Source organism: Dendronephthya gigantea, unplaced genomic scaffold (assembly GCF_004324835.1).
Source record: "Dendronephthya gigantea isolate DGI-Jeju-01 unplaced genomic scaffold, DenGig_1.0 000064F, whole genome shotgun sequence".
Lineage (NCBI taxonomy): Eukaryota > Metazoa > Cnidaria > Anthozoa > Malacalcyonacea > Nephtheidae > Dendronephthya > Dendronephthya gigantea.
This window is the reverse complement of record NW_021163074.1, coordinates 29,547-300,141: the sequence shown is the minus strand read 5'-3', so window position 1 is coordinate 300,141 and position 270,595 is coordinate 29,547. Positions and strand designations below refer to the sequence as shown.

The 270,595-nt window shown below is 37.1% G+C and overlaps 27 protein-coding genes, 1 long non-coding RNA gene and 2 other non-coding genes across 40 annotated transcripts; 19 read left to right on the top strand and 11 right to left on the bottom strand.

Moving 5' to 3' along the window:
* Positions 1–3,170: 3,170 nt before the first annotated feature.
* Positions 3,171–4,588, bottom strand: LOC114530618. The gene is made up of 2 exons (XM_028552211.1): positions 4,146–4,588; positions 3,171–4,043 (listed from the first exon to the last, which is right to left on the bottom strand). The coding sequence occupies exons 1-2, from the start codon at positions 4,351–4,353 to the stop codon at positions 3,562–3,564; spliced, it is 690 nt and encodes a 229-aa protein (XP_028408012.1). The 5' UTR covers positions 4,354–4,588; the 3' UTR covers positions 3,171–3,561.
* Positions 4,589–6,148: 1,560 nt separating this feature from the next.
* LOC114530616 lies at positions 6,149–15,183 on the bottom strand. The gene is made up of 12 exons (XM_028552210.1): positions 15,161–15,183; positions 12,913–13,168; positions 11,823–12,024; positions 11,457–11,647; positions 10,618–10,844; positions 10,141–10,278; positions 9,748–9,798; positions 9,273–9,467; positions 8,971–9,139; positions 7,870–8,099; positions 7,327–7,670; positions 6,149–6,758 (listed from the first exon to the last, which is right to left on the bottom strand). Exons 2-12 carry the CDS (start codon positions 13,065–13,067, stop codon positions 6,594–6,596), a joined length of 2,067 nt encoding a protein of 688 aa, XP_028408011.1. The 5' UTR covers positions 13,068–13,168; positions 15,161–15,183; the 3' UTR covers positions 6,149–6,593.
* Positions 15,184–15,206: 23 nt separating this feature from the next.
* On the bottom strand, positions 15,207–48,647 carry LOC114530613. Its single transcript, XM_028552204.1, has 16 exons — positions 48,477–48,647; positions 46,906–47,068; positions 46,268–46,523; positions 45,839–46,055; positions 45,101–45,291; positions 44,539–44,768; positions 44,173–44,310; positions 43,764–43,820; positions 43,080–43,274; positions 42,502–42,670; positions 41,558–41,799; positions 41,321–41,425; positions 20,281–20,513; positions 20,051–20,135; positions 18,839–18,888; positions 15,207–15,248 (listed from the first exon to the last, which is right to left on the bottom strand). Exons 2-15 carry the CDS (start codon positions 47,051–47,053, stop codon positions 18,872–18,874), a joined length of 2,283 nt encoding a protein of 760 aa, XP_028408005.1. The 5' UTR covers positions 47,054–47,068; positions 48,477–48,647; the 3' UTR covers positions 15,207–15,248; positions 18,839–18,871.
* Positions 31,158–39,921, bottom strand: LOC114530614. 3 transcript variants are annotated; one of them, XM_028552207.1, is made up of 12 exons: positions 39,665–39,921; positions 37,283–37,428; positions 36,061–36,316; positions 35,360–35,570; positions 34,710–34,900; positions 34,303–34,547; positions 33,915–34,043; positions 33,332–33,562; positions 33,092–33,260; positions 32,787–33,004; positions 31,989–32,320; positions 31,158–31,423 (listed from the first exon to the last, which is right to left on the bottom strand). In XM_028552207.1, exons 2-12 carry the CDS (start codon positions 37,422–37,424, stop codon positions 31,301–31,303), a joined length of 2,247 nt encoding a protein of 748 aa, XP_028408008.1. In that variant the 5' UTR covers positions 37,425–37,428; positions 39,665–39,921; the 3' UTR covers positions 31,158–31,300. The 3 variants fall into 3 exon arrangements, with proteins under 3 accessions (XP_028408008.1, XP_028408007.1, XP_028408006.1); XM_028552205.1 differs by lacking the exon at positions 39,665–39,921 and adding an exon at positions 39,288–39,370 and having other exon boundaries at positions 31,196–31,423; XM_028552206.1 differs by lacking the exon at positions 39,665–39,921 and having other exon boundaries at positions 37,283–37,657.
* A 14,792-nt stretch (positions 48,648–63,439) lies between the features above and the next one.
* Positions 63,440–64,498, bottom strand: LOC114530533. The gene is made up of 3 exons (XM_028552102.1): positions 64,419–64,498; positions 63,861–64,105; positions 63,440–63,630 (listed from the first exon to the last, which is right to left on the bottom strand). Exons 1-3 carry the CDS (start codon positions 64,496–64,498, stop codon positions 63,440–63,442), a joined length of 516 nt encoding a protein of 171 aa, XP_028407903.1.
* An 8,077-nt stretch (positions 64,499–72,575) lies between these two features.
* LOC114530523 (FYVE, RhoGEF and PH domain-containing protein 4-like) lies at positions 72,576–82,046 on the top strand. 2 transcript variants are annotated; one of them, XM_028552087.1, is made up of 22 exons: positions 72,577–72,734; positions 72,846–72,904; positions 74,198–74,283; positions 74,362–74,629; positions 74,778–74,861; positions 74,956–75,048; positions 75,122–75,333; positions 75,688–75,755; positions 75,930–75,960; positions 76,443–76,591; positions 76,768–76,822; positions 76,936–77,037; positions 77,409–77,499; positions 77,776–77,826; positions 78,150–78,208; positions 78,392–78,463; positions 78,708–78,782; positions 79,117–79,377; positions 79,907–80,311; positions 80,404–80,463; positions 80,817–80,917; positions 81,512–82,046. In XM_028552087.1, exons 3-22 carry the CDS (start codon positions 74,239–74,241, stop codon positions 81,606–81,608), a joined length of 2,379 nt encoding a protein of 792 aa, XP_028407888.1. In that variant the 5' UTR covers positions 72,577–72,734; positions 72,846–72,904; positions 74,198–74,238; the 3' UTR covers positions 81,609–82,046. The 2 variants fall into 2 exon arrangements, with proteins under 2 accessions (XP_028407887.1, XP_028407888.1); XM_028552086.1 differs by having other exon boundaries at positions 72,576–72,734; positions 74,198–74,629.
* A 643-nt stretch (positions 82,047–82,689) lies between these two features.
* Positions 82,690–91,392, top strand: LOC114530524 (E3 ubiquitin-protein ligase ARIH2-like). The gene is made up of 17 exons (XM_028552088.1): positions 82,690–82,860; positions 83,297–83,484; positions 83,729–83,796; positions 83,908–83,980; positions 84,385–84,520; positions 84,762–84,877; positions 85,957–86,066; positions 86,499–86,533; positions 86,890–86,972; positions 87,375–87,425; positions 87,497–87,518; positions 88,128–88,279; positions 88,507–88,650; positions 89,077–89,142; positions 89,345–89,428; positions 90,041–90,129; positions 90,393–91,392. Exons 1-16 carry the CDS (start codon positions 82,839–82,841, stop codon positions 90,110–90,112), a joined length of 1,422 nt encoding a protein of 473 aa, XP_028407889.1. The 5' UTR covers positions 82,690–82,838; the 3' UTR covers positions 90,113–90,129; positions 90,393–91,392.
* A 1,267-nt stretch (positions 91,393–92,659) lies between these two features.
* LOC114530532 lies at positions 92,660–101,554 on the top strand. The gene is made up of 10 exons (XM_028552101.1): positions 92,660–92,808; positions 97,315–97,456; positions 97,584–97,646; positions 97,771–97,872; positions 98,378–98,644; positions 100,125–100,304; positions 100,461–100,556; positions 100,714–100,809; positions 101,015–101,143; positions 101,538–101,554. Exons 1-10 carry the CDS (start codon positions 92,806–92,808, stop codon positions 101,552–101,554), a joined length of 1,095 nt encoding a protein of 364 aa, XP_028407902.1. The 5' UTR covers positions 92,660–92,805.
* A 196-nt stretch (positions 101,555–101,750) lies between these two features.
* On the top strand, positions 101,751–103,131 carry LOC114530506 (outer dense fiber protein 3-like). The gene is made up of 4 exons (XM_028552060.1): positions 101,751–101,842; positions 102,091–102,189; positions 102,583–102,684; positions 102,903–103,131. Exons 1-4 carry the CDS (start codon positions 101,815–101,817, stop codon positions 103,049–103,051), a joined length of 378 nt encoding a protein of 125 aa, XP_028407861.1. The 5' UTR covers positions 101,751–101,814; the 3' UTR covers positions 103,052–103,131.
* Positions 103,132–103,556: 425 nt separating this feature from the next.
* On the bottom strand, positions 103,557–111,854 carry LOC114530596 (filamin-A-like). The gene is made up of 5 exons (XM_028552181.1): positions 111,680–111,854; positions 106,737–107,104; positions 106,431–106,631; positions 105,837–106,102; positions 103,557–105,264 (listed from the first exon to the last, which is right to left on the bottom strand). The coding sequence occupies exons 2-5, from the start codon at positions 107,095–107,097 to the stop codon at positions 103,777–103,779; spliced, it is 2,316 nt and encodes a 771-aa protein (XP_028407982.1). The 5' UTR covers positions 107,098–107,104; positions 111,680–111,854; the 3' UTR covers positions 103,557–103,776.
* Positions 111,855–113,436: 1,582 nt separating this feature from the next.
* On the top strand, positions 113,437–124,154 carry LOC114530594. 3 transcript variants are annotated; one of them, XM_028552175.1, is made up of 14 exons: positions 113,437–113,544; positions 114,671–115,093; positions 115,320–115,411; positions 115,777–115,899; positions 116,243–116,379; positions 116,929–117,043; positions 117,445–117,675; positions 117,914–118,186; positions 118,393–118,578; positions 119,247–119,591; positions 120,478–120,589; positions 121,068–121,133; positions 121,416–121,596; positions 122,842–124,154. In XM_028552175.1, the coding sequence occupies exons 2-14, from the start codon at positions 114,916–114,918 to the stop codon at positions 123,029–123,031; spliced, it is 2,229 nt and encodes a 742-aa protein (XP_028407976.1). In that variant the 5' UTR covers positions 113,437–113,544; positions 114,671–114,915; the 3' UTR covers positions 123,032–124,154. The 3 variants fall into 3 exon arrangements, with proteins under 3 accessions (XP_028407976.1, XP_028407979.1, XP_028407978.1); XM_028552178.1 differs by lacking the exon at positions 113,437–113,544 and adding an exon at positions 113,555–114,175; XM_028552177.1 differs by lacking the exon at positions 113,437–113,544 and having other exon boundaries at positions 113,555–115,093.
* Positions 124,155–124,643: 489 nt separating this feature from the next.
* On the top strand, positions 124,644–138,164 carry LOC114530572 (fibronectin type III domain-containing protein-like). Its single transcript, XM_028552142.1, has 21 exons — positions 124,644–124,767; positions 126,181–126,254; positions 126,773–127,078; positions 127,296–127,643; positions 128,541–128,643; positions 129,331–129,536; positions 130,340–130,475; positions 130,609–130,736; positions 131,291–131,590; positions 132,073–132,272; positions 132,661–132,751; positions 132,897–133,214; positions 133,676–133,746; positions 134,022–134,280; positions 134,513–134,625; positions 134,940–135,542; positions 135,622–135,826; positions 136,038–136,442; positions 136,614–136,745; positions 137,072–137,171; positions 137,265–138,164. The coding sequence occupies exons 2-21, from the start codon at positions 126,203–126,205 to the stop codon at positions 137,491–137,493; spliced, it is 4,305 nt and encodes a 1,434-aa protein (XP_028407943.1). The 5' UTR covers positions 124,644–124,767; positions 126,181–126,202; the 3' UTR covers positions 137,494–138,164.
* Positions 138,165–138,528: 364 nt separating this feature from the next.
* Positions 138,529–152,144, top strand: LOC114530601 (early endosome antigen 1-like). Its single transcript, XM_028552190.1, has 41 exons — positions 138,529–138,620; positions 138,789–138,848; positions 139,672–139,785; positions 139,893–140,105; positions 140,434–140,529; positions 140,620–140,686; positions 140,828–141,012; positions 141,238–141,296; positions 141,413–141,553; positions 141,977–142,039; positions 142,190–142,295; positions 142,386–142,472; positions 142,539–142,621; positions 142,814–142,907; positions 142,994–143,047; positions 143,161–143,262; positions 143,419–143,547; positions 143,928–144,062; positions 144,149–144,277; positions 144,487–144,600; positions 144,828–144,926; positions 144,995–145,084; positions 145,399–145,458; positions 145,590–145,697; positions 145,803–145,850; positions 145,998–146,057; positions 146,575–146,643; positions 147,360–147,437; positions 147,700–147,846; positions 148,049–148,156; positions 148,334–148,423; positions 148,528–148,589; positions 149,041–149,110; positions 149,193–149,288; positions 149,395–149,484; positions 149,600–149,804; positions 149,980–150,034; positions 150,252–150,471; positions 150,836–150,855; positions 150,962–151,070; positions 151,228–152,144. Exons 1-41 carry the CDS (start codon positions 138,597–138,599, stop codon positions 151,258–151,260), a joined length of 3,972 nt encoding a protein of 1,323 aa, XP_028407991.1. The 5' UTR covers positions 138,529–138,596; the 3' UTR covers positions 151,261–152,144.
* A 325-nt stretch (positions 152,145–152,469) lies between these two features.
* On the top strand, positions 152,470–155,560 carry LOC114530662 (ubiquitin-conjugating enzyme E2 N). The gene is made up of 5 exons (XM_028552261.1): positions 152,470–152,573; positions 152,680–152,781; positions 153,721–153,865; positions 154,092–154,232; positions 154,329–155,560. Exons 1-5 carry the CDS (start codon positions 152,541–152,543, stop codon positions 154,370–154,372), a joined length of 465 nt encoding a protein of 154 aa, XP_028408062.1. The 5' UTR covers positions 152,470–152,540; the 3' UTR covers positions 154,373–155,560.
* A 429-nt stretch (positions 155,561–155,989) lies between these two features.
* LOC114530624 lies at positions 155,990–163,631 on the top strand. Its single transcript, XM_028552217.1, has 13 exons — positions 155,990–156,145; positions 157,145–157,313; positions 157,527–157,741; positions 158,066–158,226; positions 158,598–159,014; positions 159,321–159,591; positions 159,724–159,978; positions 160,430–160,759; positions 160,886–161,103; positions 161,177–161,515; positions 161,690–161,952; positions 162,465–162,680; positions 162,992–163,631. Exons 1-13 carry the CDS (start codon positions 156,114–156,116, stop codon positions 163,325–163,327), a joined length of 3,222 nt encoding a protein of 1,073 aa, XP_028408018.1. The 5' UTR covers positions 155,990–156,113; the 3' UTR covers positions 163,328–163,631.
* A 3,660-nt stretch (positions 163,632–167,291) lies between these two features.
* Positions 167,292–168,953, top strand: LOC114530659 (putative nuclease HARBI1). 2 transcript variants are annotated; one of them, XM_028552255.1, is made up of 2 exons: positions 167,292–168,039; positions 168,203–168,953. In XM_028552255.1, the coding sequence occupies exons 1-2, from the start codon at positions 167,490–167,492 to the stop codon at positions 168,664–168,666; spliced, it is 1,014 nt and encodes a 337-aa protein (XP_028408056.1). In that variant the 5' UTR covers positions 167,292–167,489; the 3' UTR covers positions 168,667–168,953. The 2 variants fall into 2 exon arrangements, with proteins under 2 accessions (XP_028408056.1, XP_028408057.1); XM_028552256.1 differs by having other exon boundaries at positions 167,292–168,294.
* Positions 168,954–170,722: 1,769 nt separating this feature from the next.
* LOC114530660 lies at positions 170,723–177,535 on the top strand. 2 transcript variants are annotated; one of them, XM_028552257.1, is made up of 16 exons: positions 170,723–170,812; positions 170,919–171,015; positions 171,319–171,494; positions 171,591–171,650; positions 171,801–171,875; positions 172,011–172,056; positions 172,226–172,254; positions 172,639–172,771; positions 173,721–173,754; positions 173,928–173,972; positions 174,085–174,157; positions 174,694–174,760; positions 175,692–175,740; positions 176,328–176,398; positions 176,743–176,891; positions 177,266–177,535. In XM_028552257.1, the coding sequence occupies exons 2-16, from the start codon at positions 171,003–171,005 to the stop codon at positions 177,494–177,496; spliced, it is 1,251 nt and encodes a 416-aa protein (XP_028408058.1). In that variant the 5' UTR covers positions 170,723–170,812; positions 170,919–171,002; the 3' UTR covers positions 177,497–177,535. The 2 variants fall into 2 exon arrangements, with proteins under 2 accessions (XP_028408058.1, XP_028408060.1); XM_028552259.1 differs by lacking the exons at positions 171,319–171,494; positions 171,591–171,650.
* A 997-nt stretch (positions 177,536–178,532) lies between these two features.
* LOC114530604 (zinc finger protein 729-like) lies at positions 178,533–185,204 on the top strand. Its single transcript, XM_028552194.1, has 6 exons — positions 178,533–178,605; positions 179,812–179,890; positions 180,328–180,500; positions 180,912–180,975; positions 181,164–182,073; positions 182,420–185,204. The coding sequence occupies exons 2-6, from the start codon at positions 179,878–179,880 to the stop codon at positions 184,050–184,052; spliced, it is 2,793 nt and encodes a 930-aa protein (XP_028407995.1). The 5' UTR covers positions 178,533–178,605; positions 179,812–179,877; the 3' UTR covers positions 184,053–185,204.
* Positions 185,205–186,090: 886 nt separating this feature from the next.
* On the top strand, positions 186,091–195,236 carry LOC114530585 (neurotrimin-like). Its single transcript, XM_028552164.1, has 6 exons — positions 186,091–186,175; positions 188,646–188,975; positions 191,153–191,407; positions 192,385–192,663; positions 193,632–193,700; positions 194,884–195,236. The coding sequence occupies exons 1-6, from the start codon at positions 186,106–186,108 to the stop codon at positions 195,009–195,011; spliced, it is 1,131 nt and encodes a 376-aa protein (XP_028407965.1). The 5' UTR covers positions 186,091–186,105; the 3' UTR covers positions 195,012–195,236.
* A 2,859-nt stretch (positions 195,237–198,095) lies between these two features.
* Positions 198,096–198,836, bottom strand: LOC114530531 (alpha-(1,3)-fucosyltransferase 11-like). The gene has a single exon (XM_028552100.1). The coding sequence runs from the start codon at positions 198,834–198,836 to the stop codon at positions 198,096–198,098; it is 741 nt and encodes a 246-aa protein (XP_028407901.1).
* Positions 198,837–213,903: 15,067 nt separating this feature from the next.
* On the bottom strand, positions 213,904–220,951 carry LOC114530530 (alpha-(1,3)-fucosyltransferase 11-like). Its single transcript, XM_028552099.1, has 3 exons — positions 220,850–220,951; positions 219,883–220,060; positions 213,904–215,066 (listed from the first exon to the last, which is right to left on the bottom strand). The coding sequence occupies exon 3, from the start codon at positions 214,975–214,977 to the stop codon at positions 213,904–213,906; it is 1,074 nt and encodes a 357-aa protein (XP_028407900.1). The 5' UTR covers positions 214,978–215,066; positions 219,883–220,060; positions 220,850–220,951.
* Positions 220,952–222,399: 1,448 nt separating this feature from the next.
* Positions 222,400–225,324, top strand: LOC114530559. The gene is made up of 4 exons (XR_003687768.1): positions 222,400–222,910; positions 223,027–223,431; positions 223,611–223,680; positions 225,242–225,324. It is a non-coding gene; the product is annotated as an uncharacterized LOC114530559 (long non-coding RNA).
* LOC114530558 (zinc finger protein 260-like) lies at positions 223,528–230,173 on the bottom strand. The gene is made up of 9 exons (XM_028552127.1): positions 229,759–230,173; positions 228,607–228,741; positions 228,326–228,462; positions 228,010–228,214; positions 227,332–227,726; positions 226,737–226,897; positions 226,348–226,600; positions 225,235–225,605; positions 223,528–224,715 (listed from the first exon to the last, which is right to left on the bottom strand). The coding sequence occupies exons 2-9, from the start codon at positions 228,728–228,730 to the stop codon at positions 224,184–224,186; spliced, it is 2,178 nt and encodes a 725-aa protein (XP_028407928.1). The 5' UTR covers positions 228,731–228,741; positions 229,759–230,173; the 3' UTR covers positions 223,528–224,183.
* Positions 230,174–230,294: 121 nt separating this feature from the next.
* LOC114530556 lies at positions 230,295–240,151 on the top strand. 3 transcript variants are annotated; one of them, XM_028552126.1, is made up of 21 exons: positions 230,295–230,469; positions 230,926–231,053; positions 231,207–231,423; positions 231,631–231,996; positions 232,220–232,996; positions 233,283–233,381; positions 233,482–233,614; positions 233,717–234,015; positions 234,586–235,128; positions 235,549–235,863; positions 236,583–237,164; positions 237,438–237,578; positions 237,663–237,833; positions 237,987–238,076; positions 238,173–238,337; positions 238,487–238,556; positions 238,661–238,799; positions 238,901–239,052; positions 239,233–239,289; positions 239,624–239,670; positions 239,954–240,151. In XM_028552126.1, the coding sequence occupies exons 2-21, from the start codon at positions 230,937–230,939 to the stop codon at positions 239,965–239,967; spliced, it is 4,494 nt and encodes a 1,497-aa protein (XP_028407927.1). In that variant the 5' UTR covers positions 230,295–230,469; positions 230,926–230,936; the 3' UTR covers positions 239,968–240,151. The 3 variants fall into 3 exon arrangements, with proteins under 3 accessions (XP_028407927.1, XP_028407925.1, XP_028407926.1); XM_028552124.1 differs by having other exon boundaries at positions 239,624–240,151; XM_028552125.1 differs by lacking the exon at positions 230,295–230,469 and adding an exon at positions 230,745–230,814 and having other exon boundaries at positions 239,624–240,151.
* A 764-nt stretch (positions 240,152–240,915) lies between these two features.
* LOC114530664 (E3 ubiquitin-protein ligase RAD18-like) lies at positions 240,916–246,942 on the top strand. The gene is made up of 16 exons (XM_028552262.1): positions 240,916–241,092; positions 241,821–241,902; positions 242,010–242,041; positions 242,167–242,237; positions 242,777–242,903; positions 243,097–243,355; positions 243,539–243,638; positions 243,747–243,812; positions 243,940–244,054; positions 244,159–244,231; positions 244,700–244,770; positions 244,951–245,008; positions 245,322–245,399; positions 245,519–245,892; positions 246,009–246,067; positions 246,793–246,942. Exons 1-16 carry the CDS (start codon positions 241,018–241,020, stop codon positions 246,860–246,862), a joined length of 1,710 nt encoding a protein of 569 aa, XP_028408063.1. The 5' UTR covers positions 240,916–241,017; the 3' UTR covers positions 246,863–246,942.
* A 1,103-nt stretch (positions 246,943–248,045) lies between these two features.
* On the bottom strand, positions 248,046–249,787 carry LOC114530635 (RING1 and YY1-binding protein-like). 2 transcript variants are annotated; one of them, XM_028552228.1, is made up of 4 exons: positions 249,681–249,787; positions 249,229–249,342; positions 248,589–248,699; positions 248,046–248,364 (listed from the first exon to the last, which is right to left on the bottom strand). In XM_028552228.1, the coding sequence occupies exons 1-4, from the start codon at positions 249,722–249,724 to the stop codon at positions 248,127–248,129; spliced, it is 507 nt and encodes a 168-aa protein (XP_028408029.1). In that variant the 5' UTR covers positions 249,725–249,787; the 3' UTR covers positions 248,046–248,126. The 2 variants fall into 2 exon arrangements, with proteins under 2 accessions (XP_028408029.1, XP_028408030.1); XM_028552229.1 differs by lacking the exon at positions 248,589–248,699.
* An 88-nt stretch (positions 249,788–249,875) lies between these two features.
* On the top strand, positions 249,876–249,947 carry Trnad-guc. Its single transcript has one exon. It is a non-coding gene; the product is annotated as a tRNA-Asp (tRNA).
* A 211-nt stretch (positions 249,948–250,158) lies between these two features.
* On the top strand, positions 250,159–250,230 carry Trnad-guc. Its single transcript has one exon. It is a non-coding gene; the product is annotated as a tRNA-Asp (tRNA).
* A 471-nt stretch (positions 250,231–250,701) lies between these two features.
* LOC114530633 (importin subunit alpha-2-like) lies at positions 250,702–254,097 on the bottom strand. The gene is made up of 5 exons (XM_028552226.1): positions 253,662–254,097; positions 252,115–252,362; positions 251,549–251,867; positions 251,183–251,418; positions 250,702–251,013 (listed from the first exon to the last, which is right to left on the bottom strand). The coding sequence occupies exons 1-5, from the start codon at positions 253,993–253,995 to the stop codon at positions 250,726–250,728; spliced, it is 1,425 nt and encodes a 474-aa protein (XP_028408027.1). The 5' UTR covers positions 253,996–254,097; the 3' UTR covers positions 250,702–250,725.
* A 303-nt stretch (positions 254,098–254,400) lies between these two features.
* LOC114530634 (POC1 centriolar protein homolog A-like) lies at positions 254,401–260,979 on the top strand. Its single transcript, XM_028552227.1, has 17 exons — positions 254,401–254,492; positions 254,706–254,790; positions 255,351–255,430; positions 255,711–255,802; positions 256,216–256,324; positions 256,610–256,680; positions 256,975–257,082; positions 257,212–257,284; positions 257,557–257,599; positions 257,677–257,759; positions 258,268–258,318; positions 258,535–258,603; positions 258,694–258,739; positions 259,004–259,074; positions 259,319–259,405; positions 259,542–259,709; positions 260,318–260,979. The coding sequence occupies exons 1-17, from the start codon at positions 254,478–254,480 to the stop codon at positions 260,420–260,422; spliced, it is 1,356 nt and encodes a 451-aa protein (XP_028408028.1). The 5' UTR covers positions 254,401–254,477; the 3' UTR covers positions 260,423–260,979.
* The last annotated feature ends 9,616 nt before the right edge of the window (positions 260,980–270,595 follow it).

The following is a 270,595-nucleotide window of genomic DNA, read 5'->3' as shown; positions in this document are numbered from 1 at the left end:
TATAGTATATATATACAGCTAATTCAATTTAATACAAGGTTGTCCTCTGGGTCTGATTGTATCAAGCCCGTTTAGCTTATACGGTGGTTAAGTTCAAAATAGAAAGCAAGTTTATCGTTTCATTCAAGAAGCAAACAAAATGTTTTTAACCTTAATACAAAGATACTGTTTACAACTACATATTCAGTGCATAAAATTCAAGTTGACTCATTCAAGAGAGATGTAAGAGTGTTATTTAATTTTGACTTATCCACCGTTTAAGCCAAACGGGCTTGATATACAACCGGGCCCTGAAGGTTAAAACTCAAAACTCCAAAACCTCGACCTCTACGACCGAAAAGCACACTGGGTTGGTATAAAAGTTGTTTAAATCGTCTCTTTAATTTCTGTCTATGAACGAAATTTTTTCACATTCGGAAAGATCAGGCTTTTAAGTATCGGATGACATGCTTATGGCGCCAAATGGTGAAGAACTGATGAGCACATACGAGACTGATAAAAAATGTTAGTGGCGATCGCATATTTAAGCCTAATCAAAGCAGTGCATGACAAAAGAAAAAAACAATCACGAACATGTCACAGCTTGCACTGGTTTTACATGTTTAATGAAATTATTTACATTTACACTTCTTAAAAAGAGATTATGCGCCGATGCCTTCAACTTGACCACCATGTCTATCGATACAATCGCATTGTTTGGAATGTTCTCCTGATGTAATTTATGTCTACCTAATATGCATATGCGACTTGCAATGCAATTCTTCTTTCGAGAGATATAAATTTGGCAACTACCAAACTTTTGTCTTTATTACACTCCATGGCGTTTCACTAGTTTCCAAGACTCTTCACTAGTTTACATCTCTTAAAACTAGAATTGCATTGCATGCAAGTTGCAATAAAATGGCATCGCTAGTTTACATCTCTTAAAACTAGAATTGCATCAGTGCATGCAAGTTGCAATAAAATTGCATCGTAACATACATGGCCTCAAAGATGGACAATTAAAATCATTCATTCATTCATTCACAGATATACGGATTCAAATTTTCCGGATACGGCTTAAAACCGAGTACATTTTCTATCGGATTCGTTGCTGCATGTGAAACAGCAACATGAATCCGGTACTAAAACATTCCGCTTTTGTGATGAATCCGGAAACTTTCGCTCTAGTGTAAACGGGTCTCAAAGTGAATAAAATTTATCTTGTATATTAAAAATAAAGTTTGTGGAAACTTCGTATTCAGAAACATTTGAATCCAGAAAATTTTCTTGTGTTAACGCTTTGAACGACGAATCCGAAGAAATTCAATATGACGACCAAACAATTTGTGCGATCGCTCAGTTTTGTTTCACGGTTTGCTTTTGATTCTCTATCAAGATTTGAGAGTCTTTCCTTGCGACATGAATAATGACGTTTAATTATAGTGATGAATTTGAAATCGTTCCAAAAATCGTTTGAAAGCAGTTAAACGATATTTATGAGCACCGTTTACGCTACATACACTCAATTGTCGGCACGGTACGGCTAAAATGGGTACCCGTACTAATCTAAACCGTTCTCAGCCTTTGTATTGGTAGTCTGAACGAACGCGAGAGAAAACAGCCATCAGCCGCTTCTTGAAATAAATTTAGTGCAGTATAAACCGCGAGAAAATGGATCAACACATGGAATGACTGCCAAATTCAACTTGTTATATCCTAAGCCTAAGATTTGTTCTGTAATATACCAAACTAGGGATTTTAGATTGAATCTAATAGCTACTGACATTATTGAATCGAATGTATATAGGTTATAACTCTGCCTGTAGGTATATGCCGCGCTTATTAATTATTATATGCCCAATTCGAAGAGAGCTTCTCACGAGACGGCAGTATGTGTTTTGTGCAAATTGCTGTCAAAATTTCTTATAATTTATACAAATGTTTGAGTTATTTATATCCTGAAAACATCCGCAGGAAATGCAATGTACGGTTGAGCCTGATGCGAGGTCACAGAGTTGAGAATTTCAGAGTTGGAGGTGTAGATTTTCCTCCCCCCAATTTTGTCTTTCCCCCCACCCCAGTAATTTTCATGCTACGTAAGTAGTTTATAGTTTTATGCGATATTCGCTTCACTTAAAATAACATCTTCCCCCAAAACATTTCTTAAACCTCCAATTGCTATCCTCATTCGTTTTAACCTGGCGCCGTCACTATCAAATATATATACCTTTTGACACTTAGTTTTCGGTCACCGAATCATTAATAAGAAACACAAACTACGTATACAATACAAGTCAAATAAATGGTGGAATATTTAGTGGAATATTTATTATGATAAAACTCACGAATAATTAGAACAATAGATGTATCTCAAACATACGGTAAATATGATATAGTTCAAGTCAGGGCGGTTTATTCGGCGTCCTGTTTATTCAGTTTAGATCGATAAGGCGCTGTGATCTCGGGTACCAGGGAAACCCTATAGCCCTGAGTTCTTCTGTAGAAGTAATTTCACATACGTTAATTTCACAAACGCAAGTGTTTATATATATATATATATATATATATATATATATATATATATATATATATATATATATATATATATATATAAAAGGTGCCCCCCCCATGCAGTGGACAGGGGCACCAAACGCAAGTGTTTATATATATATATATATATATATATATATATATATATATATATAAAAGGTAGCCCCCCCCCCATGCAGTGGACAGGGGCACCATAGGAAGTTTGTGTACCCATACTTAAATGTATCTAATATAACATTGTTATCGTGCAAAATGGAATTATTATGTCTTTAACCTGGCGCCGTCACTATCAATTATATATACCTCTTGACATTTTCGGTCACCGAATGTTATCTGAAGGTTAAAACTCAAAACTCCAAAACCTCGACATCTACGACCGAAAAGCACATTGGGTTGGTATAAAAATTGTTTAAATCGTCTCTTTAATTTCTGTCTATGAACGAAATTTTTTCACTTTCGGAAAGATCAGGCTTTTAACTATCGCATGACATGCTTATGGTGCCAAATGGTGAAGAACTGATGAGCACATACGAGACTGATAAAAAATGTTAGTGGCGATCGCATATTTGAGCCTAATTAAAGCAGTGCATGACAAAAGGAAAAAACAATCACGAACATGTCACAGCTTGCACTGGTTTTACAACATGTTTATTGAAATTATTTACATTTACACTTCTTAAAAAGAGATTATCCGCCGATGCCTTCAACTTGACCACCGTGTCTATCGATACAATCGCATTGTTTGGAATGTTCTTCTGATGTAATTTTTGCCTACCTAATATGCATATGCGACTTGCAATGCAATTCTTCTTTTGAGATATATAAATTTCGCAACTACCAAATTTTTGTCTTTATTATACACTCCATGGCGTTTCACTAGTTTCCAAGACTCTTCACTAGTTTACATCTCTTAAAACTAGAATTGCATTGCATGCAAGTTGCAATAAAATTGCATCGTAACATGGCTTAAAGATGGACAATTAAAATCATTAATTCATTCACAGATATAATGTACAAGATAAATTTTATTCACTTTGAGTGTTTGGCGTGTTGCACTTTAATGAGCATAATGAACTCGACTGTGCCAAATGCTAAGGCAAGAGCATTCTTTGCGATAAACACGGAAGATTCGTATTGATGTGTGTGCCAAATCACAGCTCGAATAACCAGGAATGGAAAATTAATTCCGATTGTCTCGAGGAAACCAAGAATAATGGTTATCCTTGTTCTTTCTTTAACATTCCCATTTTCTCCGAATTTATTTCGAATCAGACTGAGCGATGAGAGAAGGAAGCTTAAACATGTGAAGAATACGATGCAGACCTCGGTCGCGGAGTTCAAGTCGAATTTTCCTCCGTCGATCTGGGTTAGGTAAGGATCCAGCATTTCGATCGCGTCAAAGATATTCAAGCCCGTTAATGCAGCGAGCGATAGAATGAACTTTTGAAATGATGGGCCAATCGCAAGTTGGAGCAAAAGCATCAACAAAGCTGAGGTAATACATAGCGTACCTTTAAATGAATATAATATATAAACCTCTTTAATCATCCTTCTTAATCTGAGTAAAAAACATACATGATGCAGTAAATTTGTAGTATGGGGTATTAGTATACCTTTCAATGCATTGGTAGTAAGTTCATCCTCATTTGTCAACTTTTTTGCAACTGTACTGAATATTATAGCTACCATAGCAACGTAAGCTATCATATAAGTTCCCCAAATTATCCAAACATACCATATTTCTTTTTCTACTTCGGCGTACTTTAGTTCCCAATTGCGACGCAAGAAATGCACCGCCAAAATAGGAGCTGGTAGAAACATCAGGAAACACCAACCGAACTGGGGGTGTTGGTATACTATCAAATAAGAGACGAGAATAGCAACTTGTGTGCAGTAGAGAATACATAAGACTACCCAGCCGAGAAAAACTAGGAGATGGGATCTTTCCACCCTAGTTTGGGTAGTTTCAATTGAACTATCTGCCGTAGTTGAACATATATGTTTTCAGAAATGCTTTTTATCAAAGGATTATTTGACCTTTAAATCGCGTGACACTCTAAAGACGAACTGAGTGTGGTATGGGTGTTTTTGTTTTGGAACCAGAAGATATACTATACGGTGTCTGGGCATGTCGTGAAAAAAAAACAGGAAGACGAAAACCGGAACGATAGGAATTTGAAGAATTTATTCTAAGCTAGAGTTGCTACCACTTTTTGAAATTGTAAGAAAATTTTTGAAAATGGAAATTAGCATAACTGTAGATATACCATTTTTACTAATTTCCAAAACTAGAAATTTTCGTACAATTTCACAAAGTGGTAGCAAATGAAATCCAGCTTAGAATAATGTACTTCAGTGATCCATCATCCATATAATTTTCTTCCTTAGCAATTATTTTGCTGGATGCCCAAACCTCCTCTCTATACAGTTTTGTTTCACGATTTGTTTTTGATTCTCTATCAAGATTTGAGAGTCTTAATTTCCTTGCGACATGCATAATGACGTTTAATTATAGTGATAACTTTGAAATCGTTTTAAAAACGTTTGAAAGCAGTTAATTAAACGATATTTATGAGCACCGTTTACACTATATACACTCAATTGATCGGCACGGTACGGCCGTAAAATGGGTACCCGTACTAATCTAAACCGGGCTCGGCCTAGTATTGGTAGTCTGCATGAACGAACTCGAGAGAAAACAGCCATCAGCCGTTTCTTGCAATGAATTGAGTGTAGTATAAACCGCAAGAAAATGGACCAACACATAAAGAATAACCGCCAAATTCAACTTGCTAAATCCTACGCCTAAATTTGATCTGTAATATACCAAACTTCAGGGGATTTTAGATTGAATCTAATAGCTACATTATTAAAGCTGTTATATAGGTTATAACTCAGCCATGCTGTAGGTAAATGCCGCGCTTATTAATTATTATATGCCCAATTCGAAGAAAGCTTCTCACGAGACGGCTAGTATTCAAGTAGTTTGCAAATTGCTGCGAAATTCCTTATATACAAATGTGTGAGTTATTTATATCCTGAAAACATCCGCAGGAACTTCAATGTACGGTTGAGCCTAATACGAGGTCACAGAGTTGAGAATTTCAGAGTTGGAGGTCAAGATTTTTCCTCCCCCCCAATTTTGTTGTCTTTCTCCCACCCCAGTAATTTTCATGCTACGTGAGTAGTTTATAGTTTTTGATATTCGCTTCACTTACAATAAGATCTTCCCCCAAAACATTTCTTAAACCCCCAATTGCCATCCTCATTCGTTTTAACCTGGCGCCGCCACTATCAATTATATATACCTCTTGACATTTTCGATCACGGAATCATTAATAAGAAACATAAACTACATATACAATACGAGTCGAATAAATGGTGGAATATTTAGTGGAATATTTATTATGATAAAACTTATGAATTGTTAGAAAAATAGATGTATCTCACAGAGTTGCAAAAAAGCTGCGGGTACGCGGTTACCACCCGGAGGAAGGTTTGCTTTCAATGAGGTTTGTGAGGAAGGTTCAAAGTTGAACACTCTAATTGATCACATGCATGTACCAAAAACCAAATATTTCTTTATCCTGGTTGCCACTTGACTAAGTGACGTAACGTCATTTTGAGGAAGGTTTTCAAAACTTGAAATCCTACCGGAGGAAGGTTGAACTCTTTTTGCAACTCTGGTATCTCAAACATACGGTATATGATACGATATACTTCAAGTCAGGGCGGTTTATTCGGCGTCCTGTGCGCTGTGCCAGGGAAACCCTCGGGTGCCAGGGAAATCCTAGAGCCCTGAGTTCCCTCTGTAGAAGTAATTTCACATACCGTTTCACATACGTTAATTTTACAACCGCAAGTGTTTATATATATAAGAGGTAGCCCCCCCCCCATGCAATGGACAGGGACACCCTGTTTACGTATAAGTGTATCTATAGTGATAGGGGCATATTTTATCTATGTAAACAGATACTAAGTTTGTATAGCTATGCATGCTTACATATATCTTATATAACATTGTTTTCATGCAACTCCAAATTATTAAGTCGTGATAAAAATCAACTTTTAGGCTGCAACTTGTGATATAAGCCAACAGTCTTCTTCTTAATTTGTTTGATTGAAAGCTGACTTTTTTTCTTTACAAGTATCTTGGGTTTTTCGTCCATCGGTTTTGGTTGACCAGTTTCTCCATCAATAATGTAAAAGTTTACATCACCTTTTAACTTAAAAATAAAGTTCAATTAGAATTCAGCAGCTACCATAAGCACATCCTCGTTCCCAGGTTTTTCGTGTACCGCAGTAACCTGGGAACGAGGATGCCACAGTGGATTCAAATAAGTCTTATTTGAGTTCACTGGGGTGCCATTAGCACAGCGCTATTATATTGTATATATAGCGGTCTGTAAGTACGCAAACTTATAGAGCAACCTATTCTAAGATTTCTGACGGAGTCTGGAGAAGTGTAGTATTTATAACACAGTGGAATTTACAGTAAACAAAAACATTTAAAAAAATTCGGTATAACACAGTCAGCTCTTAGGGACGGAATTTTAACTTAACTTTACGAACACGTTTTGTACTATAATCAATGCCTATATAACTTCATAGCAAATATGCTGGTTGTCCTCCATGTATACTACCAAACTATAGCAACATAAAAGTTATTGCTCAAATTTAAATTGCTTATATTATATCCTTGTATGTGAACATTTATACCGCGGTATACTAATATACAGCAGATCATCTGTTTGGAGCAAATTAGGAAATACAATAATTACAATAGTTGATTACCGTTTCTTTGTCCCAAGAGGCCGTCATATTCAGTCGTGTGGGATAGTCATTTCTCAACTGGAAAAATCCATGGACGCTTTGCGAAATACGTGGTGGGATGTGGTCAGACGATTTGTCAATGTTTACGCTCACTGGCATTGTTGTAAGATCTTGTTGGAGAGGGCAAACTTGCATAAAGTATGCATATATGTCGTTCCCGTTTGTTGCCTTTCCTAGAACAAAATCTAAGTCGCCTTCTGAAGATACCGTAACTTTTGTTGGTTTGATACATTTTTCTGGAGTGACTGTATGATTCTTATCCCTTTTCGTTGGTACAATATAATGTTTCATACGACAAATTCTGGCTGCAATTGCAAAAAATCACGCGTCGTTACCTTCTGGCATACTGTCGGTGGCATATTTATTCATCATGTCTAAAATATCCACCTTATTATTTCATGAAAGTAAAGTCTTATCAGTAAACGAGTGCTATTTGAAGTCTGACAACTACAAATCGTGAAAAATCTAACTTTATGTGACGTTATAATTGGGCATATGTCTTACCATACAAATGTGGATCACCAAATGCTGGTCCTTTGATGGCATGCATCCAGGCTCTACGTTGTGGATTCTTTGGTGTTATTGCCGAAAAGTACAACCACTTTACATGAGGTTTATCGTAACAACTTAGATCGACATGGGTTGAGTTCTTTTCATCCAACTTAAAGTAGCCATGATCTGTTTTAAGCTTCATAACTGATTCTTCATTTACATACTCGTGCATAATGGTGTACCTTTGTGACAAAAGCAGATATTTTTACCGATGTGTGATAGCATTTTATAAATACCATGCATTCAATGAATATGTGTCCGAGCGTTGAAGATCATGTTTGGATAAAATGCAAACGCCTTTATTCGAATTTTATATTTTTTTATACGACATTATATGAAACTTGTGTAAACTCCGAAATAAAAGTTGTAAATTCACAGCAACCAGGTATTTAATCCATCGTTCTTATCGCCCCACGGGTTTTAAAGGGGCGTGGGGACTGGGGTTTGATGTTACACCCACAATAAACCACAATGATTAAAAGTTGGTCAGTGCTTTTTTGGGTTAGAAAAATACATCATCAAATTTACATAAAATGGATTATTTTTGAATAACTTCTTAGATATAGTCAAAATAGCCACGATTTTTCCTATGATCTAGATACCTAGAACTTAAATTTCTCGCTCAGAACCAACAACAGTTGGGGATGCCAGTTTTTAATCAACTTCCCACACCTTTGCCTTATGCATCAAAATAGATGAAAATCGGACATACTCGTTTTGAAAAGGGAAGTAAGTAGAGAGGTTAAGATACCCCGGTTTTAGTATACGGGTACTGGTAGCCATAATTTGTTCATTGGAATTTCTTGTTGTTTGCACGTTTCATGTTTCAAATCATTTTTACCTAAGTAGGCTAAGGTCTACTGGAAAGAATTGTAGAGTTAATCTTCGAAAAAATCGAGAAACACTGATGGAGATTCATTGAACAAAATAAGGCTATCCGTACACCGGAACCGGGGTTGATGATCCGCTCTGTGTGGTAATACTTTAATTATTCAAAACCAGAGCAACGATAAGAGCGAGGGATTTTCTACTTTTTACTTATTTACTTTTTACCTCCAAACTATGTCAATGTTCTTTTCTCGACAAGGCGGGAAAGTGAATACCAGTTCCATGTCAAGAGTTAGATCATAACAGAGCTCGTTTGGGTCTGGCTGATTGCGAATTTTAAGGGGCAACACCGCCGGGTGGTTAATGTTCTTGAACTCAAATTTTTCCCAAATTCCTGAAATCATCATGCGAGAATAACCTGTAATTGCTAGGTTTTTTCTATGTTTGCTCTAAGAATTAAATAAGTAGGTTCTGAGCATGGATCTGTTATCTAAATATCTAAAACGTTTTTGCAGGTGCATGTGTACCTGTGGTAGCGTAATATCTTCCTTTATTCAGATAATCTAACACAACGTTTTCTGCATCATCCAATCCCTTATCCAGAATGCGTTGGGCGCCATTGCGCTCCTTAAAAACTGTGTTCTTTATGACCTCAGTTGGATCGAATAGTGTCACAAAGCCAAATACAAATTTATCTTTGTACGGAAGTTGACTTACAAAATCTAAAGTTAAAACACATGCAGTGTATAAAAATACAAAAATGAGATGTAAATCACTGTTCTGTGTTGCTACGGATATTCTTATCTAGTGAGATTAATAGGTACCAACGATCAAATTCGGTTAGAGTTAGCTGGTGTCGCGAGCTCCTGGAAAGAATTGTCATTAGTAGAAGTTGGTGATTGTTAGGTTTGAAATGCATCATGGGACTCTTATTGGAACTTGAGCAGAAAGCTCTCCTCAAAGCTCAGCACACTCGAGAATCATGAATATTTAACAACTCACCCAACAGATCTGTCTTGGAAGTGTCTTCGAAGTGTTTTGGGGGTTTGCCATCTATAAAGTCATGGAAATATGTACTCAAAACGTATATAATATACATCCAATATTCCACTGAAATTAGTGATTGAAATGCTTGATAAGTCCGATGTATACTGCATGGGTGTATAAAAGGAACAAAAGTGCTCAAAATGCTCTTAGGTTGTTCTCCAAGGTTATGTGATTTTCAGGTGACCTGTTACTCAGGGGCGTAATTTGAACGATAATTGGGGGGGGGGTGTGATAACACTAATAAGCTCTTACACTAACAAAAGAAATCCGTCGGGCAGAACTGAATATATGAATATTCATGAATATTATCGTTTTAGTTAGGCCACTGCTATTGCTACAAAAGTGAACCTGTCTTTGTGATTTCCATAGAAATTGCTTTTGGCCCACGCCGCCTTGCGTCTTTTGATGGCGAATCGCAATTCATGTTATGTTTGTGAAGATTGTCCTTTGGATCTGATTCTCTGATTAGTTTAGTCTTTCTTCCGTCTGAAATAAAGCATTAGCTTTCTAAACTACGTCTTTGTCAATAGCTATATTTAGACATTCACTAGCTTTGTATTGGTGCCAGCACAGTTGCCTGCACATTTTGCCCTGAAACATTTGAACGATCTTTTTTTACTATATCCAGGCTTCACACCTTGCAACGATCAGTGGCGTAGCTAGCATTGATAATTGGGGGGGGCCCATATTCATATAGTCATGATGACAGACTGTAAAGACAATCGATTTCAAAAGAAATTAATCCTGCGTAACATGAATATATGAACATGCCCCGCCCCCCCTCCTCATTATTGTTCTGGCTACGCCACTGGCAACGATGCCTACCTGGCTCATCGATAATGTTTTCTTCAGGAGATCTTTCGTAGAACGCGTCATTGGCAGCCATTGTATGGAAATAGACGCCTCGAGCAAGAGCAGAATCAAGAAGAAACACTGCAAACTCCAAAGGGTATGTGTCAAACCAGTAATAATACTTGTTTCCTTTTTCATCTTCACTGAGTTCACCATTGTTCGGCCCATCCTCCTCAATCTTTTTATAGGAGTGAGCGTACCTGGATAATGGTGAGAGAATTTATTAGTATTTGCGGGATGGATTTATATAATGAGTCAATAAAAAAACCCGCCGACCACGTCTCAGTATCCCCCCGTAAATGTAAAAAAAACTTGTTGAAATCTGGCTACGTAGTTCCTAGGTTTTGGTCTAAAAGATGTTAACGTCTTTAAAGGGTACTCTTGCGTAACATCTTATCATCTCAGCATTATTAATCAACTATCAAATTCTTATTAATTAAGGGTCCAAACAAGATGCAATAATTAAGGGGGTGCATAATCAGCAGGCATTAGGGCTGCTTTCCACTGTCGCGTTTTTTGCACGCACGTACACACACGTATAATTAACCAGAGAAAACACAGTAAATCGTCAACAGAGTCCAACCCTGTGCATCTGTTCAATCATTGAATTCATAAGTATCATTTATTTTAAGCTTTTACGTGCGTATATAAACGTACAAAAAAACGCGACAGTGGAAAGCAGCCCTTAGTTCACAAATGAAATCCGTCGGGCAAAGCGAATATATGAATATGCACTCCCCCATTATCCCATTTAGCTCAGTCCTTACTGTGCATAGAGACGATTAATCTGCACCCAAATAACTGATACTTACGTAAAATCATTGAATATTTCCAGGCCGTGACATTTTTCGCCCCACGGCTGATCTTTTCCAAAATGTTCTTCCTCGGGCATATTAATAATGCACCATTGCATTGCATCCACGCTGTTGTCTGGGATTGTGTGAATTGAGGCTCTGTATGCCAAGGGATGAACGATGTAGTTGTATCTCTTAACTTTCTCAGTCTGAAAGTCGATTCAGCGTCGTATTAAGAACTGAACAAAAACTGGTTTAGATTGTTGGTGTACTGTACTGTGTGCTATAATTTGAGATACTGAGAAGGAGGAGACAGTTTGTCTTGAGTGTACATGATCTGTTAAAAATACTCATATTGTCTCAGCTGTAGGAAATAAAACTTACATGTGACTTTAATGCAATGATATGCAGATAGCGACCAAAAGGTTGACCATGAAACCAATAACCTCCTTTGTATCTGTCATTTGGTTGCACCTGACTGTACACCATTTCGTCGACACCTTCATCTTCTTTTTGTACGTCTTCATATGGGTCATAATCCCACAAATTGTTCTGTATTTCATTACCACGAAGAGCCAGGAAATACCTTCAGGAAGAACACGCAGTCTTAGAGAGGTTACAGCAAAGGATAAAGCCAGTGGCGTAGCCAACTTGATAAGTGGAGTAGACATATTCATATATTTGTGTTTTACATTTTTCATTTCTTTTCAAATTGATTGTTTTTGCGGCCTGTGAACATGAATATATGAATATGTCCACCCCACTTATCGATGCTGACGACGCCACTGGATAAAGAGAATTTTCGGCAACCATCTGAGCAGAAGAATTATTTGAGAATCATGTTAAATGTGATTGATCATTTGCCTCTACACCACCCTCACATTGTTAGTCCTTTCTTGCATCTGTCTGGTTAGCTTATAGTTTTAAGAATCTTTTTAAATTTTGTCAGTTCTTTTACCAATGTCTGACTAGTTGATTTATTTATATATGGCCTATTGCCCAAAACATCTTGAACTTTACTGTGGTATGTGCTATATATCCGAGACTAAAGGCCATGTTACACGGTGCAATTTTTCTTGCAACTTGCAATGCAATTCTACTTTGAAGAGATTTAAATTAGTGAAGAGGCTTTAAAATGTAAGTGTAAGAAACGCCATGGAGTGTAATGAAGAAAGAAGATTGGTAGTTGCCAAATTTACATATCTCAAAAGAAGAATTGCATTGCAAGTTGCAGGAAAAATTGCACCGTGTAACAGGGCCTTAAGGGCCTGTTTATATGGAGTGATTTATCCCGGCTAAGCGAGATGAAAACTGCATAATTTTAATGAAAGACTAATGACGTTAAGCCTTTGATGTGATGCGCTTTTTACCTCACCTAGCCGGGATAACTCGCTCCATGTAAACAGGCCCAAAGAAACAGATTTACACATACAAAAACAAACCCAAGTTAGGTAAAATTTGAGAGTTTGTAAACCTGTTGCTGAAAAACCTTCCCTGGCAAAGCCATTGTTTCTGCAGGGGTACCCATCCAGTCCAATTCCACGGCTCATGGTCGTGCCATTTTTTATACAGATGCACCCCTCCGCCACCACCAGCAAAAACGGGGAAATCCAGCTCTTCAATAGCCATCACGCTATCGTTTATACCAGCTAGTTTTTTCTCAAGCACATGATAACCTTCTTCCCATGAGTTGTCCTTGCTCGTTGGGGCGCCGTATTTATCGTAGTATGCTAAAAAAACGGCATGTTGCCTGTGAGGCGTTGCAAGTATCATAGGCTGTTTACCCATATTTTTTACTATAGACTGTCGGTTTTAGTTCTCGTTTCGTTTGGTTTAGGGACCGGTCATTATTAATGTCCCAATGTTATCGTGACAGCGTTAAACAGAGTCGGCTCTGATTTCAACAATGAAGTTGAGAACGATGTTTCTACAACAGGCCCTCTTCCACTGGTTGTAAGGTCACGTTGAGAAAATGTTACACGAACAAACTTTCAACGTCAACTCGCAACGCAACAATAAGCAAAAATCTAAACAACAATGTTGTGTGGAATAAAAACAGTTCATAAACTTTCAACTTGTTTCCAAAACAATTTCTGTGTTACAAACTAGCTCATATATATACAGTATCATATTCAACGCGTAAACCTTTTTTAAAACATTGTTGCGTTGCGGGTTGATGTTGAAACTTAAAAGTTGTTTCGGGTAACATTACCTTTACGGTCGGACATAATTAAAGGCTATTATCCGTTACCGTCTGTTCCACCCGCACGGGCGAAGCATACAAAAATAGGCATTTTAGTTGAAAAGAAAAAATTAGCTATCAAAGGTTGGGCCGGGTAACAATTTTTTTATCAAACCTTGAGAGTTTTTCTTCAGTCCTACCCCCTATATTAATATTAGAGAGTTTGGGAAATACAACAGCAATGGCAAAATATATTCACCTAATATTGTGGTATTCAAAGAAAATACGAGTTAGTATTCACTTGATTTGCCCCTTCAAGTTTCCTCAAACAGTTATTAGGGACTTTAATTTACGCATGTAGGACGCGAACGTGACGACGACGGCTATCAATACTATAGGTCATTGAAAAGAAATGAATAATTAGACTCATGATGGGTTTTAGACGTCGTCTTCGTTCTGTTTACAACGGGAAAACGTCGTTTTTTACGTCCGATGCGCGATTCGATTTCGCTTGCATGATACGGCAATTCCTCCAAGAGGAACAAATAAACCGTTCTTTTCCTGCTGTTCGATTAAGTTTAGATTGAATTGGGGTAAGAATATATTTAATCCATGTAAATTCTGGTCCTATTTTAATAATACCGCTGCTATTTCGCCGTTTAACAAGATGTGGTCGTTTACGGGCGCGTCGACACATCGCAGTTAATTTGCACAGGATTGAAGATTTAATATAAGCACGAATCCTAAAGTGTAAGACAAAGTGAACGTATCATGCGGTTTATTTACACTTTTGAACAATTGAACTTCTATACTTTTTAAAGTACGATGTGCTTCTGAATTTCGCGATCGAACAACATTTAGGTTCGCCAGGCATCTAAATGAATATGAACTGTATTGTTTATGTTCAGAAGCTTTATATTGAAGACTGGCACGTGCGCCGCACGCCGGCCAATTAACGCGGAACGCCACTACAGGCGTCTTTTTTAATAATATAAGTATGCGACACTGGTGGAAATCGCGATGCCGTTCCATGCAGCTACGCAATGTGCAACGTTAAAGGCCACGTAATTTACATTTTTTGTTGTCTTTAAGGATCAATGTAGTTGTTGATCTGTTAATGAATGAGCACGTTGCGGTTGCCGTAGCCGTTGTATTTCTCAAACTCTCGAATGACCAGGGTGCTTTCCTTTAAGCAGCCAAAATGGTCAGACCGATCATATCTTAATTAAATTGAAATAGAGTAGTACGTTAAGAATATAGCGGTGAAACTGCATTTCCCGTGCCAACCGCCAGGCAGATGTAAATAACGATATACTTTAATGCAGAGTTCTTGAAACACCCTAAAATACCGGTAGTCTGTCTGTACCGAAATACAACAGGACCGGTCTGACCGTTTTTACCATATAAAGGAAAGCGCCCTTGGCCTTACAAGAAAAGGCTAAATTGGCACTATAGTGTTGATATATATACCGTTGTCTGGGACAATTCCCTCTCCATGGCGATCATACCCACGCAAGTGACAATGTAAAAAGAGGGATACCTCTGTCCCATACGCTTTTTCTACTGGTGTCTTGAAGTTGTTGAAAGTTGTTGAGCAACTTGCTTTCGATTTAACATTCTCCATCTTCCTTGACAAAGTGAAAGACTGAGAGTTTTCCCGGCCAGGTTACTAAGCCAAGTCTGAGCAGTTTCCAATATGGCGGATAATTCAGTAATGAACAGTCCCAAAAATATGTCGTTAAAATTTTTTCGCCTGTTAGTAAGTAAAAGTTTTAAGTTATTTAAAACATTCGTAGGTCGTGTTTTATCAGGTATAAAACACTTTGCTTCGCGTCATATTTTATATGCGATGAAAAACTCCTTACTCATGTTATTAAATTTTAAATAGTATATACTGTAATATAGTAATACTATATTACAGTATATACTATTAAACATGTATACCTTTGTAAATCAATGTAAAGATCAGTTAAGAGATCTGTATGTAAGTTAATGCATTAATGAGCACGCTGGACGATCTGTATGAAAGTTAATTTTATTCCATTAACGAGGCAAATTTTTTATTTATTTCACAAGTATGTTAAAAATGTAATGCCCAAGACATGCAGATCTGTAAAGGGGAATACGCATACATATCTGTCATGAGTATTGTAATTAGTACATAGAGGTTACCGGTAATACAAACTAGATGCTCTGCTAGCAATGGTATTGAGCGCTTTTCAGTTTCATGCTAAAACAGTAAACTTTCTGGTCTTGGTTGTCAAGCAAAGTACTGTACAGTTTATATTGTACTATTGTATTCTATCACAGTCAAGTTTATTGATTTGCAATGTATTAACTTTGTTATATTCTTACCAGATTTAGGAGCAAGTAGTTTTTGTTAAGATAAGTCAACTAGATATGGTTAAATATGTGCAGAGTATATAGATTAACCCATTAAGCTCCAGAGCTCCTTAAAGACAGTCAGAGAGTATATTTAACAGTTATCCTGCGAACTCAAGTTGTATATGAGCTGATAGCCAATGAGGTGCCGAGTTGGCTATATACGACGAGAGTGAGCAGAATAACTGTTTTATTATATACATAAACTTTGTCGCCCTTTCGGTCCATTTTGGTGTGCTATTATCAACTAGGCTTGGATTTCTATTTCACTCAACTCCCCAAATCTTTCCGCTATTTTGTTTACTTTCTCTACTAGACAGATATGAGCTAATATCTGTCTAGTAGCCAACCAATGAAATTGCAGCATACCTCATATCTGGTGCTTGTGTATATAATAATAATATATATATTATAATATATATATATATATATATATTATATATATATATATAATATATATATATATATATAATATATATACTGTCGTTGTCAAAAAGGTTGTCCTGAGCAAGTATATGTATATATCGATCACGTGACATTATTATGCATCAACACGCGTGGGATTGTACAAGCGTGTTAATTGCGAGTTCGAGTATAGCAAGGTGAACGATTAAAAAATGCCAAGACCAATATTCGGATGATTTAAGTTGGAGAATGGTTTATCAACGACTGTTCTACGAAAGAATCATCGACGAAATTGCAGCACAGCTATTTGTTTGTTCAAAAACCGTCTATGGTACTCTCAGCACCTTTTGGAACACGGGTGATGTGAAGCCTTGCCGTATGGGTCGCCCAACAGCGAGCGTATCTTTATTCTTACACGAAGAATATATTATCATGGACTGTTTACTGCGTGCGCCGCAAATATAGTTGAATGAGATAGCAAGCTATATCATTAATGCTACTGGCTCTGCATTTGGCCCGAAGACACTGTGCCGAGCTCTCTATAGGCTTGGAATAACACGCAAAAAGGTACGAACATTATGACATTATTTAAGTTGGAATATATACTTAATACCGCACGCTGGAAATCATATAACTATATTAATAAGACGCAAGCCATTCCATCTTTTTCCAATTTATTATAAGATTCTAGTTGTTCTTTATCAACTCTTCAAGCCAGATTTTCTTTTTCAGATACAGAGAATTGCCCTTCAGCGAAGAGACGATATTGGGCTACAATTCATGGCCGAAATCAGCCTTTTTGACCCGTTTTCCTCGATGAAACAGGCATTGTATGTACTAAATAATACCTTACTGTAACTGGATTGCACAAACTAGTAGATCTTTTATTTATTTGGTTCTACGTTTTAAGGGATAAACGAATTGCTCGGTAATATGGATATAGTGCTAGTGGGATACCGCTTGTTGTGAGCGACTATAGCTATGCACGGTGGACACCTCGCTATTCCATTATCTCGGCAATATCGTGTGATGGACTTCTTGCGAACTGCATTTTTGTTAAAGAATCCTGAAGAAAGATTTGAAACACGCTCCTTTATCCATTTTCTTGATGAACAGCTTTTACCAGCTATGAATCGATTTGATGGGGAAAACCCGCGATCCGTTCTCGTTATATGGTTGAGATTTGAATATAATTAATGCAAATTCGCTTTTCTAACATATGTCTCAAGGGATGACTGAATTTGTGATCATGTTTTGATCTATTAATATCTGTTTAAACAAAACTTGTTGATGCACAAAGATGCAACTGCTAAAACTAGTAATATATGCATATTTGTTAACAGATAACCACCCAACACATCATGTACAAGAAGTTGTAGAACGAGTGTACGACAGTCCTGATTTGAATCCTATTGAAGAGGTTTACATATAGCTTGCTATCTCATTCAACTATATTTGCGGCGTTCGCAGTAAACAGTCCATGATAATATATTCTTCGTGTAAGAATAAAGATACGCTCGCTGTTGGGCGACCCATACGGCAAGGCTTCACATCACCCGTGTTCCAAAAGGTGCTGAGAGTACCATAGACGGTTTTTGAACAAACAAATAGCTGTGCTGCAATTTCGTCGATGATTCTTTCGTAGAACAGTCGTTGATAAACCATTCTCCACCTTAAATCATCCGAATATGGTCTTAGCATTTTCTAATCGTTCACCTTGCTATACACGAACTCGCAATTAACACGCTGTACAATCCCACGCGTGTTGATGCATAATAATGTCACGTGATCGATATATACATATACTTGCTCAGGACAACCTTTTTGACAACGACAGTATATATATATATATATATATATATATAATATATATATATATATATATATATATATGCATGCATGGATAGCATTACATAGCTCTAATTTCGTACTGGTTTGACGTGTGTACCTGCACTCATCAGTGCTACGTCAAAATGTATTTTACGAAGAACCTTTTAGTGCACAAGGAATAAGCCAAAGTCGTACGTACCTGAGATGCGAATCACAAATTCCTGTATATGTCTTAGCTATATATACATACAACAGTTCGGTCCAGCAAATGTATCTTTCAAACATATCTGTCATTGCGTTATAACTAAATTTACACACTTGATATACGATTGGGAGTCTCGAAAGTCTTCTTCTACTATAATTTATTATAAATTTTGACATCGATATTATACAGAATTCGGTCAAGATAGTTTAAGTCATATTAAGAATATTACATATCGAAAGTTATAAAGACGTTATAGTATCAAAGAATAAATAATTGAAAAGTAATGGGTTTCACAATCTTATATAGCTATATATATATAAAAATTACTGTAGACTTCCAAGAATAAGCATTTTGCATGATGAGTAGTTTGTGTATATCAACATGAACTGCATGTACCTTTGTTTTTCTTGCGGGTTACTGTATGTCTTCTTACTTCTTGTAGATGTCTATATATAGTAATAATCCTTTATATAATTTTTTGAATCTAATAAATGATAATTATAAAGGCTATCGCTACCTGTAAGGTTGTATATACTGCGCGTATTATATTCCCCACTTCGAAGGAAGCTTTTCACGAGACGTCTAATTCCTCTTATAGTTAAAGTCGATTTAAAGTGTTTGTACGTCAAATTTCTTATATACGGACGTGTGAGTTATTTATATCCTGAAAACATCCGCAGGAACTGCAATGTACGGTTGAGCCTGATGGGAGGTCACAGAGTTGAGAACTTCGGAGTTGGAGGTCAAGATATACCCCCCCCCCCAATTTTGTCTTTCCCCCCAGATCTTTTCATGCTACGTAAGTAGTTTATAGTTTTATGCGATATTCGCTTCAATTACACTAAAATCTTCCCCAAAAACATTTATTTTCTTAAACCCCCAATTGCTATCCTCATTCGTTTTAATCTCACGCCGTCACTATCAATTATATATACCTCTTGACATTTTCGGTCACCGAATCATTAATAAGAAACATAAACTACATATACAATACGAGTCAAATAAATGGTGGAATATTTAGTGGGATATTTATTATGATAAAACTTGCGAATAGTTAAAAACAATAGATGTATTTCAAACATACGGTATATGATATAATGATATACTAAGGGCAGGGCGGTTTATTCGGCGTCCTGTGCGCTGTGCCAGGGAAACCCTCGGGTGCCAGGGAAGTCCTAGAGCCCTGAGTTCCCTCAGGAGAAGTGATTTCACATACGTTTTCACAAACGTTAATTTCACAAACGCAAGTGTTTATATATATGAGATGTAGCCCCCCCCCCCTATGCAGTGGACAGGGACACCCTGTTTACGTATAAGTGTAACTATACTGATATAGCGGCATATTTTATCTATGTAAACAGATTGTAAGTTTGTATAGCTATGCTTAAATATATCTAAGATAACATTGTTCTCGTGCAATTACGAATTATTACTGAGCTTAAGCAAGTGACGTTTTTGACAACACGTACGTTGACCGGAAGTAAAGTTTTTTTTTTTCACCAATCACAATCCTTGACCCAGTTTTTTGGCGTTACTCATGCTGTTTGTGTTGTCAAAAACGTCGCTTGCTTAAGCTCACTATTAAGTCTTTGACGACTGAAAGCTTACTTTTTTTCTTTACTAGTTTTTCGTCCATCGGCTTTGGTTGACCAGTTTCTCCATCAATAATGTAAAAGTTTACATCACCATTTAACTTAAAAATAAAGTTAATTTAAGTAATAAAGTAAATAAAGTATTATATCCTTGTATGTGAACATTTATACCGCGGTATGCTAATATACAACAGATCATCTGTTTGGAGCAAATTAGGAAATACAACAATTACAATGGTTGATTACCGTTTCTTTGTCCCAAGAGGCCGTCATATTCAGTCGTGTGGGATAGTCATTTCTCAACTGGAAAAATCCATGGACGCTTTGCGAAATACGTGGTGGGATGTGGTCAGAAGATTTGTGAATGTTTACGCTCACTGGCATTGTTGTAAGATCTTGTTGGAGAGGACAAACTTGCATAAAGTATGCATATATGTCGTTCTCGTTTGTTACCTTTCCCAGAACAAAATCTAAGTCGCCTTCTGAAGATACCGTAACTTTTGTTGGTTCGATATAATTTCCTGGAGTGACTGTGTGATTCTCACATCTTTTCGTTGGTACAATGTAATGTTCCATACTACAAAGTCTGGCTGCAATTGCAAAAAATCACGAGTCATTACCCTCTGGCATACTGTCGGTGGCATATTTATTCATCATGCCGAAAATATCCACCTTATTATTTCATGAAGTAAAGTCTTATCAGTAAACGAGTGCTATTTGAAGTCGGACAACTACAAATCGTGAAAAATCTAACTTTATGATGACGTTATAATTGGGCGTATGTCTTACCATACAAATGTGGATCACCAAATGCTGGTCCCCTGATGGCATGCATCCAGGCTCTCCGTTGTGGATTCTTTGGTGTTATTGCGGAAAAGTACAACCACTTTACATGAGGTTTATCGTAACAACTTAGATCGACATGGGTTGAGTTCTTTTCATCCAACTTAAAGTAGCCATGATCTGTTTTAAGCTTCATAACTGATTCTTCATTTACATACTCGTACATAATGGTGTACCTTTGTGACAAAAGCAGATATTTTACCGATGTGTGATAGCATTTTATAAATACCATTCAATAAATATGTGTCCGAGCGTTGAAAATCATGTTTGGATAAAATGCAAACGCCTTTATTCGAATTTTTTTATACGACGTTATATGAAACTTGTGTAAACTCCGAAATAAATGTTGTAAATTCACAGCAACCAGGTATTTCATCCATCGTTCTTATCGCCCCACGGGTTGTAATTATGAAAGGGGACTGGGGTGGGATGTTACACCCACAATAAACCACAATGATTAAAAGTTGGTCAGTGCTTTTTTGGGTTAGAAAAATACAGCATCAAATTTATCCAAAATGGATTGTTTTTGAATAACTTCTTAACAATATAGCCATGATTGTTCCTATGATCTAAAGGCCTAGAATTTAAATTTTTCGTTCAGCACCAACCATAGTTGGGGAAGCCAATTTTCTAATATTATTAACCAACTTCCCACACCTTTAATTAGGCTGCATCAAATTAGATGAAAATCGGACACTCGTTTTGAAAAGGGAAGTAATTGTAATGATCCGCTCTGTGTCGTTATTACTTTAATTATTCAAAACCAGAGCAACGATAAGAGCGATGGATTTTCTACTTTTTACTTATTTACTTTTTACCTCCAAACTATGTCAACGTTCTTTTCCCGACAAGGCGGGAAAGTGAATACCAGTTCCATACGCGTGTCAAGAGTTAGATCATAACAGAGCTCGTTTGGATCTGGCTGATTGCGAATTTTAAGGGGCAACACCGCCGGGTGGTTAATGTTCTTGAACTCAAATTTTTCCCAAATTCCTGAAATCATCATGCGAGAATAACCTGTAATGGCTAGGTTTTTTCTATGTTTGATCTAAGAATTAAATAGGTAGGTTCTGAGCATGGATCTGTTAACTAAATATCTAAAACGTTTTTGCAGGTGCATGTGTACCTGTGGTAGCGTAATATCTTCCTTTATTTAGATAATCTAACACAATGTTTTCTGCATCATCTAATCCCTTATCCAGAATGCGTTGGGTTCCATTGTGCTCCTTAAAAACTGTGTTCTTTATGACCTCAGTTGGATCGAATAGTGTCACAAAGCCAAATACAAATTTATCTTTGTACGGAAGTTGACTTACAAAATCTAAAGTTAAAGCACATGCAGTGTATAAAAATACAAAAATTAGATGTAAATCACTGTTATGTGTTACTACGGAATATTGGATACTATAATTCAGATCTCACTTGGTACCTAATATTCTCATGTAGTGAGTTTAATAGGTACCAACGATCAAATTCGGTTAGAGTTAGCTGGTCTCGCGAGCTCCTGGAAGGAATTTTTATTAGCAGAAGTTGGTGATTGTTAGGTTGGAAATGCATCATGGGACTCTTATTGGAACTTATTATTATTATTATTATACATAAAACATACTCCCAATAGGGCTTTTCAGTATGTACTAACAAGGCTAAAAATAGGTATATTTCTATCTACAATTACGTTATTGACTATGCTATGTTTATAAAATATGTTTACAATTAAGAGAAATCCTAGTTGTATAGTTATACTAAGATTTTAATACTTTAACTAAGATAGGTTTCCGTTAACGTTATTTGTTAACATATTTTTCTTTAAGTGCTTCTTAAATGTTTTAAAAGGTAGTTTTTTAAAATCTTTATCTAGAATGTTCCAGATTTTTATTGCTCTATAGCAAAAACTTCTTTGACCTGATGTTGTTTTACATGGGGGAATGTCAAGGTCGTCTTTATTCCGGGTGTTCTTGTTGTGAACTGCATTTCGTTTTAAAAACTGGTCGCATAAGTACGGCGGTGCAAGTTCGTTCATGCATTTATAAGCCATTAGTGTATCTCTGTACTGTAAATGTTCCTTGACTGGGAGCCAACCGATCGCCTGTAGTACTGGTGTTATGTGGTCGTATTTCCTTGTATTTGTTATAATCCTACAAGCAAAATTTTGTACTTTTTCGAGTTTTTTTATGTTTGTTGCCGATGTATTCGACCACACCGTAGAGCAGTAATACAATCTGCTCATCACTAGGGCATTGACAATCGTGTGGAGGGTTTCGCTATCGAAGCTGTCCTTTACTCTATTTATTTGGTACAGTTTTGCCATTGAAGATGATATGACGTGTCGTATATGATGATCATAACTTAAATAACTGTCCATGAATAGCCCTAGGTCTTTGGCGTAAGAGGAAGGTGTGATCTCTTTTCCTAGGAACGAGATAACCAGTCCTTCAGTAAGGTTTCCGATTAACTGTCGAGTGCCTATTAGCATTAATTTTGTCTTTTCAGGGTTAATTAACAGCTTATTTGTGAAACACCATGTTGCAATCCTCTTAAGATCCTCTTCTATGTTACTTTTTGCATCGATTATATTCGTGATTGGAAAGGACATGAATATTTTCGAATCATCCACAAATGATTCTAACTTAGCTGTTTTTGGTGCTGTTGGAAGGTCGTTTATATAGATGCAAAATAACAGAGGTGACAATATTGCCCCTTGTGGGACGCCATGAGTGATTGAAAGAGTTTCTGATACTGAAGAGCCAATGCGTACGTATTGCTTTCTGTCTGAAAGGTAGCTTCTAAACCAATTTAGAGCCTTACGAGATACTCCAATATTGCTTAGTTTTTGAAGCAATATTGTGTGGTCGATGCTATCGAAGGCTTTGGACAGATCTAACAGAATAAGGGCAGATAGCTCTTTGTTATCCATTGCGTTCAGGAAAAAATCGTTTACTAATATATTGAGGGTTTCCGTTGAATGGTACTTTCTGTTTCCACTCTGGTGTGCCGTAAGGTGGCCGGTCCGATTTAAAAAACTCGTGAATTGATTTAAGGCCGCTTTCTCACATACCTTCGAGATTACATTGAGCATTGAGAGGGGACGGTTGTTGGAGGCTATTTCGTGATCCCCTTCTTTTAATATTGGTATGATTTCTGCTATTTTCCAGGCTTCTGGAAACGTATTAGTTGTAAATGAACTGTTGATGATATCCGTCAGGGGGCCTAAGATTACTTGGAGGCAGTCTTTAATAGTTCTCATACTGATTTTGTCGGGACCTGGTGATTTATTTGATGGCATAGATGTTAGTATGCGTTCAATTTCCGCACAGGTAACAGGTATGAAGTGGAATGACTCTTCGATCGGACATTGTAGGTTCTTGATTTCACAGGCAGACGTGGAAGATATATTGATGTTATTATCTAAGGCCAGTTGCGTAGCTGTTTCGGCGGCTGTTATCCCTACTGACTGGAAAAAACTGTTAAAATCGTTGGCAACCTCTTCCTGGTTTTTGCTGTATATTGGGGTTGTTTTGTCTCTAGACGGAATGCGGCTATGAATTACTTTCCAAAGTGACCCAGGTTTGTCTTTTATGTGTATTAACTTCAGTGCGGACGTAGTCTTTCTCTGCGACTTTTAAGGTGGATTTGATTGATTTTTGGACTGTTTTAAAGTTCTTCCAGTCCTCCATTTCTCGTGTCTGTTTGTATCGACGATGTAGCTGGTCTCTGTAGATCATTTGTTTTTTGATGTCAGCAGTAACAAATGGACAGGAGCGACGTCGAATCTTGACCTCTTTAATTGGAGCATGGACAGCCAAAGTAGTAGAGAGGACATCATTAAGTTTTCTGAGTTTTGAATTGACATTGGAATCGAAAAAGATAGAAATGAGTTCTTGTGATCTTGTACCAAGATGGGTAATGAACTTTGAACTATCATAGCTTTTATAGCTTCGCGTCAGGATGCTCTGTACTGATGGCTTAGGAAGTTTCATGTTTAACGCGGTGTATACTGGTAGGTGGTCGCTTATGAGTGTGTCCATAACACCACTTTGATGGACAAGGTTGGGTGATGAAGTTATGATTACGTCAATTAGTGATTCACAAGTGTTTGTGATCCTGGTTGGTGAAGTGATCAATTGCTTTAAGTTCATCTCGTACATGAAGTTTTCCAATGCTGTGGTCTCAGCGGTGACCTTCATGGTGTTGCAATTGAGGTCTCCCAAAATAAATATGGGTTTGTCCTGCATGGCGGCTTGCATATAACTTGCTTTTAGGTTGTTTTCTAGGCAGGACGGCGGGCAGTCTGGTGGTCTATATGATACACAGAGCAGGATAGATCTTAACTTTTTAGTCTGAAGTTTGAGCCAAAGCTGCTGGAAGTAATCGATGGAAACTGATGATATTTCCTTCAGTACGGTGACCTTAATATCACTCCGAATGTACGCAGCTACCCCTCCTCCTCTTTTGTGAAGGCGGTCTTGGCGGTAAATTTTATAGCCCTCCAAGTTGATCTCGGCATTTGGTATGGTTGTGTTTAACCAAGTCTCTGATAATGTTATTGCCTCAATCCTTGTCTTTGAAAGCTCTCCTCAAAGCTCAGCACACTCGAGAATCATGAATATTTAACAACTCACTCGACAGATCTGTCTTGGAAGTGTCTTCGAAGTGTTTTGGGGGTTTGCCATCTATAAAGTCATGGAAATACATACTCAAAACGTATATAATATAACATCCAATATTCCACTGAAATTAGTGATTGAAATGCTTGATAAGTCCGATATATACTGGGTGTATAAAAGGAACAAACAGTAGCGTAGCCAGCCTGACGAATTGCCCCGCTATGCTAATATTTTAGTGTTCATTGACTGTGAAAACAATAAATTTCTAAAGGAATGAATAATTATAATAACTCGAAATTTTCATAGCGGGACAAAATCGCCAGGCTGGCTACGCCACTGGGAACAAAAGTGCTCAAAAAGCTCTAAGGTTGTTCTCTAAGGTTATGTAAAGATTGTTGCTCTAAGATTATGTGATTCAAGTGACCTGTTACTCAGGGGCGAACTTGAACGATAATTGGGGGGGGGTTGATTACAGTAATAAGCTCCGTCGGGCAGAACTGAATATATGAATATTCACCACCCCCCCCCCCTAATTATCGTTCTAGTTAGGCCACTGATATTGATACAAAAGTGAACCTGTCTTTGTGATTTCCGTAGAAATTGTTTTTGCCCCACGCCGCCTTGAGTCTTTTGATGGCGAATCGCAATTCATGTTATGTTTGTGAAGATTGTCCTTTGGATCTGATTCTCTGATTAGTTTAGTCTTTCTTCCGTCTGGAATAAAGCATTATAGGTATTCAAAAACGACGTCTTTATCAATAGCTATATTTAGACATTCACTAGCTTTGTACTGGTGCCAGCACAGTTGCACTAAATGAAAGACCCTAAGGGAGTTATTTACCTGAGTTCGTTGGTTTCACAACATTTTGCCTAAACATTTCAACGATTACTTTTTTTCTGAATCCAGGCTTCACACCTTGCAACGATGCCTACCTGGCTCATCGATAATGTTTTCTGCAGGAGATCTTTCGTAGAAAGCGTCATTTGCAGCCATTGTATGGAAATATACGCCTCGAGCAAGAGCAGAATCAAGAAGAAACACTGCAAACTCCAAAGGGTACGTGTCAAACCAGTAATAATACTTGTTGCCTTTTTTATCTTCACTGAGTTCACCATTGTTCGGCCCATCCTCCCCAATCTCTTGATAGGAGTGAGCGTACCTGGAATAATGGTGAGAGAATTTATTAGTATTTGCGGGATGGATTTATATAATGAGTCGATAAAAAAACCCGCCGACCACGTCTCAGTATCCCCCCCCCCCGTAAATGTGAAAAAATCTTGTTGAAATCTGGTTACGTAGTTCCTAGGTTTTGGTCTAAAACATGTCAACGTCTTTAAAGGGTACTCTTGCGTAATATCTTATCATCTCAGCATTATTAATCACCTATCAAATTTTTATTAAGATTCGATGATTAAGGGGGTGCATAATCAGCAGGCATTAGGGCTGCTTTCCACTGTCGCGTTTTTTGCACGTACGTACACGCACATAAAAGCTTAAAACCTTCTAAATTGTTTCATAATAGTAAGTAAGTAAGTAAGCGAGTTTATTAGGGTAAACACTTGACAGTAACATTTAAGTTTCTGATGAACTAGTGGCCCTCAAATAATTAATTTTATGCCAGAGAAAACACAGCAAATCGTCAACAGAATCCAACCCTGTGCATCTGTTCAATCATTGAATTTATAAGTATTATTTCAATTATTTTAAACTTTTACGCACGTATACATAAACGTACCAAAAACGCGACAGTAGAAAACAGCCCTTAAGGCCCTCACCCACTCATCGCAAAAACTTACTCGCAAGCTCGCTGCGATTAGTTTTGTCCAATCACAATGCTTGTCAGTCTATTTTAATTAGATGCAAGAACTTGCAGCGATCTTGCGAGTTGATTTTACGATGAGTGGAAAAGAGGCCTTAGTTTACAAATAAAATTCGTCGGGCAAAACGAATCTATGAATATGCACTCCCCCGTTATCCCATATAGTTTTGGCTCAGTCCTTACTGTTCATAGAGACGATTAATCTGCACCCAAAAAATACTTACGTAAAATCATTGAATATTTCCAAACCGTGACATTTTTCTCCCCACGGTTGATCTTTTCCAAAATGTTCTTCCTCGGGCATATTAATAATGCACCATTGCATTGCATCAACGCTGTTGTCTGGGATTGAGTGAATTGAGGCTCTGTATGCCAAGGGATGAACGATGTAGTTGTATCTCTTAAATTTCTCAGTCTGAAAGTCGATTCAGCGTGGTATTAAGAAACAAAAACTGGTTTAGATTGTTGTACTGTACTGTGTGCTATAATTTGAGATAGTGAGAAGGAGGAGACAGTTTGTCTTGAGTGTACATGATCTGTTAAAAATACTCATATTGTCTCAACTGTAGGAAATAAAACTTACATGTGACTTTAATGCGATGATATGCAGATAGCGACCAAAAGGTTGACCATGAAACCAATAACCTCCTTTGTATCTGTCATTTGGTTGCACCTGACTGTACACCATTTCGTCGACACCTTCATCTTCTTTTTCTACGTCATCATATGGGTCATAATCCCACAAATTATTCTGTATTTCATTACCACGAAGAGCCAGGAAATACCTTCAAGAAGAGCACACAGTCTTAGAGAGGTTACAGCAATCAGCATTGGATAAAGCCAGTGGCGTGGCCAGTTTGATAAGTGGAGTGGACATATTCATATATTCGTGTTTTACATTATTCATTTCTTTTCAAATTAATTGTTTTTACAGTCTGTGAACATGAATATATGAATATGTCCACCCCACTTATCGATGCTTACGACGCAACTGGATAAAACAGAACAGCTGCCCGATAACACAACGAGGCATCGCGCATCTGCAAACACCTGATTTTGTGGCCGAACGTATGGATTCATTAAGCCTCTATTTGTTCTAGATGTTGCAAAAGATAATTTTGAGCAACCTTCTAAGCAGAAGAAATATTTGAGAATCATGTTAAATGTGATTGATCATTTGCCTCTACACCACCCTTACATTGTTATTCCTTTCTGGCATCTGTATGGTTAGCTTATAGTTAGTTTTAAGGATCTTTTAAAATTTTGTCAGTTCTTTTACCTATGTCTGACTAGTTGATCTGTTCATATATGCCCAAAATATCCTCAACTTTACTGTGATATGTGCTTTATATCCGAGGCTATAAGGGCCTGTTTATATATGGAGCGAGTTATCCCGATTAAACGAGATGAAAACTGCATATAATGAAAGACTAAGCCTTTGATGTGATGCGCTTTTTACCTCGCTTAGCCGGGATAACTCGCTGACTCGCTCCATGTAAACAGGCTCAAAGAAACACATTTACACATACAAAAACAAATCCAAGTTAAGTTAAATTTGAGAGTTTGTAAACAAGTTAGGTTAATTTAACATGACTTAAATGACATAACAAAACAAACCTGTTGCTGAAAAACCTTCCCTGGCAAAACCATTGTTTCTGCAGGGGAACCCATCCAGTCCAATTCCACGGCTCATGATCATGCCATTTTTTATACAGATGCACCCCTCCGCCACCACCAGCAAAAACGGGGAAGTCCAGCTCTTCAATCGCCATCACGCTATCGTTTATGCCAGCTAGTTTTTTCTCAAGCACATGGTAACCTTCTTCCCATGAGTTGTCCTTGCTCGTTGGAGCGCCGTATTTATCGTAGTATCCTAAAAAAAAGACATGTGCCTGTGAGGCGTTGCAAATATAGGCTGTTTACCCACGTTTTTAACACAACAGGACCGGTCTGACCGTTTTCACCGTATAAAGGGGAGAAAACGCCCTTAAATTTAAGAGTCGTAAATTATTCACATGCAGTAATTGGTTTAATTCATAATATGCAAGGTGACAAAATATCTGACCCATCATAATTACTACAAGTATAGGCCAAAATGGCGCTACAGTGCTCATATATATATACCGTTGTCTGGGACAATCCCCTCTCCATGGCGATCATACCCACGCAAGTGACAATGTAAAAAAAGGGATACTTCTGTGCCATATGCTTTTTCTACTGGTGTCTTGAAGTTTTTGAATGTTGTTGAGCAACTTGCTTTCAATCCAGCTTTCTCCATCTTCCTTTATAAATGAGTTAAGCCATCCAAGAGTATTGTATCGTCATTCACCTCTAGTAGAGCTGCATGCATGTGAGGTTTTTGCTTTGTCATATGTCCATGCACGCCATTGCAATCAGTTGTCGTGCTTTTTGTAACTGAAAGGCAACATTAGTTGATAAGTAGCTATATACAAATATTTTATAGCTAAATCGCAACGTTTATCGTCATCGTTAAGGCATGCATGCGTCATGAGCTGGATTCTATTGGGTTATTAGTAACTAAATAACAAAATAACTTAGTAATAGCATCTCACGCATGCCTTAATAAAGATAAACGTTGCTTTTTTGAATTGTGCTAAAATATTTGGATATCTTATCTAACTAATGTTTAAAGCGGGTTTTCATTTGCATGATGTATAGACAATTGCTATGTGCAATTTTCTATGATTGCAGTCAAAGATTACAATTTACATGCAGAGAATTAAAAGAGCCTTTTAAATACGCCTTAATTAATATCACGGAAGCTTTAAAATCACGTAGTAAATTTTAAACGATATTTATATGAGATGTGTCATCTCAAACTGTTGTATAGGTGGTTTTGGAACTATTATTGCATGTTCAGTGAAGTTAAGGGAAAACTCCAAAAGGAACATCTGCTGAAAATCAGAGTAGCTATATTATAATCATATTTATACTATGTAATGAATGTTTGAGTACAATGCTAAGGATATTTTCATAACTGCATGATGAAAGATTGAATGTTCCATCACATCAGCTTGCATAGATTCAAAAATCTCACGAAACGATGTCATATCCAGCTTTTGATACAAGTGTAAAAATTTGCTAATGTGATAAAGTCAGTTTCAATTTTAAAGTCTATTTAACAAATGGATAACGTTAATTGTCCAGTTATAGATAAATGGTATGACGTCATTTGTGATAAGAACAAAAATTGACCACTCGCCTTCGAAAACAATCCGAAAGTAAACAGGCAAATAGTTTGTTTTTGCTTTGGAAAATTGTCAAAGTAAAAATTTTGCAGATATCATGCGTACATGATCTATAGGATTAAAGAGTATACTAATAATGAAAGTTTATGAGTGCAATGGTAAAAATATTTTCATGAGGTGAAAGATGGAATGCCAAGTTGAATGGAAAATTCCATCTTTCACGGAATGAAAACATTCTTTCCATTGCACAATGAAAACATTCACAAAATAGATGTAGGCTAATGTCATTGAATTATATATTAAGTGAATAATTTGTGTTTATAAATGATCCCATCGGCCATATTATTCGGATTCGTGACCCAATGCCCTGCGAGCACCGTACGATTAATACTGTGAGTGATTGAAGCTAGTGGAAGCAACCATGCAATGGAAAAAACTATTGCACGGAAATTTCTATTTAATGCCACGTGGTCAAAAACAACCAATTAAAAGACATTATATCAATAAGTTTCAATAAGGTGTTATATAAAGTTATTGGCTATAAAATGTGATTGGCTGACAAAATAAACAAGCGATGACTGATCAAACTTCTGTCTATCGTGCGAAAAGAATATAAGTAGCTTTTTTCTTTTATTCAACATATAAACGCAAGAAATATTAACACATTTTTGAGACATTAATCTATATTTTTTCACTAAAAAACCTTGGAAATGTGTACATGCAGAACAAGTGTACTCTAGGCAGAGAACACAGTATTATTCAATTTTTTAGTGCATATACTGCTGCATGGTTATGTTGTTGAGACATTTTGTTCGTAATCTCCAAATGGTTCGACCATATTTGGGGGCATTTGCTTCGGCTGACCATCTTCAGCATCAACCATGTAAAAGTGCACCATGTCTTCACCTGGTTTCTGAATATAGAATATAGATATATCAGTCAATGATATAAGTGCTATCAGGGGCGCTGCATAATTTTCATTGAATTAGCTAATTCTTTCCCTTGTCATGCAACATACGTTCCGTACATTTTCTGACTATATTTTTGTTGGCATTTTCGTTGATAATCTTACCAGTCATCATACTCACAAATAAGTTGCATTAAATAACATGAGTAGTAGTCATGGTGCTGTCTATATAAAGGATTGTTATGCATGCACTGGCAAAGTTGTGCGTTAAATTAACACTGTTACGCAATCCAGCTATTAGCTATACTGACTATATATCAGCGTAACGAGGGATATGGTCCTTGAATATATTTCGAACATGCGGCCTGGGGCCCTGTTTGTCATCTATCATGTCTTTCGTTTGATGTTCCTTTATCAATCTCAATATAGATAGTTAGACTACACCACGCGTTCGTATTTCGGGCCCCAAAGGTGGAGTCCTTACATTTTTTCCAAACTACACCTATTATTCCATGACCTCAAACCGAAAACTGGTAGAAAATTTTAATTGAAATTTAATGCGATAAATTACCATTGCGTCTTGGTCCCAAGAAGCGCTCAGATTCAGCCGTGTTGGATGGTCATTCCTCAAATTGAAATAACCATGGACACTTTGCAATATTCTGGGCGGGATGAGATCGGAGGATTCTTCAATGTCTGGATTATCGCTTGTGAAGTCTTGTTGAAGGGGATAAACTTGCATGAAGTAGACACAAATGTCATTCTCATTACTGGTCGTTCCAAGAGCGAAATCCAAGTGGCCTTTGGGATCGACAGCTGTTGGGACGATGACATTTTTGGGGAGAACTGTATTATGTTTCCGTTCTGTTTCTTCAACACGGTGCTTTAGTGGAGGAAGGGTGGCTGAAAGCACAATAAAAAAAACACATACAGTCTTGAAAAGGTCTCAAAACTTTCTTTGGTATATCTGCATGACGTAATAAAGCACGATGAGCCGGGTATTGATTCAAGTTTTAGCTACCAGAATGGGTTGCGATTGGGAAAATAGGTCCCACACACAACGAGGCCCATCACACATTGACCAAAGGAAGAATCTTTCATGAAAACAATCAACAGATGAATCCATTAACCCCGTTGTCAGCTGTAGTCAGCATTACGTCGTGAGACGTCTCGATAAAACTGATTTATCATATGCCTGGGTCGTCTGTCTCCGTTATCCCAACTATTAGCACATTTTTGTATTCAAATCAAGCTGGACGCATTTGAACAGATAAAATCATATTTTTGGAGAATTTGAAAAAAACAACAGCTCCAAATTCCAGTAATGGAAGGAAAAATCGGTATTTTTTACGGAACTCTCTTATCTCACCATGAAAAACAGGTGGTCCAAATGCTGGTCCTCTGATGGCATGTAGCCACGCCCTGTGTTGTGGGTTCTTGGCTTTGATAGCAGTGAAATACAGCCACTTTACTTGATATTTCACATACGACCTCAAGTCCAGGTTGGTTGGGCCTTTCTCATCCAACTTAAAGTAGCCATGTGTTTTTTCCAGTTTGTGGTTTAAAGTCTCAACCATGATAGTATACCTATATACGAGAGTGTAGGTTTTGAACCATTCTTATACGTACGTTTGAATACTCAAGTATATACATGCTATAAATTTTCTGCCTTACCTCCAAATCAGGTCAGCGTTCTTCGCTGTACACGGCAGGAAGGTAAAGAACAGATCCATGTCTCCAGTTATATCATGACAGAGTTCTTTGGGGTTTGGTTGATTTTTAATCTTGTAAGGCAACTTCTGATCAAGTGATGGGTTATCATAATTGAATAAATTACTAATTCCTGAAATAAGAACGTAAAAATATCTTCGAAAATCTGTGCTGCATGTTGCATTGCAAAATGCTAACTCGTACCTGTAGCAGAGAAATATCGTCCTTTAATGAGATAATCCAACACCACCTTTTCCCCTTCATCGAGTCTCATAAGTGGGATTCCTTCATGTTTTGAAAAAACTGTCTCCTTTATGTGACGAGCTGGGTCGATCAGTGTAACATAACCAAACACAGTTTTATGTTTGTACGGTGATGTTTTCCAAAATTTCCTTATGGCTTTCTCTTCTTCAGTAATTTCCTCTGTTGCGGTTTCTGTAATAATAATAATTGATAAATAATCTTTTTCACATAATAGGCACTTGAGGCACGTATGTTTCCTCCATGTTTTTATAGGCAAATGTTTGTTCAATGGTAACACTAAAGTAAACTTGAAAATAATATTTTAAATAGCTGGACATAATCGTCAGGCTGGCTACGCTCCTGTCTACGATATGTTGGATGTTACATGAGAACGGTCGAAAAATTTTCCAAAACCGGCAATTACGTGCCTAATTCTTGTCACCGCATGGACATGCAGTGACCGTCACGTATCGACATTTGTTATGAGTTAAAAAAGTCATCAAAACCATCGATATTTCTGGCAAACACATTCCGCGCCGAGTACCTGTATTCGTTTGTGTAAAAGAAATTGTTCCTTTCACCCCCTTTCGCTCGTTCAATTTGTGTGGAGGATGGTTTAGAAGTCCCGCCTTAGGATCTCCTTTCTTGAAATGTTCCTCCCTCAAGTCTTTCCCTTTAAAAATGGTGCAAAATAGAAAAGATTTGATTAACACATAACACTACTGTAACAAAATATTTTACTTGCGATAATAGCGTCCAATTATTCTCAATTATTTCCAGTAGCTAACGGTTTTCAGATTAGTTCAAATTTAGTGAAAAGTGGGACGGCAAACAATGTTTAAGTTTTACTAAAGCAAAACCCCTTACTTTCCTATAATTAGCCCCTCAAAAAGTGCCAGTGGCGGTGCCAATGTACTAACGGTTGTACTAACCCTCGTCCTGATCCTCTTCCTTTTCCTCATCTCGAGTTTTGTAAAAGGCATCATTGGCGGCCATTGTATGTAGATACACTCCCCTGGCCAGGGCCGAATCTAGAAGAAACACTGCAAACTCCATTGGGTAGGTGTCGAACCAGTAGTAATACTGGTGGTCATCATCGATCGAGCGTTCGTTGTCGTAACCGAGTTCACTGTTTTGCACTCCACCATCCTCGATTGGTTGGTAGGAGTAATAGTACCTGTAGTTGAAATCATTGAAGTTTAATGTTATTGAGTTTTGGACCATAAAACATACTGTTGAAAACCCCAATACGATCATATTTGGTGCGTATATACTTTTGACCAATCGTGAATATGTTTTGATTACAGATCAGAGAAAACATACAATAGAGAAGACTTACGTAAAATCATTGAATATTTCTAAACCGTGACATTTTTCTCCCCACGGCTGATTTTTTCCAAAATGCCCTTCTTCGGGCATATTAATAATGCACCATTGCATTGCATCCACGCTGTTGTCTGGGATTGTATGAATTGAGGCTCTGTATGCCAAGGGATGAACGACGTAGTTGTATCTCGGACAAAGGTTAGTCTGTGATATACAGAAAGCAGAAAGGAAGAAACAATGCATTATAATGAGTTAGTCATACTAGTCACTAGACTCCTCCAACGGTTCTAGTTCGATAATCTTGTCGTGTCAAACAAAGCTTCACTGGGGTATCAAGACAGTGATATTCTGTTGTTTGTTATTTAATAAGTCATCGATGATTTTGAAAAGAAATGGGGGTCTATCTAACAGCTATAACTCTTAGCACTTGGATGGACATATTGATTTTCCGGCTTCTCGTCTAATGCCCCACCATAGGACAATACGCATGCGCAGTAATGCAATAACCATATCAGGGAATTTAGGCAAGTAGAACGTCAACCTTATGACTTAAGAAGCATCTGTTGTTTGCAAGATGTGATTTGGTGTTGTTGTTGAATTGTCACTTATCCTGCAACCGCCAAGCACGTTAATTTTAGAGTGACTTATTTGACTATTCCGTACCTTGGGGTCCACCTCGTGTGACTTCAGGCATATGATATGCAGATAACGACCAAATGGCTGTCGATGAAACCAATATCCCCCTCTGTATCTATCGTTTGGCTCCAACTGCTCAAACACTGTATCAGTGATGGCTGCACCTTCCTCTTCCTCATGAGGGTGGTAATCCCAGAGATTGTTCTGAATTTCATTGCCACGGAGAGTTAGGTAATACCTTTGCAGATAGTACAGAACGTAAATTGATTATAACAATGTTAAAAATCATGATGAAGAAAATCCCATGGATCAGATTTATCTCAGTTAACTGAAAATCTACCTTACATATTGATGTATATAACACTCTACACCAACTAACAGAGACCTCCTATCAGGTTTTGCATAAAGCCCAGAACAAAGTGGAATAAAAATTATTGAGAAGTCCCTGTAAGAGGGAATTGAAATAGATTACCAAGGCCAAGGGTGTGTGTGAAATGTGCCTAAACTTTTAATGTCTCATTATGATATTTTCATCTGCAATTGTTCCAGCTTTAACTTGTCCGTTCAAAAAAGCTCTGCTCAGTGCTCTCTCTCGAGAGAGAAGCTAGAGGTAATTCTTTCCTTGACACGTACACGCTACAACCTTTGGGGTTTGTCGTCGATTTTAGTTCGTGAAACAACTTAACTCTTAAGTGAAAATCATTACCCGGTGATATTTTGAAGCCTACCGGTTGCTGAAGAATTTTCCTTGATTACACCAACGTCTCTTTCTTGGTACCCAGCCAGTCCAGTTCCATGGCTTTTCATTGTGAATCGGTTTGTAAATGTGAACTCCTCCACCTACTCCAGCAAAGAGGGGGAAATCCAAATCTTTGAGCCCCATTATAAGATCGTTTACACCTGCTATTTTTTTCTCGACCACATGATAGCCCTCTTCCCAAGAGTTTTCCTGCTCCATTGGAGCACCATATTTATCGTAGTAATCTAAACGTTGAATGTCTTCAATTACGGTGACTATCTTCATTTTCAGTAAAATATGACAAACCTATGTACGCTTTAGGTCTGGGATAGAATAGCGCTGTTTGCGAAATAGGAAATTGTGAGTGTATGCATTGTATTTTAGAGTGTAGTGCGTGAATCGACGCTCTTTCGGAAGTCGGGAAATGTACTCAAATAACGTCTAAGCATGAAGGCATTATGTCTTTTATGAATAGATATTTTGTTGTTTACCTTGTAGTTTGATTTTTCTTTGACAAGTGGTATATAATAAAAAACTTATGTATATAATAAAAAACTTATTTACTGAGAACTCAGAAAACTTTATGTTTTGTGGGCCCTCGACCATCGATATTTCACTCGGCTTCGCCTCGTGAAATATCGACAGCTCTCGGGTCCACATTTCACAAAACATGTTTCCTTCGTTCGCAGTAAATATAAAGTGTTTTAAAATACAAATAGGAAACGCGAACGATTTTTCTTCACCGTGAAAAAAAAATTAAATTTCACTGGGGACAAAAAACTGACTTATTTTCTGCCAACAAGCCAAAAAATTATGGCCGAAAAAAATGGTGCTGCCACATGCATGCACTAAAGTGGCTTTCAAGTCAATTTTTTTTTCAAGTACGAAATCTCTATATTCTAAGTATAAAACAAGACTGGACATAGATAAATCCAATTACATACACATTTCAAATACTAGTATATTTCGCGCCATTACAGACTTGCGACGACGAAAAATAATAAAAATAATAAACATAAAAATAAAAACAAAAACAAAACCGAGGCGAATTTTCAACTCCGTCGCTGACGCTGGAGTAATAAACAAATTTTTATTCACTCATTAAGGAATAAATTATGCTAAAACTCACTCGCTCGTACCTCGCTCTTTCGTTTTAGGATATTCCACAACTCGTGGATAAAATAGTACGCGCCAATAAAAATCGTACTTACCATTATCTGCGGCTTTTCCTTCTCCATAACGATCATACCCACGCAAATGACAATGCAGGAACATTGACACTTCTGGCCCATAAGCTTTCTGAATTGGTGTTTTTGAAAACGGACACTGAGTTTCATCACTTATAGCGTCCATTCTTCTATAACGAAGATTGTACAGGGCAACTATTTTAACTGAATTGTCGGGAAAACAAGCTGAACTGTAATTGATCTTTTTTAGTATTAAGTGGTGTTAAGTCCGATTTCTACACTTTCAACTTTTAGTGGCGAACTGTTCCTTGACTGGTGATGTTATCATCAATCATCGTATCTTTTAAAAACAGGCTTTATAATACTATAACATTTATAGTACGCGCGTGCTGATTGGTCGAGAAGTTTGTTTCTATTTAACAATTAGACAACGAGTCGTTTCTATTTAACAAACAATTTAAATCTCCCTATATTTTTGTGTGTATTTTTGTGTGTAGACAACGAAGGCGAAGCGTGAGTTGACTATTCGCTCATAGACAACGAAGGCGAGTTGTCTAATTGTTTTAGTATACACCCTGTACCTAGATATATTAACTTCGAGGAAATAATCGATACACCGCAATTACACCGAAAAATAATTTAATTAATTCAATTTTATACGGTCGCGCGAGCGAATTTTTCCCAAACGTTCACCATCACGAATAGACAACGGTTGAGTAGCCAATCAGAATGTAGGATTTGTAATAGACAATAGTCGGGTGTATACTTATACGGCAAGCGTCACTTCCGGTGAAATGGAGCTCAGTAATTGTCTAAGAAGAATTTTCAGCGGCCATTAATATTACATTCCGGGTACCCGGGCTAGCTCGCCTCCGCATATAAACACAGCCTTAATTTTTTCGGCGAGTTAGTTTTTGTGACGAAAGCCTTTTGGCGAAATTTGCCTTTTTATAATGAGGTTGATCCGAGGGGAAATGCAATCGTAGCTACAGGCAACCAAACATGTTTGCGTGCATGAACACTTACAGAAAGATATCTTTATCCTTAAGCCCGGTTAGCCCGTCGCTCACGAGAGTTATATCAGCTGAGCTAACGACCTCGCGAGGCAGCTTAGCCCGATAACCATCCGCACACGTGAGAAACTTGCCTCTCGAGGTGATTTCCTCCGACGAAAACTATCCGCACACGAGAGTAACTAGCTGAGCGAACATCCTCGCGAGGTCTCTCAGTTGCCTAGACTCTAGACCTTCCTGTCCTTCCATCACTCATCAGTATAATACTAAGTCATAAGAACCAACTGGCTAGGTTATATAACCAACAATAAAATTTCCTCAAAAATCTAGTTTTCATTATCGTAATTTGTTGTTTGATGCTCTACGATCAATTGTCCGCGGTCGATGCGGAAAATATTTTGAACAGGCAAAGAATTTTGACGACATTGTCACTGGTAAATTTATTGGAAAACAGCCTTTGTGAGTCCTTCGTCAGAAGAGTGAGAGGATTTAGAGAAATGTAAGAAACAAAACACGCGCTTTTATGATGCACAAACTAAAAGAAGTGACTATTTCATAGCATTGTCATGAATCATGATTGGCAGATTTTCAGTCATGCTTTTATACCCTCAGTATTGTTAGTAAGTTATAGTGTAAACTTTTCGGAGCCGGGTGCAATATGCAGTGTGTTGTATTGTAGATTTGTCAATATTCTCTTCTAACGAAAGAGGGCCATATGGCATGCCAGTAATGCGACATCATCAAATAAAAGCACTTAAAACCAGTGAACTGCTTAAAACAGATTTCATTAGTTGCACGGAACTTAATACATCAGTCATCACTTTTAAGAATTCACTTTTAATATCTGACTTTGCTCGAATGCTCGGCATATCGTTGTGCCATGCAATGTATTTTATTTCGGATTTAAGTGTTAGTTTCAACCTCAGGCTCAGCGAATTCATGCTAATACAGCTGTATTGTCACGAAGTCGAAGGTCAATTCCCTGGTTTAAATAGTACGCCAAAATTCAATCTTACCTGCTCTCGTGTGCCTTTTTTTAGGTAACGATTGACCGAAGGCGAAAGGTTGACGATTGTACTTATTTATCTTTGCTTGATCAACTTGAATTTGAACAACTCTGCATTTGCTGGTGCAGACCTGACTGCCAATTTGTTAAAAACGTCATCATAATCATCAACATATACTTATAAGCTAATTATAATCCTAAGTACATATAAAAATAGAGAATAAAGCCTTTTTCAACGCGTCCTTAAATCTTAATTAATATTTATATATGAATTATGCTATAGTAAAATGTTTCCTCTGAACCCGGCTCTAGGCACCAACTTTATTGGATTCCTGCTAATTATTTTTCGAGTCACTGCAAATATTTGTCCCAAATGTCTTATCTCACCGTCTTATGGATTGGGGACTTGGATCTTCATATCGACAACAATTTATTGCTCATGGTTGTGTTAGCCATATAACGAATGACTTGTCGAGAATTGACAGTAACATTGCACAGGGACAGAATCAATTATTACACTTGCTGACTTGCACAATAAGGTTTAGTATTGGCACGTTTTGATTGTCGAATGTCGATGCTCGAAAGGACATCTCACATTCCTTAACAATTGGTCGCCAAAGGCGAGCGGTGATTTCCGAGCCTGAGGCGACTCAACCTCGTACCCAGGGTCTTTGTAACTCCACGGTCTTACAAACTCTTATCCAAGCCCAAAACAGTTAAAAACAGTTAAAAACAGTTTTACTCTTGAAAAACCTAAGTCAATATGAATTATTTCTGCGGTATTACAATCATTCAATATGTTTTGAACATGACGATCGCCAAGACCCACAATATTCTGGTCCGATAGAAGTCATATTTTCTGGTCCGATAGAAGTCATAAGTTTTAAAACACAGTAGTTCAGAAACCAGAACAACATAAACTAAAACACTGGATGAAAATCTAACCCATGAAGGGTTACCGCTAACCTAGATTTGAAGAACTAGCCCCCTGATGGAGTGAGGGGGGTTCGGCGGAATATTTCCCGAGGGCTTTGCCCGAGTAACATTGCACAGGAACAAATGTTATGTTATTACGTCACAACCACAACGTAGTTTCGGAGATTTTGGAAAAATTAAGTCAAATAAGAATCAGTATACTTGTGGTCTCTTAATCTTCTCTTTCTCAATATCTTTCTCTTCTTGGCTATTTCGGGCTTTTTGTCCATCGGCTTTGGTTGACCAGTTTTTCCATCAATAATGTAAAAGTTTACATCGCCTTTTAACTAGAAAAATAAGTGAAAAATTCGATAGGGTAATCAGCAGCTGTCACTATATAGATGTCCAGGTAGGACACGGTGCACTGACGCATGCATGAAACCAAAGTAAATGTCGCTTCGCGCAAAAATTAACGCTAGTGGAAAACCGGCTTTAGAGCCTTTTATAAGTTACTTATCCCCGGCTATAGGCTAGGTAAAAAGCGCATCAGATGAAAGGCTTAACCTGATAACCCGAGCAAAAGAAATCCGTCGGGCAGTATACGAATATAAAAAACTGAACTTTTCAAATTCAAAGCCATTTATTTTCTAACAATTTGTGAGTTGTGTAATAACTACGCATTCTATATAGAGGGAAGGTTTGATTAAATACACCCTGTATATATCGTTGAATTTATACCACAATGTAACGAATGACCAAATACTTGGCATGACTTCATGAATTCTTATCCGTAATTATTAAACTATACATTTCATATTTTCATATATATAATAAAATATTTATTCATAATTTTTGGTCAAAGTTCATAAAAACTTGCTATACAATAGTTGATTACCGTTTCTTTGTCCCAAGAGGCCGTCATATTCAGTCGTGTGGGATAGTCATTTCTCAACTGGAAAAATCCATGGACGCTTTGCAAAATACGGGGTGGGATGAGGTCAGAAGATTTGTCAATGTTTACGCTCACTGGCATTGTAGTAAGATCTTGTTGGAGAGGGCAAACTTGCATAAAGTATGCATATATGTCGTTCTCATTTGTTGCCTTTCCCAGAAAAAAATCTAAGTCGCCTTTCGGGTTAACAGCTGTTGGGGTGATGGGTTCTCCTTCAGTGACCGTGTGATTCTCATCCCTAATCGTTGGTACAATGTAATGTTTCATGGAAGGTAGTCTGGCTGCAAAAAACATAAGTCGTTACATTCTGGCTATACTGTCGGCGAGAATCGTATCAATTATGTCAAAAAATATCCGCCTTAATATTTCATAATAAAATATATATAACATGTTATCAGAATAAATATACTTACCATACAAATGTGGATCACCAAATGCTGGTCCCCTGATGGCATGCATCCAGGCTCTACGTTGTGGATTCTTTGGTGTTATCGCCGAAAAGTACAACCACTTCACATGAGATTTATCGTAATGACAACTTAGATCAACATTGGTTGAGTACTTTTCATCCAACTTAAAATAACCATGGGTTGTGACAAGCTCCTTCACGATCACGCTTTGTTCTGATCGTACACACTCGACCATAATAGTATACCTTTATGCAGGAGAATATACTTTTATCGATAATGCGATAACATTTTATTAAATATATAGCATCGCCTATAAACTTCCAAACGCTGGTTAGCTGAAAATATGCGGAAAATTAACTCACTAAATCTACTGATCCACTTAGTTTTATCAAAGATAACATATAAAAGGATATATACTTTACTTTTACGCGCATGCACGGTAAACACGCAGTGAAAAGCAGCCCTAATGGGCCTTTTCGGTAATTACGTCACAACATTATCGCTTTAAATTTAGAACCACCTTGTGCAAAGATGCAAAACATCCTTCTTCAACACATGCATAAAAAAGAATTTTTCATTTTCACAAATAAGTATGGAAATACGACACAACGCGTGAACGAGGCTCGGTCTTGACCTCTGAGCCTCGTTCTCGTGTTATGGCTTATTTCCACATTTATCAGTCAAAATAAAAAATCTTTTTCATGCATGTGTTGAAGAAGGATGTTTTGCATCTTTGCACGTGGCTCGTGAGAGTAAAACTTGAAATCCATTTCATTTAAGGTGGTTCAAAATTTAAAACGCTGTGACGTTAAAATCTTGTGACGTAATTACCGAAAAGGTCTATTGTCCTTCGCTGTCATACATTGCGGTCATGTCAAAAGAATGTAATTTAGCTATAAACGTTTGCTTTGTCAATTCAAAACTCGTGTTGAACTCATGTTTATTACCTCCAAACTATGTCAATGTTCTTCTTTCGACATGGAGGGAAAGTGAATACCAGTTCCATGTCAAACGTTAGATCATAACAGAGCTCGTTTGGGTCTGGCTGATTGCGAATTATGAGAGGCAACACCGCCGGGTGGTTAATGTTCTTGTATTCAAATTTTTCCCAAATTCCTGAAATTCGAGAACAACGTTTAATTTCATAATATTCTTGTATGTTTGCATGGTGACAGTCGATAAGTAATTTAGCTTGTAGGCACACCAAGTAAGGGTTAACGGACCGAAAGCTTTGCAGTATTAAATACTTACGTGGTGTGCCTACAAGCTAAATTACTTCACGTTTAATTTAATTGAAACTTTATGTTTGCATGCCGGTCTATTTTATGAAACTGTTCTTAATAAGATATTGAGAACAGTTTCATATATGATAGGTAAGATTGGTATGAGTTATATGAATGAGTTTGTCAATTATATCCGGTCAGTACTGCCGGAAATATATCTGCCTAATTTGCCTTACTTCAAGCCCTTTGGCTCAGATTTTCCACTACGGACCTTAAGTTGATCTTAGTTTGTGCGTGTGTACCTGTGGTAGCGTAATATCTTCCTTTATTCAGATAATCTAACACAAGATTTTCTGCATCATCCAATCCCTTATCCAGCATGCGTTGGATTCCCTGCTGTTCTTTAAAAACTTTATTCTTTATTTCTTCAGTTGGATCGAATAGTGTCACAAAGCCAAATACAAATTTATCTTTGTAGGGTAGTTGGTTTACAAAATCTTAGTTCAAAAAGACACATGAAGTGAATAAACATACAAAATGTGGACACCAAGCGCTGCACAGTGACGAGAAACTACGGGGGATCCCCTTGGGAGCTGCTGGATTGCCACGCATTTGCTTATACAATGCAAACTTGCGCTAGAGAAGTGGTAATTGCGTGGTCATCAATATATTAGCTTGGGACTGCTATAGAGACGTTAAAGCCTGGTTTTCATCACTCGTGGACAGACGGCGATCCCTATTGTCGTTTGTTTGCTACCGATGCATAAAATGCTTTGTCCGTAGACTGAAAGAATTTTCTACATTATTAGTCATCGTCATCGACAATGCATCGCAGAGCATCGCCGACTGTCTGGGAGTAATGAAAACCAGGCTTAACAGAACTGCTCCCATGGCGCATTCTCAATCTACTTAATACCGACTCTACTGCAATCGATCTGTAAGCTGTTTGGCTGAAGACATCAGGCATCACCTAAGACTACACTCACCAGACAGATCTGTCTTTACAGTGTGTGCACGATCGAAGTACTTTGATGGCCCGCCGTCTATAAAGTCATATGGGTTAAAAAATATGTATACAAATATATAGCGGTCATTGAAACTTCTGCCTTTGTAAATTGGTGGTGCATTTAATTCACTTGACAAGATCAAGAAGAAATGGTTTACTGAATAATGACATTCCAGACCTAAGCAGGAATTGTTGGGAGAAAAGGCGGCTATTCTTTGATATCATGAAATTCGTATTTGCATGGGGTCTTGTAAAGTAAGACTTTTAATTAAAGTGTTCTTGGGAGCCAAATCAATAACTTGAGCGCAAAATAAACTATTTCAGAATTACACTGTTGCAATGTTGTATTCAGTATCATATTCTTCTGAATTTATTCAATTCAAGAATACCTGTCATTGTAATTTCTGTAGAAACTGCTTTTTGCCCGTCCAGCCTAGGATCTTTTGATGGCGGTGCGTACTTCATGTTGTGTTTGTGTAGATTGTCTTTCGGATCTGATTCTCTGATCAATTTAGTCTTTCTGCCGTCTAGAATAAAGCTTCATGCAGCTTTTTACGTTTTACTACTTGACTTAGGTTTACACTAAGTCTAATACACCCCCCTCCCAATTAGGCGATCTAGCTACGGCCCTACTGTTGGGGCATGTCAGCACAGTAAAACTAACTGAAAGACCTTGAGAGAGTTAACTATTCACTGCTTCGCAAGATTTTAGAACTATTAGTTAATGCGAGCATCAGACCTGAAACGACGCTTACCTGGTTCATCAGTTGGCACGTTGTCCACAGGAGATCTTTCGTAGAACGCGTCATTGGCAGCCATTGTATGGAAATATACGCCTCGAGCAAGAGCAGAATCAAGAAGAAACACTGCAAACTCCAAAGGGTACGTGTCAAACCAGTAATAATACTTATTTCCTTTTTCATCTTCACTGAGTTCACCATTGTTTGGCCCATCCTCCTCAATCTTTTGATAGGAGTGAGCGTACCTAGAGTGATAGTGAGATCGAGTATTAATTATCATTTGCGGGGAAAATTCTTTATGCTTAGTCGATTAAAGAGCACGCTAACCTTGTCACATGCAGTACTTCTCTCATGAGGGTAAAAAATCCTGCTAAAATCTGATTACTTGGCTCCAGATTTGGGTACTTCAAACATGTTAGTGAAAAAAGGAGAGGGTATAATCTTGCCTAATTAGTCACTTATTAAATTCTATTGTGGATAGATCGATTATTTCGTGTGCAGGATGCACAATAATGTATAATATATTTGCCTAATACACTACCAGCCGAAAAAAGATTTCTGCACCAAAAATACTTACGTAAAATCATTGAATATTTCCAAGCCGTGACATTTTTCGCCCCACGGTTGATCTTTCCCAAAATGTTCTTCCTCGGGCATATTAATAATGCACCATTGCATTGCATCCACGCTGTTGTCTGGGATTGTATGAATTGAGGCTCTGTATGCCAAGGGATGAACGATGTAGTTGTATCTTTTACACTCTTTTGTCTTAAAAGTAATTTAGCGTTGTATTCACAAGCAACAAAAATGGTTTACCTGGTTGTACTGTGTATTGACGTATTGAGTGCCTAATCTACACTCTACAGTATCTATATAAATTATCTCTAAAATATAAGTAAAATAAATTCGTAGCTGTTCTGTGTCACTTGTTAGTCTGAAATACTCGTTTTATTTACTCCACTCCATGCTTTCTTTACTCCATTTTCTAAAGATCCAATATATTTTAGGCATATTCCAGATCCTATTATGTCTTTTAGCATATTATGTCTTTTCTCTACCGTATAGCTGCATATTGTTCAATTCACTCTAAAAAGTGCCTTAAAGCTTTGAGTTTTTAAAAAGACCATTTCAATCATTGTGTAAAATAGTTTATATCTCTTGCTTTACATATGGCAGTATTGAGTCAAATTACGATGATCAACATATATATAGAGCTATAGTTTTTATCCGCCCTTGTACAGCAGGTACGATTTCTTCTGTACAAAGCGGAAAAATGAAATTAACTAAGCCTATCACTGTAATAGACCGTAAATACCTTAGGATTCTTTTGATGTGACTTTAATGCAATAATATGCAGATAGCGACCAAAAGGTTGACCATGAAACCAATAACCTCCTTTGTATCTGTCATTTGGTTGCACCTGACTGTACACCATTTCGTCAACACCTTCATCTTCTACTTCTACGTCATCATATGGGTGATAATCCCACAAATTGTTCTGTATTTCATTGCCACGAAGAGCCAGGAAATACCTTCAGGAAGAACACACAGTCTTAGAGATCAACGTTTTAAAAATGCACACATGTAGCATAAAAGCGTGACTACAAAAATTCTTGAAAACGCTCGAATTCGAAAACGTTTGACCTCGATTATTTATTCACTCCTCCTTTTTCTCTACCAAGATATTGCTGTCGGTGAAGAGATCAGTTGACCTCGTTAATTTTACTGACATAACCTGACGAACCTGTTACTAAAGAACGTTCCCTGGCAAAGCCATCTTTTCTGCAGGGGTACCCAGCCAGTCCAATTCCATGGCTCGTGATCGTGCAGTGGTTTATAAAGGTGTACACCTCCGCCACCACCTGCGAAGACGGGGAAGTCCAGCTCTTCAATAGCCATCACACTATCGTTTAATTTTGCTAGTTTTTTCTCAAGCACATGGTAACCTTCTTCCCACGAGTTATCCTTGCTCGTTGGAGCGCCGTATTTATCGTAGTATCCTAAAAACCAGAATATGTGTGTATGATGATTAGCTATGATTGGAGTTACTATAGATTGTTTACATTTAAGCCTGATTCTCATATGCCACCGACGGTCGGCGATGGCTATTGTCGGTGACCACTGGTGAATGAAGTGCTTATTTTAAATAAATTTTCTTCCTCACAGGCCACATACAATACGCCGCCCACTGTCAACGACATATAAGAGCCAGGCTTTATGCCCGCGTTTTCTTAAAAACTTCCTGAGAATCTAAATTCTTAATTCCTTAAAATTTCGTCGTATTCCTTGGGGCAGTCAATAAAAATCAGGAGGAATAAAAATTCGGGTCGGGGGGCATAATTTCAAATATGGCCTTCAGAAATACGGTTATAATATTGATACCTTGATCTGGGACAATTCCCTCTCCATGACGATCATACCCACGCAAGTGACAATGTAAAAAAAGGGATACTTCTGTTCCATATGCTTTTTCTACCGGTGTCTTGAAGTTGCTTAATGTATTCTTTGATGCATAGCCTGCACTCTCCATCTTTTTTTATAAAGTCTATAATATTAAGAAATTCGTAGCGTCGATAGACAGTCAAACGTTTTAAACATGAAATATGCATCCACCGATCTTTTGAGTGCAGGGGGAGAGCGATCTTTTGAGTGCAGAGGGGAGAGCGGAGTGGCGTAGCCAGCTTGATAAGTGGAGTGGACATATTCATATATTCGTGTTTTACCTTATTCAATTCTTTTCAAATTGATTGTTTTTACGGTCAGTGAACATGAATATATGAATATGTCCAACCCACTTATCGATGATGCTAGCGACGCCACTGGGAGGGCGATCAAGTGAATTACCGCATGCATCCATAATTCCAGTGAAGGTTCTATATCTCTATAATTACTACCGCATGCATGATACCCATAATTCCAGTAAAGGTTCTATATCTATATAATTAGGCGTCAGCGACGGAGTTGGAAAATTCACATCGGTTTTGTTTTTTGTTTTAATTTTTTTTTGTCGCAAGTGTGTTTTGGCGCGAAATATACTAGTATTTGAATAGTGTATGTGACCATATTTTTCTACGTCACAGTTTTGCCTCCCAAGAGTTGTGGTGCACAGCTCAAAATCTCCGTCTAATTTTCCGATGCGTGACTCGATTTCGCTCGCATGATACGGCAATTCCTCCAAGAGGAACAAATAAACCGTTCTTTTGATGCTGTTTGATTAAGTTTAGATTTAATTGGGGGTAAAAATATATTTAATACATGTAGTTTCTGGTCCTATCTTAATAATATCGCTGCTATTTCGCCGTGTAACAAGATGTGGTCGTTTACGGGCGCGTTGACACGTCGCAGTTAATTTGCACAGGATTGCAGATTTAATATAAGCACGAATCCTAAAGTGTAAGACAAAGTGAACGTATCATGCGGTTTATTTACATTTTTAAACAATTGAACTTCTATACTTTTTAAAGTACGATGTGCTTCAGAATGTCGATTTTAGGTTCGCAAGGCATCTAAATGAGTACTATGAACTGTATTGTTTATGTTCCGAAGCTTTCTATTGAGACTGGCACGTGCGCGGCACGTCGGAGTTAACGCCAGAACAGGCGTCTTGTTCTATATGGTATTGAGGTCTCTATGTATATTATTATAAATATGTATAAATCGTACCAATCTGACCAGTAAACGACAAAATAATTTACGCCGTATGTCGCGAGTTTAATTGACTGGGCGAAGAAAATAGCAAAACGTGTATTTCAAAATCAAACCCAAATGAGATGGCCGTATACGTTGGTCAAAATGAGGTGGTATTTAGCAAGTTTATGCATGCTAGCTATTTCCCGACCTATTTTCATTCTATAACCTGCGCCTCTTGCAATGAGAATCAATGAGAGATGACAATGTCAATGACAAGGTCCTTACAGCTGAGATGTAAGAATTTTTTGTCCTATATTACTAACCTCTATAAATTCCGATATGACCAAAATTTCAGTAATTGTTGATTAAATTTTGAGACATATAGCTGCCGGGTTATGAGTTTTGTTCTTTGTCGTGGCAATTCAACGAAAGTAACGCAGTTCGTCCAGTAACTCCAGTTTATCTACCGACTGAATTATTTTGTAGCTACTGTTATATGATATATGTAAACACTGATGAATAATTATATGAATATACACCTCTACCACCCCCCGCCCGCCCAATTAAGCCGTCTAGCCCTGTCTAGCTGCATGACCGAATGTTTCTACCTTTCGAAAAAAATTAAATCGAGTTATTCTTATTCCAGCAGTTTTAATTTAAGCCCAGTTTACACTATACTGTTTATACCGGATTCGCATGATCATGATCACGATCACGAATTCATGATTGTCAAAGGAAGTCTTACACGGATTCATATGGTCACGACATCAGTTTAAGTTGTTTTACCGTATCTCTGTCCTCAGATAGAACTTTTTCATCTGGCAGAACATGTTAAAGCAATCATGGTATCAATCATTTAGGGATAAAACTCGCTTTGACTTGACTAATTTTGATTTCGTGAAAATGCGAATCGGGTATAGTGTAAACAGGATCTTATAACAGTCGGTGGTATAGGTGTGGATTGCGGATTATTTATCGCTAGTCATGCATAGTTTAGTGATCACTCGATTTCAGCCGATTGAGAGATCCTGAGCTGAGTCTCTGACCGTCGATAATTGTTTTAATTGTTTTAAATATACTCAGTCTTGTTTTCTTTTCTATATAAATGCTATGTCGCTATCAATATATTATTGTATATATATTTAGTCGCAGTAAGAAAAAAATTCTAGCGGAAGTCACAGAAATCGTTTTCTAAACTATAGACGTGCGACCAACCCACACACACGTACTTGTTCGTACTACAGTCTACAGTTTGGAAAAAGATTTCTGTGTCTGTGACTTCCTCTTGAATTTTTTTCCTACTGCGAACGTCACACACTTAATTAATCTAAATATAGTATCGTAGCTCACAATAATAATATAGCGTTTAGAAAAGAAAATATATATCATTATGCATAGCATTAACGCCGGCACTGCGGTTCACGTAACAGGGTCAATTGGGCGGATGTTTGTAATATTCTAAACTTTTTATATCCAATGATTCCATTCATATGCTATACACACTATTGCGAGTAAGACAAAATTATACCAGGCTGGCACATCAAAACAGTTCCCACAGAAAAGGTTTTTTAGACAAATTACATTTATTCATTGCAAAACAGAGTTTTTAAATATTTGTTAACATTTAAAAGCATTAAAGCAAGCAATCCTTAATCCTACAATACAAGTATAAGGTGAAATAAAGTTATAAGAAAAGTTCAAACAAGCGCTCAGACATCTTATTCAGGTTTCAAACGGTTTGAACATCTCTGGAGGCATCGGCTTTGGCTGGCCATTTTCAGCATCAATCGTAAAGAAATTGACCATGTCTACACCTCTTTTCTATAGAATAGTAAATGAATGAAACGGTAACTGTAGTACAATGAACACGGGTCACCGCCCTATATACTCTCTGTATCATCGCTTTGGATCAGGCCATCCAAACACGGAAATTTCGCGGGAATTTAAAAACAAATTTATTATGGTTTGTTATTTTATAAAACAATTACTTAATGGTTTCCGTGTTTGGATGATCTGATCCAAACACTTGGGAATGTTGCTCAAGTTAAGCAAAAGAAGAGTTTTCTTAACTCTCGCAACATTCCCGTGTGTTTGGATCAGGCCATCCAAACACGGAAACCATTAGGTAATTGTATAATGAAAGATTGAATGTTCTATCACATCAGCTTGTATAGATTCAAAAATCTCACGAATCGATGTTTATACCTAGGTTTTGATACAAGTGTAAAGATTTGCTAATGTGACAAAGTCCGTTTCAATTTTACGAGTGCAATGGTAAGAACATTTTCATGAGGTGAAAGATTGAATGTTCCATCTTTCACTAAATGAAAATATTCTTTCCATTGCGCAATGAAAACACTCATTATTTGTTTTATATAACATCAAAAAACACCAAAATATAGAAGTAATGTTATTGGATGAACAATTTGTGTTTATAAATGATCCCATCGGCCATATTATTCGGATTCGTGACCCAATGCCCTGCGAGCACGGTACGATTAATTTACTGTGAGTGATTGAAGCTAGTCAAGCAACCATGCAATGGAAAAAACTATTGCACGGAAATTTGGATTTTATGCCACGTGGTCAAAAACAACCAATTAAAAGACATTATATCGATAAGGTGTTATAAATATAAATACTATTGGCAATAAAATGTGATTGGCTGACAAAATAAACAAGCGATGATTGATCAAATCTCTCGACCAATGAAATTTTCAGAATGCGTATACTATATAGAAAGACAATTTACACAAGCATTTGAAGATTCACCTGCACGGGTTTCAATTTTGATCATCACATACACACAAGACCGTTTCGCTCGCATGCAGGATCTTCATTTCCAGTGTGTTTTGCAGAAATTTTCTGTCTATCGTGCGAAAAGGATATAAGTAGCTTTTTTCTTTTATTCAACAAATAAACGCAAGAAATATGAACACATTTTTGAGACATCAATCTATATTTTTTCACTAAAAAAACTTGGAAATATGCGCAAGTTTTAAAGCAGGCAATCTATTATTATATAACCCTACATGCAGAAACAGCGTATTCTAGGCAGAGAACACAGTGTTATTCAATATTTCAGTGCATTTACTGCTGCACGGTTGTTGTTGAGCCGACATTTTGTTCCCAATCTCGAAATGGTTTGACCATGTTTGGGGGCATTTGCTTCGGCTGACCATCTTCAGCATCAACCATGTAAAAGTGCACCATGTCTTCACCTGGTTTCTGAATATAGAATATAAATATATCAGTCAATGATATAAGTGCTATCAGGGGCGCTGCATAATTTGCATTGAATTAGCTGATTTCTTTCCCTTGTCATATATTTTTGTTGGCATTTTCGTTGATAATCTTACCAGTCATCATACTCACAAATAAGTTGCATTAAATAACATGAGTAGTATTCATGGTTATGGTGCTGTCTATAAAGGATTGCTATGCATGCACTGGCAAAATTGTGCGTTAAATTAACACTGTTACGCAATCCAGCTAGCTATTAGCTATACTCACTATATATCAGCGTAACGAGGTATATCTGGTCCTTGAGTATATTTCGAACATGCGGCCTGGGGCCCTATTTTTGTCATCTATCATGTCTTTCGTTTGATGTTTCTTTATCAATCTCAACATTGATAGTTAGACTACACAACGCGTTCGTATTTCGGGCCCCAAAGGCGGAGTCCTTAGATTTTGTCCATATTACACCTCAAACCGAAAACTGATAGAAAATCTTAATTAAAATTAATGCGATAAATTACCATTGCGTCTTGGTCCCAAGAAGCGCACAGATTCAGCCGTGTTGGATGGTCAATCCTCAAATTGAAATAACCATGGACATTTTGCAATATTCTTGGCGCGATGAGATCGGAGGATTCTTGAATGTCTGGATTATCGCTTGTGAAGTCTTGTTGAAGGGGATAAACTTGCATGAAGTAGACACAAATGTCATTCTCATTACCGGTCGTTCCAAGACCGAAATCCAAGTGGCCTTTTGGATCGACAGGTGTTGGGGTGATGACATTTTTGGGGATAACTGTATTATGTTTCCGTTCTGTTTCTTCAACACGGTGCTTTAGTGGAGGAAGGGTGGCTGAAAGAAAAATCAATTGGAGGTATACATACAGTTTTGAAAAGATCTCAAATATTTCATACCACACCAATCTTTGGCGATCTACATGACGTAATAAAGCACGATGAGTCGCGTATTGATTTTAATTTTAGCTGCCAGTGTAAGTTGCGATTCGAGTTGCGATTGAGAAAATAGGTCCCTTACACACTGAGGTCCCTCACAGAGTAGTTTCTTCACTTAATTGTTGTATTGAGAGGATTGTATAGGCAGGGCCTTCGCTGAAAACTTAATTGGGAGGTGAATATTTAATTATTCCTTTCATCCCTTATTGTTTTTTCAAAGCGAATGTTTTCGCAATCATATATGAACGTAGATATATGAATATACAATCCCAACGACGACTCTGCAATAAACTTATGTAAACTGTAACGATAACTCGACCGTCAATTTTTGAAACCAGTTCAAAGCAAAAGAGAGCCTAGTGCTAGTCCATTTCTATTGTTTTTAACTTCTCGGTTGACGCTCGCGTCGACAGAATCAATAGAAAAGGAACTAGCACTGCATGGTTTATGCCAAACATTTATACCATCATGGGTCAAAACAGAGTGCATGCTTTGACATTTAATTAAGTCCCAACATGATTATTTCAATCCTTTTTGGCTTTTTTCACGCACCCTTCAGTTGTTGGAAATGGTCAATTTCGTTTATTTTGCTCATTTCCCGACTTGTTTATTGCTTCAGAAATCATTTATAATTTGATTCTTTGCAAACGCATTCTTTATTTAATCTCACCATGAAAAACAGGTGGTCCAAACGCTGGTCCTCTGATAGCATGTAGCCACGCCCTGTGTTGTGGGTTCTTGGCTTTGATAGCAGTGAAATACAGCCACTTTACTTGATATTTCACATACGACCTTAAGTCCAGTTTGGTTGGGCCTTTCTCATCCAACTTAAAGTAGCCATGTGTTGTTTCCAGTTCGTGGCCTGAAGTCTCAACCATTATAGTATACCTATGTACGAGAGTATTCGTTTTGAACCATCTTTAAATGAAAAAGTCCAATACAAAGCGAAACAACTTTGTCCAAACTCTTGAAAAATTGAATACTCAAGTATATACATGCATGGTATATTTTTTCTAGCTTACCTCCAAATCAGGTCAGCGTTCTTCCCTGTACACGGCAGGAAAGTAAACAACAGTTCCATGCCTCTAGTTATTTCATGACAGAGTTCTTTGGGGTTTGGTTGATTTTTAATCTTGTAAGGCAACTTCTGATCAAGTGATGGGTTATCATAATTGAATAAATCACTGATTCCTGAAATAAGAACGCAAAAATATCTTAAAAAAACTCTGTGCATGTTGCAAAGCAAAATGCTAGCTCGTACCTGTAGCAGAGAAATATCGTCCTTTAATGAGATAATCCAACACCACCTTTTCCCCTTCATCGAGTCTCATAAGTGGGATTCCTTCATGTTTTGGAAAAACTGTCTCCTTTATGTGACGAGCTGGGTCGATCAGTGTAACATAACCAAACACAGTTCTATGTTTGTACGGTGATGTTCTCCAAAATTTCTGGATAGCCTTCTCTTCGTCAGTAATTTCCTCTGTTGTGCTTTCTGTAATTATATTTATAATTGATAAAGAATTTTCAAAAAGAAAAAAGAAAAAATATATATATACATATATATATAAAAATAAAAACATATATATATATATATATATATATATATATATATATATATATATATATATATATATATATATATATATATATATACACGAGAAGAACGAGAAGTCGAGGTATTTGCAAAAACCGCCGGACGTAATATTTTCCGGCTCCTTGTAACCGTATGTAGCTAATAACCGTCACGGGCTAAACGTTATTTTGACAAAACCATCGAGATTGCTGGCATACACATGCCGAGTACAAACGGAACCTACCTGTACTTTCTGGTGGTGAAGAAATTGATTCTTTCACACCCTTTCGCTCCTCAAATTTCAGTGGATTAAGGTTTAGAATACCCGCCTTAGGATCGCCTTTCTTGTATTGTTCCTTCCTCGAGTCTTTCCCTTTTCACGATTTAAGAAAGAATTTACAAAACACACAACACAGATGTCACAAGACATTTTACTCTAATAATGGCCAACTACCGAATTATTGCAGTATACGTTTTTCAAAATTGTTCAAATTCAGTGACTCCAATGAGAAGATGAAAAAATACAATTTATCACCAAAAATTTTGCCTCCAAGAATTCATGGTGGTGCCAGTGGCAGTGCTAGTTCACTAACTGTTGTACTAACCCTCATCCTGATCGTCTTCTTTCGTCTCGTCATGACTTTCGTAAAAAGCATCATTGGCGGCCATTGTATGTAGATACACTCCCCTGGCCAGCGCCGAATCTAGAAGAAACACTGCAAACTCCATTGGGTAGGTGTCGAACCAGTAGTAATACTGGTGGTCATAATCGATCGAGCGTTCGTTGTCGTAACCGAGTTCACTGTTTTGCACTCCACCATCTTCAATTGGTTGGTAGGAGTAATAGTACCTATATTTAGTCGAAAATATTGAAGTTATTTTTCATGTTGTTGAGTTTGGAGCATAAGAATGATAAAATATATTGTTCACTACATTGTCGTTGAATGTTACAGTGAAATTTTTACAGAGTATAAGAAAATTTTGATCAAATGAAGAAAAATCGAGAATTGTACAGAGAAAACTTTCCGTATGCCTTGAAGTAAGTCTGTGTATTTACGCCAACATGATTAGGTTTTGTGGTTCTGGTTCTAACTTTTACATTACAACATAAAAAGTTTCATTGAAAGATCACAGGAAAAATACAAGACTTACGTAAAATCATTGAATATTTCCAAACCGTGGCATTTTTCGCCCCACGGTTTCCCTTTTCCAAAATGTTCTTCCTCGGGTATATTGATAATGCACCATTGCATTGCATCCACGCTGTTGTCTGGGATTTTATGAATTGAGGCTCTGTATGCCAAGGGATGAACGATGTAGTTGTATCTCGGACAAAGGTTAGTCTACAAAGCATTAAACCGATATGAAATACATAGGGCATTGCCCCAAAAAAATACAATCATAACAATATTAAGTAGTTTAGGCAAGTAGAACGTCAGCCTTATAATTGGATGGAACCGCATTCGTTCATACTTCAGAAGCATCTGCTGTTTGCAAGACGTGATTTTGTGCTGTTGTTGAAGTCTATCATTTATACAGCAACCATCAAGCACGTTAATTTTAGATTAACTTTTCCGTACCTTTGGGTCCAACTCGTGTGACTTTAGGGCAATGATATGCAGAAAACGACCAAATGGCTGTCGATGAAACCAATATCCCCCTCTGTATCTATCGTTTGGTTCCAACTGCTCAAACTCTGTATCAGTGATGGCTGCACCTTCCTCTTCTTCATGAGGGTGGTAATCCCAGAGATTGTTCTGAACTTCATTGCCACGGAGAGTTAGGTAATATCTTTGCAGATAATACAGAGCATATTGGTAAAGTGATTAAACATTTTATTGTCGAAAATTGTCCTTTGGATTTAGGATATAGTTTCAGGGACATTTATTGGTTTTACTGAGTGTATTAGTCAAATGTTCCAAATTTACAATGTCTCATTATGGGCTCTCATTAACCTTAACGCTAAGCGTACAGGGTACAGCGTTTGGGTCGATTTTAGTTGGTGAAACAACAGTGAAAATCATTACCCGGTGATATTTCAAGCATTTTGAAGCCTACCGGTTGCTGAAGAATTTTCCTTGATTACACCAACGTCTCTTTCTTGGTACCCAGCCAGTCCAGTTCCATGGCTTTTCATCGTGAATCGGTTTGTAAAGGTGAACTCCTCCCCCCACTCCAGCAAAGAGGGGGAAATCCAAATCTTTGAGCGCCTCTATAAGATCGTTTACACCTGCTATTTTTTTCTCGATCACATGATAGCCCTCTTCCCAAGAGTTTTCCTTGTCCACCGGAGCACCATATTTATCATAGTATTCTAAACAAATGTTGAATGACTTTAATTACGCTTGCTGTCTTCATTTTCTGTCTTCATTCCTTTCAGTAAATAACTGTTGAAAGGTGATTGAGACTTTGAAAAAGTCGTTTCCGGCGTCCCAAGCCGTTCCAGCCTCCCAAGTCTACATGCATGTTATAATCACTATTGGTATATGTTTGTGTTAAGAAGTTAAGGTATTTTTATATCATACATGTCAATAGAGATGATATATATAGAATTTTTTTTGGAAAATAGAAAAAATAAGCAGAAAGCTTTTAAAGCCTGTGTTAAGTAGTTGTTTATTTATACGCGAGGTAGTAGGATCTTTACAATGTTCGCAAAATGAATAAACTAATGTTCGTTAATGTTTTCTTCTGGATCGGCTCTTGCCTCGGATCTTTGTTAGTTTTCTGTTGTGTGCTGAGCTTCCTCCGACGTTTCACATGATTTTTACTCCGTGTGTCCACTGAAGGTTCGGCTGTTTTATGCACGCGCCGTTTTATAGTGTTGTAGTAGTGGGAATGAGTATTAAAATTATGAATATATCTGTTTAATACGTACACTTTTTACGCGGCAAATTCGAATATAGCTTTCGTCTGTTTGCGCGTATAATTTTAAATCCTTACCTCTGAGAAGACTGAGATTTCCATGCTGTTACTATTAAAACAATTTCCGCAATCTTTCCCAGGAAATCTTGCGACATAATGGCCAGTAAAATTTAATATAAATTCGAATAAGCGATTTAAAATACTTGCCGATTTATACTTCGAAAAGGAAAAAACAACAACGCCCTTCGTGCAAAGCGACGCTATCCCGGCACAGCCTCGTATCTGGCGCGTGTTTCCAGGCACGCATCGAGAGCGCGGTACAATCCTATCCACAGTTCTTTGCGCGAATTACGGGATTTAAAAAATATATTTTCATTATAAACTAAGTGCACTCAGGGTGTTGAAGTAGGCATAAAAACCTTCATTTCTTCTAAATATGAATAGAAAGATATAAACAAATAACAAATCTTTTTGACAAGAATTTTGGATAGAGCGTTGCTCACTTTTGCATTGACCACACCTGGGAATCGTCGCTCGGTTATTAACCGTTATTTAGTAGGAATATTTAGTAAGAATAGAAAAATATTCTTGCTTGTTTGAACTAAATTCATTTTTTGTGAAGCTAACAAGATGTTCCAATGGATATTTTAATGAAATTAGTATTCTTAGCAAATGAGTCTAAAGCTTTTTTGAATGTTTTATAAGTTAACAATATTTTCTTGCTAAGAATCCACAAAGAAGCTTTGCTTGTTTTAGGAATACCAAAATTCATAATGAGAATACAAGCTACAACGTTTATAGTTGTTTTAAGAAACTGTTATATTCTTGCTTCGAACAAGTTTACTTATTTCAAGTAAAATTCATTCTTGATAGAATAATTTATCCCTTTTTACTTATTTTAAGTAAAACAGTGCTTAAAATACTTATTTCACAAGAAATTCTAGGAAATTTATTCTAGTTAAGAATTCTCGACTCGGCAACGACATACGACTGTTGATTCAGATGTGCAAATTCTGATAAGGGTGATCAATGTTTTCACCTGTAGTCCTGTATTACTTTAACTCGATTCCACGAAATGTCGTACATGAAAGGAAAACTAATTAATGATTGCGAATGGCCAGAAATTATATTTACTCATGTGTTCTTGTGGCAAATATCAAATCCACGTCATACCAGGTGATATTTTAAAAACGCTGAAGGAAACATTTCGTACATGAAGAGTTTTATGAAATGCACAGTGCATGATTCTTTTATCTTCGACTTTCTTTGGGACTGTATTACTGAGACTCACAGCTGCGCATGACCAACCTGAACGTTTGATCTAGTCCTTAGATTGAGGGGAATTAAAATCAAAGTATTTTTTTGAATTCCTGCATGAGGGCCAGTTTTCAGGTCTGGTATAGGGAATCATAAATCGCTCTCGAAAGACATTTGCATGCGAACTTAATTGTTTCTTATATATAAATAGTTAGCGATATGGTCGGTAAAGGTATTCAAAGAACATCTAAGAATTAAAGTGGTCCGGAAATATCAACGTGTGCGCATGTTTATATTTATCTCTTACTTTCAGCATCCCTGTCGATTTGAACGGAAATCATGCGAGCTGATCTGGGAATAGTTTATAATGTGCGCGATATATTAATATAGTATTTTCGTTCTCGCAAAAATATGCCAATGAAAATTGTATTACCATTATCTGCGACTTTTCCTTCTCCATAACGATCATACCCACGCAAATGACAATGCAGGAACATTGACACTTCTGGCCCATAGGCCTTATCAATCGGAGTGTCCGAAAACGGACATTGAGTTTCATCGCTTGTAGTGTCCATCTTTCTATTGAAGATTATACAAGACAATTTGCTTTATTATTGTTACGTTGGGAAAATAAACTAAGATAAACTAATCGATTTAAGCTGGAATGATGGTTTCATCCCATTTCCAAATTCCAACTTCGTGAAATTCACATGCGAGCAATTCGAAGAGGGCGTACCTCCCTTGACCATAAATTCCGTAGTGCAATTCCCTGTTGATTATAAATGTGTTCTCAGTTTCAGATATCTCATTTATTGAATGTTCGATGGCTTTATACGAAAACGTCTTACACTTAGATAAAGCTTTCTTAGAGTTGTAAAAATTTCAGATGCCGATTACTGAGTTGAAAAAATCAGTTCAGAAATCTTTTAAGATTGTACAGATGTTAACCCAAGTTAATAATGAATTAATAACCGTATTCCTATGCAGCGATTGAAAAAAATTGAACTGACCTCACCTTTCTTGTCTTTTTGTTTCGGCGACGCGACGCAAATGACTACGGAGTTAAGACGGCAAAGGTTTTTCTACGTGGCAATACGTGTCGTTTTGTGAATAAAAAATAGCCTCGATTTTCGATACTCAAGAAGGTGTCTTTGTTTTGGATCTGGGTGTGGCAGCGTTAAGGGACTCACACTCACGTAGTGGGTATATATAGAGACTCACACTCACGTAGCGAGGGTATATATATATATATATATATATATATATATATATATACATATATTATATAATATATTATATATATATATATAATATCGGTAGGTGCATGCATGGTTTCCTTTGTCATAAAAGTGCTCAACAAAAGGAGCTATATACAACGTTTAAGGTCTGACGTCAGACCTGACGAGAGAGCACTCACTTTGGAGTGGTTTCGAAACAAATTTGTAGTTTTTATGTGTAAATATAGCCTTCTTAAACGTTGTATATGTATATATATATATATATATACACCCCTCCCCCCCCCGCCCAATTAAGCCGTCTAGCCCTGTCTAGCTGCATGACCGAATGTTTCTGCCTTTTGACAAAAATTAAATCCAGTTATTCTTATTCCAGTAGTTTTTATTTAGGCCCTGTTTACACTATACTGTTTATACCGGATTCGCATGATCATGATCACGATCACGAATTCATAATTGTCAAAGAAAGTCTTACATGCACGGATTCATATGGTCACGACATCAGTTTAAGTTGTTTTACGGTATCTCTGTCCTCAGATAGAACTTTTTCATCTGGCAGAACATGTTAGGGCAATCATGGTATCATACATTTAGGGATAAAACTCGTTTTGACATGACATGATCTTATAACAGTCGGTGCATGGTATAGGTGTGGATTGCGGATCATTTATCGCTAGTCATGCATAGTTTAGTGATCACTCGATTTCAGCCGACTGAGAGATCCTGAGCTGAGTCTCTGACCGTCGATAATTGTTTTATATATACTCAGTCATGTTTTCTTTTCTATAATTATATAAACGCTATCAATATATTATTGTATATATATTTAGTCGCAGTAGGAAAAAAATTCTAGCGGAAGTCTTTAAACACACACGTACTTGTTCGTACTACAGTCTACAGTTTGGAAAAAGATTTCTGTGTCTGTGACTTCCTCTTGATTTTTTCCTGCTGCGAAAGTCCGCAGTAATTAATCTAAATGTAGCGTAGCTATCGTAGCTTACAATAATGATATAGCGTTTAGAAAAGAAAATATATATATGCATAGCATTAACGCCGGCACTGCGGTTCTCGTAACAAGATCAATTGAGCGGATGTTTGTAATATTCTAAACTTTTATATCCAATGATTCCATTCATATGGTATGCACACTTATAGGACAAAATTATACCAGGCTGGCACATCAAAGCAGTTCTCACACAAAAGGTTTTTTAGACAAATTACATTTATTCATTGCAAAACAGAGTTTGTTAACATTTAAATGCAAGCAATCTTTAAACCTAAAATACAAGTATAAGGTGAAATAAAGTTATAAGAAAGTTCAAACAAGCTTTCAGTCAGACATCGTGTTCAGGTTTTTAATGGTTTGAACATCTCTGGAGGCATCGGCTTCGGCTGGCCATTTTCAGCATCAATGGTGTAGAAATTGACCATGTCTACACCTTTTTTCTATAGAATAAGAAATGAATGAAACGGTAACAGTGGTACAATGAACACCCTATATCATGGTTAAAAACATTTAGTTTGCTTGTTGAATAAAAACGATAAGACGTGCTTAGAAACGATAGACGTGCTTTCTATTTTGAGCTTATCCACCGTTTAAGCTATAAACGGGCTTGATACAACCGGCCCCAGAAATAGGCCAGGCCTTTTTCCAAATGACGAGACGTTCTATGGTTTTTATAGCTCAGATAATGCAAATGTCATCACTAAGACCCCTCATCCCTTAAAGAGTGCCTTATCCCAAAAAGCAACCCTGCGAACACGGTGCATAATCGCATTCACAAAGATGCGAAATTACAAACTACTAGCTATGCTCTTTTGTAAACGGATATAAAAAACATTTAGGATTTTATTACCATTGCATCTTGGTCCCAAGAAGCGCAAAGAATCAGCCGTGTTGGGTGGTCATTCCTCAAATTGAAATAACCATGAACACTTTGCAATATTCTGGGCGGGATGAGATCGGAGGATTCTTTAATGTCTGGATTATCGCTTGTGAAGTCTTGTTGAAGGGGATAAACTTGCATGAAGTAGACACAAATGTCATTCTCATTAAGTGGCCTTTGGGATCGACAGCTGTTGGGACGATGACATTTTTCGGGAGAACTGTATTATATTTCCGTTCTGTTTCTTCAACACGGTGCTTTAGTGGAGGAAGCGTTGCTGAAAGAAAAATCAATTTGAAGTATACATATAGAGTTTTGAAGAGATCTCAAATATTTTATACTACACCAATATTTGGCGATCTACATGACGTAATAAAGCACGATGAGTCGCGTATTGATTTAAATTTTAGCTGCCAGTGTAAGTTGCGATTCGAACTGCGATTGAGAAAATAGGTCCCTTACACACTGAGGTCCCTCACAGAGTAGTTTCTTCATTTAATTGTTGTGTTGAAGAGGATTGTATAGGCAGGGCCTTCGCTGAAAACTTAATTCGGAGGTGAATATTCAATGATTCGTTTCTTCCTATATTGTTTTTTTAAAGCAAATGTTTTCGGAATCATATATGAATAGATATATGAATGAATAGATATATGAATAAAATACAATTCCAACGACGACACTGCTATAAACTTATGAAAACTGTAACGATAACTCGACCTTCAATTTTTGAAACCAGTTCAAATCAGAAAAGAGACTAGTGCTAGTCCATTTCCATTGTTTTTAACTTCTCGGTTGACGCTCGCGTCGACAAAAGCAATAAAAAAGGGAACTAGCACTGCATGGTTTATCATATGCCAAACATTTATACTATCATGGGTCAAAACAGAGTGCATGCTTTGACATTTAAGTTCTAACATGATTATTTCAATGCTTTTTGGCTTTTTTTCACGCACCCTTTAGTTGTTGGAAATGGTCAATTTCGTTTATTTTGCTCATTTCCCGACTTGTTTATTGCTTCAGAAATCATTTATAACTTGATTCTTTGCAAACGCATTCTTTATTTAATCTCACCATGAAAAACAGGTGGTCCAAACGCTGGTCCTCTAATGGCATGTAGCCACGCCCTGTGTTGTGGGTTCTTGGCTTTGATAGCAGTGAAATACAGCCACTTTACTTGATATTTCACATACGACCTTAAGTCCAGTTTGGTTGGGCCTTTATCATCCAACTTAAAGTAGCCATGTGTTGTTTCCAGTTCGTGGCCTGAAGTCTCAACCATGATAGTATACCTATATACCAGAACATTGGTTTTGAACCATCTTTAAATGAAAAAGTCCAATACAAAGCGAAACAACTTTGTCCAAACTCTTGAAAAATTGAATTCTCAAGTATATACATGCAGGGTATATTTTTTCTAGCTTACCTCCAAATCAGGTTAGCGTTCTTCTCTGTACACGGCAGAAAAGTAAACAACAGTTCCATGTCTCCAGTTATTTCATGACAGAGTTCTTTGGGGTTTGGTTGATTTTTAATCTTGTAAGGCAACTTCTGATCAAGTGATGGGTTATCATAATTGAATAAATTACTAATTCCTGAAATAAGAACGTAAAAATGTTTTCAAAAATCTGTGCTGCATGTTGCATTGCAAAATGCTAGCTCGTACCTGTAGCAGAGAAATAACACCGCCTTTTCCCCTTCATCGAGTCTCATAAGTGGGATTCCATCTTGTCTTGCAAAAACTGTCTCCTTTATGTGACGAGCTGGGTCGATCAGTGTAACATAACCAAACACAGTTCTATGTTTGTACGGTGATGTTCTCCAAAATTTCTGGATAGCCTTCTCTTCTTTAGTAATCTCCTCTGTTGCGCTTTCTGTAGTAATATATAATTATATATATATATTATATATTATATATAATATATATATTATATATATATTATATATATATATACACCCATTTGCAAAAACGTTGGCCGCGGATAGATAGATATATAGATAGATACTCGAAATCTAATTAGAATTGAATATGTTGTGTAATATGATTGAAATCCCATGCAAATGTAATCATATGCAATTCTAATTAGACTTCGAGTATCTATCTATCTATCTATCTATCTGCGGCCCACGTTTTTGCAAATGGGTGATTATATATATTTTATAATTTCTTGAGAAATATACACGAGAAGAACGAGAAGTAGGGATATTTACCAAAACCGCCGGACGTAACGTTTTCCGGCTCCTAGCCGTATGTATAGATAGTAACCGTCATGGGCTGAACGTTATTTTGACCAAAACCATTGAGATTGCTGGCATACACATGCTGAGTACGAACGGAACCTACCTGTACTTGCTGGTGTTGAAGAAATTGATTCTTTCACACCCTTTCGCTCCTCAAATTTCAGTGGAGGATGGTCTAGAACACCCGCCTTAGGATCTCCTTTCTTGTATTGTTCCTTCCTCGAGTCTTTCCCTTTTCACGATTTAAGAAAGAATTTACAAAACACACAACACAGATGTCACAAGACATTTTACTCTAATAATGGCCAACTACCGAATTATTGCAGTATACGTTTTTTAAAACTGTTAAAATTCAATGAGAAGAGGAAAAAATTCAATTTATCACCGATCTTCCTAAAATTTGCCTCAAAGAATTCATGGTGGTGCCAGTGGCAGTGCTAGTGCACTAACTGTTGTACTAACCCTCATCCTGATCGTCTTCTTTCGTCTCGTCATGACTTTGGTAAAAAGCATCATTGGCGGCCATTGTATGTAAATACACTCCCCTGGCCAGCGCCGAATCTAGAAGAAACACTGCAAACTCCATTGGGTAGGTGTCGAACCAGTAGTAATACTGGTGGTCATCATCGATCGAGCGTTCGTTGTCGTAACCGAGTTCACTGTTTTGCACTCCACCATCCTCAATTGGTTGGTAGGAGTAATAGTACCTATATTTAGTCGAAAATATTGAAGTTATCTTTCATGTTGTTGAGTTTGGAGCATAAGAATGATAAAATATATTGTTCACTACATTCTCGTTGAATGTTACAGTGAAATTTTTACATGCAGAGTATAATAATTTTTGATCATATAAAGAAAAATCGAAAATTGTACAGAGAAAACTTTCCTTATGCCTTGAAGTAAGTCTGTGTATTTACGCCAACATGATGCTTTGCGAACTTAGGTTTTGTGGTTCTGGTTTTAACTTTTACATTACAACATAATAAGTTTCATTTAAAGATCAAAAGACAAAAGACTTACGTAAAATCATTGAATATTTCCAAACCGTGGCATTTTTCACCCCACGGTTTTCCTTTTCCAAAATGTTGTTCCTCGGGCATATTAATAATGCACCATTGCATTGCATCCACGCTGTTGTCTGGGATTGTATGAATTGAGGCTCTGCATGCCAAGGGATGAACGATGTAGTTGTATCTCGGACAAAGGTTAGTCTACAAAGCATTAAACCGATATGAAAGACATAGGGCATTGCCTTTTTTTTAGATTAAGTATTCCGTACCTTTGGGTCCACCTCGTGTGACTTTAAGGCAATGATATGCAGAAAACGACCAAATGGCTGTCGATGAAACCAATATCCCCCTCTGTATCTATCGTTTGGTTCCAACTGCTCAAACTCTGTATCAGTGATGGCTGCACCTTCCTTTTCCTCATGAGGGTGGTAATCCCAGAGATTGTTCTGGACTTCATTGCCACGGAGAGTTAGGTAATACCTTTGCAGATAATACAGAGCATATTGGTAAAGTGATTAAACATTTTATTGTTGAAAATTGTCCTTTGGATTTACGATTTAGTTTCAGGGACACTTATTGGTTTTACTGAGTGTATTAGTCAAATGTTCCAAATTTACAATTTCTCATTATGGGCTCTCATTAACCTTAACGCTAAGCGTACAGGCTACAGCGTTTGGGTCGATTTTAGTTGGTAAAGCAACAGTGAAAATCGTTACCCGGTGATATTTCAAGCATTTTGAAGCCTACCTGTTGCTGAAAAACTTTCCTTGATTACACCAACGTCTCTTTCTTGGTACCCAGCCAGTCCAGTTCCATGGCTTTTCATCGTGAATCGGTTTGTAAATGTGAACTCCTCCCCCCACTCCAGCAAAGAGGGGGAAATCCAAATCTTTGAGCGCCATTATAAGATCGTTTACACCTGCTATTTTTGTCTCGACCACATGATAGCCCTCTTCCCAGGAGTTCTCCTTGTTCACCGGAGCTCCATATTTATCGTAGTATTCTAAACAAATGTTGAGTGACTTTAATTACGCTTGCTGTCTTCATTTTCTGTCTTTATTCTTTTCAGTAAATAACTGTTGAAAAATGATTGAGACTTTGAAAAAGTTGTTTCCGGCGTCCCAAGCTGTTCCAGCCTCCCAAGTTCTCCTTTTTTTTGCAGTTATCGAAGTCAGGTAATATATATATTTGGTCAGTCATGCAGTTGATAATTGTTTTAGCCATTCAGCGAAGTATCTGATAACTCTACATGCATGTTATAATCACTATTGGTATATGTTTGTGTTAAGAAGCCGTTAAGGTATTTTTATATCATACATGTCAATGGAAATGATATAAATAGAATTTTTTTTGGAAAATAGAAAACATAAGCAGAAAGTTTTTAAAGCCTGTGTTAAGTATAGCTGCATGTTTATTTATACGCGAGGTAGTAGGATCTTTATACAATGTTCGCAAAATGAATAAACTAATGTTCGTTAATGTTTTCTTCTGGATCGGCTCTTGCCTCGGATCTTCGTTAGTTTTCTGTTGTGTGCTGAGCTTCCTCCGACGTTTCACATGATTTTTACTCCGTGTGTCCACTGAAGGTTCGGCTGTTTTATGCACGCGGCCGCCCTTTTATAGTGTTGTAGTAGTGGGAATGAGGATTAAAATTATGAATATATCTGTTTAATACGTACACTTTTACGCGGCAAGTTCGAATATAGCTTTCGTCTGTTTGCGCGTATAATTTTAAATCCTTACCTCTGAGAAGATTGAGATTTTTATGCAGTCACTGTAAAACAATTTCCGCAATCTTTCCCAGGAAATCTTGCGACATAATGGCCAGAGGCTGGTTATATCAAGCCCGTTTAGCTTAAACTGTGGTTAAGTTTAAAATAGAAAGCAAGTCGATCGTTTTATTCAACAAGCAACTAAATGTTTTTAACCTTAATACAAGGATACAGCTTACAACTACAAATTGAGTGCATAATATTCAAGTTGGCTGATTCAAGAGAGTTGTAAGAGTGTTTTATAATTTTGACTATCAAACCGCGTTTAAGGTAAACGGGTTTGATACAACCGGCCCCAGTAAAATTTAATATAAATTCGAATAAGCGATTTAAAATACTTTCCGATTTATACTTCGAAAAGGAAAAAACAACAACCCGCTTCTTGCGAAGCGACGCTACCCCGGGACAGCCCCGTATCTGGCGCGTGTTTCCCGGCACGCATCGAGAGCGCGGTGCTATCCTATCCACAGTTCTTTGCACGAGTTACGGGATTTAAAAAATATATTTTCATAATAAACGAACTAAGCGCACTCAGGATGTTGAAGTAGGCATAAAAACCTTCATTTCTTCTAAATATGAATAGAAAGATATAAACAAATAACAAACTCTTTTTGACAAGAATTTTGGATAGAGCGTTGCTTATTTTGCATTGATGATTGATCCACACCTGGGAATCGTCGCTCGGTTATTAACTGTTATTTAGTAGGAATATTAAAAATGTTCTTGCTTGTTTGAACTAATTCATTTTTTGTGAAGCTAACAATTAAGATGCTCCTTTGGATAGCTATATTTTAAAGAAATTAGTATTCTTGGCAAAGGAGTGTAAAGCTTTTTTGAATGTTTTATAAGTTAACAATATTTTCTTGCTCAGAATCCACAAAGAAGCTTTGCTTGTTTTAGGAATACCAAAATTCATAATGAGAATACAAGCTACAACATTTAGTTGTTTTAAGAAACTGTCATATTCTTGCTTCGAACAAGTTTACTTATTTCAAGTAAAATTTATTCTTGACAGAATAATTTATCTCTTTTTACTTATTTTAAGCAAAATTGTGCTTAAAATACTTACTTCACAACAAATTCTAGGAAAATTATTCTAGTTAAGAATTCTCGACTCGGCAACGATATACGACTGTTGATTCAGATGTGCAAATTCTGACAAGGGTGATTGATGTTTTCACCTGTACTATAGTTTAACTCGATTCCACGAAATGTCATACATGAAAGGAAAAGAGTAATTAATGATTGCGAATGGCCAGAAATTATATTTACTCATGTGTTCTTGTGGCAAATATCAAATCCACGTCATGCCAGGTGATATTTTAAAAACGCTGAAGGAAACATCGTATATGAAGAGTTTCATGAAATGCATAGTGCATGATTTTTTTATAAATCGCTCTCGAAAGACATTTGCATGCGAACTTAATTGTTTCTTTTCTTATATATAGATAGTTAGCGATATGGTCGGTAAAGGTATTCAAAGAACTTTTAAAAATTAAGGTGGTCCGGAAATATCAACGTGTGTGTATGTTTATATTTATCTCTCATTTACAGCATCCCTGTCGATTTGAACGGAAATCATGCGAGCTGAACTGGGGATAGGTTATAATGTGCGCAATATTAATATAGTAATCTCGTTCTCGCGCAAATATGCCAATGAAAATATCATTACCATTATCTGCGACCTTTCCTTCTCCATAACGATCATACCCACGCAAATGACAATGCAGAAACATTGACACTTCTGGCCCATAGGCTTTATCAATTGGAATGTCCGAAAACGGACATTGAGTTTCATCGCTTGTAGTGTCCATCTTTCTATTGAAGATTACACAAGACAATTTGCTTTATTATTGTTACGTTGGGAAAATAAACTAAGATAAACTAATCGATTTAAGCTGAAATGATGGTTTCATCCCATTTTCAACTTCGTGAAATTCACATGCGAGCAATTCGAAGAGGGCGTACCTCCCTTGACCATAAATTCCGTAGTGCAATTCCATGTTGATTAAATCTGTTCTCAGTTTCAAATATCTCATTTATTGAATGTTCGATGGCTTTATACGAAAACGTCTTACACTTAGATAAAGCTTTCTTGGAGTTGTAAAAATCTCAGATGCCGATTGCTGATTTGAAAAATATATATATAAAAAGGGTCAAATCTTAGTTCAGTTAATCCTGCTGTTGGAGAAATACATATCTATAAGTACGTGTGGTATGCGGGTTACCTAAATTCAGAAATCTTTTAAGATTGTACAGATGTTAACCCAAGTTAATAATGAATTAATAACCGTATTCCTATGCAGCGATTGAAAAAAATTGAACTGACCTCACCTTTCTTGTCTTTTTGTTTCGGCGACGCGACGCAAATGACTATGTAGTTGAGACGGCAAAGGTTTTTCTACGTGTCGTTTTGTGAATAAATAATAGCCTCGATTTTCGATACTCAACAAGGTGTCTTTGTTTTGGATCTGGGTGTGACAGCGTTAATTAAGGGACTCACACTCGCCCCGAGCTGACCTGAGCTAGCGATTGACCTGAAAATTAGCAAACTTAAAACCAGCTACAAAACAGACTTCTTGTTACTATACATACAGTTGGGGACTGCAAATCTAATACCATTATTAGAAAATTGCAAGATTTGACACAGCTAGGCCTTTTTGAGAACGAAACGTCATGCAGATCTTCCTTTTATTTTAGCAGCTGCTGTTTTGGTGACAAGTGAATGCACATATTGTGTGTGACATTTTTGTTTTTTTAACCACCTCACGAAGGTATATATATATATATATATATATATATATATATATATATATATATATATATATATATATATATATATATTCTGTCATGTTGTTTCAGCATCATGCGTATAAAAGGTCTCCAAACCAAAGTCAGGACCTTGATTGGCCTTGAGCATAAGAAAGAAACACTGTGCATATGATAGTGACAGACCCTGATGTATTTGCACTAAAGCCCACAAAGACAATCTGCAATCAGGTCTCTCTTTCCAGCCTTTTCTCGTAACTTTTATGTGATCATTAAATTAAATTAAGATGATCACGTAGCGACATAACGCATATAGAGAAATGGACCCATTAGGACATCCCACAAATTCAGACCTCCACCATCAATTTAAACATGATCACGGCATGAAATATACTAGGTTTAATCAATATTTAATAGACAAAAATGCATATAGAGACATGAATAGTATCAAAATATCAAAACGCATGTGAGGTACACACAAGTTACCTCCTCCTGTTGAATTATTATATGTAAACAGCCGCTTACATGAGCCGGGTTACCCGAGACTCAGCGAAACGAAAGAAGAATTTAAGGTATCAAAATAAGTCTTAGTAAGACGGGAGGGCAAACTAAGAGCATGGATTCCATGGGGTTTCATGGAAGATTTGATGCTTGATTTTTCTTGTTTATTGTGCGAATTTGCCAATGCATTTGCCTGCATTCGTTCAACGAATGTGTTATTCCAATGCTCCCATTCATATAGACAAGTTCTCAAAACGGCAAACAATTTCCCTATTTCGGTACACATGCATATTACACTCGAACGACATGCTTATGGCGTAATCTTTAGGGAAAGACTGATGTCCTGTGGCCCTTGAGTGTCTTTGAAAAAGAAAGGGGGCTAAAGAAGGGTCAAAGACTTTTTTGCGGGGGCCGGGCAAAAAAGTCTTATTATAGATGCAGCAAACATCGCAATGTAAATATGCATGTGATTTAGCTTTTTTGCTTGATATATGCTGAGCACTCTTCTGTTTAGCTCCGTGATTTCAAGTTTACGACTTGCGGTTTTTGCATCTTAAGGTTGTGTCCACTGAGCTATATAATAGGTCGTGTCCAGTGCATACGGAGTGAATACAAGTGATCTGGGACCCCATTACTTGAATTTTCTTTCTTGAATGACAATAGTCCGGAACAAAAATCTCGCTGAGCGCCTAAAAAAACATAAAAATGCATGGGAAATTGTATTTTTAGAAGGAGAATAATGGTCGAGTATTTTAATTTTCTCTAGACCATCAAGAAAACGATGAATAATATTTCGTACAAAAACGTGCATGACATTTTGTATTCGCGAGTGCAGTGCGAAGGCAATCTGTCAGCAGCGTTCGATACCCGTAAATCATTCGACCTTATATTCTTATTGACACGATTATCCAAGCGGTTTGGTATAAAGGGTCGTGTGTTGGATTGGTTTACTTCATATCTTATATCTAGGAAACAGTTTGTTCGGGTTGAGGGAGCAGATTCGTTATTGCGTGATCTTGAATGTGGTGTACGGTGTACCGCAGGGATCTGTTGGGATTGATTGGGTCCGCTTTTACATTCACTCTACACTGCTCCGCTTGCTGATGTGACTAGGCGTCATGATCTCCCTTTTTATTTTTTTGCTGATGATGGACAACTTTACATCGCATTCAAAACAAATGATCCTGGTGAATTGATTTCATCTAAGACTCGCATGGAAAAATGTATATTTGAAATATTAAAGGAAGTTAAGGAACTGCTTGATGCTGAATAAATTGAAACCAAATAGTGAATAAACGGAACTTAATATATTAGTCCACTCACGCTATCGTCCGATGCCTCCCTTGAACTATATCATGGTGGGAGATGACAGAATTGTGCCGACTGGCTCGGCTAGAAACTTGGGGGTTATTTTTGTTTTAAACTTTGAAGAACGTATCAAGTCACCTTATTATCATATTAGGAACATTTCAAGAATAAAGAAGTATTTATCTCGGGACTGTCGTGAACTAATCATTCATGCTTTTTTAATAACTTCAAGATTGGACTATTGTTATTCATTGTTATAATTATAGTGTGTCAAAATATATACTCCGGAGGCTGCAGAGAGGCCAAAATACCGCAGCACGTTTATTAACTGGTACTAGGATTCTAGGAAATCGTCGCAGGATCAGATGATGGACGACGAGACTGCTGTACAAGTGAAAAGCTAGTATGAGTAGTATCGAATTAACAAAGCTTGAGAATGGACCACTTGCATAAGAGACTAACTTGTGATCGAAGTAACAAGAAGGAAATAAATCACCGCAGCTAAAAAGAGCATACCGAAATTAGTATAATTGGCAAGTTTGGCTGCAAAATGTCAAATAGTACGGAAAATATAGCCATGCGAACGGCACTTTACAACATTTCGAAACTAAACTTGGCAATTTTACTGAGTTTCGTAAGCACTTTTCGGAAATTCCTTTTTTTCGCCCAAATCAAAAGTTGGTCTATTATGCAAGTGGTCCATTGCATGGGAGTAATGGGACTCACCTCGAATTTAATCACCTCACCTGAAATTCAGGTTACCTTTATAGGAATTTTCTCTGGGTACTCCGGTTTCCCTCCTTTTCGTTTGGCTAAAACAGTGTCTATTTCAGGGGCAAACCAAAACGGTGTTCGTTGAAAGTGATAAAAATGTGCAGCAAATAATATATAAATATTAATGGTAATATTCAGCCTATATATCATTAATATTCAGCCTATATATAAGAATACCAGCCTCGTACCCAGGCGCTTTATTGGAAAACATAAAGGCTGCATTCAGCGTAATATAGAGATATGTGGGCACCCCTGCGCGCTCGCACATGTAAGAATACGCAAACGATTAGAAATACATTGTCCTCCCTATTGTTGTAAATACAATGCAGTTCAGAAACTCGGTCACGCAGTTCCTGGTCCACTATACGTACAGGGTGTCCCAAAAAAACCGAAAACTATTGAAATCACCCATAACAATGCAATTCGGTTAGAGTTTGAATGCCTAAGGACTCTGTTGGGACCCACAGGTGTATAAATGTTTACCATACTCATTTTTATGCATGCATATGATGCAGTAAAATTTCAACGATATCAAATAGAAAAAAGAATTAAAGAAATCATCATACCGGGTATATATTTAAATATATACTCGGAATGATGATTTCTTTAACTCTTTTATTTATTTGATTTCCACAGGTTTTTTTTAAATCGATTTATTAAGACCATAAGACGTTCACCACCAACTTTACCTGCGTGTATGACGTGATGTGTGTAAGACGCGTATGCAGCGATTCGTATCTTAGCAGTGTAGAGTATGTAAGAGAAGTGTCTCCTTACCGACCAAAGTACCTCGCTGTTTCCGTTTCCACACTTCCCTGTCAACTGAATTTCGCTATCGCAAACAGTTAAATAGTAATTTTTAAATATAAGATGCGTCTTGTACACAGGTTATAGCTTTTACTAACTTGCATAATTTCCTGGTGGTTGCTGGTTGTTTGAAGATTGGGGGACGGGAGATGTAGGTGAACGATATTGATACTTTTCCATTTAACAGGAGAACGTCAGAGAGCTACAATCTGATTGGCTAAAGCGCGCTTGCAATTTACTCTAATTGTTGTGGATGTTGTAGATGTCACAATTTCCTGTTTGGTCTGAGCATGGCGAAACCAAGCTAAATTTTATTATGGTTTTCTCAGGCAAATTTTTATGCTATTGGTGCAGCGTGAGTTGTAATGCGAGTGTATATGCTTAGCAATTTATTGGTAAGAATATTTTAATGAAATAACGTTTATTCTAACTAATTGAGTGATTTACTTCGGCTCCCGAATCGGAATGTTAAAGAAACTTCTTCGGTACTGTTTATATATTTTCAGCTCTTTGGTACAAAAGTAGACGCGAATTCTTATCACAATATATTTAATGTGGAATCAAGGTCAGTAGCTTCTAGACAACTGCTATTTCCTTAAATTTAGCTTTTTACCTAATGTTTGTGTAAGTTTACATCTAAATCGTTGTGAAAATATAGACTATGCAAATGTACACAAGTGACTAGCCTGTGTACCTACTTGAAATGTTTTATGAAATCGGATTCCTATATCATTATAATAGGCTAACAAAAAATTACTTTACACACATTTTATAAGATAATTACATAAGGAACTATGCCAATTTCCCTATGTTTGACTATAGTCGTTCACTTTCATAATAAGTTGCCATTTGCCAATATATATTTGCCGTCAATGGTTATGGACTCTTTATATAGTATGGCGATTTCTTTTATCTCCGATTCCCTTAGATATCCACTTCTGCAATATTTCCCCAATATTCAAAACAAAATACAGGTCTTCATTCTGCAAGTTTGTTTCAGTGAACAGCAAACGTGGTAGTTTGTATTATGCATTTCATTTTTAACTATTAAACACGGAAGTTTGAAGTTCGAGACATATTCGCATACATTAAGTTGTTGTTTTTAAATTATTATGAAAATATCAAAAACCGTACTGTATATTTAATATTGAAACAAATGGGGCAAAAACAGGCTGTTTTGGGCATCTGAGAAACATGAAGAATATGATTGTCTATTATTAATTTTCACTTCTTAACCGTGCATATCACCATACGCAATAGACGTACATTCTAGCAAATATTTAGTTTAGTTGTAGTTTTTCTAGTCAGTCAGCTAGTTAGGTTTTTCACCCTTTATTACATTCCCTATGCTTAAATAAAATTAATCTGATGTGCTAGCTGTCTATATTCTGCAAAAGCCTTTTATTTTCAAAATATAATATTTCAATATATATTGTAGTATCCCACTTTCACTATTTAGTTCAAACTTCCCTTTTTAGCCTCCCAGCAAGTTATGAATATTTCATTATTTGATTTTGAATGTAATATATTTCTATGCTAGGTTCCTACTAAATAGACGAAGGCTAGATTTAACACATCAATTGTTAGCATATGGACAGCCTACAAACCTTTTATAAGCTAAGCCATTTACAAAATATGCAATGCTTTTGGAGATGGAGGGCAATTTTTGAATTGTAACATCTTGACAAAGGGATGAGATGTTAGTGTTACATATTATGAGCTAGATTGTGATTCATGAAACAAAGGGTGTCTCTAGCTCCCTAGTCCAATAATTATTGACAAAATGGCAAATGACATGCCACACCATCTTTTTATTGTGGAAAATCACCAAATTGCTAGTATTTTCTTTTCCCTCTAGTGGGCTGAAAGATCATCCCTGTTTCAGTGTCCTGAGGGAAAATGCAGAAAGGCAGCAGTACAGGAAATCTACCAGCTAGTAATAATGTAAACAAGTTCAAAACTTTTTATGAAAGTCTAAGCACAAGTGATTTAAAAAATAATGTGCATCCACCTCACAACCAGGATCTTACACCTCCTGCCAAACCAGTTCAAACACCAGATAAACCGGATGTTGAAACAGACCACCAAGACCAAAACAGTAATCAGACTTGTAAAACACCAAAACCAGCTGTTCCTCCAAAACCAATTCTTGCAAAAAATGGTAAGCATAAAGGTTTTAGTTGCGATTCAAGCCCCCCAGACATTGCTCCTAAACCAGTGAAGAAAAGAGACAGTGAAGAACAGTGTGGTAAACTAAGGAGTAACCATGAACAAGATTTTTACCAAAATGGTATGCCAATTTTTTGCAGCATTCTAATGTTTCAGTTGTTAGTAATACTGTTAAGTTACAATGTTTTCACTTTCCAAGCAAAAAATATGTTAGAGAAGAACACAAAATTTCTAATATGTAAAATTTTCTTTTTAAATATTAATTACAGGTGATCAAGACCAGACAGATGAGGTTATTATCAGAGAAAAAACAGGACTGGGTGATGATGCTAAGATGGGAGGTGGTGAAGAAGGTGAAGATTGTTGCTGATATTCAAAAAGTTATTTTTGTAGTTATCTCATTGCTTATACAATTGTCTCATTGCATATAACTATTTAATTATATAGGTCTTGAAGACCAGTCAGAACAGGTGCTTGTTATTGAAGAAAAAATAGGAATAGATTTGGATGATGAAATAGAAGGTGGTAATGATGAAAATGGTAAGAAAAGTAGAGATATGATAGATTTTTTCAAAATCCTTCTTTTAATAATTATTAATTCACTGATATACAGGTCAAGAAACGGTAGAAGTAGATGTGGATGACAATGTCGAAGCTAATGAGGATGGTGATGAAGAAGATGATGAAGAAGTTGATGATGAAGATTATGGATGGGATTCAGATGAATTTGAGAGTGAAAATGACAGTGATGATCATGATAATAATCTCGCAGATAAACGACAAAGTAGAATTATTTTTGATGAATTAGAGCATATCCCTGATCTGGTAAGCATGGTCGTATGTCGCATTTTATTCTCAAGCTGCGTTTTTAAAGATATATAAGCATTTTAAGATAGTACTGCTTTTTTCTCGGACTGCACTGTATCACCTAAATTTCCTTCAATTTAAAATGTCCATTCTCCAGCTCCTATTTGTAATTTTTGTTTTTCTGTAAAAATTGTATTTTTTACTATAATCGTCGACTGAAAATATTCAGTTCAGAATTCAAATGCAAAGTTTATGTGTATCTTTTAATGAACTAGATACCCATCAATCTATACAATGCATACTTAATTTATTTCTTCCATTCCTTTTTTCCATTTCATCCATTAAACATTCTATTCCTTTTAAATATTTCAGAATTTTCTGGATGCACGGAAAAAGAAATTGTTTAATATCGCAAAGGAAATTCTGACCACTGAAGTGACGTAAGTTCATCATATATTTGACTAAATTTAGGTAGGTGTATTGCGGGGAGGGCGAGCTGTCTATGACCTAAAAATGTCGAAACTTCGGTTGTGCTCTTAAACTATGAAATTTACGTCCCATACTATATTTGTGAAGGTCGAGGGTTTGAACTCTTTTTTTGTTATTTATTAAAGGTACGTGAAAACACTCAAGCTCCTTGATGAGGTAAAACAATGATCTAATTTTAGTTCAATTCGGACACGTGTTTTTATTTGGCTTTGCAGAGTTCAGCGAAAATGTGCTGTCTCGCTTTTGGGTGATTCGAATTGCCGTTCTACTTCTAGACTACCCATACCATAGTCCATACACTATGCCATATTAAATAGAAAGACTGCATGACCCGCTCCTCACTTTTCATTTGGACCAAATTTCATATATTTTTCCAAATCCTGGGGTTCAACCGCCTCTTCGCACCACACTCCATTTGTTATGATTATGTAGACTGTAGCCCTTGTATAGTTAAAGGTCGGACCCCCACAATTATTCGTACAAATTGTTGGCATTGAGCAATTGGATAAACGGCGTTAAAACGGCGTTAATAGGGAGACGTGCATGTCTTACGTAAAACAAGCTTCGCAGCCTCGCGTCCTATATAAGTCGCGACATATTTTTCCTCGTATAAATGGCCCTATTATTTACGTTTGTAGGTATTCCACTTCAGACTAGAGAATGAGTGCAGAGCAAAAGGCATCGTGCCAAAAGAAGTACTGTTAGAAATATTTTCAAATATTACTGCCATTAACCAGTTTCATCGAGATTTTCTTCTGCCAAAACTTGATGAACGAATGCAAAACTGGTTAGTTCACTTTATTGTCTTTATTAATTATGCTTTAAATGTTACTCTACTTTAATGTTTTTAAGTCTGTCTCCACTCTTCTTGTTGCACAGTCCGTCTCCGTCATTCTTGTCTGATAGTGTGAAACATCTTGTCAATGTGAATGTTGTCTATAACGTCCATTTCAACTTTTATAGGGATACAAACCCTCGCGTTGGTGATATTTTTAACTCCCTCGCACCATTTCTGAAGGTATGGTTGACAGTAATGAAGCGGATAAATTAAGACTGATAAAAATGGAATGAAATAGAATGGGACACAAGGTAATAAAAAGAGAATTAATTACATAAATTTACATTATGTAGATGTATGCTGAGTACGTCAAAAATTTTGACCAGGCAATGAGCAGTTTGTCGAGATGGAAACTTAAATCTCAGAAATTTTCTGCCATCATTGACCAAATACAGGTATTCCAGAATGAAAAATATGGCTACGCTGACGATTCATGCAGTTGGCTTCAGGGAAGCAGTTCTTGTACTATTGAGTATTGTGATATTAGCGGTAGAAATTATAGATTTTTCTTTTGTGCAAGAAGATTTTTTTGCGCAAGAAGTGTTAAAATTAATTCAGTAAATGAACTTGCATGCATGACTGTTAGTTTAAACACCGCTCCTGCATGGATTCGCACTTTCGTAGGTTGGATTCGCCGCTAGAACGGAATGGCTGGAGTTGCATTATTCACTGAAGGGCGTATTTCGTCGAGTTATCATATCTAAAACACATTCTGAGTAGTGCTAACGTCCTAACCACTAAAGTTATTCTATTTCATTTCTTTCAGAAAACCGACAAGGAATGCAACAATTTAACATTGGAGCATCACATGCTTGCCCCTGTACAGCGAGTTCCACGCTACAAACTGCTGTTGACAGGTAAGCACAAGAAGACTTTCTAACTTTTCTGTCTAGTCTGTTGGTTTCATAGTTCTCTTGTTCTATTACTGAACAGCATATATGTCTAATAACGATATCTTACTGTGGTGATCTTTCAACCGACTATGTAACATGGTTATTAATAGCGTGCATGTGTCCTGCAGCGTCTGCGTGTCCGCGCCATGTGCCTTGAGTGCTAGGAACAAGGGTCTCTAGGTTTAGGATTGTTAACATTTTGACGAATCAATAAGATATATCGTTTTATATATTTTTTAGATTATATCTCCAAGTTACCCGAGGATTCCAAAGATTTAGAGGAGTCAAAAAGTAAGTTTGATAATCACAACTTTATTCAAACCAATCTCCTTCTGGGGCCGGTTATAGAAAGGCGTTTAGCTTACGGTGGATAAGTTCAAAATTAAACACAAAATTATCTATTTATTGAACAACGAGCTGCAATATTTCGATGTAAATTGCTTAATTGTCAATGAAAGTACACTAATGCATAAGACGCAGGTTCAAATTTCAATCATTCACAAGATGTATGAGGGTGTTTTTAAACTTTGGTTTACCCACCATTTAAGCTAAACGCCTTCCCGAACAATCGGTCGCTGGTTCTACCATAAAATCTGGTGTTTTGCGATTTCTAGAGGCACTCGAGATCATATCTGCTGCGGCGAACCACGCTAATGACAGCATGAAGAAAACAGTAAGTAGGGAAATCGCTCCCAGTTTTCAGGAAGAGCTTTAGACGATTAGAAACATATAACAAGGAAAGCCTATAGCCAGTTATAAAAATATATATATATATATATGCACTGTTGGATATCCTGTACAAACTTAGATAAGATTTCGAGCGAAAATAATACGATAATTTTCCCTTTCCGTCAAGGAACGCTTCCAGAAAATGTTAGAAATGCAAGAAAAATTCGGCGATGGCGTCAGCATTGTAACCCCGAGTCGAGTGAGTTTCTTTAGCATAGCAGGACTAATTGTCATTCTGGCTACGCTACCACCCGGACAGAAACCATCAAGGGCGGATGCAGGATTTGATTTCAGAAGGGGGGAGTGTAATGAGGATGTAGGGGGGCGAAATAATTGTTGACAATTTTAAACTTCTCAGGGAGCAACGTAGCCTGTGCCCCAGTCCAAACGTGGCCTCAAAACTTTGACATCTTATTGTAAAATAGTCTTTCTACTTGTTGTAGGAGTTCATAATGGAAGGTGAATTGATAAAGATTTCAGCACGAAATGCTCAAATTATGACAAGAATTCTTGTTTTGGTGAGTCATCAGATATTTTTTTTCAGGTTTTGTTAGTTTTAATGAGACTACATCATTTGTGCATGGTGCATTAGAGACTGGTTTAACGTGTAGAAAGTTTACAAAGTCTTGTTTGAAAAGGCGTAGGCATCCATCCACAAACCACCTCTCGTGGGATTAAAAGGCAAATATTCCCTCTTCCTTTACCTTTCAGTTTCTCAATTCATCTCACCAGATAGTTTCTTCTTTGGAAACAGAATAAGTTCGTTCAGAATTACTGCGCCTTTCAAATCGATGTTAAACAGATTACCTGCACGACTTTCAATTTAATAAATATCATTTTTTACCATCTTAGTTCAATGATGCCTTATACTATTGCACTAAAGTCCCAACTACAGGTAAATACAAAGCGAAGCAAACACTGGAGTTGTTGTCGACCTATCTTGGGGACGTCGATGAAGAGACAGAGAACCGTGAACTTGTTTTCCGAGTTTGTAGCAAAAGCAAAGTGGTCGAATTTAAAGCGACGTCGGTAGAGCAGAAAGAAAAATGGGTATCGACTCTTACAGCAGCCATTAAGAATGCAGTTGACAGGAATAGCACCTTTGGCCGCGAGGTACATCAAATATATTTATTCATTTCAAGATTTCTGTGTAGAATTGAATATGAACTCCTGCTGAAACTTGCCCAGGGGCTTTTGGAGAAGTTTGGGGTGGCGAAGAAAAAACATTTTGGGGCTACCTGGCCTGTAGGCTTGTATATTCTCTTCTCCTTCAGAGGATAAAATCGTGGGCCTGAAAATTCAAAAAAATTCTTGGCCTGTTATACAGTTGGTTAAATCTTTTGACCAATATTTTGTGTTATAATCGTGTATTCTACGGATATACCTCCTAAAAATGTACATCCGGTCCCAAATGAATAATAACAGTGAAGGATAAATGCTGGGACAGAGATCACGAAGTGACTAGAAACTGCTAGAAGTTGAATGTTTCGAACAGTTTGTTGAACATGCATGTGCATGCAGTTGGTTATCGGAGGTGTCCGACCGTTGACGAAGTCATAACTTGCGGTGGCGATAGCAAATTGATTTCATCTGTAATTTCATACCTCTGTGTTGTGTTCCAACCAATTTTATTTGTCTTCAGGTGACTCTGAATAAAGATGATATTGGAAAAATCGCGCCAACCTGGGTACGAGATGACGCTGTCACCATGTGTATGACGTGTACGATTCACTTCACCGCGATACGAAGGCGTCACCATTGCCGGGCTTGCGGTAAAATCGTGTGCAATAGTTGCTCAAGTTATAAAGCTCGACTCGAATATGACGATAACAAAATTAATAGAGTTTGTGTGAACTGTTACAAAATACTTGCTCCCGAAGAAACAAATAAACCGGAGATAAAAAGGAGAAGGCGTAAGGTTCAAAAGTTTGCAGATTCTGTATTAAATGGATATCTCAACTTTAAAAGTGATAGCACGAAGGCATGGTCAAAGCGTTGGTGTAGGCTTGGAGATGATTTTACTCTTCATGTTTTTAAGGCGAAGAAGGTTTGTAACTAGATATTTTTGTCTTGATTTATGCATTTTGAAATCATATTGCTGAATAGCTCTCAGGTCTAATCAACCTTTTTTTAAAATAGGATGTAAAAGCTCAAACTACGATCCCAATGCCTGGTCTTTCGCTGCAGGATGAAAATGTGGTAAGTCGTATGCATGATTTAAATACATATGCAATCTCTTTGCAATCTCTATTTGGGCTTGAAATTGCATTTGCCGATGTGGTGTATGAAGCTCATGCTCAAATAACAAAAACTAGATGTTTAACTTGTTTTAAATATTCATAGAGCTAGCATTTCTTCATAAACCATTACCGCGGCAGACAATTGTTGTGTGTTTTTCCAAGATGGACCCAAATAATAGGCCTATAGTCCATTACGGACAAACGAACAACCCTGGCGAATTATCGTAATCAGTAGCAAATAGCAATACCTGTTAAAAAACCCCACAGACATCAACTCCAGATAACTGTAATTTTTTTATATTTACAATTTAGTGCGACGAAAATGATAAAAGTAGAAAACACGTCTTTAAAATTTTGCACCCGATATATGGTTCCTTTTTCTTTGAAGCCGAGAACGACGAGGTGTTGGAGAAGTATGTGTTCTTAGTTCAGTTGATCTGTATCCTTGTTAACACTACACTCAATTTATCCACACGGCACGGCTAAAATAGGTACCCGTGCCGGTATTGAATTGGGTACGCGTACCCATTTTAGCCGTGCCGTGGCCCGATAAATTGACTGTAGGTTTTAAATGGGGCTTTTTAACCACCGGATATATGTGGATATATTAAACCAGTTTATATGTGATTGCCTTTGTTTTGTGACTTGATAATGTTAAATAGTGTTTAAATTCATTAACCATACCCCCAAACCCAGGTGGCAAAGTATAGGCAGCGATTTAAAAACGATATATGAAGTGATCAGTATAAATACGACCAATACGCCGTCGTCTCAGAGTAGCTTATTTAGCGCTCTTATGGTGTATGAAGTTTTAATCTAACAAGGCAGATGAAAAAATATTGCAGCTGTTTTTCGGCTGATTTTAGTTACTATCTTTTGTTAAAAACAGGTTTGATTCTACCTCCGACTTTAAACGTTTAGCACATATACTTTTATGATCCAGCGGTTGTTCCTATAGACCCGAAAGAAAAGCAAATTGATCTACTAAATTTTGTCTATTTTTGTAGATGGTTAGAACATATTCGATGTGCGATCGAAGCAGAACCGTATCCTAACAGGAACTCAACCTCAAGTCAACCAACGCCACCCCCAACCCCTGGCTAATAATGTTCCCGGCAATAATTTTGCGCGTTTTCGATATCATTATTCACCAGGAAAAGGAACAAAACCGATGTCAAAATTTTTATGCTTCTTGAACCAAAAAAACCCAGTTTCCAGCAAAACAGTTTCTAATATCAAATATATATATTATACGTTATGTTAATACGTAAAATGACTTTTAATTGGTTACCATGCTAGTTTTCCTTGTAAGTTCAAATAAATATAGGTGTGCGCGAGTTCAAGTGCCGCGTGCGAATCCAGCAAGTGACTAATTTAACTAATAGGTAAATATAAGTAACTATAGATGGTCTGGAAACGGACCGGGGATAGTATGCTAGAAATATTTTATATTCGAATTTAAATTGCTAAATATCTTATGAACTGTAATTTTGAGTACTAAATTTAATACTAAATGGGTCGTGGATTTGTTGTTTGCATTGCTTATGCACACTGATAACATATGGTATACTTGAAATTTTGCATGGTGAATTAATAACTCGTGAATTTGTTAACTTTTAGGAGACTTATGTTTTGCTCTCGTGAAGCTCTTCATATCATAAACGTGGTGTTCCCAGACTCGTTCCCAGGCTCTTTAAAAAATTTTTTTTTTTAAAAGGATTTTTAAAAAGCCTGGAAACGAGGCTGTTGGAAGTTGGCTGTAGTGTTCCCATTCTAACTGTAAGATTGGGTGTCAATGATGTAACTTTAATCACCAATTTAATCACCAGTTGTTTACAAAAATCACAGAGGAGAGATTGATATCCATATCTCCTCTGTGCAAAAATCTACCAATTACCCCTGATTAGCCCTACACGCAGTACGCTGAAAACCTGGGAACAACGATGTGCACGTGATGGTAAAAGTAAGTACTCCCATAGATATAATAAATTATATATTTTAAGCTCTTATACAGATCGGGGACAAGTGATCCCAGACCGCCCAGACGCATGATATTGATAAATCCGTTTTGTTGATGCGCCTCGTGACGTCAGTCAATCCCTGGCATCTCAAATCAATCCAAAGCCCGGTAAACAAACACAATATTTATATAACATGACGTTCTTCATTTACGGTGAATCAGAGATTGCACATGGTTCAATGGATCATGGATGACTCAACTTCCAAATAAAATTATTTCCTAAGACAAAAAAATTTCAGGTCAAAGATGTAAAGAAAGCAAAATAAATAAATTGTTCGCCATAAAATTACTATTGAAGGAATTTCTAATGTGCAATGTCGTCCGGAAATGCTGAAGGTATTCACATATTAATATAAACCTTGCTGTAACTTTAAAATTCTTGATGACATATGACATCTTAATTCCTTGTGTGTATATGACATACAGTACGCAATTATTATGAGCCTAATTAATTAAGTTCCTATTCGAAATCTAATTTTTAGGAGAAAAAATTTCTAAAATCACAACTTCAATTTGTAACAATATTAAAGTCACAGAGCAGTTGTTAAAGGGGGTTGATATTGGTTAAGATTGAAAATATAGTATAGTAAAGCAAAGAACTGAAAGTAGGCGAGTTTAATTGATGATGTTGATTGATATTGCCTCAAATCCAGTCCTGGAAATGAATTTGCCTCAAACTTTGCAATCCTTTCATTTGATCAACCAAAGGACCTATTTTTATGGCTATTATACTTCGATGAGACTAATGCATCATATTACTAACATTATCAAGGAGATGCATCCTTGAACACAGACGAAAGTGACTCAGATGATTATTACAACTATGATGATGATGAAGATCTTGTGTTTCAAGATGAGCCCAAACAAGATCCAGAATACTTTGATTATGTTTTAATCACTCAAGAGGATGCAGAAAATATGTTGGATTGCTTTGTCGACGAAACTGCAAAACGGTTGAAAGTAATATAATTAATATATTACTTTATCCATAAAATGCATTATCAAATGTGTTTGATTACTATTGATTCTTTTGGCAACTAAATATTATTCACAAGTTTTTTTTAAAAAAAATATCAATGGAAATTGATAAATAATAGTCCAACACTAGTACTACAAAAGCTAATCGTTCAGTGAACTGGGGCACATTTCACTATTCACTGTTTATTACAGTGTATTTACATTCTACACCCTTCATTTGATTCAGGAATCAAGGTCTGTATCCAGGATATTACTCACACTTTATCACTGGGACATAGACAAAATCTTCCAAAGGTTTGTGAATTTAGCTACCTGATACATATAGTTAGATGAATGGTAAATTCTTTTCTAACTAGGGCTTTATATTGCAAGTACCTTATTAATAGATTATTTTGGGCTTTTTAGGTATAGCATCGACCCTAGAGCTTTGCTTATTGAAGCAAGAATCATGCCAGAAAGATCCATTTCTTCATTAAAGGTTAGATAATTTTGAATGTTAAAAAATGGTTGCATTTTACACCATAATGTACCACAATAGTTATTAAAAAGGTGTACTGATCCTGTAAAGTTAAACACTTTCAGTTTGCCCAGTATGTTTGCCCAGTCTATTTAGAGTAACATATTGTATGTATCATGTATTTATGATACTCTTTGATTTTCTTTGTCTATATTGTTTAATTTCTAACCCAGAGCCTATTTAAGATAAACTAGTTGGGAAAAGCCCCACATCCCTCCTTTTCCCCTTGTTTTAGATACAATACATCAATATGTTTTATTAAAATGTGGGAAATCAAGCCACACAGACTGAAAATTTTCTTGTTTCCCCCTCCAAATCCGAAAGTTAAAGACACATCTGTTTGTTACTCACAATTTTTTTTTCAGCCGGCCAGTGAATGTGAAGTATGTTTTCAAAGCATTGAAATGCCAATGGAGTTTGTAATGCAATGCGGGCATACATTTTGCAACAATTGTTGGTTAGGTCATGTCATGGTTAAGCTTGAAAATGGCATAGCATTAGGTAAGTGCTTATAGTGTTAAATCAAATATAAAAGCTTTCATCAATTGATAGAAGCAAGATCCAACGATGTTTTGTTGCACCATACAAACACGACAGCATGTTGGTACAACATTTCATAGATTAGAAATTGTATACCTGAAGGCTCATTTGTGGCCAAATTCTGTAAAAATATGTATCAAATGTATAATGTTTGTTTAAATCGAGATTCCATCTTATTTATTATTCAAATTTCATTTATCAGGCATTGAATGTATGAAGTGTAATATCTTAGTTGGTTCAGACAATCTCCTGAGTCTAAAGTTGAATTCTGATAATTTGAAGAGATTCAAATTTTTCCTTTTGAATGATCAGATTAAGGTACAGTAATTGTTAGCTGTAGGCTACACTGACACTGTCATGTTTTGATTAAATCAGAAAAAGACTGATACATTTAACACGGCTTAGGCACCAATGACCAAGGGGGTTAGGGTGTGACTACCTGGCAACCAGACTGGAAACTTGATCTGTTGATCTTACCCGTCTTATGAATAGGAATGGATAAATTTAGACGTACTGTATGATGGTTCGATCGGGTAATGCTAAAAAGGGCATCGTAATTATTACGATAATCATTTTGTTTTAATATTTAGCCTTTTTCCGCACATAGCCTTGTCATTTGAGAAATTCGTCCGATTTATCCGTCTAAATGCGAATTTAAGACGAGTTTTTCGTCCAGACGGGATTCCCGTCAACTTACCCAAGACGGGAAAGTTAGACGGGAAAATTCGGACGAGAAACCCCTTTTGTGACCGGATTCACATCAGACGAATTTCCTGTCCTCGATGGGTTTCCCGTCTCTAATATGAATTGTTATATAGGTGCTGTGTATTTTAAATGTGATTGATTCATTCGTAGCCACATGACTTTAAATAAATGCAATATTTCCCACCGGGGAAACAAGTGAAAAATTGCTGCCCGCATATTTTCATAACAAAGTAAAATGTGTTTTTTTAAATGGAATTCTTTTGTAACATGTATGTTTTTATTCCTATATAACAAAACACTTGATGTACACTACCTCGGGAAGTAGTGAGTTTTGTTTTCCCTCGAGTCTTAATGTTTCCCTTGACTTCGTCTCGGGAAACATTCAGACTCTTGGGAAAATATAAGATGATTAGTTTTTGATAAGAGGTAAAAGATGAATTCTGGCAGTAGGAAGTGTTAATCCTCCTCCTCTGTTAAGTACGTGCGAACTTTCTACGTCGCTGATTTTATGCAGTTATTTACTGTACATACAGTAGGTGTACATTTCGGCCAATCGAATCAATATAAGGTTTTGTAAAAAGTGCATGTAATTTGTGAAGATGTGTAATTATTTTGTGGAGAATGTTTCCGATTGGGCCATTTGGGTGTACAGTTATTTGATAAGCAAATCAATGTACTGTGTGCATTTTTAGACGCACCCGTTGTTTCAATGGTGCCCTGGAACTGATTGCTCCGCGATCATAAAAGCAGAGTCGTGTAAAGCAAAACGTGCTCTCTGCTCGAAGTGCAAAACGTCATTTTGGTAAGTTACACAGAAGTGATGGATTCAAGTTCCAGTTTTGTTTGTTAACTCACCCAGTAATCAAACGCCTCTGCGTTGGAGGGAAAAACGGGCGAGAATTTTGCTGGTTTTGATGCGTGGTTGCCGTAAGCAATTGTTGACGTGACAAAGTTGCGATTATAACTCACTGATAACCTTGTACCAGCACTGAGAAAACATTTTATGCAACTCAGACCCAGTTCAGTTACGTGTATACGATAGTGCCCACCTCTGATTTGCTCAGGTATTATTTAATCAAATTTATTTTTGCCCATAACTACAAGCACCTTTGCTTTCTCAATTGACTTCATTTACTCAATCGAATTGTGAATCTAGGTGCTATTAAACAGCATTGAAAATGAAATGTAATCCACCCATCCACTTTAGACAAGCATATTTAATATTTTTATGTAGTTTTCAGTGTGGACAAGACTATCATGCACCTGCAGGTACGTAATTTCATAGTCTGAGTATTAAACAGTTATCCTGTCTCACCGTCGCAACATCCCGGCGACATTTTGTGGTACTCTTTTCCAAACCTATGTGCGGAGGACCATGTGTTAGGAATATTTGGATTACATGAAGTATACTGTGATTGCAACATGAGGTGATTTAATTCAATCGATTTACAGTTCTGAGAAAGAAAAGCATGATTCACTACTAGCTCGGTGTCAGAACCTAAAGAAATCTCTCCAAGCATTTCTTTCAATTCGATTTTCTGTGTCTCCAATACACCCATCTTTTTTACATAATAAACTCCGTTTTTTACGGAATAAAACATCTTTTTGTTGCTATTAACCTCCAGATTGTCTTGTGATAAAGAAATGGTTAACAAAATGTCAGGACGATTCTGAAACAGCGAATTATATTCAGGCCAATACCAAGGATGTATGTTCCCTTCATTGTCAATTCTCACAGTGATTATATTACGTATTTATAGTTGATCTATTGTCTTTTCGCCGCCTCGATTAGCATTAGCCTCCTCGTTTTTTCTCCGAAGACAGTTCACGTTGGTCATATTCGGCAAATTTTCTCCCGGTAAAGAGGGCTCAGTTTTCCAGCGGTCTTCGCATAAAAAATTAAAAGCTTTTCGTTTTACGCTCTGCTCTCAATTTTGTGTAAGTTGTCCGCTGACAACATGAGCCCGCACGAGTGGGAGAAACTTAGCTAAGTTGGACCAGCGTGGTTAGGGAGAGGTCCACTATATATAAGTGTTTAACCGGGAGGTGTAAACTCTAATGAAGATGATTAATCGATTACCCACTAACAAACTCATCGTTTCTTTGCCAGTGTCCAAAGTGTATGATCTGTATCGAAAAGAATGGTGGCTGTAATCATTTGGTAATTATGAATTCATTGTTTACTAACAGCATTTCATTCTGCTAATAAAGTCTTACTGTTTTCTTTTTCAGCAATGCTACAAATGTAAACATGGTAAATATCCTTTACTCCATTCCATCTCTAATAACTTTACTAGCAGTAATTACACATACCATCATTTCAAGGGATGAATCCTGTGCAGTTCTGTAGTGGGGGGAGGGGGGCAGCTGCAGTCTGATAGGGTTAGAGTACGAGCACCAATTATAAAGGTGTATAAGAATGTGTGTTTGTTGGAAAATTTAAAGATGATAACGTGCTGTTTAGTTTGTCGGGGCCTAGTTTATGAGGTACCGAAGGAATTTGGAACCGGCTTAAAATTTGTTCGTGTCGATCCTCTCTTTACGAGAGAACCGCAAAACCGAACAACGATTTCAACTCCCCAAAAGGACAGTTCCACAGTGTAAACACTCATTTGATGAAAGGTCCGGGGTAAAAAGGTAGAAAAGGACATATTTCTACCGGTTCCAATTTCGGCCCACGCGTAACGTAAGACTCTTTCTTAATCAGGGCAATAAATTCCCAATTTCCTTGGATGATAATGTAACTAATACCTAAATTTCGCCCTTCTGCATGCACCCCTACTGGTCTAGGCTAGGGGTGCATACCGCCTGTAATACCAGTGCTGTAGAAACTGGCATTTCAAATGCATCAATTTTTTTGCAGAATTTTGTTGGATGTGTTTGAGAAATTGGACTGAACACAATCGAGAGTATTATGAATGCAGCATATACAAAAAGAATCCTCAGATTGCAAATGAAACAACTGGAGTGAAAGCAAGGGAAGCATTAAAAAAATATTTATTCTATTATGAACGAGTAGTATTCCGATTTTCCATATTTTTTTAAAGAAGAAGAACCCTTAGATCTTACTTTTGCTTTATTACACTGGAGTAGTATAGGGCCTTAGATCTTACTTTTGCTTTATTACACTGGAGTGTTATATGGTAGAATCATAGGAAATTGGTCTGTGCATAGTCTCTAATAAGAGGAGGAGCAGATTAGTTACCAATGAAATTCAATGTTTATTTTCAATTGCTTTACAGTGGTATAACCACGGTGCAAGTCTCAAGCTGGAGGCTGAAACGAGGAAGAAAATTGATCAAAAAATCCACGAGAAAGTCAACAATAACATTGGAACATGGATAGATTGGCAATATCTCTTGAACGCTGCTGTTCTCTTAGCTAAGGTAGATAAACTGTTAACACTTTGATGAAATGTACAATTTCCAATTGACATTGCTGTTTGAAATGTACAAAATGCCTCAAAGCTTTTACCATCTTTTGTTGTCAAATTGTCACCTGCTATACAGGCAAAGGTGCCCATGCATGCCTTTAGACCCCATTAATTCTTCCGGTCCTATCTTCCGTCCCCGCACTTGTGTTAGTTGTGTAAAACAATCGGCGACTTACCATAAATAGTTTCTTTCCAATTTTTTTCTATTCCGCGCATTTTGGTCGCGTCGAATGTAATTCAAACAATAGTTAATGGAATGATAACGAGGCTGAATGCGGCTAACAATCTCATTATCTTTTATTTAAATTTCATTCAACGCGACTAAATGCGACGTCAGAACTAGGCCTCAGGCAAATTTAAAATGTTTTGCTTATTTCAGTGTCGTTACACAATCAAGTACACCTATCCCTTTGCTTATTACATGGAGGACGAAAGGAAAGATCTGGTAAGCTAAAGCCGGATCTATATGTGGTTTCACTTGTGCAATTACTCATTTAAGTACCTTATAGAAGATTTTAGTGTTTCACTTTGCTGTTTCGTTAAGGGACATATAGCTCTTATTTCGAAGCAGCGTTCTTTATCTTTAATATATGTAAGTAGGAAGTTTTTAACGGTTTATTAAACACAAGGATTTCTGTTCACTCTAGTTTGAATACCAACAAGCCCAGTTAGAACGCGAAATCGAAAACCTTTCGTGGAAGTTGGAACGGGAAGAACTTTATAAACGCGGTGTAAGTACCGTAGAGAAAGACAATCGATTCACGGGTTGTATGGCGATACGATTACAAGGAAAAGTAGAAAGCTTACGCGTGCGCGTGTCACGCAACCGTGTTGCTCGTGATAAAGACCTGGTACGACGCTGGGAACGTTTACTCTATAGCCCCGTTTACACTACAGTCAATTGTTTGCCAAGACACGGCCAATTTTATACGTTTTCAGGCGTATCGATACAAAGGCCGAGCATGAATGAAATTGGCACGGGTATACCCATTTTAGCCGTACTGATCAACCTCGTACCCAGGGTAACTGGGGTAGCATCAAGAGCCCGCGAGCCCTTTGCTTTTGGCTTCCGGTTTGCATTATCCCAGAGCTTTCTTTTCCCGCCAGAGAAATCGCGGGCTCGGGGAACGAGAAACTCTTGGGGCAGCAGAGAAACTCTTACCTCGAACCAGAAACAGGAGGACAAATAAAGCTCCTTTTCAATTTGAAGAATTGCATCGCAATTTGAGTGATTATTTGTTCAATTTAATAACAGATGTCCTTCGATTACGTGACCTCGAATGACGTTTACGGTTTACTTACTTCAGTTTGTTTGTTTTCAACCTTTGTTAATTTTTTTCCAGGACTTTGAGAATCAAATGGACGTTGCTGAGAAGAGGCGCCTTACATTACTCAAAGATTTCTCAGTCGACTAACATCAGCTTCATCACAAGTGAGAATACAACTAATTTGTTTGAAGTCAAATAAAATTTGACCAAGTAATTTTTAAAAATAAACTTTCATAGTCATATCAGTAATATATCACTCTCATAGTTATCACATACCCTCCCCCCCCACACACACACCAAAACACAATATTTAGGTGCTGGCATGTGGATGCTTGATGATAATGAGGGGGGTTATCGTCAAGGAGAGGGGAGGGGGCCTCAGCCCTTCTCCGCGGTACGTGACTCAAACTATATTCTACGTTTTTAGAGCATATTAAAGGAGAAATTGGGCAGAAATACAATTAAAGATGATGTAATCATAATGGTGGCGGTAGGATAATTCCTTGAAAATGTCACTCATAAACAAAATAAAGTTTAAGCCAGAACAATTGGAGAAAAACCCTATGAAACCCTATGTGTGGCTTCACCAAAAGTTGACATTAGACTTATTCAAATATTGAATAAGTATAATAAGGACATTTGACAAGGATCCTTTAGTCCGATGAATATTTGTACATATTTTACAACTCTAGGACTCCAGCCCTGGGTATAACCAGCTCATATGCCTAGTTTTATACAGCAGTATTGTCAGATCAGTGATATTGATCCTCCTGTTCCTATATTCATGAAGATGGTAAACTGTTTTCTACTACGGATCAGCTTAAGTGGATTCCATTTCCATTTCTTCCATATGAGAACATCTTTCTATAAATACGCTTGAAAAACGGAAACTATACTTGATATAGGATGAAAACAAAGCTCGCAGGTCATGACCAATATCTCTCATCTTCATGAAGAGGCTTATTTCTACATTCAAATAATGTTTCGATGCCGTATTGAAGAAAGATGTCCTTCTGCTTAACTGCTGTAAGACCTGAGATTCTGTAAGTTTGCGTAAACTTCTACAAAGCAAACAGCGATACTATGTGGTAACTGAACATGTGCTTCTTTCAAGTTGTTCGGAGTTGAGATATCAAAAATGAGCTAGATATAGATCATCGTAAAATAATGATTATTTCGTGTCAAATGTCGTGTAGTGATCACCTAAAATAGACAAAAACACTCGCGATGTTTTCACCAAAGAGCCTTCGTCGTGAGAGTTAAAGCTCATACTGAGACTAAAACGTCGAGAAACGTCGTTTTTTTATCTATTTTAAGCAGCTCCATGCCATATTTGGTACGAAAGTGTTAGGACAGCTGCTCTCCGACATACAAAGGTTCTTGTAAGGTTAAGAAATTATCCGAAATCGCGGATAATAAATTACTACAATTGTGACCATGACACAACATGCATGAAATAGGCAGTAACTATATAAGATTGGGGGAAATGACGATAAATACTGACGTCAAAGGAAGTTTATTATGAAAGTGGGCGGACGGAATGAAAGACTGATGTCAATCTCGTCCTGAGGACTTGCCCTTGACTGATATTTCTTATCTATATTTGCTAATATTTTCGATTAATTTTACCCTAGCTACCGCAATTATGCTAACTTTATTTTATTGCCTGGTATTATTTACTTCGATTGAATTCGCTGCTAAAATCGCGGCAGTATTAGCAACGTTTCGGAAACGTTTGAAAAGGGGATAAAAAAAATAACTGAAGCAAATATTTAGGCAGCTGGTAATTTGCTCTTAATCGAAATGAAAATTTTGTCTTTTATACATCACATTGCTCACGTTCATTTTATTCCAAATCCAGGTCTGAATTTGGTCATTTTAATTTTAAATTTTACAATTTACAATTTACAGTTTTACATGTACCATGATGCATGTGTTATAATCTTATGACTCCAGTTTCAATTTTGCTTTTATCTTAGCTTTGAAATATATCATATACATACACTCCAGTAACTATACATGGATCTGTACTAGACTCGCGCGCGCGCCATTTAATTTGATGACGTATACAATAACTTTTACTGTGTTTCCTTGTGTAGCTAAAAATGGCATCATCTAAGGTAGGATTAGTATTTCTCTTTTTATTTTTATTTTTCCAAACAATTTTTAACGAACTCGCCTCGTCAGTTAATTAGGTTTTTAAAGTTCTATTCTTAATGAAACTTCTCTCTGGAGTGGTCAAAATTTTGTAGCTATTAAAAGGCAGTAAAAATTTACTATCCGAGATCGAAATAAATATACCAAATCTATCAAAGTAATAAATATTTGCTACTAACCATTGCTCTTTGAACGCAAACGAAGATATCGGAACAAGCGAATCCGGTATAGTGTAAACGGGCCTTAAACTGAAAATTAATTTCGCGTCGTGTTGCCGAATCACGCATGCCTGGTGTGTGTGCAAGTAATTTATCTAATGAGTGTTATACATCATCTCATCTTGTGCTTTGGTTGCATTGGACGAGACGAAAATGCGTCTAACGTGCTGTAGTACCTGTACAGCACTAACGTGCAGTAGGTCAGCTGTCCAGACCACCTGTTCACGCGATGATCATGTGAAAGTACTGATATTTGAACGATTAAGTTTTGGTTGTGTCGGTCGTTTCTTTGGACATATCTATTGTAATATCCTTTCCATGACATGCGGCTGGCGTGAATGGCCTTTCCCAGTCGTGTGGATACAAATACTTTAAGATTTCTTTCCCCCCTCGTGGGACCTGCACTTGAACATCATAGAACTGCATTGTGGGTAAAGGCTGCCGTAGCATCGAAGCCGGAAACGTATGGTATGATTTATAGTTATAATACAACACCCAACTAACCCATCCCGTTCGTTGCATCCAACCGTTGTAATTGAAAAATACGTCCAAATCGACTTGTGCGAATTCTCCGCGGCTCAAATAGAACACACTCGCCCGGTGCATTTTGTCGTTGACGCGAATTCCACGTTTTTGAAAAGCTTTCGCGAATTCCGCGCGCGGGATATTTGAGAAGGTTTGGTCACCATAGACACCAAGATCAATGTCGTAGTCCCATGGCAGAGGGCCTTTGCTGCGATATGCTCCCCAGATCGAACCGTACATCAAAAAATAGTTCACTTTGAGTTCGTTGAGAACCTCGAGAACATCTTGGAATAGTTCTCGTAACGCTTCTGCTTCCTCTGGCGTTCTTTCACACGGGAAAACTGGGCTTTGTGCGCTGTCGAGTTCGTGAGTGTTATGCGTGTCAACGTTCAATTTGATAAAAAATACGAGTTGAATCAGAAAAAATGTTGTCAATACAGAAACCTTTCTTCTTCTTCTCCTCCCGCGAGGTTCTGAAATAAACCATCTTCTAACAGTATGTGAACGTTCCAGAAATGTTTTTAAGAACGCGATGAGAAATTCATGAAACAACGCACGAATATTTTTTACCTGATTAAACAGGGATGAATCGTGACCGCTATTCCAAAACTTGAATTCAATTTTAGCCGACATGTTTATTATACATGTAATGGTGACGATGTCGATTTTTAATAAGAGTTATCTTCTTTTCATTAGAAATATCAAATTTTACCATGTGCAGATGAAAACGTTTCGTTTGAAGTCTATTCGTTTGTACGATCTCGCGCACGGCCTTTCGTTCCTCTTTCACTTTGTCTTTGAGAAATGTATACAGTATTGCGTATATAACTGTTCCCCAAAAAACCAAATGGTTCAGTATGCTGCGTAGATGCAATATTATTATAGCAGCTGTAGTCTATATGTACTATTACTATATACCATATAGTTTGTAGGATAAACCGTTCAGATCAAAAGTACAACTCAGCATACGTGTCTAATGAGTCGTATCGTTATTCATGCCATAGCCAACTCGGAATAACATCTCAATCGTCGATGGTTTAGTCTAATGTGGTAAAGAATACTTTGCGCACTAGTATATATAGATTTTCCTTTTCCAGGTAAATGAGATATAATACTCCAAAAACTGTATTGGTGTATATACAATTCTGTCACCTCTCACCTTTGTATATATATATGTATATTTAGATATATAAATTGCGTGGGTCCAATGAATGTCGGTTGTTTACTAAAATATTATTCACAAAATCACAACTGGCTCTTCTTTGGCAATTTTGTCTGCTTTGTATTCTTTGTTTTTGTCCAACAAACGAGATTTGATCAAAATGCAACCTGTTTACGTGATATTATCGTGTTATTTGCGCCAACTCACAAAGGGCTTACTTATATCCTTAGCTGCTATGACGTAATGATTGAGCCGCTGAAGTCCAGAATATCACAAGACCTAAAACACTGCTCCCCCTTGTAAATATTAGAGACGGTGAAATGAAAGCCGACCAATTTCTTCATCATGGTTGTAGAATCTCGAGTTCGGCTGCTAGGATTTAACTGGTGAAGAATAATATATCTGCCAAATATAGCTATGTTTCTTTTCCCCCAAAACTGTATTAGTGCTGTATAATATATATACTTGCATAAACTTCTCAACCCAGTATACTAATGACAATACGAACGTCAAGTCTCAACCCAGCGTGGGTTCAAACAGTGTCATGTCGATTTAAAAACTATGCAGTAGTTCACATGGCCGTCAACTTGTTAAAACAAGACCACGTCGCCTTTATCTGAGGATTGTTGGCTGTTTTTGTAAAATTAAAAATATAGAGATCATTATATTAACATTGGGCCGGATATTTCACCCGAGTGCGGTTTTATTATTTTCGATTTTTACTTGACGACAAAGTCAAAGAAAATATCATCAAAGCCCTTAAAAGCAATATAGTACAACATCATGCAATTTGCAGTAAACACTTGTTATATATATTGAGGCGAGAGATAATTCATTCAAAAACGTCTCAAACTGAATTAAAATCTTTATGTATACTCAACATGAATTTAATATGTAAAGTCATGCAACACATACAAAGTCCACTTTCAAATGCAGTAAACAAAGCATAAGTTGTGTTTAAATTGTGTGACCACCTGCTATTATAGCTATGGATGATACAAAAGCATCACAATTATCAAAGTCACAATATACAATTATCTAAGCTATCAGTAGCTATCTTATATCTAACAGCCTTGATCATGACTCCTGCCTCGTATTAAAAAGTTGTGTACATAAACGTCACCGTTATTTACTGTCATTTATTTGCGAAAAAAACAAGGAATATAAACAAAAACTGAAAAAGACAATAAATTTCGTATTTGTAAATGCATGTTTTTAACGATTTCCAGTGATTTGCCGCAGTCAAACAAGAACGAGATAATTAGTCATGTGTCATCAGGAGAGATGAAAATGGTTTTCTATTAAAATTTATTTTATGACTTACATAAGTCATAAGTACCTTTTAATGTAATAGCAACAGCCTTGATTGTACCAATACATGCATGCCAGTATAAAGTCTAAGAACAGATAAGGGACTTATTTCTGTATATATAGTAATAATACAGTATATAGCCTATATATTGGTACGCAGCAGCAGCTGTTTGAGAAAATTTTTGGTTTTCTGGTTATTGAAAACGGTTCTTTAGTGAATTAGTGTCTATCATTGTCAATCATAACACATACCACGAAGTCAGGAGCATGCATAGCTACAAAGTCTTTTCTATCAGATACTTGACGCCGGAAATCGATACTCAAGCTATAAATTCAAAGTCAAAAAAGGCTTTGAAAGTTGAATTTCAAGTCTTCAAGAATCCCATAATGGCAGATTCGAATACAGAACAACCTTCGTATTGATAACGTAAGCTGGTATATTATAACCAAACAATTTGCTTCACTGCGATTTTCACTGTGATACATCAGCATTTGATAAAATATGGCGGCTTTGATTCACATCGTGGACAAATATTCTCATCTATAGTTGTGTTCGGGATTTTCGTGCACTGATGTCTAAAATTAGCAGCATTCAAATTTGCTTCACAATGGGGAGGATACCCATATTGATACTGATAACCGACTTCACATTTGAGATGGAAATATTTGTAATGCCATTGATTGTTAAACGTTTGGAAACTGTTTACAATAGATGTCAATAAGCTGCTTGGCATGCATAAGCAGGAACTTTTTAATTCCGCATTTTAAAACATTGGCTCCAAATAGTCGTTGAAAAGAATCCTTGAAAAAGATCACAATAACATTTGAACAGTTTAGAAATAACTGCCCTATATAGCTATGTATATCAATATATCATGTCAATTTATTGGCTTCATCTGTTTTGGTTGCATACAGTCCTGGGGCCGGTTGTTCGAAAGGCGTTTGGCTTAAACGGTGGATAAGCTGAAAATTGAACTATTTCGATATGCAAATAGTTTAATTTTCAATGGAAGTGCATATTTAATGCTTATATATAAGATGCAGGTTCAATCACTCACAAGATGTATCGGTTGTTCGAAAGGCGTTTGGCTTAAACGGTGGATAAGCTGAAAATTGAACTATTTCGATATGCAAATAGTTTAATTTTCAATGGAAGTGCATATTTAATGCTTATATAAGATGCAGGTTCAATCACTCACAAGATGTATCAGAGTATTTTAAACTTATCCAACGTTTAAGTTAAACGCCTTTCCCCGGTTTCCAGACCTGTCTGTGCCTGACAGCAGGAACATGATATAGTGTAAACGGAATGATATGGACTAGAATAGTGGCACGCGTATCAACATACATGGCTGCTTTAAAAAAACAATATCTTATAGAAAGAAGGCCTAAACCTAGCTAGCTAACATGTACAGCCTCACTAAGATGATTTGACTTATCACACATTTTGCCAATGCCATGGTGACCGATTTAAATTTGAAAAAAATGTGTCAACTTTATAGGTCGATATGCCAACATTAAGTACCTTGACGTACTATATAAGCGGTCCGCGTGCTGAAACAATAGAGCCAAATCTCTAAAAAAAACGTGGACGCGAATATTATATAGTGTTCATCAAACGAATGGATGTATCTAGCATTGTTAAGAGTTAAATACTGTTAAAGTTATGCTGCATGTATCGGCGTTTGTACAAAATTGATTAAATATGTATTAAATATGATTGCATTTTCTTCACGAATTGTTATCATCATACCGAGTACAAAAAACCTGAATATAGCGTGATAGCAAGATAGCTCTCTCAATCCTAAACCACCAACTATGTAGTTAAACTAAAGGTACTCGAGTATTTCAGCATATGACACAAAGCCTTTAGCAAAATACAGACATCTTTATCACAAGCTGGTAATATTAAAGACTTTAGAGTTCACTCTTCCTATATTCTATTTTCTCCAATAAAGTGTCAGTTTTGAATTTAGAGTGTTCGCCATGTTGAGATATCAGAGCAAGTCGTTAATCTGGGCGACGAGGGTAATGATGACGTAGATAACAATCACGTGATCACTTCAGATGACGAAGATGTGGAGTGGGTTGAAGTGGTGATACCCTCTCCTAGGACTGGTAAGGGACTAGGTACTTTCAAGTCATTTAGAGCTGCAAACGAAGTTTGTTATCAGTGTGCATTTTAATATGCTGTGTATGCACGTATTGCTTAAAAGGACTTCGCTGTTCTTACATTTTGTTTTAGTGGAACGCAATGCAATGGGTGAATACCTTCCAAAAGATGGTGAAAAAGCGTTAACCCAACAAGGTATCGAAATATTCATCCACTATTATGTATTTTTAAACATAGCACCCACTAAGTAAGTATTTAAATTCGCTAATTATTAAACATAACCGAAAGAAGAACAAGAATTGTATTTGTTTACTTGCAGCTTTGTCAGGTCCGGGTCCTTCAACCTACACTCCTGCTATTGAGTTAACCAAGCCTATGGCTCCACAACACTCCATTGTTGGAAAGGTAAAAGATAAAAAAGGTAGGTCAAATACAGGCAATAACATCTTTTAATACGGATACCTCTCTAATGCTTGTACCTCTCTAACACAGCCATCTCTCTAATGCGTGTACCTCTCTAATGCTTGTAACTCTCTAACACAGCCATCTCTCTAATGCCCGTTCCTCTCTAACACAGCCATCTCTCTAAATCTTGTATCTCTCTAACAAAGCCATCTCTCCAACACAGCAATTTCTCTAACACAGCCATCTCTCTAATGCTTTTACCTCTCTAACACAACCATCTTTCTGATTTTTATATCTCTTTAACACAACCATCTCTCCAACACAGAAATTTCTCTAACACAGCCATCTTTCTAAAACGATCTCTTTAACATGGGCACCTCTCCAATACGGCACTTCCATAGCACGTGCACCTGTCTAGTTCAGACGTCAGAGTGCAGCCCAACTCTGATACTTTTTACTGATACCGATACAGTCACAATAGAAACGTCCTGATTTTTCTAAAATAATTCGTTATATTGCAGTTGACACCGCGCCGGGTCCAAAGTACGACACGAGTGAAAACATGATTTGGAATAAAAAGACGAGAACTTTAAAAGCGAAACTCGAGACCTCACCCTACTGGCCTAAATCACGTGATCACCTCACGTGCAGTCTTGGTAGCGCTGCGTATAAAGTAGAATATTACAACACGGGCAAGCATGCACCGGGTTATACTATTGGATCAAGATTTAATGAACCCATTATCCTTGGCCCGCCTAACATTGCTGTGGAACCTGTGGACACAAAAGGTTGGCAAGAATTTTCATTCGTGATACTAACACACTGTTAATCATTCAAAGCTTCCAAAAATAGGTTCAAGGCAGACCTTTTTCAAGTTTGTCCCATTCCTTATTTTATATAATGCGCAGTGATAATCAATTTGTGCACTAATACCTATATTGATTAACATTTGATACGGCGTTTTTTGCATAATTTAGACACATCCAGAAATATGCTACCAATTTTGAACATTGATATCTCCGTAAATTTTAAAGTAAAATACAACTGTAATATATCAAAATCTAAGTTAGTCTTCCCTCAATCTAGTGAAAGTTATTTCAGTTTAATAGCTTAGCTAGTTTAGAAGCTATTATGAATCAAACCGGAGTACTTTTTTCTGGGACACCCAGTAGAATGAAAATGTGCAGTAAATAGAATTATATTGATATCTTCCGTATTGATACGGAAGCAATGAGATGAACAACTAGACGATATAATATGCTACACAGAATAATTAGGACCTGTTTCAGATCAGGGACGTAGCCAGACCTTAAAGATGGGGGGAGCCGTGAGGCTAGAGTTGCAGCCCGTCTAACCGGGCCGAAAGTTTTTTTCAATTACATGGAATTAAGTTTCCGCCCAGGCTGAGTTTATGACACTTGGGAATTATTTTAAGACCAGGATGAAATTTTCAGCCCTGCCTGAGTTAGTAAAAGCTGGTAGTAGACCTATTTCGATTCTTCGAGCGCTTTAAAATCCTGAATGGCAATAACTTGACCTTTAAGGGATTGTGATTGCTCATACAAATTGATGAAGAGGCTAAACAAATGAAAAGGCTTGTCAAGGCGATTTTTAGTGCCCGGGTCGAATTTTTTTTTACGATTACATGACAACATTTCGGCTCGGGTCGAATAAATATATATATTAGATATTAACAATAAGTTTTCAAAGGGGGGAGCCGTGGCTCCCACGACTCCCCCATGGCTACATCCCTGTTTCAGATGTCGAACTTTTCATTTGCCGAACCTAATGTTACTGAGCTGAAGTCTTTAAGAAGAATTAAGTTCATTTGCATTCGATTCGGCACATGAAAAGTTCGACGTCTAAAACAGGCCTAAGCGGTTAAGAATTGTAGAAATATATGTGCAAGCATTCGTCGCAATGATTTACAGTAATGCTAGCCTGTTTTCTTGTGCTCAGTTCAATATGAAAAGTATATTGTCAGGGGGCTGAGCTTAATAGGCATAGATTTTCACAATAAAGTCTTTCACTCAAAACAAATTTGGTATGGCAAGTCCTAAATCCTAATGCTCTTTATCCTCTTTTCTATGTTTCTAAATTCCTACGAATTCTTGATACTCGTGTGATGAATAGTGCCAACATGTTACACAAGTTGCCACTAAGATGCTTAACTGCGTATTGCTAAAATGTTTGTTGTTATGTTCGTATTCACGTATGTTTCGGTTAAAAGTTTACTAGAATTTTTACGGTAATGTTTTTATGTTGAAGGTTTCGCAGCTCCAGGTCCTAGTTACGCTCCATTTGCCACCCGCGGTGTAAAAAAGTCGTTTGGTCTGAAGTACAGATCAATACATGATAAGGATATACCTGGTCCTGCGGAGTACAACATCGGAAACTCGCATCGAGGACCTCAATATTCTCTGGGTCATAAAGTACGCGATCAATCTGGTATGAACATTTTTATATAAGATCGAATCTACCTCTATCACTTCTAAACCGTCTCTCGCAAGGTCCAGTAAGAAAACACCCCAAAATAATTACATTTCACAGTCTTCAATATGGCATGAATTTGCTACATAATTTATAGAATTCTGTGGGTTTTAGCATTCAAAGCTCCAGGTCCTGGTTCTTATGAAATCAAATCAACCATTGGATCTGGCGTAGCAACGTCGATACGAGGCAGGCAGACAATACCTTCAAGTGAGAATTATTATAGTTTGAGAGTGAAACGCTTGCACTACTTCTCTATGTTAATTGACAATGCTTGATTCTCGTTCATAAGAAGGAAATTAAAAAAAGCTTAGCCATTGTAAATGTGATTATATACGATAATTTTACCCTCATCTTTTTTCCTCAGAATACTCAGTCCCAAGTCCAAATACATATGTTCTACCAGACACGTTCCAAGATGCACCACGGCACAGTATGACCTACCGAGCGTTTGAAACAGAAGGTACGAACGAACGATAGTTTAACAAGTTAAAATGAGGTTGTTTAAAATTTGTTCGCAACGGAAGTGGAAGTTCGAGTTGATGCATGAATAAGGTATAACTGCTTGTTCATGTTCCTCCACTGGACTGCTAGGAGCAATTGTTGATAGTAAGAGAACCCTTCGTTAATTAAACAACCTCTGTAAAATTATATATTTCTTCTTACAGTATGTGAAACACCAGGACCGGCAAACTACCGTCAAATTTGTCGAGAAACGTGGAAGGCTCCCCCTGAATTCTCGTGTCGCAAACAATGTAAACCTGGGTTCCCAGCAATCTTGAATTACCCCGAATACGGTATGTTACAAATGAACAGTTTTCAGCAGTCCACATTAGTCCACATTGTTTTATTTTTTATTTTACAAAAACGCTAAAAAGCCTGGTGACGTCACAGGCATTTCTGAATGCAAAGTAGCAAACTGGGGAAAAACGAGGCCGCGATCGCATCCGAACTTAAGCGAAATTATTTACTAGTCGCCGTAGTCGAACAGTCCGTCCCTGAGACCCTGACTTTTAAGAACGCCTAAGTGGCATTTCTCTTCTCTGTATTGAACATTGAGACATATCCTAATGGAGTTAACTGTCAGGATTTGTATGCCTGTAGATATATATGGCTTACACTTCCATACATTTCATCTGACAACTTACCGCAGTGATTAGATAGTAGGATCACGTATGTTCATATCTTTAGGGTATTACGTGCGGTGATTATTTATGTGATTTTACTGAGCATGATTGTATAGCTTTGGGATTATGGTTATCAGTGGTTATGATCTCATTGATCTGGGATAGGTTCATTAATTTTAATTATATGTGAAATCGCAATCTTGATAAGTGACTAGAATTGTTATTTGTTGTGCCCATAATTCCTGGGTTGATTGTTAGGTTTAATGAAAAACGAATGTGTTGGGCCGGATACATACGATGCCGATAAAGGATTTGAAAAAAACAACTCGCCTGCTTACTCCATGGGAAATAGAAGACGAAATGTGACTAGTAAGTACTTTTATGTACTTATAGTTTATAAATATCCTATTGCGAGTTATACTACTATGATGGTTACTTGCGACAAGAGTTAACGATATAAATCCAATAATTAGGTTTTTATATAGATTTTAACATATTTCCAGATGTTTAGGAACATAACACCTTCAATCTGCCATTTGTTTTGAAATTTGATCAAATCAAGTCACAACCAATTCCTCAAAATACTGTTGACATTTTAAAATTTTTTTATTTCATAGATGAGTATCCTGGACCGAATCATTATAATATCACTATACCATGCAAACCTAACGCTCGTAAAGCACCAGAATTCTCTATGGGCCAAGCCAAAAAGGAAGGTGAGAATGAGAAACGGAAAAAAGATAATCAAGCAGCCCGTCCTACATACGAGGAAACTTACTCACCCAGTCCTGCCCAGCCCAGCCCAGAACTCGACCCTTTTATTTAAAGCGCCTGCTTTTTCAGGCTATCCTACATTGCCGTAATTATTGGCGGCTTTTTTGGCGGCCTAGTTACCAGGACGCAATCTTGAATCTAGCGCAACAGGAGACAACTTCCCGGTTGTGAATTTACCAATTAAGTTGCTACGCTAAAAGATTCAATTCAAAACTTGTAACTGTTAACGCAACAAAATTAGGATAACTAGTTGTCATGCATGTGAATCATGTCTTAGCTGATTCAATTTGGAACTCTGCTACTGCTTGAAAAACCCAACAAATTTTCTTTTGAAGTTTCAGACAGCAGTGGACCGGGTCCAGCAGCGTATTGTCCAAAGGTAAAGAAAACGGACCAAGGATACAGCATGAGCAGTAGACCAAGACCGTTGAAAACAAGTAAGTTTTGAAAATGAATATTTCGGTTAGATCCAGGGGTTGGATCAGGGGCGTCTTCAGGATGACGGGCCTCCCGGGGCAGCCCAGGGCTCAAGACGCGCCTGATCCAACCCCTGGATCTAACGGCTGGGCAATTTTTTGGTCGTGCCAAAAGTTCCGCTGTAGCTGAGCGACACGTGCAGGCCACTGTGTTAAAGGATACTTTTCCTCATGTATAGTCAAGCCAACGCCTGCTCCAAACGCGTATAAGATATGCAAAGGTCAGACAAGTAAGGGAGTGAACAATGGTTGTTCGGCATCGCTCAAATCTAGAGCCAGTCCTTATGTATATTCTGGGTTTCCAAATCTAACAAGAATCACAACGTAAGACTATCTTGCGCTCAGGTGTGTGTCCTGACACGTACAAAAGATTGCGGAATACTTTGTACATACATATCTTTTATCACTTTACCCTTTTATTATTAAAGTTGGACGTTTTTAAAAATTGCATTTACTGTGTATGTGAGTTCTGCACGGTAAATTACGTCAGTAACAAATCAGTAGCAAATCAATCTAGTAGCAAATCAATCTAGTGGCAAATCGAACCAATTGGTGGGGCACATTTTGCGTTTCACGATTTGGCCAAACGTATGGGCCCTTTACGACCTCGTTCCCAGGTTTTAGTATGTTATTTCTTAAAATTCAAATGGCGTATCCATATTTAGAACTAACACTCGAGGGTAATGGTTGCTAGGGTAATGGCACTTACGGTCAAAAGGGACAGGGAAAAAGTGGAGGGAATTTTTTCAACAAAATTGGATGAGCCTAAAAACGTTATTTTCGAAGCAAATTAGCAAATAAATGTTTGGTTTAAAACTAATTTTTTACACTCAAAAATAAAATATAAAATTTACAAAACGAATTCATCTATAAAAATCCTATATAATCTCCGTGCAACTTTAGATAACCCTTAAATGGTTATAGCAACCTAGTCACGTTTCTTTAATTGCTCTGTAAATCCTACACAATACATGCGTTTCCTGTTCCACAATGCTAAACGACAATTTAAAAAAAGTTGTGGTAAATGGAGTTCAGTGTATTTTCTTTAGTCTTCTATCGTCCAACGTGAATGCCGTCAGACCTCTCAACCCTGACCGGAAATGGAGAACCTTGAATATGTGCATCACCCCATAACACTTTCAGTATATAATCGCCCGGCTCTTCCAAGCTATAATCAACAAGGAATACATTATCACCATCATGCTTGATATTTATCTCGTTCACTGGAATGCTTGGCCCTTCGACCCCCACGAGTAAAGACCCACGTCCGGCTTTGCTGCAGTTGACCATGAAAGGACTGGGCTGACCTTGAACACCGCCGTATAGACCTGAACCACGTGATGTGCATAGCTGAGCATTTGTCGAGTTGGGGTCTGGTGCGACATTGATTTTAAATGGACTGTTAGGCACATCCACGCCTCCAAAACCAATATTTACTTTATAATCGCCGTTCACCTTTGGCGTGTAGGACACAAGATACAACCCCTCACTCTGTTGCTCACAGCGAACATCCAATTTATCTGGGCCTTCAGCATCTATGGACAGCGTGCCCGGTCCGGCATCTTTCGCGTCGACGGTGAAGCTTGTTTCCTGGCCAGCAGTTGCACTCTTTAGACCAGGCCCATAAACACGGATCTTACTGGGATCTACCGTATGGCCGCCGACCTTTAACTTGTAGGGGCTACCCGCCAAAGGAACGCCTTTCAGTAAAATATGAATGATATAGTCTCCAGGTTCCTCGGGGATGAAGCTAATACCATACGTATCGTTGTCAATTTTTGCAACTTGTGCCGGAATCTTTGCGCCCGCAGGGGTTATAACGTGTGACGTCAACTCGTCAGCAGCACCTGTGTAGGGAACCTCCAACGTAAACTTCTGTCCAGCCTTCACATTTGAAGAAGACAACTCAGTCGCGTGGACAGGGTTCGGTTGGCCCGGGACAAACACGACCGATTTGAATACATCTTGATCATTAAAACGCATATACACAACATAAGTACCGGGTGTGGTTGGCGTGAAATGGACTTTGTATTCGTCATTTCCGACAGGATCGCAATAAATGTCGGTCGGAACTGGGCCTTCAACAGAGACGCCAAGTTTGCCTCCTCCCGAATCCTTTGTAGAGAGGATATACTCGCATGGCTTCCCCACAGCCCCAGTGACCTCCTTGGGCCCTGTCACCTTGACCTTACTCGTAAGCTGCCAACTTGCGTTGTCTACATCGACCAAAAACGGGCTGCCTGGAATGTGTTTACGATTATACAACACGTTCACTTTATGCGTGCCTCCGTTTTGTGTTACGAATGTTATCGTGTACATCTCATGCGATTTCTTCACGATTTCCGCGTCTTCGACTTTTCCCGTGGGGGTTTCGACATTCGCTTTCAGCTTGCTGATATCGTAGCCAGTAAGGTCGACCTCTAGACCATGAGGTCGTTGTGCCGGTGGTGGATTGTGCCGGGACGCTGGAAGCGAGCTCTCTACCATGAATTCCCGACGACTGATGTCTGCTGGGGCTGATTTTACACGCGGTGGTGGAATCTGAAATCAGACCATTTAATTTGTTACTCACGGCATTCGTTTATTTCGTTAGTGCAGTTAGATCATGCTGTGTCACATTATATGAAGCCTAATGAAATCGACATCAACTCATCAATTGTCTTTCGGCATGCAAGAAGACCTCTCCAATTCTCGTCTTAGAACCATAGTGTGGACAGTATACGGAGGCCCTTGGCCAAAACATCAGATTTTCTTGTGCACATCAGACGGTTGATAGAATGATTTATTTAGACTATGTCTGTAAAAAGCTGTTACATTTTCTACTGTTTTCTTAGACCAGTATCAAATGTGGTACATGTTCCTACTCCGGTGGATTCTATCATATATAAAGTGACCAGTTAAGTAATTTTTCTGCGTTGAAAATAGTTCGTACTACATACATGACTACATGATAAAATTTCGTACATTTCGAATGTAAGTTGACTTAATGATCCTAATCGTGTATCAGAATAAGATATGAAATGCTTTTATGAATTTATTTATATCCAGAACTTATGTAAAAATTCAACTGGTCTATACCTCAAAAGACAAATGCACTTAAGATAGTTACGAACCTCCTCAGGTAGTGAGCCATCTTCTCCAGCGACTACACAGGTAAACGGGCTACCAGGAATATGTTGATCTGCAAACTTGATGTGTATGGTGTAAACGCCTGGCTCCTTGGGCAGAAACTCGACTTGGCATGTCCCATCTTCTTTGGAAATACAGTTGAGTTCTGCCTTGCTTGGTCCTTCCACGGAGAAACCCAGACCACCAGCACCAGCATCGCGGGCGTCGATCGTGAATTTACTCAACTGGCCTGAAATGCCATGTTTGCAGCCTGAAACGAATTGACAAATCTGTTGGAGTTTGTCTGAACAACCAGGAAATGATACAGAGATAGTCCTGTGCAGCCTCTGTGTCTGAGCCTACAGAGAAACACACGACTTTAATATACTCAAGCACGAGAGCGAACGTGCTTCAAACCCTTCCATGCTACATGACTTACAAGGCTCGTATTCCAGGAAGTAAAAGCTGTTTTCTCTTTCAATCCGAAACCTAGTTTATTTATTTGCCTTAAAGGGTTTATCCTTCATGTTTTGTCTGTCTTCCTTGCAAGAAAACACGATTATTCCCCCCCCCCCCTCCTCCTATGTCTTTGTCCTTACCATCTCCAATGACTTTGACTTTAGAGGGATCCGGAGGTGTAGGGCCTTCAGCCCGTACAGCAAAAGGACTTCCAGATACTTCTCTGCCATTCTTGTATATATAGACAAGATGTTCTCCCGAAACCAGCGGAATGAACGTCAGGGACACGGTGTTATCCGGCAGTAAATCAAGTTTCAGATCATCTTTGGGTGTCACCTCACCTAGATAATACAGAAACATTGATGCTGTCAATCGTATAGTATAAATGGACTTTAAGAAAACTTTAATTGGCAGACTGACATTAAATCGGTATGTTATAAATTTACCTGGTCGCTGTAACTTCGCTGTGAGGTGTGGTAAATCTAATGGAAGATTAACACCAGGCAATTCTAAAGCTAAGGACAGTGGGTTTCCTGTGGCAGTAGATGCCGGCTTTTCGTCCACGGGGATTTGGAATGGACTACCGCTGACATGACGTCCAGAAACCAACATACTTAGTTGATGCTCTCCAGGATCATTGGGGGTGAACGCGACTAAAACAGATTCACCGGCACCTTTGGTAACGTCTAATGGCTCTTCTGTATTAGTCCCAGGCCTCTTGAGCATCACGCGAAGTTTGTTGACGTCAGATAACCCAGGAAATTCGAACTGACACTCACAGGTTTGTCCAACGTAGTGACCTGACATTATTGAGCTGAAATATGCAGTAGAAACATTATCACTGCGATGGTGTACCATCCACTTACAATTTGAAGTGAAGTTGGCCCCTCTGCTACTATATAATGCAACTCAGTGCAATATTTTCACGATAAGTCTCAATCTTGGACGGATAAGTACGTATCGCTCCATGCATGTTTAGTTAGGTTTTCCGCAATTTTAATATTTCCATCTTCGAGAAACATAGTTACAACAATGTTACCTTCTTGTTGTAGTAATTTTGATCAACCATCGGGCATCGATTAATATGACTAAGAAACAGCGTTTTCCTTTCTCCGACTTCAATTTAGATTACTGATATGTTAGATAACTGATATGGTACGAAATAAATTACGTTTTCTGGCTCGCCCAGGAACATAACTACGAAACAATGTCTTTGTATTGTATACTCACAACATTCAATGAAAACAGCTACTTTGTAAAACCGCGAAGTTCCCTTTTCACCGTTCTATCGTTGCTCATCAGCAATAAAATGCCAATATTGGCAATAATGAATCAAGCTAGGGATGTCAATTAAATTGCATGCCTTTGACTTTCACTGTAAATACTATCTTGATGCTTTGCATTTCAGCATTACTACATTAGCGAAAAGCGATGACAAACAATATTTTATCAGAGATGCACGCGGGTAATGTTAATTTCGCTGTGCTTATCACAAAACATGAAACATTTCCGGTGTTTACTTCAATTGCCCTGAAGTCGGGCTGTGACTAGCGCGATAATTAGGGGATGCATATGATATAAATATTTAGTTCTGCCCGCAGATTTCTTTTGAAAGCGCAACTCCCGCCAAAAAAATACGTCGGGCAGAACGAATACATATTTTAATGTACACCGCCTCGATTTTCCCATTAAATCACGGCCTGCCTGTAGTACGTTTTGGAGCAACAATTTTTGTTATTTGTTCTGTTGAGTATATATATCCTCAGAAAGCAACAGAGAAAAAAATTGTTAACAAGTGAATAAGATCCAATTTTTTTCTGCGAAAGTACGATGCATACATTTTCCGTTGTTGGAACCTTTTTACCCGAATTTTCGTTAAAAGATGAACGTCGTGCAACAAACATCTGGTATAATAGTTAAAAATAATAAACTTGTACTATTATTCAAGCAGCTTTTCTGAAAGTCTTTATAAACAAGTGTATTTTTGCTTATACAATGGGTTAGGTATGTTTATATACAGTTCCAATTGCATTTCCAATTGCAGTTCCAATTGCATATACAGTTCTAACACCTCATGCAAACTTTACGTCTTAAACATGTATTGATGACAACTTTGAGGACAATGAAGATTGCACAAAATGGTTACACCGCTACAGATGACGCGAACTTACTGTGTGGGTCAACGAGTTTATACAAACAGGCTATAAAATACGGTTTATGTACACAATTTGATAACAAAGTTATTTGGCAGTGTATCTAATGTCAGCACTATACTTTTAGCAGTTTTCTGTGTTTATACGAATACTTTCAGGATTCAACGTGCATGTTCATGTAATTCTGTGATAAAAAATGTTCTCTGTTATTGGTTATTCACACGGTAACTTTGGTTTACATTGTCAGTGAATAATTCATTTGTTGATATTCGTGATCAGGTTGTTTGGTGATATACAAATGTTTTCTCAAGAATACCGTTTCCAGCAGTTTTCTCTGTAAGTTCGTCCGGCATGCACATGTACAGGAACCGGCAGACGAATCTTCTATCAAAAGCCCTCGTTTGGAGAAAATTCCCTTCCAGACAAAGTTATCCGTCTTTGATGTCTTCAGGTAAAATTTATGCAACCAACGAAAAAATAACGTTACCTACCCGCACTGCCAAGTGGGACCCTCACTTTAAAAGAGTTACCCTCACTTGAGACTGAGATGTCCCACTAAATCTTCATGGAAAGCAGTTTGTTTCATGGCTTTTTCAAACGGAGTACTCAATAAATTTGCATGTAGTCCGGTTTCTCTATAGAGATCACCGTTAATAGAGAAGGGACCATTCGTGTTCACAAGCCCAAAAGGTTTTACTCAGGCTTTAAGGCCCGTTTACACTTGCAATTTTTGCTGCGATTTTATGTACGATTCTCTTCTTTTGATAGATGTGGACGAGTGAATTAGTTACTGATGTTCAAATATTAAGAGCTCTAAAACATCAGAGCATTCGTAACTAATTACTCGTTCACATCTGTCAAAAGAAGAAAATCGCAGCAAGTGTAAACGAACCTTTTGAGAGAACTGTTTCGCAGTGATAGAGTAATCTGATATAGATATACTTCGTTAATATTTGTAGTATAATGACACTGAGTCAATACTCAATACATATGGCTCTTTCTGGATCTCTGAGGAGAACACTTCAGCCCTGGGAGTGTTGTTAATCGCCAAACCAGATTGTAATTGCTAATGCTCGATACGTGGGCGTTGATAACAATATTTTTCACACCTTTTATTTAAACACGGAAACATAGTTACTATTTCCTTTTTTGGTGGCGTTTTAAAATACGTCGGAATGTTTGTGAGAATGTATGTTTTTACTCTGGCGAGCGAGTTCTGTGATTTTGGCGAGTCTTCAGAGCCAACCGAAAAATCTAACTGAAGGATTTAGCCACTTTTAGTTACAAATATTGCAGGACGAACTGAAATGTCGGTTCGAATTTTGTTGTAAGATGCTGCCCGGTGACCGTCTTAACGCGGCACTAATTGGCCTTTACTAATAAAAGGTCCAACGTGCTTACTTCACAGTCTTCACTGTTTAAATATCAGGGTTGTTCTAGATCATTCCATGGTCACCTTCTTGGCATATTTAATCAGGAAAAATATCCGGCAATTACGCCAAACGAGATTCACGCCCACAATTGATCTTTTTTGTCTGTCAATATCATCGTTCTTTCTGCGTGCTGATTGCGTTGCAAAGAAAAACGATAAAAAGCATCTTTGTTTCGAAGTGTGAAAGCCGTTCAAACCACAACGGAAGTACTGCAAGATCAAATGTTCTTTTTAAATTTATTCTTCGGCACTAGGTTGACAATAATTACAGCTTAATTATCACATGAAAAATTATGCATGGACATCTGCATGTACCGATATATTTGTATAGAGAATGAAATTTTAATACGCTGCTTTGTATGGATACTAATTTAAATTTAAAGAGTGCAGATTTAAATTTGGACACCTAGTGTTTTTCAGACACCCTACACAGTCACTATGGGCATTCAAATTATCACTATTTGAGGTCGACAATTTCAAAAAACCTCGGGACACCATGAATCAATATTGTACTAGAATACAAAACTATCGTAAAATAGGTGACAGATATATGTACGCGTGTACTTGCCACTCCCTTTTGCAGGATTTCTATATGACATCAGGTCAGCGCCAGTTAATATTTTGTGCTTCAGATATGGATTATCTTACCATAAAAGAACAAACATGAATACAATGTTCTTTGAAAAAATCGTTTCCGCGCGCACGTCGTACGCATAATCCGACACTCTCAGGTCAAATGTCAGCTTCTGCAAAAACCGCAGCAATGATCAGCAGCATAAACATGGCAATTAATCATGTTCGTTGAATATTCGTGTTATAGTGTGGTTATACCAAACAATCATTCAATCTGTTTTTTAAAGAAGCTTGAAACTAGTGGCTGGGAAGATAAAACTGTGTCTTAACGTAAAAGGCCTAAGTCTAAAACATTCAGCGTGTAGGATTTTGCGCTTATCACATCTTCCTGATATCTAAATATTAGTTTAGTGCTTATCTTTTCCTATTTCAACTTAACAACGCTGTTATTTTGGTAAAGCCAACAAGGACATTCTCTTCAAAACTAATGTCTGTGTCGAGATTTAAGTTAGTGGTGTTATTAGGCGGTGTTTAGTACCTCACCAATTACGATAGTGAAATTACAGCTCGGCATGCAATAAATTTACGTGAACGACATACTGTTTATGCTCGATTCTTATGGCTTCTGATACGCTGAATTTTCAATTTTGTAAGAAGTTTGTTGATATACTATAACTAAAAGAGGTGTCCAGTGGTACTATTCGAATCACCACGAATCAGCGCCGTGCCCAGGAAAACTTCAACATTTAGTCAAGTGATTTACAGTACTTTATAGTGTTTAAGCTGTGATTCACAATTCCACATTAAACAACTGTAAAGCCATATATAGCCAATGAACCCTGACGATACACTAGTAACATACTGCCATACACTCAGACAAAATAGACTGCTATTGTAAGCCACAGCACCGCGCCAAAATATTCCCAAACGTTTGAATATGCGACAAAACATAGATCTCCATATTTCTGCTATTTAAAACACTATGTTTTAAATAATAATATCATATTTCACTTATAAAAACCTACAAGTCTAAGTAACTATTTTTCACCGAAAGCATAACACACTTTGTGACATTCATTAACCGGCAATGTTGATTACAAAGCGGGGTGTATGAAACAATGGTACAAAAATCGACCTATATCTATGTTTAGATGAACAGACTCTTCTAAATGGATGGACATGATTATAATAATTATATAGCCCTGTACTCAAGATAAATATATATTAATACCTGGTTGATATTTCCTTTCGATTTGTGCTGTGTACAGAATTTTTTTTTCACGCTTTCGATGCGCACTGTCTTGTTTTGCAGAGACACACAGTAGAATATCTCAAATCAATGTTATTGTGAGCTTAAAAGGCTGTCTCTTGAGATTTGTCAAGGAAGCGGGCGTAGCCGAGTCGAACCAATGTCTGTCAGACTGACATAAGTGGTTTAATTAGTTATCTGCATTTCTGGGAGTAATTAACAGCGCGCGAAATGCAAGTATTAGGCTTTGAACCGGATGTATGCGCATGCCCGAGTGAATACAGGCGCAAGCGCGAAATTATAACCCCCCCAATAGGACCTACAATCTGATGCAAAATTAATGAGACACTACATGCTCCCGCACCCTTTTTCAATGTTGGGTAGTCACCAGTGATTGTTTTCACTATTCGAGGTGTTTATCTTAATTAACTGTTAAAATACAACATTGAGATAGGCGGAAGGCCGAAGCGGGATCAACATTGAAAACTTATGGTGGCACATCAGTATCTTGCATGGGATTGTAGGTCAGCGCTAACCCTTGATCAAATTTTACTCCGCTGTTTTGGTTTATATGCTTCTGCACCGCTGTTTGTTTCTGAACTTTACAAAATAAGACTTCTATTGATCCACAAAATATTTATGAAGAAACATGTTCAATTTCATAAACGAGCTATTACAAAAATTGACGTGAAAGCTTGAGTTAACCCAGGGTTAAACCGGCTTTTGAACACTGACCGCATTACATTTATTCAATGAATTTTTTGTCTCTTGTTTAATCATACAAATTTTGCTAGGCTATAGAATGAATCCTCATTTACACAACCTCTGAACCTCGTACCAGCAAGCGAAATCAAAATTAGCCAAAGCAGTGGACCACAACTCTTGGAGACAAAACTGTGACTGTGTATTAGGTAAATACGGTCACATATACTTTTCAAATACTAGTATATTTCGCGCCAAAACACACCCGCGACGACGAAAAATTAGAAAACTGAAACCAAAACAAAACAAAACCTAGTCCCAGGCGAATTTTCAACTCCGTCGCTCACGCCGGATTACGTAATTACGCTTTCCGCCCAGTGATTGAAATCGCCAATGTTTTAAAATATCGTACCAGGTGAAGTTGCACGTTTTAGAATTTAGAACGACCGCATACAGTCATACACATTAAACACACCAAAAGGGGAAGCAGTTGTGATCTCGTTGTCATGGATTTTCCTCCCCAAGTGCCATTAAATATCGAAGAGGCCGTTTGAATCCCGGGAAAGGTTGCTTACACACCTGTCAATTGGGGTAAATTGTAGCGTGTGGTCAGCGAGTGTTCAGTTTTAGAAGTGTGCATGGAATTTTTTATTACTCTAGCTAAAAGTGATTCACCGACAGTGTTTTTTTCATTACCGACCCACTTAACGTTTAACCGACCACCTTTTCAAACAGGGGGTGTAGCACCTCCGTACGCCCCCACGCTACGCCCCTGGTTGTTTTGTCAGTGATGTTCCAGGAACCTAGGTAAGCTCGCAATGTAAAATGTACAATTTAGTAAAAACAAGAATTATCTCCGATTCTCCCCGAAGAGAAACCGACGGCAAAAAAAGCCGGCAATGCTCGAACGCATATCGCCGAAGCAGCTGCACAAATACGCGAATGCTAATTTGGAAAAAGGCTTAAAATTTCTATTGTGATCTCTCGAAGCGTATAGCAACGTAACTTGTTACACTTTGACCGTTATGGACCTGATGATGAATTAGTTATGAGTCGAAGGCGAGAAAATTGTGCATGAAGCGCTTTAAAGCACAGCAAAACTCGCTTGTATAAAACACAAGATTTGGGATATACAACATTAAAAGGTAGGCGATCAATGCATGATATCAATCTTTCATTGTTTTAATTTTCCTATTTGCCGTTAGAGGATTAAAATTCTGTAATAATGTCTTGTTATTTTGCTTATAGATTAGCAACGCGCTGCAATATTGTTAACTTATCCTTAAATTCGAAATATATATTCATATGTATGTTCAAAATTGATCCTTCTTCAATTAGAACTGTTTTGTTACAACTTTGTCCCTTTAAATTTTGGAACAGTACGAAAGCTATTCTTGTTTATAAATATTTGACCGTTGAGATTAAAAGGACATGTCAACGTATATTCATAAAACTAAAGACGTTCTGTATGCCTTAATATATTCCCCTCACATTTATACAGCGAAATGTTTTTTAACTCAGTTAAATATTTAAATCTTTCATATTTTCTGTGTATATTTTTTGTTTCATTCACTAATTTATCCTGCAACAAAAGCTATTAACATTACACACTAGGTGAACAGATGGAGATATTAATATAGATTATTTTCAGATCATATAAGACTCAAGGGCAGTGAAACCTTTTTAGAAAGAAAACATTTCATGCTAGCTTTAACAACTAACAAGGCATGCATGAATTCCTGCAAAAAAGGCCAGCGAAAAACAATGCATAATGAGGTTTGTTTGTATTCTACACCTTGTTTTGCATAGAGCAGGCACATGATAAAATTGGTTGCTGATCTTATCAACTTTTCAGTCAACCTGCATTTACTGTAAAAGCATGGTGTAATTTCCATTGACTTATACATCTAAGATCTAACCATTCTGAAATACATTGGAAATTACCATTGATCATACATGAACCATACATTGATCAACTGTGAGTACGGCATGCATGAGTCAGTATGACTATATGAACTACTGTTGCTAATTTTTACCACTAAAAGTTTATATACAACAATAGATCATTTAGCCCATTTCCTGGCTTTATATATTTTTTTCAACAAATTTCTAAAATATTTTTTTCAACAAATTTTAGTTGTGAGGAAATACAATATGTTGCTACTGTAAATATTATTGTCTCAGAGGTGTGAGTATTTTTCCCAGCAGGTGGCCCATGCTCCAAGATACAATAATTAAGATGATTTCCATCAAATGTTTGATTTATTTTAGGTTGAACATGATCAGCCAACAGTAGCTGCTGTGATGGCAATTTTTTGTTGTATTGATCTCATTGTTCCACTATCACTGAATCTGTGGAAATGACTGAGTTTATTTGATATACAACTGTTGGGTAGAATTGGATGCAATTTGCTTACATACAAGTGTCTCAGAATGTAGTTTTTGTGATACAAATTTGAGCGCTGTTCTTGGCAAAATTTGGTCTGTTTTAAAACTAATTAAATTTTCTGGGGACAATGGGTACAGACAGAGTACCTCAAGTGAAACATGGTCATATTGTATTCGTTGGTAGCAAAGGAAGCGGCAAGACTAGTTTGTATCAATGTTTAAAATCTCCCAATCCACAAGTCATTGATGGTCCAAATTGCTCAATCTTAGTTGAAGATTGGCGACCATTTAGCAGTGAAAGTCCAGGTAATGTGACTGCAGATTAGTGCTTGCCTAATTAAATAAAGGTTGGCTCAGGATGGATTCTTGGAAACTAAAGTTTCATATTTTGTTCATGATCTTTTCTGACGTTATTCAAGCATTAATTCAAACGTTATGTTTGCCTGATATAAACATGGCAAAACTAAACCTGTAAAATACGTTATTTCGATTCTAGCTTAATCTGCCAACTCTGATTTACGTAATGATTCAGTTTCAGACGAGTGTCGCGAATATTTTAATGGTAATTTATCGGAAAAAGACTTGGATGCAAGCGTGACAGTTTGGGACATCTGTGGGCATGAGGTAAGTTATGAATGTCTCAGTATAACGTACATTATGTACAACGAAACTATCAATCACTACTGTTGTAAGAATAGGCCTGATCGACTGCTAGTTGAGACATATGGCCCAAACAAGGAAAAACCTGAAAGTAAAAGTACTGAATAAACGAAATTGATAATAATTTAATTCTAGTTTCGTTTTGGGCGTGTATAAAGTAATTAAGTCTAAGAGAAATATATATGGACATGATGAAAAAATCTTCATAGTTTTCTCAGCCACTTTTTCGCATATTCGAATAGTTTTCGTATCATAACATCAACTAGTGCTGTATAACTGCAGTTGGTAGTCGTATTGACTATTGGGCATTGTTTTATTATGTATTACAGGCTTTATGGACAACCCAACAACTATGTATACCTGAAACTGCCTTGTTTGTCTTGGTTTTTAACGTTCGTAACCCCAGGGATGCGAGACTTTTGCCGCAATGGGTTCAAATGATTCAATCCAAGGTATACTGTTTAAAGATTCGCCGGTCGATATATTTATAGCACCTCGCGTTTTTTTGTATATAAGGAAGACAACAGGTGACTTACCCATATCAAAATAAATGAAATAACCTCTTGAACTTGATTTACGTTCTGTCAGCTAAACTCGGAAGCTCTGCAACAGTGCAACTAACCACGTCTTCCCTAATGACAAGTATCGAATTATATGTTTCTCAGTTATAGAATGCTAAAAATTGTCCTGTTCGACCCGTCGTAGTGGGATTACCAAAAACTGATATCGGCATCATTTAAACTGATTTTCTTTTTGGACAAATGGTATAATTTGACTGTACAATTTCGGTTTTAGTCTTTAAATGCAGAGGTAATCATTGCAGCCAGCAATTGTGAGATTTCCGAAGATCCAGGTCAGAGAATTACGGATGAAGTGCAAAAAATGGAAAATGCTGTACTCGATGAAATTAACCAAGAATTGACAATTTTGAGGTTTGTTTATTAAAAAATATAAGATTTGGATAATATGCTATAAGATTTTGTGGCTTCTGGTTAAAGAAGATAACGTGTTTGAATTTTGATGTGCTTTTGGTTGTCATTCAAAAATATGAATATATGGGGAAAGAAAAAAGAATAAAGAGAAAGACCCGTGCATGCATGATGATTCTGACCTGAAGCGTTTTCTTTACCCAGTTATCAGTCGCTTGTTACATTAGACACTATATTTTTTTTTTAAATATCTTCAAAAGACTTGCAAATTGTCTTCTTTTTTTTCGGGAAGGAAGCTAAGCTATATAAGACTTTCTTCAAAATGATGTAATGCGATCAATTTTATGATTTGAGCGTTCATTCGAAAAATCGCAAGGAAACACGTTTATGGCCTGAATTAATATGTCTGCTACCATCTTTATTCACAATCGAATGGATCCCCCATTTTCCGTGAAACCTTTCTCGAATATGCTATTTTGAATTTCCTCCGGGTGAGACCTGCAGCTTTTTGTAACTCCAACATAAACGTTGCCTTTTCGCTCTAACTAACAGGGAGCTTCAGTCAAATATCTGGGTGAAGAGTCGCATTGAAAAGTTGGAAAGACTCGTGGATAATAGACCAAATGTTTGTTCAACAGTGTTTCTTACGAGTGCCGTTACAGGCAAGGTATGGGTTTGATGCATCTTTTGCGCTTTTTTTATAATGATATATCAGTCCACCTAGCTGAGAATTGCATCTTTGTGAAAGGAGGTCAACTGACAGACGAGGCTTCTCTCTACCACATCAGTCCACATCAGTCCCATTTACACTACGCGCAATTTTAGGTTTGGTACGGATGAAATTTGCACCATCTATTTCCAAATTACATCACTCTCAATTTTATCTGTACCAAAACTGAAATTGACATTATAGTGTAAACGTATAAAATTGGTACGAGTGAAATATTACTATTTGGCATTTCAAAATTTCATTCGCACCTTTTTTTAGTAAAGCTTTCCATATAATAATATAAAATAATAACTAAACTGCATAATTGAAGTAAATTATATATATTTATGCATTTCAAGGGATTGTCAGAACTCCGACGCACGATACTGAATCATTTCTTTATCAATGGGAAATCTCAAGATGTTCACAATCTCAATGAACAGGAATTTAATTTGATTAAGAAGTTGCGACCGTTGCATGATGGGAAGGGCATTGTAATGTCTGGTCAAGATTATAAGACAATGACGTCAGAACTTGGTTTCCAGGACGAAGAGAAATTAGAGTCCGTGACCCAGCGCCTGGTGCAGAAAGTAAATCTGTGTTTTATCAATTTTTAAGAGTGATTATGTGCAAGATTGTGTGCGTATATATGCATCACATGTGAGGGCAAAAGATACGGATTAAACCTCACAGCATAATTGTAGATTACTTTATAAAATGCCCGTATATATTGGCATATTTTTTGCATCGTTTCCTGTCAATAGCTGTTGAATTACGGGACGATATAACATTAACAATTTGATTAAAGAATTCGATGATATTTTCCAGGGTGTGCTGGCCCGTGTCAACATTGCAGGGACGTTTGGGGAGATAGAAAACAAAATAATCATTACAGATCCATGCTGTTTCGCTAACGCATGTGCGATGATTCACAGAGATGAGAACCCGCAAGATTTCGTTAATAAACTCCAGAAATCCAACTTAGTTCAGAGATTTTGGCCAACTTCTACCAGAGCTAATGACTGGACGTTGCGTTCAGCCATTGATGATGTTGTTAGCAGAGGAATGATCAGAGAATCTTTCCTACCACTTTGTTGGCAGGTAGGACATTAAAATAGTTATTCTCTGCTAATCTTACCTTCTTTTTTACGAGGAAAAGCTAATTTCAAATGGCGAATCCTTCTCGAGGAGTATTTTGTGCAAATTATTAAATCGAAGCTTCAATGCATACAATTCCTTTTTTGGTGTGTCTGTTCAAAAGCCAGACAATATGCTAATTGTGCTCATTATTGTCTAATATTCTGCAGATTTGGAACATGAACGAAGAAGATGTTAAACAACTTCTTCCAGCCATGTTGCAACTTGGTGTCTTGGTGGATGGAGCGCCAAAAGCTGGCTATGAAATTGAACTGGCTCTATCATACTTCAAAAATCTTTCTGTAACCAAGCGATACCATCTACCCCTGCTACTGAAGTTGCCCGCCAAACCGCCCGTAAGTACACACGGATGGTCGTCTAAAGGCCTGTTTACATGGAGCGAGTTATCCCGGCTAGGCGAGGTAAAAAGCGCATCACATCAAAGGCTTAACCTGATTAGTCTTTCATTATATTCACCTCGCCTAGCCGGGATAACTCGTTCCATGTAAACAGGCCCTAATTTTTACTCTTTTTATAAATGCGTCACGGTTGCCTTTTAACCTGGGAGCCTCGTTCTCAGTACTATAATTAAGGTTTTTGAAGAATTGAAGTGGTGTTGCTAAAATAGGTTCTGTTTAATGTTTTAACCTGAAATTTTGCATTTTGGTATATATTGAAAGTCTACTATTTTTGAAAGGAGTTTTGAAGTTTTGACTAATGATTTGTATTGATGTAAAACTTGTGCAATATTTCACAACTACATCTCCAGCCTTTTAATTTTTATACATATTTTTTTCTATATTGCGTAACACACAGTAAAGTTGGGTTTTACCTTAACCTTTTTATATTACCTTGTCTGCCAGGACAATCCGTGACACTGCAAAAAAATACCTTTTAATCTGTATATACTTTCTAACTTTGAATCAACCCTAATTTTTTTCTCTGGGAAAAAACTTGGGTATCCAATACCATGCGTCAGGGAAGTCCTATCGCGTGAAATAGCATACCTTCTTGTATTTTTTAGTCTGAAAAATGGCCAAACTCAGCCCCAAGCTCGTCTGTTGAAGTGAATTGGCAGTACCAATTTCAACATGGTTTTTGCGACGATATGATATTTTGTATTCTCGCAGCCATCAAGAACTCTAAACTGCCGAAAACTGTAATTGCCTTTTGGCAAACTGGCTTGGTTCTTAGGCATGGAGAGGTCGAAATTATGATAGCATCAAAACCTCGTGTATTTCATTTCACGGCTCGTTGTAAAATAACAAACAGCAACAAGCAAGCATTGAATATGACGTGGGCGAGTTTGTCAGGATTTATCAATATTACAGAATGTTATTTATCCAATTTCCCTGGTTTGTATTACCAAGTAAGTCCATGTAACATTTTGAACTGTAGAGGAATACGCCACGCATGTAGGCTTGCTAGCGCTACCGTTCCTCTCCCTCCCCACCTGAGTTCGCTCCTAAGGGTCAATTAAATATAGAATAGTGTCTCCAAGATGGAGCGATAGGCTTGCTTCCATGGCTTTCCACTCCACCCGAGTTATGTTTGCTACTTGGGGTTAAGGATAGAATAACGTTTCCAATGTTTGATAGGCCTGCTGCCATGCCTTCGCCATCAACCCGAGTTATGTTTGCCTCGGGGGGGGATCAATAGCGTTTCCAAGATTTGATTGATTTCACTGTAAATAAAGTCGCTGTTTTTCAAGTTGTTCCTGTTGAAGAAGGCGCGAGGGGGTTTTCTTCATACGCGCCTAAATATTCAGTCGCGTTAAATTTGTGGGAACTTTTAAACCAGGACTTACCCAGTATATCACTCACTTTCACCCTATACATACATACAGGGTGTATATAAATAAACTGCAAACTTCTTGGAAATCAGATATTTATGAAAGTTGCATAATTTAGCACTAATTGAACCAAAAGTCCAAAAGGTAGGAAAAAACACAATTCGTCATGCTGGTAGATGTATGTCGAAGTTCGTTCCGTTAGAATTTGTGTGGCTATTCACATGCATAACAAGGAATAAAACGTATGTTTCAAATGCCAAAAGTATGAATTTACTCTTGCAATGAAATGGTATTTTAGTATCTACTTTGCGGCAAATTATAGTGTTTGCACTTTTTTGATACACCCTGCTACACTCGATAGTTCCTACTTTACACAGCTATACAGTTTGCTTTAAAAGTCGTAAATTCGGTCAAACAATTTTTTTAATATGTTGTTAAAGTTTGTTATCCATCGTTGTTTTAGTTTGGTAGTTCATCAGTCGTGAATAGTTCATCAAGAAGCATCCACCACTTACTCTCAGAATATTGCTCGACTGAAAAATCTAGTGAAAACCTGTGGCTTATTCCTCCAGTCGGTACGTAGAGTTCGCCTGTTCTAACATGCACCTAATTACACATAACAGGAAGCATTGTTTCCAGATTGATTCACCAGAACAACGTGTTTTTTTCCGGGTATTGATTTCCCCTGTGTTGAATACGAGTATCATTATTGATAAGGCCGATTCAAACATGTTTCATGTATACTTCATGTACTTCATACAACTGAGTATAGTGCTAACTTGCTGGTGTGTATAAACGTAGGGGCCGGTAGGGCAGTTTAAGTCTCACAAGAAACCGAATAACAGTGAAAAATAAAGACCTATCCACTAACTCTAGGCTATCAGAACGGAAAGAAACTGGTGGAGTAGTGTAGGACCTAAATGTGAAGTTAGCTAAAGACAAGATTACCGGACCATTGTAGAGACTAGAGAGCAGTTAGACCTGTTATAATCCAGCTATAGTATAAAAAAGCCGTGATGGACTTATTATATATTGAATGTGATTTTGTTTTAGATTTTCAAAAGAAAGAAGAATCAACGATTCCTTTGAATTTACGGACTTGGGTACAACGATTATCAGGTATAATTATAAATATGATGTCCTTCTGGCTGGGTATTTTAGATTTTTTCTAGTTGCACCTTACCCAACGAACTTGTTTTTAAGGATTATTTAATCTTTTTTACCGACTTGACTATGTTTCGGATTCAAATTTGTTCAGTGCCACTGTGCGATTTAACTTCCATATCCAATAATCCAAATCAGCTTTGGTTGCCTGCATTTGGGAAAACGTTCGCCAGTCATGCAGATCGACAAAATTGATGCATGGAAACTAAAGGCTTCATGTATTTTGTGTGTTTTAAGATCAATCCAGTATTTGTATTATCCACGACGAAAGTCACGCAGAGGAAGCAGAAGTTCTGAGAACAAACCTAGAGGAAGCTGGTTTGAATGTACTTCTTCAGCCATGTTTAAAACTGGCGTCTTCAGATATGGAGCATATCTTGCAGCGGTGTTCTGTCGTCATAGTGCTCCTAACAAAATTGTAAGTCAATTTCTGCATATACCTATACGTATAAACATAATAAATATAATATAGTGGCTAGTTAATTAATGTTCGCGAAGAAAGGTCTCATTCTTCAGTACTGCTGTGTGAATAATCTTAACACAGGCTATAGGTACATACGAGCTCATTATTCAAGGTCGACAATTCAAACATGTGTATGAGTTCCAGATTTGAGGAGTATATCCTATTGCATGGATGACTTCCAAATATCATATTGCATTTGAACCATCTGTCGGATAAACTTTGACCTCTCTCCATGGTTATTTGTAACCGAACGCGTTCTCCAAAGTTTTATATATTTATGAAATACTGAATTCATATCATTATTTATGTGTATGCGCTGTTTGGTTTTTGGTTGGTTGAATATTAAGGCGAGTATTTCAACTAAATTATTCAGCGTCGGTTAACCTTACCAAATGAATTTTATTGAAAATGATCGAGAGCTAAACGACTGAAAATCGTCAGTATTTTGTTCTACCGATATCACCGTTGTTCTTGCCATTCCACTTCGTGGTTCGTGGTATATCTAAATTCTAAACTATATATATCATTGAAATTTCATGAATTTGTGTTCCACAGAAGGTAACGTGTATAGATTTCTATTTTAGCGGTGCGTATTAACACAGATGTAAACCTTAGTGAACATGTCCAATTAAAACGCGAACGCGGATATTGAACAAAATTTGAGGAATAGAAACTATCAAGTAATCCGTGCATTTTATTCTCTGTTTTTACGATCAGAATATGGAATTACAAGGGAATGATTGGTTAAATTTTTTTTTGGGGGGGGGGTTGTATTTGTTAGCTTGCGTGCAGACGTGTATTTGTGGAAATTAGAGTTTAGACGCGAACAACGACATTTTCTTGTTTTGAAACTTGATTCCCTGTTTGGATGATATTTTTTGCATCAACCATGAGGGAAAGCTCATTATGATGTGGTAAATAGTTCTGACACCGTGCAACGAACCAATAAAACTTATTATATACAATGTTATACCTTTTTAATCTTTGAAGAAATTCTCAGGAAGTCAGGAACGGCGCCAGACGCTTGATTCGTTGGGTGGGGTGAACATTCGTATATTCATGCTCACTGTTATACGCTTTCAACAGCAATTTGATTGTAAGCGTGTTGACATTTGTGATATACTTTTAGGTAGCTTTTATATGCGATTACCGATAATACAGTCCACAGAATAAAGACAACGAATTTATAAACTCTTTCAGATACATAGAAGATCCACAATTTCAAGAAAATATTCAAGTCATCGAAAGTCTAAATAGACCTGTTATTGGGGCCTATATTGAAGCGGATTTGAATTGCTCCTTACTTCACACTACAAACTTAAGTTCGGGATCAGGCATTGGTAGTGCCCATATATTTAACCTCCGAAGAACTTCAGAGACTTATACGTGAGTGTCGTGATCTTATTTTCGGGACTGGAGATATAGAACCTCCTTCTGAGTGCACCGGAGACCCGGTACTTGTAACTGACGGAGTTGTTGATTCGACTTCAGTGAGCGATAAGTCACCTTGGTCAGAGATACCACATTCGCCCGCGATGGACAGTGATCAGCAACTGGATGAACTTAAGAAAAAACACAACGTGAAGTTTGAAACCGATCACATGTCTGATCAAGTGACTACAGAGGACCCTCAGATCAAACCGTTAGCAGCTTGTACTGTTGCGGCTGCAATGGTCGGGGCAGCGGCTGAACATTTAAATTTAAACAGAAAGGCAAGTTCTGCAGGTATGCGGGCTGCAAATGCGACGGCAAAAGTGGCGCGGGCGGTTGCCCATGGTGATGCTGATGCTGCAACAGATGCTCTAAATGACGTAGTTAAAATCGTCGATGGTCTCTCGAATGCACTCAAACAAAAAGATAATGGGCACGAGTCGGCTAGGTCTGCGAAAAGCAAAACATGTGTTGTTTTGTGAAATATCTAAGTAAAATACTGTACACAATGCGATATTATTTAAGATCAGGGTTTTATTTGTATATACATAACTATATGGTTTTAGAGAACACCTGCGATGACTTTTTAATTAGTAGGAAAAGCGCAGTTGTTGAGCGTTTGAACAATGGCAAAGGTGCAATTGTGTTTATTATTAGTGAATTGTTATAAAAACTGTGGTGGCAACCTCGTACCAGGACATGGAGGTTGTAAGAGAGGTTGTTGTGGTCCAGGGGCGTAGGAACTGCGGGCCGTGTAACGCTGCGCCTTATAATTCAAACTTTCAACATTTTGAAATTCAAACTGAGTATTTGAAATTGTGTATAGGCTGTAGTACCACATACACTTGGTACGTGCTCTGAAAACAACCATTTCCGAGGATGTAGAGATTAAATTTGATTCCATAGTGGGCGCCCCCCCCCCCTCTCGGTAATCAGTCCTACACATCCTACGCCCCTGTTTCGTTCCTGTAGCGACAGAAATCTCGGTGTGATGGGTCTCACACATACTACCGTGAAATCCTATCATTCCTCCACTCTTTATTGTTCATAATGCTATTGTAGATAACAAATATAATACTAAGCTCCTCCTAATGGTTTCGGCAGCGCTTTGTATTGCGGTTATAAGGCCGTTCCGTCATACCCGTGTTGAACTTTTCTCTGAAAAGCTAGCTGACAAGAAATCAAAACATCTAATGAACCAGGGGTGCACACGCCAGTCTGGCTTATCCGACGATCATCCAACGAATCCTCTGCATCTTAGGCCCTTTTTTACGTTTTTCTCTCATTTTAGTGCGTCTGAAATTAATTCAAACACAAAAGCAGTCGAACTCGAACTAAAGTGAGATGAAACCAAGTTAACCAACGATTCTTATATTTTTCAAAATTATTTTCTGTATTAATTTGGTGGATCACCTCAACAGTCTAGGCTACTTTATATAAGTAAAATTAAATTTGACACTGGCATTTTGACGCATGGGATGGAATCCTTTGAAATTGGGTATGATAAATGCCATAAATGCTAATTTATCACGTGACACCTGCATTCTTTTTATGTTTATTCGATCCCGCTATCCGTGTATACGATTTGAAATATTGTGAAAGAACTTCGATATTTTGTGCGATTTCTGATCATTTTCGCCCAATAAAGTTAACTCATGGTTTTATTAAACTGAGGAGTTCATCGATCATCAAAAGGTAAGGATAGTGAAAACGAAATATCGCCAAAAAATTGCTAGATGTGTTTTGTGAGAAACACTTTATATTAAAGTGTGTGCATTCTTTTGAATATATTGTACATTTCAAGCCCCATTCGGCACTCAATCGAGCTTCAATTCTTACTCAGAAGTTTAAAAAACTTTACCTTTAGTTACTTTAAATAAAACTAAGAGATTTATGTTAGTTTTATTGCTTTTTTGACGTTTTCCGTTCAGAATATTTGAGTATGTTTTCTTTCAAACAAATATATTTTGAGATACAGTGTATTACAAACGGACGGTGTATACTCAACCCTTTGTAAAACAAATCAACTAGACAAGAACTACAGATCTGAGAACATCAGTTCTAGAGTAATTTTAGTGAAGCCATTGCCCAAGATTTAATCAAAGGGATGACTAGCGATTTTCTCTCCTCTTTGTGACATTTTCAGAGGTATTAATTAAGTCATTTCAGTGGGTATTGAGAGTTTGTTAACAAAAATATTTTATTTTAAAATTCTGACTTATTCTGCAATTGTTCAGACCCTCAGACCTTTTGCTTTGACCAATGTTTCAACAACCAGTGACCAACATGCCTAGTTCAGGGTTAAGTGAAAGGTAAAGGAAGATTGAATATTCAGTCTCTTTTTTCCCCTTATGTTGGAAATGCATGTTTTAATACTCTGGCTACAATTATAAAACTACATTATATGTAGTGGTTTAAATGGTCTTAATTTCGAGTGGTATTATACACACTTTAAATTCAAGCCAGGAACAGTTGATGGAAAAATGAGTCAACTATAGGTCGTCCGGCAGAAATCGAACCTACGCTTTTGCGATGCCGGTGCAATGCTCTTGTATGTAAGCCATATGTATATGGCTTATGTAAGCCATATGTATATGGCTTAAACGTTTACATAGATAAGCTTCATTTTGTATAGTAATATAAACTTTAATTTTATAGTCTGAGTTTATGTGGAACAAACTAATCAACTATGCAATAATAAAACAAGTTTTGTTTTAATAATAAATAAATAATAAAATGCGCTTTCATTTAATTCCAAAGAAAATTCACTTTTTGTCATTACAATTAAAAATTATTATAGGTGCTTGCTGACAGGTTGATCAAACACAAGTTATCGTCATAAATAATCACACATGTTTTATTATCGCTTTTCACAATGGCAAATTCACAATTAAAAGCAATGCGTATTATATCATAAATACAAAATTCAACTAATATTTCTCACTTGTTACATGTCTTCTTGTACACAGTACTTAACTAAAGTTAAATATTGAAAGGTTATTTTGCTTTTCAGTAAGTAGTGATGTAGTTGGTATCTTTGAATTAATATTTGAATTGAACAATATGCTAAGAACTTCCTTGTCATATTTATTATATTCATATTCTTAGATTGCTTTTGGGGTTGACGAGAATGGAGTGTATAACATTGTACATCACATGTTTTTTGTTTCTGTTACCATCAGGTACATTATGATTATTATTTATATCTTGAAAAACTTGTTGCATCCCATATGTATAATGCATGGTATGTTGTTCTTCAACAACATTTGGGGCTTTGTTGCCATAATTTGGTCATGCTAGTTCTTTGCAGTTGGTTAGTCCTGTGTGGCCAAACATGCCTGCTATTCTTGAAGCTTACAAATTTCAACTAGTTATGTTTTGGTTATATATCTACGAGTGTTTGTTGATATACTAAAATAATTTTGTCCAAAAATTTTAATGTAACACAAAAAATTCTCTACAGCTTTTGATAGATAAATTTATGTCTTGAGTACGATTGGTAAATATTGCAAAATGTATTCAGAAAAATTATACTTCTTATCTGGCCACAATTTGCAGTTAGCTTTAGGTACTTGTGGGTAATGCCCTTACCTAGCTGGGATCACAAAATCTGGCAGGCATGCTTAAAAACTCAAAAGATTGTTGGCTCACCAGAAAGTTGATTTGGAAAATTCATTAACCTAGTAATATGTTTTGTTAGTGGTTACTGCTGCTGAAGATTTGAAACCCGAAATGATCACAACTGAGAACAATGACTACTTTGGCTATCTAGATGAGTTCAAAGGCTTCCAATGCCAAGCGAAAGGAACTAATTTGAAGTATAGTTGGAAGCACAATGACATTACCATAGATGCTAGTTATATATTAAAGTTTCCTGATACAAACAGTTCAACTTTGAAGCCACTGCAAGACAATATTGATGAGTCCTACAATGGATTTTATCAATGTTTTGTAACAAATAGTATTGGCACAATCTTCGGACGAAGGACAACAGTGGAGTTTACAAGTAAATTGGCTTATTTTGTCTTAAATTTGTTTGAGTTACTGGGAAGGCATCCAGCTGGAAGGTGGTTTAGAGATTTTTTGAGAATGAGAAAACCCTCAAGATTGTTATTTGTCAAAGCATTTTCACCAATGTATAATATTATAATTTTTCATCATTTCAAAAAACATGAAATTTCCTGTTTAGAAAAACATAGTTAATTGTTTTTGTTTCATTTTAGTTGTTGGTGAATTTCTGCTAAGTCATAAGACTACACCGAAGACTTTGACAGCAGCTGTTGGAAAATCATTTAAGTTAGACTGTCCTAAACATGAAAAAAGCCATAATACCAAGTATAATTGGTACTATAAGCAAGCTGATACTCCACAACCATTACCATCAAGTAACAATTACTTTGTTACAAAAGACGGTGAATTGTATTTCTCAGTTCTTCGAAAGGAAGATATTAAGTTTGTTAATGACAATGGTGGCATATATTGTTATCAATATGCAAATCCAGAAAACAGCAATATCAGAGCTACAGAAAGCCAGATTATTAAACTTGAGGAAGGAGGAAGTGGAAGTGGAAGTATGTATATTTACCAAGTACTCATTTATTTGGTTATCTTGCTGGTTGCTTAAAAGGTTGAAAGGATTTTGTAACTGCATGTGATTATAATCAGTCAGAACCACATGTTACTGGTTCACTACAAGAATTACTGTTTCTCTTAGTGATTGTGAACATTCCAGCCATGTTCAAACATAGCAGCCACTAATTACAAGTTCTTTAGGAAAAGTATACTCTGCGTGTGAGATCAACAAAAACGTTAGGCAAACTTAAGTGCTTTATCATTAAATTGTTTAAGACGCTAGTCTTTTTATTAGTAGCAGTTTGTTTTTGAAGGCCCCAAAAACTTAAAACAGTCTTTCGAGAAAAAATACGCATCCGATACACAATCACACAACTGACACAAATCAAAATATGGGTTGTGGTGCACAAGCTATTAAAGTTTGAAGAGATTTGGGGCAGACGTTGGCAGCTTTAACATTTTTTTATTGAGACCTGCCTGCTACGTAGTAGATGTGAATTCACTCTGTAGCAAAGCAGCCTTAATTTATTGAAAGCAATTATTACACAAAGCTTAAGGAAACCTGAAAAGATTTTTTAAGCAGTTGCAATTGAATTGTGAATTCCTTCTTGGAACTTAATTAATGCACAAAATGGTGCAAATTTCTTTACTAAAATTTTAATAGCTTGCAGAACCTAGTTAATGTTATTAAATCGTGTTTCAGATGTTTTTTTTGCACAAGGCCATTTTGGGGGGAAACAACTCCTGCGAATGAGCATCTTAAACAATTTTAATGCTAGTTGTGCCTGAGCAAATCTCGCGGGGATCTTTTTTCGAAGAGCATGTCTTCAATGAGATTACACTTTTTTGAAACACCCTGTACGTTTGTTAATTTTTTTTATATTTCCTGCCTTTAGCTTTTATAGAGAAAAAGCCTGAAATCAAGACCACAATATCTGATCAAACTATTTTTATCGGACAAACAAAGCCATTGGTTTTAAGATGTGGGGCTACTGGATAGTAAGTACATATTAACAGTGCAAAATTTATTGGAAAGTCTGATGTCACACAAATTTTGATTGGTTATAAACTAACGAGCCAGCGCTTTCCGCGTTTGACATCATCACAGTGAACTGTTAAGGTCTGTTCACACGATCCAATTTTGTTGGATCCAATTCACTTCTGATGGATGTTTTATAGTCTGTTGACTTCAAAGGTATGTGGGCAGCAAATCAACCTAAACCAACGCAGTCCTGCTTTATTAATAAATTACTTCATTCCATACATCAGAAGTGAATTGGATCTAATAGATCGTGTGAACAGAACTTAATAAAACCTGCAACGCTAATTTGTCCGCCATCTTTGAGACATATTTAAAGGTAGTTTTTCTGAAGTTTTGAGCGTTATAGAGACAGACGAAGAGAGCAATAATCTAGGAATGTCTAGAACTATGTAAAATACAACCATTTGCCAATTTTCATTAAAATTGAACGGGAAACAGAGTCAATCAGCTTCAATTTTTTGCTTCAACCAAGTGCTGCGGGAGTTAGCATCCCAGCTTTTATCACAGTTCACTGCGTCATTATGAGACAGGTCTATTTGTAAAGGTAAAAATTTCGAATTTGATTAATTCGGGCGACAAGATATTTTGCACAATCACATGGCCGATCTGTTTTGTCTTTCTAATGATCACCATGTCTCGTTTAGTCCTATCCCAACATTGAAGTGGTACAGAATTGACCCTGTCTCCAGTGCCGAAACAGAGATAAAGGGTGACAGTGATTTTAGACTTCTACGCTATAACCAGTTGCTGTCTATTGGGAATGTTGGACCAGATAAAGCGGGACAGTACAAATGTGTGGCCAAAAACAGTAAAGGAAAAGATGAAATTAGTGCTAGTGTGACAGTGGCAGGTAAATTTTTCAGAGTCCTTAATTAGCCATTCAGTTTCCAATCGACCAGCCTACTGGGTCTAGTCGCGAACTGTAAAGCATCTATGGACGGTTTGGAGAAACAAATGATTTTAGATTTATATTCCTTTCCCTCCAAACAGTTTATAGATTTTTTGCGGTTCGCGACAAGGTTATATATCAAATAACGGGCAATTTTAGAGCGATTTCCTACAATGGGACATATAGATTTGGATAAGAATATTTGGATAAGAATATTTTAGGACATGTTAGGCAGGTGCAACTTGTATTTGGGATCTGCAATTAATTATTTTATTCGACCGAATAATCACATCAATTCATTCTGATCGCTAGTTAGGCTGTAATGGGGTTAGATGCCGCAACTAATCTCACAGAATTACAAAGTTGAAGTTGGAACTTACAAGCTGCAATAAAAATAGTGCACCGTGTAACATGCGCCGTATAACATGGCTTAGCAATGAGACAAAGTTGTAGGGACATCATTGCAATTTCGATTCAACGGATTTTTCTAAACCATTTATAACGAAAGATAAATCATAACTAAAGCGTCTCAAAAACTATTATAGCTGATAAACTGTTATTTGCATGATAGCTTAGAGAATGGGAAAGGCTTTTTTGTGGTTTAAATATTCAGTGAATAGAAATTTCGGAACATTAAATGCTGTTTAAGAACATTCTGCTTTATTATCTTATTTCAATGTTGTCTTAATGTTGTTTTAATGTTGTTTTAATGTTGTTTCAATGTTGTTTTAATGTTGTTTTAATGTTGTTTTAATGTTGTTCAGAATATCCGCAGTGGATGTCGGAGGGTGAACTACAGGATATTAACCCGCCTTTATACGACAGTGTGAAGTGGCGATGTGCTGCGTTTGGTGGACCTAGTTACCATTGGTACAAGAACGGAGTTGAAATAACTGAAGCGTAAGACATCGTAATTTTCTTTTTTGCCTTCATTTACTGTCCGTATCCCTATAAAGAATTGCTTTCGTTAGTCCAGCAATATTTTCAGATAAGTGGACCACGTTTGAAATGTTGGAATAACTTTTTTCCACAGCTCAACACAGAATAGTCCATCGTACTTGGTTATTAAAAACGTCACTACGGCACATAATGGAATGTACCAATGTACTGCTAGTAACGAGAGGGAAGTGATATACTCCGCAGGACGGCTACAAGTAAAAGGTTGGTGTTTACCTTTAAGTTATCAAAACATTGTGTGGTGTAGTATATAAAGCATAATATTACGACTTTCACTGAAGCCCTAATTAGTGCTAGTTGGAAGGAAACGTATTGTCTTAATAGAACTTGATTAGAACTTAGTCTTTGTGCATGTCAGAGAGAGATGCTTAGAGAGGAGAACTAGGTACAACCGTGTACCCAGGATGTCTTTTTGGCACGGCTACAACGAGATCCCGCGAAGATTCTGGGTATGGGGTTGCAGTAAGCACATTAAATCTAATGTTTGCAGGTGTTTATAGAGTACCCAGTTTACGCCCAGTTGAAAAGAAAACTAGAAACGGATGTTGGATAAAAATTTAGAGGAATTTAGCGAATATTTTAGGGTTTTACACAATATCTAATGTATTGAAGACCCTTGAAGTGTTTTCGAGTGCCATTTTGGTTATAACGTGGCCCTACAAACGGTCTCCCTCTCACCCCGTTCAACCCACCCAGCTGATAAACTAGGCCCAATTTAATTAGGTGTTTTTAACATCAGTGACATATTCTTTACTCAGAGATGAAACCCAGATTCACCGAGCAAATGGGACCAGTTATCCTTATCATGAACAGAACTGGTATCGTCATATGCCCAGTTATCGCCTCGCCCTCACCTCGCATCACCTGGAGAAAAAATGGTCACTCAATTCTCAAAGTCGGCAGAAAAGATCCTAACAACGATAAACGTCTCCGTGTCAGCAAAAACGGACGTGATCTCTTAATTCCAGATGTCAAAGAGACTGACGCTGGCACATACACTTGTTATGCTGAAAATAAAAAGGGTCATGCTGAAAGTCACAGTATAGCTACCGTTGGAAGTAAGCAATGTTTTCTATTTTTTGTTTCTTTATAATGATACGAAAACGTTGTAGGTAAACAGTTACCCGCATCTAAATATGGAGGCATGAGACAGTCTTAAGCCCCGTACAGACGGGCAAGTTTTCTTTGACAAGTGTATGGCGAACAAGTTTTCTTAAAAGAAAACAAACAAGAAAACTTGTGAAGGAAAACATGCCTGTCTGTACCGAGTTTTAGTTTGCGGATGTTCTTCTTAGCAAAAGTGCCAAAAAAGCGCGAGTTAAGGGATTTCAAAATTTTTCTCGGCGCACATTTTTATTCGCTGTACCATACGCTGATGGATAGATTCTTTGTTTTCTTCTGTTTTGTTGTAATTATTTATGTTTATACCTAATATCGCTACAGTTTTATTGTCATTCTTTCTGCAGCCAGCTTTATTCTTGCTGCAGTTTTTGGTTATCGTTTGACCTCATTCGAATAACCTTTGTTCGTATTTTTGCAGAGGATATCGAGTGGGTGAACGCACCAATATCCAACCGAAACGTCACAGTCACACTGCGTTTTGAACTTGATTGCGAGGCCAGTGGTGATGAAAGTTATGAGATCAATTATCGATGGCTACGTAATGGCTTGCCGTTAGAGTTGAGTGCTCGTATACACTGGGTTAAAGAAGCGCACAGATTGGTTATATTGGATGCTATAGTAAGTTATTAATAGTGTTAATACATCAATGGGAGTGCAACCATCGCCAATTATACAAGTCGTTACAAAATCAACTGACTACGTAGCGGAAGGTTGATTTGTTAAATACAAGTATGATTTTACTATTAATTGCACTACTAAATTCGTTCTATTAAGATCTAAGTATATATCTTCTGTAATGAAAAAAAGAACAAAAGTACAATTTTTTGAACTTTGTCATAATTATTACATTTTTGTCACGATACTTCTCGGTAAATGGTACAATTTGAAATTATCAGAATTTATCACAGTTTAAGCTCTGGGTTCTTAGAATTATTACTCTCCCTCACCCTCACCCTCACAGAAAGGAAGAGCAAGCTATACATCATAACTTGTTTTGCTATTGTAGGTATCGGATACAGGGTTGTACACATGTATCGCCTCGGCTGAGACACCGCTGTACATTGAGAAGAGAAAAGATGCTGATGTTGTAGTTAAAGGTATGTTCTGAACAAGTACTATAATGTCTATAACAGCGATTCTTGCATGGTTAAGCCAATCAAGAGTATTGTACTACTACAAGAGAATAGTACTTTCATGTTATCACCAAATATGGTCTATACTACGCTAACATTTATGTTGCAGCACCAGCCGACCCCCCTGATATTGTACGGGTGTCTGGAGACTGTTGGAAGAAAAAGGCAGATCTGGTCTGGCAGGTTGGAGCTCTCAACAACGAAGAGATTTACGAGTATTGGATTGACTGGGCATCTACCTATGACCCTACTAACTGGACAAGACTGCCCAAAGTACTCGAAGAAGATCCAAAGCCTGTTGCTCTCGATTTCAATCTTTTGCCACCATTTTCGCAGATTTCATTCCGTGTGACTGTGTTTAATCGTATTGGAGCAGGAGTGCCCAGCGTTCCAACTGATCCATCTGATTGTATCACACCACCATCTGGTAAGTTATTGCGAGCAGACTACCCTCGCCTGCGAATACACACACTTGCTGTAACATGGGATATAATCAAAATGATCTCTGATTCCTCCCAATGCATGGCGTGGTAATTCGACAGCAACTGTACTGAGCATGTTAAAGCTGAGCTTTTTCCACTGTCTGATAGCTGTTTAGACAATGAGTGTTATGCCCAGATTCAACGAAGCGTGAGATGACTTCGAGGTATTGAAATAAGCATGTATAACACGATCTTGGTAATCGTGTAGTCATCCTGACAATAGAATGTGCTTGTTTGGTGTCATAAACACTTTTCTCAATACCTCAAAGTCATCTCACGCTTCGTTGAATCTCGGCTATGCGGGATCATGTACAGCCACTTATTCCAGTAAATATATTTTTACGGTTTTGTTTTGCTCTTATAACTGCTGAAATCTATCATTAATGCTTTTCCAATCCTTTTGTAGCTCCTCGACACTCCCCATCCTCAATAAAAGGTATCCCTGGTGGGCCCAATACTCTGAGATTGGAGTGGACGGTTGGTTTTCTTTATATTTATGTACATATTTAGATTTTCTTAAATATTTTTCTGAAATCTTAAATATTTTTCTGAAAATTTTTTCGTAAATTTTTCGTAATAAAAAGGATGTGAATATGAAGCGTTATGAAAACGTTTTATTTTCTCAACAAATATACTTAATTGTTGAATTACAAAGAAATCGCTGTTATTTATTTAAATTCTGCAAACATTAGGCAATTCTTTTAGTGTAAATAACCCCGCTGATCCAATTCTTTATCTTTTCTTTTTTCCAGCCTGTACCACAGACCTTCTGGGGCGCCCCAGCCTTCAACTACAGCGTACAATGGCGTCGCAAGGGGGGTGATACTGGTCCAAACCGTTGGCGTTTCCTTCCATTATCTCAGGACATTCGTATTTATGACGGAAACAACAATTCTCTGACTGTAACGAATCCCGGGTATTATGTAGAATGGGAGTTCAGAATCAGGTCAAATAATGCCAAAGGTAGTGCACCATACTGGACAACTGGTTCAAGCTTCTCAGGCCAAGACGGTAGGTTAAACATATACATATACAAGACTTCCTTGTGAGTATTTAACAATATCCAGTGAAAATAGCTGGGAAGTTGAAACAACAGCCTTCTTATATTGACCATATTGTGGTCAGGACAGTATACGACAAACTTCAGCATTATTTTCACTTTGGAAGATATTTTTTGTTTCACAACCTTTCAGAAGTTTATTTAGGTTATTTTTCTCTTACAATGTGTATTATTTGTCCCTAGCTCCTGACGCTGAACCAACAGGTTTAACCCCAGACAGAGCGACGGCGAGATCTGCTGACATCAGCTGGCAAAGAGTTTCTGCGCCGAAGAATGGTAGTATCGAAGGATATAAGGTATATATAAGAAGCCACTGCTACGGCGCTGAATATGTTACTTATTTTAAGTAGTTTTAACCTGACAGGACAGACAGCAATAGTGTTTTATATCCTGTAAATATTCCTAAATAATAATAGTAACATACATTGTAAAATGAACAGAAGCTAGGGATTTGGATATATTACATATTTATATGGAACTAAATGTAGACGGTAGTGTTAGGAGGAATTTGATATGAACATGGGTTTATTTTTAAGACGAATCATGAGATTATGTAATATGCAAAATGTATATGGTATAACTTAAACTGGAGGCAATCTTTTTTATCTAGGTTCAGTATTGGCATAGCAGCATTGGAATGGCCGTGGCGTATGATAAAAACGCCAATAATAGCCACATTGACCTGGCAACAATCGAAGAATTGGAAATAAAACCCGAAGACCAATCTCGTAAAAAACGTGAAGTGAGCGTGAACTTGCCAAGAGAGGTTGTGAAACGTTCTGCGGATAAACCAACTGCGGATAAACCAAACGTAGCAGGACCTCTTACAAAACGCGATATAAAAACATCGATTGTCGCACGATATCTCAAGAACAAGGGACATCAGGTGAGCAAACGTGACACTAAAGCCCAGAACGTGCCAAGAAGTCGTACAAAACGCGAAGACGAAGATGAAGACGTGGAAAAGGAGGATCCCTTGGATCTCTGTTTCAATCCAGATGAACCATGTTACCAAAATGCTGCGGAACGGGAGTCCCAGCTCACAGACCTTACCCCCTACAAAACGTATCATGTGCGCATAGCGGCGTACAATAGCGGGGGTCTGGGACCGTGGTCTAAAGAGTTAATATTCAACACAGCAGAGGGACCACCCGGTGCACCCTACGCTGTTTTGACGTTCCCTTACGATAAATTCTGCAAGCTAACTTGGAAGGTAGGTGCTTTTGAATGAATTTGTAAATTTAATGTGATATATTTTTAACTTTTCCTACCTTGAAATAACTACTTGACAGGAACCACGACATAAGAATGGAAAAATTTTGGAATACGAAATCTACGGGAGAAATATTATTCGCACTAAGGTCCCGTGGTGGATGAGACGTCATATTATTTATGATTTAAAGCCGGCTCATATGTATGAAGCAAAGATAAAAGCGAGAACTAGTAGTGGCTGGGGTAGTCCTGTGTTTAGATGGTTTCAAACACATGAAAATGCAGGTTAGTGTCGGCCTACTACAGTCATCGTTACGAGTTAAAACTGTTTTATTATCTACTGTGTGATCAAGTTGGAAAACCGCTTGACCACTGGACCACTATAACTTTAACGTTATACTTGGTGGTCACTTGAATCGGCACGAATCAAAGATGTGCCCGACTGTCTACGGGGAAGGAATTAGCAATTTCTTTAAGCTATTATTTCTCTTTTTAGAGCTTCCTGCGAAACCCTTGGCACCTGAGGTGGTTGGATACGGCGAAGATGGTGTGAATGTAACTTTCATGGAACCAAAACCTATATTTCTCAGAAAGTATGGAGGAGGTAGTGATATGGACGAAGACCCATGGGAGTTCCGCCCTGTTGGAGGTCATGAGATGGAACAGCAAGGCGTCGGTGGATACCCAGCAAAGTTTTATGTTTTATACCGTCGGCGTAATACGAAAGAGAAACCCCTGAAGACTTTGATGAAACAGATGTGGGGACCTCGCGATCAGACCTGGATCGTTATTGAAAAGCTTCATCCAGATACAGTTTATGAGTTTGCTACCGTGCCTGTTAATGACATGGGCGAAGGACCGCAAAGTGACTGGTCAGTGGGACTAACTGGTGGTATTGTGCGTAAGTATGGTTTTATGTTCATGAATCATGTGTATGATAACAGCCGAGATTATGAAGATGGTTATAGCCATGCATTGATCACCGCCACATAGGGCTAACTTTAACTATGAATTAACTATGAATAATTTTCTCAGACGTCAACTCACTGTCTTTTTTCTTCCTGATTTACAGCCAGAGTTGAAAAACTCTACTGGTATCAACGCGACTGGTTTGTTGCGTTAATCGTTGTATTTTTCGCCGCTCTGTTGTTGCTGGGAATCATAGTTGTTTCCACAATGCATCTCAAGAGTATCTATTATGAAGGTATGACTCCCGCGAAAGTGTGAACCACGGATTGATTCTCTGGGAGTGCGGGCGGGGGGGGGGATTGCATCCCCGCTCAAAAAATTTTGCACCTTTAATACTTAGCATGGTAGCTATTCAGTAACAATGAAATGATCTGAGTGCATACGAATATTACCTCCTGGAATTTATTGAATAAGTTGAATAGGGCGCAGTTCAAATGTTATCGTGTGGAATTTAACAGACGAGTTTTGGTATTTAGTGATGAGAATTAAAATAACGAGAGAAAATTTGATAAAAAAGGAAATAAAAACCGCAGGTTTACATATGTATAATCGTTTTAATAGGGGCGCCAAAACGTCGCAAAGACCGCGAAAGGGAAAGAATCTACGAACCTGAAGATGTTGATGGTGGATTTAATGAATTTACTCTCAAATCTGCGCGAAGGTAAAAAAAATAACTGGAATGATCCCCACCCCCTTTGTGCATGCCACAACTGGTTTATTATAAATTAAACGGGATTTTTTTTTAATCATCCAGTTCTAGATCTGTAGTGACTAGCCGTAGTGAAGCCCCGCCACCATATAACTCAATCGTGGGTGGTTCAAGCAGACATTCAGGTGATTTCGATGATGACGAAGATGATACGGACAGTGACGATGAGAAACACGAAGTCAGCACGTACTACTCCGACGAAAAGAAGGTGCCCTTGGATGATGACTTTGATGATGACGATGATGAAGGCAATGGATTAGCTACATTCGTGTGAGACGGGGGAGAAGTGTATTTGGTAGCAGGCTGTGATGTTGTTTTTTTCTTATTTTCATATCTGTATATTATCATTATGTTCAATTTTGCATGTGCTTTCTTATAAGGAATATTTGTAGCAGGTAGAAGTAAATATTTTTTTAAATCGCTTTAGATGGTAAATGTATCTACGCGGTGCATTGTTTAACACGATGCAAGTTTAACATGCAGGGATAGTATATATAGTTTAAAAGTGTTATCGCTGCCGTAAATTGGCCCACATTCAACAATATATGGTATATAACTGTAATCCACGACACCCATAATAATCCATCTGGAGTAATGTAAATTTGAGCCTGGTCAAGCTCAAACTAGGATGCTTACCATAAAGGTTCCCAGCGATCTATAGCGGGAAGGTACAATGATTATTAACATCACAAGTGCAGGAGGTAAAAAAATACCTGTAAGATGATGTCTAAAGCGTTTCTAATAGTAAAGCAGATTGAAGAATTTCCAGGTTTACGAGACCTTGTCGTCATTTTCTGTTTGATTTTTTTTGTCACACGATTCAAAATATACGTACCATATATTTGTAGAATAAAATGATTTATTGTCATCTACAATGCTATACATGCTGTAATATAATCTTTAATCATTAGTTTTTGCTAATAAAAATTGTGCATGCGCTTTCAATGTGTAATTTGTCTGCTGTCGTCTATAAGTAGTTAAATACAGAGCCAGTGGCTCTGCAGTCCTTGAGCTCAAAAAAACAATAGCAGTATTCAACTGTTTAGTTCGACCGAATCTGTGTCTGCAAGAGGTCTGTGAATGTGATCAGGTTAGCTGCCAGACCTCATTATATTTCATACCCAATTTTCTAATTTTTTACGTATCGTCTCCTAAGCAGGAAGGTAGTAGACACAAGGAAGAGAATGGGATAATTTTCTTCTACTTGCACTTTAAATACGCGTATTTTATTGTGTGGTCAAATGTCACTGGGTGCGCCTAGGAATTAGTATAATTAGTCCATTTTTTTTGAGATCAGTAGTGAGGCTCCTCCAAACATTCAACATACTACGTTCGCATGATGATATTTTTTGCAAATTATAAATAGGATAAGGAATCATGTTCAAAAGATTCCGAAAAAAGGTTTGCATACATATTATCTTGAATAAAGCAAAATTTATTCTGTATTCATAGCAATAGAAGGGGAGATTCGGCCTTTCAAACGATTTTTTTGACTGCTTGATACGTTGATAGTTGATGGCTTGATCATTTCTTCAATTATGAATTACTTGATCATTTCAAATTTTCCAGGAGGTCGAGGTAAAAACAGATTCTTCCAGCAAGGATGAAGACGATAAACTAGAAAATTCTGTAAGTATGAGGTCTTTTGGTGTTCATTTAGCCAAAATATCGAGCGTATAGTGTGTATATATGTTTATTGTTTATTTACGGAAGTCAGCTACATTCTAGTGATTCTACAAGTCTCGTAATTAGTAACATCTACCGTATTATTGTTCTTTTTTGATGCATGAGTGCCATGCAACAATTTTTCCAACCAGGTAGGCCCTGGTACGTACATATTTAAATATAAACTGTATATTTTGACTCAAATAATCTAACCAAATTATCTGGCATACAAAAATATATATAATGATGAGTAAATTGGGTGCAACCAGCCAATATGCCTGTTGACAGATAATTTTGCTTATTCACTATATATGGTGTCATTAAACTCGAAAAAATATTCTAAACCCTATTTCAAGGTTCAAAAGTTTGTAATGAAATTCACACTTCATCTATAGATCAAGCATTTGATTGCATGATATGGCTCCTTTAGATTCCGAGACCATCATAAGCTTTGCAAACTTTACAAAAATATTGCAAAAATATTTGGAATATTTCTTAAGAGTTTTAGGAGTAATGGGATTGGCAGTACTCTCAATATAGATGATATTTGTAAAACTACAAAAAACTGACACCTTTGGATTGTGATAAACTTATACATATTCATTGTTTGGTGATCAATCCTGTCTAGTGGGAGGTGAATACACCAACTGATGCTAAAATGATTGTCAATTTTGGTGTTACAAGAGAGTATTTTAATTTGTATTGTGCTTAATTACTATGAAAAGTGAGATTGCTTCCATGACCAAAACATTGATATTATAAATTCCAAATGTTTTTTATATGCAAGGGTTTCATATGTCCATCATGCTACTGGGGTTTTTTAAGTGCTGAGGATTTGCAAGAACACTGGGAAAAGGCACATCAAGATGGTGTCTTACAGAATGCAGAGACAGCAACAAAGGTGAAGTGCAATATTTAGAAGCATGGAATAGATATTCAGAGTATACAAAGGTTATATTTTGGCATTGGACACCTAGTTGTCAACTTTTTTAAAACTTTCAACCCTAGGAAACATTAGGGTTGGTAAAAAATGGACAAGATTCATCAGGGATTTCAAATGAAGGTTCAAGCTCTCAGTTGTCATTTGATGAGGAATCTCATGGAAAAACAAATACTGAAGATATCTCATTACTGGATACCACCTTGAAAGACTTGGAAGAAAAATCTGCTGAAGTTGTCACTTTGCAACGTGAAATGAATGATATCAATGTTGAACTTAAGGTATTTACAGTGTTAATGACAAGCGGCCATACAGTATATATAGCTATAGCACATGCAGTCTTGGTTCTTTCCCGATTTTCATGTTTACTTACTGTATTTAGGTATGCAAACTTGTGTATGGTAAAAGCAATGAATTTCTTGCATAGTGAAAAGTTGTCCAATATGTTATTCCTAGTGAAGCTTATTTTAGATGCTTCAAGGTCTGCATTTTGCCTAGATGACATCTCTATTGGCAATGTCACTGATTAGTGATTAATGTTTGGTCTTGTCAATGGCAAACTGAAGTAAGCCTGTTGAATTGTATGTTGAACATTCTGTATTTTCACAGGAGGAAAAGTGGTACAGCAGCGCACTTAAAGAGGAAGTCGATAAACTTGAGGCTGAGAAGCAGGAAAGACTAGAGGCATATCAAGCCTTGGAACAGGTTTGGTACAATATCTGAACAATTAAAGAGCTGAACATTGTAGTTTTTTAAGCTTATGGTTTTTAATTTATTAATTGTTATATTATTTAGGAAAAACATAACTGTGAGAAAGAACACGATGAGAAATTGCGGGTGTTTGAACAAGAAAAGATTGCAGGTATTTGGTAGTCAAGTTAGTTCATGTTTATGTTAATACAGTTACATTAGTCATCACCAAATACCTGCAATCATGAAAATTATTCGTATCACATGTAGCATGCTTGTTCCACATGACGTTGTGCAATCTAATCATTTGCAGAAATGAACGAATTGAAAAAAAATCTTGTTCATGCTCTGGAAGCAAAGTCTGGAAGTCAAGAGGAACAACTCTCGTTGGTTCATAAATCATCGGAGATGAGCTCGGAAATTGTCGCTTTACAATCAAGACTGAAGGATGAAGAACAACAGAGAGTTTCACTTGAAGAAACCTGTGAAGGAATGAAAGTTAGTATCGATTATAGCGTACATCGTAGATTACACGGTAACTAAGTTTTGATTCTTGCAATATGAAGCTATCATGCTGTAAATCTCTCCCAAATCTCGTGGAAATAAGCTTGAAAATGACACAAATATCTAAGAAAGGTTGAAGACGTATGCGTTTGGAAATGATCATTATATGATTGCTATATTCCACCAATACATTTATTCCAGTTGCTCTTTGTTGTGTAGGGACAGTTGAACGAGAAAGGGAAAACAATTGATTATTTAGAGACACAACTGGCACAAAGGTACGTTCGGTGTCCCGTGTGCATCGAATGGATATTATCAAAGATTTTTGTTACACTGTAATCATTACATCTCGATCGTAAGAATACCTAAGAATACTGTACTCTGTATTTTAAAGGCCGACCGCTGAGCATGTGTCGTCTCTGCAGACGCACATTACGTCCCTAGAGGAACAGCTGAAAGTGACGAAAATGGAAAAGGATAACGAGAGACTGGAAATGAATGAGAAATACCAGAGCGCTGTTGAAACTTCTAAAAGGTATAGTATCAGTTTTTACTAAGGTGACAAGCTCACGAGGTTATATAAAACTCACTTCAACCATTCACAATTTTAGTTTTTCACAATGTCTTTTCTAATGAAAAGTAGACATAGTTTTATTTCGCATGCTCTTATTCATGTTTGGAATCTCGTTTGGACGAATGTCAGGATTTGGTCATAGACATATATAGTTTACGTTTTAAGACCTAACCGAAAACGACCAAGACGTATGTTTGACGTATGTTTTTCCTCTGCTCTCCTAACCATCCATCGAATATTGTATAAACAAGACTCTGCAATTCCCAACGACTCAGGCCCCTCGACCTGTCACGCACTTTTAATTAGATAACACTCGTTTTTGCACGTGCAGGAAAACGCGCGAAACTAAAAAGTTGTATACTGCGTTATTCCATATACCATTAGATTAGAGGCAAAAGTCAATGAACTGGTGATAGAAAAGTCGTCAAAAGTTGAACAATTGCAAAGGTACAATATATATGATCATTTCTATTATTAATATGTCCGTTCATGCCTCAAGTTATTGCACACGTAACTCTCCTAAGAACGTCAACAGACAGTGTGATTTATTTTTCCTTCGGCACTGGTTTATACTTCGTGTATGAAATGATTTTTTAGTCTGCAGACAGCTCTCGAAGCAGCTTCGGATTATCGTAAACAAGTTGAAGAAAATCAAGGAGAAAAACAGCAGCTGGTCTTGGCCACGAAACATGAGTTGAACCAGGTAGGTTTTTACTTCGTGGCTTAACGATTTACGACAGATGGAGGGTACGTACGGCAAAAATGGACAAACGGATAAATTTTATTGTTAAAGACACAAGTTGCTTTGAAAGAAAAAGAACAGTTTGTTGAATTTTTACAAAAACAATTGGAGGAAACGAAGGAGAATTACCAAGTCGAGGTGAGATGCGAAAAATTGGCAGACTGTCGTTTTGAATTTATTCTAAGTTTGTGATGTCTTTTTCAGCTGAAATCGAAAGATGAAGCGAAACAGGAAGTAAGACGGCTTCAGAATCTTTTTGAAGAGCAGGAAAGACAAAGTAATTCCAAGTATGTAATAATAAACATATGAAACAATAGCAAACAGATTTGGAGAGGACTGAAAATAGACGAAGTGGATTGAGTCGAAATTGTTCATTATTAGTATGGAACTATTTCATCCTCAAACGTGCACCAATTTTGAAGGCTATGCGTAGGCCCATCTTTTCTTTTTTTAACTTTCTCTTTAATCGTGATATGTAGAGAAAACAAAATTGTTGAACTAGAGAAATGCCTAGCCCAAAGTAAAGCAGATATTTCAAGAATGGAGGAAGAAAGAAATGATTTGATTCAAAAGGTGGAGATTTGTTATTCATAACGTATTGTTTGTTTAATACTCTACATTCATGAACTGTATTTTTATGAAATGTACCATTATTCTAGATCGAGGCTGGTGAAGGAATAAGCACAGCCATAAATCAGTTAAATCAAGAAAAGGTAATGCTCAAATTCCACAACAGTATCTTTTACCAAATATATTTTAGTGTTGATTTAATTCAGGGATGTTTCGAAGGTATAAACATGAATGTATTTGTACATCGAATTACTAGGATCAGCTCGAAGAGAGATTAAAGGATTGTGAAAACCAGATGGAGTCTCAAGTTAAAGAAAGTACAGCAAAAATGGAAGAATTACATAAGCAAAACAACGAGGTTATCGCTGAACTCTTTTGTATAATCACAAGGCGTCATTTTGATATCCCTAATTGTCATTTTCGTTGTCAAATCGTTGGTCCTTGCCTTGAGCGATATTTTCTGACACTTTAACACCGCCCAAACCAATTACCGCCATATGTATTGTTAATGTAGATTACTGAAGAATTAGAACAATCAAGACTGAATGAAGACAAAGTCTCCTTATCTCTGAAGGAAAAGTCAGACGAACTAGATAATCTCTCTCGGACTTTAGACGAAACTAAATCTTTACTTCAGGAAAAGGTATTTTTTTCATGTGCGATAACTCGATGCGCATATTGGAACACATCAATAAAAACAGTAAACCTGGGGAGAAAGTTATCGAGCGAGAAATCATAAGCCCTTCTTTCTGACGAAACCAAGGCTAAAGGAGAAGAAGTCTAAAACCTTGTCTTCTTTAGTTAATTTATATTCCATACATTATGTGTGTCGTCTCAGCCATTGTCCATTATATGACATCGATTACCTTGACCTAAATCGTATGTCCATGCAATGGTCGTAATATTGAGAAACAAATTTCATACTGAGAAACAACCAAAACAAACTTGAATAAGCATTTGCCGAAGAAGAAAACGGGTGCAGTCTCGAAGAGTCTGTAGTAAATATATTCTCTCTGTTTTTAGAGCGATACTTTGGTTGCTGTCGAGGCTTCAAAAGTTGCAGAGAAAAATGTCCTTGAGGAACAGAGAATATCAGTACAAGAAACTTTACAGCAGAAGATTGCTGAGCACTCTGCTTTACAGCAGGAAAATGCTTTGGTAAGTACAATACCCGCCATATATTTAGTGTAAGCGATGGCTATTGACATTAACACTGGATCTCCATTTCTTAATTCACTATTTAGGTTAAGGAACAGCTTAGTTCGTATAAGGAAGAATCTATTAGTCTACAATCACAAGTCTCGTCGTTTAAAACTGAACTGGATAGCAAAACTAAACAGTGCTCTGAACTTCAAGCAGAAATACATAGTAAGGTAACGATAAACGGTAAAATATTGCTTCGGTTGGGGGTAGGATCAAGTCTACTGTGTTGAATATCGCAAGAAGTTATTCAAAAAGTACAGGTCCCAGATAAAGATATTCTGAATAATTCATATCGATTTTTAATGACCTTCAGGCTCATGTGTGACATTGCTATCACTAGACAATTATGAAACTCTTTCCTAACTTTATTTGTCTATAGACATCCAGTTTAGAAACAGTACACAAGGAAAAAGAGGATATTGTCAACAGACATGAAATAACTATCCAGTCTCAAGCTGGAGAAATTAGTACTCTGAAAGAAAAACATGACTCGGTTAGTCTGACATAAATCAGATATAATTATAACGTATATCTTTAGACAAATGTGAAATTAGTTGTAAAAGCAGAGTTTTTGAGCAACTATCAATGATCCAAGAGAGAACAATTGAATGCTATGTCGTGCGGTAGTCTAATAGTTCTCCCGGTCATCATATAACTGCTATGCACTCTAAAACAGAAAAAGAGTTTAGACGCTAAGTCGACGTTTTGAACTGTTTTTAGGCTGTTACTGAAAATGCTGCCAAGATCAAGATTTTCGAAGAAGAAAAGCTACAACTTGAAGTTAGATTAAACGCACTTTCATCAAGCTTTAAAGAGAAGGTTCGTCGTGTCTTTTAAAAACTATTGAGACCAAAAGATATGAGAGCTAGAGGTTTAAATGTCTTTAGGATGAAGAACTCGTAACCCTTCAAAAGAATATGACCAAAATGGCTGAAGAGAAAGGCGCGCTACAAGAAAAACTGGAAACTAATGTGAAGGTTCGTGCGTTGATTTATTCATGTGAAAATAAACAATCAGGCGCAGGCATCTTCACATCAGAGTTTGAATATACGAATCTTAAATAGAATTTTTTCTTTCTCATAATATTAGAAATAGGGACTGAAATAATGTTATCACAGTTGTCAAGTGTTGAGTTTGCTGTGGTACTGGGGTTACTGAAGTAGATTGTTCATATAATTGGAAATGGGGAAGCTACAATGCCTATATAGTATACATACAACACAAAACAACACAGCACAGCACAGCCTATATTTTTTGTTGTTTTCCATGTCGTTTTTGGGTTTTACTTTAGACATTGGAAGAACGATCATTAGAGTTTGAACGGAAGTCCCAGGAATTTGAAGTCACAAAGGTATTTACTGTTTAATAAAATAGAACCAATCTCCTGAGCCATTCTCTTTCTTGGCACTGGCATAAAACCAATGACGTCTTAATGATATGACGTACGTCTTGTTTTATGAAAGTTTTCTTCTCATTTGAAAGGAATCACTTCAAACTACTGCAAGTGGTAAAGAAACCGAACTCAAAATCCAGCTCTCAGACTTAATGGCAAGTTTAAAATCGGTTAAAGAGAGGTTGAATTCGTCTGAGGTAAGAAAATCGTTTTTCATGAAATTGTGCATATAGCAATAGCTGCTTTCAACCGTATATGGCAAAAAAAAATACTCATCATACTATAATTGTTTGTATATTTAGTCAAAAACTGAAGAAAAGATAACAGAAATAGAAAATCTTAAGTCACAGGTACACATTTCATGATTTCAATCTCCAAAAATGAATTTCAATATGTTTGCAAAATTTTGATCCGCTATCAAAAGTATATGTACAGTAGATGGTAATAAACACTTATACTTGTGTAACTGTTACTGATAGTTCCTATAATCTCTCCAGATTGACCAATTGACAAAGGAAAAGATTTCACTGGCAGAAGAGAGCGCAAATGACGCCAAGGTACAGTAGGCAGCTAAGCAGTTTATTTGTTTTCCTGTTGGTGCATGCACTTCAGTTTGTCTCACTGGTCCGACTTAATTCCTGTCTGTGACTATATACTTTTCCTTTTACTGAGGAATGTTTTCACTGCGTATTGGGATTTTTCATGGATTTTGGGTTTCACCCAGTTTCACCTATGAAAAGCACCGTGGTGGAACTATTTATTATCGATACAATAGTATGTCGTAAACGCATGACCAGGCTGCCTATGCTATTATAGGACAATCATGACAAAGAGATATTGTATAGGTCAGACAGCATGGGACACATAGTCTCTTTTTAGCAATTAAGTTGTTATTCACACGCAAGTTAATGATATTTGAAATATATGCATGGGGCCAACGTTATAGCATGACGACAACATCATACCGACATTCGTCGTAACACCTGGCAAAAGCATAAACTGGCCAGACGAACCACGTATCAACGTTTCTTTAGTTGTTACATTGTAAAAATATATCCTTCTAATCTTGAACAGGCACACCAAGCCGAAATCAGAAATTACGAGTCAAAAGTTTTAGAATCAAACGAACTAATGAAGACGAAGGTATAAATAAATATGCATGCATGATAATGGTTGTAAAACGTTTTTATGATGCTGAATCCGACAGCCGATCTGTAGGTTTCTAATGATAGTTACATGTACATAAAGGCGGTTTTCCACTAGGCGAAATTTTTCGATCGAAAGTTTTTCGCTCGATTTTCTTTTCAATAGACCCTGTGCATAATGACGTAACAAGCAGTGGCGTAGCCAGCCCGAAAATTTAGTCATGCTATGCTAATTGTAATTGACTGCGAAAACAATGAATTTCTAAAGAAATGAATAATGTTAATAACATAAAATTTGCATAGCATGACTAAATCGTCAGGCTGGCTACGCCACTGGTAACAAGCCGTGATACTTGCAGGGAGTTCTGCTTTTAGTAATCACGGCGGGAAATTTTGAAGTTTGAATTTTTCGCCGTGACTATTAAAACCAAAATTCTCTGCAGGCGCCACGGCTTGATACGTCATTATGCATAAGGGTTATTGTGTGTTATCCGCTACGGTCAAATTCTCACAATTGAAAAGAATATCGGACGAAAAATTTCGTCGCTCGAAAAATTCCGCCTTGTGGAAAACCGGCCTAACATTTCGTCCAACTCTCGTCCCTCGACAAGAACGTCAGTCCCACGAAACGCGAAACTTTTTCCTGAACGGCCTTAGATGAATTCATATGCATTCAACGACATCAAATAGATTACAGCATTCTCACCTTTTTAGGATGCTGAGTGTCTGGAATTACAAAGCTCCTTGGAAAGAAAGGACGAGCAGTTGCAGGAGCATCGACAGAAAATTGAGGTCAGGAATTTGCTGAATATTCACACCCAGCGTTGCATATATCGCCGTGTCATGACATCATGTTTATCTACTCCGCAATCATCCTCGTTTATTTAATTCTATGTTATGTTTGTAAAACTTGATTCTATGTTGATGCGAGTCTGAAACCTTAGATACACTGTACGAGAAGGGAAACGCCGAGGATCTCATCAAATACAGTCGAAACTGGACTAGATATTTTACGGCATTGGGTAAAGTTATTATTGTGTAAACTTTCATTCAGGCCCAAGAGCAACAATTAAGGAAACCTTGTGAAAGCTGTATTGATTACGACAAAAAATTATGTCGCTCGCAAGAGTTGTTAAATCAAGAAAAAAAGCTGGTGGGTGAGAAAGAGAAGGAGCTATTAGCAGCTCAAGAGAAAGCTGCGGTAAATATTTTTATTTGCGTTATCACAGTGATTCCATAATAACTATATTGACTCGATGATTCCTTATCAGGACAATGCTTATACATGGCACACTCATTTTTTCAATGAGTGTAAGTAGGGCTCTTACACTGATCGTTTGTAGCGCATAGTAGCAAAACCATATATGTTTTGCCTCATCAAAATATTCTGTCTATTTACATAGGATGTTGCTAAACAAATAGCTGTAATCGAGGAGGAAAAGCAAAGGTCATCTCTTGAAGGGCAGGAAAACGAAGCAAAACTCCGGGGTGAAATAGATAGAATTTCTCAGGTGCATTTTTATATTCTGACTTGCGGAATTTGTATTCTTTATTATTTATCATAAACAAAAGATAGCTTAATAATTATGCATTGAGTAACGGAGTCTTCATTCTCAATCTTTTGTTATATATATGTTTATTTCCTTTTTGCAAATGTAATTATCGAGTAAAATTCTTCATCTTCACAGGAAAAATCCGCTTTGGAAAATGAAGTTACCGAACGAAATAGCAAACTAGACGAGGCGAAATCTTCACATGACCAGCTTAGGAAGCAAATTGTAAGTTTTCAAAAATTGGCAAAATATGAATTCAAATCTCGTTCATACAGGAAAGCAATGTGAAGCGACAATTTTCTATATCTCTGAATTTAATTTGTTTAAAGGAAAATCTCGAAGAAGAGTTGAAATTGAGAGAAAATAATTTGAACGAAAAGGATCAAGTTAAGTAAGTCTGTCAATGTTATCTAGCACTAGATATGGTCAGGCTGCGTGCAGTATAAATTGGAAAATTTTCTTCTGGACTCTAGTGAGAAATCTTCAGGTTTATACATGCCAGTGATGCTTTATTAAATAGCAATTCATCAGTTCTGCATGAACTCGCCTACCCAAAGTAGATCATTAAACCAATACGAGATTCTTTTATTTTTCTAAAATATCAACAGCTGAACTATAAAAACTATAAGGCGTTTTTGGTAAACTGTATGATGTGAAGTTTTTTCTAAAGTTTCAGATGTATGGTATGAACATAGAAATAATACCCCATATTTTTCTCTCATGCATGCAAGCTACAATATGAATCACCGTGTAACTAAGATTTCGGATCCTCGTGCACCATTAGGGATAATTATATCATGATAACATGCAATGATATAAGGTCATTATGATCGTGTTTGCAGAATTGATCTTGAAACTCAAATATCATCGTTAGAAAAAGACGCTGAGAATGAACGAATACGGAGACAAAAGGTTTGTGAAATTACAGCTGAAACTCGAATTGATCGATATTAAATATTATCATTGTTGTTTGTTTTTCCTTATGACTGTATAGGTAGTTGATGAAATGGGCGAGAAAGAAAAGCTTTTGATAAATCAAAAACTGGAGGTTCAAAACCAAGTAGAAATCTTGGAGACGAGCTTAGCAAAGGTTCAGTTTTTGTCTTATAACACGGATTTTAGAGTTAATTTAGAAGCTAGAGTTTAGGATCATTTATACTGAATCTTACGTAATATTCGTTCATTTTTTACTTCAGGCAAAAGAAGACCTTGAAGACAATAAAGAGGCGTCAAAGAGAGCCCAAAATATTTTGAAAACCGAAATGGACAATTTGTCTGAAAAATTGGTAAGGAGTAATTTAATTATAAATTCGCTGGCGTGCTATTGATGAACTGTCGTTGGAGATGTGTTTTACTTGTTTGATTCAAAATTCGTATAACTTTTATTTATTCATTTGGTAGAAAAACGAGGTGGAAGCTAGGGAACAGTTGAAACTAAAGCTCGAAGACACAGAATCTAGGCTGAATACGAAGCTCGCTGCAGCTAATGAGAATCTAGTATCAGCTAGAAATGACGTCTCAAAATATGAAACAAAAATGAGAAGTCTCGAAGATTTAGTTAAACAAAAGGAAACGCAACATTTCGAGTTGAAAGGCGAGATGGCAGGTAAAAATCTAGTGAGCTAGTCGTTATTTATGTTTGTTGATCATGCAGGCCGATTAGCGAAGGTTTCGGTGAATGCCGAGGACATTTAGCTACTTCATAAGCTGCTGGAAGGATAGTTCATCAGACCATAATAAAGCCATAATCATTTTTCACTATTTATTTGTTTAAAATCTAGTACTTGAAGCAACGATCGAAAATAACCACGACGAGAAACGTAGCCTGTTAGAAAGGTAACAAGATAATAGGGTATAGCTAAAGTCCTGAAAACGAGGCTGTAAGGTTATCCCTATTATCCCCATCGCTGTTGTAACGCGAAAAGCCTACGTGAGAAGACAAATCACACTGAGCCGTAGGATCCTGTGTGTTTACTACAAGAAAAATTCCTGGTTTATGACAACCTCGTTTATGCCAATCGTGTATCTACTCCACTTCCATTCTTTACTTTAGGTGCATCGCAGCAGAAGACAACTGCAAGAAATATCAAAAAACAATCGAACAATTAAATAGAAATATTGAAGAATTAAATTCGGCCATGGTTGAGTTAGGACAAGAAAATCAAAATTTGCAAGTTGTGCAAAACATGCGAAACAATCGCAAATGGGAGAATGATAAGGATGCTGTACAATGTAATAATTGTTCAAAGAAATTCACCGTTAGCGTTAGAAAGGTAAAATTATTTTGTTTTCTCGCCTTTCCTCACGCCCTACTTCAACTCACCCATGCACCATGACCTAATAACTTCCTTGCGTCACCTTACCTTACCTTACCTTACCTTACCTTACCTTACCTTACCTTACCTTACCTTACCTTACCTTAACCTCACTTCACTTCACCTCGCCTCACCTTACCTCACCTCACCTCACCTTACCTCACCACATCTCACCTTGAAGTGCCATGACTTCAACCTACCTACTCTAACCTCATCACTGCAATGACCTCCCTTACTTATCATTACTTCATTTCATATGTATGCAATCGAAACTCGTATCCCTTCCAAGCCGATCTAATAATATATTTTCCCTCTATTTTAGCATCACTGTAGAAATTGTGGGTAAGCATTTCTCGTTCGTTTATCGATTACGTAATAATGGGTTTTTACATTACTATCATTAATTGTAAATTCATTTTATAAAGAATATGGCATTTTTATTTTTTAGGTCAATATTTTGTAGCGAATGTACGGCAAAAACTGCGACCGTAGCTGGCAGTAAAAAAGCTGCGAGAGTTTGTGAATCTTGTTATAATGAACTTAACGTTCCTGTTCGGGTGGGTATATTTTAATACCTTAATTTTTATGTTGTAATACTGTGGTTAGAAAATTTTCGACACAAAACGTTCAACCTATATCTAGTATACACATTGATATAGTCGCTACTCACATATTTGACTGTCGTGGCTCGAAATTTTTTCTTTTTATATTTAGTCATATTCACTGAACTCAACGAATTCTTCATGATACTTCGTGCGTGGAGAGAAATATTCATTCGTTCCAGTGCGTCCTTGATGTAGTCTTGAGATAATTGCTGGAAACGGGATTTATAGTTATGTTCATTGAGTACTCCAAAAGATCTGTTATATAACAGATGAATAGAGAAAGTGAGAAACTGCAGCGTATAACGCATTATAATGTTGATTTATCTGCAATGATAATTTATAACATACACCCACACACGAGAAAAGACGAACGAGATAGTTTATTCTTTAGGCCGGCGTTTTTTATACTAATATTATATACACTCTTTTTATAATTACGACACGGGAAGCTTCTATGTCGACTCAGTCATTGATTTCGCGCGATTTCTGGTCAAGCTAGCTGCTGTGTCTGTATCCTAAAAGCACACAGGGTGTGAAAGGGAAATTGTGTTTTTGTTGATCAATATTGACCATAAGAGATTCATTTCATAATCATTGGCAAGATTTAAGGTAAAACAATGAAAATCAAGCTCTCTTTGTTCGTGAAAACATGAAATCCTTACGAGAAAAATCAGATTTCCCACTTAATTAATGAGTTTTAGGGTAGTGAGCTTTTAGAATACAGGCGTTAGATCGGTTACAAATTAACCATCAAATTTCATCTGTAAAATTCACCTGTTGTTTGAATTGTTCGTTTCCTTTACCGTTAGGTTTTGATAATTCATTTAAAGGTGTAAGAACTGAGTGAACTGTTTTAACCAATCACATTGTTAACGAGACTGATAATATTTTCAGGACCGGATCAGATAAGCAATAATAAATGCACCATTAACCATTGGATATTTTAATTTATTAAACCTTTTTCGTATGTAAAAATCGGTGGATAGAACGTTAGACGAGTTTCAAATTTGCGCCTTCAAATATATTTAGTACTGTAAAATGAGTACGTTTCGACTGTATTTTACATAGTCAATCTGTTAAATAACTAACATTATTTTTCTCAAAGTGGAAGACTTGTTCTGGAAAATCGATGCCCCCAGGCACAAAACAACGTTTTTTAAAAAACATATTTGAAAAGAAAAGAGTTCATAATGTCAGACGTTTCGATGTAGTTGCAACGTCTTCAGAAACCAAATTAGGACGTGGTGACTGGTGAATAGTTCGAACTTTATTATTGAGAAAAATACTGAAATACTCGTTGATATTTTAAAGTGGAAGACGCAAGTTGTGCAATGCATTATGGTAATGTTGTTCGGGAAGAACTTCGAATTTACTTTGAAATTTAAGTTTAAATTTTAAAAATTTAAAAGAAATATATTTAAAATGAGTGGTGGGTTACCAAGAAGAATTGTTAAGGTAAAAGTAAAATATAGGTAGAAATCTAAAGCACGCGTACCATGTTATAGTAAATCAAAAGGGCTTTGTAGTGATTTTACAGGATTTTGTTCGGTTCCAAACACAGGAAACTCAAAGGCTACTAGCAGAACCTGTCCCTGGAATAAAGGCCGTACCACATGAAGAAAATGCTAGATATTTTGATGTAATTGTCGATGGTCCAAAAGAGGTAGGTTGGATAATGAGCCGTTGTGTCATGTCATCGAAACTTGAAACAGATGAGATGTATTGTTTGTTTTCTATTTCTAATATATTCCGGCGTTTCCAGCAAAAGTCGAAAGACACACGCTTGCAGGCGAACAATTTTCCGAAATACAAAAATTTTTCATCGTATTGTTTTCGCCTATCGTTCTTGCCCCACTTGCAAATTAGCTTTTTTGCAAATTCCAATGCTTTCGCATTTGTATTTGTATCCGCCTTGGAAAAATGGCATTGCAAAACCTTGTTAAAGTCATGGTTTATCAGGGGTTATGTGCACTTACATAGAGATACAATGAATGAAAAGCAGCATCATACTTGGATTCTCTGTTCCAGCAGCTCTTGCTGTAATGCTAAAAATTTTATCAACCATATCTAAAAATAGACATGTCAACCATATTGTACACTAACAATACCCTGGAATAACACATGTATCAACAAAATTGCTTCCCAGGGACATTGGCTTTTAGGGAGGCCTTTTTAATATACCACAGGTATATGTTTTAATATACCACAGGTATATGTGATATAGTTATATCATTTCAGGATGCAATATAGAAATTGGCTATGCAGGCCAACTTCTGTCCATTAGATGGGGTACAACACCAATTGTAAGGGATATTAGCATTTATCTTCATTTGAAAAATTATTTGTCAGAGCCTCAGTTTAAACTCCAAACATCAACATACACCAAAAGATTTACAATTGGGTACCTATGTATATACATAATTCCCCAAAGTTTTAACTGATACCTAAATTTGCATCCCTTGTGTAGCACATCCCCCCCCCTCCATCTGCTTTTAGTGCATCTCCCTTTGATACATTTGTAACATCCCAGTTTTCTGGCTTTAGATTTCCTTATGTTCAATTATTTTCAACTTATTCACTTGGTAAATTTAACATTTTTTAGTCGCCATTTGAAAAAGGTTGCTTTAAACTGGAGTTGTTTCTACCAGAAGAATATCCAATGTCACCTCCAAAAGTTCGTTTTAATACTAAGATTTATCATCCAAATATTGATAAACTTGGTCGAATCTGCTTGGATATTTTAAAAGGTGACCTTTCTAAACTGTGTATGATTGCTAGACACTTTAGCTATTACAGTATTTGAAGCTCTGTATGAAATTGCAGTACTACTTGTTTGATTTCTGGACAAACATTGATACCATGATGATGATACCATCTATTATTTACCCTGAGGATTTGTATTTATTATTACACTGAAATCCCTTGAGATGAATGACAGCAATTTTTCACACATGAAAATCCTTTTTGTTTTAGATAAATGGAGTCCAGCGCTTCAAATTCGAACTGTTCTCCTCTCTATCCAAGCATTATTAAGTGCCCCTAATCCAGATGATCCTTTAGCCAATGATGTAGCAGAACAATGGAAAACAAATGAAGCGAAGGCTATTGAAACTGGTAGGACAAATATGATATCAAATCACAATACATCTTTTCTTCAATTGAACGTTTTTATTGTTCAAGTGTCGTCTTAAAATTCTAATTTGATTTCAGCTCGACAGTGGACTCAAATGTATGCTGTACACAATGCAAGCTGATGCTAAAATAACACAAAATATGAACGGAAGATTTGTAGTTATATCATATTGTGATAATATTATGTAGGATTACTGTACACCATGGTTTAACTCATCTACTCACAAACGAACATTGATTTGTAAAAAAGGCCAACCGCCACCTATAAGGTTTCGTTAGGAACTCTAGAACAGCAAACGATGGTCAACCTACAGCCAGGGCCGACACAAGCGCGATAATTGGAGCCTTCCCCCTCCAATTATCGCATCTAGTTTCGACCCTGCGTACAGCCATACCGGAGTAAATAGCTCCTGTGTTACAGTTTTGAAATATCAAGAACATTTCTCCTTTATTTCATGTGTAAAAATTTCATCCGACGTTTAATAACGTATGAACGCCGGTAAGGCCGAAACTCCATTGTAGCAGCAACAAAAACATTGTAGCGGAAAAATTGTTGATGGCTTTAAAATCGAGGAATATTCCTCATCGTGAGAAAAGCTGGGGACGCTGTCGATTGTTTGCGGAGAAAAGATGCCTCGCTGTCATCATTGTATTCCTAATGGTATTCATAATGTGTCGGCAAACGCGCTACGCGAATGTTGACATGTAGCTGGCCATACTTAAGCAAAAAAGAGACATTCCTTTTTCCGTGAATATCGACACCTCTGTTAGAGTTGACCACCATTTGCTTCATAAAAAACTCGGGATGAGATTATGAGAAATAAAAAGTCTCTAAAAAATTTTACTTTTAAATCTCCGTACAGATAAGAAAAATTTCCTTGACAAGTTTTCTCTGTTGACTAGTTTTTCACACACAAGCATTTGAAGACAAGTATTTTTCACAATTTATTTGCATTCCTATAAACGCATTTACCTGTCCTTTGGGACTTTTCTTTGTTGCTCGTACGCAAACGAAAATATTGAAACTTGTTAATCCTTTTTGCGAGCAAATAAAACTTGACAATGATAATATTTGTGAAGGAAAACTTTCTCGTCTCTCCGGGGCTTGGCACGACCACAATGTGATGGCAATTCCCTCAAAACAACTGACCTTCTATTCTATTGTTTAGATATTAATCTTTTTGAAACTTTCGCTTTTGTTGCTAACCTATTGTGTTAGCTTCATCACCCGGTCCGCACTTGTTATGTGGAATAATCTGATATTGCAATATAAATTTGTATACATGAATTGTGAACTTCTGGTTGATGTATATCCTTGCGCTAATTCATTCGTATTATCGTTTTTCTGGGTATAAGGTTAGAGCATGGTCAGGTTGGCTTCATCGGATATTGCTTTATTCCATAGAGCGATGCCCTACAAGTAACAACCTGTGGTCGGTTGTATGAAAACGCAGTTAACTTATATTAACTGTAGTTAGATCCTCGATCTTTCATTCTTGACCAATAATAGCCTCGTTTCCATGTTTGCCAGTTTTAGCATGCCTTGTAAATATTGCATCTTTCCTGCATAAATTACCACTTTCTAAACCCTAATCTGCAAGTAACATGAGTAACTTCTTTGAAACTTCGGATGAATTTAAATTACGAATATTTTGATAAAAATGACCACTGGCCCATACCGGTCGCTCCCAGTGTTCGCTCCCTGTGAATGACGTGTATCCATTGACCCTTATTCCTAATCCTATATATAGATCAGCAATATCCCGAAGCTCCTTGCGATTATTTTTAGTAATTTGGCGAATTTGGCGGTCAAAATTTTTTAGAAGAAGAAGCGTGGCTGAGTAATACTTGATGTAATAAATCATGAAGTTATATTCTTTTGCCTTTTCCATGAGGTATGGGGAACCTTTAATGCAATAAAATGTAGTTTAATGTTTTTAGTTTCTTAAAATCTGGTTTCTTATTTTGGATTTTTACTGGGGATTGCAGAAACTTCATAGTATGTCGAGATCAATAGACCACGCCGTTTGCAATTGCATTTCGACTATTTCAACCTATACATTTTCGAAGATCTCGCCTTCGAAGAAACGTAGTTTAATAGTAAACTATCTCTGAACTGATGTAATGGTACTAGTTTGATGAATATATATTTATACGTTTTATGTTAAATTCGATGGATTTTTGTAGATTTTTAAAGTAGTAACTTAGTTTTTAAGTCCTTTGGCTTGAGATGTTAAAGCTCCTAATACATTTGCTATGCAGTGTTGAGTGCTCTTCATATGAGCCAGACCAACCTGGTTATTAAGAGTTAGTCGCTTTATTTTGTGAATTAGCCTGCTCAATAATTATGTTAAATAAAAACTGTGAAGTTGCTTAAAACATTTTTATGTAGCTAAGGCTGCTAAGCTAAAGACTTCTTTGCCTTAACCACCTTGGTTTGTTGGGCTTGTCCTGCAAGGCTGCAACCATACTGCAACAGCCCTTAAAGGCGATACTAGTTTTTTATTGGAACATATGGATTTATTATAAATATTATTTCTAAAATTTCCATGTGCATTGCATTTTTATTGTATTTTATGGAGAAGTCGTCAGAAAATGGAAATTTCAGTAGGGAGGTGGAAATGTTGTAACCTAATTGACTTGAACCCCAGACAATTTGCTTGCCAATTTTGAATCTTCACAGACATTTGCCCTGTTTTAAAAGTGCCATAAAAACCTAAGCTTGTAACTCACTTTAACTAGTTTCCTGCTGTGGATTTGCAAAATGCAACGTCCTTTGATTGCATGATTACTTGCACTATAGTTCTGTGTGCAAATATTTTTAGATTTCCATTTAATAATGTTTTCTTACTATGATAACTGTTAGTTGAAATTATTAAATTTATTTGTTCTAGAGTATACCTCTGTGTTGTTTTGATTGGTTTAAGTTATGCCATTTACATCAATGAAGAAGCAAATGATGTTGTTCAGGCAATACTTAAGCACTTTGATGAAAACCCACAAGATTCTAGATTTGAACAAGTTATCTTCATCCCTTCTGATAAATGTCATCTTTTCCCAAAGGTATGCACTTGAACTCCTTTTTCGCAATGTATAGGCTGTACAATCTAGAATTTATCTACATAAATTTAGGTAATTCATTTACAGATAAATACATCAGATTTGTTGGGATTACATTGTGTCTATTTAGATGAAGATGTGAAATAATTTATTTCAAACTGACAAATCGTGTCCTGAAATCCTAGCAAAATTATAATTAGAAATATCAATTGTTAGGTGTTTGTTTGGTGTCCGATGAGCCGATTTAAGCTTGAATTGAGATGTCCAGAGCATAATGAACCATTAAAAATATCACGTTGGATGGGAAACTTGAAGTCTGAAGGCAGTGACAATCCCAGACTTGTATATGATATTGGAGGAAATATATTGTTGATTCAAAGACACTACAGTTGTACAAAAAATATGGAAGGGAGTCATGGCAGCGGTCATAGGTAAGCCTTCAATAAGTCCTGTTGTTTTGCTTTTGCTCATTAGCTGGCTCTACTCTGCCACTGATCAGGAATATCATCTGGCATTTGATACATCCTAGGAGTGTCTGCACAACTTTAACAATTAGACTCATATGTTATAATCATATGTCTTTTACTATAAAATTCAAATAGAAGAAGAGAGGGACTTGTTGATTGTGTTGCTAGTGTAATTTTTAAAGCAAATTCATAAAACAAATTCATGCCCCTCTTAGCTAGTAGTAGAAGGCAAGGGATGCAGCTGCTCCCAAATTTCAGCATCTCTGTTGTAATGAATTTACTTTTCAGATACATGTCTGCGGCTGTGGAAGTCATGCAGCAACTACCTGGCTATGCTCGTCAGTCATTTCCTATTGAGATCCACTTTAAGTCAGCTGTGTCCAGGCAATTGTTGGACTACCTCTTAATTCAAGTTCAACAAGGGACAAACTTTATGAAAATATGTCAAGGTACTGTAATGTTTTGCAATATCCCTCTTTGTTCTGAGGCTGTACATTTTAATAAAATGAAGTTAACACTGATGAAACATTTGGTGACAAACACTAGATCTTGTCCATGCTGAGTCTCACAAGAAATTTGAATTTAAGTTATTTAACATGTACCTACTTTTAGCACACTTTATCACCTAAAAATATATTTGAGCCTTAAAACTAGCAACTGCAGGCATTTCAAAATTTATAGGCCTACTTCTGAATGGCACAAAAGGAGGTCAAGACATAACCAGGGGTTGTAGCAACAAACGGTTTCTCATCAGATATGTTACAGTATGTCCTAGGACAAACTGGTTGCAAACACCATTATCTATTGCTTTTTACCCTAGGTATTGGTTCAATGAATTTCCGTGAATATATCGCTCGTCACTTCAACCAGCCGAACAGAGAAGGGAGTTCGGAAGACATCGAGAGCGCATTTTATCAAAACTTTCTCTATTCGTTCCCAAGTAACGACAAACTCATGCATCTCTTCCTGAGCTACTACGACAAAACCAAGGACTTACTTGAACAAGACATGCGTAGTCATATTGGGAATATTCTCATATGTGATCATACCTTTAAACTGGGCAGTCACATCGGTGAGAGATCCAGCCGTAAAGAGCCGACCGATGGTCAGTTTGACAGAGCCTTTATTGGCCTAAATGAGTACGGTGAAGTGATGTTTTTGAGGTTGACAAGAGATGCAGGCTTTGAACAAATTGAAGATCTCCTACAAGACTTTAAACTTCGGCTTTTGAGTGAAGGTACTGTATGCTCGTATAGTATGCTTGAGTTTTATCTTATTTTATTTTTTACTACATGATGGACATGGTGTTTTGCTCATGAAGCTAAGTTTAAGCAGCACGTTTTGCCTGTTTTCATCTGCACATGATATATTCGCGGTATGTGGCGGGTATAACACCAAGCATATAGGCATAGCGTCCATAGGTTGGTTCAGATTCACTTTTTCGGTAGATCGCATGCATGTCACAGGCGTGCAGATCAGCAGATATATAAACCAGGGCTTATTAGGTTTGCATGGAAGTCAGAAAATTTTAACATCTTTCTAGGTATTCAACTCGAGCTCATTTTGGTGGAGGATTGCTGCGTGGCTCAGGATCACTTCACGAATATCTTTGGAAATGTGCCTGTTAAGCTTAGTCCGTTCCATGCGACTCAGCGTGTTGTCGAGTCTCTCCCACCATGGTTTAAAGAGATCAAGAGATTTGCAAAGGATTTCCGGTTGGTGTTTCGCGCCAAGGATGATCGCAATGAGGAAAGGACAATGAACACTCCTGAGGGGAATACAATCTGTGATAATCTCGAGCAATTCATGGCAAGGTAACTTCAAAATATTTCCCTAGTGCGTCGGCTGTGTACCTGATCCCAACGCATAACGTAATCCAAAAATTCAATTTTAGGCCAATCTTCTTTGAATATCCACCTTACCCTTAACGTTTTTGTGAATCGCAGGTGGTCCAATAAACTACCCGAAGAGACGATTGAGCGTATTCATGATCTTCGAGAACACATCGACCGCGGTTGTTTGTCGGGCATACCACCTGGAGAAGGGACAGAACGTAATGAACGTCTACACGAGTTTCTCACAGATTCTCTGCTCTGTGCTGCCAAGTCTTTGTCTCCTGAACTTGCCATAGCTATCCTAGCTTATGTTCTCTATGTCTGGAACTGTCAACGCAAATGTAGGAAACACAATAGTAACTGCAGGTAAAGCTATACATGCATATATAGTGTGGGTAAAGGCCTGCTCGCAGATTCGTTTCGCTTCTGACGTATAGAATGTACATTGCCAGTCAACAGACTATAAAAATTCTTCAGAAATAAATTGGTTCCGAAAAAAATTGGGTCTGGTGAACAGACATTAACAAACAATTATTATCATTTAAAATCTTTCGATAACTGAAGTCGTTTCGGATCGTCTTCACTTTAGAAGACGATGAAAGTCTAGTGAAACTGCATTAAATATAGAGGTTCAGAGGGTCTTAATTTCGAGTGGAATTATACAAACTTCAAATTCAAGCCAGGAACAGTTGATGGAAAAATGAGTCAACTATCGGTCCTCCAGCAGGAATTGAACGTACGCTTTTGCGATGAACCAAGTGCCAAAAATCATCATTGAATTACCTGCATTAAATATAAACTTTTTTTAACTCGTAAGGGTCGTTCCAACCATCCCGATAGAAACGAAGCAACCTTTCAGCTCCACGGATATTTACAAAATGTGTTTAAAAGCGGACGGCAAGTTGAATACGGAACTCATCTGGAGTAAAGCGGCTGAGCTTGGTATTCATCAGTTTATCCAAGTCGAGTTTGAATCGGTCTCTGACGTCGCGTGTTTAGAGAATGAGAACTTGGTGAAGTATGCCATAACAAGAGCTTTGCATTTGCAAGAAATCTTCAATTTAGTCGCCCAGAAATGTGACAAAAAGAACCTGAATGTTGTCGAGTTTCCGTATTATTGGGTGAAAGGATACAGCTTTTTACTAAGGTAATAAAAACCTACTGTACTTGCTCGAGGTTAAATGCGTTTTAAATACTTCGTTCGTTGGTTTAAAAGTGCAGAACCAATGTACGTAGTTGACCTACCCTCAAAACAAATGAATTTCCCCTGCAGATGTGCCACAACGGAATGTTCTGATATTCTCAATAACGAGGCGGAGAAAATAATCAACCTTGATGCTTTGGAACGAAATCTTGCTTCTTTTGGATTGGAAAGAAATATCGTTCCTTCGGATGGCAACTGCTGTTTTTCGAGTATCATATCACAGTTATACAAGATTAAAGAAAATGAAACGATTTCCAAGGATTATAATGAGTTTGTTACAGAATTAGGTAAACTAAAACTGCTGGTTGATCAACCGCGAGGAATTGGTATAGTTAAATTACACTTAAAAATCTTTTCTAGGTCTGTACAAAAGTATTGAAGAAGACACAGGAACCCTTCGAGAATTGTTTACGAAAGAGGTAGCGAGCAATTTAGATACGTACAAGAAATGGATTAATCTGCCTGACACTGAAACTCAATTTGAGATCGAGCAGTTCTCGAAGCCTGGTTGGTTTAGCTCAGATATTGGAGATCTTTGTGTCATGGTTTGCAGTCGTATTGTGCAAGCTCCTATCGTTGTTATCACGTCATACATGCACGCACCATACTTGCCCTTTCTTCCAGAGAAATTATCATCTTCTCAACCGTTGTTTATTGCTTTTGATCACACGGCACCTGGTCATTACGACTCCACAAAAGGTTTGTATTAAATGGTTTGTTTCGAAGTTGTGTGTGTAACTACTTGATTTTTTATAGTTCATGTAATAGTAGCAATGAATATTGCTGTAGTTAGAAGCATCATTTTGTGTGTTCCGATCTTGTCCACGTGACATGTGCGTGTTATTTATCGCATCCCGTATACTTTACTTACAGAATTGTGTTTACCTTCCTCGAAGAACATTTCAGGACTGAAATGTTCGTGCGGAAAGAGTCGTAAAGGCGATAAAGAATCTAATACGAAATCTTGCTCGGAAACGGAGCCAGGTCAATCCAAATGCTCGTGTTTCAAACATGGCCAGGCATGCAGCAGATTGTGTCGCTGCAAGGATTGTTCGAATCCTTTGAACGAGAAACAAAGAAAGTTTCGTCCCGCAAGAAAGAACAGAAAAGCTTGTATGTGTGGTAATGGAAGGAAGGTATGCATGACTTATAATTGTTTAGTTCGTATACAAGAATTTGAAATTACGCTGTCATCCAGTGTTAATTAAAAGTATTATACATGAAGTATTGATCTGTCTACAATATCGACTCTTACTACACGCCTAAAAACGCTCAGGTTGATGCAAGTTAATTGATATAAACAGGATGGAGCAATGTTGTGCTGCCCACATTGCTCAGAGTTGTTATCAACATTGAACAATATTGTTGAAACTGAATCGGGTGTAACAATATTGTTCAATATTGATAACAACTCTGAACAATGTGGGCAGCACAACATTGCTCCATCCTGTTTGTATCAACTTGCATCAACCTGAGCGTTTTTACTTGTGTAATTTATAATTAGTCAGAGATAAATTTTTAGCCCTTATTTTCTGAGAGGGAAATGGTCAATCATATGTTAATATACGTAATATGTTCTGTGCGCTGGATAGTAAATATATAAATATCTCCTTTTTATGTATTTGTAAAAAAAACAAATTTCCCTCAGGAAAGTGACGGCGAGTTCATTTCATGTAAAGATAAGGATCATCGTAAATCAAAGTGTCCGTGTTTGAGAGACAACGTGGGTTGTACCAGCGACTGTAGATGTCGTCATTGTGGTAATATTTATAACTCTCCTGATGATCTTCCTGGCAAACGCGACGCTGAAGAAGAACCTACCACGTTTAAAGGAAAGGTGAAACGAAGAAGAAGCAATCCTCAGGTTAGTTGTTCTGAATGTTCTCTATATTCAATCTCCTGGAGTTTCACAGGGGTGATATTCAATTATTTAGTCGAATACACAATTACGTTACGCGAAGCAATATTGGCAAGATCTTTTGCCAAACCTACTCAGAAGCCAACAATTTATAAGTTGACGCCTTGCGGTAACTCATTTGACTATTTTTGTAAAGATAAACCGGCTCAACCAGTAAGTGCGTTAGGGTGAGATTGTGTGTTCTTATCCCTTCCCTGGTTACTTGATCCAATCTATAGTGGTAAATAATTAACCATGTACTTATTATATACATGTAGTCTTACAAAAGAATCAAAGGAGCAGTGTTTGCCTCGAACCAGGACGGTGAACTTTCCTCGGGCATCTGGACCGAACTCGAGACCATCATGTTAGTCGTCATCCAGGAAATCCTTTTCCTCACTGACCTGCCTTCCGAGCCCGCAAACATCACTTCTCTGTATCAGTTCATCGCAGCTTCAGAATATGTTACCGAGATAAAACTTCCTATCGTGAAGAAAGAAGCCATCGAAGTGGAAGCAAAGCTTCAAGAGATGGTCGCCAAGCAACAGCTGATGTTAGCAGGATTAAATCCTGAAACAGTGACGGTCAGCGAAGTTGAGATGGCTACTGTTTAAGATTGTTTTTAACATTTTTCATTTGGTAACGTGTTTTTATATGTTCATCTTACTTGCTACGTTGTATACAGACCTGTATATTCACCTGAATAACTTACCTTAGGGCTTTAATATAGAGAAAAGAGAATGAACTTTGCAATAAAGAGTATGCATTTTAACTACTGATCTAAATCTCCAATATTTCTTTCTTATTTCGAATATTTTAGGGTATTAATACAAGTTCTGGTGTTTTTTGTAATCGTCAGTCCACTGACCAATTGTTTTAAGGTCAATATTTTAGTACTTCTTGGAAAATGACCTCGTTTTGGACAATAGATATAAATAAATACGAAGTTCGTGTGTCTTACAGTCTTGGAATCTTTAATTTTGTTCTGCCGCATCAGGATAGTAGTTGATAGTTTATTCTGAAAAACATCATTTCCTTATTTCTAATTTTTTTTGGATAGTCGTTGCAGCCCTCATGTAGTCCTTATATCATTATCTTACTGGATACGTTTTACCTGAAACTCTCAAGATGTAATAAACTGTATTACTTGAACTCTTAGGGGCTGTTTACATGAGCCCGGTTACCCGAGATTCAACGAAGCGTGAGAGGACTTTGAGGTAATATTGAAATAAGTCTTTATGTCACAAACAAGCACATGCTATTGTTGTGGTGATTATACGACTGCCAGGATCATGTTATCTGCTCATTTCAATTCCTCAAAATCATCTCACGCTTCGTTGAATCTCGGATAACCGGGCTCATGTAAACAGCCCCTTAGGCCGGTTTTCCACTAGGCGAAATTTTTCGACCGAACGAAATTTTCCGCTTGATTTTCTTTTCAAATGTGAGAAATCGACCGTGGCAGATTCCCTTGACCGGTCACAATTGAAAAGAAAATCGAGCGAAAAATTTCGTTCAATCGAAAAATTTCGTCTAGTGGAAAACCGGCTTTGGGCCGGTTTTCCACTAGCGATATTTTTCGCGCGAAGCGACATTTTACTCTTCTTCCAGAGCTCTCAACTGCAATCACCTGGAACAAATTGCTCAAATACAAAAGAATAAAGTCGCTTCGCGCGAAAAATATCGCTAGTGGAAAACCGGCTTTAGGCCTAGGGTTCGCAGAAGACTCATAAGTGGGAGAGCGGTTTATATATTCACGTTCAGCATCATTAATTTGTTTTCAAATTATAATTGTTTTATAACAGTTATGCAAATTACTTACAAACAAGGCTTAAATTTTAAACATCCTCATCGATCAAGGTCTGTTATGACTACTTCAGGATGCCGAGTAAAACTCGCACGAAGTCTTGTAGATTCCCCCCGCTTGCTTTAACCATTCAAAGTTGGTTGGTTTTTTATAAAGTATTCAAAAGAGCTTAGATATACAGTTATCTAACTACAACTTCAACTTGTCATCTCTCGTTTCCTTCCAGTTTTTATCAAATACTTTATCTCGGCCATAACTCATAAGTCCCAAATGCTTCCTCAGCTGTGTAATTGCACTTATGCTTTAATGTTTTGAATTTAAATTACTAAACGCTTGTCAGTGTAGATCACGAAAAAAAAGTTTAACGAACATCTCGTTTTCTGTGTTTCATTCTCATTTTAGGGCCAATTTAACGTGCAGACAGGGGGAGGTATGGGCCACCTAACATCAATGTTGGCTCCCTAGTAAAACCTCTTGAAAGACAATTACAAAAAATTCAAGACAATATACTAGCACTTTTGTATTCTGTAAGCCAATATTTGTTGAGTGACGAGTGTAATTTCACTAATTTCTCGTCGAGCACGAAAACATATTTTTTGCATATTGTTTTAAAATCAAACAACTGATTTCGTCGATATATTTTTCGAGTTATGACATAAAATGTCCTCTTATTGCCTTGAGCATCTTCTTTCCTTCCGTGCGTAAAATTTTGTTTTTCCAGAAAAAGATCAAACCGTTAAATGTTGAGTTCATGGCGATCATAGTTCCTGGCCAAAAAAGTGATGATCTTTCATCATATGTCGACGTTGTGTTATTTGAACGATATGAAACGTAGATAACGCTGAGAATCGACAGCAACACGAGACATGCGACTGCCAGTGAACAAGTAGAAATATTTTTCAAAATTATGCTTCTTCCTCCGGGTGATACTGAACTCCTCCTGCGCATTTTTCTTGAAATCTTGAGCAGTTTGTAGTTGAGGAAGATGAACGGTGGGAGTAAAATCACCATGAGAATTATTGAGGCCATCCGGGGAGGAATCGCCGTGCTGTTTACAGAAATCATTGTCAACAACGTTGGTAGTAGCAATAATATAGCGAGGAGCGCAAATAGTTTGCGTCGCGTCATTGAAGAACGATGAAAGAGTGGGTGATATGCAGCCAAATAACGTTCTAAGTTCAACACTAAAAGTGCAACCAAAGAGGATCGAGGAAAGATAGATAGAAATTGCGCATACAATTCCACCTTTGTTAATAAATATCTCTCTTCTTTCACATACAAGACCAGTTGAGTCACCATTAATGGATGAAGCGAAATGACTGTCAAAAAGTCGAAACAAGACAAAACCATAATCATCAAATTACATAACTTCTTTCGAAGTTGCGAGGACTTTAATAGACACACTATTATTAATAAATTTAAGACTATGCCAAAGAATGTAAAGATTATGTTCACAACAAAAAGAAGTATCAACTGAACGTAATCCATCTTTCTCTCAGTCACTTCGAAGCTGGCGAATTCTCGCAAAGCATTGTGGTGTTGAATCAACACTATTGATTGTAATCTCTGACTACCATTAAAACGCAGGATATGAATGAAACAGCTGCCGGCTTCGCAATAAGGCTAGTTTCAAACGTCGCATCCGCGCAACGAATTTAATTCGAAGCAGTCAAGGCCGCCCACTGATAACGTCTCCCCTATCTCTATCTTTTGAATGAAAATATAAATAAAAAATCCTCGAAGAAATCCTCCGCCAATGAACTTAATCCGGGCTATCGAAGTTCGGATCATAAATATTATAACAATAATTTTGATAAGCAACAGATAGCTAATCGTAGCCCTTTAAAAATTTTCCCCTCAAGGAGGTAAAATGGAGAGTTGACGAAGGCCCTCAGATCGAAACGTTGACTGTGTTTTGTCTATTTAGGCAGTTGTTATACCACATTTGATGCTAGGTTGTTTGAAGACGCTGCCACGCTGCTCCTTGGTTATATTGAAATGATATTTAGTCAATTCTCAACGAACTATATTATACCACACTCGATTTAGATGTGATGCATCGAGTCATCGATAAGTGTCCCCCAAAATGCAGAAAATCAAGCTGCACAGCTGTGTCTCAAAAATGGAAGTTCAAGTCAAGTTAAAGCGAATTTTGCATCTCCAATTTTATTTCCAAGTGTTTTTTGTACACATACGCTAAACGCTTAAAAACGATAGGTATTATCTCTAAATGGTATTTTTCTGTACCCTCGTTTAAATGAAGTATTCAGTTGACGATATTGCTGATTGCTCAGTGAGCATATACACACGTAAAAATCATCATGTTGATGCAAGTTGTTAAAAACAGGATGGAGCAATGTTGTGCTGCACCCTGTGAACACTATTGTTAACAATGTTGTTGAAGCTTGTTGAATCATCAATGCTGTTGCAACTTGTTACAACAACATTGCATCAACACTGATGATTCAACAAGCTTCAACAACATTGTTAACAATACTGTTCCCAGGGTGCAGCACAACATTGTTCACTCCTGATGCGACAACCTGATCAATTTTTGGCCGTGTACACGCCTAAAAACGATCAGGTTGATGCAACATTGATATGAACAGCATCGAACAATGTTGTGCTGCCCACATTGTTCAGAGTTGTAATCAACTTGGAACAATATTGTTGGAACCGAATCGGGTGTAACAATGTTCCAGTTATAACAACTCGAACAATGTGGGCAGCACAACATTGTTCGATGCTGATGCAACAACCTGGGGCCGGTTGTTCAAAAGCCGGTTAACGCTAACCCAGGGTTAAATTTGCTTAACCCTGGGTTAAATTTTAACTCTGGGTTACTTTGCGTTGTTCAAAACTAGGTTATCTTTAACCCTAGGTTAAAGGAAGGGTTAACTTTAACCCTCCTCGCTAGATGGGTTAACTTACTTAACCCTAGGTTAACGTATCAAGTTCGCAAATAAAACATGGCAGGCTTTCCTTTTAATTTGTTTCGAATAAATCATCCTCGTCGGGAAAGACGATATCGTCCACGTGGCATAAATATTGACGGCCTTTACGACGATGAGCTAAGGGCAAGGTATAGGTTTGGCAGAAACACAATAAATTACATTACAAACCTTCTGCATGAAGATTTAATTCGCAATACGCAGCGAGGCCATGCACTTGAGCCACAACAACAAGTCCTAATTGCCTTGAGATTTTATGCCTCCGGCAGTTTCCTACAAGTTGTTGGAGATAGTTTCGGTGTTGACAAATCAACGGTGTCTCGAACGGTCAGAGATGTATCTTTGGCACTGAATAGAAGACGAAATGATTTCATAAAATGGCCGTCTTCAATAAACGAAATCGAGAAAGTAAAGAACCACTTTTTTGCACAAGCTGGCTTTCCGTCTGTGATTGGTTGTGTTGACTGTACACACATCAGAATTCAGGCGCCACATCATAACGAGAATTATTACGTGAACCGGAAGCGCTATCACTCTATCAACGTACAGGGCATTTGTGATCATGAAGGTACATACTGATACTGTATCATAATTATATATAATCACACTGCTATTACTTGTACTGGGCGTCCCAAAAGATTAGTCCAGTTTAATTAATAACTTTTTGAATCAGTAAAGCCATTACACCACACGTTTAAATGTACTACATTTTTAATATACTCCTCTGATAGGACGGTTTACAAACATTGTGGCTCGATGGCCTGGCAGCACCCATGATAGCCACATTTTCCACACATCTCAAATATGCCAGCAGCTTGAGAACAACCACTTGGAGCAAGGAATTTTGCTTGGTGACAGTGGCTATGCACTGAAGCCATACCTTATGACACCATATCATGAGCCAGCCACAGCAAATCAAAGGGGGTTTAACCGAGCCCATAGGAGGACCCGGGTCATAATTGAACAAGTATTTGGTAGATGGAAAAGACGATTCCATCTTCTGCACTCAGAAGTGAGAATGCACCCGGAAAAGGTTTGCCAGCTTATTGGTGCATGCGCAATATTGCATAATATTGCAATTGCATTTAATGAGCCAATGGATGATGATGATGATGATGAACTGGAAGTACAGGAATATCAAGGGCATGAAACAGGCCATCTTATCAGAGACCATATAGCAAACACTTTTTTTTAAACAGCTATTAATTGGCATGAATTTGTGTATATTAAACCACAGGCTATTATGGTAAGTTGATTGATGTGTTCAAGCTTGTAAATGACTGAGTGTACACTCTACTTTTTCCACATACCCATTTAATTAATATTAAATATTATCATATCAAATATTATAATTTAATATACAGTGTCAATAAAGTATGAGTTATAAATTATATTGCAAATATGTAATTGTGATTAGTTTATGAACAGTTTATGAATGCTATAAATAAAATAAATATATAACATTAATATAAATACTTTACACACAAAATTATATACAGCTAAATGAAATTTATATTAATAAGTTTTTCCTTTAACGTTGGAGGAATAAAGAATGATAAGTACTTGAGAGTGTGTATTTACAATCATGAACATGAAAATTTGTTGCACAAGGCAATCTGTCTGCTTTTAATGTGTAAATGCCTAGTACCTTACAACCCCTATTACCACTTGCATGCATAGAATTTGAGGTTCTGAAAGTCCAACCATAATTAAGCTGTATAGAAATAATTAAGTTATCAAAGGAATGAATAGACACAGTACCCTTCAAAGCTTCAGCATACTATTTTGTGCCTCTCTTAAAGCCTGGTTTTTTAGTTTTAGGTTTTCCTTCTTCAATATTAAAACTTCTTTCTGGTGTTGTAGAACTTCAGCTTGCAGCTTTAAAACCTCTTGGTTTGTTATTCTCCTTTTTCGTTCTGTTTTGCTTGGTGGAGGGAGGGCGGGGATAAGGGTGGTGGGCACAGGTAAACAATTAGGAGTAAAGACTTCTTCCTTATTGAAAGATGGTGGTATCGGACGCTGTTTTTCACGATCATAATTATCTTCATCTGAATCATCTGAGTCGAGTTGTCCTACTTCTGTTAATTCTTGAAGGATACCGTCTCTAAGTGCGGGCGTGCTACAACCCTCCAAGGATTGTCTATCCTGTCCGTCTGAAAAATGAAGAGACATAAAATACCCAAATAATAAAACATAATACATATACAATAAACAAAATAATGCTTTAAAAAAAGGCGAAACTGCAAAATGCAAAGTGTTGACACAAGCATTTATATATAGCAGAGTCTTGGCAAAGTTAGAATTTCAACTAGAAAGAAAAAAACTTATCTTAGTTTAGGAAGCCGTTTTCACTAATGGAGTTGAACAAATATTAATAGTTGAAAACTTGGCAATTTCTTTGCAAACATGGCCGCGTTCGTGCAAATATGATGATATGAAATGAATATATGATTACAATTTAATTAAGCGTTGCGCTCTGGAAACTAATTTAGAGACTTGCCCAAACTTGTACCACAGTTCAGCGCAACAAATGCAATCACTTCCCACCGGTACCTGTTTCAAAGCCGCTTAATCCGGTAAAAAGAGGAGTATCTTCAAATATTTTGATTATCCTCTCTTGCTGCAGTGGGTTCTTTAGGTGGAGGACCACCTCCAGTTTTTCGCATCTGCCTATTCACATCGGCAAACGTTTTCTTAGCGGAGCTGGTCAGGTTCTTCCACTTCTCTTTAATTTCGCTTGTTGTGCGGTTTGCCACCCCTATCGCGTTTATTTCTTTTGTGATATTCTCCCAAATTTTATTTTTTTTTGATTCGTTACCGCATTGGTTAGTTTTGACTGGATTAGTCCTAAATTTTCTTGCACTCTGCTGGTCAAAGTGTCTATTTCGGTCACCGTAAAGTTGAGCTTTCTTCTTTTCTTTTGTCTCCCTCCTTCAACGTCCGCCATTTTGCAAGAATTCGCGCGCTTTTTAACCTAAGGTTAACTGCCTTAACCCTGGGTTAGTTAACCGCAACTTTCACACTGCTTTGAACAACGGAGTTTTAACCTGGGGTTAGCTAACCTTGGGTTAAGGATTTTAACCCTGGTTTAACGCTAACCCTGGGTTAAATTTAACCCGCTTTTGAACAACCGGCCCCTGATGAGTTTTTAGCCGTGTAGACTATAGAGCTCACTGATCCTGCTTCGGTTTTTCGGTTCGGCATTTGTCGGAGAGAAATCGTCCTTCGTCCTCCGAAGATTTTGGCGGGTATATATTTTCAAAATGGCGTCCGAAAGTATCACAAGAAAAAGTATTTTGTATGCTCCAAAAACCCTTGAGCCTTTTTGAAAATGGAATAGAGTAAGTAATGGTGAATACATGGTTATATCATATATGTATATAATTAGAGATCGTCTAAGATTTACTTTTAGTAGGTTTGATGTTAGTATGCTGTACATCCCTCTAGAGATGGCCAGATGTCAGATGAGAGGAGATAAATCAAATAATTGAGTTGGAAACTGCACGGTGTGCGCCGACTAAATTTAGGTTCATGAGAATGAGAGGTAAAAAGTAGTGTGAACAGTATAAATAAATTATATAGACAGAAATCCAAAGTCATCAATTTATTTTGCATGAACCTCTGTTTGTCAATTTTATTCAATAGGTTTGTAGGCAGTCAAGCTTAAGGCAGCCCAAAAATAAGCGTGCGCTATCAATGTTTATTATCCCATACTAATATTTCTTATTTATTACACAAAAGGGTACTAGTGTCTTGTCTATTGTAGGCAGGCATGCCCTAAAATCCCTTAGACAAATTACTTTATAAATACCTATATAATAACCTCCAATTTTTTAAATATATTTAGAAAAACAAGAAATTTTTAAGAAAGAGAAATTGCCTGTGCATGATGAAATGGAGTCTAATTCAGATTCGGATACTAAACACATAACAAAAAGAGATAAACAACGGAAAAAACCAGGAACAAAATTCCTTCGAAAATCATCAAAGCATCACTCAGATAGACAGGTAGAAATGAATAAGGTATGTTATGTTACTTATGTATATTGAAATAAAGTGGTATGAATATTGTTTTGTTGAGTTTACTAAAACCTCATTCATTTGATGTTGCAATAAAAGAAAAGGGAGAGTTCACTTATTCAAAAAAGAAGAAAAACCAAACTCACCAAAGAACAACATGTAAGAAAAAATAATAGATATAATACATAAAAATAATATATATATTAATTATATATATATATATATATATATATATATATATATTATAATATATATATATATGTATTGTCTATTGTCTGGTAACATTGAGTATCATGTTTTCTTAATAAGGAGCAAAAATGTGGAAAAAAGATGTCAAAAATAGAAGAGAGACGATGTTTTATCAACTCTAAAAACAGACTAACTGTGAGTATTTACTTCACCTTAATCCCTTTACCAGTAATGCACAGCACTTGATGTTTCCAACAAAGTAAAGGTACTTTGTCACACACTGAAGTCAATTTTACTGATAGCATAATATTATTGTCATTTTTATTACAGATGGGAATTTACAACCAAGGGAAACAGTCACATACAATCTATAGAGGTTGGTGAACAAATGCAATGCAAAAACCAACCCTATTTGTTATCTTCCTTGCCCATCATGCTTCATCATCCTTGAAGAATTAAATTATAAAAACATTTAAAATTTTCAAAGAATTCCCAGTTTTTTACCATCACAAGTTAACTTCAATTATGTGTTTAATTCACTTCAGAATCTGGATTATCAGGAGTCTTTGAGAAGGTATTCCTAGACATAAACCTTGTATACCCTTTACCAGTCGAGATTGCTATCATAATGGGTCAAATTTGTCATTATACCTTAAGGCTGGGGAGAGTATTCAAAGATCTCTTGGGGAAAAATATTAAGTCCCAATTACTAATAATTAAATTTCATTTTCTACTATTTTAATCGATAGAGTAATGTTATGTTATTTATGTTACTAAGAGAGTTGAATTAATTGTCCAATGGCTTAAAGTAAAAGATGCAGCAGACGTTGAGAGTGTGTTTGCATCTGACCACTGTGAATTTGTTCGGACATTTTTCACAAGATGTCTACAAATCATGATCAACTTGGCCAGTTCGTTTTGTACATGTTTCATCATGTGCAGTTCTCATGACTTTTAGATGTCCAAAAAATCAAAGGACAAAACAAAGGAAGATATGTCCAAAGTTCTTGATTGTTCTTCGTTTCAAATCGAACCACTGCAAGCTTGTATCACAGAAACAACATTTGATGATTTCAATCTCCCAAACTCAGGTATATTGCATGTATTCCCAAATTTTACCATATCTATAACTCCAGAAACGATGCGAGTTAGACTGTATATTTTAACCTTAACACTTTACATGCATACACCTAATCCTATTATTAGCCTGTGCCTGCGCGGGTCGTCATAAAAAAAGTTCCCTCAGTCTTGGACCTTTTTTAGCCACTTGTCGTTGTTGACACCGAATCGGCGTGCGGAATACGGAATAAGTCACGCATCTGCATGGGTTTGCCGCAGTGTGGGGATTAGGCATATTTAGTGAATCATCTTCCGGTGGAATATATTATGCTCACTGTAACATTTCTTAAACCATTTGTTCTAAACTCGTTTCCAGGGTTAAATTGTTACCCTTACGTCCACTTTGCTGAAAATCAGAAGTTATTTCTAGGCAGTCGCGAAATGTTCACTGTTCAGAGTCCAGTATCTTCAAAGCTCTTTCTGGTCTGGATGATGGCGACATCTCCCTCTATTCCAACTGATCTTGCATGATTAGGAACTGTATCGCACCGTTATTATGCCCTTTGCTTATATCATTAGTCGGATTTATACTAGAGACGGATCATCCGTCTAGACGAACTTGGGCAGGCGGAAGATAGTTCGTCTTCTAGTTCGTCTGTATGTAAATACGGGCAAACAGACAAACCATCCTCAACACGAATTATCCGGATAGTTCGTCTATTTAGACAAATCTGAATGGGTAGTTGAAAAATTCGTAATAAAACGGCTCTTCTGCTCTCTTTTTACCACTTAAACAATGTCCCAATTCCCGTGCACTTTCTAAACAAGCGATTTTGTTTCTTTTGACCTATTCGTCTACATAGTTCGTCCAGGTAGTTTGTCTTGTGTTTATACACAGACGATCCGTCATTCGTCCAGACGGATAATCCGTCTCTAGTTCAAATCGGGCCATAGTTTACATGTACATATTCTTTACTTTAGAATCAAGTGACTATTCTCAAAAAGAACCGATATGGTATGCGTTAGTTATTTTCGCTGAATTTCCCTTGGATAAATCAGATTGCTCTATCTGCATAATAAAATACACCTGCTCATGTTTCAAATACGATAGGCTCATCCTGACACATTATCAGCCATTATTAAAAGTGAAAACGATCTTCGGTTTAATTATTTGATTTCCAAATTAAGTTATGTAGATTTGGAAGGAAAACGAAAGAGCTCATCGGCAGGAAGGTAATTCTTTAAAAACGTTTGACACTTGTGTCCATGTCAAGAGTCAAGGCTGTGGGTTTCTAATGTGACTGTACATATACTAATACGAGTTGTTTTATAACTGTTTTAACAGCGCGCATAACTTTACTATTAACAAATGTAACATGGTCGATGATGTTCCAGAAAGGATTGAACTAGCTAGTGAGGTAATTACAGGTTAGAGTCAGCCTCGTACCCAGGTGCATTAAAATAGGCGACTACAGTTTTTTATATAGATCTTCGGCTGAGCGAGAGCGTGGGAATGCTTGGACGAGAGAATCTCGTTTTTCTGTCGCGTCCTCCCCAAGCACCCCTGCGCGCTCGTACTAATATTAATTACACAAACGTTTGAATTAATTAAAACCACATTTTAAGCAAAAGACGCCTGGGTACGAGGCTGGGTTAGAGTAATAGTTTAATTTAGTTAGTTAGTTAGAAACTTTGTTATTGTTATTTATGATGATGCAGCCACTATAAGCAGGAGAGTCTTTATTGGTAATATATGGTGGATAAATAGGAATATGAAATGTGTATGCAATGATTTTCTTGCTTTACGCCTCTCACCCACTCATCGCAAAAAGTGACTCGCAAGCTCTTTGCGAGTAACTTTACGAGTGTGATTAAATATTCAATTTCCCCCCCCCCCGAAAAAATGTCTGCGCAAGTTACTAATTGGGAAAATTGTTCTCGATTTTGTTCATAGCCTCAACTTGAAGACATTACCAGCAGGTTAATGAATAGCATAGAACCTAGCGAGACATTCGGTAAAGGTTTGTATTGTGCGTTAATCTTCGTTATTGATTACATTAATGAGGTTACCTGGTCCACGCTATGAGCAAGATAATTTTTCTAAAGGTTGAAAGGTAATCATTTTGAGTAGAGATTAGAGCACGTTCACTCTTGTCAGCTGTGCCTCTATTGCCAGTGCACTGGCATCGTAATTAGGCGTAGGTTCCATTCCTGCTCGAGGACCAATAGTTGATACATTTTTCTCAACTCCTCCTGTATTGAATTTGAGTTGAGTATGATTTCCACACGAAATGAAAACACTTAAAATTGAATCCGACGTCTGTAATCTGAATTATTTAGCTAATTAGCTATAGTATTACATTTGATATACGTGTAGAATTGCATTGTGATATACGTAAGGAGTGGAATTGCATTGCAAGTTGCAAGGAAAGTTGCATAGTGTAACACCGCCTTTGACAAGAATCAAAGATTCATTGGTCGCTTTACTGGCCGGCATTTTATTAATCACTTGCAATGGACAATAGAAATCTGCAAAACATATTCCCCTGTGACTACAAAACTTTGTTTGCTAAATTTTTAGGCCTGTTTCAAACCTCTAATGGTAATGTGCCGAAACATTTTTAAAAACAATAACAATGATATTAATATGCCTCATTATCTATTGTTTTTTTGCGTTCGGCACATGAGAAGCACGATGTTTGTGTTTCTTAGCCTGTAGACTAAGGCCTGTGTTAGACGTCGCATTTTAGTCGCGTCGGATGCAATTCAAACAATAGATAATGAGATGATAAAACTCATTAAACTTCATCATCATCTCAATATTTATTGTTTGAATTGCATTCGACGCGACTAAAATGCGACGTCTAACACAGGCCTAACTTGGCTCTTACTCGGCTATCAGCTCATATTCTGCCTAATTTTGAGGTATGATAATTAGTGGACTGTTTTTAGATCATTTGCAAGACATCCGAAGTGAACTTAAAGAATACTATCGCAAGAGGTAACCATTGTATTTCTTTAGATAAATTTGAATTAATTTTTCCAACCTAACTAATGACGTTCCTTTTAAACTTGATAACTCAAACAACACTATTAGTGTTTTGCTCTCGTCTAGTCTCCAAACCAACTTTGCACCCAGTGTCTTATAACACACCGCCGGGAAACGTACAAAGATCCTGCCTGCATTATTTCAAATTTGGGTGTTAGAAAACACTTAGGATTTTGATCTACCTCCTTAGCAGGCCCTTTTCGGGCAAATATGGCGGGCGGTGATATCGCCCTAGCGCTTGCGAAGGAAGTAGGGTTTTGATTAAGTTTACCAACTTGGCCGGTGCAAAAGCACTTTCAAACCCCTCCCTGAATCGTATTCTAAAACTAAAATTGGTGAAATCCGCACTTTAGAAATAAAGTTGTCTCCGAACCATATATTCGCGTAAAAATTGATTACGTTGTTGTCGCTGCCAAAAGTTTCCCGGCGGCAAATTATCCATTCCTTCCAGCGATTATATACTTTCCCTCATAGGTCTAATCTCGACTAACCCTAATCATACATTCAAGAGAACTCGCTGTTTTTTGTGCATTTTATAGGACATTACAGCAAGATTATTGTGATGGTCATATTTTACTGAACACCGTAAACAATCCAAGTACTACACCAGGTGAGCAATCAGTATAAATATACATTATTGATAATGATTAGTTTGTAGGTATATTACGTATATCTATTACTGCAAAGCTTTCTGTCCATTGACTGAGTTTAAATAGGGCTAGTGGTAGTAAATTTTGGTTAGCATTAGGATTAGTATTGGAGAATGACATCAGCCGACCCTTTTATGCATGTCATTAACATTTATGGAGCTGTGTGTAAAACTCTGCCGCACGAAAACGGGTGAAAATTACAGGTAAGAGCATGCTCCAGGAACGAAGTTGATAGGCATACTAAGATCAGTAAAAAGTAGTGAGCATAATGTCGATGCCAAATCCATCTTCTATTGCTTTTTAGTTCAAATTGGTAAAACTCTAAATGCAGGAAAAAGACTTTTCCCGTCGTCTATTAATAGAATTGGCTGTATGTCTCGCGATCTTGAAAAGTCGACTGTAAATTTCCTTCATGAAAATCCAGATCTAGATAGTAAAAAAATTTCTACACAGGTAATAACGTATATTCTTACACACAGGATAAATACGGGAGCGTGTTAACTCCATGTCATGTTTTAAACAATATACCAACCCAAGAAACATTATCTCCTAGTCATAAAGGTGAACGACAAAAAAGATCAACAGAAAATTTATTCCCTGTTTTGTCTAGGATTAGGGTTAATAAGTATTTTTGTTTATCTTCACCTTTCCTTCAGCCTTTACCTTTCCTTTATAAGTTATTTTTACAAATGTGTTATATAGATCTTATTCTATTTTTATCTATTTAACCAATCTGTGTTTGGGAAACTCGCGTATTATGTTCCAAGTTAAACTATGCTTTCACCTATAGCCAATCTTGGACAATTATTGTACATTTATTTTTGTAGGAAAATGCTGTTGCATATGACAATATGGATGGTCAGTGCACTACAAAAGAACATTATGATGCATCACATGGTGATCCGGAACTCACTCATGATATTTTAAGTATTATAGATGAGGAATACATTGATAATTCCGCAGTGGATCTCACGAAATATGCGTCGATTTCACCTTTAAAAAAACCCTCCATGAATACACCAAGCCCTTGTAAACTTTTACCAAGGAAACTATTCTAGAAATCCTACTTAGAATTATTTCTTAGTCTTTTTTGTAACATAGTGTATAGTAATATAAAAAGTTTATCTTTGTTGTTGGGGTTTTACGCTACTTTTTTCCAGTGAACTCTATTTAGAGTTTGGCTTATTTATCTCAAAGATGGCGACTTCAAAGATACAATTGACTTCAAGATGGCGACCACTTAGCTATATAGTAGTTCTTGGAGAAAGTCCTCCTCCTATCTCTGTAACTTTGTGTTGTACGGCTGGTTGTACCATCTTTTTGAAGCAAAAAACATGGCGGATTTTAGCCTTTACTGACGCCAGATTGACGCCACTGGCTCCTTTTGCTCATGGTAGTTACCACTGACCAACCTCGATATTTTCACGGTATTTTCTGAGTCTAATGAAGATATATATATCTAAAAAATATTTTGCATATACATTGCTTTAAGAAAGTTTGGAGAATTTTATGCTTGTATTAAAAGCCCGAACGTTCTTTTTATTCATTAATTTCAGTTACACTATTCAATTCTCTTTGCAACTTGCAATGCAATTATAATTTTGAGGGATGTTATTTGTGTCCCTTTCCCCACTCCTTTCCACTTGTAGGAAGGGTAAGTAATCTGGGCAGCCTCCCCATCCAAAGTGTTGTCCATGAGATTTGTGGTATATTGTTTGTTGCGCTGTCTAAAAAGAATCTACAAATCTGGAAAATTGTGCATGATCTTTTTTAGGCTATGGAGTATGCTATGGAGCCCAACCACTGAGCCGGCGAACTTTCTCCCCGCGCAAATTGGAGATGGGATGTTGTTGCGTGTTCTGCCCGCAAATTGGAAGTTGGGCCACACGCAAGCTACTCCTCTACCTTCTCTCATCATGCACTGACATCAGTAATATGCTTCCTAGGCTGAACACTTCGCAAGGCGGGGTCATTATTTGAGTTCACTGCCTTCCAATTCCCCTCTTTTTTCTTCTTAACCCCCCCGGATCATGCAAACATGCACGAAGCACCTAGCCCTGGGTACTAATTGATGAAATCAATTCTTTTAATTTGAAAATGGCAGAATTAAATGCTAGGAAATTCTGATTTTATTTCTTGGATTATTTCTTGTTTGTTTTCATGATCGGTAAGTGAAATATCTTTTTGACGAAAGTTTGCATCGCGTTAACCGTGCGTTGTTTATTTGGAGCATGCAATTTAATGTATTTTTGTCATCTAAGGCGCTAAAACATTTGTGAAAAATCGAGCTGGAAATTATTCGAAAATAGAATAAACAGTCTAGCTTTTTGCATTTGATTCTGGCTAACTTGAAAAATTTAAGCATGGGATTGTATACGATCACTAAGTATACAATTGCTATCATTATGTTGTCATGAATCAAACATAGCGTAAATGATTATTGTGATTTTTAAAATTAAATTTCAACATGAAATAATTGTTACTTTTTTGTCTAACATTCTGGTCGCCTTATATATCGTTTTAAAAATGATATTGAGATGTGATGTGTAATTAATTTACAAATATTATGAACAACATAAGTATATATGTGTCCAAATAAACATGTAATTTTGATAGAGGTCATTGATCACTTGTTATGTAATGAACACCTTGATTGTGATAAAATTCATAATAATATACTATGATGCTGTCCTAATCATAAAACATTATTTTCAAGATCACAAAATAATACAACTAGGATCTGTTATTTTGTTAGTGTCAATTTTTTTTGGTTTGCCAATTAGTTGAACCATTTCGTTGCCAGTGCACAAAACATCATGTCATGTTAACTGGCTTTTTGGGGCAAACGGTCTACAATGAAACATTTTGTAACCTGTCAATAGAGAAACATGGTGTTCATGCACATCAACAGTCAAGTTCATTTAACAGTTTTCTGTTTTAAAAGTTTTACAAACAGAAAGACTTTGTTACTAACCATATAAAAAAACACTTTTTTGCTCAGACCTAATGGAAAGCAAAGTGTTTTGTGGAGGTCATTGGTCCAAAAAACATATGACCAAATTACTAGCACAAACCATTGTTGGCATATGATTTTAAACTCCATCCAAGAGATATGTTACCTTAATTATCCTTTGCACTGAAGATCAATAAGAATCCTGTGTATTATGTAGGGTGCCTCTTTATAATTTTCTAATAACATGACATGCATGTCAATCAATGTGTAGTATTAAGGTGGAAAAAGTAAGTCAACTTTCAATACAGATCTTTCCTTTTGTTATGACTAAATAACTGGCTAACAGCCATCTCCATTAATATTAAAAATTGTGTATTTTTGAAATTACTAAAATCTCATTACTAATATTTCATTCTCTAGGTGTTTTTTCTTGTCATCTATGATATCTTGAATTGATCCCCGATTTTTAGAATCTATCAATTTTGAATGATGTTTTCTGGTATGAGATTCATATTTGCATGAGTTTTTCATAACATTTTGATAAATAATAATGTTGATGATTGGCTAATATATATTTTTACCTTGAATGCTGTATTTTATCTACAGCAAAGGTCAAAACATTTTGATTACTGTTATATTTCAAATTTAGATTGACCTAACCATTATTTCTTCAATATTAGAAGGTCTATTATGGAGATATTATGTTACGATATTCACATTTTCACAACAAATTTTGTTTGAATCTTAACTTAACTGAATCTTAACTTTGTGGAAATTTTAACAAAGTTGATTTTGTTATGACACTATCTGGTATTATCTGTCATATCTGATAATTTATTCACCAACAAATATTCCATTTTCTACTGCATGAATAAGTGCGTAGAACAGAACAAAGTTTAATGGTGATTAAACAGGATAATTATTTTTTATGTTTAGAATGTGATGATGATTTGTGTATTTTTGTGTGTGGAACATGCAAACGATACTTCACTCAATTATCAGCATTCTCACAACACAAGAAAGAAAACATATGTAAGAAAAAATCACCTGGAGGGGTTTTATTGAAAGATAGCATAGTTGGGAAACATTCTGCTCAAGAAACATCTGAGGTAACTCCAGATTTTTTTTTAAACAGTTATCTAAGGTTATATTTATCAGTTTTACTAAGGTCTAAGGTCTACCAGTTGATCTTTTGGTTGCCATATAACTGTGTATTGCCAAGGCATTTCTGGATTATAGATAATTGCAGCTGATTGAAACTAAATCATAGGTCTCTGTTATGCTATGAAGTTCTATGTTAGAGTAATTGTTTAAAATTGTCACTGTTTTTGATAATAGGAGGTTCTTTTGCAGCACCTATAGTTTGAGTTCCAATCTGAGTACCTCGTATTTACCTTTTTGCACCGTTTTATCCAGTGTTTTACTTCCGATGCCGAAGTTATGCGCGATGGTGGGGGGCAGTGTACATTTTCAAAGGATAAATAAACGTCAATTGAATTATTTTTCTCGTTTTACTGAAGGAGAATGAGACAGATGAAAATGCTACAGCAGGAAACATGAATGAAACACTGAATGATGCTGAAGGTAAGTTAATATAGCTAAAAAACCGGACAGTCGTTATTCTAGGTGAATTAAGGGTTCTTTGGTACGTGTCTGGTGAAGATAGTGGAGAATTTGAAAATTTGGTGTACATGTAAATAACCAGATGCACCTCAATGCTGTTTGTTTGCGGATGTGATCGATTCGTTTACACAAAAGAACTGTTATTTTAGATAACTCCCAGAGAAAATATCCGAGGAAGCAAGACAAAAAGCTCATCAAGCGAACGATTCGTGAATTGGAGAGCGAACAACTTCTCAGCCCAGAGGGAAAACTGAATGTAAATACTTTATACACGTCTACCGCTCAGGACACTTCAACTGATAACGCTCTAGCTCTGGTTTCACCAGAAATGCAACGATCATGCAAGCATCCTGTCTATGTGTGCAAATCGTGTCATGCAGAATTTCCCAATACGAACGGGCGTCTTTTTAAATGCGTCGATTGTCGTCGTGGTTTTTACACGGAAGCTGATCTTAATCAGCATATGGTGCGTGCAAAGCACAACAACCTTTGCGCGGTTTGTGGCAAAATTTTCCCGGACAAATACAAATTGCGCAAACATGAGTTGAGCCACGTGACCGAGAAGAACTTCCGGTGCGAAGAACCCGGGTGCACGAAGTCTTTCAAGAGCGCCGAAGACGTGCGAACGCATGTACGTTACGTTCACGCAGTGGAAAAACGTTTCCATTGCACGCAATGCTCTCGTGCGTTTACACGCTTAGATAAATTTAAGTTGCACATGAACACGCACGGAATATCCTTGAAACCAGGCCCACTCTCCCCATCTCAAACAGCAAGTGCGGTAAAAACCCCACTGACTAACACCCTAGCGTTGAAAAGCTCGCCGGATGAAGAGACCTCCGGATCTTTAGCTCTATATCACTCTTCGAATGAAACTGGGGTCACTGAAGTTGTAAGGACGGATGAAATTTCCACTGGCGATGCCAACTCCCACTCCTCACCTCTTCATTTGAATGCAACAGCATCTAACGAGGTGGATGTCCTTCGAAAAACGGATGCATTGGATGACGGTTCTGCACTTATAGCTTATTCATCTGAATCAAGCGGATTTACTAACAGGTAACGTTTGAGGGAAAAGAATCGGATGTCTTCGAAAGGAAAACGTCCTTTTTCGAATTAATGAAGAAGACTGAACAATCTTATTCGGGGTTAGAGTGCCTGAGAGCAAGTGGCGTAGTCAGCCACGGATGCAAACGAGTGAATAGTTGTTAATGCTCTGTGTATAATTTCTCTTGTTTAAACATCCATACCTTATCCACTCGATTACATCCATCTAAAGAGATCGCAACAAAAATCAAGAAATGAAAATATGCTTTATTCTGCATTCGTGTGTTTTTAAATACGTATTAATGAGCAATATTGATTCTATATTTCATCTATTTAACATTGATCCTTTTTGTTTAAGCAATCATGAAAACTCTACTGACGGACATGACAATCAAACGATGGACTCGGGTAGCCTGTCGAAGTCAGAGACAAGTCAAGAATGCGAGAAATGCCTTACCCGTTTTCAGACGTCTATGGAGTTTCTCGCGCACGAAGAAAGACGTGCCGATGACGTGCTGCGGTGCGAAAACTGCTCGGGAAAATTTTTAAGCATCTGCGAACTAGGCTCTCACGTCAAGGAACAGCACGGAGTTCAATTCCTACCACAAGTTGAAGTAAAACCACCCAAAGAGACTCCGCCAAAGAAGGAGCGAAAACACTTTTGCCAGGAATGCGGAAAAGGTTTCACCCGCCCTGATAAATTGAAACGGCATACAATAATTCATTCGCCCGACAGACCTTGTATACCATGTACTTGCAAGGAGAGTCACGGATGTGAGCGTACATTTTATCGCAATGACTCAATGAAACGCCATGCTCTAACTCACACCTTGGACAAGCCTTACACTTGTGAGGAATGTGGTAAAAACTTCTCCCGCCCTGACTACCTCACGAAACACATTGGACATGTCCATAAACGAGCGTTTAAACATCTCTGCACCTTGTGTGACTATGGCACGCGAGAAGCAAAGCGCTTGAAAATACACATACGGAGTAAACACGAGCTCGACCCAGACCTTTTTCTGTCGACTGATGGGTCTGAAAGTGCTCTGGGCCCCTCCATGGCAAACCATAATGAAACGGCCTCTACAAACGCCAACGAGTCTCCCATAGACATACAGTCCCCCCGAGAAATTGACCCCTCTATCCGTGAAATATCTTCACCGAACCAGGAAATTAGTTCACGTATTAGTCACATTAGCCCCGAGGAAATTTACCATACGAAACGAAACCCCGGTGAGTATATCCCTCGAGATGTGACACCTCGCGGAATTACTCCGGGAGAAGTAGGAAATAGTCCTTCCGTTATAGACTCAAGAGAATTGGTTCAAAACCCAGAAATGATGGGCAACAGCGCACATTTGACACCGAATATCGGAGAAGCGACCCCGAATATCGGAGAAACAAACTCGGCTGTAATTGAACCACTAACCAATGACCTAAGTCCTCCAGATTTGCAACCGCACGGTATGGATATAGACCGGCACCCAAGAGAAATGAGTCCACCGAGTGAAGAAATCCACCAGGGTACCGAAAATATCGATTCCGCTGATCGATATCAACGTGGTAGTATGGAAACGCAAGGTAGCCTTGGTTCCCCCCGCGTTTCAGAAAGTCCCAGCCCAGTCACCAGACAGTCGGTTATTAGCCAGGATCTTGGCGTACCTGAACAACGCTGGATACCAGAATTCCAAGATGTTACTCGGCATAATTTCACCGGCGAAAATCGGCGTTCAGAATTTTTGGGCGATCAAACGGTACGATCTCGGTACCCCTATGGATATCCCCCTCAAGATATGCGTCCACAGTATTCGATGTCATCGGATTTCACTGCAATGGGCCACCAATCTGGACTAACGCAGTTCCCGCCTCATCAACCAGTGTTCAGTGTGCCGTTTCCGGGTGGAGGCACCCACGTACAAAACTATGAACGAAAGACACCATTGAACAGCCGACCTGTGTCATCGCAATCACCATATTGGCGTTCCTAAGAAGCTAAGAGGTGGCCAAACAAGCACCAGACCAATAAAAAGGAACATTGCAAAATACAGTTTTAGCAAAGAACATTCCGTGATTGAAAGAGTGGTTGTATCCTAAGTCCTTGCTTAAAGGGCCTGCTATATCGAGAGGGTATTTTTGTTCAACTTGTGGCGCGTCAAAGACGTTTAAAATTGATTTATTTGCGCTATAAAAAGCGTTTATATTTGAGCGGCGTAAAATACTGCTTTGAAACTTCGAAACCGTTTCAAGTAGTAAAGAGACTAAAAAACTGCGTAAGTTTTCTACTTTTCGTCACTTCATTCTGTCAGGTTTGTTGACAGACCATAGTCAATGGAGATATCATCTGAAAACCCGGCAAACTATACAAAGCGTCTGTAATTTTTGCTTGGTAATATATTATTCAACAGTATGGTTGAATAATTTGATGATGGTTCTTAAGCCTGATTCTCATATGTCACCGACGGTCGGCGACTGCTTTGTTATTTTATATAAATTTTCTTCGTCAACGACCACAAAGAATCAGGCTTTACCAACATCATATGTTCACCATATTCATTTGGTACAATCGACAAGGAAATCTGTAAGTTTTATGGTCTGTTGAGCTGTAGAACTTCGAAGTGGCACCGCCAACACGGCCGCTTCGATGTCATGTAAAAACCATTTCCATTCACCACTGCATAATTTCATAAATAGGGAATTTAGCCGGTTTCCAGAGCACAGTTTGACTATGGCGAGGTGTGCATTAATTTGTTTAACCGAATTAGAATAGTTAGATTTGATTATTAAAGTGGACTAGCACGAGTGCATGTGTAACTTTATCCGATAGAGTTTCAATTGTAGATATTGGGAATTTTTGCATTGAAAATTAAGAATGATTTTCCATTATCTAGTTAAACTATTAGGCTTCTAAGTCCATACAATGTGTCAGTGTGTCTAGTTTCATACATATATATTGACCATGACAAGTAACTAAACTTGTATAAAAATAGGAAAGTTTATCTCAAAAACCAATAATCGTGTTGTAAGCTAATATTACCGTGTACCTTATATTATGTAAATATTATTCTTTCAGTGATTGTATGAATTCTCGAATATGATTGTATCCAAATGATTTTACACCACCATTTTATTCATGTGGTAATAAAGAGACTGTTTATGATAACATAGTCGTAGAGTATTTAAATTTCCTCAGCTTTTATATCAATAATGTATATATTTTCCTGAGGTATCAATTATGATATATCTCGGCTTTCTCTGAAGCTTCTTTCTATCATTAGTATGCTCTCATTCGTTTCTTATCGGCCTGTCCGCTGTGATATGGTGAATATAACTAATTTCAAAATGGCGGCTAGCCGTTTTGTGGACATTTCTTACAAAGAGATAAGCGAACAAATGCAGTTCTTGTGTCAATTCACTTGTGTAAAAATACGTCGAGGTGAATATTCCTCGATAATCACCTCGCCTTCGGCGAATAATTGTTAAGTGTTAATTTTCTTTATGCATCATATACTTCCCTGTACACTCTTATTAATATTACGTTTTAATTTTTTGGCCTATTGATCAGTCCTTTGGCTTTGCTTATTGCGTGAAAAACTTTTGATATATTTTAATTGGCAAGAAATTTTTTTTATTTCTGGGCTTTTAAACGTTAAACACACAGGGATAACAGGTTACGATTTGTCCTGTTAAATGCATGTTTGATAAAATGAGCTTAACAGGACGTGAATCCCATTGCGAAATGAAGCAATCCCCTGGACAGAAAAGCTCTATGAAAGTTTAATATAAAGTAGAAAACTTCAGACATAAATCATTAATTATTATGCTTCCAAAAAGCTGCATAAGGGCACTTTAATTAATAATTGCATAACTCGTTCTTGCCACTTGAATATAGGTTTTCCTTATTTCCTCCAGCGACGTCTGTTAGACCAAGTTTGCGATTCTGTCGTCATTTTGATTGGCAGCGAAGGTTATCTTGGTTTTCATAAAGAGGTCATTAAGCCCTTTTATTTTGTTGTCAAAACATCGGCACTCCTTAAGCATAAAATGGCGCGATTATTTCACGGCAAAATCTCTCTTCTGTTTCCTTTCATAATCTGTTCTATTCCGGCTGCAGGTATGTTTTGTTTAATGATAAAATACGCATGCGGTTTTTCAAGTTTGTTTTGCGCATGTTTTATCTTTTACATGCATGATATAAAATTAGTGATTAAAGTATATTGTCTTTCATTGACTATCTCCGTATTGTTCTGCTCTTAAAAAGTAAGTATCGTTCCTTGAAAAGTACTCTTTTTCTTCGTTGTTTTTGTATACAAGAACAAAGTTGATTAAGATGACCACATCAACTATATTGTCTATAATATAGTTGATTCCATGACCATGGCCTGTTTCTGTGACCACGTCTGCGGCAACTTGCGTGATTATACTGCACTATATATACGCCGCTGAAATTACAATGATTCGCTCACTACAATTCTTACATCGGTAAGTCACTATTATAATTTTCAACTGCATGTTATCCTCAGCACTTTAGTAATAATCGCTGAGTGATACTGGCGAGTGATCGACTAATCTCAGCTCGAACAATGCAATGGCCAATGGCAATACACATTCTAAGCAAACCATGCATGAAAAATCACGACTACTCACTGGGTTGCAGATGTAAAGTTCAAATACATGAGCAACTTATTCGTGATCATATACATTGTTTTACAACCCTATGCCTAGCTAATAAGGTTAAGGGATATTTCAACTATATAGTTTATTTTGAGTTGTCTATTGTTTACATTAGAAACAGTGATCTTTCAGACTGATTGTTGATCTATTCGGATTATCAACACGCAGTATCTTCAATGGCAATGGGTGGTCCAGTGTACGCAATAAACACGGTGGAGGGATATATATTATATACACTTTTACCGGATAAGACGATCTAAATTGAAATAATAAGTATAAATAAACTTTTACTTTCTAGCAAAAGTTCAGTATTTGTTCTAAACACTCTCCTTCGACGAGTCTTCGCTTAAGAATCCATAATATATTAAGTTTGATCTATAGTCCACACAAACCCTAAATGCGTTATATACCCATCTATAGCTATGCGTTTCCAGTTTATGAATATTTTGGGAAACACATGAAGATAACTACTTATAAATAATGGATCTGTATATAGTCATGATCCTAGTCTTGCAACAATGTGAAAATTTAATGAAACATAAACGTCACTTGACCACCAGCTGTTCACTGCGTTTTACCATTAGTTATCATGCATGTAGTTGTCTCCCGTAGCTGTAAAAGGCCGCTAAGTGCTCCACCTCCTACTAATCAAAACATCTAAAACCAAAAATGACTTTTCATTTAAATAAAAAAAGCGTGAGAAGTTTTTCATAAGTAAATATTTACTAGCTGCCTCTAATTTGGAATTACAGCTTAGCTTCCATTTGGAGTTCTAAAAGCCGAGCCTAATAGCGTCTGGATAATTGGAATCCTATCTAGAAAATTATACATCGAAAACAGTAAATTAAGTTACTTAGTGCTATTAGCATTGATGTTTTCATGCTGTTTTCTAAAATGTTACAGTGGAATGAATTAGTTCATTTTCGCGTCCCGTGAATCTATAGACTAATTTTATGCGTTATTTTATGCAAGACGATGCAAGTTGCAAGTCGCGCTTGCATGCAACTTTGACTCAGGGGTGGATCCAGCGCTAGTGCACAAATTTGCATTACAAAACAAAGTGGTTATTTTTAGCAGTTTTCTTGTGTGATGCAATTTAGTGCACTAGTGCTGGATCCACTCCTGCTTTGACTACTGCCAGTACTGGACGTTGACGTCTTTAAAAACTACAGACGGTTTAAAGTTTGCGCTAATCACACTCGTTGGACCATCCTACAATCAATTTTAAACGCACCCTGGTCACTTGTAATCAAAGCGAGAATAGTGAGAACGGAAGTTACGGAATACGAAACTATCATTTGTTCACATGCATCAATAACATTGAATGGTGGGGAAAGGGGCCGGGGGTGAAGTTTAACCCCCCCCCGTTTTCCCCATCATTCAATGTTATTGATGCATTTAGCAACATCTGCACATGTCTTATAGGTCTGAATACTGACATTGATTAGGGGGAGGGAAAGTAAATTATTGCAGAACGGAGTTGTTTGTTTACATGTCACAAGACTTTTGAAACTGATTGTGGCTTCAGTTTAATGTCGCAGTTTAAATTTCGTATCTTATGATCCATTATCCTCTACTGGTGGTAGAACCGCATTGTCGATACTGGTCTTAAGGCCGAAATTTACAAAAGATGTAGTTAAGGGAAATGAAGTACTTTGTTGTTTTAAAGGAATTTTCTTTATTTCTGAGCACAAACAATTAACGACTGGTTCTCGTATGTCGCCGACAGTCGGTGATGGATGTTGGTGCTCAGAAATAAAGAAAAACAATAAAATACTTCAATAAATAAATAATATACCAAAAATAAATAAAACAATAAAGTACTTCATTTGTCAATGAAGTACATTCGGCCGAGATTGCCACTCATCCCGTTTTGACCATATGACTAATTTTTCGTTTCATGTTTCTAGTATTAGCATTATCTTCATCAGATTATCGTGTTCAAACCGAGACGGTTGGTTCAGACGTAGAAATCCCTTGTATCAGCGACGATTCATGTCTATCCACAATGCTCCGTTATAGTTCGGCTCCTAACTTATCCGAAAGAACACTTCTTATGCACCGCTTCAAAGGTCAAGGTTTCAAGATTTACGAAAGTTATAAAGGACGCGTCGCACTTCATAATTCAACGAAAGTAATCTTGCAGAATGTCAGAGTTAATGATAGTGGATTCTATGTATGTAATGTTTATTTTAAAAACGGCTCAGATGACATCTACAGAATTCATTTGAAAATTGGAGGTACTCATCTACCATAGGCATAGCTAGCGTCAATCAATGGGGCGGGGACATGTTCATATATAATTTATGTTAGTTCATGTTCGATGACCGTAAAATGCGTAGCCATAGGAAGGAGCCGAAAACTATAGTGAAGATACTGGGATCCTTGGGTGCCATCACACAACCTAGTCCCTCCAGCTGATCTGAGATCATGACGTCATAAAGCGTGTCGACAAAACTGAGTTATCATGTTCCTGGTGTTATTTGTCCCTATTCTTCCAACTAATAGTATAAAGGGTGAAAAATTTAAATTCTAATTTACAGTTGGGAAAAAATAAACGTGTTTTCATATAAATAAAATAAAATTACTTGATATATTCGAGTGTCGAAGCCATATGCAATGAAGGAAATTATCATTCAGTTTTGTCGAAGATCTGGCTTCTGATTGGTTGAGCTTTATACCCAGATCACCTGGCTAGGCCTCATTGCACGCTGTTCCGTGCGTATATTAATGAGATCGCGTACTAAAGAACGTATAGAGGCCTAGGGACTAGGCTGACCCAGCGACCATCGCGTAGGGGCAAAATATGGTTGGGACGAGGTTGCTTGCTTTTGATATGCATACAGTTTATAGTCGTTGTGCTCGTGATTAGCTGAACCAAGAGCAAATAACGGCTTTAGAAAATTCGCGCAGTCGCGAATTTTAAAAACTCCAGATTGATATTAGCTTGAAGAATGAGCGATCCCATATGGCAACCCTCATTATCATCTCATTATCTATTGTTTGAATAACATTCGACGCAAACAAAACGCGACGTATAACTAGTACTTATTTGAGAATCCGTTGTCTGACACAAACATTTCATATTTCACCACAAACAAAGGTATTACCTTTACTTAGGACTGTTATGAAATATGCACTAAAGTATTAAACTAATAGTGCATATTGAATGTGTCAAGGGATCAAAGATAATAGTCTTCATAGATAAACAGCTGAAGTATGTTTTTTTTGTAAATGTCTGTTTCTCATCTATACAGGGTGTATCAAAAAAAACGCAACCACTTAATATTCTAAAATTCATATTGTTCATAAGCTCAATAGATTTTATGCCCCTGGGATTTTAAAATGGCTTCTAATCGTACAGTTCAACTGCTAATGGTCAAATTAATCAGCTAAACTAATAATGGTGCAGCTTACAACCGAACAACGAGCTTTTATTGTCGTGCATGATAACTTGAATGCTAACTGTCGACCTTGTAAAATAAATTGTAAATAAAATTTTACTCGTTAAATACTTTCATTTCTGCTCGTTGGTTTACGCACCCGACTTTGTTTACCGACGATTGTCCCGCTAGAATATGATTACAAGCTTTCTCGCATTCCAGGGGCCAAACGTCTTTTGTGTTGTAGAACAAAGAGGATATTCATGAATATTAAGTGGTTGCGTTTTTTTTGATACACCCTGTACAGGGTGTCCCAAAAAAAACGAAAACTATTGAAATCACTCATTGTTAAAATTTGAATGCCGTGTTAACGAATTTCAGCCCGTGGGGATTTAATGCAACTTATAAAATGCTAAATGCTTTGTGTTGCTAGAGAAAGGGGACATGTCGAAGGTCATGGTCCTTGAGATGCACATCTAAATAATGTTATCCATATTTGTAAATTGTAAATATTGTTGATTAATAAATATCATTTTTGCGAATAAGCAAATTTTACTGCATCATGTATGCATACGTAAAAATGAGTATGGTAAACATTTATACACCTGTGGGTCCCAACAGAGTGCTTAGGCATTCAAACTCCAACAATTGCATTGTTATGGGTGATTTCAATAGTTTTCGTTTTTTTTGGGACACCCTGTAGGTCAGCGACATTCGGCGTATGCTTTTGTCTGTTACATAGAGAAGTGCATTCTTATTTTGAATAAATTTTATTCGTCAACTAATACATGGCCGACTGTCGGTGACTAATGAGAACTTGACTTAGGCCCAGGTTATGGTTGTACGTCGCATTTTCGTCGTGTCGAATGCATTTCGAATGCATTGAATACACAATGGTAATGAGCTGATAAACCTTATTAAGCTTCATTAACATCTCATTCTCTATTGTTCGAATTGCATTCGACGCGACCATGCAAAATGCGACTATTAACCTAAACAATAACAGGCTCTAATTTATTACGTCTATTTCTTAGTTGCTCCGAAAATCAAACCGTTAAAAGATATTGCAGTCCTCGAAAAAAGCTCGGTTAAAGTTGCGTGTGATGTACAAGGCCAACCATCTCCTAATGTTTCCTGGATTCACGCTGGCTTAAGTCAATATCGTCTTATTGCTAGAAGCTATTTATTGAAACTAAAGCATGTAGCGACATCCCAATCTGGCGAGTACATTTGCCTTGCTGAAAACTACATGGGCGTCGCTGAAGGATTTTTAAGGATAAATGTATATGGTAAGTCAACAGATGCACTAGAGCTTCGTGTACTAAAATTTTACGGTTCTATAAGACGCTATAATTGAGCTTTACAAGATAGTTTTAGTAAATAGCTCGGATCCCTAAGTATAGCCTCACAGCTAAAATCATACAGTCCGGCCGCCATGTTCTAATATTTCTATTTTAATTCCACATAGCCATTATATTAGTTATTAGTGTTATCGTTATTGTCATGTATAGTATTTTTGTTCTTTTACTTAAGCAAGCAGTAGCGAAGTAATTTAGGGTCGTTCCTCCATTGCAACATGATGATGGTTTTCATAGCAAAGCATTTATCAAGTTTTTTAAATCAATAAATTGACTTTGGAACAGCTAAACTAGATTGGTACCCGGCGTACACCCAATTTTACAAGTTTTCATGCAAGCACGGATGAAATGGCCACGGAAACCCGTTTTGGCCGTGCCGATATAAATTGACTGTAGTGTAAACCCGTGTGTAAACGGGGCTTTGATGTGAGATTTTTATATTGACTCGTATAGGTATTTGGATCGCGCGAAGCTTTTCCGATTCTAAATAAGCAAGCGACCCATGTCACGCTTTGGGCACTCCGGGATTAGAGCATGGGCGTGTTGCCAAAATGAAAAGAGAGGTCCCTTTTAAAATACATTATAATTAAGATGGGATGCTTGACACTTAGCACGTGCAGTTTTAAGACTGCAATCTAATCCGTTTTCATTTGCTAGCAATCTAAAACTGTATCAACTGTTGTATACATAATTTTTGTAGAGTAAAGGCGCGTTTAAACTTGCAAGTTTTGCTGCGATTTTCTTCTTTTGAAAGATATAAACGAGTGAATTAGTTACGGATCAGTGTTCAAACTTCAAATTGAACCTTGTGCATATCCAAGCATTCGTAACTAATCACTCATTCACATCTATCAAAAGAAGAAAATCGCAGCAAAATTCGGGTCCTACGATATCATTATTCTCTTTAGAGAAGCCTCGTATACAAGAATTCTTTCATAATGGATCACTGGACGGTGTTGTTTGGCAATACCAAGACCTTAAATTGCAATGTGAAGTTGCGCGTAATCATGTCTTGCCAATTCAAAGCTATAAACTTTATCGCAATGGCAAACTAATGATGAAACAGAGCAACACGGGCGTGTTCTTGATATCGAGCGTTAGATTGCAAGATTCTGGAAATTATACATGTGTACCTGAGACCGATCTGGGCCATGGTGTGAATAAATCTCTAAGGCTTTATGTGAAAGGTTAGAAGATTTTTTAGTTTAAAGGCCCGTTTACACTTTCAATTTGTGCTGCGATTTTATGTGCGATTTTCTACTTTCGATAGATGTGGACGAGTGAATTAGTTACGGATGTTCAAATAAGAGCTCGTACACATTAGAGCACTCGTAACTAATCACTCGTTCACATCTATCAAAAGATGAAAATGGCACATAAATCGCAACAAAAAACGCGTGTGAACGGGTCTTTCAATATAGGTTGGGTCAGGTCATTATTTATAGTGAGGCTGAAGAGAGAATGTTGGGGTAAAATGAAAAAAATGGGAATGTGTGGGGTGGAGTAAAACAAAAGTGAGAGGTGGAGAAAGAAAAATGAACAATACAATCATTTTCAACATAAAAATCTGAAATGTAACAAGAGCTGTACAATCTATTGTTTTCTATCAAACCTTTCTGAGAGCAGATAAGGTCGGTCGATGATGCGGTGACGAAGAGGAAACGCCGCTTCTCACCTCAACTATCTATTCTACACTGAGGGATGGTCCACATAGTTCCTAGCCAATCTGCCAATCAGCACTTAAATTTTGCAAATTATCATAATCGGCTTGTTATAAAAGGATATAAAACAAAACTATCAAGCTTAGCTCTGCTAGTTGCGTCGTGTATAGCGGGAATTACAGTGATCGGGCTTTCTTCACCGTGTGAAACTTCTAGTTAATATTCTATCCTTGGCATTGGAGAGCAAGAGACTGAATACGTTTAATCCCAATGAGGATATGAATATTAACAATACTACACCCACACCCCCCCCTTCCCCGTTGTCTTTTTGCTTCTATGTTATAATTATAATAAGTAATAAAAATAGAACGAATTAAATCGTGCAATTAATGCCATTTTGTAGTTTCTCGCGTACAAATTTATCATTTAATTGCACTCCTATTCGTTCTATTACGTATACCATTATATTTATCATCTGTCATAATCTCTTTTAGCTCAATCCGAACAATTCAAAGGCGATTTAACATCAACAAGTGACACATTAAACCGCAGGGTTGTAACAGGTATGAAATTTTAAATAGCTCAAAAAAATCTTTCCTCTCGTGTACGGGCATAGTCATGGGTGGAATAGGGGTTCGGACACTACCACTTTAGGGGTCCGCACTCTACCACTTCACCACCTGAATTCGGTTTCACCATCCTCAATGGGTCTCGCATGTTTTCTGATGCAATGAGTCCAACGATGCACCATCCTCGCCACACAAAATTTATGTTGTGTTATAGCGCTTGTGTATTTCATATATAGTTAGACCTTCCCGCTTATTTTGGACTGGCTACATTGCTCCTGATGCCCGGCGAAGCAGTTTAAAATTGACAATAGTTGATAAAATGTCTCGGCTGATTGTTTATTTTTTTAATGCGACAGGCGGCAGAAAACGACGTTCAAAACTGGCCTCACGTGTGCTCTCTTAAAACAGTACACCCTCACTAAAATAAATTTTCCCAAAAAAACTTAATTTACTCCAAAAATTGGTTTGGTAATCACCTTATCTAACGGATACCTTTGCTCAACAATGAAATTGGTGTAAAAGCCTTATAAATCAAATTTCACATGATTGCATATGCTAATTACCTAACGTGACGACGATAAACCCTCAGCGGTCATCTTTAAAAATCTAGCTAGCGCATTTGCATTCGAAGCCTCTGCGGAGGAGAGAGCGATAAACCTGAAGTGGGAATTCTGCTCCATGCAAACCATGGATATATAATTACATTATGCATATACAACCGTAACTACATCATTTGCATGGTGTCTTCATATTACTGCATATATATATGCATGCTTGATATACATAAACTATTCAAAACCGTGCAACCGATAACCAAACTGGATTTTTTGCCCAAAACTGAATGATTTTTTACTGATGATTGATGATTTTTTGCCAAAACACGGGGGGTTGGAAAACTAAGATGGGCGCATTCCCTATTTGAAGTTAGTGTGAAATTATGACTTTCCATCTGCGATCCATTTCACTGCACTGAAAAGAAAATCCATTCCAGAAGTATATACTCAATCAGTTGCAACTCAGTGGTTGCAACGCATTTAGACCGTTCTACATGGGGGACCTTGGAACAAGGTTGAGAAGCCTGTTCTTTCATTCTTTCGTATTTGGTTTTACATTTTACAACTGATGCAAGTTATATTTACGTAATTTCGGTTAGTTTTTAACTTTCGTTTCTGTGTAGTGTCGCCTGTGACATTTGACACTTGGAAGAACGCATCTGCTGACGGTGGTTCTGCGGAGTGCCATGGTTCACATCTTTTGTTAACTTTTTTGTGGTTTTTCTTGGCAAACCTTCTGATTCTGCATTGAAGATGTGATAAGGCAGGACATTTCACGCCAAAATGCCGGTCCTCTTGAGCAATTATTATATTTCAAATTTAACATATTAATGAGTTAATGACTGCCGCATGCAGTGATAGCCAAATAAGGGGCTGTTTACATGAGCCCGGTTACCCGAGATTGAACGAAGCGTGAGACGATTTGAGGTATCAAAATGACCAGATAACATAATCTTGGAACTTGGAAGTCGTATAATCACCACAACAATAGCATGTCCTTGTTCGGTGTCAGAAAGACGTATTTCATGACCAGATAACATAATCTTGGAACTTGGAAGTCGTATAATCACCACATCAATAACATGTCCTTGTTCGGTGTCAGAAAGACTTATTTCAATACCTCAAAGTCCTCTCACGGCTTCGTTGAATCTCCGGTAACCGGGCCTATGTAAATAGCCCCTAAGTCGCTAACCAAATTCATAAATTGTATACTATATATTTATTATAATGCCTATGATAAGATTTTCAAGTAGTTATATTGCATGACTTAAATATTTCAAGTTGAAGTTTTTAGTATATAGTTTTCAGAACAAGCTGGATGACTGCATCGGAACTTTAAAAACAATAATTTCATTTATTTTCATCTAAAATCATCTAAAACAAAAAGAGTTGAAGCATTTGTCGGCTATTTTTTGTGTTGGAGGCCAAACAATGTTCACATGCAATGTTCAAAGCACATAGTTCAATTCTCTCCATCTCGTTCTGCGAGAATTACCTGGTCAAAAAGATGTCACTGATGGATAAAGAAATTTAGCTCTGTTGTTGAAAGTCAGTTCATATGCAGCTATTTCTTTGGATTCTACCTTTTATTAACTTATACCAATTGCTTGGTTTCCATTTTGACCGTCCTTGGTGATCACTGACGTAACATTTCCCACCAAAGCAAGATCAGTTCTGTTTCCATCATTATACGTGAGTTACAAGTATACTTCTTATTAACAGTGAATACTAAGTAAAAATTCAGTTACCAACAAGGTTTTAGATAAGATCATTATTAAGTACTGTGGTGTATTGAAATCAACTGCATGGTGTATCAAAGCATTCTTGTACAAACGCTAGTTTTGTATCTTGACTTAATTGTGCTAGATGATTACTGGAAATGTTATATATAAAATATAATATATATATTATAAACACGCGTCAACTAAACCGGCTAAGTACTCGTGATCAGTCTGAAAATCCTGAAGTTATATAACAATATATAGCCAATCAATTCGACAGTTTTATGATTTTTATCCAATAATGTAAAATTTCCACTCAAATTTCTACTCAAATTTTACCCAACTGACCAAGTAGTGAAAGAAATTTGAACAAAAATTTCTTTTTAACATCTCTATTAAATTGTCTTAATTTGAATTAAATTAATGAAATATGAAAACGTATATACTGTGTTGTGTAAATTAAATTGCAATTTTGGAGACATTTTTGGAGACATTTTTCCCTGTGAATACATGTAGACCGTTTATGTCATTGATTGAAACATTTCTAGTGAATTGACGAAACGGCTGATCACTATAAATTATCTGTCCTATTCGCAAGTTCGCAAACGAATTTGCAGGAATTTTCAAATATCCCGAAATAATTAACGTTGTCCAGTCAACCTTGATATCCAACGTTATCTTAACGTTTTGTTTAAACGTTGGCCGAACGTTGCATTAACGTCGGACATTAGGTTATATGAACATTGAGTTGAACGTTGTACGGACGTCGTATTAAAGTCGGGCTTTAACGTTAATCCTAACGTTAATATACCACGTTCCTATGAGTTCACAAAAAAACGTTGACCCAACGTTAAAAAAACAACGTTATCCAAGCGTTCGACGAACATTAATACACGTTGATACAACGTGATTGTTCTAGCTGGGAAATCGTAACAGAAGATAACAAAACAAGTATCTAAATGGGGAATTAAAATTTCTCATTAGAAATTTATTTTCATGCAGTCATGAAAGAAACTAGAAAGTCAAGTGAACGTTGTCTTCCATCAGCATCACTTCAACAGGTATCAAATTGATTTTGGCAATTTCTAATATGCGGTTTCGGTGACAAAATAATTTTCAGTGCATCAGTGTATATGTATGTGCTTGACTGTTAAACCCACCCACAGACCCACCGCAGCAGACGTGGGTTTTGGTTGGACTAATGCCAATTAATGGCATTTCGCTCAACAGTCTCAGATCTAATGCATGCATGTGTTTGCCGCAGACGAGACTCGCGAGAGCTTTTGTTTTTTAGCATTAATTCACAATGAAGGGAAATCTATAGATATATTCATCGAATTATACACTCACATTATAAAAGCACGTATTTTTATTGGCTTCTCAATTCATTTAATATACCGAGCTTACAAATCCACGCACGTGCATGGAGAAAAGATCAACCACAATGGAATTTTTGCACACGACCACGCATGTCGAATTCCGCAGACTGAAAAACCCGACTATTTATTATCTTTTTATTCGAAATGTACGAACTAGATGGCTATAAATTATGCTGTCGTTTGCAGCAGCGTTAACTTGCAACCGATAAATGGATTAGCTTACATATTGCTGTGCGTATAAATATACATAGAAATGTTTTTAACAACACATCTGCTATACAGTACGGCCAGTGACTGGCCGCGGCAACTGTATGAGAGACGACCAGCGCAAGGCTTCAAGGCGTGGATGGAGCACAAACTTAAATTTGTAGGCGCTAAGATGTCATCAAACTTATCGAGTTCTCATCAAACTTCTCCTAAAGACCTACGTATTATATTCGTATCTGATTATATATTCTAAAGTGGTACTTAAATATTTTCAAGTAAATTCCATACTCTTAGTAACCTCGTTTCCAAGGAATTTCCCTTTCTGTTTTTAGGGGAAATACCTGGGAGAAACTGACATTCTTATTTACATAACCGCAAAGATTTTGTTAAATGCGATGGAAACGAGTCCTTGGGCTGTCATAAACTGGCCCATGGCTTTACCTGGCTAATCGTATTTCTATACCATTTACTGAGCGGTCTGAGTCATGATGATGCGTCTATTTTTATATCAATTCCCCGTTTAACTAATTATCTCAAATTTTTCAATTCTGTATTATTCATCCACTTTTCCAGCGTTCGCTTTTGCTGTCCATCACATTTATCAACTGGCAATCCATTATGTCCTTGTGGATCCTGCGCAATCTTCATGCATATCCTACAGTACAGCGGTAGTCCGTCCCACCACTGCCCTATTGGCGAGGTATAATACTCTTTTGGGAATTGAAAACCCTCGTACTTCCATTTTAAATATTTATTGTACTCCTTCTCGTCCTGTGACAGTCTTAGCAGATATTCCGCTAATGCTTTTGGTGAAGTAAAGTCCTTTACCTTAATCACGGATTTATTCAAATTACCCCACTTAAGAACCTCGTCAATTTTATCCGTTCCTAACCAAACAGGTACGCTTCCAGCTGAAAGTGCACTGTATATTTTTTCAGTCATATAATAGTCGCAGTCTGCGTTTGGGAAAACCAAACTAAATTTATAATTCCTTTGCATTTCCATAACGGAATTTTCTCCATGACTCATTTCCCTCTTTACAAACCATTGTTGATTTTTCAAACAAGCACCATATGAATCTACATCTATGTAGTTCATAAGTTCAACAACATAACGCGTTCGTACAGGTTCACAGTGACTCAGTGCCACGATTACCAATCCTGTTTTTTTAAAAAACGGCAGCGGCGGTTCTAAACTTGGCTTCAAAAATCTCGGACACGGAAAGTCTGAATCTAATCGATAACTAGCCAAGTAATTGAACTGCCGCATTATGTCAGGGTTGCGAAGGGAAGGTGTAAAAATAGGATTCTCGTTTGTGTGTAAAATCCATGTTAAATTTTTGAAAACTTTCGGAGGAAGTTCATTTGTGTTTCTGGAGTGAATGATTAAGGCTGATGCATCATGGACGCGACTTTTGTCTATTGTAAGTTCGCATTTAATTGGACAATTTTGTCCAGTTAAGAAATATGGCCAATCTCCGGGTTTTAAATTGACGGGCGGTTTTCCACTGAATATTTTACTCCAGTATAAAACCATAACTTTTTGTTGTTTGGTTGATTCGAAATTTTGATACGGTGTTTTATTTTCTATTTTGCCATGTTTTTTACCTTTCTCGCGAAGACTTTCTCCATCTCCTCCATCTCCTTGTCTTTCGTTTATATTCAGTCCGATAGCCCTTTTAATACTGCTTTCCCACGCAACCAAGATGAAAATTGAAATACCGACGAAGGCCAAGAAAAACAATCCATAAAATGTCACTCTAAACGCAGACCAAGACATGTATATAGATTATAGTGTAAACATTTAAAAATCTTCAACTGCATCAATTATCGTAGGTCGCGTTTGCTAATTTCAAAGAATTGATTGATTAGTAACGCCGGAAAGCTTCCGATTCATTGAATTAAAAAGAAAACTTCGATTCATTGAATTACGAAACAAAAACAGGCCTATGTAGCCACTCGAGTGTCTTCTAAATCCGACTGATACATATCACTCATGTGCGCAATATCAGGCGGAGTCATTAAAAAAAGTGTGATGACTATGCGGGGGGGGGGGGGGTTTGAAGTATATTCTTCTATAAAGTACCCTTAGGAGCTAACTGCATGGTGTCTTTTCAGCCGGCAGGCAAACTGGGCCTAAAGTATTTTTCAATTACATGGCAAGTTTCAGCAGGATTATTTTAAGACCAGGCTGAATTATTTTAAGAACAGGCTGAGTTTGTAAAGGCTGGTAGTAGACCTATTTCGATTCTTCGAGCGCTTAAAAATCCCGAATGACAATAGCTTGACCTTTTAGGGACTATAATTGCACATAAAAATGAAATAAACAAACGAAAAAGCATTGTCAAGGCGAAGTTTTCTGTACGGGTTTAAGTTTGTTTACGATTACATGACAACAACACTTGCCAAGTTTTATGCTAGTGTGCATGTACCCGAAATAATTGACATGTTTTCCTTGACAAGGAGCCTTGTTCAAAAGCTAGTCATGCCAGCTTTTCAACAAATAAATATTCTTTAAGTGTACGACTGTCAAGGAAAACTTGACAAGGAATTGCGCAGTATAAGAAGCTGCAATATCTTCGAGCCAATTGAGCGGTCTTTGGAAGTTTTATCACCTTTTTTTTTTGTTTTGAGATTCGGTCGCGTATACTTATTTTATCATATTGTCGTAAAATCTACTCGACATATATATTATCGTAAAACTCGTCAAGAAAAAGAGTTTGTCGAATTTTTTGCGTACACACGAGCAAATAAAACTTGGCAAGGAAAACTTGTTCGCATTATACACACGAGCTGACGAGCATGCAAGTTAAGTGAACTGGTCAAGAAAAGTTGTCAAGGAAAACTTGCCCGTCTATACTGGGCTTTCAGCCCGGGTAGCTCAAACCGGGCTGAAAATACTCCATGTTATCAGGTAATATTTGTAGAAACTTTCTGTCAGCAACACCAAAGTAGCTACTTTAATGTTTTCTGGCTCCGCTAACATTAAAATAGTTTAGCTTTAATTTTCATTCGTGCATGTACAGAATAAATTTGAATTCTGCAAGCCATGCAAGGAAACTTTTTCGGCTTCCCAAAACGGTAAAAAATCCAAAGTTTCAAAGATCTCGCGTTTAATTGCCAACGCGTGCACCAAATTTCTCCGAATTTTAATGACATGTGCAACACATGTCGAATCCACATTTTACCAAGACTGCTGGAAGTACGTCGATGACATTCCGTGTACCTTGACCGTAAAACTCGTCTGTTTTTAAAAGCTGTTCCAAGGGAAAATATTTTAAAGACGACTCCCTGTTTCCTAAGAAACTAGTTGCCTTGAAATGCAACAAATATTTAAAAAATATATATTTGAATTTTACGTGCAATCTACTAAGTTTAAAAATGCCTTTAGACTAAAGCCCCGTACAGACGGGCAAGTTTTCCTCGCCAAGTTTTATTAGCTGCATGGTGTGTTCGCGAAAAATTGACAAGTTTTCCTTGTCAATGAGAACTGCGTAACAATATCTTAGAACCAATTCAGAGCGATTTTTGGAAGTCTTATCATTTTTGTTTGTTTTGAGATTCGGTCTTTTACGTCATCTTATGGCTCATACTGTCGTCGTAAAACTGATATACTCGACATATATATATACTATCGTAAAACTTATCAAGAAAAAATTGTCAAATTTTTCGCGTACACACACCAGTAATTAAATCAAGGAAAACTTGTTCGCCATACACACCAGCAAGGTGTGTTTTGAAGTAGGAATCTGTCGTAGTTGGCAGAGAACAGTTGTCTCGTGCATAAAGCCATAAGTCAACACTACATCTAAACGCCACAAAGAGGAAAGGTAGTGTTAGGCCGGTTTTCCACTTCAACCGTGTCGTAACGTAACGTAACGTAACGTAACGTAACGTATTTCTTTGTTTCCGAAGTATTCGACCAGAACTAATGACTTTAAAACAATGAGATACGCTACGTTTCGCTACGATACGGTTGAAGTGGAAAACGGCCTTTACACTACGCAACTTTCCTTGCCGAGTCACAATGCAATTCTACCCCTGAGACATCTTAAAGGCGGATTTCCACTTACAGCGAAATCGTTCGCTAGCGAAATATTAACATATTTTCTTTTGAATTTAAACAGCATAAATAAACTAGTGCGACTTGAGTGTTCTCAATTCAAAAGAAAATATGCAAATATTTCGCCAGCGAACGATTTCGCTGTAAGTGGAAATCCGCCTTAAGTTGTTTACGATTTGCTAACTTTCCTTAGCATTTCGAAAATTCTTTACTATATAATATTAACATCCGTCAAAATTATAATTGCATGCATTTCAAGTCGCAAGGAAAATTTCATAGCGCAACGCCCTTAGAACGTATGAATAGACCATGATAGCAGGGACATGTCGCAGTGCTCGGAAGCTTTCGTCCAATTGGATAATGCTTTTCTATGCTTTCTAAAGAACGAAGCTATGCTATTGGTTGAAACAGAAACGTATTGTAAATTTCAGCCAATGAAAATCATTCTTTGAAGGAGCTGCGACACTACCCTGATAGCATTTTACCACGCGTGTGTGATGTGCTGCGGAATGCCAAACGACGGTTAGTGAAACTGACGTAGTGTAATAACCTTATCATTTAGTCCAAGTTGTATCTTCTCTAGAATTTCCCCAATGTCTGGTAAGAAAGAGATTTCCCCGAAAGTCGCCATTTGACTCATTTGGTGGATATTTTAGGTATACAGGTGCGATTAGCTTGTGGAAAATTATTTTGAAATAATTGATAGATGTCTTCCGTGTTGGACGCATTAGCAAATAACGTTAGTTCGTCATTGATAAATAGACTTGAACAAGTGATTTTTTTACTTTTCATAGCTTATATACTTTTATACGTTCGAGCATTTATAACTGTTTGAAAATTTTATATTTGCTACACCGCATGTCAATTTTTTATCCACTTTTTAATCGTTCGCTTTTGCTGTCCATCACATTTATCAACTGGCAATCCATTATGTCCTTGTGGATCCTGCGCAATCTTCATGCATATCCTACAGTACAGCGGTAGTCCGTCCCACCACTGCCCTATTGGCGAGGTATAATACTCCTTTGGGAATTGAAAACCCTCGTACTTCCACTTTAAATATTTATTGTACTCCTTCTCGTTCTGTGACAGTCTTAGCAGATATTCCGCTAATGCTTTTGGTGAAGTAAAATCCTTTACTTTAATCACGGATTTATTCAAATTACCCCACTTAAGAACCTCGTCAATTTTATCCGTTCCTAACCAAACAGGTACGCTTCCAGCTGAAAGTGCACTGTATATTTTTTCAGTCATATAATAGTCGCAGTCTGCGTTTGGGAAAACCAAACTAAATTTATAATTCCTTTGCATTTCCATGAAAGCATGCCTTGAATTGCTCTTTTTCCTCTTCAACCCTTCTTTATTATTGAGACACGCACCATATGAATCTACATCTATGTAGTTCATAAGAGCAGAAATATAATGTGTTCGTGTAGGTTCACAGTGACTCAGTGCCACGATTACCAATCCTGTTTTTTCTGAAAACGGCTGCGGCGGTTCTAAACTTGGCTTCAAAAATCCCGGACACGGAAAGTCCGAATCTAGTCGATAACTGGTCAAATAATTGAACTGCCGCATTATGTAAGGGTTGCGAAGGGAAGGTGTAAAAATAGGATTCTCGTTTGTGTGTAAAATCCATGTTAAATTTTTGAAAGCTTTCGGAGGAAGTTCATTTGTGTTTCTGGAGTGAATGACTAAGGCTGATGCATCATGGGCACGACGTTTGTCCTTTGTAAGTTCGCATTTAATCGGACAATTTTGTCCAGCAAAGAAATATGGCCAACGTACAGGGTTGAAATTGACGGGCGGTATTTTACGAAATATTTTACTCCAGTATATAATCAAAACGGATCTCCTAGAATTTTCATTTCTTTTCTCGTGAAGGCGATTACCATGTTGATGTTCTTCACTTATGGTTTTATACTCCATTGTCATTCCATCTTTACCAATTAGGAGAAGGGCGGCAAGGCTAATAAACGCTAGTGAAATCAGCATATAGAAGCATACTTTGAGGGAAGACAGAGTCATGTTTTCGATATTATTTCAAATGCCACCAACTTTCAGTTATTATACTGTAGATCGATATTGGGTACTGATTACAAAGAATTGTTTTATTTCCTAAAAATCGGAGAAACTGTTAAATTCACATCAAATACATATTATTTTTACTGAATAACAACTTCATGGAATAAACGTTTTTGGGGCAAAGCTATAATCAGAGAACTGAAACCGGATAAGTAAACTGAATAATGTAAGTGAAACAATAAGTCGGTCGCCCTCCTTGAAGCCAATTTGAAGCCAAATTGAATTGGAAGTCGAATTGGACCGCGTCGACACTCAACAAAAGCAATAGAGGGAGACTTGCACTAAAGATGGCGGTTAGCTGGAAAACGCGGACACGGACACACGGACACGGACACACGGACATGGAAAACGCGGACATGGAAAACGTGGACATGGAAAACACGGACATGGAAAACACGGACATGGAAAACGCGGACATGGAAAACACGGACATGGAAAACACGGACATGGAAAACACGGACATGGAAAACGCGGACATGGAAAACGCGGACATGGAAAACGCGGACATGGAAAACACGGACATGGAAAACACGGACATGGAAAACACGGACATGGAAAACATTTACTATTTTAAATAAACTAGTAAATGAGAGTTTTAAAGCGGAGATATACTATTGTGACAATGTTATGATTTGTTGTTATTTAATGTATTTCTTCATTACTGCAATGCCATGTTGTAAATGTTGCTTTGTTTTTATCCCTTAATATATTGCAGATACCAAAAATGGTGCATTTATCCAAAATAAGTAAAAGCCCTACATGAACATTTTTTATTGCGTATTTTGAAATTCCCATGCCGACGAAATTGGTCTGAATTTGTAGATTCAAAACATTTCGAGTAAAAAAGGGGCCGTTTGTACGAAGGCTGGATAGCGCTATCCACCGGATAGTGATTTTTTCAATCATCACATGGAAAACACGGACATGGAAAACGCGGACATGGAAAACACGGACATGGAAAACACGGACATGAAAAACACGGACATGGAAAACGCGGACATGGAAAACGCGGACATGGAAAACGCGGACATGGAAAACGCGGACATGGAAAACACGGACATGGAAAACATTTACTATTTTAAATAAACTAGTAAATGAGAGTTTTAAAGCGGAGATATACCATTGTGACAATGTTATGATTTGTTGTTATTTAATGTATTTCTTCATTACTGCAATGCCATGTTGTAAATGTTGCTTTGTTTTTATCCCTTAATATATTGCAGATACCAAAAATGGTGCATTTATCCAAAATAAGTAAAAGCCCTACATGAACATTTTTTATTGCGTATTTTGAAATTCCCATGCCGACGAAATCGGTCTGAATTTGTAGTTTCAAAACATTTCGAGTAAAAAAGGGGCCGTTTGTACGAAGGCTGGATAGCGCTATCCACCGGATAGTGATTTTTTCAATCGCTTGAAAGTTGCCCGTAGTTTGCTATAAGTTTGATTAAATTTTAGTATTCCTAAATCGAGGATCCTCTTTAATCATTAATGGTTCCAAAGATAAATTCTGGTCTTAATAGTCACGAGAGGAAATGAGTTTGAAGTTCGAATTTTTCGCCGTGACAACTAAAACCAGGATTCCCTGCAGGCGTCACGGCTTGATACGTCATTTTTTAATGTCCAATAACTCCGCGAATGCACGGGCAAAAAACACAAAAATACCATCAAAATATAGCTTGAGAACAGTACTATAACCCAATCGCTTCTGTTATAATTCGGAAATTAATAAATATTTCTGTTAACCTGACACCGCCGTGCAGCTGTCAAATTCATATCAAATTACAAAGTGATGGCAACCGGAAATATAACTCGCCTTTGGAATTTCGTTATTTTCTTCGTTATTTTTTATCCTGTCGTATTTTAACCGTTATATATAAACTATAAATGCTTTAGTTATCCTTTGATAGTTTCTGATAGATTTTTCTGCATTCTTGCAATGTTATTGCTTATAGCGAGAAGCGTTGTTCAAGGGCAAAATAAGCCCGGAAATCGATTGTAAACACGTTTTTTTGGAAATATAACTTTAAATCGCCAAAACGACTGTATTTCAAACAACATAGATAAAAATATTGATCACAATGTAAGCTACAAATATTTGTAGGCTTTTAATTAAGCGAGATTTCTGGAAGGCTTTGTGTATTTACGCTTCTCTAAAATTCAATTTGAAAAGTACAAGATCGGCAATAAATATCTTGGCTTAAAGGAAAGCTTTTGAAATGAACTAAAATTATACAAATAGATAAATGTTTTAGCTTTGAGATAATACAATTTCTAGTTGATTTGATAAAATACTTGCTGATAAAATCAAAATTATCTGCGTGCGTCGTTTACAACCGGACGGCAATGAATTAATGACAGAATTAGCCAATCAGAGATGTGTATTTCTGAGTTAACTAGGAAACTATGCAAGGCGTAGTTAACGAGTTTTACTGTATTGTAAACGGGGCTTTAGTACAACATAAAATTTAGTCAAAACGATCATAGGTAGCCCAGAATTCTGTTTGTACTCAGTCTTCGACTACATTGTTTATGCGCGGACGGCGCCGGTCAGCTTTTACTGTCTGTAATACATAATTAGTACAGACAGTAAAAGTTGACCGCGTGCGTAAACAATGTTGTCGAAGGCTGAGTACAAACAGATTTTTTGTGGGTTACTTACTTATAATCGCATGGAGATGTTTAGTGCGGCGTCTCTTTACGAGTTTTTTATTACTGTTTATATTTTTTATTACTGTTTCTCATTACTTTATTACATTTTTCATTACGAGTAATACCATTTCCATCCTGCTGCGTTTTCACTTTTCACTGGACCACTGGCTGTTTTAACCGTATTGTAATACATTCCGCGCTTTATCGTGTTGCCAACGTTGCTACGCCGTCTACGCGCAATTTTAATATCCCTTTTAACCGATTTCCATACCGATTTCCTGAAAGCCAGTGGGTGTCATGAGGCCAAATTACATAACTGGATCTTTTTGGATTGAAACTGAGAAATGTCGGTAGCAATTTTAAGAAATATAATGCTCGTCTGCTCAATGAGTACAAACGTTCTTTTTCAGAAGGGGGTTGAACGAAATAATTGGATTATGTAAACCTTTTAACTTGACACCACTAGACAACGAGTACATTGCAATTCGTTGATAAATCAACTTCAAATACTGTTGAGACAACGTTAGAAATGCATCGATACCTAACAACAACGCGCATAAAAACGTCCGACCATTAAATTAACAAGACGAAACATGATGAAAATAAGTATAACTGCTGACGTTTTTACAAACGCTCGCTAGCCATGTGTTTGTAGTGTACGGAGAATAACTTTGAATTAAGAGCGAAATAAAATTTTCTTTGTGATGTGCATTATTTTTGCCCCCATACAAAACATGTATTCTCCCCTATTTATTTTCATACTAACTCTCCTGACGAAGGCCCTCAGGTCGAAACGTCGATAAGTGTTTTTCTATTTAGGCAGTTGTTATACCACATTTGATGCTATAGGTTGTTTGAAGACGCTGCCGCGCTGCTCCTTGGTTATACTGGCATTAGAGGGAACACTCTAGTTTGGCCAGCAAGGCAACATAATTTTTCTTTTGGTACGAAACAATTTTAAAATACTCACAAAAAATATTTTAAACATTATTAAAATATTAAAATAGCTATTTATTTATAGCTAATTATATTTTTCTTAATAACTCAGGAAAGTTCTAAATCAGTCAGAGATTTTACGTGAGTTTGCTGGAATGAAGCTTATTTCAAGTCATAGGGCGATCAGTATTGAATTTCTATACTTTAAAGTTTAAATTGTTTAAATAACTTTTCTTGAAGTATAAAACTGAAGAAAAGTGATTATAAGATTCATTTGACGCCGCATTCCAAACTCAACCCTCGATGTTGATAATTATATAAAACACCATGCATCAGTTGCATGGACGAAATATTTACTGTGTTGTCTTGTATCTTCACTTTTATCCTCTGGAAACTATCTGCGGACCTTGGATGGATCAATTTATCCAATAGCAGTGGGAAGCTCTCTCACTTAGAGCAAGCGCATAGTCATCGTCGCCATATGATTTTGGTTGTGTCGCGTTGTGTGCAGTGAACTGTAATAACTAATAATTATTTTCATTTTACTGGTTGTGTGTTGTGTGCAGTGAGCTCTATATCAATGAACTGTAATAAATAACTGGAACGCTACCTTATGATTGTTCTCGTGAAGCCAAAATTTGCGGGACTTTACCAGTGAGCTCCATATACATATATGGAGTAGTAACTTCGCTCATTTGGCTAATGTCCAAGTGAAGCAATCTCGTTTCCCGATCGAGCAATCTTGTTCCCTGAGCCTGGCTCTGGGATAATCCAAACCGGAAGCCGGAAATCCTGGCTTCCGGTTTGTAACGGTTTTCTGTATTTCAAAATTAAAGCGGCGTGAAAGACTATAATCAGAGTAATTTCTGATTTCGATTATCCCAGAGCATTTGTTTTCTCGCCAGAGGAATCGCGGGCTTGGGGAACGAGATTGCAAGTGAAGCCAAAGATGGCGGAATAGGCGGAAATTGAAGGAGCTATTGGACAGATCAGTGGCACTGAGCTATATTAAAATTCATTTCGCATTTCACAACCGGAAATAGATTTATTTTAATAACTTTTATAATATTAATTCCACTGGGTCATCGTTCGCGAAGAAATACGGAGTGAGAAAGATCGCTTTGGTTACATGGACCGAAAAAAGTTTAGAGTAATAAAGATAATATAATCCACTTATGGAAGCAGGGGCGGATCTAGGATTTTTCGCACGTTAGTAAAAATGATCGGAAGTGAAAACGGGGAAGTTGGTCAATTGCTCCCCCCGGAATAATGAAATTTCAAATCCGAATTTTTTACAAAAATTATGCGCGAAAGGTACGCATTAAAAATGGTATTAAAAGTTTACTGAGCCTTCAGTTTTAATAGCAGAAACATGTGTGTCGAAATAACGGACAATAATAGGACATTACATCCATGGAATAAAAACATGAATGCGGTCAATTTGTAGCCTGAATAATATTCATAACTGTTACAGCATAAGCTAGTATTGCTCCAAGCTATGCTACATGCCAAATACATGCATTGTATATGCCATATGTGCCTACGAACCTTTAACTTTACGAGTATTTACTGTAATATTTTATATATACTGTGTTTTCTTCCGAACTTCATATTTCTAAAGTCAGTTTTCGTCCCAAAATTTGTAATCGCGGATCAGTCTAGTCTACCCCTCTTCCCTCCATCGCAGCCAAAGTTCGCGATGCGGAACGAAATCTATTTGTCGACGTACGATGGCCGAGGAGGGACTTCCGATATTCTGATTTCCGAGATTCCGATTTCTGAGATTCTGATTTCCGATTTCCGATATTAAGAGTTTTCAATTTCCAAGATTCCGATTTCCGAGTTTCCGATTTCCGATATTACGAGTTTCCAATTTTCAAGATTCTAATTTCCGAGTTTCTGACTTCTGATATTCCGCGTTTCTGAGTTTCGAAGTATCCTAGTGTCCTTGTTTCCAATATTCAAAGTTCAAAGATTGGGAGTTTTGGAAATTACGATCATAGTAAAATACTACAAGGATTAATACAGCGCAGTCAAATATGATTAGAGAATTAAGAATATGGTAGGTTCTAAATAGCAAAGAGCAATTTTTTTTGTGATACAACTGGAGTGAAATGTTAGAGAGATGATGATTTAATTTTTTAAATATTTATATTTTTGTATATAATATTCTTATAATTTTACTGATCTTTTTTTTTATGTTTTATTGTAAAAGCGCGGAATATTAAAAAGCAGCTTAAACCTGAATGGCAACAATGTCAAAACAAATTTTAAAGTTCAAACAGAATTGAATTGATTTGGGCCCTCTTTTATGAGGCCTAGCTAGATCAATGTATGAATTACTAACATGTCCGCCATTCAAAAAAAAATGTTAAAAATAAAACAATGATAGTTTTTCTCAATTCTTATGAAAAAATTTTGTTCAAATAGAGTAGGTAAGTGCGAAATTATAGGCAATTTTTAAACGGCATTTGCTGACAAAATTTCTTGTTTCGATGCTGGATGCCAAGGACACAGATTAATACCCAGGGGCCGGTTGTATCAAGCTCGTTTAGCTTAAACGGTGGTTAAGTTCAAAATAGAAAGCAAGTCTATCATTTTATTCAAGGAAACGAACTAAATGTTTTTAACCTTAATACAAAAATACTCGTTACAACTACATTCGCACCGATGTGAGAAACCTGTGAAAGGACCTCCTCAAGTAAAGTCTGTTGTAAATAACCCTTCGAGGACTCTTGATCGACCTGTTGATGTTTCATGCGAGTCTTTTCCTGGCTTGAAATCGCCAGACTCAGTTCCAGCCGTTAGACAACCCTATCAAAATTATCACCTACAGTATACGCGCACTAGTAGTTTACAGAATCATTATCCCAGTTTATTACAACACTTCTCCATACCGGACAAACCATCGCCAATACTTCCGGGAGTGGTTAGTCAATCTAAGCGTAGTTTCCCGCGAAATGTAGAGAAAAATCCCAGTTAGAATGACCCCTCGCAATTGTTATACAAGACTGATAAGAGTATGCCAGCCTGGTAATAAAAGTGGTCCTGCAAATTAATACAAGGAATACTTCGAATTTGATTAGGTAAGATACGTAAGATTAGGAACCTTAAAACTAAACCTTATTAGTAGATTACCCTCCCATATAGCGGACAAAGGGATGCCGCCAATGACGTCATACTGGGTGTACACGAGGTTACCAGGTGAACATCATGTGGGAATACACGATAGTTTCACGTGAGCATGTGTGGTGTATATTAGGGTACCATGACGTCACATCAAATGTGCACGATAGTTTCACGTGTACATCATGCGTTTGATGTGTGTAGTGTTTATGGGGTATGGAACACTGCTGAGGCGAGCATTGTGTAGGATTCAAAAACAAATTTTAGTGTGAGTCATTTATTATTCTGATTATTTTTAGGTGTTTATCTCGATATTGGTACTTTGGGCGAATTGGTGCGAGGGATTGTAACTGAATTTAGTGTTGTTTGCTATGATTAAGGGGGGACCTTTGCGCAGTGACGGTAGGCATTGACCACCAAATGGTTGCCGCAGGTTTTGATATGTGCCAGTTCGTCAAATTAAACAACACATCAGCTTTAGAACATCCAAAGCATTCCAAATTTACGCTAGGAATGTCTAGGCTTTTTAACAAATTCCTCTCAATGTGTCCACCTTTGTAGGCAATAGTGGATGAAGGACCCTTACTAAGGGATTTATAAAAGTCTAGGACAATGTTACCTAGGAACTCCAAACGGTAGTTTGTGAATATGTCGCTTCACGAACCAACAGGGTTTCTTGTCTTTTTCCTCCAAATCTTGGAACCGTAACCCAAGATCAAAAAAGCAGGATCTTGCTCCTTTACAAGAAACGGGAATCATTCCCAATTCCTTGCACAGAAATTTCTTCTTAACTTGAAAGCCATCCATGTTAATTATTCCGACAATGTTCTCCATCGCAGGTGTCAGTAGTGATTTATGTGACGGGGTTTATTCTCTCCATGTATTTTATTATATCTGTACACGTAGACGACGCTGATGTGTGGTATACGTTAACAATTCGCGTGGGCATTGTATACGCATACAGGATACATGTGGATAATGAAACAATGTATACGTAGACGACGCTGATGTGGTGTATACGTTGACATTTTGCGTGAGGATGAATCGGGTACAGTTTTATGCGATGAGCAAATGAGCAAATGAGCACATGCTCATAACTGCTCATGAGCACATGTTCATCTGCTCATAAAACTACATTATACTGTTCGGTAACAAGACACTCCCACATTCCTGCTGAATGAGATATTTCAGGCCCATGGGAGGTTTTTGTTGATAAAATGAAAATTAATGTTTGACCTAGCATAGGGGATAAGAAAATTTGTCTTGCAATTGTCTGGCAATTAGTTACATGCAGCAATAAAAAATAATTACTTCTAAAATCGCTATCGCTTTTTGCTCGTTTGCCATAGTTTCCTTAAGAAAGGTTTAGTAAACCATTTGGCTAACTTAAATTCTAATCTTCATCATCATTATCGTCATCATCATCACTGCCTTTATTTTCTTTCACATCTTCAATCCCTTGGTCGTTTAAAAGCCTTTTAATGAGGAACTTTCTCTTATCAACTGCAGCTTCTAATACTTCTTCCGGGTCAAAATCATCATTTTGAATAAACGCATCTTTTGTGTGCATTATTTTCTTATGTACTGGATCTTAATTTCTTTAGTTGTCTCGTCCACAAAAGGCGCTCTAAGTAGATATTTTCTAATTCTTTCTGGAGTCTAGGCATAACATTGAAGTAAGCTTTCTCTTTAGCGGTATGCTCATCGAAACCACTGCTTATAAGACTTTCTTCCATTTCCTCAAAAGCTGTGTAACTTCTTTGCTTCTTCTATTAACGGTATCCAGGGATCCATTTCTTCTTCAGATTCTGAGTCAGAAGCCGTCGAACTTCTAGACTGCTGAGTGGAAGTGGTCGAGACATCATCTTGGAAATCTCTTTCTTGACTGTTTGAGACTTCGAGTCTGTTTGAGACATGTTTCTTTCTTGTTCTCGTAGTGGACAGTATTCCTGTTCGTGTATGCGCTGATTGTAACCGCGGCAAAAGTATCTTCGGCAAAATTGACAGCTCATTTCCTTACCACTGGAGGTGTGGGAATGCTGTTATCGAACAGTAATGCAATTTTATGAGCAAATGAGCATGCGCTCATGAGCAGTTATGAGCATGTGCACATCTGCTCATCGCATAAAACTGCGCCCGGTTCATTGAGAATTTTTAGGCCCGAATTCCTATAGTTAAGAATGTGAAAATGTGCTCAAAACTGCTCATGAGCAACTGTTCATCGGCCTATCGGCCAAAATAGATACTCGATTTTTGAATAGATTGATATTGATTCAGTGTCCTTTTCAAGCGTTGATATAGCAACTACAAGTGCTCGTGCCAAACACATTTTGTCAGTGTTATTAATACGTATTAATTGATCGCTTGCTGATCAAGTAAATTGATCTCATGTCGTTTCTTTCCGGTGCCTTCCTTGGGCATCTCCACGTTTCACAATCATGATTAACATTTTCTGAGTCATTTAATCTGAATTCCCGCTTAGATTGAATAACTCGTTCAATTTCTGCTAATTAAAACACGCTCAGATGTTAACCCGGGTTTTCCACTAGGCGAATGTATTCGTGCGAACATATGAAAGGTAGGAGGAGATTCCACTTTTCGCGGCGAGCCTCTTCGCAAACCAATCACATCACCGGAACTCATATATCGCTTCGCGTCGCGCGAATAAATTCGCTTAGTGGAAAAGGAGCTTGAATCTCTCACTAGATATAAAGTCTAAAGAGCAATTATGTACTTATTTTGATAAAACTCAGGCACAAATAAGCGAAGGGTCACGCATGCGCAAACGTTTACCCGGCGTTAACTTGGATATTCCAAGGATTTATTGACGATAAATAATACATCGATGATGGGAATCTTGTGAAAATAAAATTGTGTTCGTCGTATAAATAATTTTTATTCTTAACGTTAACGCCGGGTAGAAGTTGCATAGTGTAACACTAAATTTCAGCCAATGAAAATCATTCTTGGGAAGAGCTGCGACACTACCCTGATAGCATTTTACCACGCGTGTGTGATGTGCTGCGGAATGCCAAACGACGGTTAGTGAAACTGGCGTAGTGTAATAACCTTATCATTTAGTCCAAGTTGTATCTTCTCTAGAATTTCCCAAATGTCTGGTAAGAAAGAGATATCCCCGAAAGTCGCCACTTGACTCATTTGGTGGATATTTTAGGTATACAGGTGCGATTAGCTTGTGGAAGATTATTTTGAAATAATTGATAGATGTCTTCCGTGTTGGACGCATTAGCAAATAACGTTCGTTCGTCATTGATAAATAGACTTGAACAAGTATTTTTTTTACTTTCCATGGCTTATATATTTCTATACGTTCGAGCATTTATAACTGTTTAAAAATTTTACATTTGCTACACCGCATGCCAATTTTTTATCCACTTTCTAATCGTTCGCTTTTGCTGTCCATCACATTTATCAACTGGCAATCCATTATGTCCTTGTGGATCCTGCGCAATCTTCATGCATATTCCCTACAGTACAGCGGTAGTCCGTCCCACCACTGCCCTATTGGCGAGGTATAATACTCTTTTGGGAATTGAAAACCCTCGTACTTCCACTTTAAATATTTATTGTACTCCTTCTCGTCCTGTGACAGTCTTAGCAGATATTCGGCTAATGCTTTTGGTGAAGTAAAGTCCTTTACTTTAATCACGGATTTATTCAAATTACCCCACTTAAGAACCTCGTCAATTTTATCCGTTCCTAACCAAACAGGTACGCTTCCAGCTGAAAGTGCACTGTATATTTTTTCAGTCATATAATAGTCGCAGTCTGCGTTTGGGAAAACTAAACTAAATTTATAATTCCTTTGCATTTCCATGAGAGCATGCCCTGAATTGCTCTTTTCCCTCTCCAACCCTGCTTTATTATTGAGACACTCGCCATATGAATCTACATCTATGTAGTTCATAAGAGCAGAAATATAATGTGTTCGTGTAGGTTCACAGTGACTCAGTGCCACGATTACCAATCCTGTTTTTTCTGAAAACGGCTGCGGCGGTTCTAAACTTGGCTTCAAAAATCCCGGACACGGAAAGTCTGAATCTAGTCGATAACTGGTCAAATAATTGAACTGCCGCATTATGTCAGGGTTGCGAAGAGAAGGTGTAAAAATAGGATTCTCGTTTGTGTGTAAAATCCATGTTAAATTTTGGAAAGCTTTCGGAGGAAGTTCATTTGTGTTTCTGGAGTGAATGACTAAGGCTGATGCATCATGGGCACGACGTTTGTCCTTTGTAAGTTCGCATTTAATCGGGCAATTTTGTCCAGCAAAGAAATATGGCCAACCTACAGGGTTGAAATTGACGCGCGGTATGTCACTAAATATTTTACTCCAGTATATAATCAAAACGGATCTCCTAGATTTTTCATTTCTTTTCTCGTGAAGGCGATTACCATGTTCATGTTCTTTACTTATTGTTTTATACTCCATGGTCATTCCATCTTTACCAATTAGGAAAAGAGCTGCAAGGCCAATCAACGCTAGTGAAATCGGCACACAGATGCACAGTTTGAGGGAAGACAGAGTCATGTTTTCGATATTGTTTCAAATGCCACCAACTTTCAGTTATTATACTGTAGATCGATATTGGGTAATTATACAAAGAATTGTTTTATTTCCTAAAAATCGGAGAAACTGTTACATTCACATCAAATACATATCATTTTTGAATAACAACTTCATGGAATAAACTTTTTGGGGAAAAGCTATAATCAGAGAACTGAAACGATAAGTAAACTGAATAATGACGTCAAGTGCGGAATTTCTGACAGAATGGGGCTCGTATATTTGAAACTAAAATAAATCTCTTTGTTTTTTAACAATGAAAATTTTGTTTACCTTATTTGAAAGAACACCTAAACAACACTGCTATCTAAGAGTAGTTTTATGCGGTTAACTCGCTTGCATGTGGAGTTGTGGCGTCATCAAAACCACCCATAATGACATGAATGTTAATCCAAGATTGCGACCAGTTCAAAGCTAGACAAGATTTGAAAAATTGGTAAGTAGCAGTAGACTAGTAGTGATAGTGTGATATTACTTGCTCGATCCATATAATAGATGCAAGTTTAACTGATGTATATTTTAGGTTAAATAGTGGTGTTTTTAATAAAATCAATAATACTAAAAATTGTGTGAAGCTTTTTTCTCAAAAATATCAATCACTGATCTCATCAGTTGATAGTTGTAATTGTTAAAAGGTATTGGCAACGAATATTTAGTTTCTTTCATACACTGGCGGTCAAAAAGAACTGCTCAAATGTTGCTATTATCGTATGTAACAGGAATCATAACAATCTATCTTTTATTGTACACTAGCGGTCAAAAAGAACTGTTTAGATACAAATTCATACAAAAGAAGCGAATATAGGAGAGAGCTTTATAGGCATTTTGTATAACTCTCTTATTCCAAACAATATTTCAATAATGTAATGCAACTTGCCACACTTCCAAGATATAGTCAAATAATGGTTTCAGGAAGAGGGAGTGACAGAAATGGATTGGCCTGCACTGTCAAAAGCCCTTAACCCTATTGAAATTCTGTGGGACAAAGTCAAGGGGATAGTGCAAGAAAGGAATTCATTCATAAAGCGTCCATGATTTATGCATTGCTGTAAAGACTGTCCATTGAGTGAATTTCTTTTGACCGTTAAGATTACCACCTTAGCAGAAAATATACCACGCTAGTGTAAGGTCGTTATCAATTATATAAAGCCAAAGGATCAACAAAATATTAATATTTCATATAGCTTAGCATGTAATCTAGTCTATATTTATTCGTATATATTGTTAGAGGGACCGTTACGTTCATTTGAGAGCATTTTAACTTGTTTTGAGCAGTTCTTTTTGACCGCTAGTGTATAAAAGAACAGGTAAAATTATGTATAAGACTCTTTCACCAATTTTTCAAATCTTGCTTAGCTTTTGAAATATCTTAACCGAAATGTGAGCTCGAGTCACCATGGCGATGTGGTTTAGGTGTTCTTATATATGAAGTAAACTACAACAAAGAACTTATTATAAGAAGTTTAATTCATTTTCAAATCATGAGCCCAATTCCCCGATTGCCCAATTCCCCGATTTACCAATTTCCCGATTCCCCCTTTTAAAGATAACTATTTATTCCTGTCGTAAATAACACAAGTTTTTTAGATACTTATTATTTTAAAATACAAAATGCTAGAATGGCCGAGTTGTTAAAGGCCTTAGACTTAAGATCTAACTTGGTTGCACTTCGTGTGTTCCATCCATCTTCTCGCAATATCCTTTTTTTATGTTTACTGTTTAAATTTCGGCAGAATTGTGGTTTAAGTAGTCAACATGCACAATTCAACGAGAACGAACGAGTAGCCTCATTAACCGAGCGACTCAGTTGTCTGCACTCGTTTAAACTCGCGTGGCTACTGGATGAGACCTTAAATATGAATTTTCGACAAGCACTTAGACGAATGTGATAATTTTATTCCGTTCCAACCATTAGCATAAACAATTCAATGACAAGGAACAAATAAAACTTCAAACCCAGACGACTTGTTTACGGAAAAGTTGAACAATTAGCGTGTCAATAATTACCGTGATGATATAAATTGCAGTATATTTTAAGCAATGCACTCTTGAGAGTTGTGTATAGCCCTTTGCTTGCTATGTAATTAAATGCTTTTAAAATATTCTGCAAACAGCTTTGACTTTGCTACGGACAATGCCACCTTGTCAAGTTGTAAGGTTAGGAAACGAAGAAAGGAGTATAATTTTAAGGCCGCAAAGACTACCAATTTGTTGAAACTCTCAATTAACAACTAACAAGGCGGATGATTGCAACAAAGGGTGGATCTCAACGTTCAATATTATGTAATTTTCTTCTGATATTTCAATACTTGCTCTAATCGCAGGTAAGTATACCGAAAATAAAACCAGTGTTTTGTGAAAACAACTGTGAACTAGTCATCAAGTGCAAAGCAGTCGCGGTTGCTTCTAAGTCATCCCTCTCAGAAAACATGTGTTGTTTTGGAAACACTTGAACCGTATGAATGTATATAGGGATGAATCCCCAAGAAAACACAGCATAATTATGGCATGGCTATTCAATTCATTTGTAAAAGGTCGAGCCAAACAAAAATTGCATGATTAAACATGCGAATAATTACAGAGAAATTCATTGAGTAAAATATCGCTACCTGTAAACGTATAAACGGAAACCCCAACATCAAATGTGTAATGGTTGAACGTCATCTGTTCAACCGTCATCTGCGATTAGAGCAAGTATTGAAATATCGGAAGAAAATTACATAATATTGAACGATGAGGTAAACCCTTTGTTGCAATCATCCGCCTTGTTAGTTGTTAATTGAGAGTTTCAACAAATTGGTAGTCTTTGCGGCCTTAAAATTATACTCCTTTCTTCGCCGGTTTCCTAACCTTACAACTTGACGAGGAGGCATTGTCCGTAGCAAAGTCAAAGCTGTTTGAAGAATATTTTAAAAGCATTTAATTACATAGCAAGCAAAGGGCTATACACAACTTTCATGAGTGCATTGCTTAAAATATACTGCAATTTACTGATATCATCACGGTAATTGACACGCTAATTGTTCAACTTTTCCGTAAACAAGTCGTCTGGGTTTGAAGTTTTATTTGTTCCTTGTCATTGAATTGTTTATGCTAATGGCTTGGAACGGAATAAAATTATCACATTCGTCTAAGTGCTTGTCGAAAATTCATATTTAAGGTCTCATCCAGTAGCCAGGCGAGTTTAAACGAGTGCAGAAAACTGAGTCGCTCGGTTAATGAAGCTACTCGTTCGTTCTCGTTGAATTGTGCATGTTGACTACTATCTGTACCTTGTTTAGACGAATTGGCCTAGTCAGATACGAAATAAACTTCTAATGGTCTGACGCATCCCAGGGTAAGCCAGCGCAACCCCAAGGGAAGCCCCAAAGAAAGCTAGCGACGCCTGTGGAGGAGGCTAGGTCTGACGCCATGCTATCGTGGTTGTCAACCATAATCTCTATGGTTGTCAACGCTAATGTCATCACTCACTGACCATGGAAGGTCGTACATCTGGCAGCTCTGATCGATATGTCAAAGATTTCGCAATTGAATGGTATTTTATGATATTTGTAGCCATGTTACCTCTGGAGATATTGTTTATAACAAGAAAAGATTATCTTGGGAAAATAACTTTGATAAACTGAAGGAATTCGTTGAAAATACCCTCAAGCAAGTTGGCAATTGGCGAACACCCGGCGGCTGCGCTCGAAGATTTGATAGTAATGACCTTTAATTCATTGTTACATGGTATCCTGGTAAGCTGAATAGTTTAGTTTTTAATGGACAAATCGGTGAACACGGCACTTTTTATGTTAAAAAACCCTATGCGAAGCTACATCTATATATCTACAGATCCGATAAACGAATGTTGGAAGCAAACTCTAGTTCATTCAAGCATGGAGAACGTCGTTCTTAACATCAAAATTTTGCAAAATAGAGTAGACGCTATGCAATCGTTGATCAGTTCACAGAATTATTTGCTGCTGGGGGCCCATGATTTGATGAATGAAGTATCTAGAATGCGCTCGGAACTTGATGAAGAAAAAATCAAAAATCGAAAGCTCGAACAACAAGAAAAAGTCCTTCGATAAAATCATACAAACAAGTTCAAATCACCAATGCAAATTACCAAAGCCCTCTATTGTTGAAGCGAGCATTCCAACCAATGTTGAATTAAACGATTACCATGGACAGTCTTACCAGATGTCGACTAGTTTTGCGCGGTGTAACCTTGCCGATTCTCTTCCCACGCAAATCGAACAATATCGTAAAATGCAAAATAATAGATTTTTAAATATGCAATCTGAGTCATCTGATCTATTAATTTGCAGAAGCGACCTAGTAATTCCTGCCAAGGAAATGAAACAGTCAAAAATCCGTTTAACAAGCCGATTGCCTATAAACGTAACTTTTTCGATAGAAATTCAAACACTAAAAAAGTGCAATCACTCCAATTCGAGAGCGGAAAACCCAAGTATCGTAGGCGTAGAGGCATGCAGAATAAGTACAGTCAGTCAACCAAATAACACGCTCAATGATTCTGTGGTAATAATCGATAAGCCTGCTTTAAAAGAAAAGCCCGCCCTAAAAGAAGCGTACAAACCTAGAGCAAACAGAATGCAATCTCAAGGTTAGTTTCCACTCAGGAAAATTCTCCTTTGGATCGGACAGGACAGGGAAGTTTCCTTTGTATAAACGACGCCTGAGAACTTACCGACAAAGGAAATTTTCCTGTCCGTCCCGATCCAAAGAAGATTTTTCCTGAGTGGAAACTAGCCTTCATTGGTATGCTTCGTATACCAATGAGATATTTTAGGCAACTTCTGTCACATTACAGCTCAATGCGCCTAATTTGAATTTCAAAGGTGTCAGGGTTTTTTTACTCACCCTGTATATAAAAAATAATATGTAAACTCCTTGGTGAACTCTACCATGACGATCATGAAGTGTTATGGGTAATGTTACAACCAAAACGACTTCCCTGTAATTTTTCGTGGATAATTGTTGGCGTCCTTTATCACCCTCCAAATGCTAACAATAGTGAATTGCTCGAATATCTGAAAACCTAATTGGAATATATTGAAGTGAATTATACAAGTTGTGGAATAATTTTACTGGGTGATAATAACAAACTTGATTTCAAACATGCTGCTAAAAGTTTTCAACTAAAGCCTATTATCAATTTTCCTACCAGAGGGCCGAATACACTCGATCAAATTTTTACCAACTTGAAAGCTTATTATAGTTCGCCAGTTGCTGGCCCTCCTTTTGGTTTGTCTGACCACATTACTGTCACCGTAATTCCCGAATTACGAAAAGCGATGGAAACACAAAAGAAAATTATTAAATTTCCTGATAAGAGAGCTAGTAATGTTGCCTGTTTAGGGCGTTTTCTAACAAATGTCCCATGGGATTCCTGGGATGTCATCACTCTAGTGAAGAATGAACTCTCAGTTTTTACACAAGTTATAAATTACGGTTTAAATACAATCATGCCAGAACGAAAGACAAAAGTACAAGTCAACGATCGCCCATGGATGACGCAGGAACGTTTGATCCTGAAAAGGCAAAAAGCTTTTACCTCCGGAGAAACATTTCTTTTGAGGCTGCTACGAAATAAGGTAAATAGGGAAAGAAAAAAGTGTCGAAAACGTTATTATAAAGCAAAAATACAAAAACTATCCGACTGCAAACCTAGTGATTGGTGGCATGAAGTGAAGCAACTATCCGGTCTAAAACCTAACCGGAAAACTATAACCAGGAACTATTTCCTATGATAACGATTCCAATAACGGTCAAAAATTAGCAAATAGAATCAACGAGGCTTTAATTGGCGTAATGAATGATTACTCACCCTTATATACCCGTGGACCTGCGTTTCCCATATGATATACTGATGAATGTATTCAAGTTACTCTGGAGTCATTAGTAGAGAAACTTCGGCGAATCAACAAGTCTAAAGCAGGTGCAAGACAATGGTCCGGACAATCTACCTGCTTGGTTATTAAAAACATATGCTGATATAATTGCCCCAGCTGTAAAAAAAACAGATGTTCTTAATTATTCATTTATTGAATACAAAGTGCCAAATGTATGGAAAATCGCAGACATTTCTCCACTTCCAAAGCGGGCAAAAGCTCAAAATATCGAAGACTTTAACAAAGACCTACGACCGATATCTTTGACATCAACGTTATTCAAAATTGCTGAGGATTTTGTTATCCAACATGAATTGAAACCTAATCTTTTAAATATTATTGACCCAAAACAATTTGGATTTATAATTTGATTTTTTTACAAAATTTGCCTTAATTTCAATGCTCCACAAATAGTTGTCCGCTACTGATGGAACAGGCTCCGCGGTTAGAGTGATTTTGTTAGATTATAAAAAGGCTTTCGATACGGTTGATCACAACCTTCTGGTTGCCAAACTGTATGACTATGGTATAAAACCAGCAATTATAAATTGGATTGTAGATTTTTTACGGAATCGTTTTCAAAGAGTGAGAATTGACACGGATTGTTACTCAAATTTTTTGCGCGTTCCAGCAGAAGTCCCTTAAGGAACAAAACTCAGGCCCTGGCTCTTTCTTCCTATGATTAACGACCTCTGACTTTCCGGCGAGCCCTCAGAAGATATGTGGAAATATGCAGATGACACTACAGTTTCCCGAGTCACTCCTAAACACAGCAATAGCGCACTGCAGCCAGCTGTTGATAAAATTGTTAATTGGTCTGAACAGAATAAATTACATATCACACCCCGAAAAATGTAAAGAGATGAGGATTCAATATTCCGAAGGTATGTTTGATCCAATTACTATGAATCGACGACATCTTGAAATTGTAAAATCAGCGAAAGTTCTGGGATTAATCCTAACGATCTTAAATGGATCAAACACATACAAACGGTGGTTGCTAAAGCTTCAAAACGACTTTATCTTCTAAAACAAATGTGACGAGCTGATGTGGAAGAAAAATATTTAATTCAATTCTATAATGCATGTGTTCGATCAGTGTTGCCAGAATATGCCTGTGAAGTCTTCCATTCGAATCTTCCTACATATCTATCTGATGACCTGGCTTAATACGTCATTATGCATAAGGTCTATTAACTTCTACGTACCTGTAGTTAAGGACAGAATTAGCACTTAAGAGTTGTGTATTTCTGAACTAACTAGGATTAAACTATGCAAGGCGTAGTTAACGAGTTTTACTGCATTGTAAACGGGGCTTTAGTACAACCAAAAATTCAGTCAAAATCGCATGGGAAGTTTAGTGCGGCGTCTCTTTCAGTTACGAGTTTATATGCTTTTATTACTGTTTTTTATTATTATTTTTTCATTACGAGTAATACCATTTCCATCCTGCTGCGTTGCTGGAGATAAAATAAGTCGATGCCAATACGGTGGGCTCCCTGGCCTGGATCATCAACAATTTATGCATAATATGCTATGGACAATACTAAGAAGGCCATTCGCATCATCTTCCTTGACTTTCGCGAGGCCTTCGATTTAATCGACCATAATAAGTCACTTCTTAAAATTGGTGTCAGGCCCGAACTTGATTGCTTGGTTTGCATCTTATCTCCACGGAAGATTCCAAATAACAACGTTTCAAGGGGAACAATCAATTTTAAAACGAATCTACGTTGGTGTACCACAGGAAACCAAATCGGGGCCAATATCTTTTATCCTGAAAATTAATGATCTTCCGATCCAAACCCGATAGTGAGACTTCACTCTGCGAAACATCTGAGGAACAAGATGTAATAAAGTTTATGGACGATACCACCTCGTATTAAGTGATTGATGCATCATCCTTACATCGGAAAGTCCAATTGCAATCTCACAGGGAATGGGTGGATAAAGTAAGTTTACCAGAGATGAGATGATGGAACTGAACGAAGGAAAATGTAAGGAAACTGATTATTGATTTCCGAAGGAATAAAACAGATAAACCATCGATTAATAATATATCGCCGGTTGTCAAGTATCGCGAGTGATCTCTTATAAATTGCTTGGATTATAGATCGATGACGATTTTAAATAGACGACTAACAAAGAATATATCGTAAAAAAGGCAACGAAGCGATTACATTTTTTAAACATTTTAAGAAGGTACGGAGCACCCATCGAGGATCTTTTGATGTTCTAATGTACTGTACAGTTATTCGATTTGTCCTTGAATAAGATGCAAAAGGATAATGTAGAAAGAGTTCAGAGAAGGGCTCTTAATATATATCCTGGTCATCTGGACATAGGGACTATAGTAGCACTGAATTAAACGTGAGTAAACTGGAATCCCTGGAAGAACACAGAAACAAAGCATGTATACTAATGATTAAAGATTTGATCGATCCGAATCACCGGCTTCATGAATTGCTGCCAAAACAAGTAAAAAACGTAAGGAAGAAGGAAACGAGATTGGATAAAGGTAGTTTATATCATTATTTCTACAGGAGAGAACGTTGTGGACGCAGTCCACTAGTCCATGCTATACATCAGGGGCTGGCGATAGTGACTAGGCATATGTGACATAAATGTTTAATAAACGTAATGTACATGTACAAGCTGTTTTACTATTTACTAACAATAAACTGATCTACACTAAAGACAGATAACCACTCAAGGCACATAATCCGGGTGATTGACGAGAAACATCTCACAAAAACGAGGATGAAAGGTAACAAACTCGCGAAATTCACTTAGAGTTAAAAAATTTGCTAACGACGATGATCAACAACTACCTTTGAGTCCCTGGGCAATAACTGCTCGGTGGGACGATTCAGTTCACTAATTCTGCGATGGTAAATACGGATTTAAAAAATCTAAAATACGGACTCAGTTAATATCTACTTTCGACAATTTCATGACGATGGGTTCAAAAAACCAAAATCTATTACTGCGATACTGCATAGAGATGATTCTGGCAAAAAATTCCCGGCTAATACTTAATATTCTATATCGTATTTTTACAGCAGATTGATCAAACGTTATGAGCACCTAGGCAATAACAAACGCTAATTGATCTCGCTAGATAAACCATAGGTGTGGCCTACTCATATTTAATTTCATCACACAAGGATGCAATCTTAATTATCTTAGACCTACACCTAATTGTCATCCAAATTTAATTATATCACTATAAGTTCATTATCACACGAGGAAGACTAGTAAAAGTTCTTTTTATGAGTTAAAAAGCGATCTTGTGGCCAGCTCACTCAACACTTCATGAAGTAATACTGTATCACTTTGGGTGACGCTAGGTACATTCTGTTGTAACGTCGACGCGTATGACGTTTGGGGTTGTGACGTTGTGTTAGATGAGAGATAATGGACTGACACACGCGGGGGAGAGCCCTGAGGAGGAGTGATTATCATAGTTTGAGGTTGAATGATAATTTGCTGTGGCATATTTGGTTGTTGTTGTTCTTGGTGTTCCATCAAAGGTCGAAGTGCCACCTGGGGTGGGTTTTGCGACGCCTCTTGATGGTGGTGTAATATTGTTTGGTGGTGCTGTAGTTCTACTAGAGAACCACTGTCGTGTTCCGTTTGTTGGTCATGTACTTCTGGTTGTTGATGGTGCATTTCTGGTTCTTGTTGATGGTGCATTTCTGGTTGCTGTTGCTGATGAACATCTTGTTGCTGCTGCTGATGGTGTATATCGTTGGTTACTTCCTGTATCGGCTGTCTACCTTCGCCTGGACCGCGTTGCTCTCTACAAAAAATACAATTAACATATTAACATATGTCTAAAATGGGACAGAATTAGGTTTATCATCACCGCTATGCCAGTGCGGCCATTACTACTCATGTAGCATAATTATCTCGGCAGTCTATATCGTAAAGATTTATAGAAATATTACCAAGATGGAAGGATACTATGGGGTTTTGACTTTCGTACTATAATGCGAGGAAACTCTATATGAGTTGACACTCGATAAATGCACAATTCATTGCCTGATGGCCTCCAGTGGCGTAGCCAGCCTGACGATTTTGTCCCGCTATGTAAATTTCGAGTTATTATAATTATTCATATCTTTAGAAATCTATTGTTTTCAAAGTCAGTGAACATTAAAATATTAGCATAGCGGGACAAATCGACAGGCTGGCTACGCTACTGATGGCCTCACGTGGTAGTTTTCTGATAATTTAGTTGAGACGCAGTGCATGGTAAATACATTTTATCATCTCTTTTTCATCTAAAAACCAAGATGCAATAACGTGCATCCCTTACTGTTCAGGCTGGAAATCTTCGGACATTGCAGAAACACTTGCAGGACTAGCAACCGCCGGCGTGGCCTCAGCCTCTGGACCAGTTTTCTCCCCAGTGATATTCTGTTGTACCCATGATGCAGCGCTGGCATCTGCACTCTCAGTTGTGGTGGTCGTGGTAACGGGTGAGACAACCGTAGCAGCCTGGCTGGTCGCTAGAAGCACACTCTCACTAACCATAGTTGGCTTCTCCGGGATTACCTCGTTCACTCCGGAGTGTTTTTGCTGCATGTGTAGCAACAGTTTCTTCGGTCCACCCATTCCTTTATTACACACAGGACATCGGTGTTTGAACTCTCCCGTATGTATACGGGTGTGCTCTGTAAGATTGTCCTAAATTTAAGACATAACAAAAGATATTTTATACTGTTACAGTCGTGCCAATAGAAGCGTTCCGAAAAATGTTGACCAGTTCATTTCCTAACTTGAAGGAACACATCTGCACAATTCCTCAACAATTTGAAAAGTTCCTTAAAAAGTTCCTAACTTCCTGTTTCATTGACCAATCAGATTGCTCAAAAATAAAGTATAAAATTTGATTGGTCAATGAAACAGGAAGTTAGGAACTTTTTAAGGAACTTTTTAAATTGTTGAGGAATTGTGCAGATGTGTTCCTTCAAGTTAAGAAATGAACTGATCAACATTTTTCGGAACGCTTCTATTGGCATGACTGTAAAAGTGAGTAATGTACGCAATCCCTATGTCATAACTTCAATAACTTCCGGGCGCCAACATTCGGATGAAATTTTTTCGACCTGACGCATGCGCATATGACACGTCTGTACACAGTATCATTTCCCCCTGGTCACACTGGTCATTTCACATTTTGTCATTTTCACTGACACCGTTGCAAGTTGAAAGTATTAATAAACGTTGGAAGCGTAGTTGATTTTAATTGAGCGAAAGTTAAGTGAGAAGTGCAGCAAAAGCACATCGTTTTTGCATGATATTATCGGGATCCCCAATGACTCAACGTTTGCACACTCATAATATGCATTATAAAATAGACTCGGTCCCCTTCCTCTGTTATGTGCATGCTGAGATGGACACGAATGGACAGCCGTAGACAGTATACCTTCCTGGCAAAAACTTTATTGCACGTTTTGCATTTGTACGGTTTTTCTTTGGAATGTGCAAAGATATGACGTTGTAGCTTATCCTTGCGATAAAACGTCTTCTGGCAGCCGGTGAACGTCTTGAACGGGCATGGATATGTTGGTCGGTTTGGAGAGTGGATTAAAATATGACGGTTCAATTTATCTTTTCGTGAAAACTCTCTTCCACATTCAGTACACTTGAACTCCTTAATACCGAGATGAACACACTTCCTGTACAGTAAAGTATGAGAATGGCTGCTTATCTTGGAAAAAAGTGATTTTCTACTTAATCAGAAAACAACGTAACGACTGAACATATTACATTCTGCATGAGAATGTAGTTGCTTGGTATTGGTCTAAATCTTACTTGTGTTTGAGCAGCTCACAAGCACTGCGAAATCCTCGATCACAACCCTCCCAATCACAAACATGGCTTTTCACTCTAAGATGGGACTCCTGGTGCTTTGTCAGCGCATGTTTATCACGGCAGACCTTGTCGCATTTGTCGCATGGAAGGTTATGTAATACCTACAAATGATATGAGCAAATGAAATATTAGACATGCTCAACGGCAAACTATTGTCTTCCCACAATGATTGCTATCGAAGTCCCATGCAACTAGTCGATGACTTGTCAAAATGTTTTGAGTAACAAATTAGCCTTACTCAAGATGACGAATATACCCCTAATTTTTTGCCTGTTTTCAATTTTCTCAAAATGGTTTCAACAATAAAAACAACATACAAAGCAATTTTTTAAGCAAACAACTATTCTCACAATAAATTCACACCTAAAACCCGAAAAAAGCACGGGATATTGATGGTCACTGTGAGAAAGACTAATTGGTAAAGGGACAGCTCCGGATAAGTACTACGTCAAAATGAGGGATCTTTGAGTGCACTTAGAGTTAAAGCTGGTATTTACAACGTAATGAAGGGTCATTATTGCCCTCACAAAACCACCTTCTCGCGATGACGCAGTAAAGATTTTTCAGTGAAGAATTTCTTTTTACAATCCTGGCATTCGTGTTGTCGTGTATGTGATGCTGCGTGCGACTTGCATATATCCTGACTTGGAAACTCTTCTTGGCAAATTTTACATTTGAAAACATGTTTAAAATCCTTTTTGTGCTTATTGAGGTTCTCGAGGTTCACGAAAGATCGTTTGCAATCGCAGCACTGGTGGAACTTTTTATGCATTAACTGATGGACAACGAGAGTTTCGGGGCGATCAAAATCACTGTTGCAGATACCACATTTGAATGATCCGTTTTCTCCTCGGGTGGAAGCGCTTGCAGTGGGATCAATCTCACCCTGTTCAAGTTCAACAGTAGTGGTAGGTTCTTTCTCTTTACTTTCTGTTGAGATAAAGAAAGCATAGATGAATATATTAGGCAATTCTCCGATCAGGGCAAGAAGTTTGTGTTATCTTTTGTTATATTATCAGTAAATAATTCTAAAAAATGGCGATTCTAAAATGCTGCTCAGGTTGTATAAACCTCTTAACTACATTTTGCGTAGTTAAATCGTAGTTAACTCAGAAATAAATTACTCTGATTGGTCTGATTGAGTCCAACTGGCCCCAGTTGTTCTATCAGCTTAATATGAGCACAGATCAGTCTTCTTGTCAACTAAACATACTTTCAATGGGCAATGATTGACTCTCTGAAGCTCGAGCAGCTTTAATAATCTCTTGATGTGCCTCAGAATCCTGTGCTTCAACAACAATGCCTCCTTCCTCAATGACAGTCTCGCAGAAACCTTGGACTTGCGGTTCCAGGATAGCAGTGACATTGTCTGTACCACGAATGACTTGCTTTGCTGGACTTTCACTCAGCTTCCTGCCCTGTAAAGGCCCAGAGCATTTTAAGTCAGATGATAAATAGGTTTCAGGAGAAAATTATAGCCAGTTAATGAACAAAAGTCAACACCTAGGACTCTTAAAGATCACCCTTACCTTGCTTGGTGACTCTTGATTTTTAACTGGTGTTCGTTTGGAACAAGAAACTCTTTTGTGTTCAACATAGTTTTCAATACTTGTGAATTCAGCTTTGCATTTGCCACACACATGTAAATCAAGCTCATCTTCACCTGCTGTCGGTGTCAATGATATTTTAATGTAAGGGAACTCAGCAGTGTTGTAAAATGATTAAAAAGATAAAATAAGGTTTTTTATGGTTATTTTCTTTAAATGGAATAAGGTTATTTTAGGAAAAAATGTATACGTAATTAACTTACAATCCTCAGTTTCCATTGCATCAGCAGTTGATATGACATTTGCATTAGGATGCATTGCTGCACTCATGGGTGCTTTTTCTAACAACTGTTCATCTGACATCATATATGTTTCTTCTGTTGCCATCTTACTTTACTCTGTTAATTTAACAGCAAATGATATCTCAAACACATTTATGTACCAAAGTACAAGGGTTTATATGGGTCGTAAGGGTTTTTTGATGGGCTTTATTATACAGTGGGGGCTTATATATGCGGGGGGGGGGGGGGGCTTTCATTACTAACAGATCACCATCAGAGTTTTTAATCAAAACCCTGATGGTGATCTGTTAGTAATGAAACTATAAAGTGGTACATATCATGGAAAATGCATTTGAATAATATTGTTCATTTATAACAACCACCGCATCAAAAACTGTTTAAAAGTGTTTAACTAATGGGTCGGAGGGTCACATTTCATTTGTTAACAACTCTAGTGCTGGAAAGTTGCCCGCACATATTTCCGAGCCCGACAAATGACAGTAAATACAGTCCCTAAATTTGACCAGCCCGACAAATAACTTCGAAATTCGAAGTAAGAATGCTCTTATTTATATGTTTTTTTTCATTTCTTTGCATTTTACTTGCACAGTTCCCCAGTTAGGTTGAAACTTTGTGATCCTCCTTTCTGATTAAGTTATTTATGGTTAGATACACTTTACTGATCGAAAATATCAAAATATATCGGCTGTTCGGGAGGGGCACAGAAAGCAAAATGGCGTTGTTTATAAATGGACAAGAAGCAATGTTTTTAAACCCCCCGTAAAAGCGCAGAAAAAAACACGATCAAAGCGGCTAGCGTGTTGGCTAAAACTATGGATTCTATTTGTCTTTTATACAGCTACGCTGGGACTCGTTTCTATGGCTAAAAACGTTCTTTAACAAAGCATTTTCAAGGACGAAACTAAAATTTTGACTTCATGTTCGTTATTAGATTTCACGTAAGTTGTCGTATGTCATATGGTTATTCTAGACAGGTATTGTGGCGATGTTTCAAAGAATTGGAATTTACTTTAGCATTTTATTAGGTTACGCTTTGTAATATACAAATGAACTGTTGTTAAGCCACATAAATCCTGCAAAAACGCATTCAACAAGTCACAAAATCCAACTTACGTTCGGGCCTTCGCTTGCGATGTTATTTGTTTTGTCGTCCCCACCGGTTCTTAGATTTGCGTCTCGTTCGATCCCAAAAATTGCTTTAAAATGTAGCACAAATTTGGATAAATGTCACTAGAAAAAAATATCGCAATCTTCGATAACGCAAGATATTTAGTGGAAATAAAAATCAGAGTGAAAATCATAAAAATATTTCTTATTTAATTGACCCACATACACTATTGCAAGCGGGGAGATGTAAATGCTCCCCGCATTACCGGAGGAAATACTTACTTCAGTCTCTCGTACACCGATGAACAGTTCTACAGGAATACTGGTGTAAAATACATGGTAGAAAATGTCAGTACGCTCCAAAAAATCACATTGTTGACAACAAAAAACAATATGGTCTAATGTATAGAAATATTCGGCACAATTTTATGATGTTTCTTTATATTTTTCTGATGGGGGGATTCTTGTAGCTATACGGCTTTTGTACCATTGACAATCTTTTCTTTAGTCCAGTGTCGATAGTCAAAGATTGAGGTCAAATTCAGTTTGGAATGGTTCAGAATTGTCGTATAGCTCAGTGGCGCGAAAACAACTTGACGTACAAACAATAACAATTTTTCAAAAAATGTACAACTCTGTCAGAAAATATAAAGATTTATTCCGATATCTCTTTAGTTAATATATAGACGAGAAGAAGTTGCTCATTTAAAGAGAAAGGTAAATTAAGTTATTTTAAAAGGATTGAGGTTAAAAAAGTTGGAATAAAGTCGCCATTTATAAATTTATACAACATTCCCACGTGGGAGCTACCCTTTGCGCACGTGTGTATACAATGCATATACATATTATTAAGTAAAACTCTTGATCGTCATTACCTGAGCAGATCCTGTACCACAGCGAAAACCACCAAATATATGCCCTGCACACATACCTGCGCACACATCGGGCTGTCAGAAGTTTGGCCCTAACCAGAACCAAGAATCTATAAAACTATAAGTGAAACCATGATTCATGGTAACTCTATTCCTAGGCAGTCCTAGTTTTTTTAATAGATTCCTAAAGGTGATATATGGAGAAAAAGCTATGAAATTGTTTCTTTCAATATACTGGTACTTCACTATCTGCATGTGATCATAAATGATAATATATACTATGCTAATCAATGTTTTGCAGAACTTTAAATAATGGCATCAAAAAGAAAACCTTTGGATGATGCCCGCAAGAGAGTAAAGGAGAAGTTGAATGCAATTGATGAACAAAAAGAATTTATTCAAAATTCTGTTCACCAACTTACCAATGGGGTAAATATAACTAACTTAATCTAATGTGTATGATGTTATTTTCAGTGGGTTAGGCCATATTTAATTATGCATTCATGTTCACTGCCCTTAAATAATCAATCTAGAAGTATATAATGTAGAAAATAGTTATATGAAAACTTTAATATCTTACAGGTAAAACTTGCTGCTAACAGCTTATTGACAGAGTGCAACAAGACAAAGTTCTTCCAGAAATATCGAGCTGTTAGTCAAGAACTTGAGAAATGTCTTGATGACTTGTTGTTGATTAGTGCTACTATATCATCTCTTGAAGAAGATGATGAGAATAGTGGTGAATCTGAGGAAGATGACAAACCACCAGACGACCACCCACTCACCTCATGTCATGAAGGTACAGCCTGAGATCACTTCATATTTTGCTGCCTGACAAACCCTGTGATGCCATCATATTTTTTACAATTAGAAAATTCTCAGAATATTGCTTGCCCTGTATGAAGAGCTTGTATTGGATATAATAATTCTGCATTAATTATTTCCAGGTCATACACTGTATTGTATTCTGACTAATTTTTTCCTCTGTATTTTTTTTCCTATTTAGGAGAAGATTCAGTCAAAAATATTTCAAAGCCAAAACATGAAGAAACCTTTTACAAATCCCCCGGATCTGGTGATACAGAAATAAAAAGCTGTTTTTCTGCTGTCTCACAAGAGAAAGAAACTGATATGGGCCATGGAAATGAATCCACATTTAAAAGAACAAAAGATTTTACATTCAGTAAAGAAAGTGAAATGAAAGATCTGATTGATTTTGAACAAAAAACTTTTGAAAACTGCAAGAATGAGGCAGTTTCCCCAACTTCCTACTCTTCACCGAGTGGACAATCTGATACTTTGTCAACATCAGAGCAAACTGAGAAATATGGGATCCCAAGTGATACTTCACTGTCAATAGCAGAATGTGATGGTAAAATCTTTTTTCACTACTTATTTCACTATTTTTATTACAAACTGGAAGCATGCTAGGAGGAAAACAAAAATTGCCCAGCTATTCTGACACAAGGGTGAAATGTGTTATTTAAAAATTGACTTTAATTACAGTTAATTACCAGACTGTGGGCAGACTGTGTGTTTAGGGCAATATTGGCCTTTCAACAATAAACGTTTACGACTTTTTCATTTTTCTTTAGACATCAGGGAACATGTTGCTGAAGCATTTGATTTAGTACACTTCGATCAGGATCAAACATCAACATCCACAACTTCGCAGTTTTCAACTGACGTTTTGCAGATTAAGAAATTTGTAGTAAATGATGGTGCAGAATATTCTGGAACACAAGACATTAACCAACCAAGATTGTGCAACTCCCTGAGTTCTACAACTTATGTAAATGATCCATGTTTGCCCAGTTCGTTATTGAATACGTCCAAGGAAACTGTCGAAAACAGTTCAAGACGAGACAGCTCAGTTGAGGAAAATAAGATGGTACCTGACCTTTCCAGCGAAAATATGTTCGTTGAATTTGCGGATTTGCCGAAATGCAGTTCACCGACTACAGTGCGCTTGCAACCAATTGGTTTCTGTGAATATAAGTCACAAGAAATTATGGATGGTGTTGAGACGGCAATGAAAAACGCCAACACAAAAATGACAGTCGATGAAAGTGAAAACAACGAAATCAAATTTGACCGAAGCGACAAAGCTAAAATCACAGACACGGAAGAATCTAAAATCGTGACTGACTTGAACGGAAAAATATCGGCGACAATAAATGATTCCTGCAAATCCGAACCAAGTATTGAAACACACAAGAATAACGAGCTGCCATTATTGACGGAAAAAACAGCAACAAATGCAATGCAGGAATCTCTGGTAACGTCAAATAGATATAAGTCTGATGATGAACCTGTTGATGAACCAGTATCGAGTCAGGAATCTGAGAGTTCTGCTTCTACGCATGATAAAGGTATTATTTTTCTGCAATAATCTGAATATAAAATAAGTTGTGTATGTAAAAATCTAACAACCGAAATACTATCAAACTCGTTTGCAAGTTTTAAAAAATTATGTTGCCGTTTAATTGAGTGACTCAGTGACTCACAAAATGTTAGTAAGTGAAGCGAAGTGTTTGTCTGGATAGTCGGCCTGTTGTTAAGTAGGACAGATATGGCACTTTTAATGATATTTCATAATAAACTATTTATGCTTAAACTAGGAGATTCACTGACAAAGATTCACATCTGTTTTTTCAGTGCAGCACGAGGTTACCTCTCCGGTATCGGTATCCGCTGGTGACGTTTTGGAAGGGGTTTTAAGAGAGAAACCAACGTGTGAAATATCAGAAATAAAAGGTTGGATAACAGTTTTAGTTTGAAGAACTTTTGTGCAAGAGATGGTAGGTATAGATCTTGAAATGTAGCTAAATATATAGTTCTTTTTTCTTCTTGTCAGGTTTACAAATTCCTGCGTTTGAAATCCAAGCAGGAAGTTGTATTGAAGTCACTGTGAAGGAGGTAATCAGTCCACGTGATTTTTGGATCCAAAAAGCAAACGATGATTTAGACCTGCTCATGGAAAAAATGTGGTTGGTATTATGGGTAATATATGTCCAGTGCAGTAGTTTACACCTGATACTTCTATCTGGATGGTATGAATTATTTTGTTTGCCTAATTCTTTTATATCTAGTTACTATTTCTCAAAGCGAGCGAAGTCTGGGGACAAGGGTGGACTCAAGGAGGCTCCACTTGTAGGTCACGTGTGTTGTGGCAGATACACAGTGGACAATGTGTGGTATCGAGCATTGGTGACAGCAGTTTCTCAAGAGAACTGCGTGACTGTCTTATATGTTGATGAAGGTAACAGCGAGACTTTGCCGTTGTCAAGGTTACGGGAATTAGATGAAAAATTCGCTGGATTGCCATGCCAAGCATTGCGCGTTCAGTTGAAAGGCCTGGAGCTGAGCGAAGATATTACTCTTTGCGAGGGTAAGGGAGTTATTCTGTCTTTGTGAAGTTAGCTAAAAAGTAAAAGAGTTTGTCCTTGTCTAAACGGAGATCGCCTATAACCAACAAATATCACCATCACCTTATAACTAACGACTATCGCTTAATTATGACTATTATCACCAACAGCTATAACTAATGCCTATCACTATCACCTATAACTAACTACTAGTACCATGTACTATCACCTATAACTAACTACTAGTACCATATACTATCACTAGTACACTATCCATAACTACACTACTAGTACCATGTACTATCACCTATAACTAACTACTAGTACCATGTACTATCACCTATAACTAGTGACTAACACTATCACCCATAACTAACTACTAGTACCATGTACTATCACCTATAACTAATGACTAACACTATCACCTATAACTAATGACTAACACTATCACCTATAGTTAGTGACTAACACTATCACCTATAATTAACTACTAGTACCATGTACTATCGTCTATAACTAATGACTAACACTATCACCTATAACTAATGGCTTTTACTACCTATAAATGATCACACGATAATTATATCTTGCAGTAAACGACTGGTTTAAACGTCGCGTGTCAGGTGAAACACTCGAAGCGGTCTTATGCGAGAACGAGGCTGATGTAAAACCTGTTCCTTTGGATCTCTATATTTTCCCCCCTAACCGCTCGGCAAGTGACGTTAATTATCAAAAAATTGAATGCAGCATCCTTGAAATGCTTATACGTCAAGGTTTCGCCATTCGCGCCTCGTCAGTTGCGAGTCCTGGGACTAGCGATGATATTGGTCCCCCTTCATCTCCTAGCGACCAAGGCATTAAATCTGAAAGCGTTCGTAGTTCATCATTGACCAGCGGTTTTCATGATACGCCATCACCAACATTTGATGACTCCCATAGTGAAAGCTCTCCTAGTATTTCTAAGAATGGCGTGATATGTCGTGTACCACCTCCTCATATTCCAGTTGACTCTGACGGATCACTCTATATGTTAGTCTCTCATATTGTCAGCCCGGAAGAGTTCTATGTCCATATTATTTCAAATGAAGCTGGAATGTTGGATGATCTTATGACAGACATGAATCAAACCTATCAAGGTTTGTATATTCTGCTTGGATCACCTTGAAGAGTTGTTGGAACCCATTGACAAATACTATTCCCACACTTCACTAACTAAAAAAGGGTCATCAGTCCCTGATCAATAGTCACATGACACTTCACAAATTTCATGTTTTGAGGACATGCGTCTTAACACATTTGAATGGCACATTGCAGCTCCTTGTTCCAATACTGGTACATTAAACTTGTCAACAGGATCAGACTGTTAACTCTGCTTGCATGTCCTGCTCGTTTTTGCTTAAATCACGACTTAGATGATGTGTCAACAATTCTTTGTTTTCCTGTAATACCTTGTTTAAACACGTTTCAAGCGAGCAACAACATTGTGTTATGTTGATGGACCGAAAATGTAAACCCTTGATTTAATACTTGATGTGTATTTAACATTTTTATTACAGATCTGGAATCTAAAGACTCTGACATTTTCTCGCCTTGTGTTGGGGATTTTTGTTGCGCCAGGTTTTCAGCAGATGGGAACTGGTACCGAGGCCTTGTTCTACAGGTCCGTTGCTTCGGGGACTCTAGCGAGAAAGTTACAACAGTTGAAGTATTCTATATTGACTTTGGTAATATCGAGCAAGTTACTGTTGGAGATGTTAAGGAATTGCTTCCCCAGTTTATGTCAATTCCTGCTCAAGCCATTCGCTGTTCGTTGGCTGATGTCAACCCAAGCATTAAACAAGCTGATCTGGATAGTGATGTCTTCAAGACGGGTATGTCTGTGAGTTGTGAGCCCTGTAATGCAGTCTCCAAGGTGCCCAGCAACATCGTAACTTCTGATAGTTAAGGCCATATTACACGGTGCAATTTTTCTTGTAACTTGCAATGCAATTCTACTTTTGAGAGATGTAAATTTCGCCACTACCAAACTTTTATGTTAATTACACTCCATGTGCCTTTAGTCTTCCTGCGGTCCGTCATGTAATCGGCTAAAATTACGTTTATTATGAGAGTATACAGAGCAATATTAGAACTAGAAGTCCTAGACCCCGAATAATTTGGTGTTATCCCAGGATCATCAAATTGTCACGCGCTTATAATCAAATAAATTTATAAATGGCAGAAGCCACTGACTGCAATGGATCAACCGTACGAATTGTTCTCGTTGATTATCGCGGCATTCGCGGCGGTTGATTATTAAGGCATTCGACTTCGTATAGATCATTCTATTCTAGAAACTAAAACTAATACGTATCCCTATTCCAACGATAAATTGGATTGTTGATTTCCTATAATAATAGAAAACAATTACTCGTTCACGTCGTTTGAAAGAAGAAAAACACAGCAAGTGTAAACGAGCCTATATGCTGTGCATATTTGTGATGGATGCATTTTAGACGTAACGATAGTTACGATATTCACCCTATATACGGCATAAATACTTTACAAATGTAGCTACCTTAAATTGCATGCTGACCATTTCCGTTTATAGCTTTCACGGCAGAACAAGATGAAGATAGCAAGAACATGCGGTCAAGGCGACGAGTGCGTAGACACAGAAAAAGTCGTTCAAGAGAAATAACCATAGCTGCAGGGGACGAGGATTCCGGGGACGAAATTCTAACCGGGGATATGGACGTACTCGGACTAATCCCCGAAATCGAGAGACACAATCATAAAGATCGTCTGCGTTCATCCATCTCCGATGAGATCGCGATGAGCTACCAAGAACCTTCGCTATTTTCCGACACAGCTGTGGAACTCTTTGAGAAAGTATTATCAGGCGTAGAGGCGGTAACTCTGAAACCGTCATGGTCTGAACGTGCTACGGATTATTTTAGATCCCTGACCAAGAATGCTCGAAAGTTAGTCGGTTATGTTGTACCTTGGGATTCAGCAACGTTGAATAATATCACGAATTATAGTCGGACTGGGGAATGCAGTTTGCCTAATCTCGGACCTGTGTTAAAACTAAATCTTTATGATATCAGCAATGAAAATGATTGTTTTATTAACGCAGAGATGGTTAAAGCGGAGTATGCTTCGTCTAATTCGATCAAGGGCTTTCCAATAGGTATGTTACAATAGTTTATGTGATGTCAGTTACACAGAAATACTATATTTTCCACGTGTGTTTTAGAGCTCAAATAATTTTGTGACTCTCTTGTCCTGAACCTCTTGAAAAATGTTTACAAGCCCGGTGTATCTAAGAGTGAAGCTAGTATGTCACACCCCCTTGAAAACGACCCAATGTAGTTGCGCTGGTTTGTGTTTGAGCTGAATGCATTCGCTAGTAATTCGATCTGTTTTATTTTTTATTTTACATTTTACAATAACATTATTGTAGTTTCTTCAATTCCCGATGAGGCGAGCATCCCTGTAACAGAAAACACAAATAACGGGTTTGACAGTAAAGCACCAGATCTGGACGATATCCCGGTTGTCAGAGTTCTTCAAAGCGAGCTTTCGTCTTATGAAACACCCTCAGGTATTCATGCAGTAACAGCATTTCTTAAGTTCGACACTCCGGTATGATGCTTTTAGATCGAAGCACAGTTTTTTTCTTCTTTAGATTCAAGGTTAAAGTCGCCTCTTCCGTTAGATCCCAGTTCCCCATCTAGTCCAACCAGTCCAACGACACAGTTACTCGACGCATGGAGTCCATCGACACACGACTTCAAATCATTTCGTAACGCCTACAGTGTTCAGACTGATAACCTAGACGTCGCAATTACAGGATACGGTATATTATTAAAACATACGTTAAACGTCGTCTTAAAAGAGTGCTTCCAGTTTGCCTCTGTGAAACGCCATAAGTCGTTCGTAGAATAAATCCAGGATAAATGCGAAACGGGTGGGACTATTCCATATCAATTGTGAAAATTTTTCTTTTTAGAGGAGAATCGTGGCAAGATATGCCGCTTTTATCACACCAGATATGGTTGTTATCGGGGAAGTACATGTCCAGATAAACACATTGAACAAGGTATATATATAATGCATTCTTGAAGAGATCTCAAAGGTCCAACAATTCAGTATTCCGCGCATTGTTTAAGGTATTTTTTCTCATTTCCCCTATTAGATGTATCTGAGAAAGTTATAATATACGGCTCTACTGCCAATCCTCCAAAGTTACCGGATATCGGAGCATGGGTACTAGTTAAGATTACAGCTATTTACAATCCCGCTCATTTCTGGGTCCAGTTGCCATTCGGAATTGAAAATCTCTCTACTCAAAGAATCCAAAGTAAGTTAAGTCGAATATTTTGCAGTCCTTTGATTTGTTTTGCTGGCAACAGTGGTCAGTGCCGAATGCTATTTATTCTTTATTTTTACTAATATTGTGTGATACGGTGGTTCTGTTATCTCTCATATCAAGCTCTTAAATATTCTTAGGTCAAAGTGGCAAAAAAACATCCGGCGAGGAAAATTTAAAGGATTTTAATAATCTTATGAAAGAAATGAGGTAATATCTAACTCCCAGAAATATTATTTCATCCACCACTGTGACTCAAGTGAATTAATTCAACTTCCCATGAAATTCATTTTACACCTAAAATATCTCTGCAGTGAGTTTTATTCGAAGATGTTCAGACGCGAGCGTTCATTGGTTCCCCCGACTGAGGGTGAACTGGTGGCGTTGAGATCAGGACAGGATAACAGGTGGTACAGAGGACAAGTGTGTCAGGAAGGGGTTGAGAAGTATAAGGTAGTCAACGTTTTGCCTTTGATTATTTAATTTTATACATGTGTTAACAATTTGTGTTTCTCTGAAATTCAAAACTTGCTGATTGCTTAAATATTGTATAGATATTATTTGTCGATTACGGAATCGCGGATTGGGTGGATAGAAGCAATATCTGTCCCATAATGCCTCAGTTTCTTCATCTGCCGTTCCAATCTATCGAATGCTGCTTGGCAAATATCACGCCGAAATCTGAAAACTGGACAGAGGACTCAAGGTTCCAAATACTTATTAGCTATGAAATTATATTTAAAATCACTCAAAGTTTGTATATTAAAACTTGTCTTGGTTGCTTCACTTGCTTGTAAACAAGCATAGACACATATAATATACCAGCTTTTTAGGCTAAACAGCTGAAATATAGTTTCGATCATCTGTAATATCATCAATTCTTTAGACAACACTTCAAGTCATTGGTGGAGGATAAAGTATTAGTTTGTCAAATTTTATCCATGTAAGTCCAATGTGTAAATTCTACGTTATAAAAAAGCAAAACAGAAATAGACACTGTGAAATATGAAGTAAAGCACATGTATTATTCATTAGGCTTATCGGCTTGCGTAATACCGCTATAAATGATTATTGATTAGATAGCCTGAGTATACCATGCATACACGGACACCTGAGACTCAGGTTACTGATTAGAAAAATCAATGGTGTTAATGGCAAAATTACCATCAGTTTACCGTTATACAATGCGAGATAGTATGCGTGGTGTACCTACAAGCTAATTTACTTATTGATGTTACCATGCAAACTCACAAAATATTAACATGTTTGTAATTTAGTGGGATGAACAAGAAAATGATTGTGAACCTCTACGAATCAGACAAAGGTGACTCTCAGGATATCACAGAGCAAATGATTGAATCTGGTTACGCCAATGAAGCTAAGTGTAAAACACTTAAACCTGTTGATCTCAAATCCGTTCAATCTTCTTTGAACAGTATCGTTAATCCAGGCTAATAAACCCCCATGCTAGCTGTATATTTTATTTGAAAATTTACTAAAAAGTTTGTGCAAAAGTTTTATAGGTCACCCCAGTAATTTTCACACAGACACTTTATACTCAAAAGTTTATAGTTCATGTGATGCATAGATGATTCTTGCTTTTTTAGGCGACAAAAAGTAGCATGAAAAGCCATAATATATAAGATATAGCTACTATACGTGTGAATAAGATATGTGAAATTACTGAAAACAGTTATAGTTTTGTTGTCGTTGACTCGTAGCTTGGCTACAAAAACGAACGAAAATAGCTTAAATTCTTTTGGGAGGAAAAATTAAGTAAAAAGATTTTAAATAAATTGTCATTGTCGTGGATTATCGTCAGCATTTGTAAATGGGTAGATGACCGGCACATTTTGATGTACACATTACACATGATTAGACATAATGATGTACATTAGATCAATTCAGTTGAGATTTGAAAACTATACTTTAAATCAGTGAAGATTTTCTTTTCGACTCAATAACTCCAGCTCGCAGTGCTAAACGATTGATGTCTCTCACTCAATCAAACTCTATTCCCTATTAATATAACTTTAAAACATAATTTTACTGCATAACTGTGAAGGGTTAGCTCTCGGCGGCGGCGGGTGGGGTTGGGGGTTCAGCTTAAGATACCGTCGGGATCTCAACCTGGCTCCAACAGCAATCGTTCCAAGCACCGCTCCCGCGAGCGACAGAGCTATCTGTTGGAAAGATGTCTCTGTTGGAATATAACTGTTCAGCTTTTTATTTGACTTTATGTAAGGTAGAATTAACTCGTTTTCAATCTTTCAATCTTTCAGTTGCACCATTTTAAAAAAATCGTCCAAAACGAAAAAATAAATTTGGTTTTCTACGACTACGAGGTTGAACAAAAAACCTTATTTAACTTTCTTTTCAATTGATGTTGGTCAAATTGTTCTGCCTCGTTCAAGCTCACCGAAATAAAAAGAATCGAACAATTTAATATTCCATCAAAAACCACGGCCTGCCCAACTTGGCCAACTTCGTCCTAAATTAATAACATGGCGTCTTGGCGGTCTTGCACTAGTCCCAGTCTTTTTGTTGATTTATTTTTCTCGCAGTTGTCTCAAATGCACATGTGATTGGGCGCGTTTTGCAAAAATCCAAATATATTCGTTCTAATTTGTACTCTTTTATTCTCTTTTGCGTAATTCTGCGCGTTAATAAAATGAATGATATGACAGAATTAATACCAAATTTAACTAGTCCGAAAGATTGGCCGAAATCGTGGAAGGAATTGCAGGTAAGGTACGACGTGAGGGTTAGAAATTATAGAAATAGAAAGTGAAGAATGTACTCCAAGTCCAAATGGTACAGCAACTAAATTTATAAACCCATTCTATACGCCGTTTGCTGACAGCCTAGAGACCAGATCTCAATTTTGAGACGAGATGTATTCTATTTTCACGTTTGACTTCATTTAAATATTCTATAGCCCTATAGACACTAGGCAGTGTGCTGTGTAGGTTCATGCCCAGTACAGAGAATAATTATAAGGCTGTGTTCAGATTGTGCCAAGCACTGGTGCACATCGCTTTTTCTGGTGCCTAAGTTGCACATGACACAATGATTTGAGCACGGTGCCTAAGAACTGGCATTACACCAGAGTCCAGACTCAGTAGTACTCAGCAAGGGCACCATGCTCAGCATGTTTTTTGAAACAGTTTTGACCTTGGATACTGGTGCTGGGCACTCAGTCTGAATGCAGCCTAAGAGTGCAGGATGTGTAGCAGGCTTCAAAATATAATAATGTATAATATAATTTAATAAGTTGGCAACGTGGTACCAAGGAGAGATTGCCCTAGATATGAGGTTAATACAATGGCTGGAGTGGGTTTGATGGGTTTTAGTGGGTTGCATATTATTTTGTGAGTTGGCTTTTATTTTTGATTACATAGACTGGTCGACAGTAGCCAGCTAACTTAAAATAGTATCATAATTGACTAAATTTTTAAATTTCTGACATTTTAGACAATTGACAGTTTGTTGCGATGTTCTGTCTGTGGTGAATTCTTCAAAAGTACAACTTTCATTCCATCTTGTTCACATAGTTGTGAGTGAAGCCAGCTCCTACTAATAGAATGCATATATTTAGTTGTTTTTTATTTTTTGCAATCATTTTTTTTTAAAAAATTATTTTTAAGAAATTTTAACCCATAGATTGCTCTCTTTGTATAAGAAGATATTTGAATGTGAGTTCAAAATGTCCTATATGTGGCATTGTAAGTGACCAAACTGTACATAGAGTACTGTACATTTGTTTCAAATATATAGAATTTATTATAGTTATATAACATATCATTTTGCTATTGTGCAGAGTGTTCAAGACACCCAGCTGGAGAACAATAGAATAATTGATGAGATTGTGAGGAGTTTTGTTAAAATTCGGTATTATATTATTTTATATATTACTCTACATCATTTTCAGACGTTAAGCAATTTGTTAGTTGTTTGTGCACTTCTTAGTTAATGTGGAATTCATGCCCAATAGACCCTTTGCATGTTAGACTACTTTTTGATCTGTGCAAAATAATCCAATCAAATCACCACAGCTGAAAAGAGCGTACTAAAATTAGTAAAAATGCAAAGTTTGGTTGCGAAATGTCGTAAAATACGGAAAATATAGCCTTGCAAAGTTTGCAAATTTGTATACTTTTGTTTAACAAGCAAAAGTTACCACTTCGGGCCCGAATGGTAACTTTTTGCGTGCGTTAAACTAAAGTATACAAATTTGCAAACTTTGCAAGGCTATATTTTCCGTATTTTACGAAATTTCGCAACCAAACTTTGCATTTTTACTAATTTTAGTACGCTCTTTTCAGCTGTGGTGATTTGATTGGATTATTTTGCACAGATCAAAAAGTAGTCTAACATGCAAAGGGCCTATTCTTGGTAAATTTATGCCCTATTTTCTCTTTCAACTGCAGGAGTGAACTATTGCAAGTTGTCCAAGACAGTTGCAATCATGATGTTAAAAATATAAGAAACAAGGGCGTTGGAAAAGGAGTTAAGAAAAAAGAGGATAACGATAAGTCCAGATTTTTTTTTCAAAAGGTTAAATTAATATAATATTGTTGGAATTACAAAGGAGCTTAGAAATAAATTTTATAGTATAAAAATGATTCAATAGTTTAAGTCTGTAGCATAATTCATATCTATGAAATATGCCTGCATGGTAGCAGTTGAAGTTATAACAGTAATCAACAATGGAAAATAATTGTTTATTAATTTGACTTCCACTTGTAAGGACAAGACAACTCAGTCATTAACTTCATCTCAAAAGCGACATCGCAAAGACTCCAGTGCCTCAGACAAGTCTTCCAGCAATGATAGATGGTCACCAGCTGACAAAAAGAAACGTAAACGTTCAAATTGTGCCCTGGAAAGTTCTGACAGTGATGAAATATCAATAATTGAAAACCCTACCCCAATGAAATCACAGAATACCTCATCTAGCCATGTTGGAATAAGGGAGGACAATGCTAAAGGAAAAGAGGAGGATCTTGGTATGTAATTGCATGATTGATTAAAACTGCATTTTCGTCAAACATTTTTTATTTATACTGTACCGTATGCATAAATCCTGCAATCCACTCAACCAATTATTGTTTTTTTATAATTCTATTTATATATATGAATTTTTATTTGAATAATATTATCACTCAGATTCAATACTTTACTTTTTGTAGTTAAGTGTCCTGTATGTGACCAAATGATGGCTCAAACAAAAATCAATTTTCATTTGGATTCATGCCTAACAAGTAAAGACAGAAAAAATAATCTTAGAAGGTATATATATGATTATACATACATTAATCATTAGCACAGGTCAAAATGCTTGTCCAAATTTCCTTTATTTGGAATACCATTTTTATGTTCATTGTATCAACTTTGCAGTTCACCTGCAAAACAAGATCAGAGCACTTCTGAAAGACCATCACACATTGGTGCAAATTCATTTATGTAAGTATCTTGTTGGCAAACAAACCTAGTCTCATGTCTCTGATTGGGGACAACAACAAAATCTAGGGGATTGTGTCACTTTCCCTGATTCTTAAATAAAAAGACCAATGTTCAGTAATTTTTCCAGTCCACAGGTAGTACGAAAAAAGCCAATGAACAAACTGGTTTACACCCTGCTATCTACCACTGAACTGAAACGCAAACTAAAAGATTATGGGTTATCTATAAAGGGTGATAGGCAGGTGTGTAGCTATTTTTACTGCACTTGTGGTAAAGTGGATGTAGTTTTGCACTTCACACATACAATCACTGTATGTCCATTATATATAGTGAACTATGATTTCAGACTTTGATGAAACGACATCAAGAGTTTACAATAATGTACAATAGTGAGTGCAATAAACCTAAACCAAAGTCAGGTCAGTATCAAACGTCAAGTTTAGCCTAGACTACAAAATTTGCATTTGTACGATATTTTAATGCGTCCATAAATGTAGTGCAGTAGCATATCAACCTATCATATTTTTCATGTACGTCAAACGTACCCATTTTTCTCTATTTTTATCACCACCCGTAAGTTAAATGATATTCTGCTGACATACCTACATCGCTAGCGCCTCATTGCCGTCGTCTTAGAACAACCCTATGCAAATGAATAAAGATGCGGGCAATACGATGTATGGTCAGTACGGAGGCTCATTTCACCTCGCAGTTCGCATAGGGTGGGTCGAAATCTCGTGGGTTGGCAAATGGCTAGTTCTCACGACGTCATCTCTCTCACGTGTACATCGGATCTCGACAATCCACATGTCTCATGACTAAACATGACTCGTGTTAAACCTTATTGATCTGAAGTTCTGAACAAACAAATGTTTTTGTTCACACAGTTCCTGAGATTGTTCGTCTTGTTGAAGAAGGTGAAAGGAAGAAAAACAAACCGGTTGAAAACCGCGATAAAGTATGTTTTACATTGGGCTGTTTTGTAGACTTCCTCTTAGTGGTATATATCTGACAACTGTCACTTTAAAAACGGGCAGAGGTATAATTTTATCTTTGAGAGGCCGACTTGAGGCAAATTTATCGACCTGACTTTCTAAACAACTTTCAAGTAGTAACTGCAACTGTCTCCTTCATACAGTTGAATTTTGAACGTGCACAAAATCAAGAGGATATTGACAAAATGAAATCTGAATACAGTAAGTACTTTGCCTGTTTTTTCTAGCCATGTATAGTAAAGAACAGCCTAAATTTCCGTCATGCAACCAGATAATGTTCATGTTAATAGATAAGTTTCGAACCAGGATCGGTATTGCTTATTTAGAGACATACGCCTATTACTCAAAAATGGCTGAGTTATTTGAATCAGTAAAACGATTCGAGGTAGAATACATTAAATCCGTTAAATATACGATCATGAAATTTCATATAGTACTGATCTTTGATTTCAAAAGCTGATAAAAAAAACCCTTTTTAAATGTGGCAAACCTTTCAACTTCTCCAATTTTCCAGTGTCTCAAAATGAAGATGAATTTACACGACTAATAAATGATGTGAAAAATAGAAAAAGGAAAGCACAAAGAGAAAAAGGTGAGTTCCAGGTGGACACTTGTACAGATACAGCAACAACAACAGAAAATGTTCAGATTGAATTACCTTAGCGTAGCAGAAAATGAATTGGCTCTCTGAAGTATTTCCCCTTTCTTTAGATATCAAAAGCAGAAGAACTACTCCTAGCAAGAAGAAGAATTCCCCTTCTACTAGTAAAGAACGCTTCGAGCTGAAATTGTTGCCCTCGGACGACGATACAGCCAGTAACAGCAGCGGAGCGGATTTTGAACCAGTTATGACACGTTCATCTGCGAGGTCTGTAGAAAAACGGGTAACCCGTAGCAGCGCGAAATTATCGGAGAAGAGAAACGAAAACCCCTGTGATGTTAGTTGTAGTACAATTGAGGAGGATCCGGGACTAGTGGATATATGTGATGACCCAATGGAGCCGTGCGTCTCGGCTATCCTTCCTGATCCTCCGTCGCTTTCACAAATTGGTGAACTAGACGAGGAGTCTAATCACTCCAACGAAGTAAGTTTATAGCCACCTTAATTTGTTGCTTGCCAGGGGATCTATACTGTTATAAACGACCTTTATGTATATTACATTTGGTCAGACATTCATATGCACATTGTTTGTCTTAATAGAGCTCAGACAGTGTGAGTATGTTGCCACCAGCCTTCGGTCCAGCAAGTCCTGCTAAATAGTACGTTCACATTTTTTTGCTATATACTGTCGCGTTATTCTATTCCTCAGGGGCCGGTTGTACGAAGATTGGACAGTGCTATCCACCGGATAGTAGGTTTTTCAATCGCCCCATTCCTGAAGTAATGATTGTCTTTATTCGTTGTTGGGTCAATACATGTATCTACAATTTTATTATCTTTCAAGCATTTTTGCACTGATTGAAAAAATCCGCTATAGCCTTCGTACAACCGGCCGCTGTCCTCCACCCTTTTTAGAGGTACACTTAGTGTATGCATGGGGTAACATCAACAATACAATATTTGATCATATCAGTTTCAAATCTGTGACTTCTGAACCTGAAACTCGTAATTATAACACCAGACTTGCCTTAATCTTATCATACTTCTTTCCAATAGCAGGAACCAACTATGCCAAATTTAAATGATAAGATTTGTTTGGCATAATGTGTGATATTCTTCATTTGTATTAGAATATAAGCGATGATATAAGTTCGTAAGCACTCTTTGACGTGCTAATGCACTCACTGGGAGATAAAATACGGCGGAAAGGTTTATACATGCATGGACGAATTAGTTTTTAGGACAGTCCAAATAATGCATGGTAACCATGCAGGTATCTAGTATTTATTATAAACATTAATAATCCTATCTTTCTACCTGCGTGAACTCATGCTCTTGAATAAGGCCCCATGACGTTCGTTTAACGATCATTCACTTTTCACAGTGAAAATTCACCACAAGACGAAGCCGTCGAAGGTGACGATGGTAATGAGTCGGAAGAAATAGAATTTTGAATAGATGTAAATTATGTATTTTTGATATTCAAAGTGTATTTTATTTATTATTAAACGAAATATTCCTGTTTCAGTATCATTTCCCGAATTAGGTAGAATAGAGTTCCTTCCAGAGATCCTGTATAATAGTTGTAATTTCTCTCTGGAATAAATATATATACACGATAATATTTACGCAAAAGTTCGGTAACATGCATAGGCATGTCTGTCGCCGTTTTTGTTTCTGAGTTGCAAAAAAGCTGCGTGTACGCAGGCACCACACTACCACCCGTGAGGAAGGTTTGCTTTGAATGAGGTTTGTGAGGAAGGTTCAAAGTTAAACACTCAAAGTCTCTAATTGATTACATGCATGTACCAAAAAAAAAGATTTCTTTCTGCCGGTTGCCACTTGACTTGACTTAGTGACGTACGTCATTTTGAAGTGACGTAAGGTCATTTTGAGGAAGGTTTTCAAAACTTGAAATCCTGCCGGAGGAAGGTTGAACTCTTTTTGGAATTCTGTTTTTTTTGAGAAAGGATTTGGCGCAAATATTTTGAAGAACTGCCGGAATAAATGTGCTTATAAATTGACAAAAAAAATTGTTCTAGCAATCCTAATACCAAACGTCTTGATTTTGACTTTGCAATAGACCTTTCTTATAAACGTCAAACGCGAAATGTCTGATTATACACGAAATTCGATTGGCTCCACAAAACTTTCGAGCCAATCAAACTTCGTGTTACATCAGACTTTCCGCGTTTGACGTCATTATGAAAAAGTCTGTTGGCCACTGGCCTGTCCTAAGGTCACCTCCGTCGCAACTCGCAAGCATGGGTTATTTTCTTCGCGAATCGCGGTTCTATTTTTCTCGGGAAGTTTTTTTCGGCCAATCTTTTATATTTATTCCCCAAAAGTTGAACAATATAGTTTGCTATAGTGGTCACGGCGGTGAAATTTATACTCATTTGACTTTGAAAATTGGGCGATGAGACCAGAGTCAGAGAGTCGTTCTACTCCAGAGATATTGCAAGATGCCCTCGGGCATTGCCATCGTCCACAATTGATTTTATCCACAAAATCAAAAGTGCAAACAACCGAAACATTAAATAACCTATGCAAAGTTTTGGCAGCATAAGAAAACAGTCACCGAACATTATAAAACAGGTAATTTCAATATTTACAAATATATTTGATATTCTTTCATATTGGTGACTTGGTGTAAAAATAAATCAATAAATAATTACTATTTACATTTTTTATCAAATGTGGAAAGGTAAATGATTGCTAGGTCTCTAAAGACATGGTGCCATTTCTCTTGCTACCATTAGATTCTGCAACCTGTTCTGAAGAAACACCTGAACTATCAAGTGATTCACTGGATGTTGAATGAGATAGTGAGTCTGATATTGCAGATAATGTATTATCAGGTAACAGTTTATAGTCTGTTATAGTGACTGTGATGTTTCCAACAGTTACCGAAAGTTCTTGTGCACTGCTGCGGTCAACATTCTTTAGACGTGGCCTACGGGATGAAATAACCATTTCTGCTAAGCATTGAACTACTGGCTGTCACAGTCAATAATGCATTCTATATAGTTCTTAAAACATCAACAATGTCTATTTTAGGATGGCCTATTAACTGAGCTGTATTGCCTGTTTGTTCATTTATGATTATTTTTATCATAAATGAACATAATATTGATTTGACAAAATTCCTTCTTAAAAATGAATAAATAACATGCAAACCTTATTTTTCGAGGCATTTTCTTTCCGTTCAGTTTCTTTCCGTTTACAGTAGCTGGTGAAAATTTTTGCACTACTTGTTGGGCAACAATTTGTTGGTTGAGCCGAGGTTTTCTAGTGAGATTAATACGATCCTTGATTCCTTGTATCAATTCCATACTAAAGTCTAATTTTCCTTTTACCTAACCTAAATAGTCAAAGCCTCCTGCTTGTAGGGTAAGTAATATTTTGTTAATCCCTTGATCTAATCTATTCACCTCTTCCCACCTGTAATTTCCTGGCCAAACCAACCTATTCTTGTATCTCTTACATAAGTAATCCTTGATACAAGTTCTGTATGAGGCATGAATCTGTTTTAAATAAAAACTATTGCCCAGCACCTTTAATTCTCTTTAATACCTAATTCTAACACTATTAACTACACTTATATCCATGTAGAGTACCATTAGTTATTAATCAACTTATAGCCATTCCTGGTTTATCCACAGTTTATCTAGACTTTATTACTCTAGACGACATTCCATCGATATCTTACAAAACATTTCAGATATTCCGTACATGCGAACTAGTAATAGGTAACACCTGTTGAGCACAGATTTACATGCCTGTCTAGAATATATTCCTGAAACACCTACATATTTACCTAGTTGAAGTGCCTTTACGTACGTCGCACATTCGACACTTAAAGGATTCAGGATTATTTTTGTAGGTACAGACGCTGCAATCCCAGTACGGCTCTTCCAAAATGTCTCCGTTGCTAAAAAATACAGGGAGCAACATTCAAGGGAGCTCTCGCAAAATTAAACACATTTTAGAAGCTCACTTCCTGCGTTATAATCGAAATAGTTTGGCTAATTTGCCACCAATTTTACTAATTCACCATAAATGACGTTCATTTGTTACAAATGCAACTAATTTGCAACAATTTTTATTCCCCTGGGACCTGAATTTTTCAAAAAATGTATAGCATTGTTGTATAATTGAAAATGTGCCAAAACTCCAAAGTAATCGTAGAAATATCGCACTGAAAGGCTCTTTATTAAATAGAAAAATTAAAATGTCACAACTATCCTGTAAATCATTGTTACTACTTACTCGATTTGGCTGTTGGAGTTAGAAATATTAGAGTTTGTTTCCATTTGCCTGCAACACGATTGGAGGCTTGCCTTCGTCTGTGAGCACGTTGTTTGTGATCATTTTACACTTGGGGATCGATTTCAAAATGAGAGTCAGAATGGTTAACAAAGCATAGTGTTATGTACATTAATTTTTTACGTACGGTCACGAGATTCCTCGGTAGTATAGTGGTGAGTATCCCCGCCTGTCACGCGGGAGACCGGGGTTCGATTCCCCGCCGGGGAGATATTTTCCTTTTTTTTTAAATTAAGGGAGATATTCCCTTTTTTTTAAAATTAATATCTTCTTTGTTTTAGCGAATTTTAATGTTAACAGTCAGTGAATATTTCACTGACGAATTGGGCAAAAATTCTACTTCAATAATGTTATCATCAAATTGTCTTGATTCAAAAGAGAGCATTTTTAATCCCTTTTTCTGAGGGCGGTATCACCGGGTTCCTCGGTAGTATAGTGGTGAGTATCCCCGCCTGTCACGCGGGAGACCGGGGTTCGATTCCCCGCCGGGGAGGTTTTTTAATATTTTTTTTTCGCATCCAAGATTAGATATGTGATAAGTTTACAAAATGGTTTATTCAACAAGTTGATCCATTATTTTGAGTAATTTTTTTATTGAAACGCATTAACGTAACAATAACCTCACATCTCAGCCTGTGCGCGGGCATCGTGGGTCTACAAATTTCTGATCTCGTAAGGACGACTTGAAGCGTAGGTAGAAGAGCCTGGCCTGCGAGGTTGGGAGGAGTATTTTATTGCTTGTCAAGTTAAATGTAAGAGAACTCAACTTTCAGGGGGCATTTTCTAAATGAAGAAAAATTCGGATGGGCAACCAGGGTCCCTCCAGGTTGTTCTTACCACTGAAAATTGAAGGGGGAGTACATTTCCCCGATCCTACCCCCGAGAGACAAATAAAACACATTTCTACATTATTTCAACCATTATTTACGAGAATGATTTAAGAAGTATCATATTTTGTAATCCTATGTATAAAAGCTATACAATCTCATTATGCGTCAAAATATGCCGTCATTAAATCATTAACACATTGGCATATTTGATCGTTTCTGTTATACTGCAAAGCTTCCAGATGGGAGACGCCTTGTGTCTTTTCGAAAGCCTCGCGACTTTCAGGGAAAGTTCGAAGCATCATTTCAAAAAATTGTAAAGCCAAAAAACAGAGTTCGTTATCTTGTGATTTTAGAAGTAGCAGGAACTTTTCGATTGTGACGAGATTTATGATTTCACGAAAATTTTCTTCACTCTTGTGTGCGATGTTTAAAAGAATAATAATGCTCTAAAATAGAAACTTAAACGTTAAAACTTAATCATTTTAAAGAGAACTTTATTATACTTGTTACGACATTTCGCATTTATCCGACTGGACTAAAGTGAGCTCTCTAGTTAGAAAACTTTACTGTGAAAACTTAAGAATTATCAAAGTATTTTCTACAGTAACTCTTAACCTCTTTGCGAATGTCGAAAGCTCCATCTAACATTTGGACAACCACCGGCAGTAAACCTGCATTCAACACATCGCTGACATTCTGCATTGAGCCAGCAACAAGGTTGGATAGCAGCCATAAACTTTCTTTTCTCACGTGATGACAGGATGATGAAAGCAGTGACGTTATAGATTTTAGCAAAACACCACCGCCGAGTGCCTCTTCGCCGCGTTGATCTGGACCACTACACATATTTCCTGGTGAAGATACGAAAGTTCGAGAGTTGTTCGATCACAGTTAAAGAATCACATGTAAACAGCTGGCATTGCAAACAGTATACCATATATCAATGAAACTCATAGTTGACAATTAGACTTAACAAATTACCTAAAGTTCTGACGAGTGGTGTAACAACTTGAACGGAGTCAGGAAATTCAATACACTTCACCAATAATTGTACAACAAATGCAACGCTAATACCACAGGAGTAAAGATACTCTACACTCTCAGTACTTGCACTCATGTACGTTAGAATCCAGGCCATTTCAGTTACCACCTCGGGTGAAGTTGAGATATTTTTACAAAGGTTAAAAACGATTGTGCCAATTTCTGATTTTCGCAAGTCTTCAAAGATTTGTTCATCGTTACTTCTAGCCAGGTTGCAGATAGCAAATGAAGCTGACTGCACCACGTTTGAAAACGAACTCTAAAACATTTTAAATATATCTTTAATATATGTGAAAAATATTATCGGTGAATATATTGTGCACATGTTACTGAGTTCAAAAATTATTTAGAGTTCCGCCTACACGGTACAATGTTACTATTCTACTAAACTTAATTCGAACTATTTGGTCGTAGATGTAGAAATTGCATGATTGTAGAATTTGTGATTCTCGTTGGTTTAGACACGTACTTTAGTTTATTTAGGCTAAATGTAGCCATATACCTACTCTAAGTAAGTGAACAAGGGGGTTTATACCACCTTGATCCATAATGATCTTTTTACACTCCTCACAATCTCCAGCAAGGTTTCCCAGTGTCCATGCACAGAGGTCCTGTAGTAACACGTTGCTTCCTCTGAGGTATGTGATTAGGTAAGCACCGCTTGCTTTCAGAATGCGTACTGCATGTTTTTGCGTGGATCCCGCGAGATTAGTGAAACACCACGCAGCCTCAGTTTGAAGATCAACATCAATGCCTTTGGAAATGCAAAAAAAACGGTACCATTCGCACTGTATGCCTCACTAAATTGCCATTACCAGAAATTTGCGACATGATAATTTGCATATATACTAATTTGCATTTAACTTTCAGCATAATGGCCTTCAACTTTTACTATTAAATACATATAGTAAATACACAAAATCTAAAAATGCTGTTGACCTAGATCTTGCCCACTGTTTGCCGACCTCTGGATCAATAAAACAGCCGTTTCCTAACGTTTTATTGATCGAATTACTTACCTTAGGTATTTCTACGTTCGGCCAAATGATTGTGAACAAATGGGTATATAGCCTTCGTATTATTCAAGTTACAGATAAGACTGATAATATTTTTTAAAGTGATTGCAGTAAAAATCCGAGCCGTACAAGAAAGTTTATACACAAATACGAAAGACAATATCTTCAACTATTTTTTTGGTGCATTATACGTCAATTTATCAACTATCTGAATCGAAATATTCGAATCAATGTGAGCGATTTTAAAAGTTCGTGGACAGAACACGGACAAAACTTTGAGCAATATATCTTTAAACTTGGCAGAATGCAGAAATGCCCAAGCTAAAGAATTCTGTCACCAAAACGTTTCCAAACAGCTGCTCTACCGATCTAGAGGTCGGCAAACAGTGGGCAAGGTCTAGGGCAATGGCATTTTTAAGTTTTGTATAATTACCTAATGTATTTTATAGTAAAAGTTGAAGACCATTATGCTGAAAGTTAAATGCAAATTAGTATACATGCAAATTATCATGTCGCAAATTTCTGGTAATGCCTAACCTGTGATTGGGGTGTATTATAGTTTTACTTCTTCCAACTATTCACGAGCAAACTATTTATATACGCCGTATCCTGGTTGTTTTCACAATTTTGCGCGTTTTATAGTCGGCAAAGCTGGCAGAAAACTTATCCGGTTTCAATCAGACCGACCACCTCTTCGAAAAGTGGGTGATTTTAAGATCGATGTATCCGGACAAAAAAGGAGCTTCATCTGAAGCACGACCTCTTTGTGAACTATTTAAAACCAGGGTGAACTCATTTCAAATACAGCAAGTGTGTTGATTCAAAAGTCAAGACACTGGCTGTATTCGAAAAACGACATGCAATGGCATGATTTGTTTTCGGAACTTATGCCAACGGCAGTGCAAATCGCGTTCTTCCAGGAACTTCCACTGTGTCGGTAATATATGGTATCGACAGGTGGATTTTGTCATATTTATAATTTATTGTCTTGATGGATTGCTGACAATTAAAATGCCCTATATACTTTAAGCTATTACCTGTTAATAACCTAACTAAAGACTGTAAGGCTCCATCCTGGGTCACAAACGTATCCACAATCAAGCTGTCTTGAGTAAAACCTCTTTTCAACTTTCTTAAAGTATCTAAACTATCTGACCCACGCTTTTGTATAGTTCTGGACAAAGAAACAACGTCTTCGACGGTTAAATTAAAATGTTTACTATCTTCACTACTTTCGTCATATCTTAATCGTTTTAAACTTAGGAGTTTATCACGTTTTTCTTTTCTTAAATCACTGTGTTCCTCTCGCTTTCTCGTTCGAAGTTTGTCCACCGTTTCTGACGCGGTTTTGTATAGGTGTTTCCTTTCCATATTTTAACAGGACATCAGTTCTTTTTCAACTGCTTAGCAGTTATCACTTTGTTCATGCGCTTTAGTTTACTTTACTAAATATTCAACATATTAATAAAGATATCTTATCAATTCCGCCATATTGAAAGCGAGCCTGCGAGCTCTTTTAATATTTCGCAACTTCCATTTCGCTATCAATTCTGACTTTCTCCCCACAAAGAATATATTAAAAATGACCGCCCAAGTAGTTTACGAATAACCCCTTTCTTCTACAAAGTAATTTTTCCTAGCAAGAATTCTAATTTTAGCATCAAATTAAACTGTAGAAGTACACTAAAGTCATACTTATATTCACTGTACCGAAGCCCTTATAATTATCCTTACATGAAATTATAATTGTCGCTATGATATTGTTGAGCGCCATATTTGAAAATTGAAATAATTGTTTATAAAGATTGTATGAAACTTTAGACCTGTTAAGCCTTTACATTCGCTATTTAAGTATGGCATCAAGCTTGGTAAGTATAAAATGCATAGATGTATATATGTATAGAGTTTGCAAAGTATGTGTCAGAAGTATCCTTAATAATTAAATCCTTTTGTATGCAACGGTAAACACACATACACACTACAAAACCTTTCTAATTATCAAGACAAAATTATGTATGTATGCGTGACAAAACACAATATGACTGCAGACATTCATTGCATGTGTATAAATGTTATTCCAGGAGGATCCAACGATGGAGCGACATTTCAAAGGACACAGGGATATAGTGACATCTGTTGATTTCAATCCAAATATGAAGCAAATTGGTAGGTTTGCACTTTACATGGGCTACAGTTTTACACTCCTAGGGCTAGCTGTACAAAAGCTGTTTATAGTCCAATTTAAAAACAGTTAAAAACAATGAAATTGAAACTTGAAAAACAATGAAATTACAGATGAAATTACAGAATGACTGTGTATTAGATTCATGCAAAAAAAGCATAAACTTGTAGGCCTACAGGCCTATTTTTTAGCGAGGGAGCTGTGAACACTTTTCCCAACTGATACAGTACTAAAAATTTCCAAATATTTCAACCTATATCCTTCCAAATTTGGTGCCTTGTGTTAACTGCCTTTCCTCTCTTTGTTCAACTTGAATTGAAAATTTGTAAGAATAGTGATTTTGTCTATTTACTGTACCTATATGATATGTCTATCAGTCTATATATACCCTGGTCCTTGCCACTAACAAGTTAAATCTTCTACCATGAGAATGACTAAATTACTGCCATAATTTTTATTCTGCATGTGCACACAATGCAAGATGAGGTGCTGCTATATAAATTATCAATAAAGATACACTCATATCCTAAACATTTATGTATAGTCAGTGGTTCAATGGATTCATGTCTGATGATCTGGCACTTTAAACCCCATCTTCGAGCATATCGTTTTGTTGGACACAAGGTACTGAAGGCAGTATTCTATATAAGTGTTTACCGTATATTTTTGTGGTGAAGATTGCTTTGCTTACTCACCGATTTTTACATACAAGAGGCAAAGAAGTGTTGTGCTCATGTATTCATTACCATATTTATAAGCAATATGACTATACACATAACTATATAAAGTAACACTAAAACAGACTCATGAAGCTTTGGGAGAAAAGCTATGTCTGCATTTTAGACAAGTAACTATAAATAGAGCATGCAGTGATCAGCCAATAAGATTCTATTAATCGCTATAGGATGCTGTTCTCTCTGTAAAATTTTCACCATCTGGTCATCTGATTGCGTCAGCATCACGTGATAAAACTGTCCGACTCTGGGTGCCTAGTGTGTAAGTATTGATTTATTCCACAAGGTAACAGTAATAGTTACTTTATGATATCTCTTTATGTGTTGATATGTTGAGCGAGGTACGTGGTCCCCATCATTTATTGATGCGTGAATTTCTATCGTACTTCGCTAGACCGTGGTCTCTTAGATCGATGATTTAATTGTCCCGCATGGAGTGAATTTAAAGCTGACTTTAATTAACCGTGATTCAACTTGTCTTTAACTTGCCTTCAGCGTTTCTCAATCAATCCTTTCAACACTTCTAACCCTGGATTTGGGAGGCTGCACCAGGAATGGTAGCAGATCTTGCTAGAGACTCACCGCGGTCATAACCCATTACCCCAATAGATGCACAACTGATACTTAAAAACCAAACGGTTCTTTCATTCATTCATTTGTCTACTTCACTTTCAGTAAAGGCGAGAGCACAGTTTTCAAAGCGCACACGGCCACAGTACGAAGTGTAGATTTCTCAAACGATGGGCAATTTTTAGTTACTGCATCAGATGATAAATCACTTAAGGTTTGTTACAGTAACTGTTAGGTGCATGTAAACTCGATCCCCCATTGTATGGCCAAACAACAAAATTTCATTTTTCAATTTTAATGTTCGTGATATATGCATAGTTAACACCATTTCACGTATGTGATATGGCCAAGCCACGAAATTTCGGTATTTGATATGTACACAAAAGTGATTCCTAAGTCTAAAAAACAACGCGAAAGTGTTTATTTATTTTACCTACAAGAAGCTTAAGTCGTAATTTTGTAATTTTTTACATGGAAAAGTACTTTAAATTTGTTTTAGGTATGGTCAGTTCATCGACAGAAATTTCAATTTTCGCTGAATGCTCATATGAACTGGGTTAGATGCGCTAGGTGAGCGAATGTTTTTTTAGAACATGTCAGTCTATTGTATATAGTGTTCAGTAATATTCTTCAATTATTGTTTGCCCTTGCATGCATGTATTCCAGAGCGGATACAGTACTTAATATTCCAGAGCGGATACAGCATTAATTCAATAATTTGTTCAATGATCAGTGGTTGTGTTTAGTCTGGTATGGTTGCGGTTGAACTAGATCTATAGTAGTCTGCTAAAGTCAGAACTCGGAAAAAGGATAAGCCATGTACCATTCGTGTTTTCTTTATATATATTGCTTATGATTTTGTAGATTTTCACCTGATGGGAGGCTGATTGTTTCAGCCAGTGATGACAAAACTGTTCGACTTTGGGACCGGAACAGCAAGGAGAGTGTTCATACATTTTATGAGCATGGAGGGTAGGTTACGATGATATTGTTATAAATTATAACACTGATATTACTGCTTATGTATTTGAAGATATACGTAAATTGGTGGCGGGAAAAACAGGTTGTTGAATTGTTTCTGTTATTCGATCTCTCTTACAGTTTTGTCAACGAAGTGGAATTTCATCCCAACGGCACTTGCATTGGAACTGGTAGTTCAGATAACTCAGTTAAGGTATTTAACATTACAGTAATTTAATGTAACCTGCTTCATTCTAGTAACCTGCTTTATGAATTACTTTGTTTGACGCCAGGTGGGTTTTCTTGGGTTCATGTCAATAATAGACCTTTTTCATAATGCCGTCAAACGCGGAAAGTATGATGTTACACGATGTTTGATTGACTCGATAGTTTTGTGGAGCCAATCAAATTTCGTGTAACATCCGACTTTCCGCGTTTGACGTCATTATAAGAAAGGTCTATTATGTGGTTTATTACCCACTATAGGTTTGGGATATTCGAATGAACAAACTTCTACAACACTATCAAGGTTTGTTTTTTGCCTTTTTTCTAACATGCAGGTGGTAGTGCAGACCATGATTGCTCTCTGATTATTTTGTTTTTCAGCCCACACAAACGCCGTAAATAGCGTCTCATTTCATCCGTCTGGTAATTACATGATAACAAGCTCTTCCGACACCACTTTGAAGGTACAATCATAAAGTTTGCATGGTTGAAAAATTATTTGAAATGCCTAGTCATGATCCCCATTCACACTACACCAACTACACTCAATTTATTCGCCCAGCACGATAAACATAGATACCCGTAAACCCTTTTCATCCGTGCTCGGCCTTTTTGTGGGTAGCCTGGGCAGGATAACATTGAGTCCGGTACCATTCTTATAGCCATTAGTCATTTCGTGCTGATAAATTTAGTGTAGTGTAAACAGGGAGAGGATCATTTCTGGTTATGTGTTTCTGCATACACCACTTAAGCCTGTAGTTTTTTGGTAGCTACGTTTTTAAAATATAAATATGATTGAATGGTTGATCAGGGACCTCTGTAATCCCATATTTCTTTAGGGGGACAGTAATATTACAATAAAAAATATTTCCTGCATATGCGGCCTTAGGTGTGTCCTGATGTGGTATATCAATGGATTGTTAATCGAGGTGTGTGAACTGTGTGCTGTACTGATATTTTTTATTTACCTAGATTCTTGATTTGATGGAAGGACGATTGTTTTATACCTTACATGGTCACCAGGTTAGAGAAACTGATAAACAAAATATCAATTATAAGGAAAAAACAAGCAACAGCAACCCGCGAACAACATCAACACGGAACTACAGAAAAATAACATAATTAAAGAACACAACCAAAAACAGCATCAAAATCATACAACATCAATATCCTCTTGAGTACAATAACGATGATGATCACAACACGAATATACAACATTAGTTCATCTTTGAATATTAGGGTTCGGCAAATTCCGTTGTTTTTTCAAGAAATGGTGAATACTTTGCTTCAGGTGGTTCAGATGAACAGGTATAGCTAATAAGTAGTACAAATCGTCTTCTTATTATTCTATTGATACTCTACTAACTAGTTCGTCTTAAATGTATTTTGTAATTGAAGGTTATGGTTTGGAAAACTAACTTCGATAAACTGGACTACAGCGAAGGTACCCAACTTAAAAGAAAATAATTAAACAGACGAAGTCATCTCTGAATGTCAATAATAAAGGCACTTAACCCTGATTAACTTTTTTCGTTTTGGGTAACTATTAACATTGCATGCCTGGTTAGGGATACCAGTGAACGACATTTCATGATAGTTTAGTTACTATGGGCGAAGAGGCAAATAGCAAAAAGCAGAAGTACTCTTCTTGCTTCCAACCCTACAGGCAACATTTCCATTTGGTCTCAAAATATTTTTTATTTTAAAGTTCTGACTTCGCGTCGTAGAACAGTGACAACACCAACTAAACATAGCCATGATCCGCCACCCACACCTGAGGTGAGAAATAAAGATTAGGTGAAATACAGAAATTTCATAAATAAGGAGTGCTGGAAGAAAACGCTTCTAGGAAGAGACAAGGGGGTCTCTTGATCAAAGTCTCAAAAATGGGTTGTTACCTGATGATTCTTTCCAGAAGCAAGGGCAGCATGTAACACAAGTAACATGTACCGTAGAGCCAATCACACTCGCCTCGTAATCACATCATCCATGTATCATAGTATTCAATGATTGATTTTCTCAGATTCACGCACCCTCGAAACCTAAAAATATGGCATTGAATGACCCAGAGGTTGTGGAAGTTGCACCTGCCATGTTTTCAATACCCACAGTATGTATACCACCTGCTTACACTTACACATTTCCTTTTCGTCCTCCCTTGCGATTTTTCACCGACTTTAATAGTCATATTCTATTAAAATGTAAAGAAAGTCAGTGAAGAAGCTACAAATTAGTTATTTTCTCAGGAGGTGAGTCAGATGGACAAGGCGACGAGGTCTGAGGCGAGGCATCCGAAACAAGCTCCCAATCAAGTGGAAGCACCGCTCACCACTCCTTTAGAAAGACGAGAAATACCTGCGCAACTTGCAACAACGTTGGAACATATCGTTGGGCAACTTGATGTTTTGACACAGGTATGCTATCATAAACTCTTCTGATGTATACCAATGGCATTTTCAGTGTGGTATATATATTCTGCAGTGCAGTTAAATTACAATTTGTAGCTGCGGGAAGCTCTCTACACAAGTCTACCTCGTTCCCAGGACTCTCTTTCTGTGGGATTTGGTCACGTGATTTGCTAATTGTCCAAATACGTTTTAAAGAGCGTATTAGAATGAGCAATCCGCCATTATTTCCAAAAACTATCATCCATACCAAAAAATCAACTTATTCTATTGTATCTCACCCCAATTACTCTTACCTGCCACACCATTTATTCCTAATACCCTTCTTGTTCTAATATTTTCTTTCATATACTGTAACTTAACTAACTTTGTATACCGTATACATGTACTTTATATGATGTGCCTTTTCATGCTCCATTCTACGACACCAGTTATTCTAATATATATAATTCTCTATGTTTCGTTTAATAGTTATAGAGGCTAAATCTTTTGAAAAAATTTTTTGGAGATACTTGATATAGACTTTCAAGTATTTCTATAAAAGGTCACAACTGCGCAAGGTGCCCCGTTCGCCTGCACCATTTAAATTATACACCCTCTTTTCTTTTTTTTCAAAGACTGTTTCAATTTTGGAGCAAAGATTGACGATGGCTGAAGACAAATTAAGGGAATGTTTGGACAATCAGCAAAAAATAACTTTGCAAATTCGGCCAAACGAATAAACACAATCAGTGATTTCAGGTACAGTGGCACTATTTGGTAATGTTAGTCGCTAAGTCATAGATCGTGATCGCGATATACCAGCTGGATAGGTAGCGGTCTACAAGCTAGAATCAAGAATTGCTTGACTCTATCTCCTCAACTCAAGTTGGAGTTTAAAGCTCATTTTGATGTCTTCACTGATTTAGTTCGTGCAAAGCATGAACCGGTACGTTTTTGAATGTTTATCTCGGTTTCAATTTGGTTTTGAAAAATCCTTTTAATAAACGTTAAATTTACTAAAAGTACGCTTTGGTAAATTTAGTGTATATGTTGAAAGGTCTATTTTGAAGTTCTGATCACAAAATTCGATAATTTACGACTTATCGTTAGTTTTCGAAACAAACCTGGAAAATTGAAATCGAAAAAGTAACCTCAAGTAACCTCAGAAAAAGTTCGGGAGGGCTTGGTAACAACTACCAAGTATGTATATGTATATATAAGTGTATATTAAAATGTATTAATGTTCAAATGTATTAATTACATTAGTTGTTCATAGGGGCCATTGAGATCTCAGTACTTACCCAATCCCGGTTATTTTTAATTAAAGTCCATACACAGTGAGTATAGCTAAAATTTAACTTCTATTATTCCAATATGTCCATCCTTAAGTCACACAGATATAGAAGGGACTAATTTGAGCATTGGACTATGGTCAAAATTTTTCAGATTGCCCGATTGATAACACCACCACAATACTTATTCACCTGAGTCATATTCACAATCAACCGATCCTTGTTTTGATCCATGCATCCCCCCATTCCTCCATGCACCCACCTATCTACATCATAATGACCTCGCCCCCTCTTTTAATATGAACCCTCCATCTAAAAACCTCATGCATTAAATTGCTTCAGAACAGCATAAAAACATGCAGTAACCCTATAATTAAATGGCTAGCGATCGATACACTTTCAAGTCTCGAATAATCTTTCGTCAAGTGCCTCAAAATAACATGTGATAATAATACTACACTTGTGTGTGGTCAAGCATAATTCCTAGCGAGCCACTCGTTACCATCACGATCCAGACACGCGCGAGAAGTCGCCATACAGTCGCCTCACAAATCACCACAACTCCACAAGTAACCGCAATTAACTATGTGTAAGTGCATAATTTACTTGTCGCATGGTAAATGGGCGGAACAGGATATGTATATATAGAAAATCTAGAAGGACTTTTTATCTTTCGAAATAAAAGAAAAATATTCGGTGCAACACAACAACATTACAAATCTTGCAAACGTCTGTAGCAATACTAATGTTTGTTAAACTAAAGTCTTTAACTGAACTAATATTTGATGAATTATAGTTTTTCTTTCGGGTAGTGACAACAATACTGGAAATTATATTCGAGAACTATACTAGGACACAAAAGTGAGTTCGTGAACATATAGCGTGAGGGGGGAATAGGATGACGGAAGTCACGCGCGCGAGCTCGTCTTGCATTATGGGTGAAATGCAAAATCAAGTACGCTAACTAAGCGACTTGAATTCGCCATTGTCTCTGTTCTGAATAATAAAATTTCACCCTGGGTTTCAAAAATTCGGCTAATGACGGGTTTACACACCTCTGTGGGATAATCCTATGGTGGTGAGAGATGAAACTAACAAAGAAATATAAGAACATTCACACTTCCAGGTCTTTTAAACGCTCCTCGATATTGCACCAATAACTTGGCTTCAAATTCGAAGTGTTTCATTTACATCTCAAAAGCCGTGTGACTCAGTCAGGTATGCTGAAGCATAACAGAGAGAGGGCCAAGAGCTTTACATTTTAGATTTTCAAAGACTATCCTTATTAAATAAAGAACTGGCCTAATCCTATAGATCAGCTTTTGTAGAGCCTTCCGGTTTGACATAAATTTTACTCGTGTCATTAAAATGTGTGTGAAAATTTTGCTGGCAGCCTTTAAAAAGTACAAATGTCGCGATGTTTCAATAGATATTATAGGTATAATTAAGAAACGTTGTGATTTCGTTTTCGAAGAGAAATATAGTTCTATAACTGAATTTCGATTGCAATATTTTCAGGTTGTAAATTGACTAATTCATTTTTCCAATTTGACAAGTTTGTGACTAATTCATATATACTTCCCTCTAATACAAATAGAAAATTCTATGGACAATTACTAAACATCGTAGTTTTACGAACAAGTTTTACTTTGAAATATTCAAACAAGTTTTACTTTGAAATATTCTCTTTAAAAGCGATAGCTGGCAATACCTATATATTAGATATCCTATTTTGCCTGGGAAAATAACAATGCCACCCAAATTCTTTGATAAGGAAGTGCTGTTAGAGATTTCCTGGCTAAGAATATATGCCAAAACATTTTCGTTTAGAAACAAAGCATGTGACTCCCAATATTCTCTTACGGTATGCCAAGTCATCCCATGCAATGTCACATGCAGGCGGTTTCACATAAGTAAATATCCTACTCTGCACCCAATGAAACTGCATTTTTTTATACATATTAATTATCTAAACTACCTAAATTTCACTGACTGTTCAGTATATAGCCCCTCAAAACTGAATAGCTCTTTTTATCAAATTGTTTTTCCCTATTTTGAAGATTTCAAAGATGTTAGAATGATATAGAATGTATGGTATTAGAGTCAAAACAAGGAAATCTTTTGTGAAAGTCATCCCACATGGCAACTTTGACGTAATTTTCACACCAAAAATACATGATACATTAGCTTTGAAGACCGGCAAATATGTCGTTATATTATGTAAAGGAAATCATTAGTCTAATTACTTATTCCTTAACTGTTGAAATATTGGGCAAAAGGCTTCCTTTGATCAGTTTATTTCGTCTGCTATATACCCTTGTTTATGATATACCAGATGGACGTGTTTTAGACAGTGAATTCTCTTCATATATAGTTTGCTGGTTTTAGAAGTTGAGAACGTCATACATATATATATAGTTCACCGGTTTTAGAAGTTTGGAACTTCAAAATACCCCCACGTAAGCAAACTGATTTGAACAATCCCCGGGGATATTGTGATGACGTACCGTGCATTTGCTAGCGGAAATTTCCTGCCTTTTAGTTTTCATTTGTTTTTCTTGCCCGGACATAAACTTTTTCTTATCATTTTTTTCGGTTTTTGAGAATTTTTTTGAATTTGTCCCATGCTTCACATAATTATACGAAAATAACGTACTAATCCTTGAGAGCACGAGTAGTGTGGTCGGCCCAGTCTCTCAGCTGGTACAACACACAAAAGTCAACTCTGCATGTGGGATGTGATCAACTTCATATTTTGAATAAACATGTACTTTCATGCCAAAAGGTGCTTCCTGCATGCACGTATTGTTCGCCTGATAATCTCATTATGATAAAAAACATTACTCAGTTTGACGTTTGTAAGTAAGTAGATATTGGAACTTGTTATTTCCTCAATTTCACTAAGAAAATGTGTAATATTACACAAATGTAAAGGCAAATTAGCACCTATAAATACGAAATATAGCAGGAATGAAGTTCCCGCACTATTTCGTTTACGGCATTGTGAATCTCCACTGATATATATTCCATGTCAAAGTCACTACGATATTTGAACGTATTGTGAGGTGTTAACTTGAAGTTTTAGCCAAAACGAGGTTTCGAATCATCAATGATTTCAATATTCCTTTAAGTCCCCCTAGCAGTACAATGCTGTACAACCGGGGATAGCCTCTCGCCCTCGTAAAGGCTGCCACTCTACTTTGCCACACCCCTGAGGTGATTCATATACAACACTACCCATGCCCTTAGTCTCATGATTCCGACCACTACGTACATTGGACGACTCCCCGTCACTCCTCTCATTAGCCCTTCTATTACATGCCACAGTGGACGGCCCTCCTACACCCTACTTTTTTTGTTTAAACAACACGGTAGACAGTCACCCTCACGTCGTACTCCTATTTTGTGTGTGCTCTACATCAGTGAATTGCCCCCAGCCGTCTCCCAACATTCGATCGGGTGCTACACATCACTACACATTTCCTCTAGTCTATATTCCGGGTCCATTATTATCGTGCCCATCCTAAATATAGTAATTGTTGTTTTAAGAGATTTCGTAAATTTTTTATCAATCTCGTCTTTTAAATATGAAAGAAACGAATCTTTTCACTATATCAAACAAACTCCTAATTATTATCGCAATGAGGTTTACTGTTAAATCAGTTTAATTTGAAGACTAGTCATCTGAGTGACTATGGTTGTTACTTCCCTTGTCAATATTTTGATTATCAATTATCAATTTCTATTATCAATATTTTGATATCCAGTTACATAAAGATCGGTAGGTCGAGATAAGATGATTGGTGATGTCACCTTGCAAACATGTGGTCCATATTTTTATATTACCGCGCATGTCCTGTAATTATTCAGGTGTAGAGGATATCCTAAGTACTCTTTCTACACCAATGCTCTGTAACCAATATCTCGAAACAATAAACAGCGAATTACAAATCCATTCAATGGTTTCCATCGAAGCTATCTTGGTCGGAAAATGTTCATAAAATAGGGTATTTTTTGTATGGGTTACAGTTATTTCAATGTTCCTTATAAATTGGTAATTATAAGTCATAAATAATTATGTACGGTTCCTTCTATTTTAACAACCAACTGTTACCAAAAAGTGATTCTTTTGTGGAAAAGGTGGCGATTTCATACGGGGAGTGTGAATTTTAAAGATGAATTCCGAAGTAATATTCCCGCATAAGCCAAGCGAAACTTGTGGGTTTGTTAGGGCGCTTATATAGAATGGTCACCCGCCTTGATAATTTTAACCAAAGTTATTATAATCCATTCCCAGACACAAACCATTCCAACTATATTACTTGCATTGAACTGAATACAAAGATTTTTCACGAGACATGTGTCGGAAAATGTCATTTACGTTTCCGCATAACTTCTAAGTAGGTACTTCAAATTTCCGAGAAGGTCGAAGAATTAAGTGATCACTTTCATGTGCGGTCAAGTTCCAAATCATTTACCAAAACGTCGTTATAAATGCATCCTAAAAAATAACACTTTGGTAAAATTTATTTCATATCATCTTCCTCTACTCTCAAAACGTATGAATAACTACGCTTACATTTTGTGGTGCTTGACAAGTAAAATAAAAAGTGCATCGCAAGCTTGTTTGTGTATATTTTTATCCCTATACTGCATGTGTAGTGCAAATATCGGACATCTCGAGAATCATGTTTTCGCCATGTTTATATAGCTATTTATACTAAAATGACAATATTTCGCTGCGATCTTCTATCCAATAAATCCCATGCATGTGCTAAAGCGTGCTGGCGCGTGTCTTTCCTCGTATGTTTCCGCTTTCTCTCGTCCCGAAACTGATAGAAAGATAGGTACTGAATGTATTTCGAACTCTTGGCATAAGTTCTTTATTCCTTATCAGCATATTGAGTGTAGTTGGTTTCATCTTCTCCATGATGCATCTCGTTGGCTCGGTGATATCGCGAGTTTCGTTCAAGCATGCACTGAAGCATATCATCAAATCAATGTAGTTCCGCAATACCCAAAGAAAACACTTATCGACGTTTTGGTCAATAATTTCTTAGCAGATCAGATGAAAGTCAAGGGCACGATCTGATTAACTTCTGATGGATGTTTTATTATAGTCTATTGACTTGCAATGTAATTGGCAGCAACTGCCAGCGAGCCAACTAAAGCCAATACCGTACTGCTTTATCAATAGCAGACTAGATTGCATACGTCAGAAGTGAATTGGATCGTATCAACAAACCATTAGGTCGAAATTTTCCAGTTTTAGGTAGACGTTCGGCCGCTTTTGATGACAATTAGTTATTTGTAGAAGCGGCCACGCCAGCTCCCCTGTTATATTGGATTGCGTTAAGACATGCATGCATGAATTGTTTTGGAACAGGCACCACCCGTGATTTTTAGGGCATATACAAACCCTTCAGATCATATTATGTTCACATGGTGCAGCCGCAGGGTTGAAATCTTTATAGGCCTAAATAGCATGCAATTTGTTGTGAGTTGGCTGTTCATTCGAGTCAATCGCGGCTTACTTAGACCCCTGCTTATTCTCACTCCTATAAGTGGCCGTAATAGAATGTCTCCCGACCCAATTAATATAGTCGCACACCCACTGACTGACGTCATACGTGTCTTAGTAATAAATATTTCCCAATAGCCAAAATTGTCCAAACATTTTATTTTTTCATTTTGGTATATACTTCGATTATTTATCGTTCTGCGAGATATATTATAGATATATAAGTTTAAAATAACTGTACATTTACGTTTTTCTATAATCATGCAGTTTTCAAATTCGTATTGAGCCCGCCAGGGATAGCGCCTTTAAGCATAAAAAGTTGTCATTTTAGAACTAGGTCTGACTTTTTTTTAGGTCTGTACATTACATTAGCTTATGTCCAGTGAAGATTGTCTTGAAAACGTGAACTCTGAATGCGCCCAGGCCAAGGGATGTTGACTTACCCTTGAAGCCAGAAAATTGGCTTCGGAACCATGCAGTATAACTATATGTCTGTTATTGTTATTCTAAGTTGTCTCACGTGCGAAGGGAATATAAAGTCAAATTTCTAACATTAGGAGTCTAAATAACAGTAACCTCTTATACCCTTCGCCTTGCGTCTTCCAGGTCGAGGGTTTTTGGGAAGGACAACTTTTTAATTGAATTATCTTCACGTGTATAGTTTATAAATAAAGTTAGCACTGTGCCTGTGGCAAGTATATGTCTAGGTCGTATTCTTTGGTATTTGTGAAATGAAAATTGTAACTACACCGATTTTTAATAGGAATTAAGTGGCTAATCTTTTCTTGCATATGCATGCGGTCAATGTCAAAGGTTTATAATAAGCGCGCTGTCGAAGAGTGATCTTGAGACTTGAGTGAGGTATTTTAGACGTATGCAATAATTGTCAATAGCTACGTATAACGCTTACGCTTTACAGCAGTGTCCATATATCAGTTCTGAACTTTTCAAGTTATCATATAAGACATGCATGCATGCAGTCTGAAAGAAAACTGAACCATATAAACTCTATATTTTTATGCAAAAAGCCTATTTAGCCTTCGGCTTAGCTTTGAAATTGAGTGTCGCAAGATATAGGAAGAGATTCTAGTAACCAACAGCTCGATTCAACCGAGAACCGGCACGATTCAGACATCTTGAAGTTCTAAAACAATTAAACGGAAACTCGTATAGCTGCCTTTAGAATTCGGCAAAACTTAATTTCGGTCGTTATTGATCGTTTTACAAATTAACAGACCATAAATTGCATCATACTGTGGCTTGTTTTACGTGTGCACTTTCTATATGGGACTCAAGAAATGAAATTAGGAAAAAGAGGGCCTTTCATACTCGCGATGGGGCTCCGATTATATTCATTAATCTGCTAAAATTTAAACCGCTCATTTCCTTAATGCTTTTATTTTAGGTAAATGCTGCTTTGGTTAATTCTAAGTTTCCTTTTTGTCAAGAAGGAATAAACAAATTTAGTTCCTATAGTTTTTTTCATGTTTTATGGATTTCGGTTTATGCTTAATTGAAGCAATTCAGGCTTAGAAATCTTTCACATGCATGCAGTGCGAAAATTTATTATAATATGCATAATAAAATATTCAAGACTATATAAGACATAAATAGGGCATATAAAGTTACAGCTTTGAAACGGATATATTCTGAAAAGAGCATTTAGTATATTTGATGATTTCCTTTGAAAACCCATATATTGTCAAAATACATCGTAGCATCCGTCAACAGATCAAGTTTTTAATATAACCATATTCACCATATTTAGTGAAAGAATATAGACGTTGGCCATACTATATATAGTATTCGCTCGATATGAAGATATTTGATGGTTTCCTCCAGATAAATATCTTCAAAGATAAAAACAGGAACTGATTAACTTGCAAAATTTAGTTTGGATGGGAGAAGAGTTCTCTCAGGTCTCAAACACAATACAAATAAAACATGCGGGCTGACATGTTTGAAAAACAGCGTCGGTGTCGATGATGTCTTAACCTTACATGTATTAACAACTTTTGTTGTTTTTTCTCACTTCTTTGAAATTGTAGCTTATCTGCATGATAATACAGGAACTGACTTAAAATGACTGCCATTTTAGTTTAGTAAATACAAGTCTGTACGGTTCGTGTTTATCTTCAGCAAGTGAAAACTGACAGTCATATAACTAAAAAAGTGCATGTTCTTTTCTTGGACTTCGACATAATAGTGCCATGCAGCGGTTTATTGAAATGAGTTCTTTCACTTTTATTTATATTATAAGTCATTTATAGATAGCAATGCATGCATGTATTCGCGTACAAGATTTATTAGAAATATGCGATTATATAGCTAATGATTATAGCTATAAAAATAATCTATTATATAATCCAATATTTGGGTTCTTATCCTTGTTTCTAAAGTTAGATATGTTATAATTTGTTCCTAGTTGAAAAGACCTGGAAGTGAAATGATTTGTCGAAAGGATTTTCATTTCAAAATCCTGTTCACGGCTTATAACAACCACTTAATTCACCTACGAGAAAATCCGATAAAATCATCACGTATATTGGTCCTGAACGTCGCGACCCTGCCTTGTGCCTTCTGGCTACCTTTACATGCATGTAGGTCGCGGAAAATTCCAGGTGAAGCCACTGAAGCCTATCCTTTTTTAGCGGTTCTTTAATGTTGTAATTGATTATAACTGTTATATTGCCTCCTTCTAGCTTGTGGATTTGTGGTCGATTTGAGGTCGTTCACAAATTTTAAGTGTTTAGGTATGTTTTCCCGTATGAAATCTGCGCGAACGATAAGTGGTTGCAACATTTTCCGTGGGTTTAAGATGCTTTGAATTCATAAAAGTTTTGTAATTCTGAATGATTGGAAAAACGTACCGCATCGCCCGGGAAATTTACAATCAAAAATTAACTGTCCATCCTATATGCATTTACTTTTTTTTTTTTCATTTAATCATGCATGTTCGCTCAGTTTTTTCATCTTTTCTATTATAATGAAAACTATATATAGAAACGTTGTAAATGCGTAATAGAAGCGCCCAACTATTTCAATATTGAGCTCACGCCTTGATTATGTTCTGAACGCACTCAGCTCAGTCGGCCAAAAGAACCTGTATATATATATGAACTATGGCCGTGTTTTTGGAAACAATCAAGTTGCTGGGGTCTGCAATCAATTTGTAAAACGCTTCCCTTAAACGATTTACAAATCATAAAATCTTTTGAATTGCATTCAAAAACCACACTGAGGAATTGGCCTGGCACTGTGATTCCATTGATTATAGACGTATTTTTATACTCATGGTTTGTAACGGATTTCTCCTTTCCACCCCGTTCCTAAACCGAACCCAAAATTACTTCCTTGCACATATAAACGCCTGATTCTCATTTTCTCATCGATGAGTCAACAGGCGATTGGCCCATATAGTTCTGTCCCAAAGTGACTATATAATGGACGTAAGGAAAGAAAAGGAAAATAATTACGATTTCGGTCCATCTGTATTTTCAATTCAAAAGGCAAAGAGCCTTCCACACAAGAGTTTCATAGCTGCCTAAATTTTTTATCATCATGCGTAGGAATATCCGAGTGCCAGTTTGGATATATTTTTGGCCAAAGAGCGCTATGTGATTAGAAAAATATAACTCGAGAACTTAAAACATAAAAAAGAGCCTTTACTACAAACAGACAGATATCTCACTGGCACAATTCTGATTTTTTTATAGATGGATCAGTTTTAAAATCAACGACCATGTCATCATACAGTGTCGATAACATCTCTGTAATCAGTTCAGTTTTATTTCAATATAACAGTGCACCAAACCAAGGATCCTTTCAATGTTATGTATATGCAATAAAACGTCTATATAGATGTGCAATCAGAAATGATTATTGGCAAAAACTACAAGCATAATGACAAATAATTCCAAACCAAAATCTCCAAGCCACAATAAGACTGATCTTATCTTAGAACACTTTTTCAATCTTTGTTTAACTTTGTCTTTTTCAACTCAAAATATAGTGTCAGCGTGAGGCAATATATTTAGGAGTTGACCTCCTTAACCCTTTCTTCCGTTCCAGACATGTGGCGCTGCATAAATTACTAAATT

Excerpts from the sequence above, each read along its gene's own strand:
- LOC114530533 (XM_028552102.1), bottom strand. The coding sequence starts at position 64,498 with ATGCCCGAGGAACAACATTTTGGAAAAGGAAAACCGTGGGGTGAAAAA. Across the intron at positions 64,106-64,418 it reads GAAATATTCAATGATTTTAC|GTACTATTACTCCTACCAAC; the intron begins GTAAGTCTTTTG and ends GACTAAATATAG. Across the intron at positions 63,631-63,860 it reads AGAAGACGATCAGGATGAGG|GGAAAGACTCGAGGAAGGAA; the intron begins GTTAGTACAACA and ends AATCGTGAAAAG.
- LOC114530594 (XM_028552175.1), top strand. The coding sequence starts at position 114,916 with ATGGGTACAGACAGAGTACCTCAAGTGAAACATGGTCATATTGTATTC. Across the intron at positions 115,094-115,319 it reads ATTTAGCAGTGAAAGTCCAG|TTTCAGACGAGTGTCGCGAA; the intron begins GTAATGTGACTG and ends GTAATGATTCAG. Across the intron at positions 121,134-121,415 it reads TTGGGTACAACGATTATCAG|ATCAATCCAGTATTTGTATT; the intron begins GTATAATTATAA and ends GTGTGTTTTAAG.
- LOC114530523 (XM_028552086.1), top strand. The coding sequence starts at position 74,239 with ATGCAGAAAGGCAGCAGTACAGGAAATCTACCAGCTAGTAATAATGTA. Across the intron at positions 75,049-75,121 it reads AGGTGGTAATGATGAAAATG|GTCAAGAAACGGTAGAAGTA; the intron begins GTAAGAAAAGTA and ends ACTGATATACAG. Across the intron at positions 75,961-76,442 it reads CACTCAAGCTCCTTGATGAG|GTATTCCACTTCAGACTAGA; the intron begins GTAAAACAATGA and ends TTACGTTTGTAG.
- LOC114530624 (XM_028552217.1), top strand. The coding sequence starts at position 156,114 with ATGAAGTTATATTCTTTTGCCTTTTCCATGAG. Across the intron at positions 157,314-157,526 it reads AATGTCATCTTTTCCCAAAG|GTGTTTGTTTGGTGTCCGAT; the intron begins GTATGCACTTGA and ends ATCAATTGTTAG. Across the intron at positions 157,742-158,065 it reads AGTCATGGCAGCGGTCATAG|ATACATGTCTGCGGCTGTGG; the intron begins GTAAGCCTTCAA and ends TTTACTTTTCAG.
- LOC114530572 (XM_028552142.1), top strand. The coding sequence starts at position 126,203 with ATGGAGTGTATAACATTGTACATCACATGTTTTTTGTTTCTGTTACCA. Across the intron at positions 129,537-130,339 it reads TGCTAGTGTGACAGTGGCAG|AATATCCGCAGTGGATGTCG; the intron begins GTAAATTTTTCA and ends AATGTTGTTCAG. Across the intron at positions 130,476-130,608 it reads GGAGTTGAAATAACTGAAGC|CTCAACACAGAATAGTCCAT; the intron begins GTAAGACATCGT and ends TTTTTTCCACAG.
- LOC114530634 (XM_028552227.1), top strand. Across the intron at positions 254,791-255,350 it reads TCCAAATATGAAGCAAATTG|TCAGTGGTTCAATGGATTCA; the intron begins GTAGGTTTGCAC and ends ATTTATGTATAG. Across the intron at positions 255,431-255,710 it reads ATCGTTTTGTTGGACACAAG|GATGCTGTTCTCTCTGTAAA; the intron begins GTACTGAAGGCA and ends TAATCGCTATAG.
- LOC114530616 (XM_028552210.1), bottom strand. The coding sequence starts at position 13,067 with ATGGCTATTGAAGAGCTGGATTTCCCCGTTTTTGCTGGTGGTGGCGGA. Across the intron at positions 10,279-10,617 it reads AAACATTATCGATGAGCCAG|ACGGAAGAAAGACTAAACTA; the intron begins GTAGGCATCGTT and ends GCTTTATTTCAG. Across the intron at positions 9,140-9,272 it reads AAGATATTACGCTACCACAG|GAATTTGGGAAAAATTTGAG; the intron begins GTACACATGCAC and ends TGATGATTTCAG.
- LOC114530660 (XM_028552257.1), top strand. Across the intron at positions 171,495-171,590 it reads GACAGGTAGAAATGAATAAG|AAAAGGGAGAGTTCACTTAT; the intron begins GTATGTTATGTT and ends TTGCAATAAAAG. Across the intron at positions 176,892-177,265 it reads GTAAAAAAATTTCTACACAG|GAAAATGCTGTTGCATATGA; the intron begins GTAATAACGTAT and ends TTATTTTTGTAG.
- LOC114530635 (XM_028552228.1), bottom strand. The coding sequence starts at position 249,724 with ATGGAAACAAACTCTAATATTTCTAACTCCAACAGCCAAATCGA. Across the intron at positions 249,343-249,680 it reads AACTCCAACAGCCAAATCGA|CAACGGAGACATTTTGGAAG; the intron begins GTAAGTAGTAAC and ends TGTATTTTTTAG. Across the intron at positions 248,365-248,588 it reads AAAATGCCTCGAAAAATAAG|GCCACGTCTAAAGAATGTTG; the intron begins GTTTGCATGTTA and ends TTCATCCCGTAG.
- LOC114530633 (XM_028552226.1), bottom strand. The coding sequence starts at position 253,995 with ATGGAAAGGAAACACCTATACAAAACCGCGTCAGAAACGGTGGACAAA. Across the intron at positions 251,868-252,114 it reads CCCTTGTTCACTTACTTAGA|AGTTCGTTTTCAAACGTGGT; the intron begins GTAGGTATATGG and ends AAAATGTTTTAG. Across the intron at positions 251,419-251,548 it reads ACCACTCGTCAGAACTTTAG|GAAATATGTGTAGTGGTCCA; the intron begins GTAATTTGTTAA and ends TATCTTCACCAG.
- LOC114530530 (XM_028552099.1), bottom strand. The coding sequence starts at position 214,977 with ATGACTCTGTCTTCCCTCAAACTGTGCATCTGTGTGCCGATTTCACTA.
- LOC114530662 (XM_028552261.1), top strand. The coding sequence starts at position 152,541 with ATGAGTGGTGGGTTACCAAGAAGAATTGTTAAG. Across the intron at positions 152,782-153,720 it reads TTGTCGATGGTCCAAAAGAG|TCGCCATTTGAAAAAGGTTG; the intron begins GTAGGTTGGATA and ends AACATTTTTTAG. Across the intron at positions 154,233-154,328 it reads AGCGAAGGCTATTGAAACTG|CTCGACAGTGGACTCAAATG; the intron begins GTAGGACAAATA and ends ATTTGATTTCAG.
- LOC114530618 (XM_028552211.1), bottom strand. The coding sequence starts at position 4,353 with ATGTTTCTACCAGCTCCTATTTTGGCGGTGCATTTCTTGCGTCGCAAT. Across the intron at positions 4,044-4,145 it reads TACTACCAATGCATTGAAAG|GTACGCTATGTATTACCTCA; the intron begins GTATACTAATAC and ends ATTCATTTAAAG.
- LOC114530613 (XM_028552204.1), bottom strand. The coding sequence starts at position 47,053 with ATGGAGAGTGCAGGCTATGCATCAAAGAATACATTAAGCAACTTCAAG. Across the intron at positions 41,800-42,501 it reads AACATTGACATAGTTTGGAG|GTATACTATTATGGTCGAGT; the intron begins GTAATAAACATG and ends TCCTGCATAAAG. Across the intron at positions 41,426-41,557 it reads TGGTGATCCACATTTGTATG|CCAGACTACCTTCCATGAAA; the intron begins GTAAGTATATTT and ends TGTTTTTTGCAG.
- LOC114530601 (XM_028552190.1), top strand. The coding sequence starts at position 138,597 with ATGTTCAAAAGATTCCGAAAAAAG. Across the intron at positions 140,530-140,619 it reads CATATCAAGCCTTGGAACAG|GAAAAACATAACTGTGAGAA; the intron begins GTTTGGTACAAT and ends TATATTATTTAG. Across the intron at positions 142,040-142,189 it reads AAAGTTGAACAATTGCAAAG|TCTGCAGACAGCTCTCGAAG; the intron begins GTACAATATATA and ends ATGATTTTTTAG.
- LOC114530585 (XM_028552164.1), top strand. The coding sequence starts at position 186,106 with ATGGCGCGATTATTTCACGGCAAAATCTCTCTTCTGTTTCCTTTCATA. Across the intron at positions 186,176-188,645 it reads CTGTTCTATTCCGGCTGCAG|TATTAGCATTATCTTCATCA; the intron begins GTATGTTTTGTT and ends TCATGTTTCTAG. Across the intron at positions 192,664-193,631 it reads TCTAAGGCTTTATGTGAAAG|CTCAATCCGAACAATTCAAA; the intron begins GTTAGAAGATTT and ends AATCTCTTTTAG.
- LOC114530664 (XM_028552262.1), top strand. The coding sequence starts at position 241,018 with ATGAATGATATGACAGAATTAATACCAAATTTAACTAGTCCGAAAGAT. Across the intron at positions 243,356-243,538 it reads AGGAAAAGAGGAGGATCTTG|TTAAGTGTCCTGTATGTGAC; the intron begins GTATGTAATTGC and ends TACTTTTTGTAG. Across the intron at positions 245,009-245,321 it reads CAAAATGAAATCTGAATACA|TGTCTCAAAATGAAGATGAA; the intron begins GTAAGTACTTTG and ends CCAATTTTCCAG.
- LOC114530659 (XM_028552255.1), top strand. The coding sequence starts at position 167,490 with ATGGCAGGCTTTCCTTTTAATTTGTTTCGAATAAATCATCCTCGTCGG. Across the intron at positions 168,040-168,202 it reads GGGCATTTGTGATCATGAAG|GACGGTTTACAAACATTGTG; the intron begins GTACATACTGAT and ends CTCCTCTGATAG.
- LOC114530531 (XM_028552100.1), bottom strand. The coding sequence starts at position 198,836 with ATGCGGCAGTTCAATTACTTGGCTAGTTATCGATTAGATTCAGACTTT.
- LOC114530558 (XM_028552127.1), bottom strand. The coding sequence starts at position 228,730 with ATGGCAACAGAAGAAACATATATGATGTCAGATGAACAGTTGTTAGAA. Across the intron at positions 228,463-228,606 it reads TGCAATGGAAACTGAGGATT|CAGGTGAAGATGAGCTTGAT; the intron begins GTAAGTTAATTA and ends TGACACCGACAG. Across the intron at positions 224,716-225,234 it reads GAAGATTTCCAGCCTGAACA|AGAGCAACGCGGTCCAGGCG; the intron begins GTAAGGGATGCA and ends TATTTTTTGTAG.
- LOC114530604 (XM_028552194.1), top strand. Across the intron at positions 180,501-180,911 it reads CTGCTCAAGAAACATCTGAG|GAGAATGAGACAGATGAAAA; the intron begins GTAACTCCAGAT and ends GTTTTACTGAAG. Across the intron at positions 182,074-182,419 it reads TCAAGCGGATTTACTAACAG|CAATCATGAAAACTCTACTG; the intron begins GTAACGTTTGAG and ends TTTTTGTTTAAG.
- LOC114530532 (XM_028552101.1), top strand. Across the intron at positions 97,647-97,770 it reads AAAAGCGTTAACCCAACAAG|CTTTGTCAGGTCCGGGTCCT; the intron begins GTATCGAAATAT and ends GTTTACTTGCAG. Across the intron at positions 100,305-100,460 it reads TAAAGTACGCGATCAATCTG|CATTCAAAGCTCCAGGTCCT; the intron begins GTATGAACATTT and ends TGTGGGTTTTAG.
- LOC114530524 (XM_028552088.1), top strand. The coding sequence starts at position 82,839 with ATGTCGTCCGGAAATGCTGAAG. Across the intron at positions 82,861-83,296 it reads GTCGTCCGGAAATGCTGAAG|GAGATGCATCCTTGAACACA; the intron begins GTATTCACATAT and ends AACATTATCAAG. Across the intron at positions 86,067-86,498 it reads AAGTGCAAAACGTCATTTTG|TTTTCAGTGTGGACAAGACT; the intron begins GTAAGTTACACA and ends ATTTTTATGTAG.
- LOC114530614 (XM_028552207.1), bottom strand. The coding sequence starts at position 37,424 with ATGGACGCTATAAGTGATGAAACTCAGTGTCCGTTTTCAAAAACACCA. Across the intron at positions 36,317-37,282 it reads AGGAAAAGCCGCAGATAATG|ATTACTACGATAAATATGGT; the intron begins GTAAGTACGATT and ends TTCAACGTTTAG. Across the intron at positions 32,321-32,786 it reads TGGACCACCTGTTTTTCATG|CCACCCTTCCTCCACTAAAG; the intron begins GTGAGATAAGAG and ends TTGTGCTTTCAG.
- LOC114530506 (XM_028552060.1), top strand. The coding sequence starts at position 101,815 with ATGGGAAATAGAAGACGAAATGTGACTA. Across the intron at positions 101,843-102,090 it reads TAGAAGACGAAATGTGACTA|ATGAGTATCCTGGACCGAAT; the intron begins GTAAGTACTTTT and ends TTTATTTCATAG. Across the intron at positions 102,190-102,582 it reads GGGCCAAGCCAAAAAGGAAG|TTTCAGACAGCAGTGGACCG; the intron begins GTGAGAATGAGA and ends TTTCTTTTGAAG.
- LOC114530556 (XM_028552124.1), top strand. The coding sequence starts at position 230,937 with ATGGCATCAAAAAGAAAACCTTTGGATGATGCCCGCAAGAGAGTAAAG. Across the intron at positions 233,382-233,481 it reads TGAAATATCAGAAATAAAAG|GTTTACAAATTCCTGCGTTT; the intron begins GTTGGATAACAG and ends TCTTCTTGTCAG. Across the intron at positions 233,615-233,716 it reads CTGCTCATGGAAAAAATGTG|TTACTATTTCTCAAAGCGAG; the intron begins GTTGGTATTATG and ends TTTTATATCTAG.
- LOC114530596 (XM_028552181.1), bottom strand. The coding sequence starts at position 107,097 with ATGTCAGGTCACTACGTTGGACAAACCTGTGAGTGTCAGTTCGAATTT. Across the intron at positions 106,632-106,736 it reads AGCGAAGTTACAGCGACCAG|GTGAGGTGACACCCAAAGAT; the intron begins GTAAATTTATAA and ends TGTATTATCTAG. Across the intron at positions 106,103-106,430 it reads AGTCAAAGTCATTGGAGATG|GCTGCAAACATGGCATTTCA; the intron begins GTAAGGACAAAG and ends AATTCGTTTCAG.